At 43.9% G+C, this 276,192-nt stretch overlaps 2 protein-coding genes across 10 annotated transcripts; one reads left to right on the top strand and one right to left on the bottom strand.

The window, feature by feature from the left end:
- Positions 1-35,564: 35,564 nt before the first annotated feature.
- Positions 35,565-116,563, top strand: si:ch211-267e7.3 (ADAMTS-like protein 2). 8 transcript variants are annotated; one of them, XM_055641968.1, is made up of 19 exons: positions 35,565-35,588; positions 36,367-36,477; positions 46,973-47,115; positions 67,817-67,892; positions 72,292-72,394; positions 73,471-73,616; positions 74,716-74,839; positions 75,561-75,641; positions 75,744-75,919; positions 84,588-84,765; positions 87,479-87,929; positions 96,857-96,960; positions 99,939-100,065; positions 102,641-102,854; positions 105,501-105,656; positions 107,654-107,824; positions 109,896-110,072; positions 113,786-113,930; positions 115,145-116,563. In XM_055641968.1, the coding sequence occupies exons 2-19, from the start codon at positions 36,379-36,381 to the stop codon at positions 115,258-115,260; spliced, it is 2,787 nt and encodes a 928-aa protein (XP_055497943.1). In that variant the 5' UTR covers positions 35,565-35,588; positions 36,367-36,378; the 3' UTR covers positions 115,261-116,563. The 8 variants fall into 8 exon arrangements, with proteins under 8 accessions (XP_055497943.1, XP_055497948.1, XP_055497946.1 ...); XM_055641969.1 differs by lacking the exon at positions 35,565-35,588 and adding an exon at positions 35,784-35,994; XM_055641965.1 differs by lacking the exon at positions 35,565-35,588 and adding an exon at positions 35,784-36,088.
- Positions 116,564-143,364: 26,801 nt separating this feature from the next.
- Positions 143,365-275,931, bottom strand: LOC129701033 (protein FAM163A-like). Of its 2 annotated transcripts, XM_055641963.1 has the most exons (5): positions 275,069-275,931; positions 256,816-256,886; positions 167,484-167,595; positions 151,302-151,416; positions 143,365-146,919 (listed from the first exon to the last, which is right to left on the bottom strand). In XM_055641963.1, the coding sequence occupies exons 4-5, from the start codon at positions 151,392-151,394 to the stop codon at positions 146,545-146,547; spliced, it is 468 nt and encodes a 155-aa protein (XP_055497938.1). In that variant the 5' UTR covers positions 151,395-151,416; positions 167,484-167,595; positions 256,816-256,886; positions 275,069-275,931; the 3' UTR covers positions 143,365-146,544. The 2 variants fall into 2 exon arrangements, with proteins under 2 accessions (XP_055497938.1, XP_055497939.1); XM_055641964.1 differs by lacking the exons at positions 256,816-256,886; positions 275,069-275,931 and having other exon boundaries at positions 167,484-167,856.
- Between the last annotated feature and the right edge of the window lie 261 nt (positions 275,932-276,192).

The following is a 276,192-nucleotide window of genomic DNA, read 5'->3' as shown; positions in this document are numbered from 1 at the left end:
CTTGGGAAATTTCATAAAAGACGTTTTATGAATGTCAAAGAAATGAAGCTGCATGGTGAAGAAATAGCAAGGGGAAAGGATATTTTTCACCTTCGAGTATGTGTTGGATGCACCATATCTAAGAATTTTTTATTACCCAATGACTGACGTATTTTTAATAGAATGATCAAAGTTTTCTGTTGGTAACGGAGAGCATGGTCAAAAGTGACAGTGAGTTCTTTTTGGATGGGGGGTGTTTCCCTCCTTTGTGACTGTAACCCATCAGCGGCCCTCATGTGTCACTCACTGTTACAGACCTTGGTGCCATGTTGTGTTGCTATTCCTGCTTCTGTCAGTACACTTTGCCAGCTTCAATCTTCGCAAGTAGAGTTCTGTCTTGCCTACTTTGCTTGCATGGATGATTTTCATGCAAATCCTTTGTCCAAGGATGATCTTGTGCTATTTTACAAATTTATTGATCTGAATTGAAAACTGAACATCAAGTGTAAAGCTGTGGAAAATCAAGCTCAGGTTTTTGACTTTTCTTACCCAAGTCAGTTACAAGTCATCTCCAGGGAGTGTTTATGTCAGTTTTTGTGGTTAAATGGTGAGGTCTCAAATTTCACTTGAATTAACTCATTATTTGCAGGGTCCCAATCTAAAACGTCACCTATCCTTGTTCTCCAGTGATACTGCCTGACCCGCTGTATTACTCGAGCACTTTCTGCCTTTTTCGATAAACCAGCATCTGTAGTTCCTTTCCAGGATTGTCCCAGAATTTATCAGCGATCTGCTTATGGATATGTTTAAACTGAGATGTTTAAAATGACAAAGGAAGTTCTTAAGGTTAATGGAGGAACGTTTTCTCATTGATTAAGGAATCCAAAGGAACAAGAATCTGTGTTTATTAAATGGCTTTAAAGCAGGAATTCCAGCAAATCTATGTGACAGGAACATCATCAAACAATATTTGATACTAAGTCACTGGAGGAAAAATTAGGTTAAGGATCGAAACATAGGGAAAAGAGTTAGATATTAAGAACATCATAGGACAATCAGGATATCACAGTGGAGTAAAGAATTGCAGATGCTGGTTTATACCAAAGATACACATAAAATGCTGGAGTAACTCAAAGTGTCAGGCAGCATCTCTGGTGAAAAAGAATGGGGGACATTTTGGGTCAGGACCCTTCCTTAGACTGAAAGTAGGGGTTGGTGCGAGGAGGTGAAGAGCTGGTGGTGAGAAAAGACCAGAACCAATCAGCACCAGCCACAAATCACCTCCGACAGTGCCTAATAGGCCTATTATTGGCTAGGGAATGTGTGAGCTCAAGAGAAACAATGTGGAGAATTGTGGGCCTGGTAAAACAACAAGTGAGGAGTAAGGTTGCAAGGGGGAGTAGGGAGGAGAGGATGAGATAAAGTTATTTAAAATTAGAGAATTCAATGTTCATACTGCTGGGTTGTGAGCTAAAGCAATGAGATGCTGATGCTCTAATTTGCATGTGACCTAACTCTGACAGTTGATGAGGCCCAGAACGGAAAGGTCATTATGGGAATGGGAAGGGGTATTGAAATAGCTGTCAACCGAGAGATCTCACAGGCCTAGGCAGAACGAGTGTAAGTGTTCAGTGAAACGGTTTTCAAGTCTACATTTGGTCTCACTGATGCACAGGAGCCCACATAGGGAGCATTGGACGCAGTAGATGAGGTCAGAAGAGGTACATGTGAATGGACTATGGATGGAGTTGAGGGAGGAGGTGTTGTATCTTCCGCGGTTGCAGGGGAAAGTACCCGGGGGAGGCAGTGGTATTAGTGGGAAAGGATGAATCAAGGAGTTATGGAGGGAGTGGTTACTGCGAATGCCGGAAAGGGGTGGAGGTGGGAAGATGTGTTTAGTGGTGGGATCCCTAAGGAGGTGACAAAAATGTCAGAGGATGATGTGTTGGGGCTTTGTTTACAGAATTGACAGAGGGGGCAAAGTTGACGTAGCCATTGGGAAAGATCAGTTTGGTCATTAGAAAGCCATGTGATTACAAGGGATAATAATTTTAGAACTAGAGAGAAGATCTTTGGATAGAATTATGAAACACTTGGTAAAAGAGAGCATTGTGGTCATCTGGAATATGCTCCCTAAAACTATGTGATACTGAATCAGTTGAAACTTTGGTTGCTGAGAGATTATTGTTACACAAATATTAGCGATGTTACAAAACTTACCTTCAGTGGCGCTGCAGTTCTGCCACTGGCCGTGTGCGCGACTTTGGCGTCTTTGAGGGGGGGGGGGGAGGGCTGGATTAAAATGCCGTTTTCTCCTGCCTGTCGAAGGCGAACTTCCTCAGGCTGCCAGCTGCTGCAGAACAATCGACTGGACTTCCGTTCTTGGAAGTTAAAAAAAAATATTGCAGGACAATTTAATCCCTGGAGTAAAATAAAAAGCTACTTCTAACGCCCTCAACACCTATAACGGGACGGATCTCATATAGGAGACAAAACATAATGTAAGTCGTCTATTTTACATATAAACTTGCTTCTTAGGATGACTTTAATCCAAATTTCATTGGCGAAAATGTGATACGAACCAGCAGTGTTTTCCTGCCGATATGGGGTTCAAATTCACCGCAAATGCAACATTCTAATCGATCGCGTTCCACAAAAACCCACTCGCAAGATGATTTAAATGCCCATTAATTTATGGGAATTAAACATTAAATTCCTTCCATTTGGCCTATAAATTCATGACAATGAGATTTAATAATCATGTTATATTGTGAATTCTTGTGTGAATGTTATTTGAACACTTAGGCTATTTAAAATGTTAACCTTTTCTTAAGAAATGGATAGATGCTTAGATCTAGTAATTGAATTTTGTAATTAGCTACAATTAGGTAACTAACTAATTATATGCTTTAATTTCAGATAATTCAAGTAATATTGTATCATATTTGTTTCAGAATGCTTCAATCTATAATAACTGAACATTTCATTTAGTTCTCTTAATTTTTAAGAAAGGGTGTGGGCTTTTGACTGTCCTCGATCACAGCTTTTGAGTTAAGTCAATGGAAATTATTTTTTACACAGAGAGTGGTGAATCTGTGGAATTCTCTGCCACAGAAGGTAGTTGAGGCCAGTTCATTGGCTATATTTAAGAGGGAGTTAGATGTAGCCCTTGTGGCTAAAGGGATCAGGGGGTATGGGGAGAAGGCAGGGATGGGATACTGAGTTGGATGATCAGCCATGATCATATCAAATGGCGGTGCAGGCTCGAAGGGCCGAAAGGCCTACTCCTGCACCTATTTTCTATGAAAAGCAATAGGGAACAAGATGCTAATTTCAGGGTATGAAAAATGGCCATAATTTTTTTAATACTGAAGATATGAAAGTGGATTAGGTGTCAAATCAAACTTATTTTTATGCTTTAATGGGATGGGATAAAATGCAGACTTTATTTTTTAAATCTCAAAATTTTGTAACATTGCTACAAATATATATAAGGATGTGAATCAATTGTACCATGAATTCATGTTAGCCAATAGTGCAGTGGACTATGCTTGAGAAGGTGTATGTTTTTTTATTGTATAACAAGGGAGCCACAATGGTGCAGCAGTAGAGTTGCTGCCTTACAGCACTTGCGACCTGGGTTCGATCCTGACCACGGGTGCTGTCTGTACGGAATTTGTGTGTTAACCGTTTGGCCACATGGGCTTTCTCCGGGTGCTCCGGTTTCCTCCCACATTCCAAAAACGTGCAGGTTTGTAGGTTAATTGGCTTCTGTAAATTGCCCCTCATGTGTAGGATACAAAACTGGGATAACATGGAACTAGTGTACAGGTGATCATTGGTCAGCATGAACTTGGTGGGCTGAAAGGCCTGCGTGCATGCTATATCTCTAAGCTCAACTAAACCTCTTGTAAAATCACCCCAATAACCCCAGTTTCGAAAAGCATTCAATTTCTAAACCTTCCACCCATCAGCAACATCCAGATAATAATGAGTCGTACATCTGAACTCCTCACAGTGAAATTACTTCATTACTTTGGGGACCTAACTCAAAACTGTTAAGAAATAAGACATCCTGAGAGGTGAGTTGAATCGCAGAACTAATTCCAGAAAAATGGAGACAAGCCCTGCATGAATCCCAGGTGTTGTTGCTGAACTCCTGAAAGTGCAAAGAAAAATGTGGAAAATTCAAAATGAGAAAAAGTATGGGAAGTAGGTGAGGGAAATCTGTTATAAATTTACCATCTAACCACACATTTAGTCAGTTTAAACAATTGTAATTGGATTTTTTTGTTCTGTAGGACGAAATACTATTACATTTTCTATTTCACAATTGGCATCAAGCTTTCAGATCAGGAACAGCACAGATAGATACAGAGGAAAAAACACACACACATTGTTGGAGTAATGCTGCAGGACAGGCAGCATCTCTGGAAGACATGAATAGGCTGCTTTGGGTCCATAAGAACCATAAGACACAGAAGCAGAAATAAACCATTCAACCCATCGAGTCTGGTCTGCCATTTGATCATGGTTAATCTATTTTTCCCTCTCAAACCAATTTTCCTGCCTTTTTCCCATAACCTTTGACGCCCTGACTAATGAAGAATCTATCAATCTCTGCTTTAAACATACCTAATTACTTGGCCTCCACTGCTGTCTGTGGCAATTAATTCTACAGGCTCCCCACCCTCTGGCTAAATAAATTCCCTCTCATCTCCATTCTAAAGGTATGTTTTTATTCTGAGACTGTGGCCTCTGGTCCTCGACTCACCCACTACTGGAAACATCCTCTCCACATTCATTCTAACCAGACTTTCGTCGGGACCGTTTTCAAAGGGAGACCGTCATTCAGTCCCAACAACAATGGGCCTCCGCCCCAAATTTCAAGCATGCACTACCTCATCAATGTCACAGCAGTCAACCCGTGACCTCTCCAACTGAACTCGGGTGGAAAGAAGGAAATCTCATCCCTAACTGGGAAGTGGGTTCAGACTTCAAAAGCTACGTAGAGCAAGTAGGTATCCTAGCAATCTCTGCAGCATTTCTACCAATGTAGGTGGAACGTCATGGCTAATTTCACATTTACACTGTTCCCATTTCTGTCACCAGTCACTCCTAGTTTAAGCTAAAAAGGAATTGAAGAACTGCTGTTAACCTAAGATGAATGTAACAGTTTCCACTGATTTGAGAAAGATGCAAATAAAAGATTATAAAGACACAATGTTTTTACAGTTTTGGTACATGGGACCTAATTTCAGTTGCATCAAAGAAAGAAAGGCAGAATTACATTTACATACATTTCTTTCATAATCCTAGCACGCCCCAAAATGCTTTCAGAGCAGTGAAGTATTTTTGAAATGTGTACTCAGTTGTAATGAAGTCATGTGTACTCAGTTGTAATGTACTCAGTGGCACAGCTGGTAGAGCTGCTGCCTCACAACGACAGAGACCAGGGTTTGATCCTAACCTGGGGTGCTGTCTGTGTGGAGTCTGCACGTTCTCCTTGGGTTTCCTCAGGGGGCTCTGGTTTCCTCCCATGTCCAAATGTGGTTTGTTGTAGGTTAACAGCCCTCTGTAAGTTACCCCTAATATGTAGGGAGTGGGTGTGAAGATGGGATAAAGTAGAACTAGTGTGAATGGATGATCGATGGTCAGCGTGGACTTGGTGGTCCGAAAGGACGGTATCCATGCTGCATTTTTCAATCCAACTACAACAGCCAAGCAGCTGTGTGTTAATGACCAAATCACCCAGTAGAGTGGAGTGTTGGATGATTATTGTTTGCAATACCAGCTGAGAAGCGAATAGGATCAGTGTAGGAGGGAACTGCAGATGCTGGTTTACACCAAAGACAAACTGCTGGAGTAACTCAGCAGGACAGGCAGCATCTCTGGAGAGAAGGAATGGGTGATGTTTTGGGTCAAGACCCTTCTCCAGTCTAAAGAAGGGTCTTGACTCTTGTGTCTGAATAGGATCAGTAATGCATTTCTATGGAGCACCGCAGCCGCCTTGCACCTCCATGGACCTGGGTTAGATCCTGGCCTTGGAAGCTCTGAGTAGTTTTTTCCCAGGTGCTCTGGTTTACTCCCACATACCAAAGACAGTTGGGTCATTAGCTACTGTGGAGCATCCCTGACCATAGGTGGGAGTTGATGGAGATGCGAGAGGAATTAGTGTAACAAACAATCTGTCAGAGGAACTTGGAGGGACGAGCAGCATCCATGGGGGGAAACGAATGGGCAATATTTTAGGTTGAAACCCTGCGTCAGGACCAGAGAAATCCTTCTTCAAAGACAGACAGTCCTGATGCACTGTCTTGATCCAAACCAACAACAAACTCTTCCCATCGACAGATGCTGCTCGATCCGCTGAGTTCCTCTAGCAACTTGTTTGTTGTGCCATTTTGTAGCATCTGCCTTCTCTTGTGTCTCTGCATGACGTTAGTGTAGATGAGTCTTCGATATTCAGCGTTGCTGAAGCGGGCTGAGGGGCCTGTTTCTGTACTGTGAAAGTAAATAAATAAACTGCAGATGTTGGAAATGTTAAACAGATGCAGGAAGGCTGGAAACACTCAATGGGTCAGGCTGCAACTATGGGGACAGAGACAGTCAAAGTTTCAAGGTGTTTGTCAGAATGGAAATGAAGACAACTGAAGCTATAAAGTTGTGAGGAAGGGGGATACTTCTAGCGATGTTACAATACCTACCTTCAGCGGCGCTGCAGTTTTGCCACTGGCCGTGTGCGCGACTTTGGCGCCTTTGAGGGGGGGGGGGGGGGGCGGGATTAAAATGCCGTTTTCTCCTGCCTGTCGGAGTCAAACTTTCTCAGACTGTTCAGCTGCTACAGAAAAATCGTTCCAACTTCCGTTCTCGGAAGTTTTTAAAAAACAATCGCGCGACAATTTTATCCCTGGAGTAAAATAAAAAGCTACTTCTAACGCCATCAATGCCGACAACGGGATGGATCTCACGTAGGGGACAAAACATAATGTAAGTCGTCTATTTTACATATAATCTTGCTTCTTAGGATGACTTTAATCCAAATTTCATTGGCAAAAATGTGATTTTGGCCCCATACGAACCGGCAGTGTTTTTCCTGCCGATATGGGTTCAAATTCACGGCAACCGCAACGTTCCAATCAATCGCGTTCCACAAAAACCCACTCGCAAAATGATTTAAATGCCCATTAATTTACGGGAATTAAACATTAAATTCCTTCCATTTGGCCTATAAATTCATGACAATGAGATTTTAAAATCATGTTATATTGTGAATTCTTGTGTGAATGTTATTTGGACACTTAGGCTATTTAAAAATGTTAACCTTTTCTTAAGAAATGGATAGATGTTTAGATCTAGTAATTGACTTTTGTATTTAGCTACAATTAGGTAACTAACTAATTATATGCTTTAATTTCAGGTCATCCAAGTAAGATTGTTTCATATTTGTTTCAGAATGCTTCAATCTATAATAACTGAACATTTCATTCAGTTCTCTCAATTTTTAAGAAGGTTATGGGCTTTTGACTGTCCTCGATCACAGCTTTTGAGTTAAGTCATTGGAAAAGCAAGATGCTAATTTCCGAGTATGAAAATGGCCATAACTTTTTTAATACTGTAGATATGAAAGTGAATTAGGTGTCAAATTAAACTTCGTTTTATGGTTTATCTGATGGGATAAATTGCATACTTGATTTTTAAAATCTCAACATTTTGTAACATTGCTAATACTTTCGTTGCATCTCCCACATTCTTTTGTCTCAATGGTGCTTATATGCAACTGTACAGTGAAATTAATTTTGCATATATTACCCATATAGGCACCGCCATGTTTAGTGCCATTATTCCAGGCATGTGCCGTCAGGGTAGGCAAGGTAGGCACTGCCTACCCTGACTAAAATTATAAAATTATAATTATTAAATATAAATAGTAAAGGCACAGGAGAATTATGCCTACCTAAGAGATTGATCTCTTAGGTAGGCATAATTCTAAGATTGATCTCTTAGGTAGGCATAATTATCCGTGCCTTTCATGCGCAGTACATGTAATACGGGAAAGTGTGTGCAGGGAGAGTTCCTTTCACAGTGTGTGAGGAGTCTGGCCAGTGGTAAAGTTGCGGGAGGGCAGGAGCGTTGAGAAGGAGGGGGTCGGGAATCATGCCAGCGCCCAGCTCATGAGCGGGTCAGCGGGCGATGGAGAACAGGACAGCGGGCGGTGGAGCTTACTCCATATGTCAGTGCGAGTAACCTCATTTGGTCCCTTGTTTACGCTGACACAGGAGTGTCCACTCCTGTTATCCATCGCCCGCTGACCTGTTCCGCTCTATAATCTTTGCTCTTGAGCTGGTCCCCTCACTGTTCAGACGGAGAGCACTGCCAGAGGTGAGCGGGCCAGCAGAAAGTGCTGAGGTCCCGGCGGCCGCTCGCAGCCACCCGAGCTACTTTCCTACCTGGCTACTATGCTGTGGCTCCGCCCCCGAAGCGCCGCGACAGCGGTAAGTGAGTGAGTTGCTGGCATGATCCCAGACCCCCTCCTTCTCAATGCTCCTGCCCTCCCCGCAACTTTACCCCTGGCCAGACTCACCGCACGCTGTGAAAGGAACTCTCCCCCCAATTGGTCCCTTGAACTAGTATTCAATAAGATCACAACTGATTCAACTTGTCCCGGTGTGCTCCAGCTTTTCCCACCATCTCTCCACCTGCTGTCACCCTCCACCCCCCACCCATTCAGTAATTCAGAATGAAGGAGATTTGGAAGCCTTGGGCAAATTGAATTGTTACTTTCTTTATTTTTATTCTTTATTTTTACGGAGAGGCGAACAATCTGCGCATGCGCGGTTTAAGTGTTTTTTTAAAGCCGACTGACTGCCTACCTTGAGTAATTACTCACGGCACATGCCTGCATTATTCAAAGTCGAAAGCCCAGTTCGCCTGCGCTCTCGGGCAGTTCCCGCGAACCAACATCCCTCTCCTTTCCTCACCTGGCCGTCTATGTGGCCCGGGGGCACCTCGTGCAGTGACCTTGAAGGCGCTGGAGGCATTACCCCGGTTCAACCTCCTACCAGCCCTTGCACCTTGTGCCTGATGTCTCCAGCTTCCTCCTAGTTATGCAGTCGGTCGAGCCTCCAGTTGGGTTGCTGGTCCCCCAAAGAGCCTTTGGTGCGCACACTCCAGCTGACCAGATAACCTCCCCATAGTCACCTCAGCTTTACTCTATCAGGGACATACCCTCCCATATCCTCCCTGCAGTTTAATTAACTTTTTTGTGTGTCCTTTACAGTTCTGGCAAAGAGCCTTTCACCTGAAACATTGACTTTGTTTCTCATCTGCAGTCGCTGCCTGACGATGAATATTTGCAGCATTTGGAGCAAGGCACAACATGCTGGAGGAACTCAGCAGGTTAGCGGCATCTTGAGAGGGAGTAGACAGGCAATATTTTGGGTTCAAGGATCTCATTCCTTTCTCAGATGCTGACTAGCCTGCTGAGTTCCTCCTTGTATTTTGTACAATGTTATAGCGTCTGTAGCTTTTAGTGTTCCCATTTCCAGCATCTTTCAGTTTTAGTTCTTGTTTCTGTGTTGCATAACTCTACGACTGTAACAGAAAGGGCAGTTACCCCATCTGATACACAGTACCCTCAGTAATGTGGAGCCTGAATTAGAACATCAGCCGGAATTAGGTGCTCACGCCTCTACAATGTTTCCAAGCCCATGATTTCCTGATTCACAACAACAGGACAATGGTTGATGTACAACAACCTATTTTTGCACTCTGGTCTTGCAGGGGCAAAATTATTCCACATTGGGATCCAGGATCCTCTGCTGGAAATTTGTACTGATGGATGTACATTGTGGATCGAACCATACTTCACAGAACATAGAACAGTACAGCACAGAGAAAGGCCCTTCAGCCCACAATGCTCACCACAAAATACAATCCACATCGAGGAGCCTGCATATGATCCATATCCCTCCATTCACTGCATATCCATAAACCTATCAATATGCCACTCTTGTATCTACCTCCACCATCACTCCTGGCAGCATGTTCCAAGTGCCCACCACTCTCCATGTCAAAAGAATGCCCTGTATATCGCCTTTAAATGTTTCTCCTCTCACCTCAAATCTATGCCCTCTAGTCTGATATTTCCAGCCTGAGAAAAAGGTTTTGACTACCTTTTTCCATCTACCCTATCTATGCCTCTCATAATTTTATGAACTTCTATCTGGTCTCCCTCAGCCTTGGTTGCTCCAGAGAAAACAATCCTCATTTGTCCAACCTCTTCTTATTGTTCATACCCTCTAATCCTTCTTCTGTTCTTCTGCCTGTATTGCACCCTGCCCAAAGCCTTTGCATCCCCACCAATAAGCTTTTTCTGCATCCTCCACAAAGCCTCCACATCCTTCCTATTATGGGGAAACGTTCACTAACATTGGGCTGTGATGCCCCTGCAATCCAAACTCCTGCCAGAACAGTTCATGCCAACACTCGGGGACGAACATAGTTACTTGCTGAGACTCGCCAGAAGCACCTCTTGGCTCTGACTCAGCAACCTTGGCATGGGGTCACCTTGTTCAGAACATTTCTACTTGTGGAGGCAAGTACATTTTAAGAAGAAAATGAAAACAGGTAACATCACTGGAATTACAACCGACTAGGAGAGCCTGCACTGCAGTTCACTTGCCACATGCTTAGACGATTGACAGGAAAGTGTAATAAGGGAATGATTGTGCGGTTTTAAAGCAAGACCATTGAGGGCCTGGTATGGTTTATATTAAATAGCTGTTATCACACAGTCTGCTCTCCAGACGTGTTGTACAAAACCTTCTCCAGCAGGAAACATGTCTGAGTGGCTGTTACTGCTGGGAATGCAGCCAATCCCTGTTCAATCAGTAACCCGTTCACCACAGTACTTTATTCACTTTAGAATTTAACACATCAAAACCTTTGAATCTCTTACTGCTGCAATCCTGCTGGATGATTTTTAATTGATTTGTCAAGGTCATGAATCCAGAGTGTGTTGTGTACTTATTTGGGGTGGCACAGTGGCGCATGTGCTGGTGCTGTTGCCTCAGCACCGGAGACCGAGTTTGATCCCGACCTTTGGGTGCTGTCCGTGTGTAGTTTGCACATTCCCTTGTGACCTCACACAGTTCCGTTTCTGAGCACATCCCAAAGACATGTGGGTTTGGAGGTCAATTCACCACTAAGTCACTCCTGGTGTGTGTGAAGTGGATGTGGACGAGGGATACATAATATATGCTATCTGTGGAAGATAATATTGAGTGTTTGATGGCTCTGGGTCTGTATTTGTTGTTTAGAAGGATAAGGAGGGATCTCATTGAAACCTGTCGAATAACGAAAGGCTTAGATAGACTGGACCTGGAAAGAATGTTCCCATTAATGGGAGAGTTTAGTACCAGAGGGCACTGTTTCAGAATAAAAGGATGTACTTTCAGAATGGAGATGAGGAGAAACTTTATTAGTCAGAGGGTGGTGAATCTGGAATTCATTACCACAGACGGCTATGGAGGCCATTGGGTGTTTTTAAAACGGATATTGGTCGTTCTTGATTAGTAAGGGCATCAAAGATTACAGGGTGAAGGCAAGAGAATGGGTTGAGAGTGAAAAATAGATTAACCACGATTGAATGGTGGATTAGGCTTGATTGGCTGAATGACCTAATTCTGCTCCTATGTCTTATGGTCTAACCTGTAGTAATAAGCTGTGGTTCAATAAATAACTTGCACCTCAGAGTCTAAAGATTGTAGATTATTGCCTCACTCCAATGATTTGAACATAAAACACAGACTGCAACTCAAATGCAATGTTGAGGGAGTGCTGTATTCTTGAGGTGCTGATTTCCAGAAACATTGTTCTACTGAGGACCTTCTATACCCCCTGCCTGTCCTCTCAGGTGGGACAAAAGATACACCAAAAGCTTTCCAAGATGTGCTGGCCAATATTTACTCATCCATCAACATCACTAACAGTAAAGAATAAGAGATTTAGAGGTGTTGAGAGGGGGACCTTTATCATCCGGAGGGTGGTGAGTACCTGGAATGAACTGTCGGATAGCGCGGTGGAAGCAGAGTTGCTAGAAGCATTAAAGAAGTGTCTAGACAGAGATTAAGAAGTGTCTAGACAGGCATTAAATCATTCAGCTGCAGAAGGCTACAGGCCAAGTGAAGGAAGGTGGAATTAAAAGGGATGGGTGCTATATGGAGGTGGTGTGTCAGCATGGGCATGGTGGGCTGAATGGGCTGTTTCCATGTTGTATGGTTCTATGACTAAAACAAATCATTTAGCTTTTCTCTCTATACTTCTTTTGGAAGCTTGCAACAAACAAATTGCTGCTTTTCTGAAGTTACAACAGTTAGTGGGCATCAAAAGTACATCTTTGAATGAAAGGTTTGGAATGGCCCACTTGTGAAGGACACTAAAACGTGCAAGTTTTGCTTTCATGCTCCTTGCTCTGTGCTCATCTATTTCAAGCTGGCTGAGACATTAAATAACCTTTGTTTCTGTCTTCATAGAAGAGGATACAAAGGGCATTTCAGATCGGGTAGGCACCAAGTAGCACATCAGGAGGAACTTATAGAACCTAATTCCAATTAAAAAAATTCAGGGAGTGGGGAGTGATGGTAGATGGCAAAAAGGGGATGTTTTTTAGAGTTTAGAGTTAACGGCGTGGGATCATGCTCTTCGGCCACAGAGTCCACCCCAACCAGTGGTCCCCATGCATTAGCACTATCCTACACACTAGGGACAATTTACAATCTTTACCAAAGCCAATTACCCTACATACATGTCTTTGGAATGTGGGAGAAAACCAGATCATCTGGAGAAAACCCATGTAGTCACGGGGAGAACGTACAAACCCAGGATCGAACCCGGGTCTCTGGCGCTGTAATGTGCCTGTCCCACTTACGCAACTTTTTAGGCGACTACAGGAGACTGAGGTCGCCATAAGGTCGCCACATGTTCACGGAGGTTGCCGGGGTGTCGCCTGTATGGCGGTGAGTAGTTCCCACATTCTCGTAAGTAGTCGCGGCTTTATACTGGTCACCGCTAATTTTTCAATATGTCTCCCCCTTCTCCCCTCTTCTCCCCCTCTCCCCCCCTCTTTTAAAGGTCTTACATGACTCTTCCCATACATTGTGCTTTCACCGTCTTAATTACAGTGGCAACCTTCCTGTTCATCGTGGTGTGTGTCTGTATCACATTGGCTTTGCACCGTGTGAATTTCACTCAGACAGCAGTCCCCCACTTGCCCTGTCCCCTGCCTGCATAACTGGCTGGTGAAGGAAGCGATGTGTGTGTGTGTGTGTGTGTGTTCCTCTCTGACAGTCGCCGCCGGCAGTCGCCTGAAAAATCGCCTAAGTGGGACAGGCCCAAAAGGCAGCAACTCTACTGCTGCGCCACCGTCAATAATTCTTCAAGGAACAAAAATAGTGATAGTGTGATTTCACAATTGCCAGGGGGATAAGTAATGGGTTAATGGTGGTGGTTAGAGAGTGGTCATAAAGATTGTAAAGTGGTGGGATTGCAGGAGCTTCATTTAGAGATTTTAAGAATGTTTGAAGGTTGTATGATTGAAATAGGCTACAAAGACAGAGAGGTGAAAGCAAGGGTGAACCTTTTAAAAGTGAGGGAAAAGACTAACTGGGGGTCAAATCAATCAGTAAAGACATTAACTTTCTGCTGTAAGTCATCCATCAGAAATTTTGGCTGATATTTGTCTCTCTTTTAGCACAGCTCGACCTTATGGATACTGTATGTCACGCGGCCCTGCATATCCAATATTTGACACTCCTTTGTCTATAACTATCATGATTAACCCGTTAACCACTTCTTATCCCGTCTCCTGCCCACTTGACCTTCTCCCAGCTTTCTTTAACCCCCACCTCCACAATCAGACAGAAGGGTCCTGAAACAAAACGCTGTCTGTCCATGTACTCCAAAGAAGCTGACAGACCTACTGAGTTACTCCAGCATTTTGTGTCCTTTTGTGTAAACTAGCATCTGCAGTGCCTTGTTTTTATAACCACTTCTTATTCCCTTGCCAACCTGGCGTTATATAAATATTCCCATTGTCCCATCCATGCCTCTCTACCTCTATAATTTAAAATGTACTTGTTTTTTATTTCTCTTTCCCAGTTCTGCTGAAGTGTCTTCAACCTGAAACGATAATTTGCTTTCTTTAGAACAGATGCAACCTAATCGGAGTGCTTCTAGCAGATTTTGTTTTTATTTGACATTTCTAGATTGGAATACAAAACAATTGTTTTTAAATGAAGAGTTAAAATTAAACATAGTAGACACAAGGTAAGAAGGAGAGTCTGAAGAAGGGTTCCGACCTGAAATATCATCTATCCATTTCCCTCCACAGATGCTGTCTGACCCATTGAGTTCTAACAATACTTTATATTTTGCTCAATTTTTTAATGTTTAGAGAGATTTGAGCATCCTGGTGCTTGAATGGCAGAAAGTTCGCTGGCAACTATAGCAAGGAAATAGGAAAACCAATGGCCGTAAATATTTACCAGATTGATTCCTGCGATAAGATGGGGAGAGGAATTGGGTAGAATGGGCCAACATCTTCTCAAGTTTAAAAGAATGAATGATGATTCATTGAAGTTTACAAGATATCATGGTAGGGTGATGTTAATAGATGGTTTCATTTGGCTTGATAATCTAGGCTTCTGATGGTGTAGCCTAATGATTAATAGTTGCATATTTAGATTTGAAGTCAGGAGAAATTTAATTGCCCTTTGAACATAGAATGGTACAGCGCAGGAACAGGCCCTTTGGCCCACAATGTCTGTGCTGAATATGATGCCAAGTTAAACTAACCTCCCCCGCCTACACATGATCCAACTCCCCCCCCCCCCCCATTCGCAGCATATCCATGTGCCCTCTTAAACTCCACTATCGTATATACATCCATCACCACCTCTGGCAGCTTCCATGCTCTGTGTAAAATCAACTTGCCCTATTCACCTCCTTTAAACTCTCACCTTAGGCGATTTTTTTCGGCGACTGTCACAGTCGTAGCAGGTCACCGAAAAAGCGGCAACTGGAACCCCCCCCCCGCTACGACAATGTCTACAACAACATACCACCTAGTCGATGCAAAATACGGCAAGCTACCGACAACCGACGACCCAATCATCGCGACATAGGATGTCCACCTATGACCACACCTACGACAACCTACGATCACACAGGCGACAACCTATAACAACCGAAGTCAACCTACATCCACCCGTGACAAGCTTCGACAAGCTACGACCCTGTCGGCGACAACTGAAGACAACTGAAGACAATTCAGTTGCCGGTACCTGTCGCTGGTTGACGTAGGTGATGGCCAATGGAATTCACCGAAGACAGCACCCAGCGACAACCAACGTCACGTGGCATCATCATGGGGACAACCTATGACAGCACCTACGACAGGAGAAGACAGGCAACATCAAGCCCACTGTCGCCAAAAGTTTTTGAACATTTCAAAATCCAGCGGCGACAAGAAAAAAGTTACGACACTTGAGGAGACAACTCACAACAACACAGGCGTCACCCCGCGTCTCCCCGCAACCATGTGGTGACAGACTATTTTCCGGCTGTCGCCGAACAAATTGCCTAAGTGGGACAGGCCCTTAAAGCTCTGCTCTCTCGTCCTTGACATTTCTACCCTGGGATTAAGGTTCTGACTGTCCACCCTATCTATGCCTCTCATAATTTTCGATTTTCTATCGTATCCCCTCGACTTCCGATGTTCCAGAGAAAACAATCTATATTTGCCCAACCTCTCTTTACACATAATACCCTCTAATCTATGCAACATTCTGGTAAATAGCTTCTGCACTCTCTCCACAGCCTCCACATCTTTCCTGTAATGGAGTAACTGGAACTACATGCAATACTCCAAAATGGGGCCTAACCAAAGTCTTATAAAGCTGCAAAAAGTTGGGAAGCTCCTACTCAAGAATTCTGTGATGCTCAGTTGCTGAATATACTCACATCCAAGAGCAATAGGGTTTTAGAATCAAAGTTCATGGAGAATGGAATGCTGGATACTGTCAGAAATACCAACTGCTCTATCGATTGGAGATACTGTTCTTCCACCGAGGTCCCTGATATCCAAGCCTAGGAATAATTTGCAAAGATTTTCAATCCCATTTCAAAATCCTTACTTCTGATCTTCATATGTTGTATTTTGGCAACATCCTGTGAAATATAGTGGAGACACGATGCACATTGATGACACCCACCAAACATCGTCAGCACCTGCCCTGGACGGTTACACTACGTTTCAGGCATCTGAGACAGGATGAGCAGAAATATCTGCCAGATAATAATGAGAAAGAAAGCCAAAGCCACAAATTCTAGTCCCTAGTCACCAACTCTGTCTGTCTCCTTGGCAAATGTTTGAGACTGTTTGCAACGTCACGTCATACTTGACTCTAGGATGAGCTTCCGACCATAAATCCACAATGTCAATAAAACTGTCTACTTCCACCTGTGTAGCATTATCCAACTCTGCAATGCTTTAGCTCATCTGCTGCTGAAACCCGCATTCATGTTGTTTCTACTTCTAGACTCGCCTACTCCAATGCACTGAGGGCTGTTTTTCCATCTATTGCCGTCGATTAAGATCAGGTTATTCATAACTCTGCTGTGCACGTTCTAACTCCTACTGCAGTATTAGAGTTTGCAACAAGTTAGATTATCTGTCATTAGCATTAGGTCTACATAAGTAAAAGTTATATTTTTGGATTAGATTAACAATTAGCCAGAGCTGTTCCAAAACCATGCTGTGACTTGATGTGACATGACCCGACAGTATACTTTCTGTGGTGCATCTGTGGAAGTATATGTAGCAATGTTACAAAATTTTGAGATTTAGAAAATCAAGTCTGTAATTAATCCCATCAGATAAAGCATAAAAAGAAGTTTAATTTGTCACCTAATTCACTTTTATATCTTCAGTATTAAAAAAGTTATGGCAATTTTCATTCTCGGAAATTAGCATCTTGTTCCCTATTGTTTTTCCATTGACTTAACACAAAAGCTGTGATCGAGGACAGTCAAATGGCCATAACTTTCTTGAAAATTAAGAGAACTAAAAGAAATTTTCAGTTTCTGAAATTTTCTGTTTCAGTAGATTAAAGCATTCTGAAACAAATATGAAACAATCTTACTTCGATGACTTGAAATTAAAGCACATTATTAGTTAGTTACCTAATTGTAGCTAATTACAAAATTCAATTACTAGATCTAAACATCTATCAATTTCTTAAGAATAGATTAACATTTTTAAATAGCCTAAGTGTCCAAATAACATTCACACAAGAATTCACAATATAACATAATTTTAAAATCTCATTGTCATGGATTTATAGGCCAAATGGAAGGAATTTAATGTTTAATACCTGTAAATTAATGGCCATTTAAATCAACTTGCGAGTGGGTTTTTCTGGAACGCGATCATTTGGAACGTTGCGGTTTGCAGTGATTTAGACCCCCATATCGGCATGCCGGTTCATATATGGGGACTAAATCACCGTTTCGCAACTTAAAATGTGAACTAAAGGCATCTTAAGGACCACTTTTAAACATAAAAATAAACGGCTTTCTTTTACCTGTCACCTACATGAAATCCATCCCCGTTGTCGGCGTTGACGGCTTTAGAAGCTGATTTTAAAATGACTCCAGCGCTGAACTAGTCGGGCGATTATAAAAAAAAAAAAAAAAAAAAAAAAACACAGAACGGCCGTCGGAACGATTCTTCAGCAAAAGCTTGCACTCCAACCAAATATAATCCAGGACAAGGTAGGAAAAAAAATGCGTTTTAACCCCCCCCCCCCTCAAAGGCGCCAAAATCGCGCACACGGCCAGTGGCAGAATTGCAGCGCCGCTGAAGGTAAGTATTGTAACATACCTAATATAAGAGTAATTGGAGACACGCCAAATTTCCTCAGCTTTCCTAGGAAGTAGAGGCATTGGCATGCCTTCTTCGCAGTTGCATCAACGTGGTTGGTTCATGATAGTTAATTGGTCATATTAACACCAAGGAATTTTAGGCTTTCAACCAAGGAACTTGAAGCTGGTTCTTGGGCTCCTTGGGTAATTGTCAGAGATATCATTAAAAGATTCACACTGTTAGAACTCCAGAGACATTGGTCACAGGTAGGCTTCCAATTACTGAATGGTTATTGATGCTCTCATAATTCATGTCATAGGAGCAGAATTAGGCCATTTGGCCCATCGAGCCTACTCCACCATTCAATCATAGCTGATTTTTGGTTCCCTTTCAACCCCATTCTCCTGACCTTCCCGTAAGCTTTGGCACCATTACTAATCAAGAAAATCTGTTGTGGACCAACCACATGGATGTGACTGCCATGCCAAGAAGGCACACCAATGCCTCTACTTCCTTATGAGACTGAAGAAATTTGGCATGTCTCCAATGACTCTTACAAATTTTTACAGATGCGCCATAGAAAAAATATTGTCGGAATGCAACATAGATTGGTTTGGGAACAGCTCTGCTTAAGATCTCAAGAATTGCAATGTTCTAGATATAACCCAGTCCATCGCACATTCCAGACTCCCCACCAGTGACTCCAACTGCATATCACGCTGCCTCAGAAAACCAGCTAACATCATCAAAGATTTATCCCACCCAAATCATTCCTTCTTCTCCCTGCTTATGTCTGGTAGAAGGTACAGAAACTTGAAATGTGCACCCACCAGACTCAGAAAAAGCTTCTTCCCATCTGTTATCAGGCTTTTGAACGGTCGACTTGGGTACTGTCCATTTCACCTCTATGTCATTGCGGACATTGGACTTTACCGATGGAACTGATGCTCTACAATTCTAAGAACTGTATTCTGCACCCTGTATCTTCCCTTTTGCTCTATCGTCTGTACTTGAACTGTAAATATGTGCACTGGCTCACTAAACTGTCCATTAAAGGAAGGTATCCCATCACACAACCTGACAGTTCACACATGGTACTGGACAGTTTACATGTGGGACATGCAAATGTGAGTCACTGGCTGCTGTACTGGGCAGAGCTAAGGTTAGGTTGACCACCATGACCTGGTTAGGAAGGCCACACACAATTTCTGTTCAGGGGAATCCAGATGAGAACCGCGATAGGACAGGCATGCAGACAAAGCACGCACAACAGAGCATTGTTAGCATACCTAATGATATGAGCAAAGTATTAAGGAGATGGAGAAGGTTATAGAGTCTTATAGAGCTGAAAATCAGTGAAACTGGCCCTTGGGCGCACTGTCAATGCCGACCATCAGATCTATGTATACTAATCTCACTTGCCTGTATTCATTCCATATCCATCTATGCCTTTCTCATTTAAGTACCTGTCTAAATACCTCTCCAATTTTGTTGCAGTCCCTACCTCCACCACCTCCTCTGGCAACTTACTCCAGATACCAGCTACGCTTTGAATGAAAATTTACCCCTCCGAATCTGACTAGGTATGGTGTCTGTATTGAGTTTGCACGTTCTCCCTGTGACCGTTTGGGTTTTCTCTGGGTGCTCCGGTTTTCCCCCTCTTTCCAAAGATGTTAATTGGCTTCTGTAAATTGTCCCTAGTCTGTAGGATAGAACAAGTCTACTGTGATTGTTCGTCGGTGGGCCGAAGGGCCTGTTTCTACGCTGTATCTCTAAACTAAACTAAACTAAACTAAACTAAAATCAAATCCCTTTCACCTTAAAATTATACGCTTTTGTTTTCCGACCATGGGAAATGGATTATGGCTATCTACTGTATCTATGCCTCTTGATTTTATAAACTATCATGTCATCTCTCAGCCACTTTTGCCCTGGGGAAAAAAGGCAAATCTATCCAATCTCTCCTGATAACCCAGGCCCTCTAATCTGAGACAAATCTGCAAAGAATTTAGCATTGAGATGTGAGAATTGCATTGAAATACTGGTTGATCCAGTCTGACGGACAATTGCTCACGTATTGCAACAAAATACCATGGAACAAACAAGCAGAATTAGGCCATTTGGCCCATCGTGATGTGTAGGTGAGTGGTAGAATCTAGGAAGAGTTGATGAGAATGTGGGGGGAATTAAAATTGGGATTAGTGTAAGTACACAATTAATGGCTGGCAGACTTGATGGGTGCTTCTGTACTAGAAACTAGAAACATAGAAAATAAGTGTAGGAGTAGGCCATTTGGCCTTATGAGCCAGCACCGCCATTCAATATGATCATGGCTGATTTTCCAAAATCAGTACCCCGTTCCTGCTTTCTCCCCATATCCCCTGATTCCGTTAACCCAAAGAGCTATATCCAATTCTCTCTTGAAAAAATCCAGTGAATTGGCCTCCACTGCCTTCTGTGGCAGAGAATTCCACAGATTCACAAATCTCTGGGTGAAAAGGTTTTTTCTCATCTCAGTCCTACATGGCCTACCTTGGATTTAACACTATCCCTAATTTCCCTCATTAGCCACGGTTGAGCCGCCTTCTCTGGTTTATTTTTATGGCAGACAGGGATCAACAATTGCTGTAATTCATCCATGCGATCTTTACATCTTTGCCATTGCATATCCACCGTCAATCCTTTAAACATCATTTGCCAGTCTACTTCATGCATGACTATATAAATAGCAAAGTTGGGATATACTATTTTGCTGGAAATCAGTACGCTTCTTGTGTAAAAGCATTTAAGAACACAAGAAATAGAACAATTAACATGTACCATAAGTTGCATATTTACTATGGTTTCCAATGTGCTGGGTTGCTCCAGTATTATGACCCCATTTTCTGAATGGCGCAGTCTGCTAAAAATGCAGTCTCAGGTTAACAAACCAAATGTTAAGCAAGTCAGTTGCAGGCATAGCACCAAAATTGCTGCCACTACCAGCTATAAATTTGCTGCCTCATTCTTCTGTTTGTTTTTTTTTTGCATAGCTAGTTGGGGAATTTATACCAGGAGTGAGTCAAAAGCTTCAAATTCCTGGGCGTGCATATTTTCGATGATCCTTTCTGGACCCAGCACACTGATGCAATCATAAATAAAGCACATCAATGGCTCTACTTCCTGACAAGGTTACGGAGATTCGGTAAGTCAAAGAGGATTCTCTTGAACTTTTACAGGTGTACAGTAGAGAGCATATTGACTGGTTGCATCATGGCCTGGTTCGGCAACTTGATCGTCCAGGAGCGGAAAAGGCTGCAAAAAGTTGTGAACACTGCACGGTCCATCACTGGCTCTGACCTCCTCACCATCGAAGGGATTTATTGGAGTCGTGGCCTCAAAAAGGCAGCCAGCATCATCAGAGACCAACACCATCCTGGCCACACACTCATTTTACCACTGCCATCGGGAAGAAGGTACAGGAGCCTGAAAGCTGTAACGTCCAGGATCAGGAACAGCTTATTCCCTACACCCATCCATCAGGCTATTAAATACTAAAACCTCAAATAAGCTCTGAAGTACAATAGACTACATTATTATTACTATTATTATTATTGCAGTACTATTGTTTTTTTTTCATATGTGCATGTGTGTGAGTATGTATATATATATATGTGTATATATATATGTGTGTGTGTGTACTGGTGAGTATGTACTGAACTTTTTTCTTTCTCTCTCGTTTATAATATTATTTACAGTGTACTATGTTTACATATTCTATTGTGCTGCAGCAAGTAAGAATTCCATTGTTCTAACTAGGACATATGACAATAAAGCACTCTTGACACTTGAAAAAGGTGCATTGTGAAGGAGATAATGTTAATTTAGTGAAATAGTATCACTTTTCACCCAACCCCATAAGATTTACAACTGTGCTATTAGGTTGTATGATAGAGAGCATTGTAGAAACATTCTACCCAACCCTCCTCCTTCACTCTCTCTACAACGTAAAACTCGTTTAGATGTTTTTCCGCTCTCCTTGTTCTGATGAAACACCACCATCTTGAAATGTTGTCTGGTTCTCTTTCCACAGATGTTGACTGACCTGTTGAGTGTTTCCGGAATTTTCTGTTTTTATTTTAGATTGCCAGCATCTACAATTTTTTCAACTTCATTTGCAGTTGAAGGCTCCAATAATCTGCACACCAAAACCACTTGGCAATCCATTTTAAAAAGATAGACTCAAAATGCTGGAGTAACTCAGTGGGTCAGGCAGCATCTCTGGAAAGATAGCTCTCTCCAGAAATGCTGCCTGTCCCGTTGAGTTACTCCCACATTTTGTGTATATCTTTGGTGTAACCAGCATCTGCACATTTAAAAAAGAAAAAGATTTCTAAATATAAACCAAGATCAAGCCCTGAATGCCACCTGCCGTCAGTAGAGTTCTGCAAGGATCTGTGCTGCGACCTCTGCTGTTTGTGTTATATATACATGACTTGGACATAAATGTTCATGGATCAGTTAGTAAGGTTGCAGATGACACCAAGATTGCTGAGGTTGCAGACTGCGAAAAAGGCTGTCAAAGTATACAGCGGGATATAGATCAGCCATAGAAATGGCTGGAATAATGTCAAATGGAGTTTAATCCGAGCATGTGTGAGGTTTTAAATGTCTAATGTAGGGGGGAAAATACATAATTAATAGCATAACCCTTAAAGGCATTGCTGTACAGAGTCCATAGCTCCTTGAATGTGGCAACACAAGTAGATAGGGTGGTAAAGAAGGCATATGTTTGCTTTCATAGATCGGGCATTGAATATAATGTAAGTCTCAGGCAGTCATGATGTAGCTTTATAGGACTTTGGTTGTGCCTCATTAGAAGTATTGCATGCAGTTCTGGTTGCCCCATAACAGGAAGGCTGTAGAGGCTTTGAAGATTTAGAGGAGATTTACCACAATGATGTCTAGAAAGGGCGTATTAGTTATCGGGACAGGTTGGATAGACTAGGATTGTTTTCTCTGGAAAGCTGATGGTTGTGGAGAGACTGGATAGAAGTATATAAAATAATGAGAGGCATAGATAGGGTGATGGTCAGAACCTTTTCCCCAGGATGGAGAAAACAAATACTAGAGGGCATAGGTTTAAGGTGAGAAGGGCAAAGTATAAAGGAGATGTGCAAGCACATTTTGTACGCAGAGGGTGGTGAGTACCTGGAACCCGCTGCCAGCAGTGGTGGTGGAGGCAGATACAATAGTGGCATTTAAGATACTTTTTGATCGGCACATGGATATACAGGGAATGGATTATATGCATGCAGATAAGAGTTAGTTTTGGTATCGTGTTTGGCACAGATATTGTGGGCCGTAGGATCTGTTCCTGTGCTATACCTTTCTATCTTCTATGTTGTAAAATTCTGCAGGGAGTAGAGAGAGAAAAAAATACTGAGCAAAAAACAAGACATTGATGCAAAACACAATTAGATTTTTTTTTAAGTCCATGGTAGTGAAAGAGTGTAGTGTTCTGTTGTTGATGCAGGATTAAGGTTGTGTGGGTTGGTCCAAGAAGCTGATAGTTGTAGGAACATGTTTAAGAAGGAACTGCAGATGCTGGAAAATCGAAGGTAGACAAAAATGCTGGAGAAACTCAGCGGGTGATGCAGCATCTGTGGAGCGAAGGAAATAGGCAATGTTTTGGGCCAAAACCCTTCTCAATTTGGTGGTGTGCGACGTTCAAGCTTCTTTACCTCCTGCGCAATGATAGCAGCAAGATGAGGACATGGCCCAGATGGTGAAGATAATAGTTCCTGACCATCTGCACTTCAGCAGTATTGATGCAGATTGGAGCATATACTCCATCTCGCTTCCTGAAGTCAATGACTAGCTCCTTCATTTTTCTGACATTGAGAGAGAGGCGGCTGTCATGACACCATGCTACTAAGTTCTCTATCTCCTCCTGTACTCCTACTCATCATTGATCAAGATCCACCTCTTTCCCGTGGCATAATCTGCAAGCTAATAAATGGAAGAAAGACACAAAAAACTGGAAGACAGGCAGCATCTCTGGAGAGAAGGAATGGGGGTGACGTTTCGGCTCGAGACACTTCTTCAGACTGGTTAGGGATAAGGGAAACGAGAAATATAGACGATTATGTAGAGAGATAAAAAACAATGAATGAAAGATATGCAAAAAAGTAACGATGATAAAGGAAACAGGCCATTGTTAGCTGTTTGTTAAGGGGCTGTCCCACTTGGCCGTCATTTACGCGATAGGCCGGTAGTGACTGTCGCGCGTGTCTTAATGCATCAGCACAGCCGTCTGGAGCGCTTAACGTTATTTGAATACCCAATGGAAAGTTGTTTAGTGCATAATACTGTATGTTCTTGCGAATTAAACCTGGCTCGGACAAAACTTTGATTATTAATAACCAATTATCTGTCATTTGCACTTTATCATTTTATTTATTCGTTGATTCGTATACTACAGGTCTGCCCGTACAAGGTCAGGATGCCTGCGTAAGATCACAATACGTCTGCGTGCGTACGCGATACGTCACGCCGGAGGCACGCAAAGATTTTGTTGAGGAACTAGTGTTTAGAATTATCATGGAGGATGTTTTGTCCTCTATCCTCACTGCTGGCGGTGTGTTGGTCACGGAATAAAAATGCTGATTTGGCTTTTAACCAAAACAGAGCCCTGTCCCTTCTTTTGGAGGCATTTAAACCTGTCAAAGAAGAACAGATAATGTATTACTGGTGTCCTTAATCATAGACAATAAACATTTCTAATATCTTGTTATTTCGTTACTAGCACACCTGGGAGTTTACACTGCAGAAATTGGTTCGGTGATTATTAACATTACATTGGTTCATTGCCTTTAAAAAATTTTAAAGAGATGTTTTATTCACCATATAAATACATTATTTTTCATTTTAGAATGCAGTTTAGATTTTTCTGTTCAAGTATCTAGAGTAGGCATTAAACCTAGAGTGTTCGACCCAAGAGGGTGTGGCTGTGCCCACTGAACTACCAGTGAGAGAGCATTATTCACCGTATGACTGGATGTCAGCAGACTGTTCCAATGTTAGAGTATGATTGACCTTTTTTTATGGATGTTTACAACTACACATTTTCAAGTTGTTGTCGAATGCAAAAGAGACTTCAATGCTTTGGCAAAGAATGGAGATTCCTCGCTTTCTTTTGGCAATGTCCAGGTTTACCAGCTGGAAATCTCTGTGCCATTTTGTGAAGGCTCCAGGGCCTTTCCTCTTCCAGGCCAATCTGGAGACTGTCCCAACTTTCTGAGACCACAGCGTGCAAATGTGCGTGTTACAAAGAATAGTTTAGTTTTATTTACTTTATGGTCATGTGCACCGAGGTACAGTGAGAAGCTTGACCAAATGCTGGAGTAACTCAGCGGGACAGGCAGCATCTCTGGATAGAAGGAATGGGTGACGTTTTGGGTCGAGACCCTTCTTCAGACTGAGTCAAGGGAGAGGGAGATACAGTGATAAGGAAGTGTTAGGTGTGAAAACGAGACACGGGATGGAGATCAAGAAAATGTAGAATAGATCATTGTTAGCTAGGAGAAGGTAACAACAAAGCAGAGATAAAATGTAAACAAAGACAGGCAGACTGGTCAGAGAACTGGGAAGGGTGGATGGATGGAGAGAGAGGGAAATAAAGGGTTACCTGAAGTTAGAGAAGTCAATATTCATACTGCTGGGGTGTAAGCTGTTCAAGTGAAATATGAGGTGTTGTTCCTCTAATTTGCGCTGGGACTCACTCTGACAATGGAGGAGGCCGAGGATAAAAAGATCAGTGTGGGAATGGGAACGGGGGAATTAAACTGTTTAGCAACTGGGAGATCAGGTAGGTTTAGGCAGACTGAGCGGAGGTGTTCAGCGAAATGATCGCTTAGCTTGCGCTTGGTCTCACCGATTTGTGGGAGCCCGCACCTGGATCGGCAGATACAGTAGATGAGGTACAGTGAACCTCTGCGTCACTTGCAAAGACTGTCGGGGTCCTTGGAGGGAGACGAGGGAGGAAGTATAGGGACAGGTCCTGTGGTTGCAGGGAGAAGTACCTGGGGAGGGGGTGGTTTGGATAGGAAGGGACGGGTTAATCAGGAGGTTATGGAGGGAACTGACTCTGTGTAAAGAGGTGGAGATGAGAAGAAGTGGCTGGTGGTGAGATTCCATTGGAGATGGTGAAAATGCTGGAGGATTATGTGCTGTATGCGATGGCTGATGGGGAGAGAGCTGAGGTCTAAGGGGGCTGACTCGCTGTTGCGACGGGGGGAGGGGGAGCAAGAGCGAAGCTGGGTCTCATCTATGATGGAAGAGGGGAACCCCTGTCCCTAAAGAATGAGGACATCACACCTTGGGCGCAGAGCGGCGTGGACAGAGGAATGGGGAGCAGGGAATAGAGTCTTTACAGGAAGCTGGGTGGGAAGAAGTGTTGTCAAGATAGTTGTGGGAGTCAGTGGGATTACAATAAATGTCAGTCGATAGTCTATCTCCTGTGATGGAGATGGTGAGATCAAGAAACGTTAGGGAGATGTCGGAGATCGTCCATGGAGGTTTGAGTGCAGGATGGAAATTAGTAGTAAAATTAATGAAGTCAGTGAGTCCTGTATGGGTGCAGGAGGTAGCACCGATGCAGTCATCAATGTAGCCGAGATAGAGTTTGGGGATAGGGCCAGTGTACGCCAGGGATTGTTCGATGCCCTACAAAGAGGCAGGCATAGCTAGGGCCCATACGTGCCCATGGCTATGCCACATCTTCTCATCTCCACCTCTTTCCGCTTTCCGCAGAGACTGTTCCCTCCGCAACTTCCTGGTTAACGCGTCCCTTCCCACCCAAACCACCTCATCCCCAGGTACTTTCCCCTGCAACCGCATGAGATGCAATACCTGTCCCTATACCTCACTCCTCGTCTCCATCCAATGACCCTTACCTCTCATCGAGCATCCTCCCTCCTAGCCCGACTGACCTTTATTTCAGCATAACCTGCATATTGAATCTGGCTCATCGACGCTGTGATCAGTCCGATGTTTGTCTTTCAATGCATGGGGCAAGAGCAGTGCAAATAAATCCCACAGGTGATTCAAAACAATGGCCAAGAATAGCATCAGGCCTTTCCTGCTGCCGTCCGTCATCCATCTGGTGCATTGTCTTTAGCGGTAGTGCGATTCACCACATTCTCACCTTTGCTACCACCCAGGGAAGCCACCTATCCCAACCCAACAGCAATGGTGTGTCAGCTGTTTGAGCATGTTGGACCTCCACACTGCATCTGTTCCTATTCCTTTTCTCCATAAATTCTGCCTGATCTGCTGAGTTCCTCCAGCAACCTGTGCCTGTCCACAGTGCATCTGGTGCTTTGTAATTATCACCTGGACACACTGCTTAGCTTGAACACATGTGACCCCGCCTGCGTGTTAAAAGCAGGAAAATGGGCGAGAAACCTGATTATCAAATTATCCTAACAAATTTATTGAAAAATGTTTTTAGTTTTAGAGATACAGTGCGGATACCCTCCCCTTTATACCTCTATCACCCCTCTCCACCCCAAGACCCATTGTCCACGGAGTTCTTGCCGACCAGTGATCACCCATACACCAGTTCTATCCCACACACATAGGGGCAATTTTGCAGAGGCCAATTAACCTACAAACCCACATGTCTTTGGAATGTGGGAGGAAAGCGAAGAAAACTCACGCAGTCACAGGGAGAATGTGCAAACTCCGTACAGTCAGGATCAAACCTGAGCCTCTGGCGCTGTAAGGCAGCAACTTTACCGTTGCACCACTGTGCCGCCCAAATACAAATAATACTGTATATCCATATAGATAATGTGTTCAACAAACAAAGGCAGATAATTCACAGGGTCCGGTAGCGTCTCTGGAGAACATGTCCACAGTGGCCCTGGTGTTCTCAGCCGCCGAGTACTGCGCCCTGGTCTGGTGCCGTAGCCCTCACGCCAAGAAGCTGGATGCTGCCCTCAACAGCGCTCTGCGGACTGTCTCCCAGATGCCTACGAGCCACCCCAGTAAACCAAGTGCCCGTCCTCGCTGGCATCGCCCCAGCCAACATCAGACAAGAAGCATCCACGCTGGCCCTCTCTCGAAAGGCGCAGACCAGTGAATCCCACCTCCTCCATCAGATCGTCGCAGAGACACCACGATGAGTACGCCTCAAGCCACGGCAACCCTTTGCCACGCAAGCCCAAGAGCTGCTCTGCATAACACCAGCTGACGCTTCTAAGGCCGCTTGGGTCAAGACGAGATGGAGAGACCAGTGGACGTCAGCGGAGTCATCTAGGCTACACCAGTACATCGATAACCCCATGGACGTCCCTGCCAGGACCTGCCCTGAAAGCAGTGGACAACCCTCAACCGCTTGAGGACAGGCATCGGACGCTATGGAGTAGCGATGAAGAGGTGGGGCCTCGTGGACAGCGCCTCCTGCAAGTGTGGGGACCCAACACAGACAGTGGAGCAGATCGTCACCAGTTGCCCCAAACACCGGCCACCGAATGGTGAACGTGGTCTGCTTGACCTGGACGATGACACGTTGGCCTGGCTCGCCTTAACGGAGCTGCAGGTCTAAAAGACATACGACAGAAGAAGAAGATGTATAGTTGATGTTATGGGTCGAGACTCTTCTTCAGCCTGATTCTTTCAGGGGGGGAAGAAAGCTGCAACTGGAAGAGCTGGAAGATGTCTATACCAGCTTTCTTCCCCCCAATCCCCACCCCCTACGATCAGTCTGAGGAAAGGACCTAAGATATCTCCTATCCATGTTCTCCAGAGGTGCTATCGGACCCGCTGAGTTACACCAGCAGTTTTGTGTCCTTTTTTTGTAAATCAGCATCTGTGGTTCCTTGAATCTATATTCAACAAAAAAACGATTTTATTGCACCAGATTAACTCTGATCTATTTTAGGTGTGTAGTGAGATCAAGCCTGAATATAAAGGCTTATTTGGTTGTTTCACTTCAACATAAAACTCTTCAATCAAGAGGAGAGTTTGGGCCGGGATAAAATGTGATTTCTTATTTTTCGAACAGTTTGGAGTTTTTGGAGATCAGCCAGTCTGGAGAGGTGCATTTTTTGTAAAGTAGTTTGGACTTGGCCCACATTTGATGGGAGGCCATTCACGTATCCCAAAACTCAAAGGGGAATTCCTGGAACTAGTCCCAAGGGGACCCATGGCCCATGCTGATTTTATTAATATTCTACTCAGAATTTACTTGTGAGTTAGACTATATTAATATCTTAGGAGCACTGAATCTCTGACAAGGAATTGGAAAAGATGTTTTTGCAAGTCTGAAGTAACTGAATTTCTGTCCTAATTAATTTTATAGCTTTCAGAACTGGAGACTGGCTTATGAGGTTATAATATCCTCAAGGCAGGACAGCTAGCACATTGTTAAGATATAAACGACTAATGTTTTGTGAGAAACATTAAAACCTTCAATCTCTTGTTATTATTACAGCCATGTTGTTGTTACATGCAGCCATAATGTCTCAGGGAATGGATTGTGTGGGGGCGGGGACAATCCACAGGCACCAAAAGATGTCCCATTCATTAAAATCTCTGACAATTGTCAAGAAACAATTAAGAAAAATAAAATACTTTTATGTTGAACATTGACACCCTCAGAATGTCCCAGAGCCTAAAGCAACTGAACCATCTTATCACTAACTGGAGAGCTGTCATGACCTACCATCTACCTCATTGGAGATCCTCGGACTATCTTTAATCAGACTTTATTAGAAAATAGGTGCAGGAGGAGGCCATTCGGCCCTTCGAGCCGGCACCGCCATTCATTGTGATCATGGCTGATTGTCCCCTATCCATAACCCGTGCCTGCCTTCTCCCCATATCCCTTGACTCCACTAGCCCCTACAATTATTGGACTTTATCTTGCACTAAACATTATTCCCTTTATCCTGTATCTGTACACTGTGGACGGCATGATTGTAATCATGTATAATCTTTCAACTGACTGAATAGCAAGCAACAAAAAGATTTACAAGTATTCCAGCTTAACAACATTATGTGACAATAAACTAACAAAAAATATAAATTACATTTTTAGACAATAGACAATAGGCGCAGGAGTAGGCCATTCGGCCCTTTGGCCCTTCGAGTCGGCACCGCCATTCAATATGACCATGGCTGATCATCCACAATCAGTACCCAGTTCCTGCCTTCTCCCCATATCCCCTAACTCTGCTATCTTTAAGAGCCCTATCTAACTCTCTCTTAAAAGTATCCAGGGAACTGGCCTCCTCCAATCTAAGGCAGAGTATTCCACAGACTCACAACTCTCTATGTGAAAAAGTGTTTCCTTATCTCCGTTCTAAATGGCTTACCCCTTATTCTTAAACTGTGGCCGCTGGTTCTAGACTCTCCCAGTCATTTGTGTTTTGAGCCAGGTAGTCTGTTAAAATGACATTTGTTGATGGATAAATATTGCACGGTGTCGGAGCAAAGTGGAAAGGCCATGCAGAGTTGGTGTTTGACGTAATGGACGATTTAATAAAACTGCTGTGCACCGTTGCTTGTAACACCAACTCTGCGTGGCCTTTCCACTTTGCTCCTACACACAGGATGCTAGGAGAAACTTCTTTCTCCTTTTGCAAATGTTGCTTTTTGATCTTACCCATCCTGTAAGGGTGCAAGCAGGATCTCATCTTACCCGAAGAACCCCATTTGCAGTTGTTTATCAATCTCCCAGAACTGCATTGACTGTTTTCTTTCATCTTTGGATTGGGTTCAAATTCAAGAACCCCTAACTTAGTTGAGTATGGTATCCAATGAACAAAGATTGACACTGTATCATAAGATTGAATTGTATGAGGAAAATTGTTCAGTGGATATCTATGCACCATATCCTTCAGGAAAATATGATACGATATAGACTTAATAGACTTTTGGATGGGCATATGGATATACAGGGAATGGAGGTATATGGATTATTTGCAGGCAGATAAGAGTTGTCTGCAGCAGGGTCCCGACTTGAGACGTCACCTATTCATGTTCTCCAGAGAAGCTGCCTGACCCACGGATTTACTCCAGCACTCATGTGTCCTTTTTTGTAAATGAGCATCTGCAGTTCTTTGTTTGCACAGATATGAGTTGGTTTTGGCATCATGTTCGGCAGTCACTGTGGACTGAAGGGCCTGTTCTTGTGCTCTACTGTTCTATGTCAAAACTCCCCCGCTCCCCCAACCCATCTACAGTTTATCCCTCATTACTTTCAGCTGTTTCTGAAATTATGCTGGAGTTCTTTCCTTCACTGTACCTGGGATTCCATGCATGAGCCAATCTGTATTAAGAGCCTCTTATGTGGTCCTGTGTGGTCTTGTTCGGTGGTCATTGGTTTAGTCACACATTTAGACTGGAAACATATCCAACTGGCCATGTTCCAAGTCTGTGCATGAGCAGCAAAGCTCTGAAAATCCACATAGCTCCCATTTTCCTGCTCCAACACTGGAAGGCTGGTCTAACCGCAGCCACCTCCAACAATTTCTGGCAGAAATGGACAGACACCTGATGTCATTTGATTTTAGCTTCTGCATGTGGGGTGAGTTGGATGAGAACGAAGGAGTGTTTGACAGCTAAAAATTACATGCCGTATTCCAGGTGGGTTACAAATAATGACTGTAACTGAAGGACCACATCTTCCCACACAATATGTCAACATGATTCCCCACCCCTACTAAAATTCTTTACCTCCGAAGAACTCTCAAAAGAATAGCTGCATTTAAAACACACTTGGACTGGTACATGGATTGGAAAGGTTTCGAGGGATATGCACCAAGTGCAGGCAAATGGGACAATCTTAAATGTGGCATCTTGGTTGGCATAGCTTGGTCGGCATAGCTTGGTCGGCATGGCTTGATTGGCATAGCTTGGTCTGCATCTTGGTCTTCACGCAAGGTTGGCATGGTTGGGCCTTCAGCCTACACAAAGTCTATCACCCTGTATTTATATAGACCTCAGGGTCAGGACCTCAGGGTACATGCATCAAAATTCTCTCATACACAGAATGACACACAACAGAAGCAGGTCGTTTATAGACCAAGTTGCCCATCCAAGTTAGTTAATCTTGTCCGTGCCTGGCTCATATCCCTCCACACATTTCCTATCCCTATGTCCTTTCAAGTGTCTTTTAAATATTCCAATTTTACTCACTTCTACCACTTCCTCTGGTAGCTCGTTCCATTTACCACCCTCTGTGTGAAATAATTGCCCCTCATGGCCCTTTTAACTCTTTCCCTCTGACCCTAGAATTATGCCCTCTAGTTTTAAACCCTTTACCTGAGCAAAGGTTTATGGTTATTCACCTCATCTATGCCCTTCATAATGTTATAAACCTCCATAAAATCTCCAGACCCTTTTTGTAACTCCACCCTTCCTAGTACATTTTCAGAAATATTTTTGAGCCCTTTTCCAGTTTAATGACATATTTCCTCTAGTGGGGGGATCACTGAAAACAAAGGGGGACCCGGTGTGGGGAAGCTACTGAGAACAAAAACGGGGCATTTGGGGACTAAATGGAATATTTTGTAACTTTGTCGGCTTCCTATATGTGGCGACTCTTTGCATACCTTGTGTATACCAAGCCTGCTAAATGCTGTCTTCATGCCTTGTCTACCTGTGTTGCCTCTTTCATAGTACCTGTACCCCTAGGCTTCCCTGTTCTACAACACTCTCCATGTCCTAACCATTTACTGTGTAAGTTCTAACCTGATTGGTCCCACCAAAGTTCAACAGCTCACATTTACCTGAGTGTGCCGTTCTTGGTTCTTGGTTCTTGGTTTCTTGGTCCTCCAAAATATTCCAAATGGAATTTAAACTGGAGGTGGTGGAGGGAGGACTTAATTTCATTCCTCAGTCCATTGACACAGTTGATCAAAATGTCATTGTAATCTTAGATAACTTTCTTCATTATCCACCATACCGTCAATCTGCAAACTTCCACAATTTCCATTTTGCTTTTGCCACTCCCTCACATCTTTCTGGAATGAAGAACAAGGATTGGCTGCAAACTGCAAGCAACTCCCAAGATCATGCTAATACTTACGAGATTTGTGTGGAAGAGTTTTCAATTTTTTCCAATAACCCCGAGTAAAATTCTTTGCCACACACCGTGATTCAACAAAGGTCTATGACTGTGACTCGGCACATGAAAGATAGAAAGATGGCATGCTGTTCGACATGAACATTGTGGGCTTAAAGGTGTGTCCCTATGATGTATTGTTCTAAGTTCTATGTTCTCTGATTTAAGAAGTTGATTCTTTTTGGGATCATGAGTGTTTGACGGCCCTGGGCCTGTCCTCACCGGAGTTTAGAAAGGATGAGGGAGGACCTCATTGAAATGTATTGAATCATGAAAGGCCTGGATAGAGTGGATGTTGAGAGGGTGTTTCCACTGGTGGGAGAGTCATCACCAGGGCAGGAAATCTATTTAGCTAGACGGTGGTGGATCTGTGGAATTCATTGGGTATTTTTAAAGCGGAGATTGACAGGTTCTTGATTAGTAAGGGTGTCAAAGGTTATGGGGAGAAGGCAGGAAAATGGGGTAAAGAGGTCAAAATAGATCAGCATGATTGGATGGCGGAGTAGACTCAATGGACCGAATGGCCTAATTCTGCTGCTGTGATTTATGAACGTGCATTTATTTAGACAAATTGACCAATTAATGTGGACTTTTTATGCTGCTCTTTGAGAAAGATACTTGCAAAAGAAAGTGATTTAAATCACAACCACAGGATGCCTCGGGAATTGAGCATCAGTCTGAAGAAGGGTTTCGGCCCGAAACATTACCTATTTCCTTCGCTCCATAGATGCTGCCTCACCCGCTGAGTTTCTCCAGCATTTTTGTCTACCTTTTAAAGCTTAGACACTGTTGCAATAAGGAAACACATCAAGGTGCCACTAACAACAATGGGATTCGTTTCTGAGAGATATAGACACAATGAACTGCGGTCGCTAGTTTACAAAAAAAGGCACAAAGTTCTGGAGTAACTCAGTGGGTCAGGTAGAATCTCTGGAGGAAATAGATACATTTCTGAAGAGACTGGAGAAGGGTTCCGATCTGAAACGCCACCTGTCCATATTCTCCAGAGATGCTGCCTGACCCACTGAGTTCCTTCATATTCTTTCATATTTCTTCCCGACTCTTCTTCAAGACGATAATGAGGTACAGATGTTACCTCCAGATTCAGGGACAGTTTCTTCCCAGCTGTTAGACTGGATAGACTTGGCTTGTACACGCTAGAATTTAGAAGATTGAGGGGGGATCTTATAGAAACGTACAAAATTCTTAAGGGGTTGGACAGGCTAGATGCAGGAAGATTATTCCCGATGTTGGGGAAGTCCAGAACTAGGGGTCACAGTTTAAGGATAAGAGGGAAGCCTCTTAGGACCGAGATGAGAAAATCATTTTTTACACAGAGAGTGGTGAATCTGTGGAATTCTCTGCCACAGAAGGTAGTTGAGGTCAGTTCATTGGCTATATTTAAGAAGGGGTTAGATGTGGCCCTTGTGGCTAAAGGGATCAGGGGGTATGGAGAGAAGGCAGGGATGGGACACTGAGTTGGATGATCAGCCATGATCATATTGAATGGCGGTGCAGGCTCGAAGGGCCGAATGGCCTACTCCTGCACCTATTTTCTATGTTTATATGTTATCAGGCAACTGAACCTTCCTATCAACAACTAGAGACACCTGACCTATTATCTACCTAATTGGAGACACTCGGACCATCTTTAATCAGACTTTATCTTGCATTAAACGGTATTCCGTTTATTATGTATTTGTAATGTGCGGATGGATCAATATCAATACACGTGAAATTAAACTAAGCTAAAACTATAAATACTAAAAGGTGCATTTTACGTCCACATGGGAGGGATAAAAAGGTTTTGCTTTGACACATCATCGTTCTGTAGACTTGTTGTCACTGAAATATGCTATTTGGCCAATTGAATCTGTATTAAAAAGACACCACCTCCAACAGGGCAGATCACTTCCAGTACTGGATTGAGTGCATCAACCCAGATTTCGTGCTCAGATCTCTGGTGTTTCTTGGCTGAGGGCTGAAGGGTGTAAGTTATAGAGGGAGAACTGTGCTCAGCAATGGCCTCTATGGTGAACAATGTTTAGTGTAGTTTAGTTTAACTTATTGTCATGTGTATCGAGGTACAGTGACAAGCTTTTGTTGCATGCTAACCCAGTCAGCAGAAAGACTATAAACGATTGCAATCGAGCCATCCACCGTGTACAGATACATGATAAAGGAAATAAGGTTTAGTGCAAGATCACATCCATTAAAGCCCGATTAAAGATAGTCTGAAAGTCTCCATTGAGGTAGATAGTAGCTCAGAACAGCTCACTAGATAGGATGGCTCAGTTTTCTGTTAACAGCTGGGAAGAAACTGTTCCTGAATCTGGAGGTAGGCAACAAACGCTGGAGTAAGTCAGTGGGTCAGGTAGCATCTCTGGAGAAAAAGGATGGGTCATATTTTGGGTTTGGACCCTTCTTCAGTATGCATTTTCACACTTCTATACCTCTTGCCTGAGGGGAGAGGGGAGAAGAGGGGGGTGACTGGGGTGAGACTCGTCCTTGATTGTGCTGGTAGCCTTGCCAAGGCAGCGTGAAGTGTAAATGGAGTCAGTGTAAACGGTGAGGTTTTTCTTAAAAGCAAGAACTTGCCGCTCTCTACCATGCAATTTCAGATAATGTTCCTGTGAGAACTGTTGGATTGTTTCTCAAACTATTTTTTCCGCGTTTTGTCTTAAGGAAGATGCATTCTAGATCCGCGTGTGTGTGTGTGGATGGGGGCAGGAGGACTGGGGGAGGGGCGCGCGATTTAAAGAGAGGTGCCATGTGGCTTTCATTTCTGCTGGCTTTGATTCACCAGGTTGTCTCCACACATGAGAAATAAAGACCCAGGGATTTGTCCATTCTCTTTAGCGCATGGCATTGAAGAGGAAACATTTCCTATTTTAACCTGCTGCGCAAACTTCAAAGGCAGGCAGGCAGCCTGGAAGTAGCTCCTGGTCGCAACCCCTTGTGACTTGCTGCGAGAGTGAGTGACTTGCAGTCACAGGCGTGTAACTTATTCAGGTCGACCGCTCTCTTCCTGACTGGCAGTCTGCCTCCTCTTTTGTGTCGCTTTGGGGGTAAGAGAGAGAGTTAGAGAGAGGGAGGGAGGGGGGAGGGAGAATAAACGTTCAATAAGAATGTGTAGTGATACAAAGCTAAGTCTGAGCACTGGGAGGGAGAGAATGGGTGTCTTTGCTTTACAGCTTGGGTTTTGCTCACTCACTGCTCAGCTAGCTTGTCAATCAGGGTAAATGGAGCGGTCTGCTCCCCTCGCTTGCACCCACAGGTTGTAAAGTCATTAATTGCTCTCCATCCAGGTTTCATCAAGCTCTCCCTTGATGTTTTCCTCCTGCAGTTCTGCCGGAGAATGGCTGCCAGGGTTAGGACTCTCAGCTACAGGTCTGCTGCGCTTTTCACCTATTCTGTGTTTTTGCTTCTGCGGCGGGTCGAAGCCCACGGCTATCAGGTAAGTTTTAGCACTCCTTGTCCTGCACACCCGTGGGCTTTGGTGCATTTTTCCTCTCACCCCCACCCCCTCTCTCTCTCTCGCTCTCCTCCCGTTGCAACTTTACTAACAGCATTATTTCACAGGGCAGTAGCACAGGCAGAAACTGTCCTCACGTGTGTGTGTGTGTGAATGAGTGTGTGTGTGAGTGAGCGAGCGAGGTGCTGAGAAAATATTTTTGTATCTTTGGTGTGTGACTCGATGGTTCTTCTTCTAAAGTCTCAAAATTATTTTAAGAAGAAATTCTCCAATTTAGTTTGTTCAGCGTTTAGCTTCATTTTTTAAAGCATGAGCTTAAAAGGCATTGATTGGTTTATATTTTCCAGATTTTAGAAAGAACGCTTTTTGTTGGCAAAAATAATTTAAAACGTTTTAGTGAGCTTATAAATGAAGTTATTCACTATAAACAGGTTATATGTACATTGTATGTGTGTTTAGGATTGCAGTCTGTCTACACGAACTGATTAACTCCACTCGCACTTCCCTGCAGTTTGTAAATGTAGATTTCTGAATTAACTCCCGCTGCTTTCCAAGGGCAGATCCTTCTCGCAACCAGCGGCAGCTTTCTTATTTTTAAGTAAGTATGCTCCTCCACCCATCCACCCCCCCCCCCCCCCCCCCCCCCCCCCCCTCATCTGCCTGTCAGTTTCTCTCAGACCTCGCTGTTCCATTAAAAGTTGTCTTGCACAAGTTGAGAATTGGAATTTGAGAGATGGAAAGAAAACCTTGAATTGACTTTAAACCGTTGGAATGAAGAAATGTTTTTGTTTTATTTAAGGAGAGGATAGGATCGGATGGAAAAGGTTGAGGTGAAAGATTTTTTAAGGTCGAAGCCTTGGTAGATTAAAATAAAGTGGAGTGGTGCGTGGTTGTTGCGAGTGGGAACCGGGCGGGCAGTGCAGGATTGAGAGGCCGGGCAGGGCACTGTGTGTGTAGCCTCTCTCTGCCTTGTCTAGACGAGCAGAGGCGTATTAACGTTGCAGCAAACGTCAGGCCTTTCATCTGGCCCGGCTCGGCTGAGTGTTAAAACTCTGGCACATCACGTGGGATTTGTTTTGTCTCACTCCTCTCTCTCTTAAACTGCAATCCCCGAGGGTAGGAGGGAGACGCTGTTAGACTGGGGAAAGGGAAAGAGAGAGAGAGAGAAAGTGGGAGGGGGGTGGTGAGGAGTGTGTGATTGATCCAACCGCGATTGCAACTGCACTTAAAGCGGCAAGACTTAAATTGTTGGCTGCCTTGCCTGCGCAAACCCGGGCATCATTAACTCCAGCGATTAGCTAAATATTTCTCCATGGCAAAAAAACAAGCGATTATTTGCTGTGGCTTAAAAATATATATATTAGTGCTATTTCCCCCCAACCGCTGCGCGGCGTCCGGAACACACCGTTTGCCCCCACATCAGTACTGAACGGCCGCATTCAGATCAGGAGCAGATGGGAGCAGCGGAGAGTGCCCCCCACGACACCCTCCCCCCCCCCCCCCCCCCCCCTCCCCCACCTTGCCCCCCTCCCCACCTTATACTTCTCTCTTATCCCCTCCCCCAACTTATCCCCTCCCACACCTCACCTCCCTCCGCCACCTTACCCCCTCCTGACCTTACCCCCTCCCCACCTTATCCCCCTCTCTTACTTCCCCATCTTTGCCCCTACCCCTTTGTGTCCCTCCTTGTGTCCATCCCACCCCCCCTCCTCCCAATTACTTCGGTAGACCCTTTACACAAATGGTAATTGCAGTAGTTTCCTCTTCTGCTGGTCTCTCTATATGTTGTCTGACTGGGTCCACAGGCACACACACCCCTTCTGTAAAGTGTCTTGAGGCAGCCAGTGTCAGCAGAGAGCACGATTCACACCGGCCTCAGCAGACACACTGAAATAATGTTTGTCCTTGCAGTTTGCGAGGCAGGAATTGATGGAAAATAATAAATAGACCTAAGTTTTCTGTTACCAAAGTTATTATTTCCATCTTAATCAAAAAAAAAAGTGTCAAATAAAGAGGATCTGCACCAAAATGGGCAGTGCTGCAAGGTGCATGGCAGCCCAAGAGGATATGTCTTGATAACAAAACAGGAAATGTTGGTAACATCCAGTGGGCCAGGCAGCATCTGTGGGAAAGGAAAGGGAAAACTGAGTTCATATTGCTGTCACAAGGGACTACTGATGCTGGGAGTAATATTAAAAAAAATGCTGGTGGATAAACTTGGTAGGTCAGGCAACACCTGTGGAGGTAGAGAGTGGCAGTTGACGTTTCACGGCGAGTCTCTGAATTTCAATCCAAAATATTGATCGCTGCTTTGCCTCCAGAGTTGCTGCCTGACCCGTTGAATTCCTCCAAACGCTTGTCCTCTAACTGCCAGAATTTAGCCTTGCCTATCTGTATGGGTAATGATTGTTAGATAAATGTTACTGAGTCCATAGCACTTTAGAATGGTAAGCATGCATTCTCAATATCTTCCTGAATCGGTGCCAGCAACAACAAACAAATTATTTAGTCTGCTTCTTGTGGGATCTTGGCATGCATGTTCGTGGTTGGCACACTGCTGATATAGACTGCTGTGTGCTTAACAGTTTGGAATATATTTAAGTTGTACTGAAGCGTGGTATAAATATTTAGAATGGAGATGGGGTGCAGACTGAAGAGTGTTGTTAACTGATGATGAAAGAATGGCCATATTGCTGTCTAGGATAGGATCACTAATTCAACATGTCAGGGATAAATGGAGCTCTTCAGCGATAGGTGTTTGTGTGTGGGCCGCAGAACTCTGATTTGTCTGTTTTTACAAAAGTCGCATGATAGCAAATGGGATTATTTTGCCATCTTCAACCCAATGGATAATGAAAACAATGTCTCTTGGGGCTCTCAGCACAATTGGCAGGGCGAGGGTATTGCCTGCAAATTGCTTGTATATATTTTGAAAGGCCTTTAAAGATACAGCGTGGAAACAGGCCCTTCAGCTCACCGAGTTCATGCTGACTAGCGATTACCTGTGCACTAGCGCTATGTTAACATTTTTACCAAAGCCAATTAACCTATGTTTTTGGAGTGGGGGGAAACCAGAGCACCCGGAGAAAACCCATGCGATTACAGGGAGAACATACAAACACTGTACAGATAGTAACCATGGTCATGATCAAACCCGGTTCTCTTGTGCTGTCAGGTAGCAACTCTACTGCTGTGCCATGAAAAACTCATCAGAACAGGCAGCATATGGGGAAAGAGAAATGTTTCGGGTCAAAGACTTTCCATCAGAACAGAGAAAGTGTAAAAGCAAAGATAGACACAAAGTGCTGGATTATCTCAGCGGATAGGGCAGCATTTTCTCCACAGAAAAAGGATGGGTGATATTTCGGGTCAGTTCCCGTCTTCAGACTGAAGAAGAGTCCCGACCCGAAATGTCACGCTTCCTTTTTCTCCAGAGATTGTGCCTGACCCATTGGGTTACTCTAGCGCACAAGTACCTTGAAATGTTAATTGAATTCGAATACATTTTATTAGCCAAGTATGTATACATACAAGGAATTTGCCTTGGTGCTTTGCTTGCAAGTAACAACACGATATACAGTAAACAATTAAGAATAAAACATTATAATTTAAACATGTGAAGAATGAAATAAAATACCAGAGCAATGGGAGGCTACAGACTTTTGGTTGGTGAGTAGAGCTACTGCTCGTGGAAAAAAGCTGTTTGGCTGTGGCGGCTTTGACAATCCAGAGTCACCTTGCAGAGGAAAGCGCTTCTAAGAGTTTGTGGCTAGAGTGAGAGGGGTCAGAGATGATCTTACCTGTTCGCTTCCTGGCCCTTGTAGAGTACAGTACGGCGATGGGGAGCAGGTTGCAGCCAACAACCTTCTGGGCTGATCGAATGATGTGCTGCAGTCTACAATCAATTCCACCGTCTTAAGAGCATTGATCTCCAGGTTATTTCGATGGCACCAGGACGCCAGCTGTGTCACTTCCTGTCTGTAGGCGGATTCCTCCCCATCCTGGATCAGTCCAATCAGGGTTGTGTCATCTACAAACTTGAGAAGCTTGACAGAGGAGTCTGTGGAGATGCAGTCGCTGGTGTAGAGAGAGTAAAGGAGGGGGGAGAGTACGCAGCCTTGTGGTGCTCCTATGCTGAGGGTCAGCGTGGCCGAGATGTGATTTCCCAGTCTCACATGCTGCTTCCTCTGACAGAGGGGTTCAGGGAGAGTTTGGAGTGTAGTAGCTCTGGCACAATGGTGTTGAATGCAGAGCTAAAATCCACAAACAAAATCCTTGCATAGGTCCCCTGGCAGTCTAGGTGCTGGAGGATGAAGTGCAGGCCTAGGTTGACTGCGTCGTCCACTGATCTATTGGCCCAGTATGCAAACTGCAGGGGGTCCAGCAGGGGGTTTATGATATATTTCAGGTGGGCCAGTGTTAGTCTTTCGAGTGTCTTCATGATTACAAAGGTCAGTTAATCTACAACTGTAGTCATTAAGACCAGTAATCCTTGGCTTTTTGAGTTCATGAACAATAGTGGAGACTTTGAAGCAGGCAGGGACATTGCAGGTTTGCAGGGACTAGTTGACAATGTCTGTGTAGAGCGGTGCCAGTTGCTCAGCACAGAGCTTGAGGGTAGAGGGGGAAACATTGTCCGGTCCTGGAGATTTCTGGCTTTTCTGTTTACGGAAAAGCTTCTCCACTTCCTCAATATTGGTGGATTTTCTACAGTGCTCTCTCTGAAAAATCCAAAAATCATCCAGGAGTAAAACCAAAATGGGGTGGCATGGTGGTGCAGTGGTAGAGTTGCTGCCTTGTAGCGCCAGAGATCTGGTTTAGATTCTGACTACAGGTGCTCTCTGTATGAACTTTGTGCGTGCTCTATTCTTTTTTCCCACATTCCAAAGATGTGCAAGTTTGTAGGTTAATTGGCTTCTGTAACTTCTCCATAGAGTGTAAGATGCGAGACTGAGATAACATAGAACGTGCACTGGTGAGCGTTGGTCGGCGTGGACTTGATGGGCTGAAGGGCCTGTTTCCATGCTGTATCTCTGAAACAAACCAAACAAGACCAAAGTCCCCAAAAATGCTGGAGAAACTCAGCGGTTTCCTTGCACTTTCTTCCTTGCTCAAACTGATAGAGAAGTGAGGACTTTGAGCCTATCCAAGGGCAAATGGACATCAAGTACGAACAGTGAAAGGAATGTAAGAGCAGTGCAAACCATGGAGCAGGCTCCAACTACTCCATCACAGTCTGTAGATCTTGCATAATAATAATAATAATAATCTTATTTATATAGCACATTTTTAGTCAACTTGCATTGACCCCAAAGTGCTTCACATAATTACATTACATTTACACACAGGCAAAGGTGGGTGAAGTGTCTTGCCCCAAGGACACAACGACAGTATGCACTCCAAGTGGGATTCGAACCAGCTACCTTCCGGTCGCCAGCCGAACACTTAGCCCATTGCGCCATCTGTCGTCCCATAAGATTCGAGAGCCACCCCTGATTCCATGGATCTCAAGTGGAAACAACCTAGAGGGGCGACCAAAGAAACACGACCAGTCTTAATGGATATAATTTACATTGCACAGTAGGGATTGTTTCAGGCCTTTGGCATTGTTTTGTTATGACGGAGTGTTATCCATAAAGTTGCACACAATCAACAACCACAAAGTAATGAGAAGTGTAGTGAAGGCATCAACTTAAATGTAGCCGGTTTTGAATGGGCAAGTCAGATGCATGCACATATCTCTGATCCAATATGCTTCATTTAATTGATGAGTGCCTTGCCTCTGCTCTCATGCTGACTGTGAGTTCCATTGCTTAATTCTTTGAATGAGTTCTATAATTTGGGTGTGAATATTTTCCCTTTGGACATCACAACATGGTTTAGAAACAGCTCCATACAAGACCGTACAAAATTGCAGTGAATTGTGGAACACTACACAGACCTTCACACAAACCAACCTCCCTTCCATTGACTCCATCTACAATTTATGTTGCCTCGGGAAGTCCACCAGCATAATCAAGGGTATTTCACCCCAGTCACTCCCTCTTCTCCCCTCGCCCATCAGGCAAGAGGTACAGGAGTGTGAAATCGCATACCTCCACATTCAGAGACAGTTTCTTCCGAGCTGTTATCAGGCAACTGAGCCATCCTACCAACATCTAGAGAGGTTCGGAGCTACTATCTACCACATTGAAGACCCTCGGACTGTCTTTAATCAGACTTTCATGGACTTTATCTTGCACTAAACGTTATTCCCTTTATCATGTCTCTGCACACTGAATGGCTTGATCATAATCAGGTGTGGTCTTTCTGCTGACTGGTTAGCATGCAGTAAATGCTTTTCACTGTACCTCGGTACATATAATAATAAACTAAACTAACTTCTTGCGTTTGAGGCAGCAGAGGTTATGTAATGCCCTCCAGGCGCTGTAGCCAGTACAATGTCCTGTTGTCAAGGGCGGTGAGGTCTACCCCTCCATCAGGGGGGCGGAGGACAGCGCAGTCGAAAATGACGTGCTGCGCTGTTTGCTGGTCTGCTCCTCTGATGAACGCAGCCCCCAGCGATACATGTTGGCGTTGAACCGGCCAACCCCTGTACAGAGCCGGTTCAGGGCGACCCACTCTTTGCGGGGTGGGTGCGAGCCAGGTGAGGCTGTGGTGTTTGGTGCAACAGTGAATTGAGGAGGTTGTGAAGTCTGTTCCCAGCTGGTTCTCCATGCTCCTAGTGTGTTAAAACCAGAGCCACTGAGGGTCGCTGCGTGACGGGAGAAGGGGCGACGAGATGACGGGTATTGAGGTCCCAGTTGCTGTGAGTCCTGGGCGAGGTGGTGCAAAGGATGTTTGGCATCCGATGGGGCCTTGCACTCCGGCCTGTGGGTGAACAGTTATGTTGTCATTCTCCCCTTACCTATTACATTTTTTAGATTTCTTTTGAAAGACCATAGTTGTATTGTAAGGCAATTGTCATAGCCCATCTTTCCTTCTCTTTGTATCTGTTTTCCCTCCCACCTTAACTGGTCATAGATGAACTCAGTTTAGTTTAGAGACAGAGGAGGGAAACAGGCCCTTCAGCCCACAGAGTCCATGCTGATTGTCAATTACCCGTTCACACTAGTTATACGTTATCCCACTCATCCACTCCCGACACACCTGGGGCAATTTACAGAGGCCAATTAATCTACAAACCTGCACGCCTTTGGGATGTGGGAGGAAACCGGAGCACCCAGTACCAGCTGTGTCACTGTGCCACCCTACTACTCTGCCACTTGCAGTGATCGCTGCTGGAAGCTGAGCTGTGAGTGGCTGTATAGTTGAACTCTGAGCTACAGCTGTCTCAAGCTCAAATAGATAATTGCTTCAGCTTGCCATGGTGGAACTTGAATCTGTCTCGACAACAGGTGGAACAGTGGCACAACGGAAGAGTTGCTGCCTTATAGCACCAGAGACCCAGATTCAATCCTGAGCATATCAACATATGGGTGCTGTCCATATGAAGTTTGCACCTTCTGCCTGTGACCACGAGGGTTTCCGCCAGGTGCTCTGGTTTCTTCCCAGATCTCGAAGATGTGTGGGTTTGTAGGTTAAATGGCTTCTGTAAATTGTCCCTAGTGTGTAGGATAATGCTAGTGTATGAGTACTCGAGGGTTGTTGCGGACTCAGTAGGCCAAAGGGCTTGTTTCCATGCTGTATCTCTAAACTAAACTAAACCACAATGCTGTAAGGTGGTATACATCATAATTTGTAAGAACATGTCAGTTTCTACCAAAGATCATAGAGCATATGGTCTTTGCTTTCTACAGATTTGTGCTCCAATCGTGGAACATTCAGTCATTTGGGAAAAGGGACTTTTCATCCTAAATTTAGTTATTTTAGAAACATTTTTTAATAAATAAAATTTTACTTAAAATAAACTGCCATCTCTCAATTGCAACACATCATATAGATGATTGAACAAAATGATTGAGATGTAACTTGCCACATATTCTTCCCCTTTCTTGTCTGATCAATTCACCACGGTTGCTGTACTTTGCCTGTTAATTATTTGCCATGCCCATCTTTGAAGCTCAAGTAGTGTGGATTGAAGCTAAATGATGTGCATGGTATTTGCACTACATTATATACCCTGAACTGCACAACGTCTTCCATTGACATCTCACAATTCTATTTTGAATACATCAATATTTGTTGCAACTATAATAACCTGTATTTTTGTGTTATCATGTATCTCTTGTAGCTTCTTAATTGCATGTATATTCTATGCTTGTACATTGTCAGGTTTAATTTTGGTCTTCAGTTTGGTCACTCTCTGCATGCCCTAACCCCCAGCGTGTTCAGAGCAATCTCATTTTAAAGTAAGGTAAAACCACTTTCATTAGTACTTGCAGAGCTTGCTTCTTGAAGGTGGAATTGACTTGTGATTCTTATCTATTTCTCACTAATCCCAGGGCTGCTAACGTTGGGTGAGAGTTGGACGTGAGAAATTGCGAAAGACCAAGCCCGTGGAAGGGGGGGAGGGTGTTGGAGGTGGGGGGGGGGGGAGAGGTGAGGGTGTACCCCCCCTCCCATTGCTATGGAGCTTTTGCATTTTTCAGCTTGAAATTGTGCAATCTGGTGCATACTGTAGTGAGTCTTTTAACTTACACTTGAATGCAATATTTATGCTTTAAATTGGATTAGCTATGAATGATGTTAGGCTAAATTACATTCCTAATTACATTCCAGAGCCAGGCTCTGATCAACAGGTGCAGCACATGAATGATCTTAGTAGATCATTCATGTGCAGAGAGTAATTCCAATTTGACCAAATCTCCCAGCAACCCTGAAACTTAACCCCATCTTGAAGTCCTAGTTGCTCCAATTTAGCTGGGATTAACACCCCCACTCCCCTTCCCCCCCCCTCCCTTCCTACCCCATCCTCTCCCTTATTTCCCCCACACTCCCTCCCCATTTCCCCAGGATCTCAAGGGTGCCGGTCCTTTCCCTCCTTGCGTGCCCGGAGGGGCAGCAGCCGTCGGCCTCAGAGCCAGCCTCAGCGCCCATGCCCTGGATCCTCGGCGCGGTCGCAGGCCACCACAAAGGCCCGGATCAGCAGCAGCAGCTGTCGGCCTTGGAGCAAGCCTCAGCGCCCATGCCCTGGATCCTCGGCGCGGTCTCAGGCCACCACAAGGGCCCACAGCAGCAGCAGCTGTCGGCCTTGGAGCAAGCCTCAGCACCTAGGCCCTGGATCGTCTGCGTGGCCTTACCCACCCTCAGAGCCGGCGGATGCTGCGCCAGCCTCAGCGCCAAGGCAGTGGGTCCCCGCGGTTGGCGTGGCTTGTTCCCGGTCCCGGAGCCGGCGGCGTCTGGCACCGGCAGATGCAGCTCCAGCCTCAACTGCAAGGCGATGATCCCCACAGGCCCGGAGCAACAGTAAAATTAAAACGGAAGTAATCTTACCCAAGTCGCCGTTTTGAAAAAAATTCTGGAAAGGCCCCAACTGCGCAGGCACGGCTGAGGACCCATTAGGTGCCATTTGTGACGCCAGTAAAGATGCGCATGGGAACACTCCCCCAACTGCGCTTGTGCGAGTGGGGTAGCTGTTTTAAGTTTTTTTTTAAAGCGTTAATAACTTTTAAAATATACCATCAATCTGAACAAAACGTTTCATTTACAGCACAGGATAGTGTGAGTAAGGTGGGGCAAAAATTGTAGCACTATCGTGTACTGATTTTGCACAAATAGAGGTACAAGAACAAACCTGCAAACAAAGAAGATTAGAGTTTTAGTAATATATAATAATAATAATAATAATAATAGATAACAAATATGGTTGCAGGAAAAACATAGAGGTATAAAGTCATAGAGAGATGTTATATGTAAACATTGGTCCATTGCATCTGCAGTAACCAAAAAAGCCGTTGTTTTCCCAGATCCAGCTACTAACCATGTGTGTACTCTGGGGAACATACAACGGCCAACTAACACGAACCTGCCCGTCTTTGGGATATAGGAGGAAATGGTAGCACCTGCACGAAACCCACACAATCACAGGGAGAACATGCAGACTCCATGCAGGATGCATCCGAGATCAGTTATTGAACCCAGGTCCCTGGTGCTGCATCTCTGCCAATATGCAATTGTGCCGCTACAACCTGGGAAAAGACTTTGCTTAAAATTTAATGTGGTGAAATTTGCAACTATCTCCTTTAAAGTGCAGTAAATGCAAGGAAGTTGATCACTTTACAGTTGAGATAGAGTGATAATCACGGATAGAGAGCAAAGGCACATCTATGGATTTGGTCACTCATCAGTCATGTTCTGAATGGTGGAAGGAGCTTGGGGCTCTGTCACCATGTTGCTGTACTCATACTTTTATTTATCTCTGCACTTTATATTTACTAACTTTGCTGCACCTTCCTTGGCTATTGGTTTCAAAAGCATTTGATCCACTTAATGGTCGATGAATGCCAATGGATTTTTCTTTTTTTCTTTTTGTCAGGACAGCAGTGAAGTCCCAGACAGGGACCAAAGCAGAGAAGAGGATGTGGCGAAGTGGTGGGGAGAATGGAGCTCTTGGTCGACCTGCAGTCGGAGCTGTGGCGGAGGAGTTATGTCGCAGGAGAGGCACTGTTTACAACAGCGGTACGTGTCATTGTTTTCTTCAGTTGGTCATTGGAGAGGGTGTCGAGTTTCTCAGGGAATTCTGCAAGAAAAGATTACTTGGTCTTGTCAGCCACCATGGCAGGTCCTTAATGAAGCCATATCCAGAAAGTTTGGAGATGTTGGCTCTCCAAAGCTGAAGTTGAAAGATCTTGGTCAAAAGGTATGACCTAGACTTGGCATAGTGGAAGAACTTATTGTTTCAGAAAGAATGAATAGTTTTGTCTCTCTACATTGGTGCAAGGACACCCTGGTACTGAGACAGGTCCACCGCTGATGTTCCAGCAACAGGTGGTCTGGCGTCCCCTTTAATCTGGACTAAACCTACCACGGAAGTGCCCCCCCAAAAAGTAGCAGCTAGGATGGGTGAAGCAGCTGATCCGGACCTCATCAGGAGTTTCATGCCGATCGGTGGGTTGAATTTGGTGGTGGTGACCGGGGCTCTGGATCTCTGGCCCGGCCGGAGTCTGCAGATCCGTTTCCATAGCCAGCTTCCGTGGCTGACTTTGCAGGTATAGCAGCCGCCCAAGAACTTGACCTCTGTAGGTCCGGCAAAAACGTATAATCCAGAAAAGCTCTGGAACCAAGGGTGTTGGAAAATAAGTGGTGGACCTGTATATCAAAAACAATAATGGGTACAATGGCTTGGATTGATCAATGAGCAAACACCATTTGCTTCTGTGAGAAGTCTAAGATAATTCAATTTAGGGCACTCAACTGGAAAAGTGGCTCGGATAAGTGCTTTACTATCATATTAATTTAATTCTGCAGTTGTGTAACTGTGTGTTTCTGTGTACCATCTCCACTCAAAGCTCTGCCGTGTTTTGAAAAGCATTTTTTAACCCCTAATGAGTGGTGCTTGTGCAGAACTGTGACTAACATCATGGATGCAAATTGATTATCTTGATTTATTACAGACAGCATCAAAAGATGCTCGGCGTTGGTACAAAGATTCAATGATTAAATGATTCAATGATACTTTATTGTAACATGTACCTAGGTACAATAAAATCCTTTGTTTTGTATACAACTTGGCAAAATCATGTAGCAGTCCTCACCTAGGCAGTACACAAATGCCACCACGTTTTGGCGCCAGCGAACTAACAATAGTTTGCCGAACATTCTTACCCACTGCAAGTGGCAGCAGCTTTCCTCACCCCCTCCCCTCTTTCCTGCCGGGTCTCCCCATCGTTCTCATCAACCCTCCTCACTCTCTGACCTGGAATGATAGCTGATGCAGCTCTGGTTGTGGTGTGAGAAGTCTGGTGTAGGTCAGTGCTTTGTTTGCCCTATTGGTGTTGTTTTCCAATAGTTCTTTCCTCAACATAATCCTGATGCTTGTAGGAGAGGCTTTGGGGATAACACTAGGTAACTGAAATTTCACTGCACCAATTGGTGTATGTGACAATGAATGTCCTTTGTCCTTTGTCCTTTAAAAATTACTGCATTTTGTCCCTCTACCTCGGTAAGGGGCAACATTCTGTCCCTATCCCTGGCCAGCACACTGTCACCTGTTCTCCCAAGATGTGTAAAACCCCTTTCCCAGTTGATGCTTAACAGGCGCAAAAGAAAGGAAACCAAACAAGAGATTTATAAAATCACACTTGATTTAACCGCAGGGTCTTGGCTAACTCAGCTATTTCCCATTTGAGGCCCGATATACAATTTGTAACCATTTCCAGTGGCTGTACAATCAAAATGAATTAACTCTACTGGTGTAGGAGAACCGTGGACCAAGAAGCAATAATGATAATTTTCTCAAACAGCAGATTCTTGAGCCCCTGACACAGATGGTTTTTTTAAATCTCGAGTAAGTAAATTGCAGAAATGAGACAATTTAACTAATTGTCTTGCTGGAAAGCCTGACATTACAGCCTTGCACTGTGCTGGATCATCTCTGATTACTGTAGTTGTTTTTCACATGCAGCCTCTGAAGCATGTGCAAGTAATCAGAGCAGACATAACAACCCATAGATGTGCCTCGTTCCCCTTCCCATTCATTCGCTGGGGTATTGTTGGTGACCCAGAACCTTTGTGGCTCTATGAACCTTCTATCTGGAGTGACCAAAGTACAGGTTTGGTCGCTGGTCAGTTAACATGCCTTGGCACAGAAATTCAATTGCATATCTATGTGTGTTAAATACTTGGACGTCTGAATTGCTGTGTAAAATCAATGGTGTTTGATTGATTATTGAGCATGGTACATCTTGAAAGAACAGTTTGTGTCTCATGCAGGATTAATATCAGCTGAACAACCGAGTTACTCCAGCATTTTGTGTCTTTTTCTGTAAACAAACATCTTTAGTTCCTTGCATCTTCAAATGAACATTTGTCACTTGATCTTTTAGTATATATATGTGCAGCTAATGTACGCTGACATCCATGCACCCACCCATGTTCTAAACCTACTGAAATGTCCTTTACTGTTTACGCTGTGGACTATTTACAACAGGAACATCAATTGCTTGCAGGATTATTGAAGATCCAGATGGAAGGGGGTTTGCTAAGGACATTTATTTAATTTAGAGATACAATGAGGAAACGGGCCCTTTGGTGCCATCATTCCACACCAACCAGCGACCCCCACACACTAGCACTATCCTATGCATTAGGGACAATTTACAATCTTTACCAAAGCCAATTAACCTGCAAACCTTTACATCTTAGGAGTGTGGGAGGAAACTGGAGCACCCGGGGAAAATCCATGCGATCAGGGGAGAACATACTATCTTCACACAGACAGCACTGGTAGTCAGGATCGAACTGGGTGTCTGGTGCTGTAAGGCAGCAACTCTATTGCTGAGCCATTGTAGCACCTAGGTATAGTTATGGTGAACTTTGGAAGCTGCATCGACCGTGGATGTTATGAAGGCTGACCAGTGACCAAACTTACATTTTGGTCAATCAAGCTAGAAGGTTCACTGTGTTGCAAATGTACTTGTGGTTGTTAAGGCTTTGGAGCGACCTTGGATAAGGAGTGAGAACTGAAGGCATGGGTTCTTTTGTACAGGAGGGTGAAGAAGGAAGGGGACAAGACCACTGATTCGGACAGCCTGTCCCTCAAGGTTTGGTTTGGGATGATCGCTCCTACCTATGAAGGTAATGGCGACAAAGAGCTACCATTCTCTGCAGGTGGAGTTCCAGTCATGCACTCATGCATGGTTTGCGCTGCAACTGAGGGCAGTTTCTCCAGGTGACGGCAATTTAGTTGGCAAGACAGATTTTTCAGTTCTTTTGTAAATGGCTGATAAATGAAACCTAGCTATTCTGCACTGCAAACACCAAATTACATTGTTTGCAGCAACTAGAATGCTTTTTGATACATCTTGCATTAACTTTTCATGGTAAGATTTTATAACCAAATGAACATTTCCATTCCATTCAGGATAATAAATTATGTAAAGTAAAATGCTGTACATCAAGCTATTTCAAAGTTCTTTTTAGCTAAAGGCAGATCATTGAACTGTTAACAATTCTATGTCCTTGGGCTAGAACAGTGCAGGAACAGGCCCTTCGACCCACAATGTCCATGCTGAACATGATGCCAAGTTAAACTAATCTCGCCAATCTGTCACATGATCCATATCCCTCCATTACTTGCATATCCATGTATGGCTAATGTCATTAGCCTTGTGTACGTTGCTCTCTCAAACAACCATTTCCTCGTGGCGTGCTTGCTTTCAATGCTGCTAGGCTGTGATCCCTGTGGCGAGACGGATTGTTTACACCATATCTCATATGCAGAAGATGGATTGTCTAGAATTAGAATTGTTTAAATTGGATCTTCCTTTATTTATGCGGCTAATTCACTACTTAAATTGGACTGTTTACACAGTGGAAACAGAGACAAGACAAACATTACAGGAGAATGCCTATACCTAGAAAATAGATTCTGAAATGCTGTTACCTGGAAATTGAATTGCATTAGTCATTTTTTTCAGTATTATGCAATTGGAATTGGAAATCTATTTTCGTTTGGCATGAAATATAGTAACAGTGATGTCTGGGCCATTTTGCATCTCGCGGAAAATTTGATTGGGCACTTCCTGTTCTCAGTCACCTTTGTAACCATTTTCATGTCGGAGTGACTTTGTTCCCTATGTAATGCTCCCTTTGGACTGCATTGAGCGAGACGTGTCTGTTTTTCAGTGCTCCCTGGCCAATATTGTCTTAAGTGGCAAGCTGATAGATCTTCAAGTTAAATAAATTACATGTCAACATTCTTGATCTTGCCCATAAATGCGCCCTATTCAATCAACTCCCAGATCGGTGACAATGCCCTCCACCCTGAAATTTGTCCTAACCTGCCCCCCCATAGGCTGCAAGGTCATTCCAACCTCTTTTACCTTTCCAGATGGGTCTAAATGATACACCACAGTTTGTGGGGCATTACATCATTGGAGAGGTTGCTGATAATGGCTCAAGGATACAGACTGTTTTCGAGTAGGGCCTCACTATTTTCTCTTAAATAATCATTCCAAGTGGCTTGAGGTGTGCCCAGCAAGGTGCTGAGCTGCCACAGGCAGAGCAGTTGGCAAATACAGGACAGTTTTGTCACTCATGGCCTCGTGAAAGAGTTAGTTTTGCCCAGTTCTCACTTCTCAGACTTTCATGCATGCTAAAGAACAACACCTCGTATTCTGCTTGGATAGCTTTCAACCCAATGGTCTGAACATTTAATTTCCCCAATTCAAGTTATATCTCTCCCTTTCTCTTGCTCGTTTTAACAGCAGCTGGTAAACAACAATTGGATAGAAACTACTTTATAAGGAAGGGTGGAGGAAAAGCAGTGGAGCTGGAGGGTGCAGTTTCTAGTGCAGGAGCTGGAAAAGGGGTTCAGAGTGGTCAATTTAGTGGGAATATTCAAGCCTTCTGGACAGGTGGAATATTGAGGTCGAAATTTAGTCATTGCTGATGAGCTTAAGGGCAGGAATTGAAGCAAATACACAGTGCAGGATGATCTGCAGGAAGTTGGAAAAGGTACAGTGCAGTGGCACAGCTGGTAGAGATGGTGTCAGAGACTGGTGTTATATTTTACATGCTAATCACATTTTAAAATTTACAAAATCCCAATTTGAGAAAAAATTCTTCCCTCTGCACTGACACTTACAGTTATGACGTCACAATGGGATTGTTACGCTGCTCGCTACAATGTTGTCATCCCAGGACACTGAGTCCTGCCAGCCCTAGCAAGTGCAATTGCATTATTTTTAAAGTTTAAAATGAGGGAGGGTGAATAAGGCAAAATGAGCAGACCCTGCGCAGTTGGGGGCTATGGGCGAGTGGTAGAATATTGCGTTGGGGGAATGGGTGAGTGGTGGAATATTGCCTTGGGGAACGGGTTGCGTTGGGGGACCAAGCCTCCCGTGGGGGCTATGGGTGAGTGGTGGAATATTGGTTTGGGGGAATGGGTTGCATTGGGGGACCAGGCCTCCCATGTGACAGGGACCCAATGGGTCCCATTTGGTCCATTAATGTTATAAAACTATTGTGTCAATTGGGTAAAAGGGTCTGGAGAGTTTCAGACTCGCAATAGCAACGGTTTTATTTGGCCCCTGCAGGATTTTCCAAAATTAAATAATAGTTTATTTTTGAAACTGCAATCTAAAATTTCTAAAGGCTGTATGTTACATTGATTAATAGACATGGTAGGCACGAGTCAAGAGTGTTTCATTGGCATATGTACCAGATTGGAACAATGACTCAATGGAAGCAATTTTTTGTCAATTTCAATGGCCACCCATGGTGAATCTGAAAGACTGTCTTCCTGAAAGACAATGGTGTCTGATTACGGCAGGGTGGTTACATTGAAACATTTTCTTTTCCCTGGACTGTTTTATTTTCCAAGACAGCTTTCTTTTCTGCTTGTCAATTTTCAAAGTGCCTTTTTGTGCGGTTCTCTATTTCCTACCAGAAGTCGTATCTAATTTGTGTTATAAAAATGCATATAGCAGAACTATTTGTATAGTGTACAGTGAAAGAGGCTACCTAATATTTCAATGGGATCTTGATCAACAGCGCCAATGGGCCAAGCGATGGCAGATGGAGTTTAATTTGGTAAATGTATCCAAAATACATGGCAGTCTACATGATGAGCACCAAGAAACGAGCCTTGGATGGAGGTGGGGGAGTAGACCTATGCTATTGACCAGATGTGGTCTGTGGGACATATTCATGTAATATAATCTTTAGAATATTTGGTTTGCAATAACAAATGTAATCCTATAGCTATTAAATAAATACCTGAACGTGTATACCTGATTTTGATGTACACTGATTATTGGGGCTGAACATGAGGGGGGAAAAATGTACAGCTTCCTGACCTGGCGAAAGTGAAATATTGGTTCTCTGGCTGGCATGGACACCTTTTTATAATACTTTGCATTTATGTTTTTCTAAATGACTTGGATAAAATAAAACATTGATGGGCCTCAGAAGTGATTTGGATAATCAATCCCATTTTTCTTGGATGTGCAGCACTGCATTAAAGAGAAGTAGAAATCTCCTGGTCGATGATAGACACAAAAAGCTGGAGTAACTCAGCGTGTCAGACAGCATCTCTGGTGTGTATGTCTGTAGGAAATTGTCTTTGTTTGCATGGCTGTGGAAACGGAATTTCGTTTGAGCCTCACTGAGGCTCAAATGACAATAAATATTGTATTGTATTGAATTGTATTGGAGAAAAGGAATAGGTGCTGCTTTTTGCCAGTTTTCTCGAGACATGCTGTCTGACCCACTGAGTTAGTCCAGCTTTTTGTATCTATCTTCGGTTTAAACCAGCATCTGCAGTTCCTTCCTACAAAATCTTCTGGTCGAGTTGGTTGCCTCTCACAGACCTTGTGTGATTTGTCCTCGGACAGAATTTTCAGAACTCCTTCACCTCCTTTACTTGATGCCCTCAGGCTGAAACAACATGTGGACTTGTCTGTTATGTAGCCTTGTAAAGGTTGAAGTGGCGGACTGCATGCATGAGGTGCATTAGACTACCCTTGAGAAGCAAGACCTGCTCATGAATTGGAAGCACCATTACATCCAGAATTCTCAACTCGTGTGCAGTGACTTACTGCTCGTGGTCAATCCCAGTGATCAGTTGTAGAACCCATGGCTCGTGTGTATGAGGTCGTGGATACAATCCCCAGCATATAAAGGTTTTCAGCATGATTGCTGCTAGTTAAAGTGAGAAGGAAAAACATTTATCGCCGATGTGTGGGGCAGGATTTATTTTTTTTAAGTGGTGGGTGCCTGGAATGCTCTGCCGGGGGTGGTGGTAGAGGCAGATACAATAGTGGCATTGAAGAGGCTTTTAGAGAATGCACTTGGATATGGAGGGATACAGATTACGTGAAAGCGATGGAAATTAGTTGAACTTTGCATCATGTTCGGCACAGATGTGGGTTGAAGAGCCTGTTTCTGTGCTGAAATATTCTTTATTTAGGTGTTTGCCTGATGATTTTACTCTCTTGCATTTTGTGTTGTTAGTCAATCTTTAAGCTACTAATCCACTGGTGGTTAGACATTGGTGAAGGGATATATCCTCCCTTTGACGATTATCTGCACTTCCTCTGGAGCACCTTTATAACGTTGAAATGAGTGCATGAGGATTCCGGTGGAGGTGGTGTTGGGGCTCCCTGCATGAGATTCCAGCATCTGCTCTACTGCCTGTGGAGTGTGATTTTATTTAAAATTGTTTTCTGCTGCATCCTCCCTAACCAGGAGGGCTCAGCTTTCGGAGACACAAAGAACTGCAGTTGCCGATGTACAAAAAAAGTGCTGGAGAATCTCAGTGGGTCAGGCATCATCTCGGGAGAACACGGATAGCTGATGGTCTGGGTCGGGAACCCATCTTCTAACTGATTGTGTTGATATGGGGGGGGGGGGGGGGGGGCTGGGGGAGGGGGGTGGGTAATGAAAGCCGGATGAGAGGGGGGGGGGGGGGGGGGCGACGACATGAAAGGTGAGGGCAAGGGCACAGCTCATTACGAAGCTCATCCCTGTTCATTAAGACGTTATCAAAAGGCTGCAATCAGTGATGGAACAGCAGGTGGTTCGTGATTTAAAACTGAGAATGTATGCATGTTAAAGATATCAGCATGGAATCCCTTTCAAGATATCTCATCACTCATCAGCAATCTCAGCTCAATGTGCTGCTCCATTACTGTGAGTCTTTAACCAGCATTGTAGTTGATACCCAAAAGCTCCAATTTATGCAGGTGTGGAAACTCTGGGGTATGACTTGCAAAGTTATTAGGTGTATAACAGATACCAGGAAAACAACAGCTATAGGGAGGAGGCAGGAAAATGGGGTTGAGGGAAAGATAGATCACCCATGATTAAATGACAGAGTAGACTCGATGGGCTGAATCATTAAATTCTGCTCATATACCGTTTGAACTTCCAGGTAATGATTTATAGGCATGTGATAAATTAATGCCCCTGAAAGACTAGATATGGACCAGTTAGAACTCTGTGTTTCCAGACAGACTTTCCTGATGGTTTTGCCTGGTGCCATCCCACAAATTAACAGTCTGCAAATTAACCAGATTATTGCATTTTGTTTCACAATGTTGCGATTTAAACTTCTACTCACAGGGCTATTTGGTCAAAAGCCCATAAACAACAAGCTGCCATTTAGGAGTTACAGAGGGCTTACTGCAATTTTAGGGTCTGCAGTGACCAGCACTGATTATGAATTCATTGTTAATGGTAAGAGAGTAAAGAGAAAATAACTTCTCAGAAAAGAGATTTGCAGTCGCCCTATTTTTCAGCGTAAATGGAGCTCAACAATAATACCAAGAATTCCACACTATGTACAAGTCGGGTTGGTAAATTAAAACCAGAGCTGGCCCAGGCTGTAATCTCTTTCTGTTGCTCTTCAAAGCACAAAAAGCTATTCAAGCAGCAACTTTTGAGCATCGGGTTACAAACAAGGGTTGCTGGCTGGTTTGGGACTTGTTCTGGTGGGCGATAAGAGAGTCAGCGGGTCAGTAGAGAGTGAAACATGTCGAGACGCTAATTACCATGATGATCAATCGCACTGTGAAAAGCCTTTCAAGTTTCGCACACCAGGCACAGGGGCAGACGGTCGATCATTGTGAAGATGGAGCAGTTCAGCAAAGTGTACGCTCTGAATGGCAAATACATCCCACTTGGAAACCTTTTCAGTCTTTTTTTCAACTTTGAAACAGTGGGAAATGAATCCATGGTCACTCTATAACAGAGCCACCCCACAAATTCTTCATTAATGATTTCAGTACCAGTGGCTTTGTTTCGGATTGGCTAAAGTTTAGGTTAGTGATACATTACGGAAAAAGGTCCTTCAGCCCACCAAGTCTGCGCCGACCAGCAATCCCTGTACACCAGCACTATCCTACGCTCTAGGGCCAATTTACTACCTTTACCGAAGCCAATTAACCCACAAACCTTTAAGTCTTTGGAGCGCGGGAGGAAATCAATGACTTGTACAACTGTAACATCTCTATTTCTCGACTCATTACACTGACTGAAGGCCAACATATCGAAAGCCTTGTTGACCAAAGAACTGCAGATGCTGGCTAACATACAAAAGGACAATGCGCTGGGGTAACTCAGCAGGTCAGACAGTATCTCTGGAGAACATGGATAGGTGATGTTTTAGGTCGAGACCCTTCTTCAGTCTGGAGAAGATTTACTGCCTGACTTGCTGATGGGCCTGTCCCTCTTAGGCAACTTTTTAGGTGACTGCAGAAGACTATGCAGTCGCCACATGTTCGCGGATGGTTGCTGGGGAGTCGCCTTCGTGGTCGTGAGGAGTTCCCGCATTTTGGGAACTAGTCGCAGCCTCATTATGGTTGGCACGAATTTTTCAACATGTTGAAAAATTAGCAGTGACTAGAATGAAGCCGCCATGGAGAGTAGCGAGAATTCTCATGCCGTAGGTGGGTCGCTAGGAAGTCCTAGTGGGTTGCCAGGAAGTCAAAAGTTCTCGTAGGTTGTAGCCGGTGCTGTATCTCTGTCTTCTTAAAAATTGTCTCCACTCCTTCTCTCCCCCTCTTCCACCCCCTCCTCTTTTATAGGACTTACCCGTACGCTGTGCTTTAGCCGTCTTAATTACAGCGCCAACCTTTCTGTTCATCGCGGTGTGTGTCTATATCACCTTGTCTTTGCACCGTGTGAATTTCACTCAGACAGCACTCCCCTTGCTTGCCCTGTCCGCTGCCTGCATAACAAGCTGGTGAAGTCGCCAGCAGTCGCCTAAAAAATCGCCTAAGTTGGACATGCCCTTTAGTTACTCCATCACTTTATATTCAAACTTGCCTATCCTTTAAAGTAGTATTTTAGAGTAGCAAAGACACTGGCCCTAGTTGTAAAGACCTGTACAGAATTTCTTCCCAGGGTGGTGTGGCAACAGAAGCTAACGAGATGACGGTCTGAAGAAGGGTCTCGACATGAAACGTCACCTATTTCCTTTTCTCTAGAGATGCTGTCTGACCCGCTGAATTACTCCAGTTTTTTGTGTCTATCTTAGATGATTTTACCGTTTAGAAAGAAGGCACAAAATAGAGATCAAAAGCAGAACTTTGTTAGAGGTTAAAAGAAAATATCCCTCAGTTTACCAGGTCAAAGGTTAATCTCTAATTGTTCAGTCTGTTTCCTGGAAGACAACACACCTCGTGGTGTATAAAGGGTTTATAGAAATGCAAATATTGAATCAAATAGGTTTGGACATACAAACGATTTTCAGCGCACCATATAAAGTAGGAATAATTCTGAACTTCACAGGAAGGAAGCTTTGTGTGCATTGTAGCCTTTGGGATCATTAGTGCAGCCTCAAAGTGAAAAGCTCCTGACGCAATGCGACTTGCTCACAGCGTGTGGCCCACTTTGAACTCTCGATAATAAAAATCCCCCCTCTGATGATTTTCATATGTAAAAGGAAGGGTGAAGGTTCATTTCCTCCCTTGCCATAGTGGTGTGACTGCCGACCTCCCAGGCTGTTGCCATTCAGTCTGTTCATAAGCGGAGAGGCTCCCTTCCCTCCCAGTCACCGAGCCTTGTGTATCTCGTCTGCCAGCGGACATGCACGCAGCCTCCGCTGACTGTCACCTCACGAAGCAGCAAGTAATTCCTAAATAGACTTGGTTTATACTCTCTAGAATTTAGTAGGTTGAGAGGGGATCTTATAGAAACGTACAAAATTCTTAAGGGGTTGGACAGGCTAGATGCAGGAAGATTGTTCCCGATGTTGGGGAAGTCCAGGACAAGGGGTCACAGCTTAAGGATAAGGGGGAAATCCTTTAAAACCGAGATGAGAAAAACGTTTTTCACACAGAGTGGTGAATCTCTGGAACTCTCTGCCACAGAGGGTAGTTGAGGCCAGTTCATTGGCTATATTTAAGAGGGAGTTAGATGTGGCCCTTGTGGCTAAAGGGATCAGAGGGTAGGGAGAGAAGGCAGGTACTGGATACTGAGTTGGATGATCAGCCATGATCATATTGAATGGCGGTGCAGGCTCGAAGGGCCGAATGGCCTACTCCTGCACCTAATTTCTATGTTTCTATGTTTCTAAATGGCTCTCTTCACTCAGCAAAATACCCCACGGTGCCTCACAGAAGTGCTATCTAACAAAGTGTAAAGATGGGCCACAAGAAAGGGGGTTGCAGAAAAGGTGAAGAAGGGTCTCAACCCAAAAGGTCACCCATTCCTTCTCTCTAAAGATGCTGCCTGTCCCACTGAGTTACTCCAGCATTTTGTGTCCACCTTAAGGTGAACAAATGTATTGTCAGAGAAGTAGGTTTTAAGGAATATCTTATAACGTTGTGAAAAGGTTTAATTCTGGAATTTAGGATCTAAAAAGCTGGAGGCATGAATATGTATAAACATACACATATACTTAACAATAAAAGACAGAAAAAGAGAAAATCAATGCCCCCAAGTCTATGTAGTTCAGAGCATATTTGGCGGTTGTTGTGTTTAATAGCCTGATGGCTGTAGGGAAGAAGCTGTTTATGAACTTGCATGTTACAGTTTTCAGGCTCCTACATCTTCTTCCCGATGGCAGGAGTGAAATGAGTGTGTGGCCCGGGTGGTTTGGGTCTCTGATGATGCCGGCCGCCTTTGAGACAGCGACAGTAAATCCCTTCGATGGTGGGAGGTCAGTACCTGTGATGGAGTGTGCAGTGTTCGCCACTTTTTGCAGTCTTTTTTGCTGCTGCAAATCAAATGTAGTTTGATTCAAATTAAGGAGGTGTATGCTCCCCAGACGCAGTGCACACCAATCACAGCTAAAGCTGGCCAGGTTCAATGGTGTTTTATTTTACATAGATCACACATGCACGAGTCACCATATTTTGGCATCATTTACAAAAAGTCCATTTTTTTGTACTACGTTTGAAATGCTGCTGATCCTGAAGTCTCTGTGTGCACTCTGTAGAGTCTCTTTATCAGACTGTCACTGTGCTGCATCTGTGGTGATGGTGAGTGTACTTATGCACCGTCATCACTTCTCTACTGGGTTTGTACTTTCCCACTGGCTCCTGGCCTGACTGCAGCTTTAACCTCTCATTTTACACGGGGTTACGTTCTTGAAAAGCTGCCTGTATCTCAAAAAGGTGTAAATTAAACATTTATCATAAGAATCATACAGGTTTGGGGAAAACTGTCTACATTACAGAATAAACCATTCAGTTAGTTTAGTTTAGACAAACAGTGTGGAAACAGGTCCTTCGACCGACTGAATCCACGCTGACCGCCGATCTATGTTATCTCAGTTTTGCATCCTACACACTAGGGACAAAAACACACTACAGATGGAAATTACCTTCAAACCTGTGCATCTTTGGAATGTGGGAGGAAACCTGAGCACCCAGAGAAAACCCACGCTATCACATGGAGGACCTGCAAACTCCCGCACGTACAGCACCTGTAGTCAGTATCGAACCCGGAATTCTGGCGCTGTGAGGCAGCAGCTCTACCGCTGTGCCACTGTGATTGCCATTTATGACTGCCACTATTCTTATACCTTACTGATTAATAAAGAAAAAAAGTTAATAAAGAAAAAAAGCACACAAAGCGCAGATGGTGTGGACTAAAACTGAGGAAGGGGTAAGAAGTGGCAGCAGGCTGAATGCCATCACTGTTGCACTGTCGTCTAGAGTGTTATATTGTCGTCAAAAGTCCAGAAACTAACAACAAAATTCTTATTTGCAGCAGCACAACTGTACAGCACATTGCCAGGCATCGGCCGAGACTGCGCTGCCAAGCATACATTTGAGTGTTATTTCACAAATACATACGTAAATTAGGCTTTTGTATTAATTACACAAGTGTGTTATTCCAAAAATGCATATAACAAACATGTGTAAAACCTGGGATGGCTGTGTATAGACTGCTACATCAGTACATTCAGGATCTCTCTCTAACTGCTTTCCAAAGTTCCTTTATTTAATTAATTCCTCTCCCAACCTTACTGTTCCTCCATAATCTTATTTTACTCTTTTTACACTCTGTGTCGACCTGTCTAATTTCATGCATTGGTCATGTCAATAATTGCAAGTTGTCTTGAACTGCCAACAACATTAGAATTGCACAGCCCCCTGCTGTAGCCTTGATTAGAGTCCAGACTGGATGGTGAGAGCCACTGGTTTATCAGCTCTCTCTCACCTACACCCTCCTGCAAAGTCAACAGTCAGTGGTGGTAACACACTTGGGTGTTAGCTCTGTGTGAAGGGTGCAGAATGAACTTCAGTTCCCTTCTATAAGTATTTGGGATGGTTTTTCAGAGCAGTAGCTGGCAGACGATTGTGAATAAAGATTTAAGTGGGTTTGGAGGGAAGGGAGAGTGCAGTACCCGAGGTAACACTGTGGTGAATTTTGACTGGAGTGGCTCTTGGGAGGCTAAAGAGTTATTGAGCCGTTCAATTTACCAGGTCCATGCCACCCATTGTATCCACCTACAAAGATCCCATTTACCTCCACTACACCCGTAAGCCTTCTGTGCCTTGTCTGGATGGTGGACTGATTAGTAGGTTTGCAGACAATGGTTCAATGGTACTTTATTGTTACTTGTAGCTAGATGCAGTGCAATTCTTTGTTGTGCAGACAATTCAGTGAAATCATACTATACATAGGATAGATAGAGTCTCTTTTATCAGGATGCAAATGTCAAATTTATATAGGTTTAAAGTGAGGTGGGAAAGTTTAAACTTTAAAAGATATTTACCTTTCAAGTTTTAGATGGCAATGTAAATTGCAAGTTAGAAAGTGATAGATGCGTGCAATACCCTGCCAGGAGAAGTGGTACAACCACGTATGACACCAATATTTGAACAGCCTTTCATTTTCTACCACAGGAACATTGATTTTTCATACTTAGCCTTCAGCTACCTTCAGGAATAAGATGAAAATTAAGATCCATTTCAAGTACTGAAGGGAGTGAGAACTCGTTTTTTCTTAGTAGTTGCTTAAGGAATTATCATAAAACAATTCCAACAACAGAAAGGCACAGATTCTATTTTGCAGGTAATATTTGTCTATTCGGCATAGATCTTGATTCGCTCAATTCACTATTTGTTCCCACATCCCCAGTTCTGCACCATTGCCAGACCCTGGCAACAGCAAGATTATTTTTGCCCCTTAATTCTGGGGCAGAGCTGGTCATGATCCCTAGCAATCAAATCTAGTTTGATAAACTTTAAAGTTGAAATCCTGCAGCTTCCTGCATGTGAAATTTATGTGGCCCACTTAACACCTCTTTGCAGTTCATCTCACATGGCCTTGATTTTGGCGCAGTTTGCTCACACAGTAAAAGAAAATTAACACAACATGCCGGTTTTAAAAGGTTCAAGAAGGATTGGGAACCATGTAAACTTCCATTGAAAATGCATGGGAACTGATCCCACGCTGTCTTTGTGGTTCAATTCAGTGATGAAAGCAGTCTGCACACACTTTAATTCACGTGCAGCTAGCATTTTTGACAACTCTTTGCCATCCTGATGCACCTCAGGCACTTTGTGTCAGCTTTGACATTTGTCGGTCAGATGTACCACATGGGTTAGCCCCTGTGTGACCATCCAACACATCATTTTTCTTCAAGAGTATGTTTGTAGGGATTGATCTTTGTGGTTCCATTGGTGATATTCTAACCTTTCATCTGGAGGTTGTAGATTCAAGTCCTCTTTCAGATACTTGAAGGAGACAATCTCCCAACAGTCCAGTGTTCTCTCAATAAAGCCATCATGGGTAATGACCTCCCCACCATCGAAGGGATTAACAAGAGTCACTGTATCAAAAAGGAAGCCAGTATTTTCAGAGACCTGCAGCACCAAAGCCACACTCTCATTTTACTCCTACCATCAGGAAGAAGATTTAGAAGCCTGAAAACTGTAACGTCCAGGTTCAGGAGCAGCTTCTTCCCTACAACCATCGGGCTATGAAACATTGCAACCTTGAAAGAAGCTCCAAATTACATAGACTCATGGGCATTGTTTTTGACTTTGCACTAATATTAATTGTTTGAATTAGTTTTATATATACATCTACATATCTATATATCCAGACTGAACTTTTTTGTTGTTGGTTATTATGCCCTTTACAGAGTACGATGTTCACATACTGTAACTGTTGTGCTGCTACAAGTAAGAATTTTAATTTTCCATTTAGGGACATATGACAATAAGACACACTTGACTTGAGTCTTGAATCCACCTGTACATTGTGCTGAGGTCCTTGCATTATGCGCACACTTGTGCAGACCACTACTGCTATGATTATCTCTCACTCACATGTGATTGAACATTAAGACAGGATTTGCCATAACAATAAATGACTGCCTCGACTGTATCCCTCCACTCAACATCCCAAGAACCGGTGTACTAATGGTTTCCACGAACTGGTCAGAGTTGGATTAATTATATTTGGAATAAACATCTGGTGGCTTGGCTAGAACTACATTGTAGTGCAAACAGGGAGGCTTGGGGCATTAACATTATTCATTTTCTTTAAATATTCTTTTCCATCCAACTATTGATTGGCAGTGTTTGCAGGAGCCATGCATTGGGAGGGCAGACCAGGTACCAGGTGGTGTTGCCACTGACTGGTAATTGGTGAGCAGAACTTTAGTTACTCTGGCAAGTTTTTATCTCCTGTTCTAGAAGTACGCCTTTATTTCATTTATATGACATTCTTTAGATGCCATTATATTATATTAAGAATTGGAAAATGATGGCAGCATTTACCAGGGGCTATGGAATAATGTCTATAGTCATACACACTTTCCAGTGAAAGATCAAACGATGTCTGCAGAATGCTTACTGAGATCGCTTGGTTGGTGGTTCATGGATTAATCCCATTTCACTTGTGTCTCGCAACAATGACCAAATAGATTAGCGGGTTATTTATTTCATTTGTGTAGCCTTGCTGCACGCAAGCTGAATCCTGAACTAGATTGTATGAATGTATGAAGAGTTTTCTGCATTTTTTGTTTTGTGTATATTTTATATTCCGAAATAAGTTTATTTTTGAAAATTAAACCAAGTCGATCTGGTGCTTGGAGTAATAAAGGATCTTTCTAGGTCAGGCACTGAAGGAACATCAGAGTGAGCTCAGAAAAGAGACCATTGAGTTAGAGATGTGGTGGACCCCAACTGGGAGTGTACAACCATCCCATTCGATTGGGTCTCAAGTGAATATGGAGAAATAAGGGAAGAATAGGGAGATGGGATGGGAGGGCTGGCATACAGTTATCTGAGCATGGAGGCTTGGCTGAACGATTGGTTTAAAGTAGCGCATGTTGCTGATTAGGTGGTGTGGATGCTAATAGTCACAAGAAAAGGTAGATATTAAAAGTAATTAGAGGATTAGTTGCAAAAGCAGTACGAAGAATTGATTGGGTGCAAGGATCGTTTAAGGATTGGGCAGATAGCTTGCAGGTGGTGGGTTTGCAGGCAGAAAGAGATGTGCTGCTGTGTGTTTGAAGGTACAGATAGTTTAGAGATACAGCGGGGAAACAGGCCCTTGAGTCCACCAAGTCCACGCCGACCAGTAATCCCCGCACATTTACACTATCCTACACACACTAGGTGCAATTAAAAATGATACCAAGCCAATTAACCTACAAAGCTGTACATCTTTGGAGTAGATGGAGAAGAGTTTGGGCTGGGTTTGAAGGCACGTGGAGACGAGTTGGGTGGTGTTTTTGAAGGTAGCAAGGGTGTGTTGAGGGATGTCTGAAAGCAGCACGGAATGGGGTGGTGTGAAGGCAACTTGGAAAGTGGTTGGGGGTGGATTTGAGGCCGCCAGGCAGGGTTGCGGGGGGGGGGGGGATTTTAGAAGCAGCACGGAGAGATGTGGGTGAGTTTGAAATGGAGGTGTGATGGAGATGGGTGGTTGGCAGTGCTGTAAAAGGCAGAGTGGAGAGCTAGTTGGGGTGTGGGATTGGCCTCAAAGGCAACTGGGTAGCACACAAGTGCTGGAGGAACTCAATGGGTTATGTAGCATCTGGGGAGGGAATGGATCAATGACACTTCAGCTCGGAGCACTTCTTCAGAGTGAGTGGCTGTTTGATTGGGTTTTGGGGGAGCTCATTGGGTTGGGGAAATACCAAGACCAATATAGGTGTTGGTCGGGCTGATGGTGAGGCAGGTAGAGGTTCCACTGTGGTGTTGTGTAAAGCAGCACAGGAATCAATGTGGGCTGTGGCAGCCTTGGTCTGTGTTATTGTGTTTGGGGTGAGTTGGGGCTGGGAATGGGGTTAAAAGCAGCAGACGAAAGCTAATTGGATTGGTTCTCCAAAATGAAGCAATGTTGGCTTCTGGCCAATACACAGAAGGCACAAAACTGAAAACAGAACAAAGTTCAACCAAATCATTCACTTTCTAGTCAGGTGCTTTAAACCGAGCTCCAGGTTCCTGACGCAGGATTAGGCTTTTCTAAGAAAATATACTTCAGGAATTAATAACACAATGAATACAACTGTTCCTGGAAGAATAACATTTTGTTCTGAATTGCATGATGTACACAGTGGATTTCCTATATTTTAAATGTTGCTTCTATTGTTAAATTATTGGATTGTTTTCAAAAATCTGAGCTTGCCAATCAAACCAATTTAACACAATTATTTTACAGTCTGATTTTCCTTCTCCTTCCTGCCAGACTGAGGTTTGTATTCGAGGTTGCATGTGCTGATATTTCCTGCAGCTTAATTGCTTCTTGTGTTGTGTTTCTTTCAAAAGCATTTAATCATTTGGACATTTGATGTTTCACAGACAAGAGGTGATTTCAAACAGATATGCTTTAGAAAATTGTTAATTTTCACCACAGGGTCACTCGATTCTCTAAGGTGGCTTCAAAATGTTATGGTGCGAGTCAGAAAATGTAGGGGGTTAATTAACAGAAAATTACATAGGAGAAAGTGTCTTAAGAAAGCTTGTGGTTATAACATAGAAACAGGACTCATGACCAACTAGTCTGTGCCACATATTTTCCAATAATGTCTGGAGGATTGCGCAAGGGTTCAGTGGTGCAGTGGGTGGACCTGCTGCCACACAGCATCAGAGGCCCATGTTCAATCCTGACCGCTGATGCTGTCTGTGTGGAGTTTGCATGTTCTCCCTGTGACCACGTGGGTTTCCTCCGGGTGCTCGGTTTCTCCCCACATTCCCAAAGACGTGCGGGTTTGAAGGTTAATTGGATCCTGTAAATTGACCCCTAATGTGTAGAGAGAGAGAGAGAGAGTGGGAAAACATAGACTTTGTGTAATCAGGTGATCGATGGTCGGTGTGGATTCAGTGGGATGAAGGACCTGTTTCCATGCTGTATCACTAAACAGAAACAAAAATGTTGGCAATTCATTTGGGTCCAGACAACATTATTAGTTAAGGACAAATGAGATGAATTCCAGCGTTGAGATGAGTGATTCCATTTCACATTGGGATAACATTTGCATGAGTGTGACACCAGGATTCAGGAGGAATGGTCTTAATGTGTTGGATTTGGAGTCCAATGGAAAATGCTTTGTGGTTGTTGAAGGCCAATTATCTCAATTCCTGTACATCTACATAGAAGGGTTCTCAGAGCAGTGCCTGCTGACCCAGCGTTTCTGCTGTTAAGTTAATGACCATCCCACTGCAATAAATGTTAATGCTTGTGCAACACTTGCTTGTGTTTGCAACTCCTGTTTGTGTTGGAGCAACCTCTTCTCACCTCCAGAGAGATCTAGATATTATTCAGATGGTGGTGAGTTGTCTTCATGCCCCCAAATGCATGCTTAGGAGTATCTACAATTAGATAATTTAGCCATATTTTGGCTTTTTAATAGCATTGTCATCTGGCGGTCAGGCGCAACTATGTTGATCATGGAGGCAGCTAAGAAGCTGGGTACCCTGCACCGATCGTTTTAATACTTGATTTCTGGGAATCTTTTCATGATCTGCAAGGCAAGAGGCACGTATACAACGGAACATCTCGGACATGTGCCGTTTCAACAACAGTCGGGAAGTTTAATGTTATCCTTGATAAAGCAACCTGCTTGATTACTATTCCAAAGATAGACACAAAGTACTGGAGTAACCTCTGGGATGAAGGGCCTGTTTCCATGCTGTATCACTAAACATAAATATAAATGTTGGCAAGTCATTTGGGTCCAGACAACATTATTAGTTGAGGACAAATGAGATGAATTCCAGCATTGAGATGTGAGTGAGTTCCTCTTGAGAAAAAGGATGGGTGACGTTTCATGTTGGAACCCTTCTTCAGACTGAATACTATTCCATCTGCTGCATTATATACTCACTTCCTCCATCTCTAGGGTTGCATGGCTGCAGTCTATCCAGGTATGAGATCTGCAGTCACTGCTCTCCAAGGTTCCTTCAATAGCATCTCCTGGATGTGGGACACTAACTGACCATGACATGAAGAGCAGGTGCATGGGCACACCACCTTCTTGCAGCTTCCTCTTCATGTTGCATATCTTCTTGGTTGATAAGGCTGGTCCTGTGGGCAAAATCGTGGAACTTCCAACTTAACGTTGTGAAAAGAATATCTGAAACACGGTGTTTGCTGTGGTTCAGGACTTGCCTTACCTTACCACCAACAACTCAAACAGGAATAAGGATGGGCAGTAACTCAAGATTAGTAACTCAAGACTCTAGGAACTGCAGATGGTGGAATCTAGTGTAGTACACAAAGTGCTGGACTACTCAGTGGGTCAGGCACTTCTTTGGAGGACATGGACAGATGACGTTTTGGATCGGGACCCTTCTTCAACCATTTTGAGCTTCTCCAGTCTGAAGCTTGGAAGACAAAGTGCTGGAGTAACTCAGTGGGTCTGGCAGTATTTCTGTAGTTCATGGACATGCAACGTTTTGGTTCGGGATCCTTCTTCACACCAATTTAAGCTTCTCCAGTTCCAACCCGAAATGTCACGTGTCTATATCCTCCAGAGATGCTGCCTGACCCACTGAGTTACTCCAGCACCTGATGTTCTAAGAATCATTAGCCGTTTTGTACAAATTAATTGGTGTGAATTATTCCTTCACACGAAAGAAAGAAAAACTTTGCTCGACAGCAGCGTGGTGCATAAACTAGTTTGTGAGATGCTGAAGCACTTGAACCAGACAATATTGAATATCATCTGAGTCCATAACTTGGATTGGAATTTCAAAGCTTCGTTGCAGTACGTTTGTCAAAACATGTTTGTTTTATTTTGCAGACGTATAATTTCACAAAGTAAAAATGGTACCTTTTGCACTGGATCACCACGACGCTATCACTTGTGCCAAATCCAGGTAACAGTTACCTTTCCTGACTTGTTAGCTTACCTTCCGTTGCTTTTCTCTTCAAGGTGTACAAATTGTTTGTTTGTCATATGCAATCGATATTGAACCAGAACAATCAGATTCTTACTTCCTGCAGCTTTACAGGTGCATTAGGTGTGACAACAAAAATAAATATGCAATAACTTAGTCACAGTGTGTTAAACAGTAAAACAAGCCTTTTGGCCCAACTTTCTCATGCGGACCAAGATGGCCCATCTACGCTAGTCCCACCTACCCCTGTTAGGCCCATATCCCTCTAAACCTTTCCTATCCATGTGCTTGTTGAAATGTCTTTTAAATGTTGATAGTACCAACCTCAACTACCTCCTCTGGTAGCTCGTTCCATATACCCACCACCCTATGTGTAAAAAAAGGTTAAGCCCCAAGTTCTTATTAAATCTCTCCCATCTCTCAAACCTATATCCTCTGGTTCTTGATTCCCCTACTTTGGTTAAAAGACTGTGCATTCACATTATCCGTACACCTCTATACGATCACCCCTCAGCCTCCTGCATTCCAAGGAATAACGTCTTAACCTGCCCAACCTCTCCCTGCAGCTCAGGCCTTCAAGTTCTGGCAATAATCTCGTAAACCTTTTAGCTTGACGACAACGTTCCTATGGCACGGTGACAATATCTGGACATAATACTCGAAATACTGCCTCACCAACGTTTTGTACAACTGTCACATAACATCCCAAATTCTATAATCAGTACCCTGATTGATGAAGGCCAATGTACTGAAAGCTTTCTTGACCACCCTATCTACCTGGGACACCACTTTCAGGGAACTCACTACCTGCACCCCTGGATCCCCCGTTCTCCAACACTCCCCAGCTTCCTGCCCTTTACTTATCAGTTATTCCAAGAAAACTAGACCATGATATGGAAAGTTATTGGAGAGGATTCTTCAGGAATAGTTTTACTCCCATCTGGAAGGTAATGGGTTAATTAAGGATAGTCAGCGTGGTGATGACCACAGCAGGTCTTGTCTTATTAACTTGCTTGTTTTTTGAGGCGGTGACTAACATGACTGATGAGGGTAGGGAGGTTCATTTTGTTTACATGGATTTTAGTAAAGCTTTTGATAAAGTCTCCCATGGAAGGCTGATCCAGAAGATTAAGATGCGCGGAATTAACAGGGACTTGGTCATATAGATTCAAGACTGTCTAACTGATAATGTGGTGGAAGGACAATATTCAGGCTGAAGGTCTTTGACCAGTGGAGTTCTGCAGGGATCTGTGTTGAGACCTCAGCTGTTTATGATATTATATATATATATATATATATATATATATATATATATATATATATATATATATATATATATATATATATATATATATATATATATATATATATATATATATATAAATGACTTGGATGTAAATGGGTTGGTTATTAAATTTGCAGATGACACCAAGATTGCTGGGGTCGCAGACTGTGAGGAAGGCTGTCAAAGTATGCAGCGGGATTATAGATCGGCTACGGATATTTGCAGAGAATTGGCAGATAGAGTTTAATCCAAGCAAGTGAGCAGTGTTGCACATTGGGAGGTCAAATGTAAGGGGAAATTATACAATTCAGGGCATGAACCTTAATAGCATTGATGTCCAGTGGGATTTGGGGTCCAAGTTCACAAAGTAGGCAGCGTGGTTAAGAAGGCATATGGTATGTTAGCTTTCATAGGTCGGGGGTATTGAGTATAAGAGTCAGTAAGTCATGATGCAGCTTTATAGGACTTTGATTTGACTGCATTTGAAGTGTTGTGTGCAGTTCTGATCATCCCATTACAGGACCGATGTGGAGGCTTAGAAAAGGTGTAGAGGTTTACCAAAATAAATCGTGGATTGGGAGGTATTAGCTACAGGGAGAGGGTGAACAGACTTGGAATGTTTTCTGTGGAAAGCTGGAGGTTGCGGGAGATCTGAAAGAAATATATATAATGATGAGAGGTATGGATAAAGTAGGCAGTCGGAACCTTTTCTCCAGAATTGACAAATCAATCACTGGAAAGTACAGCTTTAATGTGAGAGGGACAAAGTTTAAAGGAGATGTGTGGGGGAATTTATTTTACAGAGGGTGGTGAGTGCCAGGATTGCATTGCTGGGGACTATGGTTGAGGCAAATGAGAAAGTGGCATTTTAGATACGTTTGGATAGGCATATGGATATGCAGGGAATGGAAGGATATGATTCATGTGCAGATAGATAAGAGATTGTCTTCATATTAGGCATAGACATTGAGTGCCGTAGGGTCTGTTCTATAATAATTGCCCAGAAAGAGGCTCAGATGAGATATAATGAGGTATTTCTCTTCACTTAAAGGGAGGCTGAAGTCTGGAATGCTCTGTGGTGGTACAAAGTCTGTAATTTGATAAGATTGAAGTGGTTGTAGTCAGGGTTGTGCAGGGTAGTTCAAGAACCTAATGGTTAATGGCAAGAGGCTGTTTTTGAACCTGGAGATAATGATTCTCAGGCTCCTCTACACCTTCCCTATAGTAGCAGTGAGATGAAACATTAGCTAGGATGGTGTAGGCCCTTGATGATGAAGTATGATTGTATTGCATATTAGCTACCTCCTCGAGACTGTGCTTCGTGTAGCTCCGTTCAATGATGTGAAGGTCAGTTCCTGTGATAGACCGGGTAAAGCCACCACTTTCCCTTCCCTATTCTTGGTACTTAACGAAAGGCCCATTGAAAAACAGCAGAGTCTGCATTGAAGTTTTAGAGTTGTATCTCGGCCCTGAGATACTGATCTCACATCTTTCAGAAAATTGGACGGCTTTTATTTTTTCTCCCTATAGCTGAACGGCAAGGGGATTTGGGGATGAATAGGCAACATTGTTCACTGGCTGAATGGGATGCATTATGTGAAGCTCTCTCCGTGCAGAACATAGCACTTTCCTTCATGTTGCCAGTACGGATCTTACTCCAGAAAAATGGTGGTGTTGAGAACCATTGGGAAGTTGTGTCTAAAACTAGCTGGCAGTGTTTAAAACTGAAGTTTAAGTTTAGGGGAAGAGGTAAGACGGTCATATGAGATATAATGACGATTTTCTTTTCACTCGAAAGATGGTTGGAATCTGTAATTGCCTGCCTGAGGTGTGTGAAGGCAGAGAGTTTCACAACACTTATGAAGTACCCAGATACCCACTCGATTTGTCACGGTATAGGAAGCTATGGGCCAAAGTGCTGCTAAATGGAAAGGGTAGATGGTTACTTGATGGCTGATTTACCATGAAGCCTGTTTACATGCTGTAGGAATATGTTAAACTTAGGCTTCACACATGCTCTCTGGGTGAACATTGTGTACGTTAGTGCATTATCTATATTACTAAATCTCTGATCTTGACCGCTTTTGGCCGACTGTGCTGCGATTTCTGAGAGAACGCCGCGAACTACAGCCGTCATTTTTGGTCACCTCGCTCGGAGCCCCCCTCCGCCGTATGAGTGCAGAGGATTTTTTCCGTTGATGAAGTATGAGAGAGATATTAATGTTTATACAAAATTCCCCATTCTCTCTGCTGCCCTGGCTGGCAGCAGGGGGAGGGACTATAAAACCAGGAAGTGTCGTGCCTCACTCAGTCTCTGCCAGACGAGGAAGCGAGAGGGTCAAGGCTCTCTGAGCTGCGAATAACACTGAACGCACGTCGACTCGACGGTGAGTCCCCTTGATGCGGCTGTAAAGTGGCTGCAGCCCTTTTAAAAAAGTTTGTGTTCACAAAATGAATTTTGGTTGTCGGGTGGCTGCAGCCCAATTGTTTGCCTCGCCTTTTTAACAAGTTTGTGTTCACAAAAAGAATTTTGGTTGTCGGGTGTCTGCAGCCCAATTGTTTGCCTTGGCTTGGCTTTTAAAATCGTTGCAACAGTTGGATGCCTGCCCAAGCATCCATACGGCCCACAATGTCTATACTAGCCCTCTGGAAACCAGTACCTTCAGCCCGCAACACCCATACTAGCGCAACAGACAGCCCCCCCCCCCCCCCCCCCCCCCCCCACCACTGGCGAGCAGTATTGGAATTGGTGGAGAGGTGGAATATTGCGTTGGTGACCAGCCCTCCCGTGTGATGCTGGGACCCAACGGGTCCCACTTAGTCTAGTTTCAGATAAAACCGTGCGTTCTGTCTGATACTGATTTATACTTAACCATGAAACAACACTACAAAAATGGATTATCACATTTTTTTAGTGGGAGCTTGTAACATACGACTTAGCCACTGTGTTTTCCACATGACAACAATCCCTACCGTTGAAGATGTACTTGGTTACCATAAGGTGTCCAAGGTGCCCTGCGAAGGTGAAAGGTGCTAAAACGATGCTGGATATTCCTTTCTTTGCATTAATAATAATTTTCTGGTTCCACACAGCCCTGTCCAAACAATGGTGCCAGTTTCAAACAGCAGCAATGTTCAGCTTTCAATGCCAAAGCCTTCAGTGGCCGATATTATCATTGGGTTCCATTGTATCCAGGTAAGATGCTGTAAATTTACTATACAAAATAGAAACAAATAGGATTCTGGTTGCATTGTACATTGAATTTAAAACTGATATATAAAGTACCACTCTTCGGAACTTTTCCAGACTGGCATCTCTTTTTGATTTCTGCATTCTTCTGATTTAAATTTATCCCCCATTAACAGACAAGCATTTAGCTCCACAGATCCCAAATTCCTGAACTCCAGAATTACAGTTCTTAAATATCTTGCTGCTCTACTGCTTTCTCAGTTAAGATGCTCCTTTAAATCCACTTCTCTGATCAAGCCTTGGGTCACCAATTGCAATGAGACTAAGTATGTTGAAGGTGCTATGTGATTGAAAGTTATGGTAGCTCGTATCTAATTTGCATTACACCAAATAATTTTGATGCGAAATCATGAACATACATGCACACAAAGTGTTGAAGAAACTCAGCAGGTTATTTGGTGTCTATGAAGGAAATGGACTGATGACATCTTGGATCGAGACCCTTCTTCAGTCTGAGGATTGGTCCCCACCCGAAAACGTCGGCTATCCATGTCCTCTGCAGATGCTGTCTGACCCGCTGAGTTACTCCAGCACATTTTTTTATTTGTAAACCAGCATCGGCAATTCCTTGTGTCCCCACACATATGCACACTTGTTTGTACGTTTGCCGCAACATCTATTTGCTGTAAGCTGACACGTGTATTGCAGGCAATTTGTTAGAGGTCGCATCAGGTGATCAGTTAAATGTTACTTTGGACTTGATGAGCCCAATTACTACTTGCCTGCCATATACCTCACAATGTGTCCACTTATAACAATCAGATGTTATGGAAATGTGCATACAAGTATGGAGTGTGTGTGCGTGGGTATTCTTGGTTCTGCATCAACATTATTTTGTGCGATGGAATGAGATATTGCTGTTTGGTGGTGGCGTGTAGACCTCTGGCTCCCTGCCAAGGTCAGAAATCCAGCAAGAAATCTAGCTGTCAAAAACTCACCCAACTAAGGCTGATTGAAAATTGTTTTTCATGATGAGGAATGCCTGGACCCTGTGTACAACACTCCATTTTGTTGTCAAACAGATGACTACATTAATATTTCAAACAAGCCGTGCGATTTGCAATGCACCACTACTGATGGAGAGCGGCAGCTAATGGTCCCTGCTCAGGATGGTACCTCTTGCCGGGACAGAACCTATCACGGTGTGTGCATCACTGGACGATGTGAGGTAAGCTCATTTAAGTTTGAGGTTTGAACTTGTGTTTGGAATCCCCTGGTCTCCTCCCACGTTCCAAAGACGCACGGGTTTGTAAGTTAATTGCCCTGCGTAAAAATTGCCCCTAATGTGCATGTAGTCGATAATAAAGTCTTCTTATCGAGTCCACATCACAAGGTTTGAAATTGTTCAGCCAGAGCTGAACACGCTTCTCGGCATCTGCATACAATGGTGTCTTGCGCTTCTTGTGCGCAGTGGTGGAAAGATTGGTGGAAACAGCCGCAACGTGAACGCTCTTTTCTTGACCCCTATACAAGAAAAGGTTTCAAAGGTCTTTTTATTGTCACGTGTACCAATTAAGGTACAGTGATATGTGGGATAATAAGTGGTTGTGCGCACTTGGTGGGCCAAAGGGCATGTTGCCATACTGAATCTCTAAACTAAAGTAAAGTACTCGGGAATGAGTGGAATACTCAATAGGTGCGGCTTCAACAATATTCAAGAAGCTTGATTCTGTAAAAGGACACAAAGTGCTGGAGTAAATCAGCAGGTCAGGCAGCACCTCAGAACAACACGGATAGATGACACTTACGGTCACGTTGATCCAAAGCCTCATACTGTAGAGGACCTAGCAGCCGCTTGATTGGTGCCCCATCCACAACCATCATTGACTCCATCACTGAGGTATGACAGCAGCAATTAATGTCATCCATAGTAGGATTAGTGTAAATGGATGGTTGATTGCCAATGGGGACTCGGTGGGCTGAAGGACCAGTATGATTCAGTGACGCTATCACTGGAAGTCACCGTTTGTCATGGTGGTGGAAGCAGATCCAAAAGGGAATTGAATAGACACAATGGAATGAAAATCATTTGATGGAAATTAGGATGAGGGAGGGTGATTGCTACTGAATAAATTGTTGGCTTGTCCAATCATCTCAATAAACATGACATTCTTTTCTGGGTCCAAAGAAGGGTCTCAATCCGAAAACATCACCTATTCCTTTTCTCCAGAGATGCTGTCTGACCTGCTGCCACTCCAGCTTTCTGTGTCTATCTTCGGTTTAAACCAGCATCTACAGTTCCTTCCGACACACTATTTTCTTTGCAGCCCATTGGATGTGATGGTCTCCTGTATTCCTCCAAAAGACTCGATAAATGCGGACTGTGCGGTGGGGATGGCAGCACCTGCTTCCGGATCTCAGGCACCTACCGACGAGGCATCACACACTTAGGTAGGAGTGCAGCTGAGCCTGGTGTTTTGCTGCAGGTTAACAGTGGGAGCAAAGGGGCAGCTGGCCTCAGAGGCGATGTTTCCATGACCATCTCAACATAGGCTCAGTGGGGCCTCTTGTTCTACGTTATTATCTAAGATCAGCGTTGAATGAAAGCTGTGGATTGACTCAAGTCACCAGGTGCAAGAACAATAGCTTGGATTTACAGTATGTAGTGCCATGAGCATCGCAAAATACACTGCAACATTTCACAGGATTATTTACAGATTAAAAAATGAACAAAAAGTTGTGTCTCAACAAACTGGTGTGGTTTGGCTCGGTGTCCAGATGCTTTGTCAAAAACTAGGTTAAAAGGAGAAATTGAAGGCGAGATGCAGGGAGCTTTGAGGAAAGGATTTCCCGAATGTTGATCTGAAATGGCTGGAGGCACAGCTGTCAACTCTGAGGTGAAGGGAGTGAGGTATTCTTGAGAAGCAAATGCAACACAAATGTGTTACTGGTATTGACAAATCTGTCACACAAACGCAGCAAAGCTTGTCTGCAAGACTTGTTGAAGGACCTCACACAGGGTTTTTAGTCTACACCTTGAAAACATTCAATTGAGACTCAGAAATCCAAAGGTCACCATCATTAGGCTAGGGATGAATTGCAGAAGCGCACCCCTAATGGGTGCATTAGGAGGTGATGAAAGCTTTACCTACATTTCTTCTTTGCTCTGCAGGTTACCTCTTTATAACAAACATTCCAGTTGGTGCTTCTGACATTCAAATAATTGAAAGGAGGAAAACAGAAAATATTTTAGGTAATTCTGTGAAATAATTTCATTCTTCTTAACCATTCCACCTATTTATCCTTTATTTACCATGAGTTTATGTATCACTGCTTTCCTTTTTTCCTCCCTAAGCTCTCGCAGATGAAGGGGGCTACTTCTTCTTTAATGGGAACACTGCAATTGATAATCCTCGGAATTTCCGAATAGCGGGAACAGTGTTCAAGTACAGGCGGCCTGCAAACCCACTGTCTGATGGCTTTGAGTACATCATTGCCCAAGGACCTACAAACCAGGGACTGAACGTAATGGTACGTAACACAGATAACGTCTAGAGCAGGCATCATGACCTCAGCCGCATCATTGTGTACCCTGTCAGCTCTCAATACCAGTCACATGAATGCACAGTTAAAATTCCGTGTCATGGTCACAAATATATGGTATTGGAACCAGCGGAGGGTGAGGATTACAAAGGAATGGTCAGTAGACTATGTGTGAAGATAAGGTGACATTTCTATAAAGTCTGGGTGAGATGAGCACTGCCTTGAATGATTGTTGCTATTCATCTTTTGATTTGCAAACTTTCTCTCTTTTCCCTTATACGTAAATATAAATCCCTACAGGGGTTCTGTCCCAACTGGTAAGTTATATTCCTGATTTGATTGAATATTTAACCACAATATAACAAATCCATATTTTCCAACTGTGCATTGCTATCAAGTATTGATGTGCAGCATCCTTTCTAGCTAGCCCCCCCCCCCCCCCCCCCCCCCCCCCATCCTCTCTGTACCTTAGGATGCATAACTATTTGTATCCCACCCAATATTTATCATTAACAATAGTATGTAATTTTTCCCTTCAAGTAATTTTGTAGTTGTTGAAAACTTTCACCACCCTTTCAGGCACCCATGCAGACCATTCAAACTTGTCCCCATATCTTTACAAATCTATTAACGTGTATAATTTGTCATAGAAAATTAATTGTACAATTAAGTACTATGAAGTTATGTAAGCCCTAACCATCACTTCATCAGTAAACAATCAAATGAGTAAAATCCGATATGGTTGCCATGTATGGGTCAGCCATTCAACCACTCACTTCTCCTCTCCCCCTCTCCTTCCACCTACGTTCCTTCCTCTGGCTTCACGATTTGTACCTTTTCTATCCTTATCTCATGCCTTTTGTCTTTTCATCTCTGTCCTTTGTCCAACCATCTGCAAAATCTCCCCTCACCCGTATCCACCTATCATTTGCCAGGCTTTGTCTTGCTCCCACTGTTCTTCCAACTTTCGTACTCCCCACCACAAGCAGTCTGAAGAAGGGTCTCTACCTGAAACATCACCTATCCATGTTTTCTAGAGATGCTGCTTAACCCGCTGTTACTCCAGCACTTTGTGTATTTTTTGTAAACCAGTTCCTTGTTTCTCCAACTACTCACTGATGTTTCAGAGTCACTGGAAGCCAATTCTCTTGAAATTGATGTAGTTCGAAGTTTATAGGTTTGAAGAAAGGTTGTTTTTCAAACTAAAGGCATCTTAAATGACTGACCACATCCTCACAGATAGTAAGCTGCTTATCTCTATGCCACTGGGATTGTAAGGTTATCTGACTACAAGCTCCAGTTATCTTATACGTTAACCTAAAACATTTGCTGATTATAGCAGATTTCAGAATTCCAGGAGTTGAAGTATTTGGGATATTGCATTATCTTAAGACCATGAGTGATGGGATAATACTGGCTGGCTGAAAAAGAGGGATTAAAACTCCAACACCTCCCTAACTGTGAGGAATCTGTTAATTCCAATTATTCTGCAGAAAACTGCCGTTTGCAATGGCAATCAATATCTCATTGTTCAACTAATTCAAAAGACTAATCAAAGAGTTTAATTTATTATTGTCATGTGTATAGTGAAACACTTTTGTTTGCATGCTATCCAGTCAAAGAACAGACTACACATGATTACAGTCCACAGTGTGCAGGGTACAAGGTGGTCTGATTAAAGATAGGTCAAAGATCTCCAGTAGGACCACACTCCAGCTGATAAATTGACTATTCAATTGCCTGATAACAGCTGGGAAGAAAGTGTGCCTGAATCTGGAGGTACAGTGATCCTTTAGGATAGAAATACCAACTTTCCACTGTGTTTCATTCTGCTAACCTTTGTTAGCTAAAGAATGGGGGAGTATGCCAAGGAATATCCCTGTGGGCTTGTGGTTGTAAGTCTGGGATTTGGGAAATGCTATCACAGGACCTCCTGCCTCCTCATTCCTGCCATTGGTTGCCCAGTGTGTCCATGCCCAGGGTGAAACCAGTTTCCACACTAATTAAAAAGCGAATAGACTCCTGCCTAAGGTTGGATGTTTTTTACCTCAATCGAGCTGGCCATTTTCCTGGCATCTACCATTTTTTAAATTTATAACATTAAGTAATTTTCTTTTGTTGCCTATACAACCAGTGCACTCAAGTTAGGCTGTAATTCTTGATGTCCCTGGGGTCATCCTAAGCGTTTTGCCAATCCCACCCTGAGCCACTGACTGTTTCACCATGCAGAATGCCAGTTTTATAACTCTTAGCACTAAACCAAACAGTTTCAGGTTCAACTGCTCCCTGCTATGGTTAGATACACTTTACAGATACTGAGGGAGTTATGCATCTTTGGAAAGAAGCATCTTATAGATGAGTATTAACCCAAAAAACCTGTTTATCTTCCTGTTTGGGTTATAATAAGCAACGTGACACAATCAAAGAACAGCAAGGCCTACATTTATGAGGTAACCAAATTAACTCAAGATTTGTTTCTTTGTCATTTATGAGGCCTTGCTATGTTTAAATTGATGTTCTGTTTGCCTGTGTTACAACAGTGAATCCACTGGAGAAGTAATTGTTAAGTTCTAAAGTTGGACGTTTTTAGGTCATCGAGGAATATTGAAAACTTGCATCTTTCACGCTTTCCGTAACAGCCATGTTTTTTCCTTCAGGTACATGATTAGTGAATTAGGAAATTTGCACTTCACTGCATGGTGAAATACAAAGGAGACAAGGCTGTGACTTGTCCATTATTAACAGTGGATTCTGGGCAAAATGGAACATTCAAAACTTTACATTACTTTTGCAAACATTGTGAAGGAATGTCAGCACTAGATCTCACCTGGTGCCAAATGATTCCCCAACTAATACCGTTCTTCAGAGTTATTTTCCAATAAATGAGTTCCAAACATTCATTGAGCTCAGACTGCTGAATTTACACATTATAAATGTTGCTGCCAAATTCATGTTGCTTTCTCCCCCTCCCCCTTCCTGTCAAATGAACTGCTGTACTGGGTTATTGATCCATGGTGTCAAAAGCTGAAGAGACCATTTGAGAGGAGCGTGGCAGAAAGTGAGAGAGCCACCAAGTAAACCAGGTTCAAGAGGAACAAATACAGGACAGTGACATGCTATCGATACATGCTTTCCATCACATGGCTGCTCTCTCCCATTTGCCTTGAGAAATCCTGATTTGGATTAATTGTCCTGACCTCTACTGAGATGCAGTTAACGATAGCCTGCTGTTTAAAACAAAATTGGTCATGCCAGTCAGGTACCTTAGAGTATCCTAGTCGCTCTGTGGGTTTCCACTGTATGGACTGCATTGGTTCAAGAAGGAACCCACCAACAGCATTGACTCAAAAAATGACCACATACACCAATAATTACAAGTTTTACTAGCGTGGCCCTGAATCTCAGTCGTTGAATATATAGGAAGTGGTTAAAGATGTCCTTCATTCTAACTGAGACTTGAACCCCATAAACAGCCCTGGTCAGAGACAACAGTAGCCCTTCTTGGCGCCTGGAATTAAAGGGGAAGAATTCTTTGTTGAGTTGAGGCAAGATTTACCCATTGCTAAGGCTGAACTGTTATCTCTGATGCATGCTTCAGGCAGGTCGCACATGGAGATTAAGACAGAGCAGACAGATAACTTTCATTTGACTCCTCTATTTAGAGATTTGACTCTTCATTCTTTAGAGATTTTTTTAAATATGGAGAGACAAAAACGTATCAAGGAAGGAGCTCCTTGTGTAGGTCCACCCCCCTCTAAAACCGGCTACTATATTTCAAATGCAGCTTGTGGAAAGTTTTGAATGTTGCCTTTGCCACTGAAGAGCTAACATGCAATGTGAATCCAACATTAACTCTTCGATTGTGCTTCTGACAACAATCTCTTCATCTTATGATGTTATAGGTCAGAAGCCCTGAGGAGCAGTTCATTTGACAGGAGGGGAGCCACATCTGTTTTGGCAATAAAATTTAAGGTATATATTGAGGATTTTGAATGTGTAAATTTGTGATTATTACATGTCTTTCATTCCTGGGTTTAATATATTAGTCCATTACCTTTGGTTTTGATAGGTGCCCCATTGGTAATGAAATAATAAAATCAATTTCCTTTTGCATCAAATGAAATTAGTTGTAAATTTCGCATCAGGCAAAATATATGTAGATTTGTTGAGATGTTGAAAAGATATAGATACAAAAAGCTGGAGTAACTCAGTGGGAGTAACTCAGACTAGTCTGAAGAAGGGTCTCAATGCAAAACGTCACCCATTCCTTCTCTCCAGAGATGCTGCCTGTCCCGCTGAGTTACTCCAGCTTTTGTGTCTATATTCGGTTTAAACCAGCATTTGCAGTTCCTTCTTACACGAGATGTTGAAAGGGTTTGTCTTGCTTATTTACATATTTTATGGAATATTTCATACCTAATAGTAGAAGGTGTCACGGTGGTGCAGCGGTAGAGTTGCTGTCTTACAGCGCCAGAGACCCCGGCTCAATCCTAACCACGGGTGCTGTCTGTACGGAGTTTGTACGTTCTCCTGTCACAGTTTAAATCGAAGATAGACACAAAAAACTGATAAGACTCCATAGTTTATACCTTGGATTTTCCCCAGATGCTTCGGTTTCCTCCCACACTTCAAAGACTTGCAGGTTTATAGGTTAATTGGCTTCAGTAAAAACATTTTAATTGTCGCTTTGTGTAGGGTAGTGCTTGTGTACGGGGATCGCTGGTCAGTGTGGTTTCTGTGAGCCGAAGGTCCTGTTTCCACACTGTATCTCTAAAAAACTAAAACTAAAATGCAAAATACCAAAAATACCAAAATACCAATAATACCAAGAATACCAAAATCCCCAGGGCCTAACGGTCTGCATCCCAGAGTACGCAATGAGGTGGCGCTAGAAATCGTGGATGCATTGGTGATCATCATCCAATGTTCTCTCGACTCTGGATCAGTTCTGTGGACTGGAGGGAAGGCAATGTAACTCCACTTTTTAAGAAAGGAGGGAGAGAGAAAACGGGGAATTATAGACCAGTTAGCCTTACATCGGTAGTGGGGAAGACACTTGAGTCAATTATTAAAGATGTTATAGCAGCGCATTTGGAAAGCAGTGACAGGATCGGTCAAAGTCAGCATGCATTTATGAAGGGGAAATCATGCTTGACCAATCTTCTGGGATTTTTTGAGGATGTAACAAGTACAATGGATAAATGTTAGCTAGTGGGTGGGGTGTATCTGGACTTTCACAAAGCCTTTGACTTAATCCCATACAAGAGATTAGTGTGCAAAATTAAAGCACATGGTATTGTGCATAGGGTATTGAAATGGATAGTGAACTGGCTGGCAGAAAGTAAGCAAAGAGTAGGAATTACTGGGTCCTTTTCAGAATGGCAGGCAGTGACTAGTGGGGTGCCGCAAGGCTCGGTGCTTGGACCCCAGTTATTTACAATATATATTAACGATTTAGACGAGTTAATTAAATGTGACATCTCCAAGTTTGCGGATGACACAAAGCTGGGTGGCAGTGTGAGCTGCGAGGTGGATGCTAAGAGGCTGCAGGGTGACTTGGATAGGTTGGGTGAGTGGGAAAATGCATGGCAGATGCGGTATAATGTGGATAAATGTGAAGTTGTCCACTTTGGTGGCAAGAACAGGAAGGCAGATTATTATACGAATGGAGTCAGATTAGGAAAAGGGGAGGTGCAACGAGACTTGGGTGTGCTTGTGCATCAGTCACTGAAAGTAAGCATGCAGGTACAGCAGGCAGTGAAGAAAGTTAATGGCATGTTGGCCTTCATTGCGAGAGGATTTGAGTTTGGGAGCAAGGAGGACTTACTGCAGTTGTACAGGACCCTGGTGAGACTGCACCTGGAGTATTGTGTGCAAATTTGGTCTCCTAATTTGAGGAAGGACATTATTAATATTGAGAGAGTACAGCATACGTTCACCAGGTTAATTCCCGGGATGGCGGGACTGACATATGATGAAAGAATGGGTCGACTGGGCCTGTGTTCACTGGAATTTAGAAGGATGAGAGGGAATCTTATGGAAACAGATACAGTAAAATTCTTAAAAGATTGGACAGGCTAGATGCAGGAAAAATGTTCCTGATGTTGGGGGAGTCCAGAACCAGGGGTCACAATTTAAGAATAAGGTGGTAAACCATTTTGGACGGAGATGAGGAAATGCTTTTTCACCCATAGAGTTGTGAATCTGTGGAATTCTCTGCCACAGAAGGCAGTGGAGGCCCAATTCACTGGTATTTTCAAGAGAGAGTTAGACTTTGCTCTTAGGGCTAATGGAATCAAGGGATATGGGAGAAAAGCAGGAACGGGGTACTGATTATAGATGGTCAGCCATGATCATATTGAATGGCAGTGCTGGCCTGAAGTGCCGAATGGCCAACACCTGTACATATTTTTCTGTTTCTATGTTTCTAAATGTGGCCTCACTATTGTCTTACACAACTGTAACATGACTTCCCAACTTCTATACTCAATACTTTGATGGATGAAGGTCTATGTGCCACAAGCCTTCTTGACCACTCTATTTACCTGTAATGCTACTTTTAAGGAACTATGTACCCGCATTAAGTGAGGAGAAACATCTTTTATTGACAGAGCAGTTAGTTGAACCAGAGAACAGAGGTTTGAGATGATCAGCAACGGAACCATTGGAGCGATAAGGAAGAATTATTTCACAAAACGGGATGTGACACAGAACTAACTGGCTGAAGTAGTGGTAGAAACTGATTCAATAATTACTGTGAAAAGGGAAGGTGATAACAACATATTTGAAGGGATGTGGGGAGAGAAAACGTAACGGGAAGCATTCACATAGTTCCTTGAGCGAGTCAGCAGTTATGATGGGCCAAATAAACTCCTTCTGCACTATGTTGTGCCATAAAAATAATCGTGGAATCAAGAAGCTGCATATTTTGTGGTTTCAGCTTGTATTAAAATGATTCATTTAGTGCTCAATAAAGCAGGTGTTACTAGTGCTCTAAAAATGGAATAAGGTCATACAAGCTATGTATTGCTGCTAAACTTGTTTTGGTCTGTTGAGTTACTCCAGCTTTATGTGTCTATCTTTGGTGTAAGCAGTTCCTTCCTTCACATCATTATAACAGTGAGTGTAATAGTTACTGTTGTAATGAAGAACATGTAGGTAGGCTCATTGTGTGCGGCATAAGGTTCTACAAACAACAAAAGAAGGCAGAAAGAGATGGACTAGCACTTTTTGTCTTGTTTTGTAAACCAGCATCTGCAGTTCTTTGCATCTCCAAACAGAAGTGTGGGCATGACCAGATGATTTTGTGAGGTGGGTTAGGAGGATTAACTAAGGAGAAGTTCTCGATGCCCTCTATCCACACCCAGTATATTCATAAAGTCTGATGTTTTTCTCAATGGGTTGTGGCTGGCACATCCAATAAGTTTGGTATCTTGCAGATAGGTTCACAGATGGCAAAGATGCCAAGGGATCTTTAATGTTGAACTGCTTCGACATCACATGTGGAATTCCCTCCAGCATGAACTGGCAGTTCAGCCTAGATACCCTGCTCAGCTGCATGTCTTGAGATGTGAATCTGCAACCTCACCCATAGGGGGGTGAGCACAAACACAACTACAATTGACTCAAATAAATTAATCTTGCACTCGAGCACCAAACGGCCCAAAGGTTGTTGCAAATGAGCAAAATATTCATACATCTGTTTAGGAGAAGGGAGAAGTGTTTTCGTTAGTTGAGGGATAGGTTCTTTAAGACCTTTGCTTGCACCTTAAGGACATGTAACAAGAAAAGTCGATGGAGCGTTAATCTGTTTGCCACCTACATCTCTATCACAATCTTACTTTTGATTCTCTGCTTTCCCAGTAGCATGTGTCCTATAATATTGATATAATATAATATAATTTGTTTCTTCCCTGTTTCTGAAATGTGTTACACAGTATCCTCTTCACAATAGGTGAACGGTATTGTGTTGTCACATGTAGCCAGGTTCAGTGGAATTCCTTTTTTTGCATAGAGTTCACTAAACATGGGCACAATCATGCTTCACTCATTGTGAGTGAGTCCCTTGAATATCACAAAACACTTGAACCTTCCGTCATCTGCTCTCCCTTCTAATGCCCATGGACTTTTTAAAACGTAAGGGTGGCACAGAGGTGCAGCGGTAGAGTTGCTGCCTTATTAGTGCCAGTGACCTGTGTTCAATCCTGACTACGGGTGCTGTCTGTTCAGAGTTTGTACGTTCTCCCTGTGACCGCGTGGAGTTTCTCCTGTTTCAGAATGCTCCGGTTTCCTCCCACATTCCAAAGACCTGCAGACTTTGTACGTTAAATAGCTTCTGTAAATTGTCCCTAGTGCGTAGGATAGAACTAGTGTATGTGTGATTGCTGGTTGACATGGACCTGGTGGGCTGAAGGGCCTGTTTCCATGTTGTATCCCTAACCAAAACTGAACTCAAGTGAATGATCAACTAACAACCTTTCAATTTTCCTTTTTCACTCTCCAACTCTTTATAATCTTCTTGATTGTAAATGTCACTGCATCTCCACTCATCTGCTTGGCTTTAGTTCTGTATCAGTGGTCTCATAGCAGTGTAAAGTTATTGCATGGTGGTTCATTTACTGTCTGGTTACAATTCCTTCTCTTTGTGCTGTACCAGTATTACAACCTCAACGGGAAGATGCCTCACGTGACGTACGAGTACACGATCCCGCGGCCACCCGTCCTGAAGTCTGCGCCGCCTGTTCAACGTCCCTTCTACCTCAATGTCCCCAAATCCAAGTATGAAGACAATGACAACAGCTGGCATCGAGTCAAGCTCCACTCAGGCCCTAATGGTGAGACATTGCTTCCCAATGTTATTGCTTACACCAGTTTCGATGAGGTCAAATGGATAGAAGTTCACAATAGGCGGCATGGTGGCACAGCTGATAGAGTTGCTGCCTCGCAGTGCCAAAGACCCTGGTTCGATCCTGGCCTATGGTGCATTCTGTGTGGAGTTTGCACGATGTCCCCTGTAACCGTGTGCGTTTCCTCTGGGTGCTCTGATTTCCTCCCACATTCCAAAGATATGTAGGTCTTTGGTCTCTGTAAATTGCCTCTGATAGAGAGTGGATGAGAAAGTGGGATAACATAGAACGATTGTGGATGGGTGATCGATGGTCAGTGTGGACTTGGTGGCCGAAAGGTCTGTTACCATGCTGTATCTCTAACCTAATCTAAACTAAACTAAACTAAACTAAACAAGATCAGCTTCAGTTCTGACTCAGCACTGGAACACAGTAGCACAGTAGCATTGAGTCAAACAGTGAATCAGTTTGCCTGACATTCTGATACTTAGTTTTACATAGAACTAATATGAACGATTTGGCGTGGGCTCAAAGGGCCTGTTTCCATGCTGTATCTCAAACTAAACTAAAAGTTTAAGAAAGAACTGCAGATGCTGGAAAAATCGAAGGTAGACAAAAAAGCTGGAGAAACTCGGCGGGTGAGGCAGCATCTATGGAGCGAAGGAATAGGCGTCGTTTCGAGTTGAGACCCTTCTTCAGACTTAACTAAATATTGAGTATCGAAGAAAATAAGCTAAGTGTTGGTAAATGAAATAAGTATAGATGGGTGCTCGATGGCCAGCATAGACATAATGGGCCGAAGGGTCTGGTTTCAGTGCTACGTGAATCTGACTAAATATATTCAGTGACTTGATCTGTGGCAGAGACTTCTGCGGTTTCATCAACTTTTGAGTGAAGACATTTCTCCTCAGTCTTAAATTTCCCACTCCCTGGGATTGAAAGCCCTGGTTGTTGATATCCCCTCAGTCAGAGTAAGCATCTTCCTCACATCCCATCCTGTCAGAAATGGAATAAGACTAGAGAGCATGCTTTAAGGTTTATGGGGCAAACTTTAAAGGGGAAGTGCAGGCCAAATTTTTTTACACAGAGTGGTGGGTGCCCAGAATGCGCTTTCAGGGGTGATATTGGAGATAGATAGGATTGTGATGTTTAAGAAGCTTTTAGATAGGTACTGTATATATGGGATATGGAGGGAATGGAGGTGTATGGATCACCACAGTCAGAGATTAGTTTAACTTTGCATCATGTTCTGCACAGACATTGTGGGCTGAAGGGCCTCTTCCTGTACTGTACTGTACTGTTCTATGTTCTATGTATACGTATTGCGTATACTTATCTTCCCTCTAATGGCCTAGTCTCTCTACATAGGACAGTCCCACCATTCAGGAATCCTTCTTTCTTTCCCTCTACAGCAATAAATATTTAATAAAGTGAGCAAGACTGCACTGCAGATGTGGCCCTGTGTAATTATAGTTTGACAATTTTGCAATGAAGGCCAATACCATATTTGCTCTCTAAATTATTTACCTCACCTACATGTTTGTTTACTGTGACGGTAGAGTTGTGCAACACAGAAACGGGTACTGAGCCCATGTTGACTTATTTCTACTAATGTTGCTTTGATCCCTTGATTCCATCAACTCCCTCCAGGGTCTACTGCTCATCTACACACTGGAGGCAATTTACAGTGGTCAATTAACCTACCTTTGTGGGAGAAAACCAGAGCACACCTGGTAAACCCACACAGCAACATGGAGAGCATGCAAGCTCCACACAGACAGCGTCTGAAGTCAGGATCGACCCAGAGTATCTGGCACTGAGAGACTCTACTAGATGCACCGTATATTAGCTGGCCGTATATTATCAACATTTCTCATTCCATCATTTAAATAATATCTTAATTGAGATTTAAATTAAAAAAAAAAAATAATTATAGCATTACATTTTGATAGTATATTGCTTAATTTCTGGCAAAAATCTGTGGTGATTGAAATTGATCAAATGTATCAATTTTTGGACTATTGCAGAAGAAGTGGAAGCAGTTGGTTTAGTTTAGTTTATTGTCACATGTACTGAGGAACAGTGAAAAGCTTTTTTTGCCTGCTATCCAGTCAGCGAAAAGACCATACATGATTACAATCGAGCCATCCATTGTGAATGGAAACAGGATAAAGGGAATAACATTTAGTGGAAGATAGTCCAGTAAAGTCTGAGTAAAGAGTCTGATTGTTTGCAATGTGTTTTGCTCTTTTGAATGCGTATAAAGTTCCACACCTTTTCTAAGTTTCTCCCCAACACGTACACCTTGTCAGTATGCTCCAATGGATGGTGTTATGGAATGGTGGGTTGTCTGTCTGTTGTATCCTTCACCTCCTTGTGGAAGTGACAGATGGGAAAGTTAGAGTAAGAAACCTTTGTCTTTCAACCTCCCACCCCCCTCTTAAACAAACATTTCAGAATGGTGAGCCTGATTTAGAAATGGTCTGTTTCTAATGCTGCAATTAAATAGAATTTATCATCACTAAAGTTTACCAAACCAAGCATGTGAATTAAAATTAGCTACACTGTAAAATAATGTTGGGACTGGTCTTAGAGGCTATGTTGTTATATTTGTTATATTGGTCTGAATTGCACAAGAGCACAGGCATTTGGATAACCAGTCATGTCAGGAACATAAATGTAACCCATGTTTCTTCTTCAGCGCTACAGTCCAACATGATCAGTCTAAGTCCGACACCTTGGAATACAACAAGCACTTTGCACCACCCCCACTTCCACAGTAACTTTAGAAGCAGTTCGCAGCAGAGCAGTCTTCGAGCGATGTGTAGGAATAGCTCTCTGAACGCTGCTCTGCCTGTCCTGTGTACGGAGATGCAGGCCAACCTGTCGGCCAGACTCAGGACTGAGAACTTCACCAGCCACTCCAAAACGGGACTCGGCAGCCAACAACTGGAGGAGCCAAAGCAGGAGCGCATTCTTGAACAGCTTCATACGGGTTCAGAGCCCGGCATTAACACTGGAGCTGAGGAAAGGTTTAGCTACAGCCTGCTAACTGATTCACTTTACCCACTGTCCAACTCCACCTCATTTCACCTTTTGAACTTTGTGAATAACCACAGAACTGAACAAGTGCAGTCACCGGACACTGAAAGGTAAGAGGCAACTTCCATTTTTTTCTTGAACCAGACAGGCCACTTTTGTATAACAGCTGTAAAGCAACCATTATGCAGAAAATACAGAATGTAAAAAATGTAGTGCTCACCTAGGGATTGTTTGTAGAAAACAGCAGAAATGTAGATGTGGACTGGTGTTTTTGTTCTACCTTAATAATTGAGATATAATTTTGATCTCATCAGTGGACCAAAAATATTAATAATTGAAAAATATTTTAAATGTTATCATCAGTGGATCGATTGATGAACATAGCTTTTGATAGACTGGTATGAACATGATTAGGGACAACATTTGGCAAGTTTGCTTTGGAGAGCAGTATTTGGTGCCTGAATTTTGTCCGGGCAGCATCTGAAATGATTAACAGGAATTTCTCAGACCCAACCTCCAAAGGTTGAAGCAAGTACTCCAACAGTGTTTAAAAGACATTTGGACAGTCACACGGACAAGAAGGCTTTAGAGGGGTACAGGCTAAGCATGAGAAGATGACATTAACTTAGAGGGGCACTTGGATGGTCGGCATGGATGGGTTGGGCTGAGCCCATTTCAGAAATAAGTCCTTCGGCCCAACTAGTCCATGTCAACCAGGTGTCCATCTAAGCTAATCCTATTTCCTCACGTTTTACTCTATGACATAAAAAGCGTGATAATTTTGGCCAGAATAGACCGGCTCAAAAATAGATCATCTATGATCAAATGGCAGAGCAGACATGAAGGGCCAAATGGACTCATTCTGCTCCTAAGGCTTATGGTCTTATAGTGACTATGGATTGTTGGGCTTCTATTGGAACATAAACCTGTAGCTATTGTGGTGACAGTGTGTGTCTGAAATGAAGAAGGTGTTTGTTTCTAAGCACACAGCTTGTCAGATAAATATTAGTAATATGCAGCAGAATCTAATATCCAAATCCAAGGGAGAAATACATAGCTGAGTGAGAGATGATAGCATATATCAATCATGCGTTAAAGAGGTAATCTTTACATTGGCCATTACTGATTTAGACATACATTCTTCCCTGATGTTGTAACATTGTAATCCGAATCAACCTTGCCCAAATCACTAAGCAACTCATTGTCAAATGCATGCTTAATGTCAGGTCAGCCAGCAGCTTGGAAAGAGATCTAAATTTGAGAACATAATAATTTTTAAGAGGCAAATTTTGCATGGGCATGGTAGAAGGGAATTGGAAGCACTGATGTGGAAGGTTGTCCATTGTCTATGGAGCCCCACCTTCCCAAACTCAACTTGGTGTCTGCCTGACGATTTAATAAACAACATTGGATGGATCACTTACCATGCTTCTGTAATGTGGTTTAAGGGCTACCACCTCTGGTCCAATATATCTTTGAAGGTTTCATCCCATGAGCTACTCCAGCCACTTCACTCTTCCACAAATTCTCAGTTTCTAATGTTTTTAAAAGCAATAAATGTGACCGAAAATGAAAACGACACCCACAGCTGAGAAATTGTTTAATGCTCTGATAGGTTAAATATGGTCACTTTGTAGAGCATCGTCGACTGTTTTGGTCGTGGATCCAATGCAATAATCTATCTTTGATCCATGGGCAGCACAGTGTTGATGGAGTGGTTGCCAGTCCAGTGGCACGGGCTTATTTTTGACCTCCAGTGCTGTGTGTGTGGAGTTTGCCCGTTCTCTCTGTGACCGTGTAGGTTTCCTTCCAGGAGCTCCAGTTTCCTCCTTCAAGTACAGGCAGGTTTGTGTTAATTGGGAACTATAACTTGCCCCTAGTGTACGTGGATAATAGAATCGGGGAGGGGTGAATAGAAAGAGCTGATGGAGACACTGTGAGAATAGGGGCAGCACAGTGGCGCAGTGGTAGAGTTACTGCCTTGCAGCATCAGAGACCCGTGTTCAATCTTGACTATGGGTGCTGTCTGTACTGGAATTTGTACGTTCCCTATGTGACCGCATTGGTTTTCTCCGGGGCTCCTCCCACGCTCCAAAGACGTATAAGCTTGTAGGTTTAACTTCGGTAAAATTGTACATTTTTTTTTGTAAAATTGTAAAAATTGTCCCTGGTGTATAGGAGGAAGTGCCAGCGTATGGGGTGATTGCTGGTCAGTGCGGACTCAGTGGGTCGAGGGGCCTGTTTCCACGGTGTATCTGTAAAGTCTAAAGTCTAAAGCTAGGTGGGAAGTTAGTGGAGGGATGGAATTGCTTTGTGAGCCAGCATTGACTTGATGTTACATTATATGACTATCAATCCTTGTGCCAACTGAAAGGCGTTACAAATTTTCTTGGACGAATTATAAAGGGAAATAGAACATCTTCTACAGACGCCATGTCAAGAGGTCAGTGCTGACAGAGCCAGCCTGGGTGGTAGAGGTTTCAGAGGTGGTGGGGCAGGTGATGTGATGGTTCACCAGACTATGCTGGTGGTGGGAAATTGGAGCTTCAGATGTAAAATAAAAGGGTATGGGAGTTCAGACTAGTCTTTGTGTTCACTTTCATTTTCCCCATAGCGATTTTGTTGTAATTTTCCTTTTGTTAAGTCTTAAATTAAGATGGATGTTGTATGTAAGCTGCTAAAGGGCATGATATTGCGGTAGGAACCAGCTATTTAAGCACAGCGCAACAGTGACATGAGCTCCAATTTAGATGACAAGTGAAGTTAGTGAAACTGGAGTTTGGAATTTTTGTCCTCGGCAGAACCTCTCTATGTGATGAATATTTGATGAGTGGCAGGATTGAACATTGTGAGAAGAAGATTGGACACAGATGTAGTATTTTAATTTCCACCCCTCTGGGTCAGCAAGAACATAGTGTATTAACTACAACTGGTGAAGATTGATGAACAAATTGATTTTCAGGGGCAGCAATTGAGCAGCTTGACGGAGTTAGGGAAACTTGAATTTTCATATCATGTTTAACAAACCTACCAATGCTTAACATCCAAGAGTCAAGAGTCCATAATTGTCATATGTACCAATGACGGAACAATGACATTCTTACATGAAGCAGCTTACTTGCCCCGGCTTGTAAACACAATACTAGTCGGTAATATATAATAAATAAATGTTCTAAAAATTAATAACACCAATACTATTGGGGGAAAAAACCCTAAAGTCCTTAGTGCAACCACAGTGCACCAGGCACTGTTTGTTAATAAGTTTTTTTAATAAGAAAAATAGAAAATGCTGGAATCACTCAGGCAGCAGAGAAAATACAACAGTTAATGTTTTAGCCAATAAACATCAATTTTACTTCGGAGTCACGTGAGTGACTACGTGAAGAACCCGCTCAGCGCGCATGCGCGGCATTAACGCCAGCAGTGTAACAGCGGCTGCAGCGGGAGTTAGGCACTCCCGCTACAGAATGAAACGGACCGTTAGGTGAGTTCCCTGAGGTCGGGTTTCTATTACAGGGGAGCCTTTTTCTGCTTGTGTTTTACAGGCAGAGAAAAAGGCTCTGGAACAAAACTGTCCCCCGTTCAAGGAGGAACGTTTTTCCGTCAGGAGGGGGGCAGCAACAGGCGGTAGGAGCGTTTACCCGGTGTTCCGCTATTCCCTGACACCGTGCCGAGCCCAGCCTGCTAGTACCCGAGCAGCGGGCTGGATGCATAGCCACCCGAAGAGGCATCTGGCAGGTGTTTCCGATTTCGGACGGGACGTCTCTCCACCCGCACGAGGGGAGAGAGAGCCGCCTGAGCCGCTTGAGGGGCGCTCTCGCTTCTACAAGGCACAAAAGCTCCAGAAGTACCTGTACCCCGCTCGACTCCACCGTTCAGAAATTTTATAATAAGCCGTTGGCAAAACCTGTTTTATTTGCAGTAAAGATTTACGGACTGCAAATATTTAATTTAAGCCCAGGGGAGCAATTTAATTTCTTTGTTGTTATTGTTTAAAAAATACCATTGTGTTTTTCTACAAACAGATTCATTGGTTGATTACAATAACACTTCCTCCCCCAAGAACTTCGGCAGTGAGTGAAATAAAACTGTTACACGGTTTGAAATCACAGAGCTTTGAAGTCTTCACGTAGTCACTCACGTGACTCCGCAGTAAAATAGTAAGATTAAATGAGAACTTACCAGTTTGAAGTTTGATCCGTATTTTATGAGGATGAGGGATTACGTGCCCTCCGCTCCCACCCTCATAATATGGGTCAAACTGATAACTGATGTCTCCTTTTCTTTACTATGTTTACTTCAATAACTGTGTCTATCTGTGATTCCACACCGCTGCTTGGAAGTATGCCGCGCATGCGCGCTGAGCGGGTTCTTCACGTAATCCCTCATCGTAACGCCTCATAAAATACAGATCAAACTTCAAACTGGTAAGTTCTCGTTTAATCTTACTATTTTTCATGAGATACAGAGCAATTTGCTTTAAAATCTTAAAGAAACCAATGATGTCATCTCTTGCTCCTCCTAATTTTATGGAATACGACTATTTAATCTGTTTGTGTAATTTAATCCTTTGAATCAGATCCTATCTGGTGAAACTGCACCACACTCATTCGCAACCCGTATCACCCTTCTGAGCTATGCCCCGAACTGGTGTGGTGAAAGCAGGGTTATCATACAGCCATACAGCATGGTAACAGACCCTGTGGTCTAACTTGCCCATACCGACCAACATGTCCCAAGTACACTAGTTTCCACCTGGCTGTGTTTGGCCCATATCACTCTAAATCTATCCTATCATGTATATGTACATAATTAAAACTGATCTTGTGCTCTTTCAGTTTGCATGATTTTGCTATTTGCACAAAAACAGTACATGATAACTAAGATTTTATCACCACCTTACTCACCATTCTCCTGTGCTGCGAGTGCAACAAGTTTTGTTTCGATCGATGGTATGTTTTAAATGTTATTAAGGTTTAAAAATCGTAAAAAACGCAGATTGGTCTCATCTCCTGTCATTCAGCGCCATCCAGATTGGTCTCCTCTCCAGTCCATCAACGCTGTGGCCAGGATGGCGACACCCCGTCCTGCATCACGGCCATCCCTCCTCACTCACAAACTTCTCTCTCCCCTCCTTGCAGTAACTTGGCTACCGTCTTCCCCACCACCGGCGGAGGCCGCGGGTTCAGTGGAGGTCCTAGTCCCGTCTCTCACTCCGTCACTCACCACTCTACCCTGCCCGGCCTTTGCAGCAATGGTGGTCCCATATACCCCTCCCGTCGGGTGAATGGCTGCGACCCTCCGTCTCCTCCGCCGCCGCTGCGGTAACTCACCTTCATGGGCCTCTCGAAGGAGATCTTCTCCACCAGCTCGTCGAAACTCATGATGCCCACCGTGACAAACACCGACTCCATCCCCCCCCGCGTCCCGGCGCAGCGACAGCAGCGAGCAGGCAGGCAGGCAGGTAGGTGGGTGAGCAGGGCGGGGATGGGCCGGAGTGGGCAGAGAGAGACTCTGGATGCATGGTGGCCGAGCAGTTTGCATGGAGTTTGAGTAAAACACACAAACAAACAAACAAACACCCCCCCCCCTCCCCCCCCAAAACTGGTCCAATCATGGGGTGTAAAGGAGGGGGAGGTAGTGCTGTGGGATGAGGGGTAATGAGCTGTGCCTGCGCAGTTGGGGGTTATGTGTGAGTGGTGGAATATTGCATTGGGGGAATGGGTGAGTGGTGGAATAATGCGTTGAGGGAGCAGACCCAACTTAATCTAGTATCTGTCTAAATGTTTCTTAAATGTTGCAACAGTATCTGCAGTTTTGCAAGTGTATAGCAAACTCACCCCTCCTCACTAGCTTTTTAATTATATTTGGGATCTAACATCTAATTTTAAGTGATCGGCAAATATGACCCATATATCTCTTTGGAGGTCCAGTATTCCTAACATTATTATGTCAGTAGATGTTGGGATTGACCTCGACTTTGATGATTGATGTCCATGGCAAATTATCTGGTGCAGCTTATAAACATCATTCTTTAATTTTATGTTTCGACTTAGAGAATACTACCAATTTTTCATCATTTGCCTGTTTATTAGTTTTAGTTTTTACTTTTTTAGTTTTTATTATGCCACATAAGGTTTGTGGTGTTCAATAGCCTAATGGTGGTTGGGATGTAGCAGTTCCTGAACCTGGAGGTCATGATTTTCAGATTCTTAAATCTACTTCCCAATAGTTGGAGTGAAATGAGTGACAATTTCGCTTTTTTTTGTGGTGCATGTTTCGGCAATGATGTGATATCAAGGTTTACCGTGTCATTCGAGATGTCCCTCGCAATTCTCTTTTGTGTTCCTCTCAGGGAATGCTTCTGTTCTTTATATCTCTAAGCCCTTGATCTGCAATTTAAAAAAAAAACATTAATACATTCTATCCTTTATCTTCATGTTATTCCTTATCTCCTTTGGCAGCAGCTGTTTAGTTCTCCTAAAGAAAGAACTCCTGCTTTTTAGTCAATGCTGGTACATTTTGTTGAGCTAAATTCCTTTATGAACACCGCTCACAGTTCGTTTATGGTTTTGCTCAATAACCAGCCTGTTGTTGTCAGTCTCTGATTCAGGAGAATAAAGTTGGTCTTGCCAAACTCCAGACTATTAAGTTCCTCCTTTTCAAAACTAACTTCGAAATTGTTCACAATTGAACACTCAGGAAAAATGTTCACTTATTCATCTTTTAAGAACGTTAAAAATCTTTAGGTCATTTATCAGTCTAAATCTGAAGCAAAATAAGTCAACAAAACATAACCAGCAGGTCAGCTTGTTACTGCAGTCTTTAAAAGAACCCATTCTTTCATGTGGTTTCTTTGATCCCAGCACATTTTGCAGGCTGATATGTACAAAGGAAATTAGAAGTGACCCTTATCCCTCTGTGCAGTTTGACCTTGTTGCTAGCAGCTCATAAGGTTTATTGCTAGTCTCTTTGAAGAAAAGCAAAACTTTGTCTCAATGGCAATAGTCCCATCTCGCTTGTTTAGTGGTCACTCTTCAGCCCACTTACTTTCCCAGGAGTGACTTGACTCTTCCTCCTGTCTTGCTCTCCACTGATCATGATTCCTCCCCTCTCACTGGCCACAAATCATTCTTCCACCCCACTCATTCTCTACTGATCGCTCTCCCTTACCTTTGCATACCACTTCTGGCCCCATCCCCTCCCCTCTTTATATAGGTATGTTACAAAACTTACCTTCAGCGGAGCTGCAGATCTGTCACTGGCCGTGTGCGCGACTTTGGCACCTTTGAGGAAGGGGGCGGGATTAAAATGCAGTTTTCTCCTGCCTGTCCGAGATATATTTTCTTGGGCTGCTACCTAATGCTCAAAATTCGTTCCGACTGCCGTTCTCGGAATTTTTTTTTTAAACCGCGGGACAATTTCAGTGCCGGAGTAAAATAAAAATTGACTTCTAACGCCGTCAACGCCGATAACGGGACGGATCTCACATACGGGACAAAGCAAGGTAAGTTGTTTATTTTACATATAAACGTGCTTCTTAGGATGCCTTTAATCAAAATTTCACGTTGCGAAAATGTGATTTGGGCGCCATACGAACCAGCAGTGTTTTTCCTGCCGATATGGGGTTCAAATTCACCGCAAATGCAACGTTCCAATCGATCGCATTCCACAAAATCCCACTCGCAAGATGATTAAAATGGCCATTAATTTACGGGAATTAAACACTAAATTCCTTCCATTTGGCCTATAAATTCATGACAATGAGATTTAAAAATCATGTTATATTGTGAATCCTTGTGTGAATGTTATTTGGACACTTAGGCTATTTAAAAATGTTAACCTTTTCTTAAGAAATGGATAGATGTTTAGATCTAGTAATTGAATTTTGTAATTAGCTATAACTGGGTAACTAACTAATTATATGCTTTAATTTCAGGTCATCCAAGTAATATTGTTTCATATTTGTTTCAGAATGCTTCAATCTATAATAACTGAACATTTCTCTCAGTTCTCTTAATTTTTAAGAAAGTTATGAGCTTTTGACTGTCCTCAATCACAGCTTTTGAGTTAAGTCAATGGAAAAGCAATAGGGAACAAGATGCTAATTTCAGAGTATGAAAATGGCCATAACTTTTTTAATACTGAAGATATGAAAGTGAATTAGGTGTCTTTTTATGCTTTATCTGATTATAAATTGCAGGCTTGATTTTTTAAATCTCAAAGTTTTGTAACATTGCTACTTTATACTGTCAATTTCCCAGCCAATCTTTCAATCCCAAGGAAGGGTTTAGACCTGAAATATCGTGTGTCCAATTTCCTCCACAGTTGCTGACTGACCCACTGAGTTCCTCCAGTAGGTTGTAGAAACAAAAAACTGCAATTGTTGATTTACAAAAGACACAAAGTGTTGGAATAATGGAGCAGGTGATTATGTGACAACGGACAGTGAGCTGAGACAGTGATTACCTGACCTGGGGCGGTAACTACCTGAGTTATGGCAGTGACCAGACCTTGGGTAGTGACCACTTCACTTAGAGCAATGTCTGCCTGACCTCGGGCAGTGTCCACCTGACCTGGATGGGTCAGTGACTATCTCCAGACTTGGGACAATGGTGAAAATCTCGCATTGAGTGGAGTTGAAAAATTCAGCCATTGAATGTTGTAATAACCTCAAGATGTGAATGACTTTGAGCTATTGTCAAATATATCTGGTGTTCTATGAAAACAGGATCTCTCATCCATTCGTTTATAAGCTTGTCTCAATTTTCGCTTGATTTTATTCTGCGTGTTGTAATTAAACTCTTTTAGAGGAGCATAGTTTAAAGAAGTGCTGGGCAAGTTTTTTTGCACAGTGGGTGGTGGGTGGCTGGAACTCACTGGATAGGCAGGGGATGGTGGAATATGGATCATGTGCAGGCAGATAAGAGTTGGTCTTGGCATCATGTTCGGCATGGATATGTTGGGCCAAAGGGCTTGTTCCCGTGCTGTACCGTTCTATGTTCTACGTTCACCCCTTGTTGTTTCCTCGTTTCAGCAATGAGTTTGAAGACGGGGAGATTGACCACGACATCAGTCTGGCCGACATGTACAGATGGAAGGTATCGGCGTACGCACCCTGCAGTTCCACATGTACCACAGGTGCCTTTGGAAACCCTACAGCCCTTCACTTGTTCAAGTACAGGGCCTTTAATCGTTCACCCAGTTGGAGGGTGGGATTGGAGGTGATGAGAACGAGTATCAGAAGAATGGGTTATTCTGTTGTTATCGTGCGATGGGCGCGGCTCAGTTACCTCTACAGCCAACAGAGTCAAAGGTCGGCAGTCCCACCATATCCCGCCAACCAGCTCTGAGAATAACCAAAACACTGCAGATGCATGAAATCTGGAATAAAATCAGGTCAGGCTGCATCTATGTGAAGAGAAACAGCCCTGTTGTTTTGGGTCTGAGACCCTTTGTCACGAACTGCAAAAGAGAGGCAGAAATAATTTTAAAATTGGAGAGAAAATGGCATGAGGAATGGATAGGACAAAGGGAATATCTATGATAAGGTGTGATCAAGTCAAATGGGTTAATAAAGCAATTGGAGGATGATTGTACTTTAGACTGTGGAGAAACGGGACTTTCAGCCCACCGTGTCCACGCCGACTGCGATCCCCATAAACTAGCATTATCCCACACACAAGGGAAAGTTTACAATTTTATTGAAGCCAATTAACCGATAAATCTGCACATCTTTGGAGTGTGGGATGAAACCGGAACGCCCAGGGAAAACCCACATGGTCACCGGGAGAAGAACATACAAACTTCTTACCGACAGCACCCGTAGTGAGGAGCAAACCCTTGATCTAAGGCAGCAACTCTACCGCTGTGGCACTGAGCTGTCCAACCACTTCTTTGTTATGCCGTATGAGACATGACCATCAAGCCTGCCTGTAGACCAATGGAGAGGGGCTGCTTTAATTCCCCATCTCACACCCACAGTTATCTTTGTCAGTGGCCTCCAGCACTGAAACAGTGCGGTCCAACACAAGCTTGGGAAACGCCACATCATCTGCTATCTGGGCACGTTTGAGCCTTCGGGGCTCATTATCAAATGTTCTAATTCTAGGTCAGCCAGATTTATGTATACGCAAGGAACCGCAGATGCTATTTTACAAAAAAAAAGTGCTCGAATAATCTGCAGGAAAATTGCAGGAAGCATATATTGGAAGACATGGATAGATGACTTTTCGGATGAGAACCCTTCTGAAACGTTGCCTATCGAAGTCAGATTTATGTTATTTCTGCTGTGAAGCATCCATCCTTTGATTGCTGGCTTAGTTTTTCTCTTTTCCCAAGTACAGGCTGCCTCCTGGCCATGTCCTATAGCCCTGCCATCAACAAAGCATGTCGCTGTCATCTTCACTATCTAACTGCCCCATTGACTCACCTGACCTGGCCTCACCCTATCAGAGTTATTCCGTATGTTTTTTCCATCCCTTCACACACTTTCTCTGCAGCTTAACAACAGTGTTGGACAGGATTAGGAGGCATCAACAACATCCCCATCCTTGATGGTACTGGGGCCCAGCGTATAAATGCTGGAGATCTTTGTGACCACAGTCAGCCAGAAACTCTGACTGGATGATCCATCTTTGATTCTTCCTGTGATTGTCACCGTCGCAGATGCCAGCCTATAACCAATTCCATTTACTCCATATGTTATCTGAAAAGGGTTGAGCACACTGGATGCAGCAAAACCCATGGGACCAGACAACAGCATTACACACCAGAAAAAAGCGTGTTTGTCACCAAGCTTACTCTGTGTAGTTATGACTGGTATCTATCTCACAATGGGAAAAAATTGTCCCAGGTATGTCTTGTTCACAAAAAGCGGGAAAAATCCAATCCAACTAATTACTACCCAATCAATTAACTCATAATCAAAAACTTGGTAATGGAAGGAGTCATTGGCAGTGCTATAAAGCGAGTCTTGGTCTCTGGATAACTACAGTTCACAATACTTGGAGTTGTACATGGTTAGCTGTTATCTACAGGGTTTGGACCCAGTGCCAGAATATGGGATTAGGGTTGGGGAGTTCTCTTGTGACTTGAAGGCTTGAAGGTTGTAGGTTTTCTATGATTCTTTATTTATTTTTTTATTTTTTTATTTATTAGAAGTAGTGTACATTACAGGGATATAAGCCAAAAATAACATAATACATTTCCTGTACCACTTCATATTTTAAACGTTAAAAAGAAGAAAAGTAAAGAGAGTTAGATAGGATAATAAGTGCGTGAAAGAGTGATCAAGAGAGACCCTTAGAAACGTAAAACTCGAAAAAGAGTTAAGAAGAAAGCCTGAGAAAAAGAGAACAGAAGATATATAAAAGTAAAAAAAGATAAAAGGGATATACCTACTTCGTATTTTTACTCACCGCTCACCAGGTCCTGAAACCATTTATTTTCAAAGTTATGTTGCACCCTATACTTGTAATAAGTCGATAAATGGAGTCGGAAATGGTCTGGTTTGCCTGCTAGGAGGAATCTCATGTCCTCCAGGTGTAACATTTCAGACCTATTTGAAATCCACATATTTATCGTGTTTTCTATGATTCTATAATACTACATTCATCTCACCCACCTGAGGGGAACGGCAGTGTGTTTGTATGGAAGGCGGCATCTCTGATGCACCACTTCTTCTTTCTGTGATCGATGTCAGTCAAAGGATGACTATGGCAATTCAATATGGTGAGGAAAAGGTGGGAACAAAATTCGACCAATGCCCTATCTTTCCAACCATTGGAGGTTGAGGGTATGGGGCTTACTGTTGGGCACCAGGGAAAAGTTGTCTTTTAGGAAATATTATAATTTAATATTTCTCTACCCATCTCAGAAGGCAGACAAGGCCTGAATTTATCTGTTTTTGCAAAAAAAATCACCTTGGGTAGTGCAGTGCCCTCTCTCTCTCTCTCTCTCTCAGTGCTGCACTGCAATCAGCCGAGCTTTGGTGGTCAGATCACCAGAGAGCGGGAGTCAAACCTCTGGCTGATATCAGATGCACAGATCTAAATGTAATTGGTTCAAAGCTGATGGAACAATGTCTAGTGAACAGTAACCCTCTCCTCCCCTTGCAGGCATTACCACTTCTTATGCTATGTGTGTCAGGTACGATGGAGTGGAAGTGGACGAGTCTCACTGCGATGCTGTCACCAGACCTGAGCCAACACATGAGTTTTGCTTAGGAAGGGAATGTCCTCCCAGGTGAGTAATCTGGGTGACTTCTCCAACTGCTCATAGTCATAGAGTCATAGAGCGTGAAAACAGACTCTTCGGCCCAACATCCGCGCGCCGACCCCATCTGCACGAGTCCCACCTTCCTGCTTTTGGCCCATATCCCTCTAAACCCCTTATTGCTGTTGGCTGCTGTTGATTTGGTTTAAAGATAGGGGGAGAGATACAGCATGCAAACAGATCTATCGACCCACTGAGTCCATGAGGCCAAAGAAACAACCAAACTGGAGACAGGAGAGACTGCGGATGCATGAATCTTGAGCAATAACCAAATTGCTGGAGGAACTCAGCGGACCAGGCAGTGTCTGAGGAGGGATTGGGACCCAGGTTTCAGGTCGGGACCCTAACAAGAATGTTCAATAGGGGATGGAACAAACAAATGATGTAGAATATGAAGCCAAAGCAGTGAATATATATGGCCTTTAGTGGTGACTGAGAGAGGGTTAATATGGGCAGTACAATGGCACAGCTGGTAGATCTGCAGCCTCACAACTACAGAGACCCGGGTTTGATCTTGACCTTGAGTCCTGTCTGTGTCGAGTTAGCACAATCTCCCTGTGACCACATATCCTTCCTCTGGGTTCTCCGGTTTCCTTCCACGTTCCAATCATGTGTGGGTTTGTAGATTAATTGACCTCTGTAAATTCCCAGGCCCACAGGGAGTGAATTTGAAAGTGGGATAACATGGAGCTAGTGTGAATGGGTGGTCGATGGGCAGCATGGACTCATTGGCCGAAGGGTCTGTTTCCATGCTGTATCTCCCAATCTATTTGGAATGGTATGCTGGAGAGAATAGTGGAGAATTGTATTGGGATAACAGCCAATATAGTTACAGTGCATTCAGAAAGTTTTCAGACCCCTTTACCTTTCCACATTTTGTTACATTACAGCCTTATTCTAAAGTGGATTGAATTCATTTTTTTTAAATCATCAATCTACACACAATACCCCATAATAAAAAAGCAAAAACAGGTGTTTAAAAATAAATAACTGAAATATCACATTTACATAAGTATTCAGACCCTTTACTCAGTACTGTGTTGAGGCACCTTTGGCAGCGATTACAGCCTTAAGTCTTCTTGGGTATGACGCTACAAGCTTGGCACACCTGTATTTGGGTACTTTATCCCATTCTTCTCTGCAAATCCTCTCAAGCTCTGTCAGGTTGGATGGGGAGCATCGATGCACAGCTATTTTCAGATCCCTCCAGAGATGTTCGATCGGGTTCAAGTCCGGGCTCTGGCTGGGCCACTCAAGGACATTCACAAACTTGCCATGAAGCCACTCCTGCATTGTCTTGGCTGTGTGCTTAGGGTCGTGGTCCTGTTGGAAGGTGAACCTCCACCCCAGTCTGAGGTCCAGAATGCTCTGGAGCAGGTTTTCATCAAGGATCTCACTATACTTTGCTTCGTTCATCTTTCCCTCGATCCTGACTCCCAGTCTCTCAGTTCCTGCCACTGAAAAACATCCCCACAGCTGCCACCACTATGCTTCACCGTAGGTATGGTAGATGAACGGTGCCTGGTTTCCTCCAGACGTGACGCTTGCCATTCAGGCCAAAGAGTTCAACCTTGGTTCCATCAGACCAGAGAATCTTGTTTCTCATGCCTTTTGGCAAACTCCAAGTGGGCTGTCATGTGCCTTTTACTGAGTAGTTGCTTCCGTCTGGCCACTCTACCATAAAGGCCTGATTGGTGGAGTGCTGCAGATATAATTATTCTTCTCCCATCTCCACAGAGGAACTCTGGAGCTCTATCAGAGTGACCATCAGGTTCCTGGCCACCTCTCTGACCAAGGCCCTTCTCCGATTGCTCAATTTGGCCGAGCGGCCAACTCTATGAAGAGTCTTGGTGGTTCCAAAGTTCTTCCATTTAAGAATGACAGAGGCCACTGTGTTCTTCGGGACCTGCAATGCTGCAGAAATTGTTTTATACCCTTCCCCAGATCTTTTTCATCTGACATGCACTGTCAACTGTGGGACCTTATATAGACAGGTGTGTGCCTTTCAAAATCAAATTAATTTACCGCTGGTTGACTCCAATTAAGTTGTAAAAATATCTCAAGGATAATCAATGGAAACAGGATGAACCTAAGCTCAATTTTGAGTGCCATGGCAAAGGGTCTGACTACTTATTTAAATGTGATATTTCAGTTATTTATTTTTAATTACTTTGCAAAAATTTCGAAACATCTGTTTTCGCTTCTTCATTCTGGGGTATTGTGTGTAGATTGATGATAAAAAAAAGGAATTTATTCCATTTTGAAATAAGGCTGTAACGTAACAATATGTGGAAAAAGTGAAGGGGTCTGAATGCACTGTACATGGTGCATTGCGATATAAAGGAACGAATGCCTGAGCTTTGATTCACAGACTTGTTATTCTTTTCTACTTTCAGTTGATGAAACATGTGAAGGCTATTCAGCCTCTTGAGCCTCGTTCTGCTCTTCAGTGAGGTTGAGATGGGTCTGTGACTCAGTTGCACCTTTCTGATCTTTTCCCAATATTGCTTCCTCTTGGGATGTTTTTGTTCTGGATGTTCTGCAGGTGGGAGACCAGCAGATGGAGCGAGTGTTCTCGGACCTGTGGGGAAGGCTATCAGTTCAGGACGGTGCGGTGCTGGAAGATGATCGCCCCTGGCTTTGACAGCTCCGTCTATGATGAGTTGTGTGAAGCTGCTGAGCTGACCAGACCCGTGGAACGTAAACTCTGCAAGAACAAGGGCTGTGGGCCTCAGTGGGAGGTGTCAGAATGGTCGGAGGTAATGCAACAACTCTTTCACAAGCTACCAGTCATTGCCCCATGTTAGTCTCGTTCCATTAGGATGAGCAGTGATCTTATTGAGGCATATAAAATCATGAGGGGAATAGAACGATAGATGCACAGAGTCTTTTTACCAAGGGTAGGGAAATCAAAAACCAGAGATCGTAGGTTTGAAGTGAGAGGGGCAAGAATTAATAGGAACCTGAGGGACAACTTCTTCACTCAGGGTTGTGCTTATATAGAATGAGCTACCAGAGGAGGTAATTTAGGCAGATACAATAACTACATTTAAAAGCCATTTGGACGAATATATGGATAGGAATTGTTCAGAGGGATATGGGTCATACGCAGGTAAATTAGATTATCTTCGAGAGGGCATCTAGGTTGGCATGGACGGGTTGGGGCGGAGGGCTTGTATCGGTGCTGTATAACTTTCTGACTCCATGAGATGCAGTTGAAGTAACCTGATTGCTGCTGGTGTCTGTAATCGGACCCACAGGCCCAAATCACCGCCCCACTGCCTGGCCACTCACCCTCACCTGATCAGGATGAGGAGGACCACTGGAGCTAATCCCTTGTACCTAAGAGGCAGTCATGAGGCAGAATAGTGACAGAGGCACTGGTGTCAAATCCTGAGGGCACATTCCTGGGATCAAAGCTACATAAGATGCTGGTGATACCACAGCTGGAAAACAGGGTGCAGTTCTGATCGTCAATGCTATGGGAAGAATGTGTTTATGCTAGAGAATATACAGAAAAGATTTACAATTATGTTGCTGGGACTGGTTGGCTTAAGTTATGAGGAGAGACAGGATAGGCTGGGAATGTTTTCCCTAGAACAAAAGAGTCTGAGGGATGACGTTATAGAGGCTAAAATCACGAGAGGTGTAGATAAGGTTATGGTCACAGTCTTCTCCTCTGGGCAACAAAGTTAAAAATTGAGTGCATAGGTGTAGGGTGAGAGGGGAAAGAGATAAGGTGAGAGGAGAACTGAGGGGAAAGTCTTTCACACACAGGGTGGTGGACATGTGGAACAAGCTGCCAGATGAGGTGGTAGGGGCAGGTGAACATTTAAAACATAATTATGAGAGGAATAGATCAGATAGATGCACAGAGACTCTTGCCGAGAGTAGGGGAATCGAGAACCAGAGGACATAGGTTTAAGGTGAGGGGGGAAGGATTTAATAGGGACCTAAGGGATAACTTTTTCACACAGAGGGTTGTGGGTGTATGCAACGAGCTGCTGGAGGAGGTCGTTAAGACAGGTAGTATCGCAATGTTTAAGAAACATCTAGCCAGGTACATGGATAGGATAGGTTTAGAGGGACATAGACCAAACGCAGGCAGGTAGGACTAGTGTAGATGAGACATGTTGGTTGGTGTGGGCAAGTAGGGTCAGACGGCCTGTTTTCACACTCTATGACTCATGACTCTTGTACATTAGGACAGGTACATACACAAGGAAGGTTTGGAGGAATATGGGCCAAGTGAGACTAGCTCATGAAGGCATCTGATTCAGCATGGACAGCTTGAGCTGACAAGTCTCTTTCTGTGCTGAATGGCACAGTGACTCTAGGATGCACCAATGAAGCTCGCCACTACCCAAGGTCTTTGAACACGCTCCTGGAGGAAGTAGTTGAGGCAGGTACTATCAAACCATTTGGGCAGGTACACAGGTAGGATGGGTTTAGATGGACCTGGGCCTACAGCAGACAGGTGGGACTAGTGTAGATGGGACATGTTGGTTGGCTTGGGCAAGTTGGGCCGAAGGTCCTGTTTCCACGCTGCATGACTATGACAATGATTTTAAATGTTACCAATAGTCAGAGACATTGAAAAGCAATTTATCTTAGTTTAAATGAAGTATAAAATATAAGAACATATTATAAAAGTGATTTTTTTATATAAGCCCTTTGAAGTCTGAGAATAATTCAAAAACATGAAGATAAAAACAATAAACCACTGTCCTTTCATGGCTGGCAGCTCCATTTAGGTGATTGGAGTACACTGGCCCCTGCTGGTGCCAAGTGGTCAGATGGGAAGGTGCATCTGAGCCCTTAGGTCAGTACACCAGTGCACTCCCACCCGACCAATGGTGGAGGGAAGGTCCAATCCACTGACCACCCTCACCTCCCTCACTTACATTCCTTAGGACATGGCGGTAGGGAAGACCAACCCCTAGCCCAGGTGTTTTCCCAGACTGGGCATTAACTGGCCCATTATAGACACAAAATGCTGGAGTAACTCAGTGGGACAGGCAGCATCTCTCGAGAGATTGAATCTTCGACCCGAAACGTCACCCATTCCTTCTGAGGGATGAGGGAGGGTGACTGGTACTGAATGAATTGTCGGCTTGTCCAGTCATCTCAATAAACATGACACTTTTTTGGGTCTGAAGAAGGGTCTTAACCTGAAAATGTCGCCTATTCCTTCTCTCCAGAGATGCTGCCTGTCCCGCTGAGTTACTGCAGCATTTTGTGTCTACCATCGGTGTCGACCAGCGACTGCAGTTCCTTCCTATACGTTAACCTGCCCATTGTTTCCTGCTCCTCCATGTTTTACGGGCTGAGGGACACTTATATTTTGGATCCAGCTTTCAATTTAATAAACACGGTGGAGCTGGTAATTGTACTTCTGCCCTCAGTGTTCGGCACGGTGTGGGAACAGAGGGATCATGAGGCGTGAGGTGCGTTGCTCGGTGGAGCCTCGCTTGTGCAATGAGTTCACCAAACCGAGCAACAAGAAGGAGTGCACGGGACCACCGTGTGACCGGCGCTGGACTGCTTCAGACTGGGGGCCGGTAAGGGCCGTCTCTGTGACACTGCCCCAGTGAACACTAATTACACTTGTGGTTGCTCCAGAATTATGTCCTCATTACTAACTCATGACATTGTCACCTCCACTGGCATCAACACACAGACACTTACACACCAACACACAAATGTTGAATTGACAACAACATGCAGTAATCAGCATCTCACACTTAACACAGAGACCTCTCACTTCAGGCTGGGGTCATTTTTCTACAGCGAGTGGGGAATATTTGTAATGAGTTGCCAGAGGTGGTGGTGGAGGCAGAAACAATTGCAATGTTGAAAAGCTGTTTGGACAGGGACTCACAAACAGGAAAGGATAGAAGGATATGGGCCTAGTGTGGGCAAATGGGACTTTCCCTCATTTAGACAATGCCTTCAAAAGGGAAAGTGAGCCTTCTTCAAATGATAATAATGTAGCTACAACCAAGCTCCGATGAGCTAAAATATCTTCTGGCTGAACATATTATCCCAAATCCACTTTTATTTTGTCTTTTGCCATCAAATCAGTTCCTTTCCCAAACCTTTTCTTTGGCTGATCACTAGGGATCAGTCCTGAGCTACTGTCTACCTCGTTGGAGACCCTTGGACTATCTTTGATCAGACTTTACTGGACTTTATCTTGCACTAAACGTTATTCCCGTTATAGCCTTTATCATGTGGATTGTGGACAGCTCAATTAACATTGTGGCTAGCTCAATTATAATCATGTATTGTCTTTCCACTGACTGGTTAGCATGCAACAAAAGCTTTTCACAGTACCTCAGTACATGTGACAATAGACTCAACTCCTCTGTTGCTGCAAACATCGTCTTGCCTGAAGATCTCTGGACTTTGTCACGTTCCCATTCAATTATTGAAATTCTCTCCTTGTTTGCCTCCCTTCCTCAATGATACATCTTTGAGTCATTGAAAACTGCTTCCCAAGTCCTTTCCCCATCAAATCCATCCCCTTTGCCTCTCATCCATCAAGTTTAATTTCACGGTACCTTAATTGGTGCATGTGACAAATAAATGTGAACTTGAGTTTCAAGTTTTCATCCTTGCATGCAATCTCGAAACTTCACTTGCTCTAACTTCACCTTCTTATGGCATCACCTTCACCCCACCTTCATTCTATCAATGGCCAAGATCCACCTTTTGGCTTTCAGCTCCCTTTCTCCATCAAACCCTTATCCATGCCCCTTTCTCAGTTCGCTCCCTATGCCAGTGAAGGTGAAGCCTATCGGTGAAGCACCTCTGAGAAACCTTTCCAAAAGCAAGTGGATGTAATCAGCATCCATCCTGGGGATGTGGGTACTCCTGGCGCTGCCAGTGTTTTTCACCCATCCCTCTTTGCCCTTGTGAACCTCTGCAGTCGGTAGGTTGTAGGTCCTCCGATGGGCTGTTAGATCCTCCAGTGGAGCGAGCTGTGCTGGAGGCTTTACAGTTTTGACTCCATGGCATGAAGCAAGAGGGATTTTCAGGTCAGGGTGCAATTTTTTGTTAAGCGATTTTCTTTGCCCTTTGTCTTTCAATGTGGTATCAAGGAATCAATGATACTTTAGTATCGCATGTACCTAGGTACAGTGAAATTCTTTGTTTTGCATACAACCCATTAAACACATACGACATACCTCACCTAGGTAGTACACAGAGAGTTGCCAGGGGTCTGGCACATGTAATGTTACAAAAAGTTAATTGAACATTCTTATCTTCTGCTCGAGGCGGTGAACTAGGCCTGCCCCTTCATTCCTGCCACCCCTAACAGCCAATTGCCCCCGTTCTGGGCGTCCACCCCCTCGCTGGGTTTCCCTATGTTCTCGGTGATCCTCCACGCTTGGTCCTCGGTGGCGTGGGTCCCTTCACTCTTTACCGGGTGGTGTGGGGCCCTGGATTTGGGAAGTAAAGTATGTCAAACCTTGGGGGGGCTTTGCTGTTGATGGGATATCACCAGCTGCCAGCGTTGACTTCTAAGCCTTCCTTTCCCCATTTCCCACTGAAGTGCTCCGGAGCCTGTGGCGAGGGCCGGATGATGCGATATGTCGTCTGCAGAAACAATGAAGGGAAGGTGTTGCCGGACATGCAGTGCGACACGACAGTGAAACCCTTGGCAGTGCACCCCTGCGGAGATAAAGACTGCCCCCCTCACTGGGTGTCACAGGAGTGGGAGCAGGTAGGTGGGCAAACGTGTGTTGTGTGAGTGACCTATGCACCAGTTGGAGCTGGCAACCAACATCAGAATAGCTTCTGATCTACTAATAAATGTCCATGACCACCCTTGTCTTAGGCTCCCAGCCTCCTGCTCCCAATCTGGGACCACCACCAGCCAGCTCGTCTCCCCATCCTCCGGGAATGGTGTGCAAGACAACAGAGTGGAATGAGTTGCTGGGAAATGGAAAGGGTTGTGCGACTGGGATAAATTGGGTATCTTCTACCTCTGGAGAAAGGGAATAAGTGACGAGACCCTTCGTTAGACAAAGAATCAAGGGAGACAGAAACCAGAGGCATGAAAATGTACAGAACACATCAGATCCGCACGAATGGCCAAGGAGCCCACAATGGGTCTTTGTTGCCTGTGGAGAAGGTGATAACGAAGGGATATGAATAGTGAAACTAGCGGGACCACTAGGGTGGGGCAGGAACAGGGAGAGAGGGAATGCTAGGGTTACTTGAAATTAAATAAATCAATATTCATACCGCTGGGTTGTAAGCAGTCCAAGCGAAATATGCGGTGCCGTTTCCACAATTTGTGTGTAGCTTCACTCTGATAGTGGAGGAGGCCCAAGGCAGAAAGGTCAGTGTGGGAATGGGAAAGGGATTTAAATTGTTTAGCAACCGAGAGATTACATCGGCAAAGGCGGACTGAGCGTAGGTGGGTTCAGCAAAACGATCGCTCAGTCTGTGCTTGGTCTCGCCGATATATAGGAGTCCACAACAAGAACAATGGATGCAGTAGATGATATTTGAGGAGGTGCGAGTGAACCTCTGCCTCAACTGAAAGGACTGTCAGGGACCCTGGATGGAGTTGAGGGAGGAGCCATAAGTGTAGTGGGCAGTCTGAGCAGCATGAGCACAATAGTCCAGACGCTCCATTGGGATGCAGTTCACCATTGTGCTCCTGGAGTAGTGCACCTCATCTCTGCAGGAAGATATAGGCTCCAAGCTTTGAGTTGGGGCCTGTACAAAGTGGGGGCACAACGCCTTCATATCCTGCACGCTTCAGGGCAGGCTGACCAATGCAGCAAGCATTTGATTTTCTGTGCCTTCTCTGGGTTCTCTATTGAGGATTTGATGTGAGTCTTCTGGACTAGAACTCAAGTGTGACCCAGCTATGCAGCAACACCTGGCCTAGTTTTTTTTAATTGAATTGAAAGATACAGCATGGGAACAGCCCCTTTGGGCTATCAAGACCAAGCCGAACATCGATCACCCATTTGCACTCGTTCTCTTATCCTATTTTCGCATCCACTCCTTAGACACTGGGAGCAATTTATACAAGCCAATTAACTTACAAACCCACATGCCCATTGGGATGCGGGAGGAAACCAGAGCACCCGGAGGATACCCATGTATTTTCAGTGAGAACGTGTTTGTACCTGCCCAGCCTGTAGTCTAAATGCCCTATGAGTTGCTGGCGTTCAGTCTGCTGCAGTTTGCTTAAACTGGTGATGCTTTTGTCAACATTGGGCTCTGCACTGGACCTGCAAACCGTAGAGTTGCTGAAATAATGCGGTGTAAATTTTGCGTGTGTCATGCACTGGGTCACATGGGTGCATTTCAACCCTAGGGGTGGTTTTCCAGCAGTAACTTGGTCCCTGAGAAGCTGCACGAGAAATGAGGATCTGGGTCCCAGGGGGAGGCAGAGGAAGGATCTGAATCTGGCTGATAGAAGAGGCCCAACAGCTGAACCAACTCACCTAGTCTTCGATAGACACAAAGTGCTGGACTATCTCAGCGAGTCAAGCAGCATCTCTGGAGAAAAAGGATGGGTGACGTTTCGTTTCGATAGTGGCATTTAAGAGATTTTTGGATAGAAACATGGACATCCAGGGAATAGAGGGATGTGGACGACATGCAGGTAGATAAGAGAAGGTCATGGCATCATGTTCGGCACAGACATTGTGGGCCGAAGGGACTGTTCCTGTGCTGTACTTCTGTTCCAAATATAAATGGATCAATGGCTCTCAGGCTCCCTCTGGTGTTGTAGGAACAACTGACTTTAACAAATAATTCACCTGTTTCAGTGCAATGCCACGTGTGGTCGTGGCAAGAAGACACGAAGGATTCTGTGCGCTGGCTTAGAGAATGGTGTTTACAAGGAGTACACGGAGAGTCAGTGTGGACGTACCAGGAAGCCAGACGAGGAGGCAGCCTGTTTTGAGAGGCCCTGTTCAAAGTGGTTCAAAACATCGTGGTCACAGGTGAGCAAACCTGATGGTTGATGGGGGTAAGAAATGGTGAAGGGATTCAGTGATGGAGAAACTATTTCCACTGGTGAGGTAGTGGGGGGGGGGGGGGGGGGGGATCGGAGACCATGAGAACTTCAGGTTAAAAGCATAAAGCTCAAGCCTAGCTGTTAATGAGTGAAATCAGCAGGACCTTTATTTTTACAGACAAGCAACTGCAGATGCTGGGTTCTTGAGTGAAAAACAAGTATTGGAGGAAGTCAGTGGGCCAGGCAGCATCTGTGGAAGGATATTGACAGGCAACGTTTCAAGTCAGAACCTTTGTAGACTTCAGTTTGTATTTGGGTCCCGAACCGAAAAGTCACCTGTTCATCTCCCTCCATAGAATCTGCCTGATCTGCTGAGTTCCTCCAAGACTTCCAGGTTGCTATGAAATCTGTCTGACTGGGTCAGGTGACAAGTGATGCTAACAGCTTGGGAATGAGGTCTGAAGCTAGTTGTCAGGTCAGGGCTTCAAGGAAGGAACTTACATTGCAGTACAGATTAGTAACAATCCAGTTGAATGGTGGTACAGCTTCAGGGGACTTATTACCCCTCCTCTGGACCCCATCCTCACCTTCATCCACACTTTTTCTCCAACACCAGTGGGAACTGTGAGAGTCTCAGGTCATTGTCCACTTCAACCCATTGAACACCGACTCCTAAGCTATTCTGTTACTGCTCATTCCAAGCTCCCTTCCATGTCAGAACTGAGTAAGGATGGGGAGTTTTTTAAAGATTCAGTTTAGTTTAGAGATACAGCATGGAAATAGGCCCTTCAGCCCACGGGGTCTGTGCTGACCAGCGATCCCTGTATACTAGCCCTATCCTACCCACTAAGGACAATTTCCAATTTTTACCAAAGACAATTATCCTACAAGCCTGCACGTGTGGGAGCAAACCGGATCCCCCATGGAAAACCCACGCGGTCACGGGTAGAACTCCGTTCAGACAGCACCCGTAGTCAGGATCAAACCCATGTCTCTGAGTTATAAGGCAGCAACTCTATATGGTTGTGTCAGCGTGCTGCCCGAAGTGGGTTGTGGGGGAGGAAGGTGGAGGAAGGGGAAGGCCATTGTGGAGATGTTGGGTGGGACGTAGCCAGGTGTGGCCGATTTGCCAAGGTCTGTCACCACTCTCTGTGTCCAGGACACAAGGTTCTCGACTTGGCTATCATCATTTGTGAAATCCAAGGCGCAGCGATGCTGCTGCAGTTTCTGTCTTCCACTGTCATTGCCAGGGCTCCTTCACTGCCATGGAGCTGGCGCTAACAGGACTCTCAGTACACAGTGATTCACCTTGCCAGCCTCTGCTCCATCACTGCACTCCCCCCGGCTCAGAATAGAATAGAATAGAATAGTTTCTTTATTGTCATTGTAACATGGGCCATGTACAACGAAATTTAAAATGTCAGCCAGTCAGTGCAGCATTCAAACATTTCTAAAGCTAACGAAACATCCACGGTAAAATAATAAAGATAAGCAAATAAATAAAAATAAAAATCACAGACAAAGCACGCATACACACCCAGTGTGAATAGCGTTATAATGTTAATGTACCGACTGATTCAAATCAAGTATCAAATTAAATGTGAGGAGACACTATCCATGTACATTTGTGATGTCGAACTTGCTGCTGAGATCAGTTCCCTTAATACAACATATCAAATATAAAGCCAGGTATAATGAACAGTTTATCATTCATCTAGCTCATTCAACGCCGCAGAAGTTAACTCCAATCCATTCTATTTTGGCACAGTGCAGAGAGGTCTTACTTGACTTCCTGACCTTGATACCATGGTTAACTCCTAGTTTGGATTCAACCCACACATCTATATCATAACCAAGAGTATCTATCTTTAAGCACAGGAAGTTGAGGAGTGATCTTATAGAAGTGTACCAGGTCATGAGAGGAATAGATTAGGTAAATGCGCAGACTCTTTTACCCAGAGTAAGGGAATCAAGAGCCAGAGGACAGAGGTTTAAGGTGAGAGGGGAAAGATTTAATAGGAACCTGAGGGCTAACTTTTTCACACAAAGGGTGGTGAGTGTATGGAACGTGCTGCCAGAGGGGATAGTTGAGGCAGGTACTATAGCAACATTTAAAATACATTTGGACAGGTACCTGGATAGGAAAGATTTGTAAGGATCTGGGCCAAACGCAGGCATGTGGGACCAGTGTAGATGGGGCAATTGGTCGGTGTGGGCAAGTTGGGCCGAAGGGCATATTTCCATGCCATATGACTGTGACTATCCATTTCTACCTTGTTAATGTCTGTCATTCTGTCCCTGCCTCAGCTCAAATGTTGCTGAAACCCTGATCTTTGTTACCTCTGATGTTGATAAATTCTTGCTTATTACAATGCAGGGGGTCATTTGGCCCATCAGTTCCAGGCTGACTCCCAGTGGAGCTATTCCCATCAGTCCCAAATCCCTCTCTCCCCCAAGCCCTTCCAGCTTACTCCCCCGCACCTGCCTCATCAACTGCCATCTGATTCTTTTGCCACTCCCTGCACTAGGAGTTAGTTTCCAGTAACCAATGAACACATCTTTGGTAGGAAACTGGAGATCCCAGAGGGTACACGCAAGTCAAAGGACACAGTTGCAAACTAATCACCATCCTGGGTGAAATAATTCTTCCTTACTCTTCTTACTCCTTACCATAAACCTATGGTTTCTGGTTATAGATTACTTTGCAATGGGGAAAGTTTTACCACTGTCTTCCCCATCTGTACCCCTCGTGAATTTGTACCATTATAAGAGGTGCCCATCCTACTCAGCCATTACCGCTGGTCTCACCCTCTTCCCTTGCTGCCAACTATACATTTAATAATGCTTGTCAGAGAGCAGGTTGCGGGGAAAATTAGCGAGGAATGGGATCGCTCTAGGAGTTGGCATAGAATCGGGGAGCTGAATAGTCTCCTCCTTTACTTTAGACTTTAGACTCTAGAGATACAGTGCGGAAACAGGTGCTTCAGCTCACCCAGTCTGTGGCTGCCAGTGATCACCCTATACATTAGCAGTGTTCTACACACTAGGGGCAATTTACAATTTCCAGAAGAGAATTAACCTACAAACCTGTACGTCTTTTAAGTGTGGGATGAAACTGAAGCACCCAGAGAAGAGCCACGCGGTCACAGGGAGAATGTACAAACTCCGTATAGAAGCACCCGTAGAACCCGGATTTCTGCCGCTGTTAGGCAGCAACTCTAGCTCTACGCTATTGTGCCGCCCCTGTTTTGTTAAGAAATGAGAAATATATATTTTAAATGAAAGACAACGTTCTTTTTATGTTTAAAATTGCTATAAATAAATGTTGCTCTCCTTGAACACTCAGTGGGATAGTGGGACCTTAACTCTGCATCAAACCTGTTCTCTGGCTGTCCTGTGAGTGCTTCACCAGGTGGTAACAATCTAAGGTCTGCTGGATGTGCGGTGCAACTAGACAGTTTTGTAAGGGTTTTCCCAGAGCTGCACATTGATGATGATACCAAGGAACTGGTCTTGGCTTGGCATTGACACCCTTCATTTTGATGACATTATGACACTATCTTTGTCAAAGGGATGCTGTTTTGAGGTGGTTCTGATGGTGGGGGAATTGGCAAATGAAATGGCCACAGATTGCTCTTCCGGAAGGCAACCTGCAGGTGGCAGTGTCTGCCGACTAACACTGACCTTACTCTGGCACAGTGCAGTAAGACCTGCGGCAGCGGTGTCAAAGTTCGAGAGGTGAAATGTTACCAAGGAGATGAGATTGGACAAGGGTGTGATCCATCCACAAAGCCAGAGACCAAAGAGACTTGTGAGGTTCAGCCGTGTCCCACTGATGCACCAGGTAAGGAGCATCGCAGCCAAAAGCATGCATCGTAAACCCAATTTACATCTAGGTGTGGAACACCAGGGCATAAATCAACCATGCAGTCCATACGGGTATGAATCAACAATCCAATTCACACCAGGGTATGGATCAACAATCTAATTCACACTGCGTATGAATCATCACACCAACTCACAGAGACAGAAACATAGAAAACAGGAGTATGCTTTTCGCCCCTACGAGCCAGCACCACCATTCAATATGATCATGGCAGATCATCCAAAATCAGTATCCTGTTCCTGCTTTCTCCCCATATCCCCTGATTCCATTAGCCTTATATCTAACTCTCTCTGGAATACATCCACAACAGAAAAATAGGTGCAGGTGTTGGCCATTCGGCACTTCAAGCCAGCACTTCAAGCCATCAATATGATCATGGCTGACCATCTATAATCAGTACCCTGTTCTTGCTTTTCTCCCATAGCCCTCAATTCCATTAGCCCTAAGAGCAAAATCTAACTCTCTCTTGAAAATATCCAGTGAATTGGCCACCACTGCCTTCTGTGGCAGAGAATTCCACAGATTCACAACTCTCTGGGTGAAAACATTTTTCCTTATCTCAGTCCTAAAAGGCCTATCCCTTATTCCTAAACTGTGACCCCTGGTTCTGGACTCTCCCAACATCGGGAACATCTTTCCTGCATCTAGCCTGTCCAATCCCTTAAGAATGTTACATGTCTCTATAAGTTACCCTCTCATCCTTCTAAATCCCAGTGAATATAAGCCCAGCCAACCTATTCTTTCATCACTTGAATTCAATGCATCATTAGCACCTGAACCATCAATCCAATTCATACACAAGCCGGAATCAACAATCATACTTGTGTATGAACTAACAATTTAATTCACACACATCCATGAATCACCAGATGTAGAATCACCAATCCAGTTCACTACTGGGACCTCACTGACTTAAGCAATTCACACCCAGGCTTAAATGGGTTGTGGGTGGAAACTGGGCCACCCAGAGGAAAGCCATGCATTCACAGGGGGAACATGCAAACTCTACCCAGACGGCACTTGAGGTCCAGATCAAACCCAGGTCTCTGGCACTGTGAGGCAGCAGCTCTCCCCTTTGCACCTCTGTGCTGCCCAAGAAAATGTATATGTTGGAAATTGGCCTGGTACTAATTGTGGATGTGAAATCTCCACCTTGTTTGTTCACCCCACAGATGACAACTGTCAGGATAAAGCAACAGCTAACTGTGCCCTGGTGCTAAAGGTGAAGCTGTGCACACACTGGTACTACAGGAAGGCCTGCTGCAGATCTTGTAAGAACAGGGCGTAGACCCACGGACAACTACAACCCTGCAGGGAAACATTAGGAAATAATAAATTGGTTGGGAGGCAAGGGGTGGAGAGAGAGTGAAGTGAGAACCAAACCCAGAACAAAGCTCAATCCAAATTCCACAGCACACCCAAGCATGACTTATTGGCATGATTGAATGTTCCCATTCAACCTCTCTTTTCCTCTTAGCCCCCAAGTGTGGCGGTGTATTCTGTAGTATTTTATGGTGCTAGATTCCGCCAGCTCTTAATTCTGCCCTCGATCTCAGGCCTTGCCCACTTCAGACCGAGAGCCCTGGGACATGGGCACTTTAAAGTGGCTCTGTCATTTGTTGGGGGTGGGGGTTTAAACACGGAGCCCTTGTCCCGTGATCTACCTTCCAAAACAGCCAGAGCCCCAGTTGCCTCTAACCCAGCCCTCCACCACCCCCTTTCCCCTTGCTGACTCACCCTGTAACACTGTGGAGCCATGAGCCTGGTCTTCAGTCCGTGTCTCGGTCAGCAACATACGGACTCTCAGGTGGGCAGAGGGGAACCGCTGGCATTTGGGCATTTCCCGTGGTTATGGAAGTTGTAGTTCACATTGGTCAAAGGCAGTAAAATATCACAAGGAGTGTTTGGCCAATGTGATGATACATTTAGATTTGTAAATAAGAACGTTTAAAGGTTAAAACTTGACCTGGTACTAATTTGAATACCTAGACGCCTCCCGATAATTACAAGTACTGTATTGTATTGTTTACAAGCTTACCTGGAGCCAGAGAACTCGTACTGCACCAACGTTTCTTCAGTCACTTGACTTCAATGCACTTCATTCCCACCCCTCCAGCTCCTGAGAATGCCACCATTTCCTTTTCACTGCTCTGGTGCTCAGGCGTGTGATAGAGATACCATCTCTCACAATTCACCCCACCCTCCTACTGCCTATACATTTTGCCCCTTGTAGCTTACCCCACGGCAGTGCCCATGAATTGCAGCAACCTATTTCAATGCACTCTTGCCGGTTAGCAGCTCAACGGTCACCTTGGACATGAGGAAGAGTTGACCATCCAGTGGATTCTCAGGACAGTGTGTAAGGCAATCCGTCACTGTATGGAAGCAAACCCTCCACAATGCCCTCCTGACAGGTGATATTGTGATTCTGTGCTGCATGCATTTTGGTTGCAAGTTAGATCAACTTTATTTAGAATGCAATGTGACAATTTTCTGCAGTTTAAGTTCTCGCTACTCCACTTTCTGCTTTGGAAGGTGAAATTAACACTCCTTTTGAATCTAAGTTTGGGACGTATTTCTGTTAGTTCAATGTAGCTTTAATATCTGACAACTAGACAGTAAACAAATGCTGCCCAGTGCTAATTGTACAGCAACCCTTTAGAATTATTTTACAATAACAGATCATCGATGTACTGTAGCTATATTATTAGAAACATTTTGTACAGCAATAAATAACACTGACTTCTGGAGTGGCTTATGTTTTCTGTTTGGATGGATGGAGTGTGAATGTATCCAGCTCTCCCGGTCAGAGTCTGTGACAGGACAGGAGCAGTCAGCGGTCTACAGGCATCTGAAGATCTGAAGTGGTGAAGAACAACACCCATGAAATGGCCTCTGGTGCTTTGTGTGATAACAATGTACCTCGTTGACTTGATCTCAAGTTTAAACTGGTCTGAATGTTGGCAGTAGCGTTAGGCACATTTTGAGGGTAGGTTGCATAGTTCTGTTGTTGTTCCAGGACTAAGCATTGTGCTTGGATGACTAATTAAGAGTAAGAGCTTCCATTTACTTTTTAGAATGAATGGTTCCAAGAACTGAATCGTATACAGTGTGCAAACAGTCCCTTCAGCCTAACTTGGCTCCGGAAGTGGCGGCGCTGTGAAACGGCTGCGGCTCGCCTGCAGTCTGTCTGTTTTTACTTTTTTTGTGTTGTTTTCTTTTGTCTTGTACAGTTATACTTTTGGTTATTAGGTTGTGTTATGTGTGGGGGGGGGGCTGAAACAGGGCTTTCTGTCTCTCCCTTCGGGGGAATGCGACTTTCTTGTCGTATCCCCCTTCTCTTCCCCCGTCTGAGCTGAGGCCTAATGGCGGAGCTGGCAGCCTCCAACCTGCGACCGACCTCGAGGCTCCGGAGATAGAGCCAGCCAAGACTTACCAACGCGAGGCTGGCCGTCTTTGAGCTGCGGCGGCGTTCGGGCAGCGGCACGACTCGGCGCTCCGGTGAGGGCGGACGGCGCAGGGCTGAGACACTCCTGTGTGGGCAGCCCGGCTCCCGGTTGGAAGGCGCTCCCGTGTGGGCGGCCCGGCTCCCGGCTGGAAGGCGTTCCCATGCGGGCGGCCCGGTGCGGGGTGGAGACGGTGCTCCGGTGGCTGAGGCGGCGTTCTGGCGGCGGCGACCTGAATCCGGGGCTCGGCCGCGGGCCAGTGGACGACATCGTCGGGAGCTTGCAGGTCACAGGCTGGTGCCTGTTTTCCGGAGCTCCCGTGGCAACAGCTGCGTCCGCTGGACTGGAGGGCGGCAGCTTCGACCACCCCCGGGCCGCGGAGCTTGAACCGCGGGACTGACTTACCATCGCCCGGTGGGGTATCGCCTCAGTGCAGAGGGAGAAGAGGAGGGAAGAGACAGTAACCCTAAGACTTTTTGCCTCCATCACAGTGAGGAGGTGCTTGGTGAACTCACTGTGGCGGATGTTAATTTGTGTTTATTGTGTGTTGTTTATTATTACATGTATGGCTGCAGGCAACGACATTTTGTTCAGACCGAAAGGTCTGAATGACAAATAAAGGATTCAATTCAATTGTGACGTGGTTTAGAGACTTGGGGTTGGATAAGATGACACAGACACGGAGAATTCTTCAAGAAGACGAAAGCCTTTATTTGCAAACATCAGCTTGAACATTCAGGGATGACACCACCTGTCCGTTCTCTAATTGCTCTCCGATTTACAGAAACAGGCAGCTTTTTATTACAGGTTTTTCAGCCCTATCTCTTCTACCTTATCTTGCATGCTGTACTCATCTCGCATCAATCTATCTTCGATTCTAATATTCTCTGTCTCCCACCATTAACTTCCGACCTTGGTTCAGTCTTATTAAACTTTACATTTCCCCTCATATCTCTTCCTCTTTCGCCACCCTTAAATTCCAACTGTTACTCTAATTACCCAGCTATGCCTACTTTGCCACCCTTATGTTCTAGCTACAGCCAAGGTTACACACACCATATTATAATGTTGCATATTAGTTTATAAATTGAGTACAACGATATTATTAAGAATACAAAGATGCAAAAGTAGAAATAAGTAACTTGTTTAGTGTCTTGATTACTAGATAAATGGTTTAATTAAATGCTGCTAAATGGCTAACAATCACATGAGGCTACTGTAAAATATGCTGATGTCTGATTATGTAAAATAGCTGACTGCTGCTATGATAAATGTTTTAATTAAGTGCTCTTCTATATAACTTCCATACTTGCCCATGCCAACTAAGATGCCCCCTATACACTAATCCCACCTGCCCATGTTTGGCCATCCTTCTAAAGTCCTTCTATCCACGTACCTGTCCAATTGTTTCTTAAATGTTGTTATAGTACAGCCTATTGCCAACTGGACTCAGAGAATGAGGGTCCTACAGCTTAGACAGACCCTCTTTGGTCGCGGAGAGAGAGTGAGAGGACTGCAAAGTGGACAGGCCTAGAAGGATACAGGGGATGGAAAGGTGAGGTTTGGAGGAGTTTAGGACTGGAGGGTGTAGAGGAAGACTGGAGAATTGAGCAGTAAAGAGGGACATTGGAGTGGTGGGGAAGGGAAAGGGATGGGACTAGTCAGACAGAGGGGTATCAGTGGGAAAGATTGTGACTAGAAATGTTGGAGACGGCATATTGAAAGGGGAGAAAGGAGAGTTAGTGCTGGAGGGGAAGAAAAATGGACTAAGGGTCAGATAGGTGAAGTGGGGTTGAGGGTGATGAGACGGACATTTGGGAATTGTGGTAAGAGGGGCAGTGGGATTGAGAGGGAAATGGAGTGAAACTTGGTACTATTGTTGAGCGAAGCAGTGCAGTATTATTTCCACTGACGGCCAATAGGATGTGGAGTTTTCAGTGAAAGAATAAGGTAATAAAGAAATAGGAGCAGCTGTAGGCCACAAACCCACCATTCAATGTGATCATAACTGATCTTTTCTGGCCTTAACTCCTGTGCCACTTCCCCATAACCCTCAAATCCTCAGTTCCTTAAATATTTATCTACATTCCCTCTTAAAGCAATGGAATGATCTGGGCTCCACCAGACACCATTTTTACACACCTCAGTTTTAAATAACGAGACCGTCGTCTTGTACTTGCAACCCCTTGTTCCTGGCTCTCCCAGAAAGGGGGAAATTAACGAACTAAGGATGGTTAGACTATTGGATGGTGAAACATTTAAGATCCATCATGCAATTTAATTTATGAAGGAATGAACTAAAGAATATAGCAGAGGTACAGGCCCTTTGGCCCACAATATCTGTCCTGAATCTGATGCCAAGATAAACTAATCTCATCTGCCTAGTCCCGGTGAAATGCGGGGATTTTAGTGAAATCAGGTACGAGATGTTTGCGGGTGGAGGGGTATAATTTTGTTCAATAATGGTTTGGGACATTAGCTATCTTCAAAGTGCAACATAGCTATTGGTTTATAGCCACTTCCATGGCACATGTTAAAAATTCTAGGGCCACAGGCCCAGAAGATTGAACCTTGAGTGCCAGATTTCCATAGCTTTACTGCCTTTTGTATGAGCTCTTTGCTACATTTTGCCCTGTGCCGCCCTATATTGACATGGGTGGTCAAGGTGGCGCAGCAGTAGAGTTGCTGCCTTACAGAGAATGCAGCGCCGGAGACAGATCCCAACTACAGGTGCTGTCTGTATAGAGTTTTTTACGCTCTCCCCATGACCTGCATGGGCTTTCTCTGAGATCTTCGGTTTCCTCCCACACTCCAAAGGCGTACAGGTTTGTAGGTTAATTGGCTTGGTAAATGTAAAAATTGTCCCTTGAGGATGTAGGATAGTGTTAATGTGCGGGGATTGCTGGTCGGCGCAGACCTGTTGGGCCGACAGGCCTGTTTCTGTGCTGTATCTTTAAAAAAAAGACGTGAATTCTAAGGCTCCACACCAGAGTCTCAAGAAGATGGGGACTAACTTTACTGAACGTTTTCCTTCCAATATTTAATATGTAAAATAATATGTGTGTGTTTATGATTGTGTTTATAGTTTGTTTGGTTGTTTGTTTGTTTGTCTTTTTGCACAAAGTCCGCGAGCATTGTCACTTTTCATTTCACTGCACATCTCGTATGTGTGTGTGACGAATAAACTTGACTTGACTTGACGAAGCATTCAGAGATACCACAGGGGTGGAACATCACATGATCAAGCCCCAGGCTTGTCCTTAGAGTTGTAGAGTCATACAGTATGGAAACAGGCCCTTCAGATCAACTTGCCCACACCAACCAACATACCCCATCTACACAAGTCACACCTGCATTTGGCCCTTAACCCTTCAAACCTATCCTATCCGTGTTTAAGAACTGCAGATGCTGGAAAATCGAAGGTAGACAAAAGTGCTGGAGAAATTCAGCGGGTGCAGCAGCATCTACGGAGCGAAGGAAATAGACTTCGCTCCATAAATGCTGCTGCACCCGCTGAGTTTCTCCAGCACTTTTGTCTATCCTATCCGTGTACTTGTCCAAATGTTTTTTTAAACATTGTGATAGTACCTGACTCAATTACCTCCTTCCATATACCTATCACACTTTGTGCAAAATTGTTGCCACTTCGGTTCCTAATAAATCTTTACCCCCTCATCTTAATTGTGGAGGAATCTGCTGCCTGACCCGCTGAGTTACTCCAGCATTTTGTCTATCTCCCGTATGAATATGTACAATTATTATTTGTTGCTTTGTGTCCCTTATTAATGGTGTATTGGAAATGAAAGGAAAGTAAGATTTCTTTTTTTCACACCATAAATATGTGGTGATTTTCCTTGACTTTATCTATACTGTTTGGATGATATCATTTAGCTTTCAGTGTCATTGTATTTCAGGATTATTGCATGTTTTCTCTGAGCACCTTGTAGTTAGTTTAGTTTATTGTCAGGTGTACAGAGGTCCAGTGAATAGCTTTGGTTGCATGCTAACCAGTCAGCGGAAAGACTATACATGATTATAATCAGGCCGCCCACAGTGTACAGATACAGGATAAAGGGAATAACATTTAGTGCAAGTTAAAGTAGTGAAAGTGACTGGCAATGCCTGGGCTCTGTGCCACACTGATTATCAGAGGATGGCCCTCTGTCTTTCTGGTGCTTTCTTGAGTACCTCTTGCACAGTGGCCTTGCCTTTCTAATTGTGTTTTGCATTAATATCTTATTTCATGAGTCTTCTTTTCTCTATCTTGCAGAATTTATGCAAAATTGATATTCTGTGTGTTGTCTGAGTTAATGTGCTTTCATTGTACCTGCACCTCAGCGCGGTTGTGCCTCTGTCTTGTCTTGACTTGACAACTTGACGACTCAACTGCCAATTCTAGCTACTGTATCTCCCAAGTCACCTCTGTTCCCTTTTTATTTTTACCCTCATGACTCCTTGGTGTTCCATGTTCTCTTCCTCCAGAATTCAGTTTTTTTAAATCTGAAATTTGTTTCTTTTCATCCCGTTTCCTCGTAGTCTGTTGTAACTATTTTCTCTTATGACCTGCTGCATTTTGTTCCTTTTCCCCTGCCTTTTTTTATCATTATTTTCTGCTGTCTCTATTCACCTCAGGCCTTAGTCCTTGAGCTTGGCTTGTCTCCATTTATCCCTCCCCTACTCATTAGCTCATTCTTCTCACGTTTCATTTCCCTCTGCCTCGGTGTTTTGGCACCTGAATTTCTTTTTTCAGATTGCCTTGCCTTTCTGTCACTGATTCACACACGGTATTAACATTTTAATCACATATTTCAGTCACTGAATAAATACTGTAGGCTCTAATGGGCTATCGAAAGGAAAATACCCTCTGGTAAGATCTACACTTGAAATTGGCTGTAATACATTACACACTTTTATAGGAATGATTAATCATAAACCTCTCATATTCCCTACAAAATACGAATCTGTGGGGAATTGAGGAGCTGGAGGGAATCGTTAACATTTACAGTTTGATGTCATGCAATTTCAGGGTAATCATGGATGATATATGCCTCTTCCGAAGCAGCTCCAATTTTATACACAGGCTGCAGTATGCTCCAAGTGACTTTGCCAAGTACAAGTACAGTACAACAAGACCATGACTCCAATCAAGTCGGGCAATGTGTTCGAGTGGGGAATCCGGTTGAGTCTGGTCTTGTTCTAATGAACCTCAAGAACAATAGGTGATGGTGAATGAGTTATTTTCAAAATAGCTGCCTGTAACCAGAGAACGCCTTGAGGATTAGTGCCGGGCCACAGCTATTTGCAGTCTGTACCAAGGACTTAGTTGAAAGATGTAGAGTGTAATGCATTCTGATTTACAAATGATACCAACATGTGGGAACATACGTTGTGAGGAGAGCTCAAAGTGTCCTTTTAGATTATTCAAGAGGATGACAGATGGAGCATAAAGAAGGGATATGCAAGATTTTGTTTTGGTATGAAGGACAGCAAATCAGTTTATAGAGTTATTGAGTCATGCAGTACGGAAACACGGCCTTCGGCCCGACTTGCCCATGTCAACCTAAATGTTCCATTTACACTCCATTGCACTAGATTGTATCTGCCTCAACTACCTCCTCTGGCGGCTCTTTCTACATCACTACCACCCTCTGTGAAGAAGCTGCCGCTCAAGTTCCCATTCATTTTTGCTTCTCTTGCCTTAAACCTATGTTTCTTTATTCCCCTATTCTGAATAAAAGACTGTGCTTTCAACCTAACTATTCCCCTCATGATCCTCTGTAAGATCAGCCCTCATCCTCTTGGGAATAGAGTCGCACAGAGAGTATGTGGAATGAGCTGCCAGAGGAGGTAGTTGAGGCAGATACAATAACCACATTTAAAAGACCATTGGACAGGTACATCGGTAGGAGAGGTTTAAAGGTATATGGACTAAGCAGGCAGGTGAGACTAGTGTAAATGGAGCAGATTGGTCAGCATGGGAAAGCTGGGCCAAAGGGCCTGTTTCCGTGCTGAATTAATATAATATGATCTGCTATCCTTCAGAAAAGGAAATAAGTCTCATTACAATACCACGTACTGATTTGGTCTCCTTTCTGAGTGAAGGTTCTACTTTTCTTCGAGATGATGGAGCAAAGGTTCACAATGTGGATTCCTGGGATGAGGATGATGTCATATTTGGGAAGAGTACGTTGAATAGGCCTTTGAATTTGAGAAGAATGAGGTGAAAACATTGAGATGTATAAGGTTTAGAGGTTTAGAAATTAGGGGCATTGCCTCAGGATAATCGGTCAACCACTTAACAAGAAAGAATTTCATCTTTCTTGTTGAAATCTTCGGCTAAATCCTACAATGTATTCACAATAAGATAAACATTTGGGAAAAAGAGAGGAAACAAAGGTTCAGGTAGCAAAGTGGAACTGAAGCCAAAGATTTTACTTCGGAGTCACGTGAGTGATTCCGTGAAGAGCCCGCTCAGCATGCATGCGCAACATCGTCCCTACAAGAACAAGGAACCAGAAACCGAAGAAAACAACAATGAAGACAGATAAGTATGGTTCCTACCATCACATAAAGGTGAAGGGTTGTACTAACAAGGGGTGGGTGAATCACGCCTGATTAGGAAGCTATCACTTTTGGTAGTTATATACCAAAAAATATATACAAGGGGAATAGAATTAATATCTTGCCACCAATTCGGATATACCACAATTACCTGGATGGGGGAACCATGATGAGCATTGCCATTTTCATTCACTGCACATCTCGTGTGGATATGTGACAAATAAACTTGATTTGAGTATTGAATTGGCATTTAAGTCGAAGCTATTCCAGAATCAACCAGCCCTGACATTTAAGAAACATTCCGTCATGGCATGTCTATATACTAATGACAGACTATCCTTGGATATAGCTTATTAGCTGCTTTAGCTACTAACTTATTTAGCGGGCTTTGTCATATATCCAGATATTTACGTTGACCATCCACAACATTGTCTATCTGGTATCATTAAGACTATCAGTTCTGGTAACATTTAACCACCAATCAACTATGTGGCAAAGTAATTGGGATAGTAGCAGCATTACCAGCTACTGAACATTGTACCTTTCCTATGAGCTGAGATACAAATGTTCAAACTATCTCCATACCTGTAATATGGGGGCAAATGGACTAATCTGGAGTGTTATCATGGAATTTATCGGCAGGAAGGATTATGGTTGTACACATCCACCTGTTTTGAGTAACATCTTATGTGGCCTGATGAGTTACTGAGCTTGTAATACTTAGTGCCAATGCGAATTGACTTAAACGTGTTATATATTAAATTACTTACTTCTAGTGAAGCATTTGCTCAGTAATGCACCATTTTGCATGTTCGTTTATAAATTAACAACATCACAGTGGTGGCATATACCAAACCACTTGGGCGTAGAACATCGATATTAGGTGACAATTTATTAACAATTGGTAACCGTATGTCGTCAAACATGTTTGACCATTAGTAACTTACCTATCAGGTGAGCTAAATGATGTAAACAAACATTTAAACCAAAAATATTTGCTGAAATTACTAAGCAATATGGACACCAGATATCGATTTCCTTATATACAATTAAATCGCCACGTACTAACACACGTCGCATGAAACCAATCTCAAGGCAGCGGCGATGGATGCATTCCCGCGTATTGAGGGGTGGGGGGGAATCTAATCTCTATGTTCTCCCTTCCTTCTCCCTCTTCAATAGGTACTACGGCTTCATCAGTCGGGTACTATGCAAATTACAGTGGACTAAGTCCACAGGCATGGTTCCCAGTGGTCCTCGACATGGTCATTAAACGAATTTCAGAATTGGGAAGACCACTGCTGTGCTTGGATCAGCAGCACTATCAACATGATGACAGCATTCCGTCGCATATCCTAGGGAACATACCTGAGGAACATCAAGAAATGGGACACTGTTCCAAAACAGGAACTACACATTCAACTACATCAAAAAACTGTACTGGAATTCCTGGCAGGTCTTCACCACAATGAAGGAAATGTTCTGTCAGCCTACTCAACTTGGGCACCACGACAACAGGGTAAAGGCTACCACTCACTGGTGATCAGATACAGGGGAGGTATATTCAATCCATTCCCCAGAAATAGTTACACCCAAATTGGGATGTCAGTGAAACCCTGACATACCTTAGGGGATGATCACCAGCCAGGTCACTCACCTGGAACAGCCTACCCTGAAGTTGGACATGCTGGTGACCTTACCTCATCACAAAGAGCCAGTTCTCCCATCTACTGCGATTGGACAACATGGTTATAACACCAGATAGTGTCACATTTCCCATTCAAGGGCGGGCCAAACAGAACAGACCATGAACATCAGGTCCAGTCATGAAATTCCGGGCATACCCACCTGAACCACGTTTTATGTGTCATGACCCACTTAGAGATCTACATCAACACAATAAGGAATACCGAGGGAGAGGAAAAAGCCTTATGGGTCAGCCACAAGAAACCTCTTGGTCGGGTGACGAGCTAAACTATCTCTAGTGGCTCAAGCAGGTACTGGGAGTTGCTGGAGTAAATACCAACGTGTATAAATCTTATTCCACCAGGACGGCTCCCACGTCAGTGACTAAGAGAATGGAAGAGCCTATGGACCACATCCTGGCTACAGCAGGGTGGTCTAGGGTGTATACGTTCCAAACTTTTATAACAAACCACTGACAGAACCTGTATCGTTTGCAGAAAAAGAATCTGCAAAAAATATATAATTTAAGCCCGGAGGAGCATTTGGTCTTGTTGTTGTTAATAACACCATTATTGTTTTACAAACAGATTCATGGTTGATTACGATAACATACTTCCTCCCTCGAATGACTTCGGCAGCGGGTGAAGTATGAACTGTTACACGGTTTGAAATCACAGAACTTTGAAGTCTTCACGTAGTCACTCACGTGACTCCGAATTAAAATAGTAAGATTAAACGAGAACTTACCAGTTTGAAGTTTGATCTGTATTTTATGAGGAGTTACGATGAGGGATTACGTGCCCTCCGCTCCCACCCTCAATAATATGGGTCAAACTGATAAACTGATGTCTCCTTGTCTTTACTATGTTTACTTCAATAACTGTGTCTATCTGTGATTCCACACCGCTGCTTTGAAGTATGCCGCGCCTGCGCACTGAGCGGGCTCTTCACGTAATCCCTCATCGTAACTCCTCATAAAATACAGATCAAACTTCAAACTGGTAAGTTCTCGTTTAATCTTACCATTAGATCATATATGAACACATTGAATGGTAGAGCAGACTGGTGGGGGTTATTTCTTGAGCTCCACGCCAGCCCTTGGGTGCAATTGAGGCGAGTGTCCAAGTGATTGAGAAATATATTTGAGTGGAGGGCTGCAATGAGGTGATGGAGAGTGGTCCAGCAGCATTAAGTTGCTGAAAGCAGCAAGAGTGTACTGTGATAGAGTGGAACTGAGACCAGCTTATGATCTGTGCATTCCTTAAGTTTTTGTTGCTTCTGTGCTTCGATGTTTCTTTGAAGAAATGGCTGCCATAAGAACATGTCCAAGGCTTTCAACTGTTGACCTTTAAAATCAAGCTTCAGATCAACAAAACCATCAAAGTTAGATTGTTTATGGCTTCATTCATTGTGCACCATAATGGAAGTATTCTCGTCCACTGAAGCCCTTGTCCTTGGCAGGAGAGGTCACGGTTTGCGAGGTGCCTTTGGAGTAGTCGAGGTGAATAATTGCAGTGCAATGAGGCTCATTGCAGCCATGGTGCATGCTTAGCTTTGATAGGCAATCATGTGGATTGTGTTGAATGGGGAGCTGTACTTATCCAGCTAAAATGGAATCTATTCCATCATCACAGAGGTTCAAATGCACCTCTTTCAACCTCAAATCCTGCATTTGATGCTCCAAATGTGGCCTCCTCTACATCAGCGAGACCAAGCATAAACTCGGCAACTGCTTGTCAAACACTAGTCCTCTGTTCGCCAAGCCTGCTGGATCCCCTGGTAGCTAACCATTTTAACTCCCCTTCCCATGCCCATCCTGACCTTTCTGTCCTTGGCTTCCTCCATTGCCAGAGTGAGGCCACACCCAAACTGGAGGAACAGCACCTTGCGTCGCTTACAACCCAACGATATCAACTTTGAATTCTCCAATTTTAACGAAACTCTTCCTATCCAACACCTTTTTGTCTCTTTTCCCCCCTCTAACCTTTGTCGCTTACTCCACCCATCTACCACTGAATCCCTCTCACCCCATGTCCACCTATCACTTACAGGCTTTGCCCTACCTCTATTTCTCTCACCACCTTCTTCACCTTTATATCTTTGGTATAAACCAGCATCTGCAGTTCCTTTTTAATACAGGTCAAGATCCCTCCAAGCTCTGTAATGGCAAGATGTTAACAGCTGGACAGAGCAAACCCCTCAAAGATATTCTCGATGAGTGTTATCTCTGCATGGTAAGCCCTGGCCCTCGACTGCTCACGAAGGAGGAGCGTTTACGATGGTGCCGAGGCCATTCATCGGAAACACACAGAAGGTTGGTGTAAAGGGCAGGAGTGCAGCACCTCCCAAAATACCCGCCCCACCAAGCAACTGATAACCCACCTGTAGCGGAGTCTGCGGGTCCCACATTGCCCTAATCAATCACCTCAGAACCCACTGGAGTGGTAGTAAATCAAGGTAGTAAATCAACCTGGACCCATGCTACACTAGTCCCACCTGTCCGTGCTTGACCCATAACCCTCTCAACCTACCTATCCATGTACCTGTCCAAATGTTCCTTAAACGTAACGATAGTACCTGCTTTAACTTCCTCTGGCAGTTTGTCCCATATACCCACCTCCCTTTGTACAAAATAGTTACCCCTCACGTTCCTCTTAAATCTTTCATCCCTCACCTTAAATCCATGTCGTCTGGGTCTCAATTGCCCCACTCTGGGTAAAAGACTGCATTTACCCGATCCATTCCTCTCATGATCTTATGCACCTCTATAAGATCATCCCTCATCTTCCTGAGCTCCAAGAAGTAAAGCCTTCACCTGCTCAACCTCTCCCTATTGTCTGGCAACATCCTCGTAACATCTTCTCTGCACCCTTTCCAGCTTGACAACATCTTTCCTACAACATGGTGACCAAAACTGAACACAATACTCCAAATGTGGCCTCACCTATGTCTTATATGACTGTAACATGACCTCCTAACTTCTATACTCAATACTCAGATTGATGAAAGAATGTTGCATGCTCCGTTAACCATTACAAACATAACCTCTCTGTTTTTCCATTCTAAGCCTCCTGAAATGAACTTTAGCTTGCTTTTATTTGCCATGTTAACGTCGTGCTACTTGTAATGATTTGTGTATCTGCACCCCTTGCCACATCTACACCATTTAAACTAATTACTCAGGCATTTTTTATATTTTCAATTAAAATACATGTCCCCATATTTAACAAGTGGCTGTTTAGATGCCAAGTACATTGTCGTTTTGCCAATTTATTAATGCCTTCCTGTATTTTATACCATTTTTGCATTGTACTGCCTAATTTGGTGTCCAAATTCTGAGATTTCATTCCCCATTCCTGATCCTAAATGATACAAATTGCGAATAACTGTGATACCAACAATTATTTCCCACCCTTTGGCAGGTTTTACTCTACTGGGGTAGTTAATTGAGATGTTTAAGTAGAATTGATTAGGTAGAAGGAAGAGAAGTTATTTCCTCTGGCAATAGTGACCAGAGCAAGGGATCATGAACTGAAAATAACATTAGGCTGTTTAGAGGTGAGATTATGAAATAATACTTCGTTCAAATGGTGTGGCCAATTTGGAACTTCAGTCTGATCAGCTGAAAAGTCGAGGTCAACTACCAATTTCAAATGTGACTATGACCTGATCAGTTCTTATGAAAGATCATCGACCTGATACGTTGATTATGTTTCTCCCTCCACAAACAATGCCTGATCGTTGAGTACCCCAATCATTTTCTGGTTTCATTTCGGATTCAGGGCACCTGTTGGATTTTTGCTTTTCAGTAACAGATTTATCAACCCACGATGTTAAAGATTATGAAAGAAAAGCAATATTTGCATTCATATAGTTTCTTACTTAGCCTAATGATTTTGCTAAATGTTTTATAAAGTGGTGCATCGGAAGATCCCCACAATGGCCACCAATGGACCATTGTGGGCTCCATCGTTCTTGTGTCATTGGTGCCGACTGTGCTTTGTTCTGAGCCTTTTCATACCTCTAGTTTCCCTCAGTGACTCTTAATCTGAAGAAGGGTCTCGATCCAAAACGCCGCCTATCCCTTTTCTCCAGAGATGCTGCCTGACCCACTGAGTTACTCCAGCATTTTGTGTGTCCCAGATAGGACAATTATCTGAGGCTGAAGGGTGACTTGGATGGGTTGTGTGAGTGGACCGAAGCATGGCAGATGCTGTGTAATGTGGATAGAAGTGAGGTTATCTACTTTGGTGGCAGGAACAAGTAGGCAGATTATTATCTGAATGGTGTCTGATTAGGAAAAGGGGCGGTGCAACGAGACCTGGGTGTCCTTGTACATCAGTCACAGAAAGTACGCATGCAGGTACAGCAGGCAGTGAAGAAAGCAAATGGCATCTTTTTTTATAAATCAAAAATATTTATTCAAATATTAAAATAGTAGTTACAACACAATAAAACAAAACAGAACCCACCACCATAATACAAGACAAACAAATATTCTAAGTAAACTGCTAAATATATATATTGCAATCCTTGTCCAGAATACACTCAACCCCCCTCGATGCCGGAAATCCCCCAGGGTGCCCGTGGACAGGGCGTAGTCCCTCTCTAGTACCACCTGGGTGCGGACGAAACCCTGGAAAAGGGGCACGCAGCTGGCTCGGGCAGAGTCCTCTTCCGCCTGGCGCTGTGACTCGCAGATGGCCAGCTTGGCCAGGCCCAGAAGCAACCCAACCAGGACATTTTTGGCCCTACCCTCTCCCCAATGCAGAGTGCCCAAAGATGAGGATCGTGGGTGAGAAGTGCAGCCAGAAGGCAAGGAGCAGACCCTTTAGGTATTGGAGCAGGGGTTGCAGCCTCACACACTCCATGTACACGTGGAACACAGGCTCTTCTAGCCTGCAAAAGTGACAGGCGCAAATGGCATGTTGGCCATCATAGAGAAAGGATTTGAGTTTAGGAGCAAGGTGGTCCTACTGCAGTTGTACAGGACCCTGGTGAGACCACATCCAGAGTATTGTGCAGTTTTGGTCTCCTAATTTGAGGAAGGACATTCTTGCTATTGAGGGAGTGCAGCGTATGTTCAACAGGTTAATTCCCTGGATAGTGGGACTGACATATGATGAAAGAATGGGTCGGCTGGACTTGTATTCACTGGAATTTAGAAGGATGTGAGGAGATCTTATAAACATATAAAATTCTTAAGGGATTGGACAGGCTAGATGTAGGAAAAATATTCCAAATGTTGGGGGAGTCCAGAACCAGGAGTCACAGTTTAAGAATAAGGGGTGGGTCATTTAGGATTGAGATGAGGAAAACATTTTCATCGGGAGAGTTGTGGATCTGTGGAATTCTCTGCCACCGAAGTCAGTGGAGGCCAATTCGCTGGATAATTTCAAGTGAGAATTAGATTTAGCTCTTAGCGATCATGGGATATGGGGGAAAAGCTGGAGCGGGGTACTGATTTTAGATGATCAACCATGGTCATATTGAATGGCGGTGCTGGCTCGAAGGGCCGACTGGCTGAATATACCTATTTTCTATGTTTCTGTGTTTCCATACAAACAGCAACCGAGGTCATAGGAGCAGAAGTAGGCCGTTCCGCCCATTGGGCCAACTCTGCCATTGAATCATGGCTGATCTATCTTTCCCCCTCAACCCCATTTTCCTGCTTTCTCACCATTACCCTTGACACCCTTACCAATCATGTATCTGCTAATCTCCGCCTTAAAAAATTCCACTTGAATTTGTGCAGTGTGTAGGATTGTGCTAGTGTATGGGGATTGCAGGTTGGTGTGGACTCGCTGGGCTGAAGAGCCTGTTTCCAAGCGGTAATTGTAAACTAAACTTCCCTGTAAGGTACATAGTAATCCCAATTGGGATCTAACATGGACCTGAAGGGTCAAAAAGCCTGCTAAGGATTCGGAAGGTAAAGACATTTAGACATTTCACACTTCAGAAAGCATGTCACTTATAATAACCTGCAACAGCACTAATTATACCCCCTTCCAAGGAGTCTGATGAAGGCACTGTAGGGTTGGAAGCAATGAAACAATTATTTCAGTTGACCCAGATAACACTAACTGAAACTCACGGGCTGCTAAATTTGATGGCGTCTAACTGCAGGAGGCAGAATGAGCAGGTGGCACAGCCGGTTGGCATATTAGCCTTTCACCTCTCTATTACGCCGTTTGGAGCATATCCCAGACTGGTGGGAAGAGAGCCAGCTCCCCTCCAGCTGCTAAAGAAATGAGCTTGGTCATGCTTAGCCCAGCCATCGCTAAGCAAAGGAGATCTGCCCTTATAAGGGAAAGGAAGGAAGAAGCAACTATATATTTCTGCCTGCATCTGGAGAAATTATTATGCTTGCTCATATTTTGTAGTCTTTTATGGATTCTCGGTATTTGTCACTCTTGCAAGCAGCACAAGTTGAGGACAATTAACAAATATGAATGCATATGCGAGTGGAAATTGTAGGACTGGGTATTTTGAGTCTGGGTATGTAGACACAAGGAACTGCAGATACTAGTTTACAAAAAAATAGATACAGAGTACTAGAGTATTTCAGTGGGCCAGACAGCTTCTCTGGAAGACATGGATAGGTGATGTTTTGGGTCAGGACTCTTATTCAGACTAATTTTAGACTTTAGACTAGATACAGCATGAAAACAGGCCCTTTAGCCCACCGAGTCCAAGCCAACCATCAGTCACCTGTACACTATCACAATCCTACACCTTTACAATTTTACAACTTACCGAAGCCAATTGACCTACAAACCTGTACGTCTTTGGTGTGTGGGAGGAAACCGCAGCATCCGATTCTCTGGTGCTATATGGCAGCAGCTCTACCACTGTATCACTGTTCCGTCTCGCTACGCCACTGTTGGTCCAGGGAGGATGAGTTGATGTCCTCCATCATCAAACTGCCTGTTTATTTGATGTTCACGTTATTGCATTAAGAAAATGTTACATTTACATAGCAGCTTTATTGAGTTATGGGTATCTCAAAATCCTTTACAGCCAAAGCAGGGCTCTGAGATATTTATTCTTAGTTGAATACCAATAGATATTAACCAGGTGACATGAAGAACTGCAGATGCTGGAATCCAGAGCAAAACACAAAGTGCTGGAGGAACTTAGGGAGTCAGGCAGCATCTGTGGAGGGAGCCGTCAGTCAATGTTTCATTCGGGACCCTTCTTAGACAATAGGTGCAGGAGTAGGCCATTCGGCCCTTCGAGCCAGCACCGCCATTCAATGTGATCATGGCTGATCATCCAGAATCAGTACCCCGTTCCTGCCTTCTCTCCATATCCCCTGACTCCGCTATCTTTAAGAGCCCTATCAAGCTCTCTCTTGAAAGTATCCAGAGAACCGGCCTCCACCGCCCTCTGAGGCAGAGAATTCCACAGACTCACAACTTCCTGTGTGAAAAAGTGTCTCTTCATCTCTGTTCTAAATGCCTTACCCCTTATTCTTAAATGGTGGCCCCTGGTTCTGGGCTCCCCCAACACCGGGAACATGTTTCCTGCTTCTAGCATGTCCAAACCCTTAATAATCTTATCTTCAACGTAAGAGGAATCAAAAAGTGTGAGGTCAAGTTCCTCCAGGTTAAGGAGAGTGTTAGTTGTGGACATAATACAATTGAGGGCAATCACCCAATACGGTCTGGAGAAGGGTCCTCACCTGAAATGTCGCTTGTCCATTCTCTCCACAGATGTTGCCTGACCGGCTGAGTTCCCCCGCACTTTGCTTTTAATAACCAGTTGAATTGCTTTAGCAAAGTTATTTGAAGATAAATATTACCCTCGGCTTTGATCTTTGAAATAATGAATATGAGCATTTAAGACTTACTCATGGTTGGAATGGTTGCAAGGAACTGAAAAGTGGGGGAGCAAAGAGGCGGGTTTGAGAACTCCACGAGCCTTATACCCACAGGAGGCAGTGAAGTCCCAAAACTCCATGGTTTCTACAAATAGGATTAACCTGCAAACACTCCCAACAACACAGAACTTCTGCCCCATCTGACCACCAACTTGAGAGCAGCTATCTACCTCGTCTACCCTCAGAATTATCTATGATCAGACATTACTGGACTTTATCTTACACCAAAAGTTATTCATGTTACTCCCTTTATCATGTATCTGTACACTGTGGACGCCTCGATTGTAATCATGTATTGTCTTTCTGCTGGCTGGTTAGCACGCAACAAAAGCTTCTCACTGTACGTCGGTATATGTAACAGTAAACTAATCTCAAACTCAGTAAATTGCAGAGCCTACTCATGGGATTATCTAAACCTTTTTCATTCAAAGGATGTGGGATTCCCAGGCGAGACATTTAACTGTCCACCCCCAATTCCCCTTGGGAAGGTGACAATGCAGTGCTGCCTTGAACTGCTGCAGTCCTTGAGGTGTAGATAGACTGACAATGCAGTTAGAGGTCCTTGGGTTTTGACCCAGCGATGGTGAAGGAACAGCGATATATTTACAAATCAGATGGCGTGTGGCTTGGAGGGCAACGCAGGCAGTGGCTTTTGCTGCCTTTGTCCTTCTAGCTGGTAGCGTATGTTTGTTTGAATGGGGCTGCACAAGGCATCTTGTTGAGTAGCTGCAATGCGTAAGTAAAACATTGTACTATACAAAATATAGTATAAACTGCTGCTACTGTGTTTCGGTGGTAGAGTGAGTGAATGGTGGTGAATGGCAAGTGGGCTGATATATCTGAAGGGTGTCGAGCTTCTAGGTTGCTATGATGCAAACATTCTTGAGCACTTTTATCTATGTTCACTCTAGGTGTGCAAGTGACTGGGAAAGTGTAATAAATTGTGTTATTTGTGCTCTTTACTTCTCTCCCTTTGAATACATCCAGATGTCCCTGTGATCCACGTTTAGGGCATAAGGTTTTACATGGAACTACCCAGGTGGTCTGGCTACAAAGTGAAAAAGTTTGTATGTTTTTAAGAAAGTTTCCCATCAAATTTTCATGAAGTTATACTCCCAATTACAGGGAGGCTTGTTACTCTTGCCTCAATTGCTTGTATTTCAGGTTTAAAGCAATGATTGGCTTCAAGAAGCATTTAGCTCTTTCAGCTGTATAAAAGGGACATTGGAGTTCATGCCGGCTCAGAAAGCAATCTCATGCCCTACTAATCTTCTCTTAATTTATTATTTTTCATACTCCCAAGAGATCTTGACATTTTGGTGAACCATAGCACCCGCTTTCACTGCCATTCTCTCCTCTTCTAGGTGCAATGAGGACTCACATCCTTCCTTAGTACTTCAAAATCCTAAGGAAATCCTCCCCGCTCATGGTGCACTACCTTCTGGTGATAGTAGGAGGTGAACAGACCCTTTGGGTTGATTGGATCATTCTTTTTTTTTTAATATGGTGCTTGTTTATCATTTATAATAATTTATAATGTGTTTACAGTGACAGGTTGGACAGCTCAACACTCCTGTTGGGAAGTGTGCATCTAGATCTAACTACTACCATAACTTTCCGAGACCTTGGGTTGCCTCTGCTGCATATGGGGACCTCCATATTCCTTTCCCATTGTGGGAACTTCCAGATTCCTGGAATCTCTCTTTCCAGTAGACCCAAAACCTGAGTCAATCCTGCCTAAAATACCCCCTGATCCCAGGGTCTTTGTTGCATCCAAACCTGAAGCTATATGGTCACATCTTCAAGTTCAAGTTCAAGTCTGCGTTTATTGTCACTTAACCGAATAAGGTACAGTGAAATTTAAGTTCCATACAGAACTCCTTCATTGAGTTACCACATCATAAGCTCATCCTACTATATTCCATGACATCCCTCTTCCTTCTGCAGTGTGGATGGGTTCTAATTTTGATTCCAACATTAACTCTTTAATTTTAATTCACCAGGTTTTTAAAGAATCGCCGATTGCAGTTATCTTAACTTGAGATCTCGCTACGCATGTTCTAAATTATTACCAGATTAGCTGTCTAATCTCTTCTGTAGACTCACCTGCCTTTCCAGGGATAGATTGTTTAGTTTAGATAAACACAAGATGCTGGAGTAATTCAGCGGGTCAAGCAGCATCTCTGGAGAAAACGAATAAGTGACGATTCGGGGCGGAACCCTTCTTCAGGGCCTTTGTCTAAACCCTTTGTCTGAATAAGGGTTACGACCCATATCATCATCCATGACCTGCTGAATTGCTCCAGCATCTTGAATCTATCTTCGGTACAAACTAGCATCTGCAGTTCCTTCCTACACAGATTGTTTAGTTTAGTTCCTTGTAACGCCTACTGAGCCAAAATGAAAAGTTATTTGTTTCATACTATCCAGTCGGTGGAAAAACTATATAAGATCACAATCGAGCCATCCACAATGTACAGATACAGGATAAAGGTAATAACGTATAACAAGATAAAGTCCAGTAAGGTCCCATTAAAAATAGTCCGAGGGTCTCCAATGAGGTAGATGGTAGGTCAGGACAGCTCGCTTGTGGTTTCGATCCAGATTGACACTGTAAAGGAATCGAAAGGATCTCAGAGAGAGCACAAAGCTATGAGATTAATGCTGCATTTACTTTTCAACATGTTAGGATGCTCAATGTGAATCTGGTAGCCTCTTGATGTAAATTTCTGAAGCCCTGTTTTTCCAAAGTTCCAAGGCCCTCCCTCTTCTGCTGATCCCATCATCTGCCTTTGGGCCAAGAGGTGAAAACATTTAGCCTTGTTTCAAAGATGTCCCAATGTGCCCCAAAGAGTGAAATTCAAAGGCAACGCAGAGACACACTCCACAGCAGGTGCTCGGCAACTTCAAGTCATATCATTTTATTATTTTATTTAAATAAATACAATTTACTCTTAAAATCCAGTTAGCAGGGTACATTCAGCCCTTTCCAGTACAAACCAAGGAAACATGCGTGGCCATGGTGATGTTAAGTATTCTCATACTGAATTCTGTACATTAGAATATGTAGAGCATATCATTCACAAGAATATTTCCTCTATGTTCTTGTTTCCTATTAATCCATATGATTTAGTGCATTCATTTCCAATTTATTACGAATGTTTGCCTTCCCAATTCCCAACACAACCTTGTACCATATAACCAGTTGTAGTGGCCTGAGCCAATTCTAGCCTCCAATCAAATCTGTCTCTAGGATGATAGACACAAAGTGCTGGAGTAACTCAATGGGTCAGAAGCATCTCTGGGGAAAAAGGATGGGTGACGTTTCGAGAAGGAATCCTTTTTCAGACCAAACCCAGGTTCCATCCCGAGGAGTCACTCCTCCTTTTTCTGCAGAGGTGCTGCCTGACTCGTTGGGTTACTCTAGAACTTTGTGTCCATCTTCGGTATAAACCAGCATTTGTAGTTCCTTTCTACACACATTCTCTGGGATGACTGGACTTTCACAGTTTTTCCCTCCATCTCTGATCTCTTGATCTCTGGGATTCAGAAGAGACTTGCTCTTAGCTTGTCATCACATCTCAGGGCTGAGGTTGAGAAGGCGTTGATGGGAATGAGAGATAGTGGTGAGGTGCTTGGCATGCTGCAAATGAATTATCTATTTTCCACTGTTCTGTGTACGGTGCTTATGAGCGATGTTGAATGTCATCCGACTGAGCTATAAGTTACGCCCATGCAGCAAAGGTTTAATAAATTAATGTGGCTACTATATGCATAACCTCCACTGCGCATCTCTATAAGTTGCATTTCATGACTTCAAGCTATTTTGCCTCCTCCTGTGTTCTTGGCCACCAGATACTTTCTAGGAAACAGACTAGATGATCACCAGCAGTCATGAATCTTCCCAAACAGATTCTTTCCTCCATCGCCAAGATTTTGTAGACCAAAGTGGTCAAAGAAGATTGGAGCTGAAACAGACATTTAATACAGTCCTCAAGGAGTTTCGCTAGGTTTGCTCAAGGCCACACCCTAGGGATTAATCTTCCTCCTCCGGGCAACAGGCCACATCTTGGGGTTCCAACTCTGGATTCCTCAGCTTTTAAATAATGCTGAGAAATACTGGGTGCCACCTCGTTATTATGTGGATGTTGGGGCAAACACTGTCACATAGCAGGCTCAACATAAGTTCATCATTTATAGGAGCAGAATTAGGCTATTTGGCCCATCAAGTCTACTCTGCCATTCAATCATGGCTGCTCTATCTTTCCCTCTCAACCCCATTCTCCACCCTGACACCCGTACTAATCCAACAGAGCTGGCCATCAAGAAGTCATCTATATTAATCCCATTTACCAGCAGTTAGATAGTAACCTTCAATGCATTGGTGATTCAAGAGCTCCTCTAACTACTTATTAAATGTTGCGTGAGTCTCTCTTCCATCACCTTCTCAAGACAACCACCCTTCAGATAAAAATATAATTCCTCAGAAAACCCCACAAAATGTCTCACCCCTTATACTGAACCTGTGCCATTTTATGTTAGACATTTCTGCTGTTGGGATCCTCAAAAGCTGAGGTGATGTTGGGTGGACGGTGGAAGAGAGTGGTCACTGAGTACTGTGGTGAGTTGTACAGCCATCTTTGAAACCTCCAATTTGCAGTCATGGTGTAAATTATATCCATGCAGGCATGGATATAAATGACCTCCAGGGTCCTTTTCTCTCTACCCCACCAAAGGGTAGATTGGGAAGAGAGGAGCATCTTCAATGTACGATCAGACGATTATGAACCAGGCCCTTTTAAGATGTAATAAACACAATGTTCAGAAAAATAATTGAGAAAACTGTTTTGTTCATGTTCTGTGATTTTTCTCTACAGTCTGCTCTGGAGATCAACCTTCTATTCCTGCAGATTTCCAAGCCACCTATGCAAATGTGAGGTTGTCGGCTATCAAGGCTGGTGGGCAGAGGGGAGATGGCAAAGGGATCGGAGTCTGTGCCCATGGTCTGTGCCCATCCACCCCCAAAATAGTGGTCTGACGCTGGAGTGACCCATTAGCTAGTAATGTGCCTCATAATGCAGCCCACCTCGTTCTACTAAAAAGTCAGTGGTGGAGCCTGGGGGGACTTTTTGGACATGCGGGGAGTATAAAATGGGATCGATGTAAGTGGGCGCTTGAAGGCCAGCATGAACTTGGTGGGTCGCAGTACCACTTGCCGTGCTCTATGACTCTACAGAGTTGGCATCTCCATGACTAAATTGAAAGCAAACACAATAGCTCAAGAGGTAGCAAGGATTTAAAAAGTGCTTTATATCTTCTTCAAACTATAATCATTTTTGAGGAATAGTGTCAGTGGCAAGGATTCCATTTATTGTTCATCCCTAACCAACCTTGGATGTGGTGAGTCAATGAGATATGAGCACGTTTACTGCCTTGAACCATTGCAGCCATGCAGTGAAGCTCCTTCTGTAAGATCGCAAGTGCCACAATTATGACCCAGCAATGGTGAAGGAATGCTGACAATTCTACCAATCTAAATGGTGTGTGACTTGGAAGGACATTCAGAATTAACGGTATTCCCAAACTGCCCTTATCCTCCCAAGGCCACGAGACAATAGACAATAGGTGCCGGAGGAGGCCATTTTCCCCTTCGAGCTAGCACCGCCATTCAATGTGATCATGGCTGAACATCCCCAACGGGTACCCCGTTCCTGCCTTCTCCCCATATCCCTTGACTCCGCTATTTTTAAGAGCCCTATCTAGCTCTCTCTTAAGACACCAATACTTTCTTGCCAGCCTTATTGGCCAAACTACTTTACACATCCCATTGCTCTCTTTGAATTCATAAAGGGTTTCTGACTGATAAAATGTAGTTAAGATGTGAAGTTTACATTGAGAACCTCGACAGACTATTGACATGCGGTTTACAATCGAGAAAACTAACGGACCTGTTCCACTTAGGCGATTTTTCAGTGGACTGTCAGGTGACTGTCAAGTTGCTGGCAGTCGCCTGAAAAACTGGCAACTGGAATGGTGACTGTCAGAGTGGAACACACACACACAAACACATCGCTTCTTTCATCAGCCCGTTAAGCAGGCGGGGGACAGGGCAAGCGGGGGGAGTGCTGTCTAAAAAGATTCACACGGTGCAAAGCCAATGTGTTACAGACACACACCGTGATGAAGAGGAAGGTTGGCGCTGTAAAAAGACGGCTAAAGCACAGTGTATGGTAAGTCCTTTAAAAGAGTGGGGGAGAAGGGAGGAGAAGGAGTGGAGCCAACTTTTAAGAAGCTAGAGATACACGGCTGTGAAGCTCAGCGGACATTTAACATTACCGGTCGGTTATCCTTGGTTCTGAAAACTACTGCTTACTTTTTTTTCCCAATGAGCCAATGAAATTCACTGGTCAGCACTGGCTACAACCTATAAGAACCTCCAAAAACCTTTGACTTCCTGGCAACCCATTAGGACCTCCTGGCAACCCATCTACAGCTCGAGAATTCTCGCTACTCTCCATGGCGACTTCATTCTAGGCGCTGCTAATTTTTCAACACGTTTAAAAATTCACGGTGACCATAATGAGGCCGCAACTAGTTCCCAGAATGCGGGAACTCATCACAACCATGAAGGCGACTCCCCGGCACCACCCGCAAACATGTGGTGACCATGTGGCGACTGCATAATCTCCTGCAGTCGCCTAAAAAGTCGCCTAAGAGGGACAGGCCCATTATTTTTGCAAAAAATAATGAGCAAGACCTTGCCTTGTTGCCATTATTGCACATACAGTGCCCTCCATAATGCTTGGGACAAAGACCCATCATTTATTTATTTGCCTCTTGTACTCCGCAATTTGAGATTTGTAATAGAAAAAAAATCACATGTGGTTAAAGTGCACACTGTCAGATTTTAATAAAGGCCATTTTGATACATTTTGGTTTCACCATATAGAAATTACAGCAGTGTTTATACATAGTCCCCCCCATTTCCAGGCACCATAATGTTTGGGACACAGCAATGTAATATAAATGAAAGTAGTCATGTTTAGTATTTTGTTGCATATCCTTTGCATGCAATGACTGTGTGAAGTCTGCGATTCATGGACATCACCAGTTGCTGGGTGTCTTCTCCAGTGATGCTCTGCCAGGCCTGTATTGCAGCCATCTTTAGCTTATGCTTGTTTTGGGGGCTAGTCCCCTTCCGTTTCCTCTACAGCATATAAAAGGCATGCTCAATTGGGTTCAGATCAGGTTATTGACTTGGCCACTCAAGAATTGACCATTTTTTAGCTTTGAAAAACGTCTTTGTTGCTTTAGCAGTATGTTTGGGATCATTGTCTTGCTGTAGAATGAACTGCCGGTTTTGAGGCATTTGTTTGAACTTGAGCAGATAGGATGTGTCTATACACTTCAGAATTCATTATGCTACTACCATCAGCAGTTGTATCATCAATGAAGATAAGTGAGCCAGTACCTTCAGCAGCTATACATGCCTAGGCCATAACACCACCACCACCTTGTTTCACAGATGAGGTGGTATGCTTTGGATCTTGGGCAGTTCCTTCTCTCCTCCATATATTGCTCTTGCTATCACTCTGATATAAGTTAATCTTCGTCTCATCTATCCACAAGACCTTTTTCCAGAACTGTGGTTGCTCTTTTAAGTACTTCTTGGCAAACTGTAACCCAGCCATCCTATTTTTACAGCTAACCAGTGGTTTGCATCTTGCAGTGTAGCCTCTGTATTTCTGCTCATGATGTCTTCTGCGGACAGTGGTCATTGGCAAATCCACATCTGACTCATGAAGAGTGTTTCTGATCTGTCGGACAGGTGTTTGGAGATTTTTCTTTATTATAGAGAGAATTCTTCTGTCATCAGCTTGGAGGTCTTCCTTGGCCTGCCAGTCCCTTTGAGATTAGTGAGCTCACCAGTGCTCTCTTTCTTCTTAATGATGTTCCAAACAGTTGATTTTGGTAAGCCTAAGGTTTGGCTTATGACTCCAACAGTTTTATTCTTGTTTCTCAGTCTCATAATGGCTTCTTTGACTTTCATTGGCACAACTTTGGCCCTCATGTTGATAAACAGCAATAAAAGTTTCCAAAGGTGATGGAAAGACTGGACTGGACTGATGGAAAGACTAGGTGCTGAGAGCTCTCTTGTACCTGCATTAAGGAGGCATTTAAACACACCTGAGCAATTACAAACACATGTGAACCCATGTGTCCCAAACATTATGGTGCCCTGAAATGGGGGGGGGGGGGGGGGGGGGGGGGGGGGGGGGGGGGGGGGGCTATGTATAAACACAGCTGTAATTTCTACATGGTGAAACCAAAATGTATAAAAATACCCTTTAATAAAATCTGACAATGTGCACTTTAACCACGTGTGATTTTTTTCTATTACAAATCTCAAATTGTGGAGTACAGGGGCAAATAAATAAATGATGGGTCTTTGTCCCAAATATTATGGAGGGCACTGTGTACATTCATATTCACATCACATAATGCTGTAGAATCAGGTTCTGCTCATTTTCGTTTCTGGAAATGGACTGATATAGACAGATCACTTTGCTTCTCTCACAACAAACATCAGAGGGCAGTACATGGGAGTAAAAATCTCACACAGTGTAGCCAAGTTCAATAGGGAGAAAGTGGCTGTGGAGGAAGTCAAGCAGAATAGTTCTGAGATCTGGTTCACGGAGTGAGTGAGGTTAGTGTGAATTTTGGGGTGTGGGGAAGTGAGTGTGGGAGTGGGGTGGTGGAAGGAAATTATAGGGGGGGAGACAGAAGAGGAGGCATGTTAAAAAATAAACAGAGGTAGAAAGGGAAGAGGACAGTGAACACAGTGAGAAGAAGTTGGCACAGAATAGATTGTACAGTTATTGAATGCCCTCACTACTGCCTTACATGCCAAAGGGCACAGGTGCCCTTGGGTACTTGTCAGAGGTGAGGAGACCTGACACAGATCTTTATAACCACGAAAGCCCATTTCACTTTCCTCAGCTAGAACCACATTCACTTCCGTATGGAGGTTTTTGAAGCAGGAACTATTCATTACAATCTATTCCATCTTGAAAATTCCATCCTTAACATTGAAAACATTCCTCTTCAAAGACAATGTGGATCTGACTGCTGGATAGAAGCATCACAAATCTGATGCATGAATCTTATTAGGAGATGACCAAATCCTGATTATGGATTATGCTGGTGAAGAGAACATTGCAAATGGTGGCACACAATCTTGTGTCAAGAAGCCACATTCACCACCATCACACACAAAAATCTGTCATCTTACCATCTCTAGTAATTAATTGAAACCTTGTACAGTTGATATCTATTAACTATGGAAGTTTTTTTTTTTTACCAATTTACAACTTTTTCATGTATCAGCCTGATGCTGCAAATGCTGTAGCTGACAGAGCTTGTGCTGAGGTCCAGGTACTTCTGAAAGAGTAAATGTATTGTTCAATCAATGTGTATGTTGTAGTCAGATTGGACCACACTGAGGTGTTTGGGGACAAGAGCTACTCCACTCTTTTAAGTACATATTTAAAAGTTGGGTGTGCACACCATGAGATGTGAGCAATATTATAACTTGGTTTGTTCTGTGCCAACAGCACCTCCAACCTAGCATCATGGCTTCATCAATTCCCATCATGGTGGTCCCTCTTGGTCCTTGCTGAATTATCAGCAGACAGTAAAGACCCGGATGGGATGCCTTCAACATGCTTCTGTTTATGCACCCATTCACTACTAAATAGTGAATGGGTGCATAAACAGAACATGCTTTCGCTGAACATCTTTGCTCAGTCCACCTTGGTCAACGCGATCTCCTGGTTGTCAAACACTTTAACTCCCCTTCCCATTCCCACACTGACCTTTCTGTCCTGGGCCTCCTCCATTGTCAGAGTGAGGCCCAGCGCAAATTGGAGCAACAGCATCTCCTATTTCACTTGGGCAGCTTACAACCCAGCGGCATGAGTTTTAATATCTCTAACTTCAAGTAACCCTTACATCCCCTCTCTCTCCATCCCTAGTGGTCATCGTACTAGTTTACACGGTCATCCTCAATTATTACCCAATTATTCCATTCATTATCACCTTCTCCACAGCCAAAAATGGACCAATGTGGGCTCCACCTTTCATTGATCATCATGCTTTTTGTATATCTTTCATTCAGTTGTTCTATGTACCTTCTATATGCCTTGTTTCCCTCTTCCCAAACTCTCAGTCTGAAGATTGGTCTCAACCCGAAACATCACCTATTCCTTTTCTCCGGTGATGCTCCCTGACCTGTTGAGTTACTCCAGCTTTTTGTGTCTATCGTCAGCAACTAAATAGAGATGTCCTTGCCGTTAGTCGAGTCTACTTTAAATTAAGACTTGATCCAGATGTCTCCTTGAAACTTGCTGTATCTCAGCCAACACACCACATACAGAGGGTGATTCCATTGTATTGATGTTCATCCATTGACAGATACATCATGATCTTAGGGAAGTATACAGGGAGCCAACATATCTTTAAAAACAAAAGAAAGAGATGTCTTTCGAAATTCTTTGAGATACCAACATTATATATTTTTCTCCATTTACAAGTTTTATAGATTATTTGTGTTGCTTGTTTTATAATTTCTAAGGCAGCAAAGCCACCTCACATTCATTATTGTTGAAGCTATTATGCACAAACAAGTACTTTTGCGTCGAGAATGACTGAAATCGGAAAGTCGCACACTGTGGTGGGAAGGCGAGTGTGTTGCTTTAGCAGAGAGCGTGCATGGTTTACATGGATGTGATTCTCATTCTTATGCGAATGTTCCCACCAGACCAGCTGATACATCAGACCACCAATTAGGGGATGTTTCAATAGGCTTCATTTTTTTTTAGTCCAAAGAAAGAGGGCTGAACCGAATGAAACGGTCCTGTCTTTTATGATATGATAAGCATCAGGGATCCTGACAATTCTGAGTATCTTTGTTTAGCATGGACGAGCTCCTCTGATGTCTCGGAATAGAATGCAGTGAATTCACTTCATTGACATCTAATATTTGAAACCCCACTTTTTCAAAACGCCTTTCTCCTGCCTTCCCATCACTGAAACCCACTCAACTATTGGGCTTGAATATTTGTGTTATGGAGGCAGGGGGCACTGGGGCTTCATCCACTTCCAGCACATTCAACAGTCCACTTGGTTATCCCCTGAATTATTGATTGAATTTATTGAAAGAAACTGCGTGAAAACAGGCCCTTTAGCCCATCGAGTCCACACCGACCATTGATCACCTTTTCACACTAGTTACATGTTATCCCAATTTTGCACCCACGTGCTACACCCCAAGGTAAATTTACAGAGGCCAATTAACCTCCAAAAATGGGACGCAGGGTGGAAACTGGAGCACCCGGAGGAAACCTATGTGGTTGCAGAGAGAACATACAAACTCCGCGCAGACAGCATACAAGGACAAAATTGGGCGGCACAGTGACACAGCTGGTAGAGGTACTGCCTCATAGTGCGAGAGACCCAGGGTTTGATCCTGATCTCACGTACTGTCTGTGTGGATTTTGAGTGTTCTCCCTGTGCTTCTCCGGGTGCTCCGGATTCCTCCCACATCTCAAAGACGTGCACATTTGTAGGTTAATTGGCATTTGTAAATTGTCACTATTGCATATGGAGTGGATGAGAAAGTGGGATTATATAGACCTAGCGTGAATGGGTAATCGATGGTTGGTGTGGACTTGGTGGGTTGAACGGCTTGTTTCCTTGCTGCACCTTTAAACTAAATGGAACTAAATCGAACCTGGGCCTCTGGCTCTGTGAAGAAGCAGCTGTACCAGCTGTGCCACTGTGCCACCCTAGGGATCAAATCTCTCCCAGGAGCAGGTCTAAGATATCTCACCCAGTTGTAAGCCCTGGCAATGATGCCAGCTGTTTGGCTGTGAAGAGATAGCAGTCACCACCATATCTGACCCTGCCTCATCCCGAAATCTGAACACAGGAGAGTGATTTCCCCGTCTCACTGGGGCTTGCACTCATCACTTGTGCTGAAGGTTCCTCAAGGATTATGTTTCATTACATGATGACCTGCCACAAACTATTCCAAAATCAGAAAATTCCCCCCGCTTCCTTCACCTGCTAAATCTCCTCTAGTTTAATGACTGATTGACAAAAAATGTTTAAAGAACCATAAAAAAATAATGTTGTTAACATTAAGATTTCTCATCTCCGGCATGGCTAGGTTTCCAGATAAGGTCAAAAGTTATAGGAGCAGAATTAAGCCATTCGGCCCATCAAGTCTTCTTTATCTTTCCCTGTCAACACCATTCTTTGTCTTCTCCCCATAACCCCTGACACCCATATGAATCAAACACCTGTCAATCTCTGCCTTAAAAACTTCTATTGATTTGGCCTCCACAGCCTTAAATGTTATAAAGTACGTTGCAGGTACTATCACAATGTTTAAGAAACATTTAGACAGAAACATGGATAGGACAGGTTTATAGGGATATGAGCAAAAGCAGGCAGGTGGGACTAGTGTAGATGGGGCATGTTGGCCAGTGTGGGCAAGTTGGGCTGATGGGCCTGTTTCCACACGATAAGGCTCTATGACTGATTGTAAATGCTTAAATTCCACTCCACTTCACCTTCAAATCTCACAATTGAAAATGCAGCGTCCTTAACCTCTGAAAAATTGAGGAGTCAGCTGCTCCCTCCTTGCGTTTGAAGTTCCTGTACAAAGTTTGTGACTCCCAAAGAGGAGTGAAGCGAGGGGTAGTTCTATCCCTTGATCATGTTGTTCTCTCAGATGAAAGGAACCAAAGTGTCCAGATAGGCCACAGGACAGACGCTCTCCTCAATTCACTGACCATTTGGGAAAGATACATTTCCTTTATTGGAACCTCTTGTTCAAAGACATTTTTTTTTGCAGGGTATTTTTTTTTGCTTTCCCAGCAATGGAAGGATGTTGCCTCCTCCTCCGACTGCCGCCCTCTCTCCCACCCCTAGTTCACACCTCAGTACTTATAGCCCTGACGCTGGCCATCGTCTCCCGCACCGTGTTCTGGCGGCTCACCGGGTAACCTTGGAGCGACGCCATTTTGAAGGGCGGGCCCGCCTCTTTGTAGCGGGCGGGAGTGTAGGCGACGCGATCACCTCCGTTGCGCATCTCCTCGGCGGTCTGTATGTAAAATGGGGAGCGGCGGGGGGAGCAGTCGGGACACGAGGCCCTCGCCGCTGCCTGTCTGGGCTCAACCGGCGCAGGCAGCTGAGTGAGAAACCCGTCCACAAAGTGCGCGTTGCAGGCGTCGCATGCCAAGTGTGGGTGAGGGTGTAAATCTGAGTCTTCCTCCTCATCGTCCGATTCACTCTTGCAACAATAATACTGGCGGAGAAAACACACACAAAAAAAGAAACAGGCTGAAGATAGGATTCAGAAACTGTAACCGGACAGCTCTCTGATTATCTCCCTACTAATTCGTTGCCTTGCATCCCAAATAAACTTCACACATCCCAGACTTGCAGCAATAAAACTGGTGGAGAAAACAAAAAAAAGAACCAGGAAGGAGACAGGACTCAGAAACTGGAAACAAACAGCCCTCTGATTATCTCCCAGCTAATTCTTTGCCTTGCACCACAAGTAAAGCCATCCCAGACTCTGCAGCACATGGCACCCAGTTTCCTTCACCAAGGTATCACCCTTTCACACAGAGGGTGGCGAGTGTATGGAACGAGGTATGTAGTATTGCAACTGCCAGTGGAGGTAATAGGAAAGATTTAGAGGGATTATGGGCCAAACGCAGGCAGGAGGGACTAGACTAGATGGGACATGTTGGCCGGTGTTAGATGGGGCTGAAGGGCCTGTTTCCATGCTGTATGATTCTATGACTAATCATCCTCGTATTTGCTGAGCTGCATTTATTGTCAGGCTGGCTATAGCTTCATTTGGAGTATTGCATGCAGTTCTTGCCATCTTGATATAGGAAAGATGTGGAGGCATTGGAAAGGGTGCAGTGGAGGTTTACCAGTATGATGCCTGGATGAGGGGGCATTAGCTACAGGGAGAGGCTGGACAGACATGGATTATTTTCTCTGGAACACCAGAGTTTGCGGGCAGACCCAGAAAAATATATCCAATTAAGGGAGCTGTAGACAGACAGACTCTTTCACTCAGGATGGAAAAATCAAATACTAGAGGGCATAGCTTTAAGGCCAGAGGGGAAAGGTTTAAAGGAGATATGTAGAGCAGGTTTTTTACGCCAAGGGTGGTGAGTGCCTGCAACATGTTGCCATGGGTAGCGGTAGAGGCAGATACGATAATGGCATTTAAGAGGCTTTGAGATAGGCATATGGATATGCAGTGAATGGGGGGGATATGGATGCAGTAAGAAATGATCTTGGCATCATGTTCACCAAAGACATTGTGGGCTGAGAGTCCTGTTCCTGTGCTATACTGTTCTATGTTCATTCTCATTCATGCTCTCGCGCCTCTCTTTTTCTCTCTGAGGTTTTGAAATTCTTCAAGTTTTCTGCTGTCCTCCAAGGATATTCATGAAGCTTCACTGGCCACCACGTGTGTGCAATTGCCTTATCCTTCAGCGGCGAGGGCCAATGCCTTGCTCTCTTTGCTAAGAAGCTCCTTGTAACCCTTTAGTGTCCCTCTCCCAGCCCAACCTCTTGATCACCTGCTGTGATATTAATTTAGTTTAGTTTAGTTTAGAGATACAGCATGGAAACAAGCCCTTCAGCACACCGAGTCCACGTAGACCAGCAAATCCCATAAACTAACACTATCCTACACACTAGGGACAATTTATAACCTTTACCAAAACCAATTAACCTAAAAACCTGTACGTCTTTGGAGTTTGGGAGGAAACTGGAGCACCTGGGGAAACCCACGCAGTCACGGGGAGAACGTGCAAAGTCCATACAGACAGCACCCGTAGTCAGGATTGAACCCAGGTTGACTCTACCGCGGTGCCACCGTGTTGCCCCCCCCCCCCCTGCCATTGTGCCGCCCCAAAATCATCTCCTAAGTCATTCCTTAGGACATTATAAATGGTGCTGTCTGAAATCAGAAGAGGCCTCAAAATACCTTAAGACCATTAGACAAAGGAGCAAATTTCGGCTCCATTTGGCTTATTGAGTCTACTCTGCCACTTGACCATGGCAGATCTATTTTTCCCTCGCAACCCCATTCTCTACCTTCTCCCAGTAACCTTTGATACCCTTACTAATCAAGAACATATCAATCTCCGCTTTAATAATGCCCAATGCCTTGCCTCCACAGCCATCTGTGGTAATGAATTCCACAGATTCACCACCTCCTGGCAAAAGTCATTCCTTCTCATCCCCACTCTAAAGCTACGTCCTTTTATTGTGAGGTTGTGCCCTTTGGTTCTACACTGTCCCATTACTGGAAACATCCTTTCCACGTCCACTGCATCTAGGCCATTCATTATTCAGTAGGTTTCAATATGATCCTCATACTTTACATGCTCCTCATACTTTAACCCAATCATTCCCAGAATCATTCTCGTAAACCTCCCCTGGACCCTCTCCAATGGCAGAACATGCTTCCTCTGGGGCCCAAAGATGCTCATGATATGGGGCCCAAAGATGCTCATCCCAAAGATGCTCATGATATTCCAATGTGGTCTCACCAGGGTTTTATATAGCCTCAGAATTACATCCTTGCTTTTATATTCTAGTCCCTTAAAAAGAATATTAACATTGCATTTGCCTTTCTTACCACTGACTCAACTTGCAAATTAACTTTTGGGAATCCTGCCTAGCACTCCCAAGTCCATTTACACCTCCGATTTCTAAATCCTCTCCCCATTTAAAAAGTAGCCTCTGCTTTAAATCCTTCAATTAGGACCCAGATATCTCAAAGCCAGCAAACCTACGACTTCCTAGGTCCAATGTCATCTGTAGAGACAGCAAATCCAATACAGGGCTCCTAGGCTACACCAAGCAATGTTCGATATAGAGGTGACCACTGAGACCCAAGCCAATGTCCTGAAGGCTGTAAATGTGTCAGAGGTCCTACAGTTGTCTATCACACTCGTAATGACTGCAGGTCCCTGCGACACGGCAAACCGCAGCAATTCTTGTGCCCCTGCATCGCATGTTGTGGGTTTGCTCCTTGGAGTTTCTACACCCAGTCTAGGTGACCACTAGCCTTGCCTTGTAGGAGTGGTGTGAGGCTGATGCCAATGTCCTCTGGACTAGACATTAAACCGATGTCCTGAGTGGATACAATGAAGGAACTCTGCGATATTTTGAAGAAAAGATAGGAAGCCTAAACAAAAACAATCCCTTAGCCAATATCATTAAATTCCATGTTAGCTGCCTTGTTGGTGTTTGTGGGAGATATCTGTATGCAGAATGGCTGCCTAATTATCTTCTACATTAAAACACTGACTGCTCTCCATCGCTGTGAAGCACTGACACATCTGGAGGCTCTGAAAAATGCTATGTCTACAAAATTACAGCAAGAATTGGATAGCTCCTCACACAGTCAATATTTTCCCTTTTTTCCCTTATTTCTGAATGACATAGTAGGTTGCCATTTGGCCCATGGAGTCTTATGGTGGCCACAGATCAACTTCAGTTATATTTCCACCGATAATTTTCCCTGTGACCTATCCTTCCCACATGAGGGGAATATAGAGGGTCAATGCACAGAATATTTTATCCGGGATTGGAGAATCAAGAAACAGTGGACATAGGTTTAAGGTGAGAGGGGCAAGATTTAATAGGAACCTGAGGAGCAACCTTTTCGCGTGGTGGGAATACGGAACGAGCTGCCAGAGAAAGTAGTTGAGACAGGTACGATAACTACTGTACATTTAAAAGACATTTGGCTGTACAGGCCGACCATTGATTTTCTGGCACTCTTGATTTCAGAGCCTTTCTGGATTATCCGTTTTGCTGGACCACCAGAGGTCATGGCCTCCGTGAGGAGTCCAAAGGTACCAGAACAGTCTGCCTAGGCCGTTGAGGGGCTGAGATACCGGCCCGTCAAAGTTGGCCTTGGAAGTCGGCTATGGGAACACAACTGCAGGCTCCGACCGGGCTGGCGTTCCAGAGCCCTGGCCACTGGGGGCAAATACGGCCTGCTGGTTAGGCACGGAAGTCTCAATGAGATAGAACCGCCACCTCATCTGGCTTAGGCACCACATTTTCGGAGGTACTTCCGGGGGGAATTTTCTCGTAATTTTGTCCGGATTAAAGGAGGTGTCGGACCACGTTGTCGGAAAATTAGTGGTGGACCTCTACATGTATGGGAAAGGTTTAGAGGGATGTGGGCCAACTGTGGGTAAATGAGACTATCTTAGATGGGGCATGTGTTGGACCCGAGGGCTCATTTCCATGCTGTATAACTCTGACTTGAACTACCCCCCCCCCCCCTCCCCCCCCCAGATTCTGTCACTGACCTACACACTCAGGGCAATTTACAGCGGCCAATTATTCCAACAGCTGGCACGTCTTTAGGATGTGGGGAAAATCAGCTACCTGGAGGGAAGGTGCAAACTCCACAACAGACAGCACTGGAAGGCAGAATAGAAGTAGGGGCACTGGAGTTGTGAGGCAGTGGACCCACCAGCTGTTCCACTCCAAACACAAACATAGTCTTCCCAGCAACCAGGACGGATTGTGTTATAAAGCAGAAACCCATAATTCAGAAACTGTAGGTTTGTATGTATATGCATTGCTTATTCTGCAAACCCATCCCTGTATTAGTGCCACTTGCTAACTCACCTGGAGTCTACAGTAACAGAGCACACCTATGATACAAAGCAGTATCACTGTTGCTAGTATTCCACCAGTGATAACAACAGTTCCAGCTGTCATCCGACCAGTTCTCCATCAAACCCTGGAAAAGCAAAGAGAAGAGATGGTAATGGGTAATGTAATAAGATGCTGGTTTATACCAAAGATAAAGTGCATTCAGAGAGTATTCAGACCCCTTCATTCTTTCCACATTATGTTACGTTACAGCCTTATTTTAAAATGGATTAAATTATTTTTTTTATCATTAATCTACACGCAATACCCCAGAATGAAGAAGCGAAAACAAGTGTTTAGAGATTTTTGCAAAGTAATTAAAAATAAATATTGTGGCGGCACCTGGTGGTTGGGCCACTTGCTACACGAACCCTCAGCAGTCGGGGGTGGGGGGGGGGGGGTCACTGTTTTCAAATCCGGGTCACCTTCATAAGATAAAAATGAGGTTTGGAGTTGTTGGAACTCTCTTCCTCAAAGGGTGGTGGATGTAGAGCATTTTTAGGGCCGAGGGAGATACAGTCTTGATAAATGAGGGGGTGAAAGATTTCGGAGATGTGGAGGTTCCAATCAGATCAGTCACGATCCTGTTGAAATGTGTAGTGGTTTCAGGGGATGATTGGCCTTCTGCTCCTGATTTTTTTTTTTTGAAAGATTAATGCAAAATAATATTTCAATCCTGGAAAAGAAAATTGTGTTTCAACTACATTCAGTGACTGAATGTCAGGGCATTAAAAAGCAACTGGTAGGAAACGCTGACTTGTGAACCGCACATTCATTTGAGCAGGGAAGACCAGTCTTTCCGTCAAGCCTCCATCAAGCCAGTGTATGATGGTTGGAGGTTAAATGTTTAAACACTGGAAGTACAGCTGATACTTGCACAAAGTCATTCCTTTGCTGCCATTGAGCATGAGACCACTTGCAGGGACTTGTGAAAGGTAGAGAGGAGGATGACCTGATGAGATTTGACCCTTCCACTGGCCACTTCTGATCACCGAGTGGGACCACGATGAAGGGTTCCATTTGCAAACTGGAATCCAAAATAGGGGAAAAAAAGTAGTGTCGCTGTTCCTGGCACTGCCATGAATTGCTCTGGTTCCTCAATAGGCTTCCTCGCACCGAGCATACAAGTTGCAAGTGGAATTGAAGCTGTGTGTCATTTGCTGCAAAGCTCTGCTCTGGATTGTGACTGACTTGTTAGAATACTAACAAGCTTTAGAGTCAGGCAGCGGTAGACCTAACCCATGCCTTCAGTGGCAATGCCTCAACGAGTAACAAGCCACCTGGTCCACCAAGCCCATGCCAGCCTTTAATTACCCATCTATACTAATCCCATGTGCCATGGTTCCTTATGTGCCTTGACAATTGAAGTGACAAACGTTGTGGGAGTCTCTGCCTCCATAACTTGCCTAGGTTGGTCAGACTCTAAACACCCTCTGGGTGAAAAACATTCCTTCACTGATCCCTTCCAAACCGTTGAACCTATGGCCTCCGGTTTCAGACACCTCTTCTGTAAAGTCATTATAATACCTTTTATCCACTGTTTGTTACAAATATTTTCAGATTCTCCATGCAATAGTGTAAAGGAGTTATCATCGGTATCGCTCAACCAATGACATTGAAACTAATTAGTTTAGTTTAGGTTAGAGGTACATGGGATATGGAAATTGGCCCTTCAGCCCACCGAGTCCATTCTGGCCATTGATCACCTGTTCACACTAGCTCTGTTATCCCACTTGCACATCCTCTCCCTACACATTAAGGGGCAATTTACAGAGGCCAATTAACCTTCAACCTCTATGTCTTATGTCATAGAGTCATATAGTATTGAAACAGGCCCTTTGGCCCAACTTGTCCATGCAGAACAACATGCCCCATCTATATTAGTTCCACCTGCCTGTGTTTGGCTCAAATCCCTCTAAATCTATACTATCCATGTACCTGTCTAAATGGTTCTTAAATGTGATAGTACCTGCCTCAACTACCTCCTTCAGATTTAAACATTTATTCCTTTGTTCCTGTGAGCTGATGTATACACTGCTGGTCACCCCTTTATAGGAAAGATGCAAATGAACCAGAGAGGGGTTAGCAGATACTGACAAGCACTTTGCCAGGATTGGAGAATTGCAGTTATGAGAATAGATTGGATGAACTAGGGTTGAGAGGAATAGACAGACAATGGGAATAGGAAATAGAACATAGTAAAGTACACAAAGCTGGGCGGCTGTGTGAGCTGTGAAGAGGAAGTTAGGAGGTTGCAGGGTGACCTGGACAGGTTGAGTGAGTGGAAGTATAAAATAGATAAATGTGAGGTTATCCACTTTGGCGGCAAAAACAGGGGGGCAGATTATTATCTCAATGGGGTTAGGTTAGGTAAGGGGGGAGGTGCAGCGAGACGTGGGCGTCCTTGTACACCGGTCACTGAAAGTTGGCTTACAGGTACAGCAGGCAGTGAAGAAAGCTAATGGAATGTTGGCCCTCATAACAAGAGGATTTCAGTATAGGAGTAAAGAGGTTCTTCTGCAGTTTTATGGGGCTCTGGTGAGACCACATCTGGAGTATTGTGTACAGTTTTGGTCTCCTAATTTGAGGAAGGACATCCTTGTGATTGAAGTAGTGCAACGTAGGTTCAGGAGATTGAGAATTTATGGGTCCCCTGCCACAGAGGGCAGTGGAGGCCAAGTCACTGGATGGATTTAAGAGAGTTAGATAGAGCTCTAGGGGCTAGTGGAGTCAAGGGATATGGGGAGAAGGCAGGCACGGGTTATTGATAGGGGACGATCAGCCTTGATCACAATGAATGGCGGTGCTACCTTGAAGGGCCGAATGGCCTCCTCCTGCATCTATTTTCTATGTTCCTATGTTACAGCACAGGAGTGGGCCCTTTGGTCCACAATGTACCAAGTTAAATTAATATAATCTGCCTGCATATGATCCATACCCCTCCATTCCCTGCCTATCAAAGGTCTAACAATGATGAGGAGCCCAGGTAGTGATAGTGAGAGCATCTATTTGCCTGAGGACAGGAATCTGCTGAGGACAGGACCTGCCGGAGAGGACGGTGGAGGGAGAAACATCTTCACATTCAAACAGAACTTACACAAGATCTGTAACCTGCAGGGCTATGGGCCCAGTGCAGAAAGGAGATTTATGCCAGGTAGTTGTTCCTGGACCAACACCGACAATGATGGGCTGAATGGCTTCCTTCAGATTTGTAGCAAATGCTATACTCTATTTCTATGATTTTACATTTCAGTAATTTTGGAAAAGAAAATATTTGTATGTGGCAAGTGAGTTTGTGGGTGCTGACATGCTTTTATAATCTAAAAACGACACAAAGTGCTGGAGTAACTCAGCGGGTGGGTCAGGACCCTTCTTCACCACTGACAGGCTGAAGATGGGTCCAAACTCGAAGCGTCACCTTTCCATGTTCTCCAGAGACGCTGCCTGACCTATTGAGTTACTCCAGCACTTTGTGTCTTTTCTTGTAAACCAGGATCTGCAGTTTCTTGTGTCTCCTTTTGTAAACTATGTTGTTTGCAGTACCAGGGAACATCTGACGGTGGCGCTATGGGCATCAGTTGGGAGTTAGGCTGCATCTATGCCTTGGTTGCATGACAGCATTCTCCCAATGTCATAAACAGCCGGAAACTGGGAAGGAACTCTCTTGATTAAAAATACAAGGTCATCAGAAATTTAACATTCTGGGTTGCAAAATAGAAATTCAAGATGCAAACAAAACTAGTTCAGTTCTGCAGCAATGCAACATCAACTGAAATGATATATCAACAGTACAAGAATAATAGAGCACTCAAAAGGTCAGCTTTTATTCTGAAGGAGGATCTCAACCCGAAATGTCACCTATCCATGTTCATCAGAGATGTTGCCTGACCTGTTGAACAGTTCCTTGTTTCCGCTTTTATTAGACATCGGGCATCGGGTATTGACACTGATAGAAGATTCTGATTTAAATAACTTCTCATCATCTTTTGCTTAAATTCCTTTCTAAGTTATTAATGGATTCCTCCACCAACTTATTTTCTGGTTTGGTGTCCCCAAAACTCTCAGAGCAAATTTCACCTTTTCTCTGGATTTTTGGTCAATGATCTTAAATCTATGATGATTAAATCTCTCGCCAGAGGATAGACATTATCCTCTCTGTCAAAACCCTCATTATCTTGACAGCCTCTACAAGATCACCTCATACCTTCCTGTTTGATGACACCAAACCTATCCTCCACCCACTCCTCAGAATTGGCCCTTGTTGCGCGGAAACCTCTTACACGCTTTTTCTATGGCAATTAAATATTCCCTCAAGAGACCGCCCAGAGTTCACAATATTTCAGCTAGTTATTTATAAAATCATCTTTCACGGGCTCAGTGGCACAGTGGTAGAGTTTCTGTCTTACAGTGGCAGAGGCCCGGGTTTGATCCTGACTATGGGTGCTGTCTGTATAGAGTTTGTAGGTTCTCCCTGTGACCATGTGGGTTTTCTCCGGGCGCTCTGGTTTCCTCCCACACTCCAAAGAGGTACAGGTTTGTAGGTAAATTGGCTTTGGTAAAAATTGTAAATTGTCCCTAGTGTGTAGAATAGTGATAGGGTGCAGGGTGATCGCTGGTGCCAACACGGACCTGGTGAGCCGAGGGACCAATTTCCACACTGCATCTCAAAACTAAACTAAATCTCTTTGGTTAGCAAACCGTTTAAAATTTTTATGTAGTAATACACGCAAGGCTGCAGGCCCGGATGGAGTCCAGGGAATGGTACTAAAGGACTGTTCTGTACAGCTGGCGGAGGTATTCATGAGAATCTTTAATCTGTCTCTATCTCTGGCAACGGTCCCCAAGCATCTGAAAACAGTTACCATAGTGCCGGTGCCAAAAAAGTCTAAAGTCACCAACCTGAATGACCACCGCCCGGTTGCCCTAACTCCAATAGCAATGAAGTGCTTCGAAAGGCTGGTCCTCTCCCACATCAAATCCAGCATCCCTGCCTCATTGGACTCTCATCAATTTGCATACAGGGCAAATAGATCAACAGAGGATGCCATCTCTCTGGCTCTTCACACTGTCCTAACTCATCTGGATAGACAGAGCACGTACGTGAGGATGCTCCTCATTAACTATAGCTCTGCATTCAATACGGTCATCCCCACCAAGCTCACCACCAAACTCCACCAGCTAGGCCTCAGCTCGCCGATATGCGATTGGATCCTGAACTTTCTGACGGGCAGTGAGACTGGGCCCGCACCTGTCCTCCACTATCACCCTGAGCACTGGCACACCACAGGGCTGTGTACTAAGCCCCATGCTCTACTCCCTCTTCACTCACGACTGTGTTTCCTGCATTCGACACCAACACCATCGTGAAGTTTGCAGACAACACAACAGTGATTGGGCTGATCACCAACGGTGATGAAACAAAATACAGAGCGGAGGTGCAGAACCTGGCGGACTGGTGCGTACGTAACAACTTGTCACTAAACACCTCCAAGACCAAGGAGCTGATTATTGACTTCAGGAGGTCCCATAATGGAGAATACGCCCCAATCTCCATCTATGGGGAAAGTGTGGAGAGAGTGTCCAGCTTTAAGTTTCTGGGCACTCACATTTCAGAGGACCTCACATGGTCCACCAACACCGCTGTGCTGGTCAAGAAGGCACAGCAATGACTGTTCTTCCTGAGGACATTAAAAAAGACTGGTCTGCCCCAACAGCTGCTGACAACCTTCTACCGCTGCACCACAGAGAGCATATTAATGTATGGCATCTCTGTGTGGTATCTCAGCTGCACGGAGGCGGAGAGGAGAACTCTTCAGCGCGTCGTCCACAGAGCGCAGAGGATTATTGGGACACAGCTACCAGCCTTGGAGGGCATCTACCACACATGGTGGCCTCAGGAAGGCCGTCAGCATCCATAAAGACTCCTCACACCCTTGTAATGGACTGTTCGAACTACTTCCCTCCGGCAGACGTTAGGCCTTCTACGCCAGAACCTCCAGACTCAGGAACAGCTTCATTCCCAGAGCTATAGCGGCTCTGAACCGGCCCTGCTGAGTGCCCCCCACCCCCCCTGGACTGTCTCCCTCGGATGGTCACGTCGCACAGACACATATGCACTTTAGTCTGTTGAACTGTTTTGACTGTTTCACTGTTCTATTACAATCCATGTTCTCGGGATATCAATATCTAAATTCAAATTGTATTAGTTATTTATGTTATGACATCGGTTGGAAGCTGCATACCAAATCGTGTTGCGCTTATGTGCAATGACAATAAAATATATTATTATTATTATTATTATTATTATTATTATTAATAAGGAACTACAGATGTTGGTTTACAAAACAAAAGACACAAAGTGCTGGAGTAACTCAGTGGGTCAAGCAGCATCTCTGGAGAACATGGGACTGGGACCCTTCTTCAGACTCTCAGTGGTGAATAAGGGTCCCAACCTGAAGCGTCACCTATTGATATTTTCCTGGATGCTACCTGACCCGTTGAGTTACTCTAGCATTTTGTGTCTAAGTTTTAAGTTTAGAGATACAGCATGAACAAAAGTTCTTCAGCCCATCAAATCTGTGCCAAGCATCGATCACTTGCTCACACTAGTTCTCCATTATCCCACTTTCACATCCACTCCCTACACACTTGGGGCAATTTACAGAGGCAAATTAACCTACAAATCTGAGGAAACCAGAGGAGCCAGTGGAATCCCACGCAGTCACAGAGAGAATACACCAAATGTTATTCACATTATTCCCTTTATCATGTATCTGTACACTGTGAATGGCTCGATTGTAATCATGTCATCTCTTTCCGCTGACTGGTTAGCGCGCAAAAACAGCTTTTCCCTCAACCTCGGTACATATGACAATAAACTAAACTGAATGTTCAAATTCCATACTGACAGCACTCGAGGTCAGGTAAAGATGATCTCATTTAAAGTTAGAGGTGTTCCTTTTTATCACCTGTTATATGCTCTTTTCAAGCTGTTAATGGTATCTCCACCAGGTTTTCAAAAGAAAGTTAAATTTAGCTCTTAGGGCTAAGGGAATCAAGGGATATGGGGAAAAAGCTGGGACGGGATACTGATCTTGGATGATCAGCCATAATCATATTGAATGGCGGTGCTGGCTCGAAGGGCCGAATGGCCTACTCCTGCACCTATATTCTATGTTTTCTATGTAATATCTTGCATTAAATCAGCCTGTAAACTGGCCTACATGTGTGAGCTGTGACTCAGTGGTAATCCTTTGCTACCTTTGACAAATAATTTTCAGCCTTCTGGTCCTTCCCTCGCTTCCTGTGGAGTAACGGATGCTCTAGTTGACATGGAAGGTTTCATGCCTCACTGGTCACCTCCACTACAACAGCTTGTCCCAATGGTGTCTGTTTTTCTGCTGTCTTTCGCAGTGTGAAACATCACAGCCTCATTTACCTCTGCCTGGATCTTACATGATACTAATTCATTGGAATAAATTTCAAGCTGTGTTTTCTGATCCCTCTCTGATCCTTCGTTCACACTTTCCATCCTCATTGAACATTGCCATTTTTCTAAAAGATAAAAGTCTTTTGAATTCTCTGTCTCGGTGAATCACAGCCTAATTTACCTATGCTTGGAACCTGGGCGATTCTAATGCTCTCTTATCATTTTAATTTAGTTTAGTTTAGTTTAAATGCACAGAGGTTCCAACGATTCACTTTAGTTTAGTTTATAGATACAGTATGGAAACAGACCCTTCGGCCCACCGAGTATGCCTCAACCAGCGATCCTCCCTCACTAACACTATCCAACACACTAGGGGCAATTTACAATTTTTACCGAAGCCAATTAACCTGCAAATCTGTATGTCTTTGGAGTGTAAGAGGAAACTGGATCACCTGGGGAAAGCCCAAGTGGTCATAGGGAGAACGTACAAAGTCTGTACAGACATCACCCATAGTCAGGATCAAACCCAGGTCTCTGGCTCTGAAAGGCAGCAACTCTACCGCTGTGCCACCGTGCCAGCATCTGGCTGCACACTCTATGGTTGTAAATGCGCCATGTCGTACATTCTTCCCATAAAAACTCTGTATTTCACATTCTCCGGAAAACTGTTGCTTTATGGGCGGCATAGTGGCGTAGCGGTACTGCTGCTGCCTCACAGCGCCAGAGACCCTGGTTCGATCCTGACCTCGGGTGCTATCGGTGTGGAGTTTGTATGTTCCCTCTGCGACTACATGGGTGTCCTCCAGATGTTCTGATTTCTTAGCACATCCCAAACACGTGCGGGTTTGTAGGTTAATTGTACATCTGTAAATTGTTCTCTAGTGGGTAACGAGTGTAAGCAGGTGATCAATGGTCGGCGTGGACCGGGTTGGACGAAGGGTCTGTTTCCATGCTGTATCTCTAAAGTAAGCAACTGTAATGGCAGTCCCAAACACCACCTCTTGTGTTTCTTAATGTTCTTAGATTCACAATCTCTGTCCTCAAACCAAGGTGTCATCTCTGATAAAGGCACCCCCACAAAGTGCAATTCTTTCTGCTGTTTTCCTCAGTGAAACTTCACTCATGTAAAAATCCTTGTACATTTATGGTTTAATTACTGTTTCTGCCTGTGGGGAGGATCTGACATTCTACTGCACAGGCTACAAGAAATGTTGTCATCTAGTATGCAGTTTTTGTCTCATCTCCTCGGCTGTCTTTCTCTATGCCATCGATATTCATTTGGCTGCACTCCTCCAAAGTTGTAAGTGTCCCATGTCAAACGCTCATTTTGCTCTGTCGAATAAAAATATTTTGCACAGGATCTCAAGCAGTAGATCCCAGTCTCCACTACCTCCCCCCCCACCCTCCCCCCCCCGCCCAATAAATGCAAGGAATTTTAAAATGTAAACTCAGGCCATGCTCATCACAATCCTCTGTTCAACTTGTTCTTCCTCTTAACTCTTCCCTGTCCTTGGTGTCCTTCTACATCAGTTTTGCAAGAAAAGGCAGGGTAGCAGCAAACAAGATAATGGGACCGTATGGAGGTTTGTGCGGGAGAGGGGTGTGCGTGGGGGGGGGAGGTATGGGGAGGAGGGGGTCTGGGGGTGGGGATGTGGGGGAGCGGGGAACTGGGGGAGAGGGGACTGGGGTGGGTGGGGTGGGGGAAGAACCTTCAATATTTCAAAACCTTCATAACTTTTGTACTATTTCACCAATCGGAACAAAACTAATTTGACGCAGCAGAGGAGAATGGCGAGTAAGGTGGCGAAAAATCGTAGCATATGGGGGATCGTTTTTGCGCAAATTTAATTTCAATGCAGACAGGAAGTGGTCAAGTTGAAAGTTTTAGTAATATATAGATAGATGCCTTCCAAGGCAACCCACAGAGACCCATACATGACATATCTTTAGTATTTGAAATTCAGTGAAATAGTATTAATAGTGAGAGAGCCATAGAGCACGTAACAGGCCCTTCTGCCCATCACTGCCTGCCAGCACCCACTTAAACAAATCCTACACAAATTCGATGTTATTCCCATTCCCACCAACTGCCCTCAGTTTCTCCCACTCATCTACACACTTTGGGCAATTTACATTGGCCTACTAATCATCTTTGAGATGTGGGATTAAACTGGAGCACCCGGAGGAAACCCACACAGTTACAGGTAGAACGTGCTGACTATAGAGCAGTGCTTCCCAAACTATCTGATGTGGCGTACCGGTAATTTTTTTTCCAATGTGCCAGGTACCGGTAATATGCGTAGTAATATTAATTTATACAGGAAACAATATATATAATGAATATAAGAAAAGTTAATAATTAGTTTTTATCTTATATTAAAGTTTGTAAACAAATAATACAATATTACAATATAAAAAAAAAAATTAAACCAGCAGTCTTCTAACAAAGATATTTTACCACATAATATATAAATAATAAAATATATATAATGAATAAAGTACAGTAGGTTAATTTTAAAGAATATACAAAATTTGTAGTTATTTTAAACCGCAATGAATAAAGATTGAAAGGAATAGGTAACGTTCAATTGTAGACAGAATAATTGAAAATAAATCGTAATACTAAAAAATGAAACTAATTATTTTATTACCACAATAATAGCCATGTTAAAACAATACTCTTTACTAATGGGAAAGATGAGCCTGCTTCGTCTTTGTCAGCTTATCCAGTCGAGGTTCAATTGAGGACAGTGCCACGCGCAATGGATAATGAATATCCATAGTATTCCTGTACTTTGTTTTAATGACACTCATGGTTGAGAAGCCAGTATCGCAGAGGTAAGTTGAAGGAAATGGGAGAAGGGTTTTCAGAGCAATTTCACTAAGCTCAGGATATTCTGCTTTTACTTTTATCCAAAAGGAACCAAGTGATGTTGTGGTGTTGGGGTGGGTGTAACATCTTTAAACTTTAGGAGAAATGAAATAATATATTCTCTCATTTTTTTTTGTTCGTGGAGGCAGCTCCGTTTCCTAAGAATTCGTCTTGAAGCATAAATTCTTTAATAACTGAGGAATTCCCCACACAAACCCCCAAGAAAGAGAAGCTTGAGAAGATTGGGGTGAAATTTGGTGGGGAAACAGCAAACATGCCGTGTTCACTTATTACAGATTCTCCCCTCGCCGTTACACCCTCCTATTTTGTCTGCATCCCACACGCTATAGTAGCACCCACTATTTGATGTATAATACAAATAACGAGTACACAACGGAAATGAAAATAAAATGTTTGATTAATTTTGTAATAAAAAGAACAATAGCATGATTGGCTTTGCATATGAAACAAAATTAACAGAGAGAGAGAGAGAGAGAGAGAGAGAGAGAGAGAGAGAGAGAGAGAGAGAGAGAGAGAGAGAGAGAGAGAGAGAGAGAGAGAGAGAGAAAGGATAGAGAGATTGGGAACTTTGATTATAATTATTACAGATACATTTCCTACGTTTTGACTCTTTTCTTAATTAAACAAAAGTATGATCTCTGAAGGTGCTATCCTTTCTTTCTTTTCTGGAAACTCACCGCGTACCGGCAACTGATGGCCCGCATACCGGTACCGGTCCGCGGGCCACCACTTTGGGTAGCACTGATATAGAGGACACCCGAGGTCAGGTCCGAACCCGGGTCACTGGCTCCTTGCCACTGTTGTCTGTGTAATGATTGAGATGGAAAGTGTAGCAACTCTATATTCATTAGTTTAGAGATACAGTGTGGAACCAGGCCCATCGACCACCAAGTCTATGCTGACGATCGATCATCCATACACTAGTTCTATGATAACCCACTTTCTCACCCTACACACTGTAATTTACAGAAGCCAATTAGCCAACAAACTTGAACGTCTTTGAAATGTGGGAGGAAACCAGAGCACCCGGAGGAAGCCCACGTGGTCACAGGTAGAACGTGCAAACTCCACACAGACAGGTCAGGATCGACGCAACCGCTTTTCCACGGCCTGTCCTCAGCCTGACCACCTCTCCATGTCTTGCCATGCACAACAAATTGTGTTCTGATGTTTCAATCTGAAATATCAGCCATGCCTTTGCCTCCACAGATCCTGCTCGATCCATTGAGGACCTCCAGCAGTCTGTTATTCTTTTGCCCCAGGTTCCAGCATCTGCACGCTCTTGAGTCTTGTGACTTGTGCCAACAAATTGGACATTGAATTACCTATGTTGCAGCAGCAATCAGCTGGATGTGTAATACATTGGATGTCCTGGAGTCATGGAAGGTGCTATACAAATACAAGTATTTCTGCTTCTTATTCACATCCTTCCTTTAATAACGCCTGCAGGGCAGACACTACTGTGTATTGAGGCTCACATGAATATTTTACTGCTATTTATGTGTTACGGTTCATTGATCCTCTCAACTTGAGAAGCAGTGACTCATGCAAGTGTAACTAATTGTTTATTTTCGAAAGATCACCAGATTGTCTAGTAATATTGTTCACTCTGTATTTAACACACAGACACTGCAGTTAAAATCAAGGTGCTTACTTTAAAGTCAAACAAGCTGCTAGAAGAACTCAGTGGGCCAGTTCTCCCTCTGGAGGGAGATGGATAGATGGCGGTTCGGTTCTCATCACTCTTTCAGGCTGATAAAGGGTCCCCATCCAAAAATTGTCCATCCATTTCCCTCCACAGGAAACTCTAATTTCACTGCACCAATTGGTGTATGTGACAATAAATGTCCTTTGCCCTCTGCCCTTTGCCTGGCCTGCTGAGTTCCTCCAGCAGTTTTTTTTCGCTCAAGTTTCTACAAGTCCTTTGTGTCTTTATTTTAAATTCAATCTCCATTATTTCAAAGGCTTTCAATTCATTAAGAATTCATAGGAGCACATCCCAGTGTACATGGAACAGTTCCAGTTTACTTCTGTTCTCACTTCCGTTCCCTAACCAAGGTACTCGAGAAAATCTTGGTCCTCTTAGCTCAACGATGTGCATGGAAAGACAGACACTAATGTGTATTATAGACCAGCTCAGTGTAGTGCACTCAAAAGCATCTAGTCCACCGCGTACTACCTGTCCCTTAACAATCATGAACAGTGTGCCGCAAACCTGCCAAGCAGTTTAACCATTTCCACATGGCCTGCCTGTGCAGAATACACACTGTAACATCAACTGACAAGGCAAACATGTCATATGCACAGATTCCGTCTCAAACAACACTCCCCCATAGCTACCCAGCCCTCCCCAGCATTTAAATATTGTGGAAAGTATCAAAGATTAGGGTGGCACAGTGGCATGGCAGTAGAGTTGCTGCCTTAGTTCCAGATACCCAGGTTCGATCCGGACTATGGGTGATGTCTGTGCAGAGTTTGTATGTTCTCTCTTTGACCGCGTGGGCTTTCTCTGGGTGCTCTGGTTTCCTCCCACACTCCAAAGACGTACAGGTTTGTAGGTTAATTGGATTTGGTAATATTGTAAATTGTCCCATGTGTGTAGGATAATGTTCATGTACAGGGTGAGTGCTGGTTGGTGCGGACTTGGTGTGCCGAAGGATCTGTTTCTGCACTGTTTCTTTAAAGTGTTAAAGTGGAGGTAGATCAGAAGATTTTCTGACACACACACACCAACATAAAAAGCAGTGCTCGCTCATATGAGGAAGCTAGAGAGGGGCAAACAAAGCAGAAAAGAACCGCTGATGGTACAGAATCCCAGTACCTGTGTCACCCATGTGGAAACAAACCTTCAAGCCCAGATTGGTCTAATCCGCCACCTAAGTTGTATCACTATAAACTATGAGTTTAGTTTAGAGATACACCATGGAAACAGGCCCTTTGCCCCACCGAGTCCTTGCTGATCATCGATTACACATTCACACTTGTTCTACATTATCCCACTTTCTCACCCACTCCCAGCACACTGGAGGCAATTTTACAGAGGGCCAATCTTTGCTACAGAGTACCACATCTTTGGGATGCGGGAGGAAACCAGAGCACCTGGAGGAAACCCACACAGTCACAGGGAGAACATACAACCTTTGTACAGACAGCACCCGTAGTCGGGATTGAACCCAAATCCAAGGAGCTGACAGGCAGCAAGCTCTACTGCTGCGCCACCGTGCTGTTTGGGGGGAGGTGGTAGAAGATTACTTTCCTAATTGGACAGGGATTATAGTGCCTATACACAGAGCATTCAGAAATTATTCAGACCCCTTCACTTTTTCCACATTTTGTTACGTTACAGCCTTATTCTAAAATTGATTACATTCTTTTTTTTATATCATCACTCTACACACAATACCCCATAATAAAAAAGCAAAAACAGGTGTTTAGAAATGTTTGCAAAGTAAATAAAAAGAAATAACTGAAATATCTCATTTACATAAGTATTCAGACCCTTTACAGTACTTTGTTGAGGCACCTTTGGCAGCGATTACAGCCTCAAGTCTTCTTCGGTATGACGCTACAAGCTCGGCACACCTGTATTTGGGTCATTTCTCCCATTCTTCTCTGCAGATCCTCTCAAGCTCTCAGGTTGGATGGGGAACGCAATGCACAGCTATTTTCAGGTCCCTCCAGAGATGTTCAATCGGGTTCAAGTCCGGGCTCTGGCTGGGCTACTCTCTGTACCTCTCTGTACTTTGCTCCGTTCATCTTTCCCTCGATCCTGATTAGTCTCCCAGTTCCTGCCGCTGAAAAACATCTCCACAGCATGATGCTGCCATCACCATGCTTCACCGTAGGTATAATATTGGCCAGATCATGAGCGGTGCCTGGTTTCCTCCAGACGTGACGTTTGGGATTCAGGCCAAAGAGTTCGATCTTAGTTTTATCAGATCAGAGCACCAAACAAAACAACCCTTTTGGCAAACTCCAAGTGGGCTGTCATGTGGCTTTTACTGAGGAGTGGCTTCCGTCTGGCCACTCTACCATTAAGGCCTGATTGGTGGAGTGACGCAGATATAGTTGTCCTTCTGGAAGGTTCTCCCATCTCCACAGAGGAACGGCTCTGGCCAGCAGCGGCCTCTGCAGCCTGTCCGCATTTTTATTATTTTTTGTCTGTGTTTTTATGTAGTTTTTGTTATTTTATGTTGGGGTTGTGTGTGTGGGGGGGGGGGGGGGTGGGGTGGGAGGGGGGGGGGAAACTTTTTGAATCTCTCCCTGCACTGGAGACCCGACCTTTTCCCCTCGTCGGGTTCGTTGAGGCCCAACGAGGAGCGGCCTCCAACAGGAAGGACCGGGGACTCAGGTGTCGACTCACCGTTCGTCGCGGAGCTGGCCGAGTCCGGAGCGGGGTGGAGCGGTGGTGGAGCGCTGCTGCTGGCCGCTGCTGCTGCTGCTGCCGGAGAGTCGGAGGCTCCAACGACAGGTCTGTGGACGGCGGCACCAGGAGCCCACGGCTCCCTGGAGGGAGACCGCTTTTCGGGGCTTCTGCAACGGCGTCTTCTCCCGCCCGAGCTGCGGGGTCGAAGCGCTCCTGGAGCGGGGCCTACACCACTGCCCCGCGCGGCTGGAATGGCCGCGGACTCTGCGAGCGCACACCGGGGGTTCCAACACCAAGACCCGGTGTGCGACCTCGCACCACCCGTCGTGGCTTTAATGGCCGCGGGACAATCGCCATCGCCAGCCGGGGGCTATGACTTTGACTCTGACATCGGGGGGGAGAGAGTGCAGTGGAGAGATAAGTTTATTTGGCCTTCCATCACAGCTATGTGATGGATGTTTATGTTAAATGTAATTATGTTGTGTCTGGGGTCTATTTGTGTGTAATGTATGGCTGCAGAAACGGCATTTCGTTTGGACCTCTAGGGTCCAAATGACAATTAAATTGACTCTTGACTCTTGACTCTTGAGCTCTGTCAGAGTGACCATCGCGTTCTTGGTCACCTCACTGACCAAGGCCCTTCTCCCCCGATTGCTCAGTTTGCCCGGGCAGCAAGTTCTATGAAGAGTCCTGGTGGTTCCAAAGTTCTTCCATTTAAGAATGACGGAGGTCACTGTGCTCTTTGGGGCCTGCAATGCTGCAGAAATTGTTTTATACCCTTCCCTAGATCTGTGTCTTGACACAATCCTGTCTCGGAGGTCTACGGATAATTCCGTAGTCTTCATGGCTTGGTTTTTGCTCTGACATGCACTGTCAACTGTGGGACCTTATATAGACATGTGTGTGCCTTTCCAAATCATATCCACTCAATTTAATTTACCACTGGTGGACTCCAATCTGGTTGTAAAATTATCTCAAGGATAATCAATGGAAACAGGATGAACTTAAGCTCAATTTTGAGTGTCATAGCAAAGGGTCTGAATACATATGTAAATATGATGTTTCAGTTATTTATTTTTAATTACTTTGCAAAAATTCTAAACACCTATTTTTGTTTTTTTATTATGAGGTATTTTGTGTAGCGTGATGATAAAAAAAAAATGAATTTAATCCATTTAAGAATAAGGCTGTAACGTAACAAAATGTGGAAAAAGTGAAGGGGTCTGAATACCTTCTGAATGCACTATATTATCTTGGATGGCAATTTATGAGGAATAATTAGTAAGTTTGCAGATGGCAGGCATATTGGGGGTGTCAATGCTTGTCTGAGATAATCAGAGATGGACACAATTGGGGCTAATGCATGCCCAGGAGTGAATAGGTTGATATTGTTTGCTTCGTTTGTGACACCAAAATTCCTACACCAATATTTAACCATCATAGTTAACACAATGTAAAAACACTCACATTCGAACAGTGATGTTGTGTCTTGGCTTCTTTTTACATCAGAGTCTTGAGTTGTCGATCTTGAATGTAGAACTGTTTATTGCTCTTTCTCTTTCTCTCTCTCTTCCAGACCCTGAAAGATAAAGGGTTTAGGACAGTGTGACCTGCACATAGAAGATGCGTGTCTTATGCACATCTGTGGCATGAGGGCAACATGGTGGCACAGCGGTAAAGTCGCTGCCTTACAGCGCCAGAAACCTGGGTTCAAACCTACAGTAGCTACGGGTGCTGTCAGTACCGAGTTTGTATGTTCTCCTCGTGACCGCAGAGGTTTTCACCGGATGCTCCGGTTTCCTCCCATACTCTAACAGGTTTGTGTGTAGGGTAGTATTAGTAGCAATGTTACAATACTTACCTTCAGCGGCGCAGCAGTTCTGCCACTGGCTGTGTGCACGACTTTGGCGCTTTTGAGGGGGGGTGGGGGTGGGATTAAATTGCTGTTTTCTCCTGCCTGTCGAAGGTGAACTTCCTCAGGCTGCCAGCTGCTGCAGAACAATTGACTGGACTTCCGTTCTCGGAAGTTAAAAAAAAAAATTGCGGGACAATTTAATCGCTGGAGTAAAATAAAAAGCTACTTCTAACGCCCTCAACGCCTACAACGGGACGGATCTAGGGGACAAAACACAGGGTGAGTCGTCTATTTTACATATAAACTTGCTTCTTGCGATGACTTTAATCCAAATTTAATTGGCGAAAATTTGATTTTGGCCCCATACGAACCGGCAGTGTTTTTCCTGCCGATATGGGGTTCAAATTCACTGCAACCGCAACGTTCCAATCCATCGCGTTCCACAAAAACCCACTCGCAAGATGATTAAATGCCCATTAATTTACAGGAATTAAACACTAAATTCCTTCCATTTGGCCTATAAATTCATGACAATGAGATTTAAAAATCATGTTCTATTGTGAATTCTTGTGTGAATGTTATTTGGACTTAAGCTATTTAAAAATGTTAACCTTTTCTTAAGAAATGGATAGATGTTTAGATCTAGTAATTGAATGTTGTAATTAGCTACAATTAGGTAACTAACTAATTATATGCTTTAATTTCAGGTCATCCAAGTAAGATTGATTCATATTTGTTTCAGAATGCTTCAATCTATAATAACTGAACATTTCATTCAGTTCTCTTAATTTTTAAGAAAGTTATGGTCTTTTAACTGTCCTCAATCACAGCTTTTGAGTTAAGTCAATGGAAAAGCAATAGGGAACAAGATGCTAATTTCAGAGTATGAAAATGGCCATAACTTTTTTTAATACTGAAGATATGAAAGTGAATTAGGTGTCACATTAAACTTCTTTTTATGCTTTATCTGATGGGATAAAATGATTTTAAATCTCAAAATTTTGTAACAATGCTGGTATTAGTGTATGGGGACTGCTGGTCGGCACGGACTCAGTGGGCTGAAGAGCGTGTTACCCTAAACTAAACTAAAGTAAACTAAACCATCCAAAGGAAACATTCAGGCTTGAATTGCCTTCAGTATGCGATTTATTTTCAAACTGTGAGACAGCTAGATAATGGAAATGCCTTGCACAACACAAAGGACCAGTTCCTGTTTGCAAAGATGCAAGTAGCCTCACTTGACATTTGGTCTTTAGAGACAAGACAGCAATTATTTGTATTCGCTCAGCGAGATGAGGCAGAGCAGAACATTGACAGCAGCAGATATTCCCACTGCAAGTGAAGTCTGGCTTAAGTAGATCGAGCATCCGTCCCAGTTAAACTCAGTTTCAGACCACAGGACATCACCATGAGGTGAAATTGTTCCTATAATTGCTCCTTCAGTGATCTTGTGTTGTTAATTGGCATAGTTGTGTGGTGGGGCTGACGGTGTAAGCAGCAGCTCAGCGCGTCGGTGAAACAATACTTTAGTTTTAATTTACTGCCACCTGTACCAAGGTCCAGTGTTGCATGCAATCCAGTCAGCGGATTATACATCAAGCAGTCCACTGTGTATACATGTGCAGGAAGGAACTGCAGTTGCTGGTTTACACTGAAGATAGATACAAAATGCTGGAGTAACTCAGTGGGTCAGGCAACATCTCTGATAAAAAGAAATAGGTGACCTTTCGGGCCTGAAGAAGGGTCTCGACCCAAAACGTCACCTATTCCTTTTCTCCAGAGATGCTGTCTGATCTGCTGAGATAGTCCAGTATTTTGTATCTCTCTACTGTGTATAATATTTGTAGGGTGAAGGTTATATCTGTAGAAGTTGGTGAGGTTTGTTGGGGACATGCTGATCTTCCTAAGCCTTCAAAGGAAGTAGAGGTGTTGGTGTATCTCTACACCCTAGTTAGCTTGTTCTCTGCTGTACACACCACACTAGGAATCCTTCAGTGATAAATGCACCCTCAACACAGTGGAGGTGAGGGGTGAAATCTGGGTGGGTGTTGGTGGCAATGTTGGTGAATAGGTTACAGGGAAGATTGGTGGGGAACAGGAGTGTTCTATGATCGGATGTGGATTCAATATGGGCCAATATGGTTACCTTCTGTCATATGGTAACATGGAACTAAACACGGAACAGCGAGAGAGCGTGGATAAAGTCCAGGTGGAGCGTCAATGGAATTCGGATATAAACTCCACTGGACAGCTGTCAACCTATGTTGGAACATTGACACCTATTCTTGAACAGCGAAAATATTTCAGAGATAGCAAATGCCCGAGTTTTCAATAGGTGCTATACAAATGACAAGTTGTTACTTTTCAGATTTTGAATACTGCATGTTCAGATTCTTGCAGTAATTCTTAAAGGGGACGTTGTACTGTATGCTGAGTATTGAGAAATTAGCTGCTTTGGCACTTAGGCTGCCAACTTGGTTTGATGTGGAGTCCCTGGGGGTCTGTACACATGCCATTCAATGCCCCCACACCACTCGATGACCTCGATCGCACAACCCAAATCACTCGACCTCAATCACATGACATTTTCTGCTGTTTTCAAATGTTACTGCATTTATCATAATTGTGCCTCAACAGCTCTGCATCCTGCATCCTGAACCCCACCCCCCCCCCCCCCCCCCCCCCCCCCCCCCCCCCCCCCCCCCCCCCCCCCCCCCCCCCCCCCCCCCCCCCCCCCCCCCCCCCCCAAAGTTACTTTATTAGGGAGATGAATAATATAGTTTGTATAGGAAGAATAGGAAAATGTACATTTATTTCAAGGTTATTTGTGCATTTTTGTCATATACTGCAGTGAAATATGAAATAAATGAAATAATTTTAAAAATACACCTCTTAACTTACATACAATTTTGTGGTGATTTTAGAGACCGAGTGAAATTTACCTTGAACCAGAGCTCTAATTCTCACACTGACAAGAACCATGATGCATTCCCTCGATATCCTGCTGGCACAGTCAGGATGGCTGTGCTCTTTTCATGAGATGCTTGAGATATGATGGATAATTGGGAGTTTACGGACCGATGTCTGAGTCCCATTCAATACAAGAAGTGGAACGGTGCTTTGTATGAAGTGGTACTTTTGTTTTGATTTATCAGCTATAATAGCATAATCGATATTATGTCTTTTTCTTTCTTTTTAATAGCGCTGATATTAAACCAAGCCTCCTTCTAATGTGACCACAATAACTCTTACTTAGCATAATATCCACTCTGATCTCCTTTGTTTACCGCGGTGTGGTTGATGCAAAGCAGTGACATTGTAGCCCGACCTTAAATGCTTTCAGCCGAACCTTGCTCCCTATCTTAGAGTATCCCTGTTCATTGCATGGTTAAGAGGCAGTGGAGAATGCATGCAAACTCCAATCTACTGCACATGTCATCGGATCTTTGGGCCTTCCACCTGCTCCTTTAGTCCTCAAAAACTATCACCATCTCTGCTCAGTGCCAGCATAGATCCAATAGGCTGAATGGAGTAGGCAGTACGTAGGTCCAGATACAGTATGCCAAAGACAATTTTAGTTTAGAGTTTAGAGATAGAGCGTGAAAACTAGTCCATCGGCCCACCGAATCCATGACGACCAACGATCATCCATCCATACACCAGTTCTATCCTGCACACTAGGGGCAATTTACAGAAGCCAATTAACCTACAAACCTTGGGTGGAAACTGGAGCACCCAGAGAAAATTCACGTGGTCATGGGGAGAATGTTCAAACTCCGCATAGACAGCACCCGTGGTCAGGAACAAACCTGAGCCTCTGGCGCTGTAAGTCACTTTTATTATTGCAGAATGAGAAAGTGGTGCTGCTAGCAGAGCTGTTGTTTTACAGTGCCAGAGACATGGGTTCAATCCTGACCTCCACAGCTGTCAACTTGGAGATTGCATGTCCTCCCTGTGACTGTGTGGGTTTCCCTCCAGGTGCTTGGGCTTTCTCCCATACCCCAAAGACGTGCAGGTTCCAACCCGAGTCTCTGGTGCTGCGAGGCGCTGAACCACCGTGCCGCCCTAATTTATTCACTGTATTTATTTAGCTCAGAGTTTATTTATTTGCATTTTAATTTAAATTTGATCAGCTGCTTCACAGTGTTGAGCTTCCCTGTTTGATGCAAACACTCTGATTCCTGGCAGATTCCTGGCAGATTCAGCTTGGTCGTCTGCCCCTCAAATGTTGGTTGAACTTCAGAAGCAAAAAAAGAGAAAAATCGCAAAGGGAAAACATTCAGCGGTTTGAAGAATAAGTTTAATTTAGTTTAGAGATACAGTGCGGGAACAGGCCCTTCAGCCCACTGAGTGAGCGCCGGCCAGTGATCCCGCACACTAACACTACCCTAGCTATCCAAGGGACATTTTGCATTTATACCGAGCCAATTATGCTACGAACCAGTAGGTTTATGGAGCATGGGAGGAAATTGGAGCTTCCCGGAGAAAACCCATACAGGTCACGGGGAGAATGTACAAACTCTGTACAGACAGCATCCGGAGTCAGGATTGAACCAGGGTCTCTGGCGCTGTAAGGCAGCAACACTACCGCTGCTCCACCGTGCTGCCCATTTGGTTCTGGTGCTTGGAACAATCCAATTGAAATTAAAAATGATTGCATCCCCTTTAAGCCTTCTTTGTACTTGAATGCAAATGATGAATATAAAATAGACATCTGCAGGTCAGTTTTCCTTCCTTTCGTTGTCCTGTGCAATATCATTTTACTCGGGATCTGCAGATTTTATGGCGACAATAGATATGTCATGCAAACTGCTGCTCATCATAGGTTAAAAATAGCCAATGAGCAGAGCAACCTTCTCAATGTGAGACTAATATTAGAGCGTCTTTTTACTTGCAAATGAAGTTCTGCAACATCTCCCTTTCTCTCTTTGATCCCATTTGACTCCTTGATGAAATGCCGCCGGCTTTGATAAATGGGAATCATGACAGAAATTGGAGAGTCTCTGGAGCTGCAAGGAGTGGGATGATGGCGGCGATGTTGGGGGGGGGAGGGGGGGAAAGATATTCCACCAGTGAATTAGTTTGTAGGTATGCCGCTGGGGCAGCTCACATGATGGGAAAGGACACAAAGCGCTGGAGTAACTCAGTGGCTCAGGCAGCATCTCCGGAGAACATGGATAGGTGATATTTCGTGTTGGATTGATATGACGGTGACTTACTGGTACATTGAAAATAGAATCTAGAACAGTATAGCGTAGGAACAGGCCCCTTGGCCCATAATGTCAGTGCAGAATATGATACCAAGCTAAATTAATCTCCTGATTAAGTCTGAAGAAGGGTCTCCACCCAAAACGTCACCCATTCCTTCTCTACTGAGAAGCTGCCTGTCCCGCTGAGTTACTCCAGCATTTTGTGTCTATCTTCGATTTAAACCAGCATCTGCTGTTCCTTCCTACATAAATTAACCTCCCCTGCCTACACTTGTTTCATGTCCCTCCTTTCCCCTCCATTTCCATGTGCATATCTAAAAACCTCGTAAACTCCACCATTGCCGCATCTGCCTCCACCACCATCACAGGCAGCTTGTTCCAGGCACCCACCAACCTCTGCATGAACAACATTTGCATGGAACATTTTCTTTAAATGTTGCCCTTCTCACCTTAAAACTATGCCCCTGGTCTTTAATATTTGCATTCTGGAATATGATAACTGGAAAATGATCTACTGTTGCACAGTATTCCAAGTGTGGCCTCACCAACACCCTACAACTGGCACCATCCTTCCCTATTTCTAAAACTTCAACCCTTTGCAATAAAAACCCAATCTTTAATTTGCCCTCTTAACTACTTGCTATGCTGTGCTGGTTTATTCAGAATATAGACACAAAATGCTGCAGTAACTCACCAGGTGAGGAAACAAAAGAAATAGGTGACGTTTCGGGTCGGATCCCTCCTTCAGACTGACCAGTCTGTAGAAAGGTTCTGACCCGAATAATAATCTGGCTTTTGGCTGCTTTTACTGAAGTTCCTTCCCCACTATCCCCAAAAGAACTTTATTTCCACCTTCCCAGTTCTGACGAAGTGTCTTCAACCTGCAACATTCACTCTGTTTCTCTTCCCACATATGTAGCCTGAAGGCAGGGGGCTGGATTCATCAGGGACTGGGTGGTGGAGAAGTGTTTCCAGCATTTCTGTCTTTATTTTAGATTTCCAGTCTCTGTAATATTTTTGTTTGATGTTCACATTGTCTGATGACACCTGATTCTAACAGCCCGCCAGTTACGCCCCAAGTATTTTGGCATTGCTTTGGGTAGGCAGGTGGTGACTTTTCACATATACATTTGTCCTTAATCTTTTACCATTTTATTGCTCATGCTCCGAGTCACAATCAGAGTCAAGAGCATCGATGGAGAAAGATTGAAGACTGACGGAGGAGAGAAAGAGAGAGAGAGAGAGAGAGAGAGAGAGAGAGAGAGAGGGAGAGAGGGAGAGAGAGAGAGAGAGAGAGAGAGAGAGAGAGAGAAGAGAGAGAGAGAGAGAGAGAGGGAGAGAGAGAAGGACAGAGGGAGAGACGGAGAGAGAGAGAGAGAGGGAGAGAGAGAGAGAGAGAGGGGGGGGGGAGAGAGAGAGAGAGAGAGAGGCAGACAGAAACCAGTGAAATAGAAAGAGTGAGTGAGAAAGAGAGGGAGAGAGATTAAAAGACTGAGTGAGAATATAATGGGAGAGAGCAGGAGCGTGAAAGAGAAAGGGAAATAGAATGAGGAGGACAAAATTACAATTTATTATCTATTTTGCTCCTTCTTTTACCTTGATACTCTGTGACAAATGATGGCTACAGCCCAGGGACATCCAAGTACTTCCATTTGCTATTCTCTCCAATAACTCAGAGAGAATAGATCTTTACCCTCCTGAATTGTCTGCTATTGAATGGAGGTAATATTTCAACACTTTTTTTTAACTAAACAGGCAACGAATGTTTGAGCTACTGCAGAAGACATGAGAGGTTTCCAGTCGGTCATCGGAATGTTGGCGGGTAAGACTTTATAAGTAGAAACTAGGCTGGTATTTGTTTGTGGAGTGAGATAAACATAGACAATAAGTGCAGGAGTAGGCCATTCGGCCCTTCGAGCCTGCAACGCCATTCAATGTGATCATGGCTGGTCATCCTCAATCAGTACCCCGTTCCTGCCTTCTCTCCATATCCCTTAACTCCGCTATCCGTAAGAGCTCTATCTAACTCTCTCTTGAAAGCATCCAGAGAACCAGACTCCACTGCCCTCTGAAGCAGAGAATTCCACACACTTACAACTATCTGAGTGAAAACATTTTTCGTCATCTCCGTTCAAAAATGGCTTACCACTTATTCTTAAACTATGCCCCCTGGTTATGCCTCCTCCAACATTGGGAACATATTTCCTGCCTCTAGCATGTCCAAACCCTTAATAATCTTATATGTTTCAATAAGATGCCCTCTCATCCTAAATTCCAGAGTATACAAGCCCAGCCCCTCCAATCTATCAACATATATATGAGTTACTCCATCATTTGTCTGTATTTCTGTTAACCAACATTTGCAGTTCCTTGTTTCTACATCTTCTGGGTGAGCTGGAGTCCCAAAGCCAATTATAGAAGCACATTTCTAACCTGACAACAACACTTATTTGTACAATGCCTTTAGTCAAGGAACGAGTCCCAAGGCACTTCACAGTAATGTAACACGATTAAATTTGAGATGTGACTAAAAGCCAGGATAAAGTAGTACACAAACTGCTGTGTGAACTCAATGACTCAGGCAGCATCTATATAGTGAATTGACAGGTGACCTTTCTGGTGGGGAAACATCGCCAGCACATTCCCCTCCATAGATGCTGCTTGACCCGTTGAGTCCCTCCAGCACTTTGTGTTTTGCTCAATATTCCAGATTCAAGACTCAAGATTTCTGTAGTCGCTTCTTTCTCTAGTAGTTTGCAATGATGGCAACAGCTCAGTGCAGAATGGGGATGGAGTGTGGGAATTTAAGGGCAAGTCACAGTGACCTGCGATGTTAATAGAGTGAAAGAGTCATAGAGAGATACAGAATGGGAAAAGATCCTTCAGCCCACCATAACCTCACTAAACACGAAACACCCTTTTGTCTCTTGCTCATCAGCTCCCCACAGATTCCACTACTCACCTACACATTGGGGGCAATTTACAGTGGCTCATTAATGTACCAATCCACATGCCTTTGGGATTTGTGAGGAAACCAGCATACCCAAAGGAAGCCCACGTGGTCACAGGGTCATAGGGTCATATAGCATAGAAACAGGCCCTTCGGCCCAACTTGCCCAAAACGATCAACATGTCCCATCTACACTAGTCCCACCTACCCACGTTTGGCCCATATCCCTCAAAACCTGTCCTATCTAATTGTTTCTTAAACGTTGCAATAGTCCCTGCCTCAACTATCTCCTCTGGTAGCTCATTCCATACATTCCCCATCCTTTGTGTGAAAAAGTTACCCCTCAGGTTCCTGTTAAATCTTTCCCCCTTCACCTTAATCTAAGGCCTCTGGTTCTCAATTCCTCTATTCTGGACAAGAAACTGTGCGTCTATCCTATCTATTCCTCTCATGATTTTATACATCTCTATAAGATCACCCCTCATCCTCCTGATCTCCAAGGAATAGTGTCCAAGCCTGCTCAACCTCTGCCTATAGCTCAGATCCTCGAGTCCTGGTAACATCCTTCTAAATCTTCCCTGTACCCCTTCCAACTTGCCAACAATTTTCCTATAGAATGGTGCCCATAACTGAACACAATACTCTAAATGCGGCCTCACTAACATGTTTCTGATCACAAAAAGACCATACAAACTCCCTACAAACAGGGTGTTAGTCATAATTGAACCAAGGTTTCTGGTGCCGTGCCGCCCACAGTCTATCATGGACGGTGGTAATAGAGAGGTGGAAGAAGTCTTGGAGGGTTGTCGGACTGAGTTCAAGACTAAACAGGGCTGAAATTGAGTTTGCTCCCAGCTTGCAGTCACTTAACCACGCACGGCAAGCTTCCTGCTCTCCAAATGGCCCAAGGCACCTGCCACTGGTAGTGAAATAAACCATCAATTAACCCATTCAAAACCATTCTAACACATTCAAGCCGTACCTGCTGATAGACTTGTGACATATAATGGCAAGGAGTTAGAATGCAAGGGAAATAATTGAGATGCATGCATTGTCGCAACTATGTCGATCAGTGTGCCATCTTCATTGTAAGAAATAAACCTGGAAAAAACTGATGGTGGGGTTTAGGGGAGGAAGAGAAGGTGGAGAGGCAGGATGTAAAGATACAGCCTTCATATGTTGTACCCTATTTTTGGTGGGTTTTCAAATCTATTTTATTCTGCCTTACAAGCTAAAAATATTTTTTTCTGGTAAGTTTTGACATGATTTAAGTTGTCTGAATCCCAAACACGCACAAACCCTTCACAAGCTCACAATGACCAACAGACCGTTTGGCATTTACAAGACAAATACAAGACAGAAAGAGGCTGTTAGATCGGCGCATGGATATGCAGAGAGTTGAGGCATAAGGACCATGAGCAAGCAGATGAGATTAGTTTATCTTGTCGTTATGTTCATTATGTTCAGGACATACATTGTGAGTTAAAGGGCCTATTCCTGTATTGTACAGTTGTTGTTACCAGCCAGGCTTTGTCCTGCCCCTCCATCTCTTCCTGCATCTGCAGGTCCTTGTTTCTGCTGTTTTGCTCTATTCTCTATGTTCCATAAATTGACCTTGCTTGACCCATCTCCAACTTTGCACAATTGTTTGCTTATAAATGCTGTTATCAGTTTTAAAGTCAGAATGTAGTGCAGTGATGTTTAGTTCTGATGCACACCACAGGAATAAAGGTCATAGAAACATAGAAACATAGAAAATAGGTGCAGGAGTAGGCCATTCGGCCCTTTGAGCCTGCACCGCCATTCAATATGATCATGGCTGATCATCCAACTCAGTATCCTGTACCTGCCTTCTCTCTATACCCCCTGATCCATTTAGCCACAAGGACCACATCTAACTCCCTCTTAAATATAGCCAATGAACTGGCCTCAACTACCTTCTGTAGCAATCACACTTCATCACACTACATTCTGACTTTAAAACTGGTAATATTGACTGTTGATTGATAAATGCAGCCACATCTACAGAAGAAATGTGACAAACATACCAGAGATCTGAAAGTTCAACTGTTTCTCTTTCCATAGCTGCTGCCAGACCTGCTCAATGTTTTCTGTAATTTCAGTGTCTGTTGTACATTAATGGGACCGGGTAGGTGTACGGTAAAATTAATTTGTACCATATACCCAAAAGCTGATCAAAATTCAATATTGCAATTGTCTTCAGGGGACAAATGGGACTCTATCGATGGAATTGACTCTTCACTGAACCCCATGGTGCACAAAATATCCACAAAATCTATAAATTCATAAATCAGAGTTCCAAATTTGATCTTACTAAAACATCTGGTTTTCCTCAAAGCTATGCAAGTGGGAAATGACCAAAAGCATTTGAAATGACAAAGACAAGGAGATTTTTAGTATCCTTCAATACAAAATGATGCAGCTAGCAGAGCTGCTGTTTTTAGTGTCAGAGACATGGATTCAATTTGACTTCTGCAGTTGTCAACTTGGCCCCGACGAATGATCACCCATACACTAGTTCTGTTCTACACATCAGGGACAACTTACAGAAGCCAATTAACCTACAAACCTGCACGTCTATAGAATGAGGGGGGGGGAAACTGGAGCACCCGGAGGAAACCCACACGGTCACAGCGTGAACGTACAAACTCCGCACAGGCAAACTCCGCACTCGAGGTCAGGATCAAACATGGTTCTCTGGTGCTGTGAGGCAGCAACTTCACTGATGAGCCACTGTGCCATCCATCTTTGGCTCAGAGTCCTTCTGAAATTTGTCCTTGCAAGTCTTCTGGTGCACCATGGGTGAGATAGTTTCTTGGAAAATGGTAGGTGGGCCTTGAATTAATTCCAGCTCGCACCCTGCAGTTGCCATCTGTGCAACTGATAAATCCCAGGTGCATTTTGCTGATTCTTTTTCATCTCACAATGAACTCTCGCTTCACCGAGCAATAAAATTGGCCTTCATCCCCATAAAGAAGAATCACATCCCTCGGAGGAATATAACAGGGAACTGATATGGAAATACTCTAATTGGGACTTCTAGGCAGAAAATGCTTAGGGGATCCATGTCAAGATTTGTATTCCTGTCCTCGTTTTTATCTCCTGATGCTTAATCAACACTTCAAATCTTCTATTTAAATCATTACCTACCTCCCTTAACTTTGGGACCTCCCCTCTAAACTCTCATATCCTTCATATGCCAAATTAGTATAGCATCAGATAATTAAAAAAAAAATGATTTGCTGATTAGATTGTAGACATAATCATACAACATAGTTATAAACATAGTCAGAGAAGCTTGCTTGGTGGGTCAGTGAGCAGTCGCTATACCAAGGCTGGTACTCATTAGGTATCATTGATAAACTGGTAATTTAGAATTTATTATCTCGGGTTCCTGGCCAATCTTGAGTCAGACCTAAGGAGAGTGGACGGAGCCTACTTTGACCTAAGATGGATCAGATACCAAGGCCGCAGATCATGCAAGCTGTTTTCTTATTAACAGCATGACTGGTCTGCTTTGGAGAATGTAGCAAAACACCAGGCAGTGATCACTCTATGACCGGTGTTTCTTCTCAATAATCTTCTTTAAACTATTCAGTGCTAGTAAAATACCAAGAACAAGAAACATTGGATCCAAACGCCTAATTTTTTGACTCACTACTCACTGATTTTCACATTTTCTATTCCAGGGTTTTTCTGAGTTGCAAAATTCCTCATCTCCCCACCTATGCTGAGTTTGAGTTTGATGTGTAAAATAGGGAAAAAATACTTTACCTCTGGTCAGTAGTACTGCTCCTTGCTAACCCTTCTGGTGGCCAACTGAAGATTGTTGGAAGATTTCCCACCCATTACAAAGTGTATGCCGATCCCGTGAGGCAAGGTGTTGGTTCTAAATATTACTGTCATTGATGTATGAAGATACAGGCCAATATTAATGACTAATTTGCGGTGATTCAGAGCTGATTTATGAGGCCCTACAATATTCTAGTGATCCGCTAAATCTGGTAATTAGCAAAGCCAGGGCCGTAATGAGGAAGAAGGATACAGTGACAATGATTAAAGGAAAGTGGATGTGGTGAGAGCATGTGGTGAATTATGATTCTGTTGGGCACACATAAGAAAGTTACCATGAAAACATTGCAATTCAACACAGATAAGTGGAAACAAGGTGTAGGAAACTCCAGCCAAGCCAAAATGCTTTTCTGGAATAGTGGTGGTGTAATAGGATTAGTTTCATGAGGCAGATACTGAAGTCACTCGTCCAAGATCTGGTTCCTCTGTGAGTGAGATGACCATATGGAAATGTACTGAGGATGAGGGGTAGTCTCAGGGGTTTGTCTTAGGCACAGGTAGTATGATTAAAGCACCTAAAATTAGGGTAGGGCTGTTATTGGCTCTGAAATAAACAAAAAAAAAAAAAAAAAGAAATGTACTGAGGATGAGGGGGAGTCTTAGGGGTTTGTCTTAGGCACAGGTAGTATGATTAAAGAAACGAGGGAGGGTGTTATGGCTCTGAAAGTAGTGTATATATTGGGAGGGAAGTGATTTTACGGGTGTCAACGGTAAGGATATTGGTGGCTCAGTGTGGATTCTGCCTGGCTGGTCATTGTATGGTTGGATCAGTGAGGGTTTGTCTGAGATAGTGAGAGTTTGGGTTGGACCATGTTAGTTTGAGTTGGTTCAGGTGGGACTGTATTGCTTTAGGTGGGAAAGTGTTAGTTCAGGTGGCACAGGGAGGGGTTTGGATGGAACATTGTTTGTCTGGATGAGACAATGTGGGTCCAGGTCAGATACATAGGACTTGAATGTGAGATTTAGACATGCAGGATTCCTACTGGCAGATAGTTATTTCCAAAATAAATTAAAAAAGCCAGCTGAGATTTAAATTTCACCCAGAAACTTGCAGTGAAGCGAAGGAAATAGGCAACGTTTCGGGACGAAACCCTTCTTCAGACTGAGGGACAGCCTTTTCACACAGGGTGGTTGGGATATGGAATGAGCTGCCAGAGGAGGCAGATACTATATACATCATTTAAAATACATTTAGACAGGTGCATGGGCAGGAAAGGTTTAGAGGGTAATGGGTTAAACTGGGCAGGTGGGGTTAGTGTAGATGGGGCAGCTTGGTCAGCATGGGCATGTTGTGCTGAGGGACACATAGTGTCTTTCTCCATGACTCTAGAAACTGTCAAGTGTTGAATTCCTATCTTCAGGTCCACAAGCATTTAATCCTTCTCTGACAATCTTTTAATACGAAGTAATGCAGGAACCGGAAATTCAGGTGATCAAACCTACCAACTGTTCTTTTACTAAATCCATAGTCCGCAAACGGTTTTCCTGACTAAAATCTGTCAAGTCTCGAGCTGGTTTTAAAAGGGAGAGAGTTCCTGGCAATTTCATTGTTTTCTCTGTGAGAAAAGTGTTTTTGACTATAGTCTGAACACCTGGCTCCGTGTTTAAGGCTGCCTCCCTATCCTTTGTTCTCTGTCAGTCCTTCCCATCCATTATAGTGCATCATTTTTGGCAATTCTCCCTCAATGCGCTAGTTTAATTTTTTGTCTACCTTTTGATCTCTGCCATTTCAAGACCAGGATCATTCCGGTGTTGCACTGGGACCTCTCCTGGGTGGATACGAATGGATGGTACCCAGGAATGGCACGGTGGCACAGCGGTAGAGCTGTTGCCTTGGGCCTGGGTTCGATCCTGACTATAGATGCTGGCTGTACGAAGTTTGTACGTTGTCCCTGTGAGCGTGTGGGTTTTCTCCAAGTGCGCTGGTTTTCTCCCACACTTTGAAATGTACACGTTTGCAGGTTAATTGGCTCCGGTAAAGTTGTAAATTGTCCCTAGTGCGTGGATAGTGCTAGTGTATGGGGTGATTGCTGGTTTGTGTGGTCATAGTGGGCTAAAGGGCCTGTCTTCATTCTATATCTCTAAAGTCTAAAGTCTAAGTGAATACAGTGCTCTGTGCAGATCCTTGACATACTCTCCTTTCTCAGGTCTCACTGATAAGGACTCACTTTCACAAACCTTTCCGGCTACAGCTCATTCCCATGTTCACTATGTTCTTCCACAGCTTTCTCAATTAAATAAACGTTTTGTCTTTTTTGCTTCCAAAGTGGGGACTTTATGCGTTCTTCATCTTATGGACAATGGACAATAGGGTTGGGAGCAGGCCATTTGGCCCTTTGAGCCAGCAATGCCATTCATTGTGATCATGGCTGATCATCCACAATCAGTAGCCCGTTCCTGCTTCTCCCCATATCCCCTGACTCCGCTATCTTTAAGAGCTCTATCCAACTCTCTCTTGAAAGCATACAGAGAATTGGCCTCCACTGCCTACTGAGGCAGAGAATTCTACAGATTCACAACCCTCTGTGTGAAAACGTTTTTCCTCATCTCCGTTCTAAATTGCTTACCCCTTATTCGTAAACTGTGGCCCCTGGTTCCGGACTCCCCCAACTGCGTCTACCGTGTCCAAACCCTTAATAATCTTGAATGTTTTAATAAGATACCCTCTCATCCTTCTGAATTCCCGAGTATACAAGCCCAGCCACTCAATTCTAACAACATATGCAGTCTACCATCCCGGAAATTAACCTCGTGAATCTACGCTGCACTCCCTCAATAGCGAGAATGTCCTTCCTCAAATTTAGAGACAAAAACTGCACACAGTCGCTAGGGCCCTGTACAACTGCAGAAGGACTTATTTGCTCTTATACTCAACTCCTCTTGTTATGAAGGCCAACATGCCATCAGCTTTCTTCATTGCCTTGCACCTGCATGCTTACTTTCAGTGACTGATGAACAAGGAGTGTGGTAGAAGTCATGCAATTGCACAGCCCATTCAGTCTCTTGTACCTTTGTGTCATCCAGTACGCTGAATGACGTACCTACTTGTCATGCTGATCTTTTACCTCACCACCACTATCCTGCACAAACTCCATATTCCTTGATTCCCTTAATATCTATGAATGTTTCAAGTGGTGAATGGGGTGCCAATCAGAAAGATTGTGTTGGGGTGCGCTGAGCAAGCAGTCCATTATACAACCATCAAAACCAACTTTCTAAGAAAAATGACAGCTATGGTGATCTCTCCCAATAAATGCAGGCTAATTTCTCCAAACAAAATCGTAAAATTGTGTCTCATGCATTGGATTGAATTTTTCCAAAGAGGTGACCAAGAGGATTGGCGGGACTGTGTGGTGGATATTGTCTACATGGACTTTAGCAAGGCATTTGTTAAGGCCCCACTTGGTAGGCTGGTCCAGAAGATTAGATCACATGAGTTCCAAGATGAGCTAGTCAACTGGATACTAAATTGGCTTTAGACTTTAGAGACACAGCATGGAAACAAGCCCTTCGGCCCACCGAATCCATGGCAACCAGTGATCACCCTGTACACTAACACTATCCTACTCACTTATGGCCCTGTCCCACTTAGGAAACCCTTGCAGTTCCCGGAGGTTGCAGGTGGTTGCCAGAGGTTGCAGGTAGTGGAAGCAGGTAGGGAGACTGACAAAAACCTCCGGGAACCGCACGGAAACCTTGGGTGGTGCACAAAGTCTCCAGAGGTTTCCGTTCAGGCTTCCTAAGTGGGACAGGGGCATAAGGAACATTTACAATTTTTTTAATCAAAGCCAATTAACCTATGTAATTGTATGTATTCGGAGTGTGGGAGGAAACCGGAGCACCCGAGAAAACCCATGTGATCGCACAAAAAAGTACAAACTCCGTACAGAAAGTACCCATAGTCAGGATCGAACCTGGTTCTTTGGCGCTGTAAGGCAGCAACTCTACTGCCACGCCACTGTGCCGCCCTATTGAGCAGCAGATACTGTTGGCTTGTTGGAAGGAGTCAGAGGGTGATAATGGAGGATTGTTTTTCAGATTTGAAGCTTGTGACCATTGGTGTGTTGCAGCGAACGATACTGAAGAAGGGTCTCGACCCGGAATGTCCGTCTCTCCAGAGATACTGCCTGTCCCGCTGAGTTACTCCAGCTTTTTGTATCTACTTTCGAATCTAGATTCACTATTGTGTTTGCCATCTATGTGACCAAATTGGATGAGAATGTGTTTGGAATAATTAATAAATTTGCGGATGGCACCAAAATTAGCGGTAATAGTGGACAGTGAAGAAGGTTAACTAAGATTACAATGGAATCTAATTGATAAAAGATTTATGAAGATGCTAAAGAGCCTGGAGTGTTTAAGTTACCTGGATAGGCCAGTGTTTTATTCCTGAGACGTAGGAGGCAAAGATGTGCCCTATAGAAGTAAATAAAATCATGAACGGCATAGATAAGGTGAATGGACACAGTCATTATCCCAAGGCAGCGGGAGTCAAAAACTAGAGGGCATAGATTTATGGTAAGAGGGGAAAGATTTAAAGGTTACTCAAGGGGCAACTTTTTCCACACAGTGGGTGATACCAATGTGTGGAAAAAGTTGCCAGAGGCATTTGTACAGGAAAATTACAGAGGTAAATAATTTACAAATCTGCATGCCTTTGGGATGTGTGAAGAAACCAGAGCTAACAAGGAAAACATGCAAACTCCACATAGGTTGCACCCGAGGTCAGGATTGAACCCAGGTCTCTGGTGCTGTGAAGCAGTATCTCTCCCAGCCGTGCCACTGTGCTGCATTTGTTGATTATTATGCCATGTTGGGGATAGAAAGATAAACCATGAGAAAGGACGTTTGGATTAAGAGTGCAACAAAAGAAATGAAGAAACTTTTGAAAATGATAAAACTTTCAACTATTCATCACCTGAAGGAAGGAGCCCTGCAGTTGAAATTGTTCACTTTCTGGGCCAGGGAGGTTGGTTGACAATTGGTGATAATTATTCAATTTAATCATTACTAGACATAACTTTCTGCGGTGAGTTTAATGGGCAATTAATAGGCAAATCTATTCATAAAAATAGTAGCGAGCCCAAAGGCATTAATCCATTTGAGTTTTGAAGAATTTCAGCTCATGGAAAATCTTTTAAAGCACTTTTCAGCAAGTTCCAGCCTTATATTTTTTAGGGTTTGTGTTTTTTTTAATTTATTAGAAGCAGTGTACAAAAATATATAGACCGCAACATATGACATAATACAGTTATTGTACAGTTTCAATTTTAATTTTTAGCTAAAGATGAGAAAGAAGAAGAGAGAAAAAGCAGGATTGAGAGAAAGTGAATGTGCAAGAATAGAACCCCTAGACTACCAAATTGGTGTAGCTGAAGACTGAGTAAGTAAAAGAAATAAGAAAGACGTAGAGAAATAAAAAGACATAAACAGAAAGAAAAACACAAGGTGATGATATACCTGCCTCGTATCCCTCCCCACGCATCACCCAACCCGTAACTAGATTTAATTCCAAAATTGTGTTGCACCATACTATCCTTGTAATGAATCAATGAATGGTGTCCATGTCTTCGGAAATTGCTCTGGTTTTTCTGCTAGGACAAGTCTTATATTTTCAAGATGTAGCGTCTCAGACATGTTTGTGATCCATATTTTAAGAGTAGGGGCAGATGTATGTTTCCAGAATTTGAGTATTAGTTTTTTCGCCATTATCAGACCATAATTGAGGAAATGTCTTTGAAATATTGATAGCTCAGAGCAGGCGTCTGACGTTCCTAGATTAATCATTTCCGTGTCGGGGTCCAGTTTTGTTTTTAATGTTTTTGAGAACATTTCAAAAATTCCTCTCCAAAAGTTATGTGATTTTATGCAAGAGGCGAAGGAAGGAATGTGTTATAGTTGCTTCTTGAAGGAGACATTTGTCACAAATAGGAGGTACATTTGGAAAGATCTTATTCAGTTTAGTCTTTGAATAGTAGAGTTTGTGCAGTATTTTAAATTGAATTAAAGTATGTCTAACGTTAATCGAACAATTATAGTACTGTATATATAAAAGGTTTTCTTCCCATTTGTCTTGAAATTTTTAGGCCTAGTCCCTCTTCCCAGCTAATTGCTTCTGACAATGGGATTTCTATATTTAGAAGGGTGTTGCACAAATATGATGTTAAGTTGTTTGACTGAATTTCTATTCATACATTCGCCAAGTATATCTGGCAGCAGAGTTTGGAAGTCTTGGGTATATGTTTTCAAATAGCCTCGAATTTGAACATATCTGAAATATTGATTACCTTTCAGGTGGTATTTCGACTGTAATTCCTGAAACGAGTTCCCATCTCGTAGAGTTCTCCAAGTTTTTTAATTCCTAGTCTTTCCCAATAGGTAAACGTTTTATCTATAATAGATGGCTTGAACAAAGGGTTATTGGCTATTGGTGAGAGAAGTGATAAATTTCTTAGTTTAAAAGTTGATTTTACTTGTCTCCAGATTCGTAGAGTGCTTTGAATAATCAAATTTATATCATATAGTGTGTTCTTCACATTTGTTGGGGAGAGAAGAATCGCGCCTATATTAAAAGGCGAGCAATCTTCTCTCTCCATTGTTAACCAGTCTACCTGTTGGCATGAGTTATCCAGCCAGTAAATTCCATTTTTAATATCTGTTGCTCAATAATAGTAGAAGAAATTGGGGAGAGCCAATCCGCCCATTTCTTTGTGTTTACATAGATGTCGTTTATGAATTCTATGTTTTTTATAATCCCAGATAAAGTTTGTAATCAGAGAATCAAGATTTTTGAAAAAAATGTTTAGGAAGGTATTGATTGAAATAAATAGAGAATTTGTGGGAGGAAGATCATCTTTATAGCATTTATTCTGCCTATTAGAGACAACAGGAGTGTTTTCCAACATTGAATAAGAGCATTTAATTTAGTAACAAAAGGTTTGCTGTTTTTTATTGAGACTATGTCAGTGCGACAAAGACAAGAGTTGTAGACAGGGTGAAGTATAGCAGGAGTGAATAAAAATAGTCTTTGAAATTCTGGACGCAGGGAAGCAACCCGGACATTCCACACTGGCTGGCAACTCGATACTAGGGCCAGGGAGTCATTGACAAGAGGACACAACAGCACACAACCAGGCACTGTGGCCCACTGAGCCTGCATTGACAACCAATCATCCACTTACAGTAATCAACTCCCTCCAAATCTATCATTTACCTGCCTACTGGGTCCAAATTACAACGGCCAATTAATCTACCTGCACGTCTTTGGAGTGAAAAAGAAAGTCAGAGTTAGAACCATGTGGCCACAAGGGATAAAAGGTAAAATTGCTGGAGAAATTCATGGTGGTCAGGAGGCCGTGAGGTGAGAGATGAACAGGCAATGTTCAAGTCAGGACCCTTGTTCAAAACAGGGGTAAAGGGAGATTGCTGGGACAAAGAGGCGAGGGAAGGAGTGTGGCAAGATCTGGCAAGTGATAGATGGACCCGGATAGTGACAGGTTGATTGGAAGCTGGGGAAGAGAAGGGTAGAGATAATAGCCAAGGCTGGAGGTGGTAAGCAGAGAAGGGCTACAGATGGCAGAAATGATAGGAATAGAGGGTGAGGAGTGAAATGTGGCCAGAAGGGAACAGGGAGTGAGTGGGGAATGGGAACCCAAAGGAGGTAGGGGTGGATGATGAGCAGAAGGAGGAGGGGAAAGAGGGGAAAGGAACTTTTTATTTGCTTAAGTTTCCAGCGTCTGCAATCTCTTGTATATCTGGTCTTAGGGCGAATGTGCAAGCTCCGCACACACAGCACCCAAGGTCAGGATTGCCAAGGGTTATGGGGAGAAAGCAGGAGAATGGGGTTGAGAGGGAAAGATAGATCAGCCATGATTGAATGGCGGAGAAGACTTGATGGGCCGAATGGCCTAATTCTGCTCCTACAACTTATGAATATGAATTTATGAAAGATTGAACTGGTGACCTATTCCCAAGTCAAGATGATGTCAAAATCAGGATTAAACCCAGATCTCTGGTTTTGTGAGGCATTGGGCTTACCAGCTCTGCACTATGCAGCCAATATGCCCACAGCTCCTCCTCTATTGGGGAGAACAACTCTCAGTGCTCCTTGTACTCCATTATGCTGGTCTATAGATTACAAACCATTTACCTTGCTTCACAGTTTCATTCCCATTATACATTCACTCCCTCCACTATCAGCACACTGTGACTACAGGTTGTGCCATGTTCATGATGCCTGACCTGCCCACTCTCCCACTTACCCACCTGGCTTTTTCTACAACACCTTTCAAATGGATAGCCGGCATATTGTTAGAGAACTGTACACAGCAGAAACTTCGGCCCAACTCACCCATGGCAACCAGGTTGCCTGCCGAGTGGAATCAAGTCAGTTTGCAGTTTTGAGTTTAGTTGGAGTTCGTAGTGTTCAAAAGCCTGGTGGTTATTGGGAAGAAGCTGTTCCTGAACGTGGCCGTTACAGTTTTGAGGCAGTGAGTTCTTATTGAAACAATACTATCCTAAAGCGTGGATGCTTAGTGAATGTTTCCCTTCTGAGACATATCTAGAAAGCAACCATTTTTTCAGAATAAGGAGTTGCCCATTTAAGACCAACATGTGGAGAAATTTATTTTTTCAGAAAGTTGTAACTCTGTGGACGTGTTCACCTAAATAAGTGTGGGGGCGCCGTCATTAAATATGCTCAAGACATTTAATCTCCAAGGAAGCCAAAAGAAGTGGGTCGAGCACAGACAGGTGATTAAGGTCACTATTGAATCAGCCGTGATCTCATTGCAGGGTGGAAAAAGCTCGACTGGGCAATGGGCCTACAGATGCGCCTGTTTCTAAAGTCCTTATGGTCTTAATTTCCAGTTAATCCTTTTCTGCGTTGGCCCAAGGAATACAGACCTCTGCATCTCATTTAATCTCATTTCCTATTAGTCTGTAGTATCCAGATTTCCCTTAATATGGCTGTAAATCCCACTCACTGTAATTCCTCATTACGGGTCTCTCTTCATTTCCTATTTGATCCTCCTCTGAATTGATACCTGGTTGTAGATTTAATTCTGTATCCCAGTTGGATCAGCTGAATATGGTGGGTTTGATCAGCATAATTTCCTGTTCCTGCATTACTTAGTATTATCCCTAATTACAGATCTCCCTGCACGTCCCAGTTAATTTTTTGTCCATTCAGCACCGTGCATGAATATTCACCCTCAGAGGTGCACGTTCTTCTCTCAACCCTGACCTCTGTCCCTTTTACGTGAATACATGTTTACTCTCTCAGGGCATGGCAGGTGATCGCTAGTCAGCACAGACTCAGTAGGCCAAAGGGCCTGTTTTCACACCGTATCTAAGCTAAACTACACATGCACTGACTCAGTACCTTTGCAGAAAGATAAAGATAAACCATTTGCAGAGATTCCCCGGGGATCAAAAGGTGGGAGAAATATGAGTGGTAACATGGACTTATGACTGCTATGGAGATGGCAGCCAAGAATGGCATTAATTGCCAATAAGAGGCCAACTACCAAAGTTGGGGTCCCGACCCGAAATGTCACCAATCCTTTTTCTCAAGAGATGCACGTAGCTTCATGCTACAGCAAATATTTACGGTCAGGGTTACAAGCGTTTCAGCAGTCATTACAATCCAACTGTTCTATCAAATATCTTAAGAGCTAATCAAGTTAGAGAAAGGGCACATAGGAACAACATGTAAAATGAATGCAATATAGGATAGGATTATTGTTTCCGAATGCAATCCTATGGTTCATAGGATCATAAGTTCTAGGAGCAGAATTAGGCCATTCAGCCAATCAAGACTACTATGCCATTCAAACATGTCTGATCTATCTTACACTCTCAACCCATTTTTTCTGCCTTCTCCACATAAACTCTGACAACCTTATTAATCAAGAATCTATCAATCTCCACCTTAAAAATATCCATTGGTTTGGCCTCCACAGCCGTCTCTGGCAATGCATTTCACAGAATCACCACCCACTGATTTAAGAAATTCCTCCTCATCTCCTTTCTAATGGTATGTCCGTAAATTCTGAGGCTATGGCTTCTGATCCGAGACTCTCACACTAGTGGAAACATCCTCTCCATAGATACTCACATTGATTCATAAAATGGAAGTCTGCCCATTGTCTCAGCTGAGCAGCTGACACATCAGTTATCTTGCGCGGCATCTGTGTTACAACAGCAGAAGTGAGGCAATATTTTATGGCCACGGTCCCAATGGATAAAAGACATTACAGATGCGGATTGACGCAGCTGCAAACTGTTCCTTGCTGGAGAAGAATGCATATGACAAGCTGTTCAAAGGTCACCTATCTTTAGCAAGGAACATGGTCAGTAAAACAAATTCTTCAGGAGAACAATTGTAAGTATTGAGACGGATGCAGTGTGTGAAATGCTGCAAAGGCCTATGGCATGTTGTGCATGACACTAGAAGAATATCAATAATGGGCAAGGATCAGGTAACAATACCAGAAATTGTTTGGGTTGATGTTTCCTACAAGAGTTGATGTTTTGTCTGGTTTATTGCGTAAACCATCCACTGTTGGGGGTGAAAGTTCGATATTCACGTTGCAATTTGTACCCAAGCATCTCCCAGTAAGAGCCGATGAGATTGCTTGGGTGACTGCATGATGCATCATGGAAACACCCCTGCAATCACACTGGGAGAGGATGTGAAATCCTGGACCATTTTTCCAAAATGAAACTTGGCAGTCATTCCTTGATTTACTGTATACTAGACTTTACACTTTAGAGATACAACGCGGAAACAGGCCCTTTGGCCCACCGAGTTCGCTCTGACCAGTGATCACCCCGTACATTAGCACTATCCTGCACACAAGGGACAATTTTACTGAAGCCAATTAATCATCATTCAAACATCACAGCACAGGCTACATGAACCCTCCTCCATCATATTTATTTTTCTCACTATTTCCTAGGTTTTTTTTCTGCCCTTCTCTCACCAATTTGTCACATTATCTTTAGACTTTAGACTTTAAAGATACAGCACGGAAACAGGCCCTTGGGCCACTGAGGCCGCGACAACCGCTATCCGTACACTAGCACTATCCTACACACTAGGAATATAATTTACAACTTTACCGAAGCCATATAACCTAAAAATCTGTACATCTTTTATATGTGGGAGGAAACCAGAGCACCTGGAGGAAACCTACGTGGTCACTGGGTGAACATTTGAACTCCATACATACAGCACTTGTAGTCAGAATCGAACTCAGGTCTTTGGCGCTGTAAGGCAGCAACACTATCGTTGTGCCACTGTGCCGCCCCAGGTAATGCTATATTTTATCAATCATCTTTCGGGAACTAATGTGCGCATTCACTAGAACATCATCATACATTTTCCGCTACTCAGGATTGGAGCTGAGGGATAATTGTAGCTTAGAATTAGGAAACTTTCCTTGGGCACTATTCCAAGAGACTTTCATCTCCATATCACACAGCTGATCCTCTTTTAAAGTTAATGGATAGAGGAGAGACAAGAAAGTGTGTTCAGCTTTTGTGAGATCAAATTGCAGTCACTTCTGGATGCCAATGTAAGATTCAGACAGACTGTCACATCCTTGGTTCCCAGGGGCTGAATATTATGACAGAAAATCCAACCGTAGGAAAAGACATGACTAAAATGTGTTGACCTCAATTACTTTTATAGTCTTGGTATTTGGGTAGATTCCAATTAGTTTTGATGTAAATGGAGCATGAGGCAATGGTACAGTTGAGGCTATATTCAGCTCACTCAGGTTGGTGATGGGGAGCAAAGTGAAGTAAGGATTACACGGAAGGTAGAATAAATGAAAGGATGGAGAGTCAGATAATTTAGATGGAAAGAGGCCCTTCAGCCCAACTTCCCCATGCTGACCGAGATGGCCAATCTAAGCTGGTTCCATTTGCCCGTGATGGGCCCATATACCACAAAACCAGTGTTGAGATTTTGGGCAGAGTATCAGTTGAGAGGGAAAGATAGATCAGCCATGATTGAAGGGTGGAGTAGACTTGATGGGCCAAATGGAATAATTTTACTCCTATGACTTATGAACTTATAAACCATTCTTTGCCATGTAGCAGTCCAAGTGTCTTTTAAATGTTGCCTCATCTATCTCCTGTGGCAACTCATTCCATATACACCATACTCTGTGTGATCAACTTGTCCCTTGGCCTATTAAATGTTTCCACTGTCACCTTAAACCTATGTCCTCGGGTTCTTGATTCCCCCGCTCTGGTTAGTAGACGGTGCATTCACCCTATCTATTCCCCTCATGATTTTATACATCACGCCTCATTTTCTTACGCTCCAAGTGCAGATTGGTGGGTGAGGTTTTATGATGGTGTGGGGCAACGATGCAGAGAGAGATGTGTGATGGGAATGGAAGAGGGATATAGATTAAGGAACGGGCATTCCGGAGATGCAGGTGCGTAACTGTCCTGGTCTACAATGCACCTTATAAATGGGTAGTAGAAGGAGATTCCAGTAAATGGTGGCACGGTGGCGCAGTAGTAGAGTTGCTGCCTTATAGTGGCTGCAACTCCAGTCCCATCCCGACCCCCTGGGAAACTGAAGGGAGCAACAATCAACTGCCACAGATACAAATAATGTCATACACAAGAAAGGATAGATGCTGGTTGACAAAAAGTGAACACACAGTGCTGGAGTAACACAAAGATGCAGCAGAATTTTGGAAACGTCATCCCGTCACCCATTCCTTCTCTCCAGAGATGCTGCCTGTCCCGCTGATTTAAAGAGTGCCCACGGTAGACTCACGAGTCACTACGGTAAACTCACGGGCTACTACGTTCTTACGAGTTTAAAAGTTTAAAATTTTTACTTCAAGAGTAAATTTGACTCGTGGAAATCTTTCATCATGTTGAAATATTTTCACGAGTTAACAAGTTTCCCGAGTACCTGCCGTTAGCGTTACGAGTCGCTAAGTTACGTCCACGAGTTCCGACGTTCCCGCTACGTTAATTCTACGTGATTACCACGAGTTTGATTTGTTTAAAACTCGGGATCACTCGTGGGTGGACTCGCACCGTGAGACAGGGGTTTAAGGGAAATTTTACAGATGCCAGTTAACCTACAAACCCGCACATCTCTGGGATGAGTGAAGAAACTGGAGCACACAATAGGAAACCAACGTGGTCACAGGGAGAACATGCAGACGCCACGCAGACAGTGGCATATCCAGCATTGCACCCGGGCCTCTGGCACTGTGAAGCTGCAGCTCCACCAGCTGCATCTTTGTGCCTCCTGTAATACGATGGTTAGGTCAGTCTGATCACCGCAGAGAATAAATTCATATTATTGGTCATATGATGTGCACTAAATTGAATCTTCTGCACTGGAGGCCCATTCACAAAGAGACTGCTTAACTCTCAGTCCAGAGCACAGGCAATTGGCTGCTGATGATGGACCTCTAACCTCTAGATGAATTTTAATTACATTTGGGCTTGATGTCTGTTTGCTTTTCACTAGATTGCTGAGCTGTGTACAATTGATTTAAGTGAATTTGAGAGATGCATAAATCTGTTCTCCAATTGAGTGATTCACTGCCGTTCTGGGGCACAGGCCACAGTGAAGACCGGAAATCAGTCATCATTCGCTCATCAAATAACCCTTGAACTTTCCATTTCAAAAGCATCCTCCTAATAATGTATGGAATGTTGGTAATCTGATAAGCAGCTGTACCTTTTCCGTTATGAGTTCCACACAATAGCTACGTGCAAGCACATTTCAGAGCTTCTGAGTCATGGGGTATGTGTCAGTGCTGGAAGATATGTACAGGGATTACAATTCACCACAGGTCGTGCTTTTACAATCAGCAAGGGCCACATGTAATTTACGTTCATTATCAGGATCCATGGGCGCGACCTGCTCGAAGGTTCATCAGCCGGCAGGACCCATCTGAAGGCTCGTCAAACACCATAACCAGGGGCCCGCCCAAGGACTTGTTGGGGCCCAACCATGGTCTTGTCGGTCGGCAGGACCTGAGGCTTGTCGGGGCCTGCCCAAAGCCTCAGTGGGACCAGACCTGAAGGCTCGTCGGACGGCATAACTGGGAAGGAGCTGGAGACGTCGGACGCAAGGAGTAAGGGCCAGTAGATCAGTAACCCGGGGTAATGCCTCCTCGAGAGCGGCTGCAGGAGGTGTCTCCGGGACATAAGATGGCCAGGCGAGGAGAGGAGAGGGACGTCGGTTTGCAGGAACTGTTCCAGTACATTGAGCATGCGGATGGACCAGACTTTGGACTTTGAGTATTGGTGCCAAAAATGTCGGCACCTGCATGTTTACATATGCAACAAAACATTCACTGTGCAGTTGCATATGTGATAAATAAGGCACCATTATTGAACCACTGAAAGATTTGAGCGTCTATCGGCACCGTAAAGGAGAATATAAGCAGTGGCAACAGCAGTGGTCTAGGCCTGTGCCCATTGCCCTGAGAAGAGAACCCTGGCAACCATTGGCCGATGGCCTCTGATTCCAAGCTCAGCTGTAGCCCAGGGATCGTGGATGTGACGGTATCCTCACAGCGAAACCTCCTCCTGCCATCCAACTTCCTGACAACCATGGACTATATAATTCTCAAGCTGGGCTGACTTGTTGCAAGTGCAGCACATTGCATGGAAGACATCGTCAAGCACCAATGAATCAAACACACATTTTCCCAGAAAAGGGAGGATTCCTGTGGAAGGTTTATGTGGAGCTGATAGGTGGGGGGGGGGGGGGGGGGGGGGGGGGGGGGGGGGAGATGGTGGGAGGGTTCATTCCTAGTGCTACATGTTATCTCAGCTGTACGATGTGGTGGAAGGGCAATAACTGGAATGCTTAGTTCCAAGTTGGAAGAGCCAGTGTGAAACCCTTGCTGTGCAGTGACCAAGACTGTTCACTCTGCAACCTTCCAGTGGGTCACCTAATCTGCCACAACAGATACTACAATTGTGCAGGTCCACATGGTGCAGAACAACATTTTTGGATTAATCCAGTGATGAAGCAGTGACTCTATCAGGAGAGGACCCAAGCCCATTTTGTATTTGACCCTCAGCTAAATGCCTGGGGAAAATGATCCAGCCCATTCATTTGAATGCAGTCACTGAGCCTGTGGAGAAAGGTAAGTGCAGATAAGTGCTTTACAAAGAAGGCGATGGCTGGAGCCCCACAGCAGCAATGGGCCTTGCCTGAATCGAGCACTGCTCACAACAACTGGAGCGTGTTCTGGACTAGGTAAATGGCACCAAAACATGGTGCCTCTTGCTTGCAGGCTCAGTAGACTATTTCTGTACAATTGCTAATCGGGGATAGTATGGGCTGTTTATAAGAAAATAATTTATCTGTGTGTTTTCACTTCACACATGTAACAACAAAATAACATTGAACCATTGAATCATTACCTTTAAGATTTATGTTAGATTTAATGTTTTTTACAACAGTACTATTTATAAAATTACGTTTATTTATTATCTTTTTTTTAATTAATTGTTAGCTTTTTAAATTACTTTAATCTATATAATGGCTTTTCAATAACTCTGAGTACCAGAGACATTTAAAAATGGTTAAGAGCGATGGGATGGGCATGGAGGGTGAATATACAGAACAATTCATGCGTGCTCAGAACAATTCATCCAAAGGTCTGAGATACAGGGACTTCCCCCAATTAATTGTCACGTTTCTAAGTAAGTTACTTGGATTTATGTGTGAAAGCAAATCGAAATAGCCATTGAATCTAGTTCAATTGTGGATTTTATTGATCGCCTTATGTGATTTGTTTAAGCAACTGCATCGGTTAGAAGGCTCTGCTAAACACATATACATCAATTAAATAAAATCATCTTTTATTTAGCTTTCCTCCAGTTCTGCAAACGCCAATTCTACTCAGTCAATCAGAGTGCTCTTGCCTGCATAGGTTTCATTCCCACACTCCTAATACCAGTGCTTATCGAATAGTGAAAGGCCTGGATAGAGTGGAGGTGGAGAGGATGTTTACACATGTAACAGTCTAGGACCAGAGGCCAAAGCCTCAAAATAAAAGGACATACCTTTAGAAAGGAGATGAGGAGGAATTTCTTTTGTTTCAGGTTGGTGAATCTGTGGAATTCATTGCCACAGACTGCTGTGTCGGCCAAATCAATGGATATTTTTAAGAAGTTTAACAGATTCTTGATTGACAAAAGCATCGCGGGTTATGGGGAGAAGGCAGGAGAATGGGGTTGAGAGGGAAAGATAGATCAGCCACGAATGAATGGCGGAGCAGACTTAATGGGCCAAATGGCCTAATTCTGCTCCTAGAACTTATGAACTTATGCTTATGAACTAGACTACTGGGGACATTCAGAATGTAGAAACAAAGAATGGCAGAAGCTATTTATTACACAAAAGGACACAAATTGCTGGAGTAACTCAGCAGGTCAGACATCATCTCTGGAGGATATGTGATGTTTTGGGTTGAGACCCATCTTCAGACGGATTTTCTCCAGAAGTGCTGTCTGGCCTGCTGAGTTACTCCAGCACATTGTGGCCTTTTGGGGACATTCAGAGATGGTCACCAGTGCTTACATTAGTTTCACCCCAGGAATTAAGGACAAGGCTCCCACTGGTGATGTGCTTTTATGACTTATCATGATCTAATGTGTGTCGTCAGCACTTCAGACTTTTTTACCAAAGGCAGCCGCTTTGTCGAGTTAGACTAAATTATTTTAAAGAGCAGGGTTATTACCTGCATTGGTGAGGAGGAATTTCATGATATGTTGTGTGTAGGATGGAACTGCAGATGTTGGGTTAAACCGAAGATAGACACAAAATGCTGGAGGAACTCAGCAGGACAGGCAGCATCTCTGGATGGAAGAAATGGGAGACGTTCTGAGTATAGACCCTTCATCAGTCTCGACCTGAAACTTCACTCATTCGTCTCTCCAGAGATGCTGCCTGTCCTGCTGAGCTACTCCGGAATTTTGTGTCTATCTTCAAGATATGTTGAATATTATTTAACTCTGATCATATGGGAGGAACATATGTTTTATAATTTTGTACATAGAAAATTGCCTTGCTTCTTGAGGGGAGAAAACGACAGCTGGAGACACACCAGTCAAGAGCAGTCTATAACATGGAGACACTCCATTACTATTGATTAACAACCCTTGACTGTCATCCACCATCTGATTCTATAGAGCGGTAACGGCACCTCTATTCTGTTTAAGACTTTCCAATCAGGCTAACCTTGGTTTTAATTAGAGCCAGCTTTACGACTTTATGTTTTTATGACTGGCTCATCCTCCACACTCTGTTAACTACCACAGCTTGCCTTTCTGCAGCTTTGTTAACCCTTCGATCGCCAGCTGCCTAATATGTAAAATGCTGGTAATCTGTTATCTAATTGTTCGGAAGTCTTGAAGCTTCAACATCTGGCCGTGGCTACCAGTCTATCCATTGACACACCAGTGTCATGGTTCCCACATCCCAGTAACACTCCAGGGCCTTGGTTTCTATTAAAACCAGTGTCCTGATTCCCAATCTATCGATTGATACACTGGTATCCTGGTTCCCACACTCCCAGTAACACACCAGCATCCTGCTCCCATGCTCCCATTAACCCACCCTAGCACCCCGGTCAAGGAATCTAGCCTTCCCATGTTTTACCATATTCAATCTCCAAATATGATGCCACAAATAGTCATAGAGTCATACAGCTTGGAAACAGGCCAATCGGCCCATCTTGCCCATGCCAACCAACATGCCCCATCTACACTACTTCCTCCTGTCCGCCCTTGACCCATGTCGATCTCAAACATCCCTATCCATGTGCCTGTCCAAATGTCTTTTTAAATTGTTTTACAGCACGTGCCTTAACTATCTCCTTTGACAGCTTATTTTACTTCGGAGTCACGTGAGTGATTCCGTGAAGAAGCCCGTCCCAGGACGCGTTGCGGCATTACGTTTCAGCAGGCCAAGCGGCAGCGCGGGAGACAGGACTCCCGCAGAAATGAGAAAAGCTAAAGTTTAGGTAAGTACTTACCTTTACTTTACAGCCTTTGCGTCTGCTTGTTCCCTGCAGGGCATGCAAGCGGCCCCTTGGACTCCGGGAGGAGTTTTTCCGTTGTCGGGAGGGGAGGAAGACGCAACTAGGACTCGCCGGCGGACCATGGTGCGGGTGCCGGTAAGCTGTCCTCAGGGGCGACATAGGCGCAGGGCTAGCACTGCGCTGGGGTTCCCCTCAGTCCTCCCTCGCCCTCAAGGACTGTCCAGGTGAGGCAGGCAGGCGGGCGGGAGGAGGCTTCCGACTTTTGCTGGAGCCGTTAAGGGGACCCACGGAGCAGTGCTGGCGTGGAGTGCGCTGCAGCCCGAGTGCAGCAGCCCGAGGAGAGAGAGAGGGAGAGGGAGGACCGCTAATCAGCGCCCCGCTCCCGACTCTGTACCAAGCCCGTCAGCATCAGCTGCGGGCTGGGAGGGAAATGCTGCACCTGCCCGACGAAACGACGTCTTTGGGCAGCGACAGGTGGTAGGACCGCTTAGGGGGCGGTCCACAAACCCGACACCGGGACCTAGCCAGCCCGCTAGCGCCTGAGCAACGGGCTGGATGTGTGTAAAACCCGGCGGTGGAGCCAACATCGGACTGGGAAGTCTCTCCACCCAGGAGGAGGAGAGACAGCCGCCTGAACTACAGGAGCAGCTCTTGGGCATTCCAAAGGTAAGTTTGCAGTTGTGGTTTTATTACATAGTTCAGGAACACAACGCAAAACTTGCAAAGAGGTACTGCCCCGCTCCAACTATACCAGCGGGGCAGCAACCGGCGGCAGCGTCGCTCGCAGAGCGTTTTCGCTATCCCTGAGACCGAGCCAAGCCAGTCTCGCCAGAGCCTACACGGCGGACTGGGAAAGGGGCTAGGAAGCCAAACGGCCGGTCGTCTCCGACTCGTCGGAGGGGGGAAATGTCCACCCCAAAGCGGGGGAGAGACAGCCGCCTAAGCTGCATCCAGCAGCTATTGGAGGGGATGGTCTACCGAGAGCAGCAGCGCTCTCGGACAGACAGGACAGGCGCCCCCTCCATGGTGCTGAGTCCGGCACCTCCCTTTGCGACCTCGGACCAGGAATGGGAGGTTAGCATTGGTGACCAGGGGCAGGCTGGTCTGAGTATGGGGCAGGCGGAAGGAGCCGAAAGAGAGCAGGGTGTGCAGGAAGAGCTGCTAGGGGTTGTAAGCCGCTTTGTCGCTACCCCACGGGTTGGAGCACCGCTGGAGCCAAGGATGGCTGCCAGCATAAATCATCTCTCCAACAAACCTCTGCACGGACAGATTTGGAGAGAGGAGGTCACACTACAGCGCATACTTCGCCTCCTCACGGCAGCTATAAAAGCCTATGCGCGGGGAGTCGAGACCGTAGAGATGACCACTCACCAACAGGATGTCCTGGCACTCATGTGCACGACACAATATGAGTTGGATAACCTAAGAAGAGACAACATCAAGCCGGCCCTCAATCCTAAATTTGCAGGTTTATGCAAAACTCCATCAGTAGAGACCGACTCATTCTTATTTGGGAAGGACTTGAACAAACAGCTCAAAGAGATGGAGGAGGCGTCCAAGACCTTTAGCCTCATGAGGGCACCACCGGCAGTGAACATACCAAAGCTCTTCTTTCCACCCAGGCGGCAGCACACCACACCACTGTATCTACCAGTCGGCGGCCCGAACATCCGACTGGTCAAAGCTGTGGGCCGCACTATCCCCAGAGACCTTTTTTAGGTCAGGGCCTGCAGCGGACCCCCTGGAAAATGCGCCTCCCCCCAACATCGCCAGCACGTCGACAGGGAAGAACACTCAAAAAGAAAAAATCACAACCCCGCCAATAACCATGGAGGTAGGTGGGTCTGGTTCCTACCAGCATATAGAGCGCTTTCTTGGACTATCTTGGCTTTCATATTAATTCAGTCCACGTAACTATAATGTTGCCAAGAGACAACATAGTTGAATTGGCACAAACAAGGGACAAATTAATGGTCAAACTACCAACTACTCGACAAATAACAGAGTAATTGGGGGAAAATGATACCATTTTCTGTCTACATGATTCAGATGTTAGTATCAAGAACAACATATAGGTTGTCATTGAGCATCTCATGAAGTTACCGACTGAAATAATATCAGAAAGACAGTGGTGGGGTTACCACTTACACTGGGCATTAAGTATCTAAAAATGCTCGGGTGAAATTCATGAGTTTAAGCACTTGCATGTATGGGTATAAATAGACTACACTATGGAGGTGGCCTATATTAACCATATGGCAGCATAAAGTCGGTATCATATGACAAGTTGGTCAAAACAATTTGGCAATGGTATATCCATAGAGGTATTGGACTATCAACAACTTACCTGCCTGGTAAGCAAAATACAGTGACAGACACCAGGTCACAAAAAATTAAGGACAACATCAAGTAGATGTTTTCATATAAAGTTTAACAAAACTATCAAGCTATACGATGCATTTCATTGTCTCTGTACTGCACACTGACAATGACAATTAAAATGGAATGTGAATCTGATATCGATTATTTGCATCAATGTATATCACCAGAGGTTCGGGGATGTCCTATGTATGTCGCGGGGGGAAACCAGACCCTGGGGCAGTGGAATCCTCATATATATAAAAAAAAAACAAAAAAAAACAGATAGTTCCAGCAGAAAGCTTGTCAGCTATATATATTAACTTTTCTGACCTATAGGTCATGTTGTCATTCAACAATATATTTATAATATTGATAGACAAATGCGTTCATGTTGCATTGGTGAAATTAATTCTATGTATTTTTTCCCTTCTGCCTCACCAATCGAGAACAACGCACAGTACAAAAGGATTCTGTTTCAGAACTTACGCTATGACATGATTGTTGGAACTTGCATGGAGTTTTTCCAGTACCCAGGATTATTAACAATCGGAGCCGGGCACAAATCAACTGTGCCATGAGAAAATAAGCTCCTGAGCTGCAGATTCTGCGCAAGCCTCTGGGACTGGGATTGTTATACTGAACAATCAACACCATGTCAGCATCCTTTTGAACATTCACTGGACTACAACACTTGTCCAGCATCAACAGAAGTGCTGCAAGGATACAGGGAAAACCTACTCATCCGATACAGGTACTACAAACTGGAATTCCTGGAGAACCGTCATCACGATGAAGGATTCGGCTACAGTACCATCAACACAGCTAGAATTGCCCTGACTGTTCTTTTCAAAACAGCTACAGGACAACAGGTATGGGTTACTGGCTGGGGGTAAATTTGAAGGGTATTAAACTCTAAAGCCCTAGACCAAGTACACCCATATGTTGGGATGTCACAATGGTTAACCATACTTCAGGGGATACTCACCAGCCAGAGCACTAAACCTGAACCTTCTATGCACTAAAAACATATGTTGAAGGCACACTGAGCAGCACAGAGGGTCCAGTCACTACTCCTATTTCAACTGGACACCATGCTCACAGCTTCAGACCAGATCTCTATCATTTGTCCAGGGAATGGTCAAACCAGACCAGGAATACCTTATCCAGTCATAAAATCCGGGCTTACCCGCCAGAAAACACGGTAATGTACCAAGACCTTTTTTTTTTACCTTACATAGACACAACCTAATTATGCGAGGGAGATGAAAAGCCTTGTGGGTTGGTCACAAAAAACCTTGTGGTCAGGTAACAAGCCTTTTTGAAATGGCTCAAGCAGGTTAAAGCTCCTGGGATAAAACTAACATGTCAAAGTTGTCATCCCACAGGAGAAGCTTCCACGTCAACGGCAAAAGAATGGACGTACCTATAAACCACATCCTGGCTCCAGCAGAATAGTGGGGGTAAAACGTTCAGAGAAATAATTTATTATAAACTGTTGACAAAACCTGTTTTTTCATTTGCAGGAAAGATTCCAATCTGCAAATATTCAAATTAGCCAAAGGGAGCATTTAAATTTCTTCAGTGTCTATTGTAAAATACCATTGGGGTTTCTATAACAGAACCATTGGTTAGTTACGATACACACTTCCTCCCTCAAAGACTTCGGCAGTGAGTGTAGTATAACTGTTACACGGTTTGCAATCACAGAGCTTTGAAATCTTCACGGAATCACTCACGTGACTCCGAAGTAAAATAGTAAGATTAAACGAGAACTTACCAGTTTGAAGTTTGATCTGTATTTTATGAGGAGTTACGATGAGGGTTTACGTGCCCTCCGCTCCCACCCTCATTACATGGATCAAACTGATAATTGATGTCTCTTTGTTCTTTACTATGTTACTTCAAATACTTGTGTCTATCTGTGATTCCACACCGCTGCTTTGAAGTATGCCGCAACGCGTCCTGGGACGGGCTTCTTCACGTAAACCCTCATCGTAACTCCTCATAAAATACAGATCAAACTTCAAACTGGTAAGTTCTCGTTTAATCTTACTATTCTATATACCCACCACCCTTGGTGTGAAATCTGCATGGGTAAGTTTTGAGCTAGAGCCAGGGTCCAGAGTGTCATAGAGCTATAGAGAGGCATAAGCCTTTCAGCTCCCTGTGTGTGTACTCGCCATCAACCACCTTTTTTATAATAATCCTACATTAATCCCATTTTTTATTTTATTCCCGCCATCATAAATTCCCCAGGATTCAACCACTCAGCCACACACTAGAGATAATTTAGTCTGGCTAATTACCCAACCAGTGCTTGTATATTTTCTGCTCCCTTTAAACTCACCGTTTCCCTGGAAAATGTGTTCTACTGCTCTGTGTCATGTGAACAAATGACATGAGAGTATATTTGGGTACTAATGGAAGTAATGTCCAATAATCCAACAAATGTACTGTTCCAGCACTCCCAACATTCTAAGGGTGCCACATTATTGATGTTTTACTGTGTTACCAACTAGCATTGAATTAATTTGTTATATTAATGTTACAGCTTATGCGTTCATATAAATTATTATTTAAGTCCATAATGTGTAGGAAAGAACTGCAGATGCTGGTTTAAATCGAAGGTAGACACAAAATGCTGGAGAAACTCAGTGGGATAGGCAGCACCTCTGGAGAGAAGGAATGGGTGACGTTTCGGGTCACGACCCTTCTTTAGACTGATGTCTGGGGAGTGGGCGGGACAGAGATAGAATGTAGTCGGAGAGTAAGACAGCTCCTCATATTTTGCTTGGATAGCATACCCCAGCAGCAGGTGCTGCCTGACCCGCTGAGTTACTCCAGCATTTTGTGTCTACCTTTATTTAAATCCAATTCTGCTCAAACTATGAAACTATTTACAGTGTGATGGCGTTGGGATGTTGGTTTTGTGGAGAGACTGGAAACACTGGGACTGGTTCCCTTGGGGCGGAGAGTATTGTGGAGATATAAAATAAAGATGTCTAGAATCATAAGAGTAATTGGTAAAGTTGACCAGGGAATTCTTTCTGTTGGAGAAGGGTAAATAGTCAAATGATTGACATTTAAAGGGTAATCAAGGGCAGAATATCCTTCACTGATCTGGAAAACACTACCTGGATGGATGATAGAAATGTTCTTTCCATGGGGGATTGAATTGCCATGAAAAAACAGAAGATTTGCAATGCTGTGAAGAAGGTCAGGAGAGTGACTTACTCTCAAAGAGCTGCTATTGATATAAGGAACCAAATGGACAAATCCCCTGCAGTTGTCAACTGTAAATGCCTTTGTGATCTGATGTGAAATGCAGTAACCTACAAATTGTTTCACTCCATCCTTGGCCTTAAACTTGTGTTGTGGACTTGTCTTTGGTACTTGTCAAAGTACCCCTTGGTAAGATTAAGATGCATGGGATCTATGGTAATTAGGTAGTTTGGTTTATTCGCAATTCACAACTTTCATATCCCCAAGTTTAATAATTGGCAACTCTTTACCACTTTGGCTCACACCTATTTCCTTATCTCTGGCCTTTGTCCAACAATCTGCCTATCAAGTAATCCCTATTGGAGGAACAGCACCTCATATTCCGCCTGGGGACCTTGCGTCCAGATGGCATTAACATTGAATTCTCCCAATTTTGCTAGCCCTTGCTGTCTCCTCCCCTTCCTTAACCCTCTAGCTGTCTACTCCTACCCTCCCATCCGCCCGCCCTCGGGCACCTCCTCCTCCCCTTTTCCTTCCTTCTCCCCCCCCCCCCCCCCCCATCAGTCTGAAGAAGGGTTTCGGCCCGAAACGTCGCCTATTTCCCTCGCTCCATAGATGCTGCTGCACCCGCTGAGTTTCTCCAGCAATTTTGTGTACCTTCAAGTAATCCCTAGTCTGTGTTCACCTATTACCGTCCACTTTGTCCTGCTCCTCCTCTCTCCCAGCTTTCTTCCCTTCCCCTCCACCCCCATAATGTCTGAAGAATAGTTCAGACCCGAAACGTCACCTATCCATGTTCACCACAGATGTTGCCTGACCCAAAAAACTGGAGTAACTCAGTGGAACAGGCAGCATCTCTGGAGAGAAGGAGTGGGTGATGTTCCTTCTCTCCAGAGATGCTGCCTGTCCAGCTGAGTTACTCCAGCATTTGTGTCTATCTTTGGTTTAAACCAGCATCTGCAGTTCCTTCCTACACATGCCATTACCAGATAGCCTGACATTGGTGGTGGGGAAGATGCTGGAGTCAATTATTAAAGTAGCAACAACAGCGCATTTGGACAGCAGTTAAAGAATTGGTCCAAGTCAACATGGATAAATGAAGGGCATATCCTGCTTGACTAATCTTCTGGAATGTTTTTGAGGATGTGACAAGTAAAATGGATGAAGGAGAGCCAGTGGATGTAGTGTATCTGGGCTTACAGAAAGCCTTTGATAAGGTCCCACACAGGAGATTAGTGGGCAAATTAGAGCACATGGTATTGGGAGTAGGGTATTGACATGGATAGAAAATTGGTTGGCAGACAGGAAACAAAGAATAGGAATAAAAAGGTCCCTATCAGAATGGCAGGTAGTGGAGAGTGGAGTGCCGCAAGGCTCGGTGCTGGGGTCGCAACTATTTACAATATATATTAATGATTCAGTCTGAAGAAGGGTCTCGACCTGAAACATCGCCTATTCCTTTTCTCCAGAGATGCTGCCTCACACGCTGAGTTACTCCAGCATTTTGTGTCTACCTTAATGATTTAGATGATGGAATTTAAAGTAACATTAGCAAATTTGCAGATGACACAAAGCTGGGTGGCAGTATGAACTGCAAAGATGATGCTAGGAGGTTGCAGGGTAACTTGGATAAGTTGAGTGAGTGGGCAGATGCATGGCAGATGCAGTATAATGTAGATAAATGTGAGGTTATCCATTTTGACGGCAAGAACAAGGAGGCAGATTATTATCTCAATGGTGTCAGATTAGGAAGAAGGGGGCAAGTTTGGGACACCCGCCATTCCTGTCACTCCTATCACCCAGCTCCATGTGAATGTGGAACATGCCACACCTACTAAAATGCCCACTTCTTGGTGAACAATACTGCCTGGAAGACCTACCAGTGGCAAAAGAAAAGGCTGTCCACTGTGCAAGAGCCTGGCCAAACATTTGAAACATAGATGATGGACATGATAGAAGAAGGAAAAAGGGAAGTGCAACGAGACCTGGGTGTCCTTATACATGCAGGCACAGCAGGCAGTGAAGAAAGCTAATGGCATGTTGGCCTTCATATCGAGAGGATTTGATTAAAGGAGTAAATAAGTCCTTCTGCAGTTGTGCAGGGCCCTGGTGAGACCACATCCAGAGTATTGTGTGCAGTTTTGGTCTCCTAATTTGAGGAAGGACAACCTTGCTATTGAGACAGTGCAGCGTAGGTTCACGAGGTTAATCCCCGGGATGCGGGACTGTCATATTAGGAAAGGTTGGAAAGACTGGGCTTGTATTCACTGGAATTTAGAAGGATGAGATAGGATCTTATAGAAATGTATACAATTATAAAAGGACTGGACAAGATAGATGCAGGAAAAAAGTTGGGGGAGTATAGAACCAGGGGCCACAGTCTAAGAATAAAGGGGAGGCCATTTAAAACTGGGATGGGAACAATCTTTTTCACCCAGAGAGTTGTGAAAATAGGTGTAGGAGAAGGCCATTTTGCCCTTCAAGCCAGCACCACCAGAGAGTTGTGAATTTGTGGAATTCTCTGTCACAGAAAGCAATAGAGGCCAATTCACTGGATAAATTTAAGAGAGAGTTAGATAGAGCTCTAGGGTCTAGCGGAATCAAGGGATATGGGGAGAAGGCAGGCACGGATTGTGGATAATCGACCATGTTCACAATGAATGGCGGTGCTGGCTTGAAGGGCCAAATGGCCTTCTCCTACACCTATTTTCAATGTTTCTATGTTTCTATGCTGCCTGACCCGCTGAGTTACTGCAGCATTTTGTGTCTCTCTTCAGAGTTTCAGATTAATATGTTTGAAAATCTTACTGCAGGCAAATTTTGTGTGTCGCAAAACTGCTGACATTACGTGGGAGAATTTAATGCTGAAATAAAATTATTGAGTAAGAACAAAGGTCCATCTGGAAACTGAGGACTTTAGACTTTTAGAGAAACAGAAACAGAGCCCCTCGGCCCACCAAGTGTCCACTGACAAGCGATCACCCCGTACACTAACCTACACACACTAGGGACAGTTTTGCAACTTACCGAAGCCAAATAATCTACAAACTTGTACGTCTTGGGAATATGCAAGGAAACCGGGGCACTGGGAATATGCAAGGAAACCGGGGCACCCCAAGAAAACTGAAATGGTCATGGGGAGAGCGTAAAAAGTCTGTACAGACAACCCCTGTGGTCTGGATCAAATCTGGGACTCTAGAGCGGTAAGGCAGCAACTCTATCATTGAGCCACTGTGCCGCCTCTTAGTAGATTAATTTCCTGATGGGCTCCGCTGTACCTGCATGTGACTGGTGTATAAGGCCACCCAGGTCTCGTTGCACTTCCCTTTTTCCTTCTTCTTTCGTGTCCATCATCTATGTTTCAAATTACAAAATATCCAGAAATATGCTGTGATCTGGATTAATCTGAAGAGCATTAAACCATCCTTATGGGTGCTGTATGTACAATTTCTACCTCAATATGTTTTTGCGAGATGAAAAGCTCTGATACAGGCCAGTGCAGAGTTAATGTGCAAGCTTTGATGTTTCCTTGTTCACTGTAAATATCAAATAAATCATTAGCCTCGTTGGGCAATTGAAAAACACCCCACAGATCTTGCAAAAGACAAAACACTGCAAAAACTAAATCTGGGTCATAAACAGAAAATGTTGGAAACAGCAAGCCAGGTGGCATCAATGCTTTATCATGAGATGGAGGCAAAACAACTTGCAATGGGATAGGATGCAGAATCATAAAGCCATGCGATCATACAGTATGGAATCAGGCCCTTTGACCCACCATGTCTGTGCCAACCATTAATCACCCAATTACATCAATCTTACATGAATCTCAACTAATTCTCTCCACATTCCATCAAATTTGCCCACAATCTAATGCTCACTCATGCCTAGGAGTAATGTACTGTGTCCAATAAACCTACTAACCTACATGGTTTTGGGATGTGGGAGGGGACCAGAGCTACAGATGCAAACCATGTGTTTACAGGGTGAACATGCATGTTCCTGACAGACAGCGGATTGAACCCAGTTGCTGGATGGAGCTTTACTAGTTGCTCCATTGTGCTGCTCCCAGTCAAAGGAATCTTGGAATTGTGTGATTCATGTGTTTGAGACTGCAATGTGTAATCTGTTCTATCCAATGAGGCAAGAAAGCGTGAGACTTGTGTAGTCTCTTACACTTGACTCAACACTCAGTATGTCGCTTCAGTCCTAGAAATGTCATGGACACCAAAAATGGGGAAAAAAAGGTTATGTACACAGAGGATAAGTCAAGAAATAAAACTCTAATTACTGAACGGCCTGGTTTGGTATCTTCTTTATTGATTTAGCAGTAAAGCAGTTTGATTCTAGATTGCATTTTTGAATCAATGCTGATACTCTCATGACCTAAGGAAGATGACTGAAAAGTATTGCCTTCTCTCACAGTGGGAAACGTTGATTCCGCTGTGTGGGGATGTTCATGTTAAACTCTATCGTGTGTTCTGTTCTTTTTATTTGTATGGCTGTATGGTAACTCACTGCACCAATTGATGCATGACAATAAATGTCACTTCAACTTGAACTTGATCTTTTTACAGATGTACGGCAGAGAGCATATTGAATGGTTGCATCAAGTCCTGGTTTGCAACTCGAATGCCCAGGAATGAGCAGTTTCCTTCCATCCACCATCAGGCTACTGAACATTACAAACACCAACTAATTTTGAACTAAGAACTGCTTTGGTTGCACTTGGCTATATGTTTATAAGTTCTAGGAGCAGAATGAGATCATTCGGCCCATCAAGTCTAATGTGATTTTTTTTAACAATAGATTTAAAAAAAATTATCCATCCTCTTTTGTTTGTTTATTATGTTATCTATTGAGCACTGTGCTTATAGGCCTGTTATGCTGCTGCAAGTGAGAATTTAATTGTCCCATTGTTTAATTGTTCCACATATGGCAATCCTGACACACTTGACTCTTGAAGAAACAACTTCTGGGGATTCTTGTAGAGTTATTGAGTTACGCAGTATGGAAACAGGCCCTTCAGCCCACTGAGTGTTTGACCATCAAGTACCTATTTATTCTAATCACATCCCTTAATCCCCCCACATTCCCATATTAACCACACCCTTTCCCGCTCCCCCCTCCAAAAAAATCTATCACTTATCTGCACAGTTGTGGCACTTTATAATATCTAATTAACTAAACAAAACATGTGGAACAAATCTTCAGCACTCAGGAGAAACCCACATGTTCACCGGGAGAACACGCAGACTCCACACAGAGAGCACCAGAGGTCAGGATTCAACACAGCTCATTGGAGCTATGCTGCCCAAGTGAACCTTAAAGATGCTTTATCATTGCAATACACCCTGAAGTTGTGAAAAGGGATGTAAAAAATGTGCTTATTTCTTTGAAATTTAATTATAGTTATTGGTGCAAGCTATGAATCTGAACGTGTGCCAGTTCCATTTGGATAAAGCATTTATTGCTCGGAAAGAACTGCTGATGCTGGTTTATACCGAAGATAGACACAAAATGTTGGAGTAACTCAATTGGTCAGGCAGAATCTCTGGAGAAAAGAAATAGGTAATGTTTTGTGTCAAAACCTGATAGTCATGGGAGAGGGAATATGGTCCATTGTTGGCTGTACAAGAGGTGATAACTTAGAGTAATATGGATGAGAATAGTGGAACTGGCTGGATGACTAGGGTGGGGGAGGGGGGAAAGAGAGGAAATGCAGGGTCCACTTGAAATTAGAGAAATAAATATATATACCACTGTGTTGTTAGCTGCCCAAGTGGGCTCCACCTTTCCTTGGTCATCGGTGCTCGCACTGATTTATTCTGAACCTTCTCATACCTCTAGTTTCCCTCTCCCCTGACACTCACTGTGAAAAAGGGTTTTGATCCGATACATCACTTATTCCTTTTCTCCACAGATGCTGCCTGCCCTACTAGCATTTTATGTCTATCCAGCATTTTATGTCTATCCCTGGTTACCAATATTGTGCAAGCTGAACTGAACAATGATGCATTCATGGAAAGTACTACACAGCCTTTAAAACTTCAAATAGTGCCGAGCCCAAAGAGAGGTGCAATGAGTGTTAATTTTCTGCACTGTACCAAGTTCAGAAGGCTCAATACACAATGGACATTGGTTTGCAGTAGCTCCATTAACTATTGTGTTCCAGTTCAGAATCTAATTTGCAGCTACAGCACAGTGAGTTTCCACAATTGCTGGTGCACACACAAAGCTATCATCAATGTATGGCCACAGGAAATGGATTTTTGAATGATAGACTAACAATCATCTCCGTGGCACCTCATTAGTTATTGCCTTCTGTGGAGTGTCCTTGGAGGCTGTCATTGAGGAAATAAATCTGAACGCACTGTGAAGAAAACTATTGGACTGCCATCAAGCAATGGCACGAGGCGTGTGTTTGCCGGTTTAGCTGTGGGAGGGATGGGTTCAGGCTGCTTACTCGTGGCTGGGCTGTTTCTGCTGCACGCTGCTTGTCTTCGAGTGGGAGGAAGTCACCAGCTGTCCTATATGCTGGAGGCTGGCATTCGGCAGGGGGAAAGGCTGGCGAGTGAGTGGAGTCCAAACAAGCATCATTCCTCCCGAGTCCTCAAAAATCAGAAGAACCCTTCCCTGATGGATGAATGCAACAAACGACTCAATGCATTATTCTTTTCCGGTGGGATTCCTGCACGCAAATCCCAGGCATGCTGATTCTGCAAAACTTGTCCATCCAAGACTAGAGATGAAATGATGGCCATGTGTTTAGTTTGTATTTTGAACCAAAAATACATTTTTATGTTTCCAGCTTCGGCACGCTGGGTTACGAGGTACTTTTCTTTAGATAAACAGCATGGAATCAGGCCCTTCGGCCCACCGAATCCATACTAACCATCGATCACCAGTTCACACTGGTTCTATGCTATCCCTCTTTCTCATCCACTTCCCACACACTATGGAGCAATTTACGGAGGCCAATTAACCTACAAACCCGCACGTCTTTAGAGATGTGGGAGGAAAGGGCGATCTGAGGAAACCCATACTGTCACGGGGGTGAAGTGGTAATCTCCACACATACAGCACCCAATGTCAGGATCGAACCCGGGTCTCTGGTGCTGTGAGGCAGCAACTCTACCAGCTGTGCCACTGTGCTGCCCGTTACCCTCTCATGCCAACTGTTTCCCCCAGTTCTACATGGATGCCCTGCACAAATCTATCTATTCCAGGATATTAGGAGAAGGAGAATATAGGGTCATAAGAATTAGAAGCAGGGGAAGTCTGGACAGCCCTTCGAACCTGCCCCACCTCTTTATTGATTAACGAGTGGGCACCCACCCGTATTCATCCCATCTTCTGGCACTTGGCCCACAGCTTTCTAGACATTTAGATTAGCCCTGTGTAATCTGAGACCTAGTGTGGTCCCTCTTCCTCGGACGAGTGGGCACATGATACATCCTTCCCAGCAGTCTGGCTGCTGAAAATTCACTCCTGGTGTGTCACTGCAAGCAGATGCCACCCTTAATACCTGGGTCTGTGCTGTTCAGATAGCTTCCCTTTCCAAACTGAGTAGCAGCTCTGAGGTCGTTGAAATAAGGAGGGTGCAGCGAGTGGGAAAAGAGGTGTTGAGTCCATCAGCATGGGGTCAAGAATGTGAAGGATGTGAGGAAAAATCGAAACACAGAAAATAGGTGCAGGAGTAGGCCATTCAGCCCTATGAGCCAGCACCGCCATTCAATATGATCATCGCTGATCATCCAAAATCAGTACCCCATTCCTGCTTTTTCCCCTTGATTCTGTTAGCCCTAAGAGCTAAATCTATAACTCTCTTTTGAAAACATCCAGTGAATTGGCTTCCACTTCCTTCTGAGGCAGAGAATTCCACAGATTCACAACTCTCTGGGTGAAAACGTTTTTTCCTCATCTCAGTCCTAAATGGTCTACCCATTATTCTGAAACTGTGATGAAGAGAATGAGGGGCGCTCCAGTACTTCCAGTCTGTGGACTCAACTTTGCACTTTGGACTTTTTCTTATTCTTTGCAAACGGCACAAAAACATGCCAACTGGGTATTTGTGGGGTATGCAAAAGATTTTCACTGAGCTGCGTATACGTGAAGATAAATAACCATTGAACCATTAAACCATTGAGGATAATTAGGTATGAGTACACAATAGGTTATGCCTGGGTTACAAAGCAACTGACATCCTCACTACATATACATGCGCTCCCATAATGTTATTAAATTCATATCTGATGCACGTATACACCTTCGTTCCTATGAATAGCATAATTGTTTCTACTCCCTCTCCACTTTAGTTATAGATATAGAAGACTAAGAAAATAGGTTCAGGAGGAGGCCATTTGGCCCTTCGAGCCAGCACCACCATTCATTGTGATCGAATGTGTGCAGAGTACCCTGTTATTCCCATGTAACTGTCAGCAAAAATGTTTGCATGTTTGCTTATGACATTTGCAAGACGTGATTTGGACAAATCGACGCTGAAAATGTTCTTCCAGTCTAACTCTATTTTGGTTATTTCTGTAGCTGGCCACTATGATGGGTAGTGTTACTGACTGACCATTATGCTGAACTTTACAGTTCATTTGTCCACATGACTCCAAAACTTCGCCCGAGTAGGTTCCAAGCTTGACCTTACTCTCAAACAATGGTATCTGCGGGAACTTTGTTTTGTACAGGTCTTTGCTCATGACCGAACAATCTGCTGCCGTGTCAATACGCATATCGATTAACTGTTCATTTATTATTAGTTTAGTTTGAAAGTCCTTGCCTTGGCTGGTTGTAGGCTTATTGATGTTGGTTGGATTAATGGTGTACAACCCAAATTCATTTCCATCTGGGTTCACCTCTCTGGTGTTGTCGCTTGATTCTCGCAGATTGTTGGTTTCCTGTTTTATGCTTGGCCCGTCATGCTATATGCTATATGCCATTTATTGTCACTATACATGTACAGTGAAACTGAAAGCTGCTCGTACTCAGTGCATACATACAATTTAGCACAAAAAACAAGTAAACAGAAAAAACATGAAAAAAACAGAAGGGAGATGGGGGGGGGGGGGGGGGATAAGGAAATAGGTGCACAAATTCTGCGGCGCTACATACATATATACATATATACAGATGGAAGTCCGTGTTGGGCGGTGTAGTCAGTGCATGTGTGAATTTGAATTTATAGTAGTTATAATTCTCGGAAAGCAACTATTCCTGAGTCTGTTTGTCCTGGATTTGATGCACCTATAGCGCCTTCCAGAGGGCAGCAGGTCGAACAGTCCAAACGCAGGATGGGAGCTGTCTTTGATGATCTTCTTTGCCCTGCTAAGGCAGCGGGAGGTGTAGATGTCCATCAGGGAGGGGAGAGGGCAGCCAATGCTGAGGCGATATGCTGAGGCGATATGGCCTTTCTTCTGGCAGCTATAGCACTTGGCCATTTTGAACTGACAAAATTGGGATGAGTGATTACCGTTGCAACAATAGCAACTGGCTGAACCCGGCTCCCCACCATACTTGGTTTGCCACTTGGTTTGGCCATAGGCGCCGCCTTGTGACGGTAAACGGCTATTGCAGTCTGTGGTGGACAAAACTCGAGAGCATTCTTTGATGCCATCTCCAGTGTGGTAGCAATCTTGCATGCTTTCTCGAATGTAAGATCTGGAGTGTTCATGAGTTTGGAATGAATTTGTTCATCCACTGGACCACAAACAAATCTGTTGCGTAGTGCTCGTCCGAGAAAGGTTCCAAAGTTACAGTGCAAAGTTACGTTTTTCAAGGCAACAATGTACTCATTGATTGTCTCATTCTGCTTCTGGTTTCTCGTGCCGAATTTATAGCTTTCTGCAATTTCCAGAGGCTTTGGGTTGAAGTGCTCCTTCAACTTTTCATAATGTAATTGAATGGCACGTCTTTTGCCTTTAAGGGCGCAAGGAAATTCACGAGTGTGCCGATCACTTCAGGACGGATCTCTGTGAGCAGAATCGCTTTCATAAGTTTGCACACAACCTTATTTGTTTCAGTCACTATCTCTCCTTCACCACTAATCTCCATTATGTTGTTTTCCGTGAAAAACATGTTCGCTCTCTCCATATAGGAGCTGAACGGCTCTTTACTCTTGTCAAAAGTGCCAAGGTTTCCGATGTAGCCCGTGGGCGCTGCCATCGTTCAACCCTGATTTCCTGTCTGTTCTGGTGTAACAATTCAGCTAAAACTTAGCTGTACAAAAGGCTGTTCAGCTTGAGGAACTCGACAAAAAAAAATCATATACTATCCCAGGGGCGGCATCTTGCCACGTCGACACAACATAGAGATAGCCTGACAAACTCTCGACGATTTGTCCAGCTGCTGTTTTAAACTACAGTCCCCTGCATAGAAAGATCTGTGGCCTATCGTGACCAGCTCGCAAACATCTGCGACACAATTCCGTATTTACTGTTTAAAATGTTAAACAATACTGCGTGTTGCAAAACAGTCCTGCACTGTATTTAAAGGATAAGTTCTCTATCCCATCCACGTTGCCAATTTTGTTATATTCTGGATGGCAGAATGATTAACAACTTACACGCAGGTTGCCTGGATCACGAGAGAGAGGTTTATTACCAAACATTCCCAGCTTATATTGAACACAAACTCATTAACATATACATGAATATGTATGAATACATTGCAGGGCCCTTCTACTGAAAGGGTATGCTCCTTTTCATATGTAAGTTGCATGTACCATACTCATCCAGAAGCAGCCGAACATGGCTTCCTTGCACCGTACCAGTGTGCTGCATGTTCTCAAATGCAAATTCACTGACAGGGATGACTCATCTTTCTGGCTCTCACATGAGCTTTCAGAACCTTTTGATGCGAGATTGGCAACAGCGGGAGCCTTTTCACTTCACCAGCGATCAGATCTTCCCTTGCAGCACAATATTTAGCCACAGGGAATAGAGAAAAATAACATTTACACTGCGATCTACCTGACTTATTAACAATAAATCCAGCTGTGCCATATCTTGCGGGCATGTCTCAGGTCACAACCCAGGCAATGAATTAGACTGAAGTGCAACCACTGCTACAGTATAGAGGCCATTTTATGCACTGTAACATTCCACAGGAAAGTGAAGGCCGGTCAGTACGTTTCTAACGGGACATCAGTCGGGAAGTCCCCAAACATTGATTGCAGCATTTTTAACCTTTACCGGGACTAGACAAGAAAGATCTCTGTTTAGGGGACACAAGGAACTGGAGATGCTGGAATCTTGTGCAACACAAGTGCTGGAGTAACTCAGCGGGTCAGGCGTAGTCTGTGGAGGGAGTGGATAGGAACCCTTCGTCAATCTGTTCTGTGTTTAATTTGAAGATGGAGGCTTGCAATATAGGTCTGAGAGCCATATTAAAATATTTAGAAATTATCTAATCACCATTGATTAAGGATTTGTTAACATTGTACCATGAAAAGTGTCTCTTTTGATGAAGGAGTCAATGCAAGTGAGTTTAAGTTTAAAATTAGAGCTACCTATGTGGAAAGAATGTCATGAGAAACTTGGATACCTGGAATTCATTCCTGAAATGTTGAGACAAGATCTCAATTCACACTTTAAAATAGATTTAAATTGTCGATTTACGAAGAATATAGGCTAAGGTTAGTGACGCAGCTGGTAGCACTGTTGCCTCACAGTGCCAGAGATCCGGATTTGATCCTGGCCTCGGGTGCTCTAAATGTGGAGTTTGCATGTTTTCCCTGTGACTGCGTGGGTATCCTCCGGGTGCTGTGGTTTAGTTTAGTTTAGTTTAGAGATACAGCTCGGAAATAGGCCCTTCGGCCCATCGAGTCCACGCCGACCAACAATCCCCATACACTGTATACTTTGCTGTCCGATACACAAGCGATAATTTACGATCGTTACCGAAGCCAAATAACCTATAATAACGCCCTTTCTTCCCACATCCCAAAGACATGCAGGTTAGTAGATTAATCGGCCTCTGCAAATTGCTCCTAATCTGCCAACAGAACTAGTGTGAATGAGTGATCGATGGTCGGCATGGACTCGGTGAGCCCGAGGGCCTGTTCCCATGCTGTATCTTACAATCCATCAAGTTAGCTGGTTGAAAATGAAATGTACATCAATCCGTGAATGGTCACTTGAGTTGCCAAATGACCCTTTCTTGCATCTGTGTTTCTGATCACTTTTCATTGTCATGTGGCCCTTCAATTCTTAAAAGATAAATTTTATCTCTTTCTTCAGCAGAGCAAATATTTTTGAACAGTTATGAACAAGTTTTTTCAATTCTGAGATTTACAGAGGGTGATGTGAAAGCAGGCCTAGGGAATGAGCTAATGCAGTTTGGTGGCTACATGCCCTGAAACAATTCTCCAGAGTTGTGAACCTTCCAACATGCCCATTGTGTAAATAAGATGTATTTTTTTTTTTTAATTTTATTTTTATTAGAAGTACAGTAAATTACAATAATACACATCAGATATATCTTATTACATTTGTTGTACCACTTCGTTTTTCGAGCTTTAAAAAAGATAGAAATAAAAGAAGTAAGGAAAGTGAGCAAGAATCGTGAAGGTGCAGGAAAGTGTTGGGAAAAGAGAACCCCTTAGGGAGGAAGTTAGAGAAGGAAGTAAAGACCCTAGAAAGAAAAGAAAAAAAAGGAAAAACAATTGCTCTATTGTAACACAAAACTCGCAAAAAAGGATATACCAACCGTGTTTTAAAAAATATATATATTTTATACCCCCCGTTACCAGATCCTGGTACCATTTATATTTTAAATTACTATTGCACCTTATGCTTGTAATAGTTCCATAAATGCAGACCACGTCTTTTGGAAGTGGTCTGCTTTGCCTGCTAGGAGGAGTCTCATCTCTTCCAAGTGTAGTGTTTCGAACATGTTTGAAATCCACATTTTTATTGTTGGTATTGGAGCATTTTTCCAAAATTTGAGTATAAGCTTTTTTCCCCATTATTAGCCCGTAATTAAGTAAGTTCTTTTGAAACACGTTTAATTCGGGGTTACCTTCTGATATTCCAAAAATGATCCATTCTGCTTTTGGTACAAGTTTTATTTTAAATGATTTTGTGAAGATTTCAAATATTTTGTTCCAGAATTTTTGGATTTTTATACAAAAAACAAAAGAGTGCGCTATGGTAGCTTCTTGTGACTGACATTTATCACAAATGGGTGAGACATTGGGGAAAAGTTTATTTATTTTAGTTTTTGAATAATATAGTCTATGTAATGTTTTATATTGAATTAGAGTATGTCGTACGTTGATCGAGCATTTATGCACATATAGTAAGTGTTTATCCCAGCTCTCTTTTGAAATTTTTATAGCTAGTTCTTGTTCCCAGTCTCTTCTAATACCATCAGTTGTAGGTATTTCTATATTTAAAATAATGTTGTATAAGTATGATATTAGATTTGCTGATTCAGCCTTTGTCTTCATGGCTTCATCCAATAAGTCTGGGGACATGTTATGATAGTCTTTTGTGTATTTTTTCAGATAGTCACGGATTTGAAGATATTTAAAATATTGATTATTTTTCAAATTATATTTCAGTTGTAATTGTTGAAATGATAATAATTTTCCTAATTCATACAAGTCTCCAAAGTTCATTTCAGGGTCAGATCAATAAAATGTGATGGAGAATCAACCCTGTCTGTTCTCTCATGAGACGTAGAACACTACAACACAGGAACAGGTCCTGGGCCCCAGCAGGTCTGTGTCGATCCTGATGCTAATTTAAACTGCGCAAACTGTCTGCACATGGTCTAATCCTTTTATTCCCTGGCTCCACGTACCTGCCTAAATACCTTTTAAATGCAACTATTGTATCGGCTTCCACCACTTCCCATGGCAACATGTTCCAGGTACCAGCACCACTCTCTGCATTAAAAATCTCCTTTAAACTTTCACTCACTCCCCTTAAACCATATTTCCCCTCTGGGAAAAAAAGTCCAAATATCTTCCCTGTCTATAGCTCTCGTAAATTTACACGGTTCTATCAGGTCTCCGCCCATCCTCCAAAACTCCAGAGAAAATGATTCTAGCTTGTCCAACCACTCCCGAATACCCAGGCTGAAGTATCAGCAGTTTCCTTTTTCTTTCCAATTCTTCATCTTGGGAACAGTTCTTTGTTTTTGAATCTAAGCTGTAAGCTATTGAAACATGGGAACATCATGGAGAATCCTGAGTGGGTTGTGATACAGTGTCCACTTTCCAACTAAAAGCTTCAGTCTCATTGATTGATACTTTATTATCACAAGTGACAAGTCACAGTGAAATTCTGTGACCCACTGATAAGGAGATGAATAATATATATAGAACACAAAGTGTTGGAATAACTCAGTGGGGCAGACAGCATCTCTGAAGAACATGGATAGGCAGCGTTTCGGATTGGGACAGATTGTAGTATGGGGGAGAAAGCTGGAAAAAGAGGGGGGGGGGGTTGATTGGAAGATGGGTGGACAAAGAGTGGAGGTGAAAAGGAGACAAAAGGATGACAAAGGATGGAAAACAAATACAAGGAAACAAAAGAGTGGCACAGTGACAGCGGTATTGCTGCCTTACAGTACCGGAGACCTGGGTTCGATCCTGACTATGGGTGCTGTCTGTACAGAGTTTGTACGTTACCCTGTCATCGCATGGGTATTCTCCGGGTGCTCCGGTTTCCTCCCACGTTCTAAAGATGCAGGGTTTGTAGGTTAATTGGCTTCTGTAAATTGTCCCGAGTGTGTTGAATAGAACTAGGGTACAGGTGATCATTGGTCGGTCTGGACTTGGTGGGCCGGAATGCCTGTTTCCACGCTGTATCTCTAAACTAAACTAACCAAAGGATGGACTTAAAATGGACGACTGCATGAGCGCAGTTGCCCAATCAGTTCCTCAAACCATTCAATGAGGTGATGGCCTTTCTACTCCTCATTTCTCTGCCAGGTCTATTCTTGGCACCTTTGCATAAGAAAAATGATTAGCCTTAGTCCCAAATTGGCCAGCTGTTGTTACAGCATCTTGAGTCCTCAGGAAGAGAGGTTCAGACCTCCTGAGGAAGGAAGGGTGAGAGCATTATCAGAAGTGTCATATCTGGGATGAGACAGTAAATCGCGATTCCCTTCTCATCTCAGGATGTACATAAAATATTCCTTGTCAGCAATTTGAAGTATTTCCATAGACTTCTCCCTCACATCTGGATTTTCCCTCTAACCCGTCCCACCCAATGACGAGACTAAACTGCAATATTTCAGTACACAGGCATTGTGGAGAGGGCAAGGGTGACAACCAAAAATCACTGACATCTTTGATTTCAATCATGCAGAAGCAAAGAATAACATATGTAATTCATGGAACCAAGAACAGTGGGTGGGGGGGCTTGGTGGCACAGCGGTAGAGTTACTGCTTTACAGCGCCAGAGACACAGGTTTGGTTCTGACTACAGGTGCAGGCTGTACAGTACAGAGTTTGTACGTTCACCCCATGACCTGCATGGGTTTTCTCCGGGTTCTCCGGTTTTCTTTGACACTCCAAAGATGTACAGGTTTGTAGGTTTATTGTTTGGTACAATTGTAAGTTGTCCCTATTGTGTGTAGAATAGTGTTAATGTGCGGGGATCGCAGGTTGGCGCGGACTCGGTGGGCCGAAGGGCCTGTTTCTGCACTGTATCTCTAAACTAAACTAAACTAAACATAAACTCAAAAGCCTGGATCCTTTTCAGTTACCTTCCAAACCTCAATCAGACAATAATGATTTCCTGATATAAAATTCATTGAATTATGACTGCTGTTTTTTTTGTGATTTGACAACATAATTTACTTGAAACTACTTTTAAGTACCATGCTAGTCTATAGATTTAATAAAGTCTGCGTTTTGGATCTTGCAAGCTTCTCGTCATGGATTTTTAAATATCCGCTCTTCTACAAATTAAGTTCCCTAAGTGCACAGGCATTGCACTTTCTTTGTTTGGTTTCCTCCAGCTTTCTCTCCTAATGTCGCCTTCAAATTTTATTTGAGCACTTTGTTCTGTTTATTCTACCAAGTTATTATTCAGTTCCTTGTTTACGACAGGATTAACTTTCTTTTGATCAAAGACGCTCCATTTATGGGACTGACTTACTTAGTCTACTGCCTCACATCTCCAATGTTGAAGGTTTAGTTTAGTTTAGAGGTACAGCATGAAAACAAGCCCTTTGGCCCACCGAGTCAATGCCGACCATTGATCACCCGTTCACCCTAGTTCTATATTATCCCACTTTCTCATCCACTCGCTACACACTAGGGACTGTTTACAGAGGCCAATTAACCTACAAACCCGCAAGTCTTTGGGTAAGTGGGATGAAACTGGAGAATACGGAGGAAACTTATGCAGTCACAGGGAGAATGTGCAAACTCCATACAGACAACACCCAAGGTCAGGATTGAACCTGGGTCTCTGGAACTGTGAGGCAGTGGCTCTACCATCTGTGCCAATGTACCGCCCTTTTGTTCAATTGTGACATTGGGTTTCTGTCTAAGAAGAGCATGCACATTCTCCCTGTGACTGTGCAACTTTGCCCTGGGGCAACTCTAACTTCCTCCCACACCTCCATAGACATGCTAGGGGGTTAAGTGACCACTCAAAGTCAGCCCTTGGTGTAGTTAAGTGACAAAAGAATGAAAGGGGGAGTTGAAGGGCATGTGAGAGAGAGTAGGTTGCAGGATTCCAAGGAAATGAGGAGGAATGGAACTGTTGGGAACCTCTCCGGGAGCCAACATGGACCTTATGGGCTGAAAGGCCTCTTTCTGTATAATCTCAAGAATAAAATATTGGTGATTTTGAATTGGGGGAAAAAATACTACATTTCCTATGAATCTATAAACTTCCATTGAAGTACTTACTTCTTTCTTTTATTTTTTTTCTCTATTAAAACTTGTACATAATTTACCAGTTTATCCCCTTTTTTCTTAGTTTAGTATAATTTAGTTTAAAGATCTGCATGGGAAAGGCCCTTCAGCCCATTGAGACCACGCCAACATTGATCACCCGTTCACACTAGTGCTATGTAATCCTACTTTCTCATCCACTCCCTACACACTAGGAGTCATGTTACAGAGGCCAAGTGGCCTAGAATTGGTCGGCATGGATGAGTTGGGCTGAAGGTCTTGTTTCCATGCTGTATGCCCTTTTCTGACCAACTCAAAGGACATGTTTACCCACCCCTCTTTTCCCACGAACATGCTCACATTCCCAACGACATTATTGACATTCACATAACCTCACTGTACAGTCATACTCCTTTATCATAATTCTCCTCTACACATGTCTTTTGTTAGAAATAACCTTCAAATTAGGCAGCATCTATCGAGAGAGCAACACAGTCAATGCCTCATGTAAAATTACTCTTTGATGAATGATTATTGACCTGAACCACGTGTTTTTCTCTGCATAGATGCTGCCTGACTTGTTAAGAGTTTCCAGTAATTCAGGGATGAAAATCTTCTCTCCTTACCTATTCTACCCCACATGTGATGGCAGATACCCCAGTGCTCTGAAACAGCCCAACAAACCAAGTACAAGTCCAAATCGGGCTGGACATTATCATGTGTCTTACAGCTGAAGCCCACATTCCTCAGACATACAGTATGGATGAATTACATCTATGTAGGAGCTTATGGACTGTGAGTTGTGTAGATATAAGGTTATTTGTGACCAATAGACAGTCAAAACCGTTCTCTCCAGAGAGTAAATATCAAAGATTAGAGGGCATAGCTTTAAGGTAAGAGGGGCAAAGTTTAAAGGATTTGTGCTTGGCAAGTTTTTAAGGAGTATGTGGTGGGTGCTTGAAATGTGCTGCCAGGGGTGGCGAGAGAGGCAGATATGATAGTGATGTTTAAAAGGCTTTTAGATAAGTATACACATGGATATGGAGAGAAAGCAAAGATGTGGAGCATGTGCCAGCAGCGGAGATTAGTTTATCGTGGCATTGTTCATGCTCATAAGTGTAGGAGCAGAATTAGGCAATTTGGCCCTTCAAATGTACTCCGTCGCACCCTTACTAATCAAGAATCCAGGCAAACCACATTGCGGTCGTACATACATTGTGGGCTGATGGGCCTGTTCCAGTGTTGTACTGTTCTAGGTTCTATATATTCTAATTGATTGTGACCACTGTTATATGGATACAAAGCGGTGCAATACACATGAGTGGCTAATCGTGAGCTCTAAGCTGCAGGAGACCACAATGATGCTCTCAAGTATGAAGTAAAAACTGCATTTTGGGAATGTTGCCAGAACTGTAATATTGTAACCTCACTTGGAGTTCTTTCAATCTCTGTTAATTCTGCTGTGAAGTGAGCTATTACTTCTCTATCCCCTCACCTTCCTCTGAATTGGAGCCATTAGCAGGAAGGCAGTTATGCCCCTGGGTTTTGGGCAGGGTGACTAACAGGTCGGGCTTCCTGCAGTAAAGGGTGGGGACGGGGCAATGATGGATGATGGTAGGCTGCTGCCTTCTGCTCGTCTCATCAAGTCTTGTGGCCTGAGCAATCTAATAGTCTTCTGCTTGACTTGCATGGTATCTTATGCAGTGCTGCACTGATTATCCATGCTTAAGATGGTAGGGTTGAGCTGCCAATGGTTATATCACTGTCCTGGTACAAGTAAAATAAAGAAAGGTTGCTTTGCAGGTAGGAGATAGAGAGCTAAATAACATGGTGTTAAGACAACACCCTCTCCCTCAATGTGAGCAAAGTGAACAAACTGGTCATCAACTTCAGGAAGCAGGGTGGAGTACTCCCTGTGAAGTGGAGAGAAGTTCACATTCATAAGAGATAGGAGAAGAATTAGGCCATTCGGCCCCTCAAGTCTTCTCCACCATGGCTGATCTATCATTATTCCCTCTCAATTGTTGTATTTTGAAAGCAGGGATTGATAGATTCTTGATTTGTAAGGGTGTCAAAGGTTACAGGAAGAAGGCAGGAGAATGAAGTTGAGTGGGAAAAAATAAATCAGCCATGATTAAATACAATGCAATACGATAGAATATTATTTATCCCAGGAGGGAAATTAATTTGCCAACTGTTATAAAAAACACAAAATTACATGAAACATGAAAATAAAGTGACGAGTGGTAAGGATTTGGGGATGTGCAAAGATTGAGGAGATGGGGCGGGGCTCAGTCTCAGTCTATCCCATGACAGAAGGCGGAGGAGTTGTAAAGTTTGCTAGCCACAGGGAAGAAGGATCTCTTGTGGCGTTCTGTCCTGCATCTTGGTGGAACCAGTCTGTTGCTGAATGTACTCCTCAGGTTGACCAGTGTATCATGGATGAGGTGAGCTGTATTGTCCAGGATGCTCTGCAGTTTGATGAGCATCCTCCCCTCCAAGATCACCTCCCAAGAATCCAACTCTGCCCCCAGGACGGAGCCAGCCATCCTGATGAGTTTGTTGATCCTATTGGCATCCGCAGCCTTCGCCCTGCTGTCCCAGCACACGGCCATGAAGAAGATGGCACTGGCTACCACCGATTGGTAGAACATCTACCAACTGCAACAGTAAGATGCTGCAGATTCAGATTCAGACAATTAAAATTGAATCTGAATCTGAATCTGCAGCATCTTATTGCAGACGTTGAAGGAGCGGAGCCATCTCAAAAAGTACAGGTGACTCTGTCCCTTCTTGTACAGTTCAGTTTACTGTCCAGGTACACTCCAAGGTATTTGTACTCCCAGGTAAACTGCACATCCACACCTTTGATGGAGACAGGGGACAGGGATGTTCCTCTACTCCTAAAGTCCACCATTAACTCCTTAGTCTTGTCAGTGTTGAGCTGCAGGTGATTCAGCCCACACCACTCAACAAAGTCGTTGATTACACCTCTGTATTCAGCTTCCCTCTCCTCACTGATGCAGTGCACAATTGCGAAGTCATCCGCAAACTTCTGCAGGTGGTAGATGTCCGAGTAATATCTGATGTCCGAGGTGCAGATGGTGAACAGGAAGGGAGAGAGGACAGTCACCAATGGGGCCCCTGTGTTGCTCACCATCTTGTCCAAGAGACAGTTCTGTAGCGTGACATATTGTGGTCATCCAGTCAGGTAGTTGGTGATCCAGGACACCAATGGAGCATCCACCCACATATTCATCAATTTGCTCCCTAGCAGTGCAGGGATGGTGTTAAAAGCACTGGAGAAGTAAAAAAACATGACTCACAATTTTTCCTGGCTTATCCAGGTGAGCATAGGAACGATGGAGCAGGTGGATGATGGCATCCTCAACCTCCATCTTGGTAAGCGAACTACAGGGGATCCAGGTAGGGCTTAACCAGGGGTCACGGGTGAGTGAGCATCAGCCTCTCCTGGGACTTCATGATGTGTAAGGTCAGTGCCAGTGTGAAGTCTGTAGTCATTGGAGGAGCTGGGGTGCATCCTCTTTGGTACAGGAACCAGGCAGGGTGTCTTCAACATCACAGGAACCCTCTCCAGGCTCCGGAACAGATTGAAGATATGATGTAGCACTCCACACAACTGGCTGGCACACTCCTTCAGTACCCTAGGCCTGACACCATCGGGAACTGTAGCTTTGCCTGGGCGGAGTTTGCTCACCTGCTCAGCCTTGATGGTCAGGCTCACCAAAGAAAGGGCAGAGGAAGTGGACCAGGGGGATTGAGGGGGAGAGACTATCGGGGAGCAGGGGGGAGGGTGGGCAGAGGCCCCTCCATCAAATCTGTTAAAAAACATGTTTACCTCGTTGGCCCAATCCTGATTGCCTTCCCTCCCCAGGCCATTGGTCTTCTTGTAGCCTGTAATGCTCTTCATCCCGCTCCACAAACGGTGGAGTAGACTTGATGGGACCAATAGCCTATTTCTGCTCCTATGTCTTATGGTCTCAACCCCATTCTCCTCCCTTCTCCCCATAATCTTTGATACCCTTACCAATCAAATACATAATCAATCTTCACTAAAAATACCCAATAACCTAGCCTCCACAGCCATCAGTGCCAATGAATTCCACCAATTCACCACCCTCTGGATGGCAAAATTCCTCCTCCTAAAGGTATGTTCTTTTATTTTGTGGCACATCTAAGATGGTCAAGAGCTTCAAGTTTCTAGGTGTGAATACGACCAATAATTTGTCTTTGTCTTCGTCCTGGCCAAGAAAGCACATCAATGCTTCTACTTCCTCAGAAGGCTGAGGAATTCAGCACATCTGAAATGACTCTTACCAATTTGTACAGCCATCCTATCTAAATACGTCACAGCTTGGTGTGGATAATGCTCTGCCCAAGACAGCAAACATTGCAGTTGTAAATGAAGCCCAGTCCATCATTGCAAACCTGCCTTCCTCCCCCACTCCCACCAACTCCATCTACACTGTGTTCAGCTTCAGGTAAGCAACTCATGTAATTAAGCAGTACTCATTCTCCCCTCTCCCATAGGTGAAGGGAGATGTAAAAACTTGAAAGTACATGTCACTAGATTCGAGGACAACTCCATCTCCTTTGTTATCCAACTCCTGAATGGGCCTCTCATATGCTAATGATCATAAGGCCATAAGTGATAGGAGCAGAATTAGGCCATTTGGCCCATCAAGTCTACTCTGCCATTCAATTATGGCTGATCTATCTCTTCCTTCTAACCCCATTCTCCTTCCTTCTCCCCATAACCCCTGACACCCATACTATCTTTCTCTGCCTTAAAACAATCTATTGACTTGGCCTCTACATCCTTCTGTGACAAAGAATTCCATGGGGAATCAGGATGAATATCCCGATCTTCTAATCTACCTTATTGGAGTCTTTGGAGCTTTTAGTTTATCTGTACTTCCTCAGAAGCTGTAACACTATTCTGTACTCTGTTTATTTTCTCGTTTGCACTACCTGACGTACTCATGTATGATATGATTTGCCTAGATAACTCACAAAACAAAGTTTCCACTGTATCGCAGTACACATAACAATATTAAATTGGTTATAGCGTAAGGAATTGCTCCCCTTGATTGCCTCTCATCTGACATACATAGCAGAGCTCAGCTGATCCATAATCCTGCTGCCTAACTCATGCCAAGTCCCATTCACTAATCATTCGTGTTCGCTGACCCACACTACCCCCAGCACAGCGATGGCTTCATTGTAAAATTTACAGCCTGATATCGAGAGGGAGCGAGTCAGGAGTGTTTTATTATCATATTCCCAAACAGAACAATGAAACAGCAGCACAACAGATATGTAAACATAATACTCTGTAAACAATATAATAAATGCAAAAGGATGTTCAGTGTATATATTGAGTTCAGTGCATATATTAACATATATTGATATATATATATAAATGTGTGTATATAAAGGCATGTATGTCTTTATACACACGCGCTCGCACACACATATATATGTGTCCCACCTCGTCTACACCAAGCATCAAACCACCTATTTTTACTCTAATTCTGCTCTATTCTGTCATCTCATCTATCTACACTCTAGGGCCAATCGACAATATTCTATTAACCTCCTGACCCCTTGTCTTAGTGACGTGGAAGGAAATGAGCACCCAAAAGATAATCACGCAGTCCCAGGGAGAACATGCGACTCCAAGCATAGAATGACTATGGTCAGCTTTGAACCGGGTTCGCTGGAGCTGCAAGGCAGCAGCTGTACTAGTGACATCCTTGTGCCACGCCACATATTTATTTATTGAAATTCTTTGTGACATTTTACACTGGTAAAGGCAGCATGGACATGCCATTTAAATAGTGAGCAGTCCTCACAGTTGTATGTAGTCCTCCAACTGCATTAGTTCAGTTTAGTTTAGTTTAGAGATACAGCGCAAAAATAGGCCCTTTGGCCCACCGTGTTTGCACCGACCAGCGACCTCTGTAAACTAGCACTATCCTATATAGTAGAGTGTGGCGGTCCCTGGGGGGTAGGCCACTCCTTGGATCATCCCCCTCGACGATTGAGGGACAGGGGCGTAGGTCTTCCACGGGGTTTACCGGTCGACTCCCGAGGGGTAGAGATAAGCGTGTCGGTGTGTGTTCTTGAACTGTTGGAATTAAAAAGCTTCTTTTGAATCCGCCTGGCGTCCGGTCTTTTCCTGACCTTGACCAGGCCACCACAAGAGACAATTTACAATTTTTACCACAGCCAAATTAACCAACAAACCTGTATGTCTTTGTAGTGTAGGAGGAAACCAGAGCACTCGTAGAAAACCCACAGGGAGAACATCACGGGGAGAACGCACACACTCCATTCAGGCAACACCCGCAATCAGGATTGAACTTGGGTCTCTGGCACTGCAAGGCAGTAACTCTACCACTGCACTACTATGCTGCCTCAAGCATGAGCAGGAGGCTGTTTTCAGCTCTTTATCAAGGCCTTACCAACAGCCTGGAGAAGATAAAAACATAGAAACATAGACAGTAGGTGCAGGAGTAGGTCATTCGGCCCTTCGAGCCAGCACCACCATTCAATATGATCACGGCTGATCACGGCTGATCATCCAGAATTAGTACCCCGTTCCAGCTTTCTCCCCATATCCCTTGATTCCGTTAGTCCTAAAAGCTATATCCAACTCTCTCTTGTGAATCCAGTGAATTGGCCTCCACTGCAGAGAAGTCTTTGGGTGAATTTTTTTTTCCTCATCTCAATCTTAAATGGCATACCCCTTATTATTAAACTGTGACCCCTGGTTTTGGACTGCCCCAACATCGGGAACATTTCCCCTGCATCTAGCCTGTCCAATCCCGTATTAATTGTATATGTTTATATCAGATATCCTCTCATCTAAATTCCAGTGAATATAAGCCCAATCGATCCATTATTTCATCATATGTCAGTCCTGCTATTCAGGGAATTAACCTGGTGAACCTACGCTGCACTCCCTCAATAGCAAGAATGTCCTTCCTTAAACTAGGAGACCAAAACTGCACACAATACTCCAGGTGCGGTCTCAGCAGGGCCTTGTACAACTGCAGTAGGACCTCCTTGCTCCTAAACTCAAATCCTCTTGCTATGAAGGCCAACGTGTCATTTGGTCTTGTTGCACCTCCCCTTTTCCTACTCTGACTCCATTCAGATAATAATCTGCATTCTTGTTCTGCCACCAAAGTGGATTACCTCACATTTATCCACATTATACTCCATCTGCCATGCATCTGCCCACTCACCCAACCTATCCAAGTTACTCTGCAGCCTCATAACATCCTTCTTTCAGCTCACACTGCCACCCAGCTTTGTGTCATCCACAAACCTGGAGATGTTACATTTAATTCCTTCGTATAAATTGTTAATATATATTGTAAATAGCTGGGGGTCCCAGCACTGAGCCTTGCCATTCTGAAAATGACCCGTTTTTCCTACCCTTTGCTTCCTGTCTGCCAACCAGTTCTCTATCCATGTAAATACCCTACCCCCTATACCATGTGCTCTAATTTTGCACACTAATTTCTTGTGTGGGACTTTGTCAAAGGCTTTTTGAAAGTCCAGATACACCACATCCACTGGCTCTCCCTTATTACATCCTCAAGACATTCCAGAAGATTAGCCAAGCATGATTTCCCCATCATAAATCCATGCTGACATTGACTGACCCAGTCACTGCCTTCCAAATGCGCTGCTATAACATCTTTAATAATTGACTCAAGCATCTTTCCCACTACCAATGTCAGGCTATCTGATCTGTAATTCCCTGTTTTCTCTCTCTCTCCTTTCTTAAAAGGTAGGGTGACATTAACTACCCTCCAATCCACATGAATTGATCCAGAGTCTATTGAACATTGGAAAATGATCACCAATGCATCCATGATTTCAAGGGCCACCTCCCTTGGGATGCAGATCATCAGGCCCTGGGGATTTATCTGCCTTCAGTCCCAACTGTTTATCAAGCACCATTTACTGACTAATGTGGATTTCCTTCAGTTCCTCTCTCACGCTGGATTCACGGTGTCTTAGTATTTCCAGAAGATTGTTTGTGTTTTCCTTAGAGAAGACAGAGCCAAAGTACTCATTTAACTGTTCTGCCATTTCCTTGTTTCCCATTATAAATTCACCTGTTTCTGACAGTAAGGGACCTACATTTGTCTTCTTTTCATCTTCCCATATCTGAAGACTCATTTAGTCAGTTTTTATGTTCTTCTCGTGCTTTCATTTATGCTCTCATTTCCCCCTCTTAATTAACCCCTTTGTCCTCCTCTGTTGAATTTAAATTTCTTCCAGTTCTCCGGTTTGCTGCTTCCCCTGACCAATTTATATGCCTCTTCCTTGGATTTAGCACTATCCCTAATTTACCTCTTTCGCCATGGTTGAGCCGCCTTCCCCGTTTAATTTTTATGCCAGACCATTTGTAATTCATCCATGCGATCTTTAAATCTTTGCCATTGCATCTTCACTGTCAACCCTTCAAGTATAATTAGCCACTCTGTCCTAGCCAATTCCCATATCATACCATCAAAGTTACCCTTCTTTAAGTTCAGGACCCTCATCTCCGAATTAACTGTCACTTTCCATCTTAATACAGAATTCCACCATATTATGGTCACTGTTGCCCAGGGGGCTTTACACAACAAGATTGCTAACTAATCCTTCCTCATTACCCAACACCCAGTCTGAGATGGCCCGCCCTCTAGTTGGTTCCTCTACATATTGGCCGAGAAAACCCATCCCATATACACTCCAGGAAATCCTCCTCCTCAGTGTTGTTACCAATTTGGTTAGCCCAATCTATATGTAGATTAAAGTCACCCATGATGACTGCTGTACCTTTGCTACATGCATCCCTAATTTCCTGCTTGATGCTATCCCCAACCTCACTACCGGTCTGTACACAACTCCAACAAGCGTTTTCAGTCCTTGGCTATTTCACAGTTCTACCCACACAGATTCTACAACATCCAAGCTAATGTCTCTCCTTACTATTGCATGAATCTCTTTAACCAGCAACGCCACCTCACCTCCTTTTCCTCTCTGTCTATCCTTCCTGTATATTGAATACCCCTGCATATTGAGCTCCCAGCCTTGGTCACCCTGGCTGTAAAATGAGCCATGTCTCCATAATCCCAACTATAGCATATCTGTTAACAACTAACTGCGCATTCAATTCATCCACCTTATTATGAATGTACCTCGCATTAAGGCACAAAGCTTTCAGGTTTGTTTTTCTTTTCTCTCTTCAACCTTTTGCTTCTGCCCTCATTTTACAGCCCTTTGTCTCCCTGCATTGGTTCCCTACCCCCTGCCATATCAGTTTAAACGTGACCTTTCCTGCACTCTCTTTCCCGTTAACTGCTTCCACGTTGTTGACCCCGCCCAACCACTATTTAGTTTAAACCCACCGGTGTAACCCTGCAAGTGCACTAGATGCTTGCACTAGATGCCTATGAAGACAGCCCAGTGGAGACTGATGTCACTACACAGCTGCCATCCTGCTTCAAGCTAATCTGCTAAGACCCAAGGACAGTGAAAGGAACCATCTGCAGCAGCTCGGCAATGGGATGGATAACTTGGAAGGATTTGGGCAATTGGCGGCTCGAGACACAAATCAGTTCAAGTGTGTGACAGTGATGGATTGTGATTTCATTTCCCCCCGAGAAAAAGCATCAGCTTGTAACTCAATGTCTTTTGTTACTTCTGGACTTCATAATTCATTTGCTCTTCTCTGTCACAGCCTTTTCTCATTCCCCCACCATGTCACGAGTCTCTTGCCCAGAGGAAGGGAATTGAGAGCCAGAGGACATAGGTTTAAGATGAGGGGGGGAAAGATTTAATAGGAGCCTGAGCGGTAACTTTTCAACACGAAAGATGGTGGGTGTGTGGAACGAGTTTCCGGAGGAGATAGTTGAGGCAGGGACTATCGCAACGTTCAGAAAACATTTTGACAGGTACATGAATAGAACAAGTTTAGAGAGCTATGGAACAATGCAGGCAGGTGGGACTAGTGTAGATGGGACATGTTGGTTGGCATGGGTAGATTAGGCCGACGGGGCTGTTTCCACGCTGTATGACTATGACTCCATGACTCTGAGTGACCATTCCAAGTATCCTATTGTCAGCATTTCACAGAGCTTCCCAGAATCCTACTCACCCTCAGCACCATCCCTCAGGCCAGCCTTTTCCATCATTCCCCATCCCCATATTTGCTCCCGTAAAACAACCACCATAAGTCTGAAGAATGGTTCTGGTATAATCGGGAATTGCTGAGCATGTGAGGAAAATACAAAAGGTATTAGTGTAGAGATTGCTGTAGATGGATGATTGATGGTCAATGCGGACTCGGTGGGTTGAGAGGCTTGTATCTGTGCTGCATCATCCCGTGATTCTATATTTCTTTTATCCTGATTTCCCTCTCTTTCTCATTTTTTTGTTTCTTTCTCCCTTTCTCTGATCTATCCCGGCACTTCCTCTCCTTTTTCTCTCTCTCCTTTTTCTGCATTGAAATTTGAGGGGAGACCTGATGGAGCAATATAAAACGTGAGAGGCATAGATAGAGTAGACATTCAGAATCTTCTGCCCAGGGTGAAAATGTCAACGGTTAGAGGGTATAGGTTTAAGGTGAGATGGGCAACGTTTAAAGGAGGTGAGTGGGGCAAGTTTTTGACATGGTGTGGTGGGTGCATGGAACATGCTGCTGTCGATGTTGGTGGAGGGGTGCGGGTGGATCATGATGATTGAAAGGAAATTAAACAAGGACATAAATGGACAAGAAATTGAGTGATTTGGATCATGTGCAGAAAGAAATAATTAGTTTAAACTGACATCATGCTTGGCACAGACATTGTCGCTCGAAAGATCTGTACTTGTACATCACTGATCTATGTGCTATGCACCATTTACTCTCTGCTTGGGGTACTTTCTGTCTCTCTTATCTGACCTGTCCCATTAGTCCATTACCCTATCACTTAGTCAAACCACACACTGCTTCTGTATCCCATCTGATTTGACCCACCAGCCATTCATTCCCCAACCCCTTCACTAGTCTGCCTCAACACCATCTCCTTATCCGAGTGTATCCCACCCAACCATCATTCCCTGCCCTATCCCAGCCAACTCCAGGCCCACCCTGTCCCATCATAGTCATCCCTCAGCCTCCACCAGCCCTCCTTGTAGCCTACCTGATGTAGAAACAATGAACAATAGATGCTGGTTACCAAGGAGAGACACAAGATGCCGGAGTAACTCAGCGGGTCAGGCAACACCTTCATAGAAAATGGATACATGATAAGAACCAATGAAATGCGGATGTTGGTTGATACACAAAAGGACACAAAGTGCTAGAGTAACATAGCAGGTCAGGCAACATCTCTGGAGAACATTTGTAGCCGACATTTCAGGACAAGATGCTTCTGAAACGTCACCTATCCATGATCCCCAGAGATGCTGCCTGACCTGCTGAGTGTCATTTTATGGATTGGTGATGCTTGGGTCAGGACCCTTTTAGTTTACTTAGGAGATACAGCGCGGAAACAGACCCTTTGGCCCACCGAGTCTGCACCGACCAGCGATGCCCGCACACTAACACTATCCTACATACACTAGGGACATTTACATCTACACTAAGACAATTAACCTACATACCAGTACATCTTTGGAGTGTGGGAGGAAACTGAAGAGCTTTTAGGAAACCCACAGGGTCACGGGAAGAACGTACAAACTCCTACAGAAAGCACCTGTAGTCGGCATCAAACCCAGGCATCCGGCGCTGCAAGGGCTGTAAAGCAGCAACTTTCCCATGCTGCCCTTATTTAAGGGGCAGGGAGAAAGAAAGTGTGAAGAGTGGAGGGGCAGGACAAAGCATGACAGGGTTGATACACAGATGATTGGACAAATGTCAGAGAAGAACACACACGGTGTGAGATGCCTGATATCCCCCAATATCTGTGTGGCCATGGGCTTAGATATGTTAGGATCTTGCTCCGTGGCCTCAAACCTAACTTCCATTGCTCACGACAGTACCATTTCATACTCATTTTAAGGTGCTGTATAATTTCAATCCCAGTATCTATTCATCACACCAGGATTTGTAAACATTGCTTGTAAAACAGCACTCACAATGGGAAATTAGTATTCAAAAAGAATCACCACACAATTTCTGGCTTGTAAGGACACAAAGTGCTAGAGTAACTCAAACTAGCATTTGCAGTTCCTTGTTTCTAATTTCTGACTTGAATCTCATTCTCAGAGCATTGTAGTATGGCATGTCGGTTCATTTAGTTACAACTCCATCAGTTTGTGAAGATTAATTAGCGACCAGTCAACCTGTGTACTGTATCTGCATCCTAACGCATGCGTTTAATTAACAAATTACACCAAAGTGATCTCTGGCTCTGTTGCGATGGTGCTAATTATATCCTATCAATTCCCATTAATACACCAGCTCGAGGTCGGCCCAGCCATTGTGGAATATATTTTGATTGCTTTTTCCAATACAACCAACCTATCTGAACCCTGATCGACCGCCTGTCGTATCATGTTACCGCTGAATTCCTCACAGATTTCCTGCTGTCTCCACTCTTCCTCGTGGGAGGGCTGGAGGATGGGATGGCGGGGAGGGAGGAGGAAGGGCACGGAGCTTGATTTGCTGTTTTGCATAGAGAACAGACCTTCTGCCATGGTCAGATGCTAATCAATGCCAGAGCATGTGTGGAGTGGGGGGGGGGGGATATTGAAGGGAGGGGGTTTGTGAGGAGGGGGGCGGTGTGCAGGGCAGGGGAGAATGGAGTAGGAAGATGGAAAGGTGAGGGAAAGACTAGTTTAGTTTAGTTTACAGATACAATGTGGAAACAAGCCTTTGACCCACTGAGTCGAGGAAGGATGGACTGAGGGAAGAGACTATAGATGGAATTGGAGAACAAGAGTGGGACAGGAGATGGGAAGGGGAAAGGGATGGTTAGTGGAAGGAGATGGGGAGGAGAAGAAAGTGAGGAGTGTGGGGGAGGAAGACTGGAGAACAGAGGGTAAGATGATGCAGAGGATGCACTGATGGGAGAGAGGGGGTTGTGATGGAACTGCATGGAAAGGGGGGTCTTCCACTCCCAGGGAGCAACATTCCAGTTTTTAAATCCTCCTATCTCTCTTTAAGGCTGCATTTGCTCCCTATCGCTGTAACCCCCATTAGCCTAGGTGAAGTCTGCTGTATGATTTTACCGGATTGTATGCAAAAACAAGGAATTTCACTGCACGTAGGTACATGACTATAAAGTATCATTGGTAGACAAAATTGCTGGAGAAACTCAGTGGGTGAGGCAGCATCTATGGAATGAAGGAATAGGTGACGTTTCGGGTCGAGACTCTTCTTCAGACTGATGTGGTTGAATCATTGAATACCTTTAGGGCAGCACAGTGGCGCAGCGGTAGAGTTGCTGCCTTACAGCGCCAGAGACCTGGGTTTGATCCTGACTATGGATGCTGTCTGAACGGAGTTTGTACGTTCTCCCCGTGACCTGCATGGGTTTTCTCCAGGTGCTCTGGTTTCTTCCCACACTCCAAAGATGTGCAGGTTTGTCAGCTAATTGACTTAGTAAAATTATAAATTATTTCTAGAATGTCTAGGATAATGTTAGTGTGTGGAGTTGGCTGGTCAGCGTGGACTCGGTGGGCCAAAAGGGCCTGATTCTGTGCTGTATCTCTAAACTAAACTAAACTAAACTTGCAACACCCTGTATTGCTGCCTCTTTCTAAGCTCCAACTGTTGTGACTCTCCGTTTTCTCACCTTGTGCTCTTGGGATGTTCTTCTGCAAACCGCTTCACCTTCACCTTTCTCCCTCCCTTTAAGCATTTATTTTAAGAGGACTAGAATACTGAAACAGGGATACAATGCTGAGGCTCTATAAGGTGCTGATCAGGCTGCATTTGGATTACTGTGAGCACTTTTGAGCAAATCCGAGAAAGGATGTGTTGGCTGTGGGAAAGATCAATAGGAAGTTTGTGAGAATGATCGCAGGAATGAGTGGATTAACATATGATGAGCATTTGACAGCACTGGGCCTCTTCTCATTGGAGTTTAGAAGGATGAGGGGAGATGAGGGGGGATCTCATTAAGAGTTATCGAAAGGTGAAAGGTCTGGCTAGAGTGGATGTGGAGAGGATGTTACTCTCCTCAGAGGATGACAGTGGGAGAGTCTATGACCAGAGGTCCTACCTAAGAATTAAAGGGCATTCCTTTAGGAAGAAGATGAGGAGGAATTTCTTTAGTCAGTAGGTGGTGAATCAGTGAAATTCATTGCCACAGTAGGCTGTAGAGGCAAAGTCATTGGATATTTTTAAGGCAGAGATACAGTAGATCGATTCTTGATTAGTACGGTTGTCAGGGGTTATGGGGAGAAGGCAGGACAATGGGGTTAGAAGAGATAGAATAGGCATGATTGAATGGCAGTGTAGACTTGATGGGCGGAATGGCCTATTTCTGCTCCTATCACTTAAGAAGTCACTATCCCAATGCAAGTGGTGGCTTGTGTTACTGGAGATGCTGCCCTGCCACCGAGGAGTCCCTGTTCCTGTCAACGGGAGCTATTATCTGTTCACAGTTGCTGCTGCTCTCTGAGGATCAGCTGCTTTGTGTAATTCAGTCCAGATTGCATTGATTGGATTTGACGTTCCGTATCTCTTCCCTCAATTGACCCCAATCTTGTAGCTGGAAATGATCTGTTTTTGCAGCGCTTGTTGGTACAGGTGTCATTTATCCCAACCCATCGCAGTGAGGAATTTGCAAATCAATAATATGGCAATGCTAAAAGCAGGCTAAAACCTGACAATTGCCCGCTGCCTGACCCTTGTCTGCCATCTGAATCTCACTCTCCTGGTTGTACGCAGACCTGACATGCTCCCTGTATCCTTCCTGCTCTTGTCCATGACTTACGCTGTCCTCAGTCATTTTTTGCCATTGGCAGATTGTGTTTCGTTGATTCCATATTTAGTGCATCACAAGAGACTTTGGTGTATATATTACTGAAATAAAGAGGGCTCTCAAGGTGTACAAGGGTTAGCATCAGATCTGAGTTTAAAGCAATTTGGGATCTGTTTTCCACACCATCTGCTGTTTATGAATTAATTTCTGTGTTCTGCACTGTACCACCACGATGTGAAGGGACATGGCTAAATGTTTGCCAGGAACGGTTGGAAATGGGCTAAGCTGTTTCTAATTCTCACACAATGCATTGGGGACTTTATGGCAATGGACACAAAGATCATCTTCATTGGATTTAATTTGCGAGCAACAACTGAAATGTACAAAGGCAGGTATTGGACCCTATCTGATAAACAATTATGAAACAGGAACCAATATACAGCAAAGTTAATGTGGAAATGGCTCAGATTGGAGAAGTGGATGTCTTCCTTGTTGATTCTCTGTCCCTGTTTGGGAACATGCTACACCGGATGGCACCCGCAATGCCGCCTCGCCAACAGTCTGTCTCGTCCCTACCTTCTTTGTCGTTTTTTTAAATTATGTGTTAAATGTATGTTTTAGTGTTCTTTAGCTTGTTTTATGTGGGGGGTGGGGGGAAGCTGCGGGAAACTTTTTAAAATCTCTTACCTCGACGGAGATGCGATTCTTTTCCGTATCGTATCTCCGTCCGCACTGTGGCCTAACATCGGGGAGCTGGCGGCCTCTTGCTGGAGACTGACTTTGGGAGCTTCAACCGCGGGAGCCGGCGGACTTTAACATCGTGGAGCTCGCGGTCCCTGGTTAAAGGCTGACTTTGGGAGCTCCAGGCCACAGGTGCTTCGACCGCCCCGACGCAGGAGATTCGATCGCCCTGACTGCGGATGGTTTGACTGCCCCGACCACGGGAGAATAAAGAGGGAAGAAGATTAGACTTTATTGCCTTCCGTCACAGTGAGGAATGTGGGGAATCCGCTGTGGTGGATGTTTATGTCAACTTTTATGTAGTTGTGTGTCTTGTTGCTTTTTTTTTAGTATGGCTGTATGGTAATCCGAGTTTCACTGTACCTTAATTGGTACGTGACAATAAACTGACCTTTGAACCTTTGAACCGTTGCATCTTCATCAGAAAGCCAACCTTAACGTTGGCATTTTGTCACCTTCTTTTAGATTCACAAAAGGGGATTAACCACTGACTCCATGGACATCTCACAACTAAACCCATGAATACTAGAACATAAAGCATGCAACATTGCAGCACAGGAACAGGCCCTTTGGCCCACAATGTTCATGCTGAATGTGATACCATTAAACTAACATCCTCTGCCTGCACATGATCCATTTTCCTCCATTCCCTGCATTTCCCTCCAATACTGCCAAATGGTTTCCTGGTGCAACTCATATTGACTAGGAGTAGTGGAGATGCAGAGCAAATTGTCAAGGAGGTTAAACAGGGTGATTCATGTGCTCACCAAGATACTGCATAAATGTTAGAAACATAGAAACGTAGAAAATATGTGCAGGAGGAGGCCATTCAGCCCTTTGAGCCAGCACCGCCATTCATTGTGATCATGGCTGATCGTCCCCAATCAATAACCCATGCCTGCCTTCTCCCCATATCCCTTGATTCCACTAGCCCCTAGAGCTCTATCTAACTCTGAGAATCTCTGCCTCCACCATCTCTGGTCAGTGTTTTCCAGATTTCTACAATCCCCTGAGTGAATTCTACTTCCAATTCTTTTTAAACCCTTTACTTAAACCTATGCCCTCCTAAGGTAAAGTTTTTTTCCTTATCTGCCTATATATGCTCCTCTTATAAATCTGTATACTACAATCAGCTCTTCTATCATAAAGTGCTGGTGTAACTCAATGGGTCAGGCAGCATCTACGGAGGGAATAGATAGGCAATGTTTTGGGTTGGGATCTTTCTTCAGACTGAAGACCAGTTTGAAGAAGAGCCTCTGCCCAAACTGTTGCCTGTCTATTCCTTCCACACTGAGGTCATCCAGCACTTTGTGTTTTGCTCAAGATTTCGGAATCTGCAGATCTTTGTGACTATCTTAGTCCATTGATCAGGAATGCAAACACAGCCTCTCTAGTCTCTCCTCATAGCTGAAATGCCTATCCTAGGTAACGCCCTGGTGGATCTCCTCTGCGCCCTCTCCAATGTAACATTTCCTTCCTTTGTGTGTCAACCAGAACTACAAACTTACTCCAACTATCATTGAACTAATGTATGCCTTCTAACCAACTTCTCTCATTGTGCTGCTGCTTTCAGGGTTCATTGGGCAAACACACGAAGATCCGACTGTTCCTCAATATTTCCTAGGGCCCTACTCCATATATTGTGTTGTTTCTCACCTTACTGATTCTCCCAAAAATGCATCACCTCGTATTTTTCAGGGTTAAGTTCTATCTGTCAGTTCTCCATCAACTAATTTTACCAACAAATCATTATGATTCTGTAACCAAAGACTACCCTCCTCAATATCCATAGCACCATTAATCCCTGTGTCTTAAGTGGCAGTCATAGGGTCATACAGCACTGATAAAGGCCCTTCAGCCCACTGATTCCATGCTGTCCATCCTAATTTTTTATTCTCCATATTTCCATCACCCCTCCGAAGACTACCACTCAGCTATACACTTTAGCTGGTCAATTAACCTGCCAATCCATACATTTCTGGGATATGGGGGAAAAGGATGTACCTTTAGAAAGGAGATAAGGAAGAATTTCTTTAGTCAAAGGGTGGTGAATCTGTGGCGTTCATTGCCACAGATGGCTGTGGAGGCCAAGTCATTAGGTATTTTTTAAGGCAGGGTTTGACAGATTGTAGATTAGTAAGGGTATCAAAGGTTATGGGGAGAAAGCAGGAGAATGGGGTTGGAGGGTAAGATAGATCAGTCATGATTGAATTGTGGATGTAGACTCGATGGGCCAAATGTCCTAATTTTGCTCCAAAGCACATGGGAATACTCAAGCATCCAATGGAAACGCACATAGTCAGAGGGAGAATGTGCAAACTCTGCAAGATGGAACCCAAGGTCAGTTTTGTCCTTGTTCATTGAAACTGTGAGGCAGCATGTCTGTTAGCTGCACCACTGTGTCTTCATCTGCAAACCGGCTAATTATAAGTCCTACGTTAACATCCAGATTGCTAATGTGCATAACAAGCAGCAAGTGCCCCGGCACCTACTCTTGCAGCATTGCACTGGTGACAAACTTCCAATCACATAAAACAACACTTGACCATCACACCCTGCCTCCCCTCATTAAGCTCATTTCAGATCGAATTTGTCATGGTGCCCAAGATCCCACGAGCCATCAATTCTGGACCAATCTTACGCATGGGATCTTGTCAAAGGCTCTACTGAAGTCCATGTGTCACTACATCAACAGCATTACACTCATGAGGGCACAAAGTGTTGGAGTAACTCATCGGGTCAGCAGCATCCCTGGAGAAAATTAATTGATGGCCCTTCTTCAGACTCTCATTGCCAGACTTAATTATCTCCTCAAGAAATTCAATTAATTTAAACGGAAACTTTGCAAACAAAGCTACCCTGACGACGGGCCCTGTCCTACCCTGACTACAGGGCTTCATTTACGTGTCAGTTACGCAACATCATTTACGCGTCACGACGTATATGGCACATGGTGAGGCGTGGTGATGTAGGCAGTGAGGCGCGGTCGCGCGCGGTGACCCAGGATTTTGGGATTCACAAAATCTTCGCGCGCCACCCGCGTGACGTGCAAATGACGTCCCTTACCCCTGATTAATCTCTGCCTTTTCAAATCCAGATTAATCCCGTCCCACAGATATTTTGCACTAATTTCCCTGCCACTGATGTTAGACTCACAATATGTAAGTACAGTCAACCAGCAAGAAGTGAAAGTAAAAGCTGGAAAATCTGGAAATGCACAGCAGGTCAGGTGGCATCTGTGGAAAGTGAAATAGGGCTAATGTTACACGTCTGAGACCCTTCAGCAAAACTGAGAAAGAAGAAATGAGTTAACTTTCTGGTGCAGAGAAGAAGGGGAAGGGGTGGCTAGTGGAAAGGAAATATATCTTAAAGAGTGAGATCAAATGGGTTACCATGGGAGCTAGAAGCAAGTTACACTTTGCCAATGCCGTATTGCTGAAAGCAAGGCTGCGAGATTAGGGTGCAAGGGGAAAGATGTAATGCTGACCTGAGGGGCAATGCTTTCACTCAGAATGTGGTGGATATATGGAATAAGCTGCCAGAGGAGGTAGTTGAGGCAGGCACAATAAAAACATTTAAAAAGACACTAGGTACTGTACATGTATATTATAGGTTTAGAGGGATATGGGTCAAACAGGGGTAAATAGGACTAGTTTAGCATGGACAGGTTAGGCCAAAGGGCCTGTTTCCGTGCTGCAAGACTCTTCAACTTGATAACATGTTCAGATGGCCAGTTCTGTATTAATGGAGAAAGGTGCCACAGGTGAGAAAGTAATAGATTTCCCCTCAACACATTCAAATCTAAACACCAAAAAAAGATGTCTTCTACGAGGTGGGGTAAAGGGGTCTCATCTTGGCTCTGTTCCAATATCAGGAGGTGCATTATATTCTTATCCTTCAGCCCGTATCCTGGGCGATGCCAGTCAAGTAGTCAGACCAGACCACTGCTAACAGATGCCGTTGGAAGCTGTGCAGAGACATATCCTAAGGTCCCTCTACAGAGTCTCAGTGGCCTTCCACCAGCCACCATGGGAAATCACCAAGGGGACAAGCATTCGCACAGGACAGGCACAAAGGTAATGACCAAAGCACCCTGCTGCTGTATCAAGGATTTGAAGTTGTATGGACATGTTTATTTACTTTCAATCTCTGTGTGATGACCAAATGGACACTTCAAGGAATATCTAGAGATGGAAGCGAAGCTGTCGTTAAAAGGGGAACGGATCAGATGAGTGTGATTAAAAAGACCAAACGCACTATCAACAACATATGTAATAAGTGACTTACATAAAATCACACTTATGTAAGTCAATTCTTCTAAACCCACTGAGCCCACAAGTTCTCCGCTCCCACATGTTCTCTGCATTGGAGCTCCCTGGTCGTCTTCCATAGAGTCTTTCCCCCTCTCTCCCTCTCTCTTTTACCACCCCTCTCTCTTCCCCCTCTCTCTCCCATTCTCTCCTACCCTCTCCTCCCTCTCCACCTCTTCCCTCTTCCCTCTTTCTTCCCTCCCCTCTCTCTTCCCTCTCTCTCTTCCCCCCCTCTCCCACTCTCCCCTCTCTCTCCCCTCTCTCTCTCCCCCCCTCTCCCTCTTCTCTCTCTCCATTCACGCCCCCCCTCTGTCTCTCCCCTCTCTCTCTCTCTCCCCCCTCTCTGTCTCCCCACTGTCTCCTTCCCCTCTCTCTCTCTCCACCTCCCTTTGAGAGTCTGTCCCTTCGGCACAGAGACTCTCGCGGCAGCGGCGCAACGCTTCCAAAGGCTCCGCGGCCCGGGACACTCGCTCTGTCCGGAGCTGCTCCATGGCCAGAGCTGCAGCGTCAGCCCTGACTCGCAGCGCCGCAAACACTCGTCCATCCCGGCTCCCCGCATCTGTTCCCGCCGCTGGTTCTGCTCCCATCCCTCCCGCAGCCCCGGCTCTCCAACACCCACGGACCATGCAGTTTATCCGAGTTTTGAAATTTTCGTTGATCACAAAATTTCTCACCACTGAGCGTGAGAAATTTCTGATGAGCGTGAGGGCGTGAGAGTTTGCTTGAGGGCGTGAGTCTCACGCTCAAAGCGTGAGAGTTGGCAGCCCTGAAATTGGTTCATGTCCACTTTCATCCACAGTAGAATGAGTTGCTCACAGATTGAGCAGATAGGAAGCTACCGTCTAGCTTGCCTCTTGTCGTTCAATTCTTCTTCATTTTCCTCTTTTCTTTCTCCCTCTTGGCCTCCCTCAACCCCTTCCTCCTGCTGTTCTTTGGCATTTGGGACCATGCAGGATACACAGACCATCATGGTTCTTGGCCTAGATTTAAGCAGTTTTGTTTGTACACTAAAAGGTGCCAGTGTGCATGATCAATAAATATGTGTCATAAGGCTGAGGAAAACTAAATCATGATGTTTACATTTTTAGATACACATACCAGCATGTACCATCACAAAAAATGCTCTGGATTTAACGTGAAAGCAGGAAAGTTGAAAAGAGTTTTGTGAGGAATGTCCGTTGAAGCAGATACAACAGCAATAGTTAGAAGGCATTTGGAAAGCACATGAAAATGCATCTAGTATATTTATTATGCGCCGGCAGATGGGATTAGTTTATATTGGCATCATGGTAGGCACAGACACCGTGGCCTGAAGGACCAGTTTTCTGTGCTGCATTGCTCTACCTTCTATCTGCTCAGTGATCTGTGTAAGGGAAGTACTTAAGGGAAGTTGTTTTATGATTTGGTAAATTGCGCTGAATTACATGGGAAACCTGAATGAAACTCTCAGCAAGCACGATCTGCCAAGTATCTCCAGCATTTTCAGTTCGATCTAACAAATGTGTTGGATTTAAAACTTTAATTCTATTTTGTTTCCCGTTGAAGTAGCTTGACCTGCTGAATATTTCTAGTATATTCTGGTGTTTTTATGGAAAATTTGAGAGTCAGGTTTATAAAAAGTTTGCCATGAATTTGCAGACTTCTGATAGTTTACATGTTGGTGTCTCCTGCATGTCAAATGTTGTGTACTGTGCATTGTTATTTCCTCTTTGGCATCTGCTGCAGCTACGGGCAGTAACTGAGATGGTGCTTAAACATGTGATAATGATCACACACATTTAAAAATACGACAATATGTATTATAGCAGTTCAGATAATGGCAAATCACTGTTATTGAATTCACAAATTAGCACCCAAATTTCTGAGATACAGAATAAAAATTCTCTCTCATGGAAATTGTGTCAATATTTATTGTTTATCATCTTGGCAATCATGATCCACACTTCATGCTACCTCGGCAAGGCCATCAGGATAACCAAGGACCTTTCTCACCCTGGTCACTCCCTCCTCTCCCCTCTCCCATCAGGCAAGAGGTACAGAAGTGTGAAAAGGCATACTTCCAGATTCAGGGACAATTTCTTCTCAGCTGTTTTTAAGCAACTGAAATTTCCTCTCACCAACTAAAGAGCGGTCATGATCTTTCATCTACCTCATTGGAGACCTGTAAACTATCTTTATACCCATTATCCTGTATCCGTGCACAACTTGATTGCAATTCTGCATAGTCTTTTCACTGACTGGATAATCTGCTGCCAAAAAGCTTTTCACTGTATCTTGGTACAGGTAACAATCATAAACTAAACTAAACTAAATTAAACTAAACTAAACATGTGCAGGTGATGTGGTTTGTGCTAAGGAAGATCACAAGGTAAATAGTTTTCTGGGAATGCAACACTCCTGTAACATGGGAGTGACACATATAAAGCAAAAAATGAAATGAAACGTCGAGGCACAAGCATGCCTTCTTCATAATTACAGATGTGCTGCACCCAGGACAAGTCATCCAAGATGTTAATGCCTGGGAATTTGAATTTGCTAACTATCTCCACCTTTTAAAAATAAGGGTGTAACCTGCTTAGGGCAGAAATGAGGTGTGGGCCATTGAAACTTCCCTCCTCAAAGGCCAACAGAAGCAGAGGCTTGAACATTTCTGAGGCAAAGATCGACTGACAGATTATTGCTAAACAAAGGGTGTGACTAGGGATAGACAGGAATGCAGAGCTGAAGTTGCGGACTTGGGCTTGTGCATTAGGAGATCAGGATTGAGAGATTGAGTGGCCTACATCTGCTAATTTTCTTGCTGGTACTGTTTGGAATTGGCTTCCCGTATCCACATTTACTGAATACCAACATGAAAAATCTAGCCTGGCAAGGACCTTGATCCTTTGAAACCCAGCATTCAGATCCTGTGCAGTTTCTCAGTACAGGTACTTGATTTAGATAGACATTCAACCATAGCTTGATTGAGAATTCATTATACTCTTTGCAGAGCCAAACAATTCTGTCTGATTTGGGAGTCACAACAAATTGCCCATTCATTCCGTCATTGTGACCAACAATATTTAAATCTTCCTCTACTTTGACGTCCTAATTATGCACATTGTCAGTTTAGCTTGAAGTCGAATGGTTTAGCATTTGGGTTAATGCAGTTGTGAGCCTTGTGACCTTTAATATGAATCTTTAAACATCTGTGTGCTAGTCTAGGAGCTTATCCGGATGTGATTATGAACAGCTAACAATGGCCTGTTTCCTTTATCATCATTACTTTTTTGCATATCTTTTATTCATTGTTCTTTATCATTCCATACTATTGTCTATATCTCTAGTTTCCCTTATCCCTAACCAGTGTGAAGAATGGTCTCGACCCAAAACGTCACCCATTCTTTCTCTCCAGAGATGCTGCCTGTCCCGCTGAATTACTCCAGCTTTTTGTGTCCATCTGTGGTTATGAAGCAATCAGTTTACTTATCTTCTTCATTCTATCTTTTGTTCTTTAAGTCAATCTTTCCTAAACAGGGTTGACCACTTTATGTGGTCCTTTATGCAAATAGGAATTTCATTGTTCCATTTCAGGACATTTGACAATAAAACACTCTTGCTCTTGACCCAGTTACAATTGGCAGCTTCCCGCTTTACCCCACTATGCAACGTATTTCCCAGGGATTTTCAGTGCTTCAACAGAGTGAGAATTCAAATTCAGCATGGTTTTTGCTCTTGGCATTTTGCTAAACCTCTTGATATTCAGATGCTGAACAGTCAGCTGTTGTGTTTAAGTTCTTCTCAACAACAGGTTGAAAATCTTTATGTTAAAGTGAGTTTGTTGCATTTCCCATTGTTGCTAGTGGTAGTAGGCATATTCTCTTTCAAATCCACTCTTCAGCCTGTATTATATTGGCCTTTTCTATGTAACCTCAGTTGTCAGCATTTCCCTTCCTCTGAGAGCCCACTTGGCTGATGTTATTTTATATCTTGTGCCCAGCCTTGTATATGGAGATGTGTATGCACCTGTTTAATTGTGACGTGTTTGGTTGTTCCAAACTGGTATGTCCTTGGTGAATGTCCTCCACTACACTGAGTGGAACTTTTTCCACCCACTTCATTTCCTGCATCGTTCTTACACACATTTAGTTTATAGAGATACGGCATGGAAACAGGGACAATAAACAATAGACAATGGACCTCCAATCCACCAAGTCTGTGCCAACCAACAATCACCAAGGCTCTAGTTCTATTCTACACACTGGGGACAATTTACAGAAGCTAATTACCCAATAATCCTGTCTTTAGAATGTGGGGGAAACGGGAACAACTGCACAAAACTCACATGGTCACAGGGGGAATGTACAACCTCGGTGCAGACAGCACCTATAGTCAGGATTGAAACTAGGTCTCTGGCACTGTAAGGCAGCAGCTCAACCGTTGTGCCACAATAACACTCTAAATAATCTCTGCTTAATGTTGGAGTATCCATCCTGACTCCACAATCTGCCCATAGTAATGTTTGGCATTGGATAAAAGTCTTTGGAGTTTTTTTTAGAGACATCTCCATCCTTGTGGCTGTCTTACATGGGAGGTCAGACTCAAGATTTCATGCTCTCAACAACTTCGACTGAACCTGGTTCTTTGTTAAACTGCATATGAACATGTCCTGCAACACTTGGGACAAAAAGGCCCCAGAATTACGCAGACAGTTTTCCAACCACACTTTATAAGGGCCAATGTGACCCTTTTACACTGTGTGAAGAGTTTGAGGTAAAGTGCAATTGATCACCTTGTGGAAGAAAAATCAAAAGAACTGCAGATGTTGGAAATCTAAAATAAAAACTAAAAATGCTGGAAATACACAGCAAGTCAGGCTGCATCTGCGGAAACAGAGGTAGTGTAGACATTTCAGGTCTCTGTTTCCCTTGCCACAGATGCGACCTGACCTGTTGAGTATTTCCAGCATTTTCTGTTTATTTTAAACCTCATGAAGGATGCATTAGTTTATGGGATGTCGAGGCATCACGTAAAAAGTAGGTAATCTACCCCATCTTACTTTTATTAGCGAGTTTGCAGCTGTAAATCTAGCATTCCTTATACTTCTGCATCATGGACCAGACAATGTGAACTCAAAGCTGAGGAGGAGGTTCCATCAACACTGTCACTGCAAAATCCTCCAAATTCGCCAGCCAACATGAGTGTTCTCTCGCTTGCCGAAATCCTCAGTAGCAAGATCTTAATTCCTTTCAGTTAGCACCAATGAACGTGGCACGTCACATGCACACTAACGCCAGCCTTCTAAATTAGACAAGCTATTCTAACAGAGTGTGTGATCTAATCTAATATATCAACCCGCACATCTTTAGCATGCAGGAGAAACCTGCAGAAACATGCGCAGTCACAAAGAGACCTGGGTCATGGTGGGTGCTGTGAAACGGTGCTTCTACCAGTGCGTTAATGTTCTATCCAGCAGCTGTTTGTTGCTGTGTGCACTCTCTGTTCATTCTCCCAGTCATTTTCTACTGTTGACTGATTGAAAGACACAAACATGGAAACAAGCCCTTCGGCCCACCGAGTCCATGTCAACCATGAATCACCTGCTCAAACTATGTCGTCCTACTTTTGCAACCACTTCCTACACATTTGGGGCAATTTACAGAGGATAATTAACCTACAAACCCGCACGTCTTTGGGATGCGGGAGGAAACCGGAGAACCTGTAGGAAAACCAGGTGATCAAAGGGAAAAACGTGCAAACTCCACACAGACAGCAGCCAAGGTCAGTATTGAACCCAGGTCTCTGGAGTGGTGCGGCAGCGGCCTTACCAGCTGTGCAATTGTGTAATCCTACATGTACTACTTGAGGTACACCTTCTAATGCTTACATGTACACAATCTACTGGCTTAGAGTTAGGAATAAGCACTTCAACATCTGCTATACCTTTTCCTGTAGATGTGACCAGTGTAAAGTACTGAACAATCATAGAATCATAACAGTATTCAATAAGAAATTAATTTGAAAATGTTTATTGATCTCTTTAAATAGGCTGGTGGGTGTCTTTTCTACCAATGAACCTGTATTCACTTTCCAGGTTGAGATAGAAGATTTGTGCTTCTTTCATCCATTTGTTCGATATCTCTCAAAATCACTGCCTATATCTCTCATTTCCCTTTCCCCTGACTCTCAATCTGAAGAAGGATCTCTACCCGAAACGTCACCCTATCCTTTTCTCCAGAGATGCTGCCTGACCCGCTGAGGTACTCCAGCGTTTTTTTGTCTATTTTCGGTTTAAACCAGCATCTGTAGTTTCTTCCGACACACTCATAGCTCATAGCTCACTTCACAGAAAAAAAAACTTTCTAAAGCAGTCTAATCCCATCTGCAGCTCACTCACAATCCATAAAACAAATTAGTGGTGTTGACAGGTCAGACACTACCTGTTGTTCAGCAGAGATTGACTCAGTGCAGAGCACTTGGGATAAGGCATCTAGTATAGAAGATATACCACTGGGGCTGCTGTGCCTTCCCTCTCTGACTTACCCACCTGCTTCTGTGCCGTACGTCTCTCTGTCTCTATTCATGCAACTTCACTTGTCAGCAGTATTCCGACCCTGACTTCCACAGCCACCATCCCGACTCGGTAGAGTTGATGCCTTTCAACGCCAGTGACCTGGGATCAATCCTGACTACGGTTGCTTTAAACTTTAGACTTTAGAGATACACCGTGGAAACAGGCCCTTCGGCCCACTGAGTCTACACCGACCAGCGATCACCCCGTACACTGACACTATCCTACACACTAGGGACAATTTACAATTTCTACTGAAGCTAATTAATCTACAAACCTGTCTTTGGAGTGTGGGAAGAAACCGAAGCACCTGGAGAAAAGCCACGGCATTATGGGAAAACGTACAAAAACCGTAAGACAGCACCAGCAGGGTGGCGCAGCAGTAGAGTTGTTGCCTTACAGCTCCAGAGACTGGGCTTCGATCCCGACTACGGGTACTGTATGTATGAAGTTTGTACGTTCTCCCCGTGACCGCGTGGGTTTTCTCTGAGATCTTTGGTTTCCTCCCACACTCCAAAGACGTACAGGTTTATAGGTTAATTGGCTTGATATGTGTAAATTGTCCCTAGTGTGTGCAGCTTAGATGTTCAAGAAGGAACTGCAGATGCTGGAAAATCGAAGGTAGACAAAAATGCTGGAGCTAAGATGGTGTTAATGTGCGAGGATCGCTGGTCGGTGCAGACTCGGTGGGCTGAACGGCCTGTTTCCACGCTGTATTTCTAAACTAAACTAAACTAAACCCATAGTCAGGATCGAACGCGGGTCTCTGGTGTTGTAAGGCAGCAACTCTACAAATGCGCCACTGTGCTGCCAGGGTCCTGTCTGTATGGAGTTTGTATGTTCTCCCTGGGACCACGTGAGTTTATTCCGGGTCCTTCGGTTTACTCCCACTTTCCAAAGACGTGCAGGTTTCTAGGTTAATTGGCATCTATAAATTTTCCCCAGTGTGTTGGATAGAACTAAGGTGTGGTTGATCACTGGTCAGTGTGGGCTCGGTGGGCCGAAGGGCCTGCTTCCACGCTGTATCTCTAAATCTAAAAACATCTAAACCCTGGAGGATGGGAGATGGAGGATGATGAGATGTGACTGCCTCACCGATGGAACGAACCGGGGACAGAAAGATGGGAGGAATTGGGTGGGAGGATGGACGAAGGGGGGAGGGAGAAGGAACAAGCAGGAAAGAGGGAGGAGTGGAGGACGTAATTAGGAAAGAAAGGAGGCAGAAGGATAAAATCAGAGCCGAGTTCATTGATTCTGGGGGAAGGTGATGAGATTATGGGAAGAATGAAGATGATTAGTGTGGATGATACCATCAGCTGCTGCAACAGACTGATTCTTTATGCCTGTAATTTTGCTTAACAATGTCAGCCCATAAATCATTGTCTGGAATATAGTAGATATTATAGTTAAGAACTGGAGGCTCAGCTAATGAAGTGCTTTTCTTCAGTGAATGTGGAAAGTTTTACAGCCAAATTTGCATCCAAAGTAGTTGAAATGAATCTGCTTGTACTAGAAGTGCACTTGGTGATGCCTAACTTGAGCTAACTTAACTCGATGGAATAGGCCAATCGATCTGGGCAGCCCTGCAGATAAATGGGATTAGCTTGGATGGGGCAACTTGGTTGGCATGGAGGAGTTGGGCCGAAGGGTTTGTTTCCGTGCTGTATGTCTCTATGACTATGAATGCTGGATGATTGGAATGGACTTGGTGAGGTGAAGGGACTGTTTCTGTGCTGCATCTGTCCATGTTACTCGGTGTTCTGTGTTGCCTCTGCTCTCCCTGGTGCTTCGAGAGGCAGTTCCTGGATCTGGATTTGCTACTGATGAAAGAAAAGCACCATAATTTCCAGGTCAGGCTGTTCTTGCATGATGAGCTATTCCCATGTTTGTATATCAGCATGATCCCAATGGAAATGCCAATCTCTGCAGATCTCAGACCACCCTGAGCTTGGAATCATTGATGAGCATCAAGGCGCTGTCCCACTGTATGAGCTAATTCAAGAGTTCTCCAGAGTTTCCCCTGATTCGAACTCGGAGAATTATGGTAATAGCCGCTCATAGGTACTTGGGGCTCTCGTGGACATTTTTCAACATGTTGAAAAATCTTCACGAGTCTTCACAAACTTACCGCGTTCCCCGAGAACCTGCCGTTAGCGTTACGAGCTGCCACGAGACGTCCCGAGCTCCGACGTGACTGCTACGTACATTCTATGTGCTTACGACGAGTTTGATTTTTTTAAAACTCGGGAGAGCTCTTGAATTACCTCGTACAGTGGGACAGACCCTTCAGCCATTTCAGGCTTCAAGAGAAAGATCACCAATTCGCCCGCACCACCGTTATCCCATCCCGGTAAGGTCTCGCACCACTGTGCGGGACCTTATCAAATGCTTTTTGAAAGTCTAGATACATTACATCAACTGGCTCCCCTTCATCCATTTTACTTGATACATCCTCAAAAAATTCCAGAAGATTAGTCAAATGATTTCCCTTTCATATATCCATGCTGACTTGGTCTAATCCTTTTACTGCTATCCAAATGCCCCATCATTACCTCTTTAATAATTGACTCCAGCATCTTTCCCAGCACCGAAGTCAGGCTAACTGGTCTGTAATTCCCCGTTTTCTCTCTCTCGCTCCTTTCTTGAAAAGTGGGATAACATTAGCTATCCTCCAATCCACAGGAACTGATCCTGAATCTATTGAACATTGGAAAATGATCACCAATGCATCCACTATTTCTAGAGCCACCTCCCGGAGGACCCTGGAATGCAGACCATCCAGCCCAGGGGATTTATCATCCTTCAGCCCCATTAGCCTACCCAATACTATTTCTCACCTTATAAAAATGTCTTTCAATTCCTCTACCCCCTTAAATCCTCTGTCCTCCAGTACATCTGGGAGATTGTTTGTGTCTTCCTTAGTGAAGACGGATCCGATGTACCTGATCAACTTGTCTGCCATTTCTTTGTTACCCATAATAATTTCACCCGTGCGTGCCTTCAAGGGACGCACATTTGACTTTGCACGGATGCACCAGCATTGCATCCTTGTTACCTTTCACTGCGATGGTGAGTGTGTGACGTGCACAGATGTAACGATACAGAGACTGCCAAAACTCTTTTCATGTGTGTTTCTTGCAGCCAGGAAACAGGTGGGACTTCACTCCAGTCAGTGTCAGCTGGAGACTGGTCCCAGGGGTGGGCACCAACCCTCCCAAAGCATCAGTGCCATATTTAGAAGCATGCCATCAACTAAACACATTAAGTATATCTACTGTAAGTTTCTGAAATGCAGATGATTACGAATGACACGATGGCGCAGTGGTAGAGTTGTCACCTCACAGCGCCAGAGACCCGTGTTCGATCCTGACCATGGGTGCTGTCTGTACGGAATCTGTACCTTCTCCCTGTGACCGCATGGGCTTTTTCCGGGTGCTCCAAAGACATGAATGTTTGTAGGTTCACAAAAAAGCTGGAGAAACTCAGCGGGTGCAACAGCATCTATGGAGCGAAGGAAAAAGGCAACGTTTCGACCCGAAACGTTGCCTTTTTCCTTCGCTCCATAGATGCTGCTGCACCCGCTGAGTTTCTCCAGCTTTTTTGTATACCTTCGATTTTCCAGCATCTGCAGTTCTTTCTTAAACACAAATGTTTGTAGGTTAATTGGCTTCTGTAAATTATCCCCAGTGTGTAGGATAGAACTTGCTGGTCGACGCAGACTCAGTGGACTGAAGGGCCTGTTTCCATGCTGTATCTCTATGTCACTGAACACTATGCAAAAAAAGAATTTCAATATACTTAGGGACATGCGCCAACAAAGTACCATTGAACCATTAACTGAGCCAACACTCCAGCCAGGTTGCTCAAACTCCATGCAATGGATGGGAGGGTGGAGATGATGGGCATGATACAATGAAGGCAGTCACATAGTCAGTGCGGGTGAGGCACCTCGAGATCAGCAGAGGTTCACATTGAGCTTTGGGAGCTGAGTGACAGAGCTGGCTGCTGGGGACGGCCTTGATTTAGCTTCCATTGCTTGACTGGGTGATGTTGCTGAGAGCGTGTGTGTGTGTGAGTACCTGACAGATCATATTTCTTACAGGCTGCTGGAGGAAATTCCAGACCTAGCCTCCACACCAAAGGCATTTCTACATCCATTTCAAATTAGGATCGCAACATTACATTTTGTATTGTTTGCTCCCAACTGTTTCACTTTCTTAATTCGTTATTTATGAAATTACTTTAACTTACGTTTTACATTGAGACTTCTAAGTTCAGACACAAGGAACAAAACTCACTGGAATATCTCTCCGGCTTGCAAATACATTGTCATGATTCACATTACATAAAAGAACAGTGTTTCATTAAGCAGCAGCTATTCTCCCCAAGGTGTGCTTATGGTGAATCTGAGCTTGCACTGTAAGTTATATTACAAATGATGGGAACATGAAAATTGAGAGGACATTTAGAAATACATTTTGTAAGAAATGAGAATATGGAATAAATTAGCTTCCTTCACATACAACACCTCCATAAACAACTTTCATATCTTCTTATGACATTGAAGGAGGCCATTCAGTTCATCTAGTTAAATTTTAGTTTAGTTTATTGTCCCGTGTACCGAGGTACAGTGAAAAGCTTTTGTTGTGTGGTAACGAGTCAACGGAAAGACAATACATGACAATCAAGCAATCCACAGTGTACAGATACTTGATCAAGGGAATAACGTTTTGTGCAAGATAAAGTCCAGTAAAGTCAGATTAAAGAAAGTCCGAGGGTCTCCATTGAGCTCGATGGTAGCTCAGGACCGCTCTCTAGTTGTTGATGGTCTAGTCCACGATGGCTCTCAGAGCAATACCATTGGTCCCATTTTCCCACGACCAAATCTCTCTCACATGTTCCTGATTTCCCCAATTCTTCCAACCACAAACCCACTCCAGGGGCATCTTGCAGCAACCGCATGTTCACAGTGAGACCGTGCAAACTCCACACTGAAAGCATCCAAATACGGGATTGAACCTGGGTTTTTGGAGGTGCCACATCCTGTTCCGACACATCTCCAATGAAGCTGTCCTTTACACTGATGTTTAATAATAATAATAATAACTTTATTTATAAAGCACTTTTAGGCAACATCAGTTACCACAAAGTGCTGTACATTGGAAATCAACAAAAAGTTATCACAAACTACTAAAACCATTAAGACGACAGGACTATAAAAACAGTAAAAAATTAAAAGACATTAAAAGCACTAAAACAGGAACAATGTCTCAGCCAGTGTCGAAAGCCAGTGAATAAAAGTGCGTTTTTAGGGAGGATTTAAAGATGGACAGTGAAGGGGCCTGTCTGATCTGCAGCGGCAAGGTGTTCCAGAGTGCCGGTGCAGCAACAGAAAAGGCTCTATCCCCTCTGAGCTTCCGCTTAGACCTTGGTACCTCAAGGAGCAGCTGATCCGCTGACCTGAGGCACCGGGTAGGGGCATATAGGTGGAGCAGCTCAGAGAGGTAAGGCGGGGCGAGGCCATTCAAAGATTTAAAAACAAATAAAATAATTTTAAAATGAACTCGAAAGTGCACTGGAAGCCAGTGAAGGGAGGCCAAAATTGGCGTAATGTGCTCCCTCTTTCGAGTTCCGGTTAAAAGGCGAGCGGCAGCATTTTGGACCAACTGGAGACGAGCCAACGAAGCTCGTGAGACTCCAGTGTAGAGCGCATTACAGTAATCCAGCCGTGATGAAATAAAGGCGTGAATTACTGTTTCAAAATGCTGCCGCTCGAGAATAGGCTTCACCTTTGCCAGCTTCCTTAGGTGAAAGAAGCTGGACTTAACCACTGCGCCTATTTGTTTATCTAATTTAAAATCACTGTCCATCATAAAACCCAGGTTTAACAAAGAATGAAAATTGTAGTTGGCAACTTAGTTGGTTTCTTTAGTTTTTTGTTTTCACCTGGTTACACACCATTGTACTGTGGCTTATGCTTTCGCGCCTGCTGAAACCTAATATCTGTCAGTTGAAGCATACAGACCGAAACATTGACCCTCCCTACACAGACACTCTCTGACCTGCTGAGTATCCACAGCACTTCCAGTTTTATTTCGGATTTCTAGCATCTGCAGTATTTTGCGTCAGTTTTGATAAGACTGCAAAACGTGGTGAACATTGCCCAGTCCATCGCGGTTACTGACCTCCCCACCATCTAAGGGATTTACAAGAGTCACTGCCTCAAAAATGCAGCCAGCATCATCAGATATCCACACCACTCTGACCACACACTCATTTCACTCCTGCCATCCAGAAGAAGATATTGGAGCTTGAAAATTGTAACGTCCTGGTTCAGGAACAGCTTCTTCCCTACAGCAATCAGACTATTAAACCCCACACTCCAAATAAGCTCTGAACTTCATAGACTTGGGGACATTGGTTTCGTCTATTTTGCACTATTATTGTCTTTTTTACGTGTATACATATGTATATGTCCATATAGATACATACTGAACTTCTTTCTTGGTTTATTACATTCTTTACAGAGTACTAATTTTACAGTCTGTTGTCCTGCTGCAAGTAAGAAATTCAATGAACTGTCTGGGGCATATGATGAAAAAACACTCTTGACTTGACTCTTGACTTGACCCAGGGTCACCCCACCCCATGGGAGGCCACCTTGAAGTGGTTCTGCTCTCCGGTGGAGTTCCCACCTGATTCGTTCACCTCTGCCCACTCCCACTGATTTCCATTCCCACTCCACAGCAAAGGACCAGGCCTTTTGGCTCATCCCCACTGCCCATACCACTCGTTGTTGTACCCCATTAACCAAACCACATTGCTGCGTTCCGTCCTATTTTCACACCGAGAGCTTCCTGCTATTGCAATAAATTAACTAATTTACTCAAAGGGTCAATCAATCATACAGCATGGAAATAGGCCTTTTGGCCCAACTTGCCCATGCCGTCCAAGATGCCCCATCTACAGTAGTTCCACCTGCCTGTGATAGACACAACATGCTGGAGTAAGTCAGCGGGTCAGGCAGCATCTTTTGGGAAAATGGATAGGTCAGGATCCTTCTTCTGACCCCTTAACCCCCCTACCATAATCAGTCTGAAGAAGGGTCACGGCCAATATGTCACCTATCCATTTCCTCCATAGATGCTGCCTGACCCGCAGAGTTACACCAGCATTTTGTGTCTATCTTTGATATAAACCAACATCGGTAATTCCTTTTTATTACATTGATCCCATCTGCCTGCATTTGGCCCATATCCCTCTAAACCTTTCCTATCCACCGAGACGCTGAAGTAGTAGATATGAATGGGTTTATTCATCAGGAGAAACAGACATTTTCTTGGAGGCTCTTGCAGTAGAGCTTCCTGTTTGCGTCTAGCCTACACACCTGGGAATGGCTGACAAATTAATCCATACACACTGTCCTGGCTACAGTCCCCGATAATTTGGGCTGCTGTGGCTCTGTTGTCTATGTTGTGTACTCTATTAGTTATGCATCTTCGCTATCCCTGATTTTGGTTTAGTTTTACTTTAGTTTAGAGATACATCGTGGAAACAGGCCCTTCGGCCCACTAAGTGCACGCCGACCAGCGATTGTCTGCACACTAATTCTATCCTACACACTAGGGACAATTTACAGCAGCCAATTAACCTGCAAACCTGCACGTCTTTGGAATGTGGAAGGAAACTGTGGCACGCGGAGAAATCCCACGCAGTCGCAGGGAGAATGTACAAACTCCGTACAGACGGCATCCTTAATCAGGAGCGAGCCTGGGACTCTAGTACTGTAAGGCAGCAACTCTACCCCTGCATCACTGTGCCACCCTTCAAGGACTTATTCATCTGATTTTTCCATTACCAAGTCCATTGCAGAACCTGTGTCCCTGAGTATATATATTCCCTTCAGAGTATGTTCATTGTTGGACTGATCCAGAAATACACAGGGACGTGTATTCTCCTATTTTAAGTATCTGCCACTCACTTCTCTCTGCCATCACTGGTTTCCACCCTGCACTGTGATACAAATAACCTCTCCAGTTGTTGGGAAGGGTAGGCCAGCTATCGATGATGCCCCTTTGTCCACCAACATGTTGAATTGATGGCCCTCCAATAAAGCTCTTTTTATAAACTTTTTTTTTGGAAAACCAGCATTTGCAGTTCCTTATTTCTGCAATGTCTTCCCTAATCTCATCACAAAAATTTCAACGAGGGCAAATCAACAGGCATATTCACCCATTGTCCTCAAGGGCAGAGAATTGGAATGTTCCACACCAGATGATTAGTTGCAATAGCCTAACAATATCCTTGCAAGTTAAATTGTGAACAGGTTGTTTTTGCTATTTTGAAGATTGGTTCTTGTTTTAATAAATATCCACATAATTATATAACTACAGAATAATCCTGAACATGCGCCAAACTGTGATTACCCTTTGTGTCAGTGAGTATTGAAGCTAACCATGGAAGATGTTACACCTATTTTGTTTGTCTCTTGGCTGATCCAACCTTCAATGCCACTGGACGTGTACTTCTACTCCAGGCCTGACTGCTTGTTCTCTGGCTTTTTTGTTGTTCAGCTCACTCCTGATTATGCGTCTCTCCAAACTCCCCGTTTCAACTTGCTGTGCCCTCACTCTTGCTCTTGTTCCATCTCCATCAACTATTCCTGATCCCAGTCACAAACGTAGAATAATTAAGTCTCTGCTGTTTTGGGGCAATCTGCACAAACTATGGCTGCTCCAGAAAATATATGTTCTTCTCAGAATCAACCCGGTTTACTAAAATAGACTTGGCATCTGTAGGTTCTGTCCAGCTTATCCAGACTCTTCCATCAACCACAACTCAACATCCCAATGGTTCATGCACCATTCATGTGATCCAACCCACCACGATTCCATTTGAGCAAACTGACAACACATCCATATCATGCTTTATCAAAATATGTACAGGTCTACCCGCCATTTTTCAGCCACTGGTGGTCTCCCCCTACCCCCTTTAACCCAGATAAAATCCCTCCCTGGAAGTTACCAGAAAATGTGGTGCCTAGGCCTGGTGAGGCGGCTGATCTTGACCTCAATGGGACTTCCGCAGCTGAACGGCGGGTTGAATTTGTCCCCTGTGGCCAGGTCACCGTAACTCCGGCCTGGCTGGAGCCAGCAGGTCCGTTCCCATAGCTGACATACGGGCAACTTTGTGAGCCGGTATCTACCCCCCCCCCCCCCCCCCCCCCCCCCCCCCCCCCCCCCCCCCCCCCCCCCCCCCCCCCCCCCCCCCCCCCCCCCCCCCCCCCCCTGCCCCCTCCCCCCCCCCCCCCGCCCCCCCCCCCCCCCCCGCCACTCCTCTCTCCACACCCTCCCCCCCCCCCCCCCCCCCCCCCCCCCCCCCCATCGCCCATCCACCATCTACACAGAACAATGGTGCTAGGCTAGGCCGACCCCTACTTCATCGATCCAGTGTCAGGACACCAGACTTTAAGGTGAGGATATACAAATTTGCATATCTTCTTAGGCCAGAATTGGATTTTTCAGAGACTTGGTTGCAAAGTGGCATGGGTATGTGGTGCCTTTCTGCATGCTGTTCCAGAAGAGGATCAATTGTACTCATACACTGTCTGATTTGATTGCATTGCATGGAAAATAAGCTTTTCCCTGCACATATAACAATAATAAAGTAAACTAAATATTGCAGCTCTCAAGTATGGGTCTTGGTCACACCTACTTCCAACCTCTTAATGCTGTGTGCAAACATTTAATCTTGACACACATGTTTATTTACATTGGTTTAAAAGGCAACACCATTGCTCACATGGAAGCAACGCCTGCAATACATACATTGTCCATAGGTGGTGTTGTAGAGCTCCTACCTTCACGATGATCCCTTAGCCCCTTTCCTCATGCAGCTCTCCCGCCAAAGGTCAGAGGTTGATCTCTTCTCCTGCAAGACAAAAACAAAATTAATATATTTTTAATTACTCAGCTTGCTTAAATTTTGTTCCACGTTGTTTTATTCAATTTGTAGCCAAAGTTTTGATCCCTATTTTTTGTGAGACATTAGGTGCTATCAACAAATAAATGTCCCAACCTGGAACGTCACCTATCCATGTTCTCCAAAGATGCTGCCTGACCCACTCAGTTACTCCAGCACTGTGTGTCTTTGTTTGTAAACCAGCAATTTTTTTTGTAAGCCAACAATAATTCCACAATGGAGGCAGTGGAAAGGGAAGGGGAAAATCTGCGGGTGTGAACAGTCTGCAAACCAGTTCCTTGTTTCAATAAATAAATAAATAAACCATAGACACAAAAAGCTGGAGTAACTCAGTGGGTCAGACAGCATCTCTGGAGAAAAGGAATAGGTGATGTTTCAGGTTGAGACCTTCAGACTGCTAGGAAAATACTTTGCATTGGTCTTCATAACCAAGAATGAGGTTAATGCATTAAAGGAAGAGAGGTATCCGAAAACAAATCAAGGGGGAAGACCCACAAGGTTTGATGCGAATTAAAATTTATTAGTGAAGAAAATAATATGACTGTAAATTGGCAAACATCCAGGACTTAATAGTTTCTCAGGATTTACAAGAATTGATAATAACATTACACACACTCCAGCCCTAATCTACCAAAGTTCTTTTGGTTCCGGAATTGGTCCCTTGGATTGGAACATTGCCAATATCACTCCATTATTCAAGAAGAGTGGGAGAGAGAAACTAGAAAATTATAGACCTATTACGATAACATCTGTTGTGGAACATTTAGTGGATTTGCTCTCGAGGGACAGAGTGACTGAACACTTGGACAAATAAAAACCGATCAGAAAGCCAACATGAATTTGTAATGAGAAAGTCATGCCTAACAAAGTGAATGCTGCATTTGTGCAAGTCATGAATTTGTTGGATAAAGAAATGGATCTGAATCTTGTTATCATGGACTTCCATAGTGCGTTCAATGAGGTTTCAGATAACATGGTGCTAGCAAAGAGGGAAGTCAGGAAATGAGGATTACTGTGGCAATTGGAAATTAATCATGGAATCATTGTGAAGTGTGAAGGGTTGGATAATAGGGATTGATCTGTAATTTCTGGAGTCACCAAGATAGCACCAGAGACTGATGACCCATCTGACCGACCAGTTCCTCACTAGAAGTGCATCAGAAATCAATGGCTGAGTTTCCATGCAGCAGGAAGAGGGACACCAAGGCTCCAGCAAAACAGGTTGGATCCCGATTGAGGGTGCTGTCTTTGTGGAGTTTGCACCTTCCCTGTGTAGCATTGTATGCTTTGGTTTCCTCCCATATCCCAAAGATGTGCTAGAAGCAATGAAGTGCAGATGATGGTTTACCATGGAAAGATACAAAATGCTGGAGTATTTCAGAGGGTTAGGCAGCATCCTTGGAGAACATGGATTTTGTCTTTCCAAAGATGTGCTGATTGGCAGGTTTAAAGGCCACTGTAACTTAACCCAATGTGCATGAGTGACATGATTATCAGGGTAGGATTGGTCTGAGAACTTGCTTGGATGATGGGCTGAATGGACTGGTGAGAAAAATATGAGAAATAGCCCACAAAAAAGGAAACAATATTGTGGTTCTTTTGTATAGTGGAATTTGCAGGGTGGAATTTGATAAGCCAACAAAGACTTGATTGTGCCTTTTATTCATTCATGCAATACAATGCATGGGTGGCATAGTGGTGCAGCAGTAGAGTTGCTGCCTTGCAGCACCAGAGACCCGGGTTCGATCCTGACTATGGGTGCTGTCTGTATGGAGTTTGTATGTTCTGCTTGTGACTACATGGGTTTCCCCCGATGCTCCGGTTTCCTCCCACACTATAAAAGACGCACAGCTGGCGGGCTAATCGGCTTAGGTAATTGTAAAATTGTCCCAAGTGTGTTGGAAGGTGCTAGTGTACGGGGGATCACTGGTCAGCGTGGACCCGGTGTGCTGTTTCCATACTGTATCTCTAAAGCTATAACTAAAACTAAAATATAATGAACAAGTCTCCAGGACTAGAGCTGTAATGTACTGCCACTGCAGACAAAGTGGAATGAACCCCTATGTTCTAAATGTTGCTCAATTCATGCACTGACATTCAACTTCCTACAAGGCATCATTGGCTGGAAATTACTCGGCTTGATATTATCACTGGAGCATTTAATGCATTTACATCAGTTCCATTGTCGGCTACTTTAATGGGCTGATTTAATCATTTTCACTGCATGGTTTAATGTCACTGGCACATCTATTACAACAATGGACAGGAGACAATATAGACATTAAAACCTGTGGTAATGTTACCTCGATGAATTTCCAGGATTCATGGAAAAGATTATATTAATAATACTTGAGTATGGTTGAATGAATCACAGGGGACTTTTTTGTTATTCCTCACATTTTAAGTGTGTTATCCAGCTGATCTCCTGAGCTTGTTCCTTTTTGCTAAGTAGAATCCAGTAATATAGTAATTGTGAACTTGCATGTGATATAATGATGTAACACCATTGTAATATATTGAATGAACCAAGAATCCTAGGCTTTCAATTCAATATTTCAGGAGATTTGGGTGTTGTTCGCATGGTCCGCATTTATTGCGATCCCTAATTTCCCTTGAGACGGTCAAAATAAGGAACTGCAGATGCTGGTTTGCACAAAAGGACATAAAGTGCTGGAGTAACTCAATAGGTCAGTCAGCATCTCTGGAAAACATGAATGGGTGATGTTTTTGGGTCTGAAGAAGGGTCCTCACAGCAACATGCATACAAAAGCTTTCTACTCACCCTTGTTATGCTTGGCAATAATAAATGAATACCAATACCAATACACTTAAGGAAGCAATAAGATCTTTAGAGCTTCCTGTGGTTGTGAAAGATGCCATAATAAGTAAGGTCCTCTCCTTGCAATGTGTGCCGTGCCACATGCTCTTGTGATCTGTACATCAGAGGACCCTCAGGGAAACTATGGAAGATATAGGAGACTCTTTCACTTCTTAATTGTTAGAAGATATCACTCCCCAAACATTTCCACTGCTGTCATTGTCCCATAATCCTATTCTTTGCCTCAGCCTGCTTAAAAGAGGGATAGTATAAGACAAAAAATATAGCCGTCAGTCACTGGTAAAATCAGGTATAAAGGTGCCGATACATGGCTGTTTGAAAGTTGGAACCAAGCCCCTCTAGTATCTTTAGTTGGAACCAGCCATGCAATTTTGAGGTTACATATTAACAACCATGATGTTGATGATTTTAGAATAAGGATTTAGAGTTTAGAGTTTATATATACAGTGTGGAAATAGGCCCCCTAGCCCATCGAGTTCGCAACAACCAGCGATCACCCGTACACTCGTTCTATCCAACACACTAGGGACAATTTACAGAAGCCAATTAACTTGTAACCCTACATATCTTTGGAATGTGGTAAGAAACTGGACCATCCAGAGAAAACACACGTGGGCATGGGGAGAAGGTACAAATTCCGTACAGACATTGTCAGGATCGAACCCGGTTCTTTCGCACTGTAAGGCCGCAACTCGATCGCTTTGCCACTATGCCACCTAAAACTTAACTCAACACTTGTGCTGAGTTGAAGCAATTTTCAAGCAGCCTGCAAACATGCAAACAGCCCCGACGTGTGGAAGGTGTGGCACTCAATGTGAGTGGGTTCAGGATGGCTGATGGACTGAGTCAGAGGGGTGACTATTTCCTTACGTATCACTGGATGTCCACGTGAGTAGAGTGTCCTTTAGCCAGAGGAAGAAAGGAGCCTTTCTTGCCCTCGTATCTCTGGCAACCTTCTCACACCTCCCGACAGCAATTGGCACTGGTGTGTTTTGTCTCATCTCCCCCTCCCATTGCTTATCCATGGCTGGACCCCATTTGGAGGATAATCATGTGGACCTCCTCTCTACTGCTGACTCCCACATTTTACAGAGGCGTGAAATAGAGCAGCATTCATTCATTTCTGATAAATTCCTCAGAGGATTTCAGAAAACATGTTTCTTGAGTTTTGACAATCTGCTCCAGAAGATCTTCCAAAGATTGACACAAAATGCTCAGATCTGAGGAAGGATTCTGATCTGAAACGTCACCTATTCTTTCTCTACAGAGATGCTGCCTGACCCACGAGTTATTCTAGATTTTTATGTCTATCTTTAGTATAAACCAGCATCTGCAGCTCCATCCTGCACCAGAAGATCTTCCAATGCATTTTGTAAGTCCTCTTCAACCCTTCAGTTAGCAATGAGAGCAGCAGAAGCCTTTGGGAGTATTCCAACTCCTTAGAGATGATTTTTCTCTCCTGCACGATGGTTGCTGATAGGAGCTGTTGCTAATTGGCTTGCATTTCTCCGTATTGCATTGGCATGAAATTTAGCTATCAATCACACCCTTAATGATCTCAGAGAAAGTGTTCCTGGTGCTTATTTTGACTCTGGACCAAAATGGCATCTTGAGCGAAACATGTATTAAACTGGTATTGCATCTTTAGTCTCCAGACAGCTGCTTCGGAAGGTTTTGGTACTCAAAGTAGGTGAGTGGGGGGTGGGAGAGTTGGAAAGATGTCCATCTTGTTGGGACAGCAAAATGGGAGGAAGTCGCATCTCCATGGTCAATGGCATTTAACAGGGTGGAGAATCTGTGGAATTCATTGCCACAGAAGGCTGTTGAGGCCAAACCAATGGATATTTTTAAGGTGGAGATTGGCAGATTCTCGAAGGCATATCGGGAGAAGACTGGAGAATGGGGTTGAGAGGGAAGGATAGATTAGCCATGATTGAATGGCAGAGTAGACGATGGGCTGAATGACCTAATTCTTCGCCTATAACTTATGAACTGATGAACTTATGAATATGGGCCTGATTGTCCTCAACTCAACGTACTTTTCAGGTTGGATAAAGCACACACCATGGGCCTGATGCTTGGAAATCCTTACACTGTATTTGATGAATCACTTGTCAAAGCTAGAATGTTTTGTCAGGTTGATGTATGCATGAACATCAATGTTGTCATATTTGCACCTTTTTCCATCACCCCAGGATATCCCCAGGCACCCCATAACCAACAAAGAATTTTTGGCTTTGCATTTACATTCTTAAAGTTGGACAATATGGCAGCCACTTTTCTCCCAGAAGATGGACAAACAGCAATATGATAATGATCAGATAATCAGTTCTATCCAATTTGAGTTGCACATTTTTTCCAGAAACCTGGAGAGAATGGTGAAATGTTGCCACGGCGCCTTTCACAATGCTCGAGAGAGAGAGAGAGAGAGAGTGGGTTCCACATCTGCTTCAATGGACAGCATTCTGTCAGTGTGGTTCCCTCGTGATAAAGACAGCCTAGATAACATGCAGAGTCCCCTTCAGTGGGACCTGAAGCCCTAACCAGCCATGCAAAAGGCAAGAGAGCTGACAAGTATCGTGTAAATGGTTTTAATTGCTTTGGATTTCCGGACAAGTCAACTCACCCTGAATCTCACTGCCTAGTTCACCCCATGCACGAGCTCCTAAAATAACACTGATCATTTCCCCAAGTTTAATCCATTTCTATTAAACAGGTTAAAGTATTAAGGCAGAAAGGTTTCATGAAAATACTATAAAAGAATGCAACATAATGTCTCAGCTTCTGTATAGTTTCCACTTATGAGCCTTTTGGCTTCTCTATGACAGCTTTATAGTCTGCAGAGGGCCCACTGTGTTGTAGGTGTAGCACTTGTATTTTATGTAAAAGATAGATACAAATTGCCAGGTCAGGCAGCATCTCTGGAGAAAATGGATGGGTGACGTTTTGGGTCGGGATACTTTTTAAGACATCTTTCTCCAGACCTTTTTCCTGCTCCGCAGAGTAATTCGAGCACTTTGTGTCTACCTTTGGTATAAATCAGCATCTTCAGTTCTTTTCTAAACATGCTGATCATTGCTCGCAGGGTGTCCAGTGCCATTTCCCACCCTCCCACACATGGGACAAGTGGTCCACAGAGCAAAAAAAAAAAAGACACAAAGTGCTGGAGTAACTCAGCGGGTCAGGATACATCTCTGGAGAACATAACTTCTCACATTTTGGATCTGGTTGCTTCTTCGGGAATGTCACCGATCCATGTTCTCCAGAAATGATGCCTGATCCACTGAGTTAATCCAGCAGTTTGTGTCCAATTTGTAACCCAACAGTTCCTTTGTCTACTGGTCTACAGTGCAGGTGAAAAAGTGGGATATCATGACAACACTGCCCTTGGCACCACCCAGCACCAATCCACATCCTGGCTGAATGAGGGCTGAGCAATCGGTGAAACCCCAAGCTTTTAGAGACTTTAGACTATAGCGTACAGCACAGAAACAGGCCCTTCGTGCCTGCCAGCGATTACCTCATCTACTAACGCTATCCTACATACTAGGGACAATTTTATATTTTTTTACCAATCCAATAAACCTACAAACCTGCATGACTTTGGGAATGTGGGAGGACACAAAAAAACCACGCGGTCACAGGGAGAACGTACAAACTCAGTACAGCACCCATTATCAGGACTGAACCCGGATTTCTAGCGCTGTAAAGCAGCAACTTTACCGATGCACCACTGAGCTGCTGAGTGTTACTGATTGACATTCAGACACAACACGCGTGCAGGGACAGGCAGCAGAACAAATGGAAATGGACAGCTAGCTCGAGGGACTGACATGTTTATTGGCTGATGAGCTGAAGATGAAATGGAGATTGTTACAGTTAACTAACTTGTAGAGACACAAGCAAATAAACTGTTACAGACTGCCAACCCATGGTTTGGAGACATAGCAAGAATTTGAGCTGATTATCCTGCAGAACCGACATTTTATCTTTAATGTTGAGCAGCCTGATTGAATCTATGCTAATGGTTTAAAATGTCAGATTCTCACCGGTCCACTTGATCACAGAATAAGATGCTTCTGCGAATTTAAATTGCAAATAACGTCATTGAGGACAAATGCTCAGCAGGTCAGGCAGCATACGGGGAAAGCGAAAGTGGGTCGCCGATCTTTCCACAGAGCTGGAATCAATGTGACATTTTATGACAATACAGTTGCTGTGACGGATTAGCAGTGAGCAGAGATCCGATGTCTTTCTGCATCATGAATTATCCTAAAAATCAATCTGGGCACCTCACGCTCATACCTTTCACCTTCACCCACTGATCATTAAATGACACTTCCTCCACGCCTCTTTCATTCAATTATTATGTTTCATTCACAAACTCAAATTATTATTATAACAAATATCAGTTTAAACCACGTCCACAAAAAAGCCTGTCCGTTTTCCATCAACAACACAAACAAGATTAGAAAACAATGTCTCTGGTGACCTTCTACAGTAAAGCAGGCAGACATAAATAAATAAGCTTGGTGGAGGCATATTGAGCTTTGAGAATTATTAAGATTGGAACGTATAAGCTATTAAAACACAGGCTTTTCATCACAGTCGGGGTTAGGGAAAGGGCAGGAGATTTCTAGAACATTAAAGGCAATATGCTGCTTTAAGGGGATGTGTCAAGGTTGTTGATGATAAAGCTTGGCTCAGTAAAAGCAGTACAGTAAGAGGAAATAACATTACAGTGTAAAAGGACCAGGTCTTCTTTTCTCTGGTAATCAGTTTGAGCAGCTGTACAGCCATAAACTGTCAGGTAGGGTTGCATGCAGCATAAAAAAAGAACATAAAGCAAAAAGAAATATACAGTTGATGGCAAGACTCTTAACAGCATTGATGTACTGAGGGTTCTTGTGGTCCATGTCCATAACTCTCTGAAAGTGGCAGTACAAGTAGATAGAATGGTAAAGATATGTGATATGCTTGCCTTCATTGGTCGGGGCGTTGAGTAAAAGAGTCAGGAAGTCAAGATGCAGCTTTGTAGGAATTTAGTTAGGCCACATATGGAGTATTGTGTGCAGTTCTGGTCGCCTTAATACAGGATGGGTGTGGAGGCTTTTGGAAAGGGAGGTTTCCAGAGGAGGTTTACCAGAATGATGCCTGGATTAGGGTGTATTAGCTCCAAGGAGTGGTTGGACTGACTTGGATTGTTTTCTCTGGAACACCAGTGGTTGAGGGTTGACTGATGGAAGTATATACAATTATAGGAGGCATAGATAGTGTAGACAGTCAGAACCTTTTTCCCAGGATGGAAAAATCAAAGAACAGAGGGAATAGATTTAAGGTGAGGGGCGGTTTAAAGGAGTTGTGCGAGGGCAAGTTTTTTTTTTACACAGAGGGTGATGGGTGCCTTGAACCTGCTGCCAGGGATAGTGAGGAAGGTGATAGTGTTTAAACGATTTTCAGATAGGCACATGGGCAAGCAGAGAAATGGAGAGATACAGTTCATGTACAGACAGATAGGATTAGTTCATCTTAATATCATGTTTTGGTGATACGTTGTGGGCGGAGGACCTGTTCCTGTGCTGTGTTGTTTTATATTCGATGTTCTAATAAATGAAGTGAGTAGTGAGGCATACCATTGTTAGTGGACACATGAATCTACTTACAGGGTGCAGGCATTCAGGATTGAAGCCAAACAGACTCCACCTAATTGAACCTACTAAAAGCAATGGGCCAGTTTTCACTCGATCAGAACTAGAAAAAACATAAAAGACAGTTTACAGTAGTCCAAACTCTATCTGCAACAAAAAAAGGGTTTTGCAATGATGCAAATGACTGAAAATGTCTCAGAGGAGATTAATACTAAATGTTTCCAGCAAACATTTTCACAGAACTCTTTTATTAGTGGTTTTCAGGACACCAAAAATAAACATAGTTAGAAATAGAAGTACAGAAGGAGCAAACTCTGCAATATAATTGGTGACACAGTGGCGCAGCTGGTAGAGCCGCGACCACACAGCACCAGAGATCGGGATTCCATGCGAATCTCAGGTGCTTCTCTCTGGAGTTTGCATATTCTCCTTGTGACCGTGTGGGTCTTTGCTGGGTGCTCCGGCTTCCTCCCACATCCCAAAGATATGCGGGTTTGTGGGTTAATTAGGCCTCTGTAAATTACGCCTATTGTGTAGGGAATGGATGAGAAAATGGGTTAACATAGAACTAGTGTGAACGGGTGATCGATGGTCAGTGTGGACTCGGTGGGCCCAAGGGCCTGTTCCCATGCTGTATCTCTAACCTAAACTAAACTAAACTAAACATAATGACATAATTACATAAGAACATTAGAAAATGGAAGCAGGAATGAGCCACTTGGACCATCTAGCCTTCCCTACCATTTGATATGATCATGGTTGATCTGCCCCAGGTCTCATCTCCTCTTCTGTGCTAGTTCAAAACACAATTCACTGATCTTTCAAAGATTTATCAATGTCCTTCTTAAATGCACTAAATGAGCCAGTCTGCATGATCCTGTCGGGAAGGGAATTCCAACTCACCATCCTCTGCAAGAAGAACTTCCTTTTCGGCTCAGTTTTAAATAACTGGCCCCTAATTTTGTAACTATGTCACCTTGTTTGAGATTCTCCCAGTAGTGGGAACGTTTTGGTATCTACCCAGCCAAATCCCACAAGGATCTTATATGTTTCAATAAGTTCACCCCTCCTTTTCCCTTTGCATAATGAATGTGGATATGTGGAATGCAATCTTTCAAGCATCAATAGGTGGCCAAGGTGATCTTGGGAATTCAGGGATTGAAAGAAGCCTTTGTGAAGCTTCACTGAGCATTAAATTTACAGGGGCTCATTTTCCTTGTGCTTTCTTTGTTAAACTGGTTCTCCCTTCTTTCAGTCATCAAGATATCCATAGAGTTGTCAACCAGCCTTTTTGTATCAAGCAGAAGTTTGAAAATGATTTAGTTTTGGTTTAGAAATATTGCATGGAAACAAGTCCTTCGGCCCACCGAGTCCATGCCGACCATCGATCATCCGTTCACACAAGTTTTACGTTATCCTACTTTTGCCTCCATTCCCTACACACTGTCCATTGAACAGATGGACTGAAGGATTTTGCACTGCACACATTTTCCAGAGGCCAATTAACCTCCAAACCTGCACATCTTTGGGATGTAGGAAGAAACTAGAGCACCCAGCAGAAATCCTTGTGGTCACAGGGAGAATGTGCAAACTCCACACAGACAGCACCTGAGGTCAGGAGCAAACTTGGGTCTCTGCTGCTGTGAGGCAGTAGCTCCATTAACTGCGCAACTGTGCCGCCCCAATAAATTTAATGGTCGGCGATTTCTTCAACAGTTGCAAAAAGAACAGAAACAGATTTGGGAAGATAGAGAAATAGACAGTCAATGACAAATATCAGTGTGTTTGATTGTTAAGAAAAGGAAGATTGAATAGATGGACAAAAGGAATTTTATTGGGCATTTCTGGAAAGAAATTGACAGGTGTCCAAAGTTTCCTTGATGAAATGCAACATCTCCACTGACTTGTGGAACCTTTAATTTAACTTAGTTTAGTGATACAGCATAGAAACAGGCACATCAGCCCACCAATTCCACGACAACCATTGATCACCCGTACACTAGTTCTAAGTTATCCCACTTTCGCATCCTACACACTAGGGCCAATTTACAGAGGCCAATTAACCTACAAACCTACATGTCTCTGTAGTGTGGGAGGAAATTGGAGCACCCAGAGTTCACAGACAATATCCAATACTTCAATATCCGCACAGAAAGTAAGCATGCAGTGAAGAAAGCAAATGGCATGTTGGCCTTCATAACGAGAGGAGGTGAGTATAGGAGCAAATAGGTCCTTCTGCAGTTGTACAGGGCCCCAGGCGAGACCACAACTGGAGTATTGTGTGCAGTTTTGGTACCCAGATTTGAGGAAGAACATTCTTGCTATTGAGGGAGTGCAGCATAAGTTTACAAGGTTAATTCCCGGGTTTGCGGGACTGTCATATGCTGAGAGAATGGAGCGGCTGGGCTTGTATACTCTGGAATTTAGAAGAATGAGAGGGGATCTTATTGAAACATATAAGATTTTTAAGGGTTTAGACACGCTAGAGCCAGGAAACATGTTCCCGATGTTGGGGGAGTCCAGAACCAGGGGCCACTGTTTAAGAATAAGGGTAAGCCATTTAGAAAGGAGATGAGGAAACTCTTTTTCACACAGAGAGTTGTGAGTCTGTGGAATTCTCTGCCTCAGAGGGCGGTGGAGGCCGGTTCTCTGGATACTTTCAAGCGAGAGCTAGATAGGGCACTTAAAGATAGCGGAGTCAGGGGATATGGGGAGAAGGCAGGAACGGGGTACTGATTGGGGATGATCAGCCATGATCATATTGAATGACGGTGCTGGCTTGAGTTTGTACCTTTTCCCCGTGATCGTGTGGGTTTTCTCCGGGTGCTCCGGTTTCCTTCCACACTCCAAAGACATGCAGGTTTGCAGGTTAGTTAGCTTCGTTAAAAATCGTACATTGTCCCTATTGTGCAGAATAGTGCTAGTGTATGGCATGTTCGCTGGTCGGCGCTGACTTGGTGAGCCGAAGGGCCTGTTTCCATTGTATCTCTAAACTAAGCTAAACTAAACATTCACCATGAATAAATCACTTCATCCATTCTGTGGTCAGTATTATTGTCATGGTCCCTTGCAGGAGCTTACGCTTTTTTCCCCTGTCGATGATTAAAGTGTTATTTTTAAAACAGAATCTTCTATTCCTGGATTGGAATACTGAATTAGCAGATCAGCTGATCAAAGTATTGGTTCCCTATCAGATTTGGGATTATCACGTGAAATTTGACACCATCTGTTAATCGACCCATGACGAGGTATTAAAGGTTGAAGGACTGAATGCAGTGTTTGAATTTCTCACAAAAGTGTGAATGCTGGGATTTAAGGAAAGCCTTAATGCTTTCAATTTATACTCACTGTATTAGTAGAGGGTAGCCTCCAATTCTGTATGCAGTTGGCTAGTTTCACTAGATCCCATGAGATCTAACAGAGTAGCCTACCATGTGGAACCTTATCAATGGGCTTGCTGAAGTCCTTATAGGCTACCACTGTGGTCCTTTCTTCATTAACATTGCTGAAGACCTTATAGGCCATTTCTATGGACCTGCCCTCAGCCCTCATCAACCTTCTTGGTTACTTCTTCAAAAAACTCAAATTTGCAAGACATGATCTCTCACACCCCAAACCTTGCTGACTATTGATAATTAACCCTTTCTTTCCAAATGCATGTATACCTCATACCTTATAGTCGTCTCCAGTAACTTTCCCAACACAGATGTTCAGTTTGGTTCTCTATGGTTCCTTACTTTTCCTTTGCTTCCCTTCATAAATAAAGGCACAATATTTACTTCCCATGTCCAGGACTCTTTCCTGTGATGGAGACAGATGCCGATCCCACATTCCCAACGTCATGCCCAGCCATCTGCTAAACAGAATGAGAATGAGAATCTTAAAGCCATGATTGAATGGCAAAGTAGACTTGATGGGCCAAATGGTCTGATTCTGCTCCTTTAAATTATGAACTTATGAAAAGGTTCATACAGCAGACCGACAAGATAGAGGAGAAAGGGCAAACTTGCCTGACTCTAGATTTCATGTGAAGCTTCCTGTTCCCAACTGCTAATTTAGATGACAATCTTAAAGCTGCAGCCTTATCTTATCTGATGAACAGCAAAGTGTCTGCACATGTCCTGCATTGGGTATGGTCCCATTACAATCTGCACTGGTTCCACTTTAGCAGCTTTATAGTGGTTTCAAGGTGTAACCCACTGTAAGACTGGCTCAAATGCCTCGTTGGCCAATCTCCTGATATACTGTGGGGTTGCGATCACAATTTAGTGTACCAAGGGTGCAAGCCAACAAATCTGAATGAGATTGACTTTTAAAATACTCTGTGTCTTAAATTGTAATTAAAGGCTTGCCATCTTCTTTTTCTTCTTCTTACATTCATCCCACACAGTTGTAGATCTCTCCTTGGCAAGTGCAATATAATTCCTTAATTCTGCATGTTCTAACCTCGAAAAATAGGCTCTGCAGGAAATGCTCCAGGATCTGTCTCTCACTACAGTCACAGGTCTCTGAGGTGTGATCTTATGGAGGTGGATAAGATTATGGGAGTAAGGGACAGGGTAAATCCACAGAGTCTTTTACCAATAATATGGGAACATTCTTACATAAACGGAGGTAGATGTATGGAACGAGCTGCCGGAGGAGGTAGTTGTGGCAGGTACTATCATTACGTTTAAGAAACATTTATATAAGATTATAAACCCATTTAGAATTTCAATTTAGACTGAAAGATGAATGAGTTCTTGATGCTCTGACAGATTTTTTAAACTGGTGAGGGAGAAACGAGCAGCGCTGGACTATTTCCGTCGCTTTTGGTAAAAGGAGGGGCAATACCCAGCAGGCAGAACAATGCACCAACGCTTCCAAATTTGCATATTTCCGACAATGACATTAAGATGAATACAATAATGGGAACTGGTTGTGGGTAATTCTCTGAACTGTTCATTCAGGGCAAAAGAAGGCATAATTGCACACATAACTAAAAGTTACAATGTTTATTCAACAACATTTTTTGATTTATGGTTACAGATCAAAGAACAAAGCTGATATATTTCGTAATTTTGATATGTCATTTTTGTTCCTTTGTAACCTTGCTTTCCAAGTTGTGTCCTTGTATGTAAAACTCAATTACTGCTAAGAAAATATGCACAGCTTTTGTTGAATGCAAGTCAAAAGGAAAATAAGGTATATTGATGTAATGAGGATGTGGGAACATGACATGAGATTCTATTCTGTGGAATTCTCTGCCTCAGAGGGCGGTGGAGGCAGGTTTTCTGAATGCTTTCAAGAGAGAGCTAGATAGGGCTCTTAAAAATAACGATCAGGGGATATGGGGAGAAGGCAGGAACAGGGTACTGATTGGGGATGATCAGCCATGATCACATTGAATGGCGGTGCTGGCTCGAAGGGCCGAATGGCCCACTCCTGCACCTCTTGTCGATTGTATATTAACAAATAAAAGGGGCTATTTAAAATAATAAGTGAGAATTTAGAGGATGTTGTATCAGATTAATAAGACCAAACACAATTACTTATGAAAAAATCCTAGTTAAATCGGATCTGAAAGATTTGCAATGTGGAAAGTTTAAAGGCAATGTCCGGAAAAGTTGTTATACTTTGTGATGGTTGCCTGGAATGCACAGCCACGGGGAGTTGTAGAAGCAAATACGATAGTGGCGTTTAAGAAGCTTTTAGATAGGCACACAAACATGCAGGGAAAGAGGGATATAGATGTGCAGGCATAAGGGATTCATTTAATTTGGCATCATGTTCGGCACAGATATCCTGGGCCCAGGGGCCTGTTTCTGTGCTGTATTGTTCTATGTTCTCCATTCTATAAATTATATGATACAAAGTGATTTGGATGTCAAATGTAACATCAGGCAAATGAATGAAAAAAAAGAGAATTGTGGAGATGATTTGGTAAATTGTGTGGCCATTTGCCTCAGTGCATTGTACCAGAAATCCTGCAAGCAGCGTGCCATTATTTTAAAGCATTCTAACATTAATGGCAGTGAAATCAGTGGATGATTTATAATGGATGTAAATGTGAACCTGACAGGATTGTTAAAGATTCTACATACAAGGAGCCTGTAAAATGTCTTGGGATAATGTTGAGAGGAAATTAAGGACGTGGGAAACCGTGGATATTTTGTGGTGTTTCAGGAAAATTGCTGTAACGTGATCTAAAACTCATTGCTAGCTGAACCCTGAACAAAAGCTCACTAACTGCACAATCCATGGAATACGAAAAGGAATTTATATTTGGAAAGAGGAAAGCATTGCCTTCCTCATCATGGCTTGATTAAAATTACTTTGCCTGAAAGCAAAATGACCAAATAGAGATTAAACATTGTTCCTGCTGGAATTTAAAGGAAGTCAGAACATGGTTGAAGAGTGAGAGTGAGAGAGCAGTAGGAATCACAGAGAGAAGCAACACATTAGGATGAATATTAAATTCAACAATGTTAGGTAACAACACCCCGCCCCCTTCACTCTTCATCCCCTCCTCTCGCCCATGAGCCCCACCCAGGTGCGCCCATGCTTCTGCCATGCTCTCCCCTTCCACCATCCACTTCCAGTATTATCCCCTTCATATGAAGCTGCCTTCATATTTCACAGCTCTTCTCTCATTATCTTACAACCTTTCGTCTCCTATTTATCGCTGGTCTTTGTCCACCCATCTGCCAATCAGGAGGTCCCCCTCATCTTTAAGAGGTTATGGGGAGAAAGCTGAAGGATGTGGTTAGGAGGGAGAAATAGATCAGCCATGATTGAATGGCTGAGTAGAATTGATGGGCCAAATGGCCTAATTCTACTCGTATCCCTTATGACCTAATCCAGGCTACTTCTCACTATCACTTCTCAGGCTATATACCTCTCTTCCAGTTCCGCTCCCCCCCCCCCCCCCTCTCCATTACAATCATTGAGCAGAAAGGTCCCAACTTGAAACAGTACCCATCCAAGTCTTCCAGAGATGCTGCCTGACCCAATGAGTTACTCTAGCATTTTGTGTTTTTTGGGGGGATGAGGCTTAAATTGATGTAGTTAAAAGGTCAGATAGAAGTCATGGGCAAATATATATTTATATTAAAATGTCCCATCCTTTTGAAATAACTGTCCATGTACTGTGGACAAATGTGAGTTATAGGAGATAATATATACAAAATATTAAAATACTTTCTGCATTTCTTCTTGCTTATTTCCCTCATAGCAATGATTGCATGTCCCTTTATATACAATTTGGTGACCTTCCTCCAACATCTCCTTGCATTAATTACTTTTTGTTACTCACCTTCTATCCAGTGATAGTTTTTTTTTCACCCACCATCCTATAGTGACCTTACTCCCCTTACCATTGCAGAAGAGTAACAAGGCAATTTCCAAAATGCTTGTTAGGTTAATTGACACAAAAGCTATAAATGTGTTTACTTCACTAGTAAATGCACAGCCATAAGTTCATAAGTTCTAGGAGAAGAATTTGGCCCATCAAATCTACTCCGCCTTACAATCTTGGCTGATCTATCTTTCCCTCTCAAGCTCATTCTCCTGCCTTCTCCCCATAACCCCGGACACCCTTACTAATCAAGAATATGTCAATCTCCACCTTAAAAACATCGATTGACTTGCCTTCCGCAGCCATCTGTGGCAATGAATTCCACAGATTCACTAACCTCAGACTAAAGAAATTCCTCCTCATCACCTTTCACCATTAGTAACGTAGCATTAGTCATGTAGTCATGTGGGCAGTTCATCACAAGTACTAAAATATTTCTGCTGTGCTCATCAGGTGCACATTGCAGAACTAACTGCTTGGCTCAACAGTTTGTTAGAACCTTCACGTGCCATGTTAAGAAACTTGCTTATTTCTCTGTATAAATACCCATTCATTACAAGCATCATTGGAGTTGTGACCTCAGCCCTTGATGGATGCATGCTCTCTCCTTTGATAAGTAAAATAACGAATGAGTCAACAAAATGAGTCTTTGAGTCTTCGGGTCGAGATTTCAACATCCTTCACCCTACAACAATCTTTCCTCCCTCACCCTTCACCCTTTCATGCCCTCCCCTCACCCTGCAATTATATACTACCTAGTCAATCAGATAATACTATACATCAATACAATTAAGTCAAACTCAAATACAATAGGTAGAGCAAAGGGAAAGAGTGTTGAATATAGATCGCAGCATTGTAGCACATCAGTTGCAGAGACAAAGTCATGTCTGCAATAAGGTAGAGGAGAATCAGATTGTTCAGACACCTGATAACAGACGGGAAGAAGCTGATCCTGAGTCTGGTGGCGTGTGCATTCAAGCTTTTGTATCTTCTACCTGGCAGCAGGGAAGAGAAGGAATGACCTTTTGATGACCCCGCTTGCCCTGCAGTAACCTTTCTCCACTCACTCTGCCCCCTTTAGTAACCATCCCTCCCTCACCATCCACCCTCTTCTCTCAGGGTCCGGTGACAATTCATCATCATCTTCCACCCTACATTTAATTGGAGGGTTCAGCAAAAGGATTGCAGTGTTCAGTGCAGTAAGGATGAAGTGGGACTGAAAAGTACTCATGATGACATGGCTTCAAACCTATGATGTTGGAGGCTAGCCACACTCTTTCACTATTGATTTCCCTGGCCATTAGTGCAAGTCCAATCCCTTCATTTGGGGGGCACACTTGGTAATATTTGCCAATATTACAAGCGTTACAAGTCTCACCCCATTCACCCCCTCTTCTCCCCTCTCTCATCAGGCAATAGGTACAGAAGTGTGTAAACGCACACCTCCAGATTCAGGGACAGTTTCTTCCCAGCTGTTACCAGGCAACTGAATCATCCTACCACAACCAGAGAGCAGTGCTGAACTAGTATCTACCTCATTGGTGACCATTGGACTATCCTTCATCGGACTTTGCTGACTTTATCTTGCACTAAACGTTATTCCCTTTATCCTGTATCTGTCCACTGTGGATGGTTTGATAGTCAATCATGTATAGTTTTTGCGCTAACTGGTTAGCAGGCAACAAAAGCCTTTCACTGACTGTACTTCAGTACGCGTGTCAATAAACTAAACTAAACTAAACTAGACCTGTGAGGCCAACCCCGACCACGTCGGTGATCTCTGGGAGGGCCGGAGAGGCAACGTGTAGGCTAGGGAATGAATGATCTTTGTGTGTCTTCATCGAGTGTGGCTTAACCGCAAATTGAAGCACAGAAACATTAGCCGCCCGGGCTTGCCGTTCTCCTTGTAGCTCGGGGCAAATTTCTACATCCAGCAGTGGGAGCCCGTGCGCCCACATCTCCAGGCGCCGTGTAGAGAGAATAGCGCTGCGTTTCTTCAACAGCCTTCTGTCGGTTTAAAACCACGCATCACTCCACAGCGCTGACATTGATCCGTGCAGATGCGGGTCATGCCTGCACCCCCCTCCTCCCCCCCAAAATAAAATATCAGCCATCCAGCAAGAGCTGGCTCTCGGTCTGCAACAGTGGATTAAACTATGCCGTGCAAATATCGTTGATTACAACCATACACATTGCAGGATGTTTATTGTGCACTCCAGTGAGCCCGGGAAACGCAAAATCAGCAGCGTTTTACACCCAATCAAATTAAGCCCGTTCTGAAGTAATTGGAGTATCCATGATATCCTACCTTCAACGATTGTCTTGGATTATCTTCAATTCGATTCCTCTCTCTCTCGGAATCGAGAAGGTGCACTTTGGGACAGAGTATTCAAGTTTCCGAGATTACATTTGTAAAGTCCATCCACCAGCTCTACTACATACAGGGCGTTCCGGCTCCTCCCATTGTCCGAGTGGTTTCTACAGTTTCCTTCCTTGGTTGATTCTTGTACTGTTTCGCCCCTTAAGATTCTGATCCGGGAGATCCCAAGTTGTGATCGATACAAAGGCTCATTTCTGAACCGACAGTTGTGGATAGAGAAAAAGAAAACGTGATGAATGGTAGCGAAAAGCAGAGATCCAGGATTCGTTTTCCCCAGCAACGCGGAGAAGTACAGGAAGAGTCTGTAGTTAGCACCAGAATTGGAGTGAGCGCCGAGTCTGAATTCAGCTTAGGTGTATACACACAGCGTTAAATATCACCTACAAAACTACGGCGGCTGAGCGTTGAAATTCTTACAGAGAGTCCTGTCCTGGAATGATATTCGAATCCCCAGCCGAAATTCAAGGGACCCGAACAGAGCGGAGAGAGGGGGCCGCTCCAAACTCGTGCTGTGTCTGACAGATCCCTCGTCGCGCTGAGCCCGCTCCCGTCTTCGCCCTCTCTCTATCTCTCTCTTTTCTCTCTCTCTCTCTCTGCCCCGTGTAAGCGGCCCCTTGTCAGAGAGCCCAGCGGCGGAATTCCCGCTCTTCCCCTCTCTCGATCAGCATCGCAGAAAGCCGAAATCCCTCTTCCAATTTTGGAAAGCTCACCTTGCGATACGGAGCTGTCACCACTGGATTGGTGCTGAAATCCAGGCGTGTTCGTCCCGGCGCTTTCTTGATCTCGTTGGTTATTGGCGTTCCGCGCCCCCCACACTGCTGCACAACAATCATCTCCCAGCCTCCTGTTTCCACCGCCCATGATAAGCTTCCCAACTGTTGTCTCTTGAGACTCACTTCTCCCTTCCTCTACCCCGCTCGCTTCACCTTCCATTCCACCCCCGCTCTCCCTTCGAACCATTGCATTCTCTGACGGGGGTCAAGGACCTCCTGGTTGGACCATAGGGAGACAGTGGGCTAAAGGGACTCATTAGATGGAACCCGCAGACACGC

Source organism: Leucoraja erinacea, chromosome 10 (genome assembly GCF_028641065.1).
Source record: "Leucoraja erinacea ecotype New England chromosome 10, Leri_hhj_1, whole genome shotgun sequence".
Lineage (NCBI taxonomy): Eukaryota > Metazoa > Chordata > Chondrichthyes > Rajiformes > Rajidae > Leucoraja > Leucoraja erinaceus.
This window is presented reverse-complemented; position numbering and strand designations above follow the sequence as displayed.

What these genes read in the sequence shown, in the direction of transcription:
- si:ch211-267e7.3 (XM_055641968.1), top strand. Translation starts at nt 36,379, where the DNA reads ATGGCTGCCAGGGTTAGGACTCTCAGCTACAGGTCTGCTGCGCTTTTC. An exon ending in ACCAGGGACTGAACGTAATG is followed by an intron (nt 75,920 to 84,587) that starts GTACGTAACACA and finishes GTGCTGTACCAG; the next exon opens with TATTACAACCTCAACGGGAA. An exon ending in GTGTCCCACTGATGCACCAG is followed by an intron (nt 113,931 to 115,144) that starts GTAAGGAGCATC and finishes TTCACCCCACAG; the next exon opens with ATGACAACTGTCAGGATAAA.
- LOC129701033 (XM_055641963.1), bottom strand. Translation starts at nt 151,394, where the DNA reads ATGACAGCTGGAACTGTTGTTATCACTGGTGGAATACTAGCAACAGTG. An exon ending in TCTGTTACTGTAGACTCCAG is followed by an intron (nt 146,920 to 151,301) that starts GTGAGTTAGCAA and finishes TTTCTCCGCCAG; the next exon opens with TATTATTGTTGCAAGAGTGA.